This window comes from Stegostoma tigrinum, chromosome 1, assembly GCF_030684315.1.
Source record: "Stegostoma tigrinum isolate sSteTig4 chromosome 1, sSteTig4.hap1, whole genome shotgun sequence".
Taxonomy (NCBI): Eukaryota; Metazoa; Chordata; class Chondrichthyes; order Orectolobiformes; family Stegostomatidae; genus Stegostoma; species Stegostoma tigrinum.
In genome coordinates this window covers 190,395,284-190,683,641 of record NC_081354.1, presented here as the reverse complement: position 1 = coordinate 190,683,641, position 288,358 = coordinate 190,395,284, and the positions used below count along the sequence as shown (strand labels likewise).

The window sequence follows — 288,358 nt, the reverse complement described above, 5'->3', positions numbered from 1 at the left end:
TGAGCGTAGGGAGGGCATGGTCAGGACCTCACTGTCACACGAGGGTGCTGGCAGAAAGCAAGCTGGATTGAAGTATGTCTACTTTAATGCCAGGAGTATCCAGAATAAGGTAGGTGAGCTTGCAGCTTGGATAGGTACCTGGGACTTCGATGTTGTGGCCATTTCGGAGATATGGAGAGAGCAGGGTCAGGAATGGATGTTGCAGGTTCCAGGGTTTAGATCTTTCATTAAGGTCAGGGAAGGCAGTAAAAGAGGGGGAGGTGTGGCTTTGTTGGTCAAGGACAGTATAACGGTGGCTGAAAGAACCTTTGATGAGGACTTGTCTACTGAGGTGGTATAGGCTGAGGTTGCCGAGGAAGGTTTGTTGACTGAGTCAGTGTGCGTGGAAGTTAGGAACAGCAAGGGAGCAGTCACCTCACTGGGCGTTCTCTACAGACCCCCAGATAGCAGTAGGGAGATCGAAGAACTCATTGGCTGGCAGATTGTTGAAAAGTGCAAACATAGCAGGGTTGTCGTTATGGGTGACTTCAACTTTCCCAATATTGATTGGAACCTCCTTCGTGCAGATGGTTTGGATGGAGCTGTTTTTGTCAGGTGTGTTCAGGAGGGTTTCCTTACTCAGTATGTGGACAGGCCGACGAGGGGGGAGGCCATTTTGGATTTGGTGCTCGGCAATGAGCCAGGACAAGTGTCAGATCTCGTGGTGGGAGAACACTTTGGCGACTGCGACCACAACAGCCTCACATTTACCACAGCCATGGAAAGGGAAAGGAGCAGTTACCAGGGCAAGATATTTAACTGGGATAAAGGCAACTATGATGCTATCAGACAGGAGTTGGGAAGTACAGATTGGGAGCAATTGTTCCACAGAAAGGGCACAGCAGACATGTGGAGGCTGTTTAAGGAGTAGTTGTTGCGACTGATGTATAAATTTGTTCCTCTGAGACAGGTAAGCCTTGGATGACGGGTACAGAGGTGCTGCTTGTCAAAAAGAAAAAGGCAGCGTACGTAAGGTGGAGGAAGCAAGGGTATAGCACAGCTTTAGAGGATTACAGGCTTGCTCGGAAGGAGCTCAAAAGTGGACTGAGGAGGGCCAGGAGGGGACACGAAAAAGGCTTGGCAGGAAGGATTAGGGAAAACCCGAAGGCGTTTCACTCATACGTGAGGAATAAGAGAATGATCAGGGAGGGGCAGCTGGGAAGGAAAGCAGTGACCATATATAGCAGCAAGGCGGCTAAACCCGAGACTCTACAACTGTAGTGTCTCCTACCCGCCCTCCTCCTCTAACCTAGTTAATAAGGTAAGGTTCTCTATTGAACATAAGTTTGTTATTAATTTGTTATTATTACTTGAAGTAAGCTTTCTACTTTAGTACTGAGTGGGTGTTCAGATAAGTGGGGTATGGATGCTAGGGCAGTTGCTTGCTCCTCCTGCAGAATGTGGCAGTTGGGAGATGTGGCACACGTCTCCGCTGGCTACATCTGCGGGAAGTGCACCCAGCTACAGCTCCTTGAAAACCGTGTTAGGGAAATGGAGCTGGAGCTGGATGAACTACGGATCATTCGGGAGGCAGAGGGGGTAATTGAGAGGAGTTATCGGGAGTTGGTCACTCCTAAGGCTCAGGACGAGGATAGATGGGTTACAGTTAGGGGGAGGAAAGGGGACAGACAGACAGTGCAGAGATCTCCTGTGGGCATTCCCCTCAGCAATAAGTATACTGTTTTGGATACTGCTGGGGGGGATGACATACCAGAGGAAAGCCATAGTAGTCAGTTCTCTGGCACTGAGCCTGACACTGTGGCAAAGAAGGGAAGGGGGCAGAATAGAAAAGTACTCGTGGTAGGGGACTCGATAGTTAGGGGAATCGACAGGAGATTTTGTGGGCAAGATCGGGATTCCCGGAAGGTATGTTGCCTCCCTGGTGCCAGGGTCCGGGACGTCTCCGATCGGGTGTATAAAGTTCTGAAAGGGGAGGGCGAACAGCCAGAAATCGTGTTACATATTGGCACAAATGATATAGCCAGAAATAGGTTTGAGGATATAAAAAGTGATTTCAGGGAGTTAGGATGGAAGCTGCAGAGCAGGACGAACAGAGTAGTGTTCTCTGGTTTACTACCGGTGCCATGAGATAGCGAGGTGAGGAACAGGGAGCGGGCGCAGCTGAACACGTGGCTACGCAGCTGGTGTAGGAGGGAGGGCTTCAGATATGTTGATAATTGGGATGCCTTCTGGGGAAGGTGGGACCTGTACAAGAAGGACGGGTTGCATCTGAACTGGAAGGGGACCAATGTCCTGGGTGGAAGGTTTGCTCGAGTAGTTCGAGAGGGTTTAAACTAGTATGGCAGGGGGGTGGGAACCTGAGCTGTATACCAGAGGTGAGCGTTGATGCAGGTGAGGCAGTAGCAAGAGGTAGACCAGCTAGTGGGAAGGATTTTCCTGGGAAGGAACCAAGGGATCGGTTAAAGTGTGTTTGCTTTAATGCAAGGAGTATCAGGAATAAAAGTGATGAACTTAGAGCATGGATCAGTACCTGGTGCTATGATGTTGTGGCCATAACAGAGACATGGGTTTCTCATGGGCAGGAATGGTTGCTGGATCTTCCAGGGTTTAGAACATTTAAAAAGAATAGGGAGGGGGGAAAAAGAGGAGGGGGTGTAGCACTACTAATCAGAGAGGGTATCACAGCTACAGAAGCTTCCTTTGTCGAGGAAGATCTGCCTACTGAGTCAGTATGGGTGGAAATTAGGAACAGCAAGGGAGTAGTCACCTCGTTAGGGGTTTACTACAGGCCCCCCAATAGCAGCAGGGAGATTGAAGAAAGCATAGGTCGACAGATTTTGGAAAAGTGTGGACGCAGTAGGGTTGTTGTAATGGGTGACTTTAACTTTCCTAATATTGATTGGAACCTCCTTCGAGCAGAAGATTTGAATGGAGCTGTTTTTGTAAGGTGTGTTCAGGAGGGTTTCCTAACGCAGTACGTTGACAGGCCGACGAGGGGAGAGGCCATTCTAGACTTGGTGCTCGGAAACGAGCCGGGGCAGGTATCAGATCTTGTGGTGGGAGAGCATTTTGGTGATAGTGACCATAACTGCCTCACATTTTACATAGCTATAGAGAAGGAGAGGATTAGGCAGAATGGGAGGATATTTAATTGGGGAAGAGGAAACTATGATGCGATTAGACATGAGTTAGGAAGCATGGACTGGGAGCAGTTGTTCCATGGTAAGGGAACTATAGACATGTGGAGATGGTTTAAGGAACAGTTGTTGGGAGTGATGAGTAAATATGTCCCTCTGAGACAGGCAAGAAGGGCTAAGATAAAGGAACCTTGGATGACGAGAGCGGTGGAGCTTCTAGTGAAAAGGAAGAAGGTAGCTTACATAAGGTGGAGGAAGCTAGGGTCAAGTTCAGCTAGAGAGGATTACATGCAGGCAAGGAAGGAGCTCAAAAATGGTCTGAGGAGAGCCAGGAGGGGGCACAAGAAAGGCTTGGCAGAAGGAATCCGGGAAAACACAAAGGCATTTTACACTTATGTGAGGAATAAGAGAATGGTCAAAGAAAGAGTAGGGCCGATCAGGGATAGCATAGGGAACTTGTGTGTGGAGCCTGAGGAGGTAGGGGAAGCCCTAAATGAGTTTTTTGCTTCTGTCTTTACGAAAGAAACCAACTTTGTAGTGAATGAAACCTTTGAAGAGCAGGTGTGTATGCTGGAATGGATAGGGATAGACGAAGCTGATGTGCTGAAAATTTTGTCAAACATTAAGATTGACAAGTCGCCAGGCCCGGATCAGATTTGTCCTCGGCTGCTTTGGGAAGCGAGAAATGCAATTGCTTCGCCACTTGCGAAGATCTTTGCATCCTCGCTCTCCACTGGAGTCGTACCTGAGGACTGGAGAGAGGCAAATGTAATTCCTCTCTTCAAGAAAGGAAATAGGGAAATCCCCGGCAATTATAGACCAGTAAGTCTCACGTCTGTCGTCTGCAAGGTGTTAGAAAGGATTCTGAGGGATAAGATTTATGACCATTTGGAAGAGCATGGCTTGATCAAATACAGTCAACACGGCTTTGTGAGGGGTAGGTCATGCCTTACAAACCTTATCGAGTTTTTTGAGGATGTGACTAGAAAGGTTGATGAGGGTCGAGCTGTGGATGTGGTGTATATGGACTTCAGTAAGGCATTTGATAAGGTTCCCCATGGAAGGCTCATTCAGAAGGTCAGGAGGAATGGGATACAGGGGAACTTAGCTGCTTGGATACAGAATTGGCTGGCCAACAGAAGACAGCGAGTGGTAGTAGAAGGAAAATATTCTGCCTGGAAGTCAGTGGTGAGTGGGGTTCCACAGGGCTCTGTCCTTGGGCCTCTACTGTTTGTAATTTTTATTAATGACTTGGACGAGGGAATTGAAGGATGGGTCAGCAAGTTTGCAGACGACACAAAGGTCGGAGGTGTCGTTGATAGTGTAGAGGGCTGTTGTAGGCTGCAGCGGGACATTGACAGGATGCAGAGATGGGCTAAGAGGTGGCAGATGGAGTTCAACCTGGATAAATGCGAGCTGATGCATTTTGGAAGGTCGAATTTGAAAGCTGAGTACAGGATTAAGGATAGGATTCTTGGCAGCGTGGAGGAACAGAGGGATCTTGGTGTGCAGATACATAGATCCCTTAAAATGGCCACCCAAGTGGACAGGGTTGTTAAGAAAGCATATGGTGTTTTGGCTTTCATTAACAGGGGGATTGAGTTTAAGAGTCGTGAGATCTTGTTGCAGCTCTATAAAACTTTGGTTAGACCGCACTTGGAATACTGCGTCCAGTTCTGGGCGCGCTATTATAGGAAAGATGTGGATGCTTTGGAGAGGGTTCAGAGGAGGTTTACCAGGATGCTGCCTGGACTGGAGGGCTTATCTTATGAAGAGAGGTTGACTGAACTCGGTCTCTTTTCATTGGAGAAAAGGAGGAGGAGAGGGGACCTAATTGAGGTATACAAGATAATGAGAGGCATAGATAGAGTTGATAGCCAGAGACTATTTCCCAGGGCAGAAATGGCTAGCACGAGGGGTCATAGTTTTAAGCTGGTTGGTGGAAAGTATAGAGGGGATGTCAGAGGCAGGTTCTTTACGCAGAGAGTTGTGAGAGCATGGAATGCGTTGCCAGCAGCAGTTGTGGAAGCAAGGTCATTGGGGTCATTTAAGAGACTGCTGGACATGCATATGGTCACAGAAATTTGAGGGTGCATACATGAGGATCAATGGTCGGCACAACATTGTGGGCTGAAGGGCCTGTTCTGTGCTGTACTGTTCTATGTTCTATGTTCTATGTTCTAAGGTAGGGCCGATCAGGGGTAGCGTAGGGAACTTGTGCGTGGAGTCTGAGCAGATAGGGGAAGCCCTAAATGTGTTTTTTGCTGCGGTTTTCACTGAGGAAAGGAACATTGTTGTGAATGAGAACTTTGAGGAGGAGGAAAACAGGCTTGAACAGATCAAGATTAAGGAAGTTGATGTGCTGGAAATTTTGGAAAACATTAAGATTGATAAGTCCCCAGGGCCAGACCAGATTTATCCTAGGTTGCTCCGGGAAGCGGGAAAGGAGGTTGCTAAGTCACTGGCGAAGATCTTTGCTTCCTCACTCTCCACGGGAGTCGTACCGGAAGATTGGAGGGAGGCAAATGTTGTTCCTCTTTTCAAGAAAGGGAATAGGGAAATCCCTGGAAATTACAGACCAGTCATTCTTATGTCTGTGGTCAGCAAGGTTTTGGAAAGAATTCTGAGAGATAGGATTTATGACTATTTGGAAAAGCATAGCGTGATTAAAGGGAGTCAGCATGGCTTTGTGAGGGGCAGGTCATGCCTTACAAATCTTATTGAGTTCTTTGAGGAAGTCATGAGACAGGTTGATGAGGGTCGAGCAGTGGATGTGGTGTACATGGACTTCAGCAAGGCATTTGATAAGGTTCCCCATGGCAGGCTCATTCATAAAGTCAGGAAGTATGGGATACAGGGTGATTCGGCTGTCTGGATTCAGAATTGGTTGGCTGACAGGAAGCAGAGAGTGGTTGTAAATGGTAAGTATTCTGCCTGGAGGTCAGTGCTGAGTGGTGTCCCGCAGGGCTCTGTTCTTGGGCCTCTGCTCTTTGTAGTTTTTATAAATGACTTGGATGAGGAGGTTGAGGGGTGGGTTAGTATATTTGCTGATGACACAATGGTTGGAGGTGCCGTTGATAGTATTGAGGGCAATGTGCAGGCTTCAGCGAGACATTGACAGAATGCAGAGCTGGGCTGAGAAATGGCAGATGGAGTTCAACCTGGATAAATGCGAAGTGGTGCATTTTGGAAGGTCGAACTTAAATGCTGAATATAGGATTAAAGGCAGGATTCTCGGCAGTGTGGAGGAACAGCGGGATCTTGGTGTTCAAGTGCATAGCTCCCTCAAAGTTGCCACCCAGGTGGATAAGGTTGTTAAGAAAGCATCTGGTGTTTTGGCTTTCATTAACAGGGGGACTGAGTTTAACAGCCGTGAGGTTATGCTGCAGCTCTACAAAACCCTGGTGAGACAACACTTGGAACATTGTGTCCAGTTCTGGTCACCCGATAACAGGAAAGATGTGGAGGCTTTGGAGAGGGTGCAAAGGAGGTTTACCAGGATGCTGCCTGGACTGGAGGGCTTGTCTTACGAGGAGAGGTTGACTGAGCTCAGACTTTTCTCTCTGGAGAGAAGGAGGAAGAGAGGTGACCTGATCGAGGTGTACAAGGTAATGAGAGGCATGGATAGAGTCGATAGCCAGAGACTTTTCCCCAGGGCAGGATTGACTGCCACGAGGGGCCATAGTTTTAAGGTGTTAGGAGGAAGGTATAGAGGTGACGTCAGAGAGAGGTTCTTTACCCAGAGAGTTGTGAGCGCATGGAATAGTTTACCAGTGGTAGTCGTGGAAGCGGAGTCATTAGTGACATTTAAGCGACTGCTGGACATGCACATGGACAGCAGTGAATTGAGGGGAATGTAGGATACGTTATTTTATTTTTGGATTAGGATTATTCCACAGCACAACATCGTGGGCAGAAGGGCCTGTACTGTGCTGTACTTTTCTATGTTCTATGTTCTATGAAAGATTATACAAATAAGGCTTGCTGTCTCCAGAATTTAGAAGGGGTGATCTGATCAAAGTCTTCTTGATATTAACAGCAAAAGACAGAGTAGATGAACTTTTTAATTACTTGGGGATTCTAGAACTCGGCATAGTCTGAGAATTAAGACCAGACTGTTCAGGAGAAATGTTAGGAAGCGCTTTGTATGTTTAGACTTTTCTTCCATTAATGGCAGTGGATGCAGGATCAATTGTTAATCTTAAATCTGAGAGAAATAACTTTTTGCTCAGCAAAGATCTTAACAGATACCCAAAAACTGGTATCTGGGGTTTCGCCACAGTTCAGCCATGATCTCATTGAAGGCTGGAACAGGCTCCAGGGGCCAAATGGCCTACTATTGGTCTCATATTCCCAGGTGCTGTCTCACCAACGCATGTGCAATTGCAATAAGACTGCTTTGCTTTTGTACTCCATTCCTTCAGCAATAAATGCCAAATTTACATTTGCCCCACTTTATTATCTGTGATGTCTGCATTCTTAATTTTCTAAGACTCATGCACAAAGAAACACACTAAAAATGGAAATAATTTTTCTGTTTGTCCTGAACTTTGGTAGGTAATAAGTGATGTTTTGGCAGGGGAGCACAGTCCTGTGATCTGCACAGTCCGGATTGTGTGAAAAGCTTTGGACACTCCTGACCGGATGTCCACATCTGCACTAAGTACCCTTGGTTTCACCAATTTGAACACTGGGTGCTACTGCCAGGGCATGAGTTAGGGGAACTGCAGTGCATCTGTGAGGCTGAGGATTACATGGACAGCATGTTTTTAGATATGGTTACCCCACAACATGAAGCACAGTCAGCAAAGGAATGGATGGCCATAACAAGGGCAACCAACAGGTTGTCAGGAATGCCCCTGTGTGCATCTTGCTCAAGTACAGTTTCACTGTATTGGAAATGGCGAGAGTAATGCTTCCTCTCTGGGGGTGCAGCCAGAGCCCAACTAAAGAAGGTTGCAGGTGAAACAAAAGTGACTTGATAATAAGCAATGTGCCCTCTAAGCTGTTTGGCCTAAACCACTCAATCTCTCTTCATAAGTTAAACTACTGACCTCTGGTATCAATCTTATAAACCTCCTCTGAACTGCTTCAAATGCACTGCGTCATTCCTTAACTCAGGGGACCAACATTGTATGTAATATTCCAGATGCAAGTGTCACTAATGCCTTGCTTGGGTGCAGCAATGCTTGCCTACTTTTACATGCTATTCATTGAACTGCACCCTGGAGTACAGGTTCATAGTTCCATTAAAGTGGAGTCACAGGTGGATAGGGTAGTGAAGAAGTCATTTGGTATGCTTGCCTTTATTGATCAGTACTTGAATACAGGAGTTGGGAGGTCATGTTATGGTGGTTAGGCCACCTTTGGAACACTGCATTCAGTTCTGGTCTCAGTTCTGGATACAAAACTGGCTGTCCAATAGAAGACAGAGGGTGGTGGTAGATGGAAAGAATTCAGCCTGGAGCTCAGTGGCCAATGGTGTGCTGTCGGGATCTGTTCTGGGATCTTTGCTCTTTGTGATCTTTATAAATGACTTGGATGAGGAAGTGGAAGGGTTGGTTAGTAAGTTTGCCGAAGACATGCAGGTTGGTGGAATTGTGGCCAGTGTGGAGCGCTGCCATAGGTTGCAATGGGACATTGACAGGGTGCAGAGCTGGACAAAGAAGTGGCAGATGGAATTCAACCCAGAAAAGTGTGAAGTGATTCATATTGGAAGGTGGAATTTGAATACAGAATACAGGGTTAGTGGCAGGATTCTTGGCAGTGTGGAGGAACAGAGGGATCTTGGGGTCCGAGTCCATCAATCTCTCAAACTTGCAACCCAATTTGATAGGGTTGTAAAGAAGGCGTATGGTGCATTGGCTTTCATTGGCAGGGGAATTAAGTTTGAGAGCTGCGAGGTTATGCCACAGCTCTATAAAGCTCTGGTTAGACCACACTTGGAATATTGTACTCAGTTCTGGTCACCTCATAATGGAAAAGACGTGGAAACTTTAGAGAGGGTGCAAAGGAGATATACCAGGATGAGGTCTGGACTGAAGGGCAGATCTTATGATGAAAGGTTGAGGGATCTTGGGCTTTTTTCATTGGAGTGAAGAAGGACAAGAGGTAACTCAATAGAGGTGAACAAGATGATGAGAGGCATGGATACTGTGGATAGCCAGAGACTTTTCCCCAGAGCTGAAATGGCTATTACAAGGGGACACAAATTTGAGGTGGCTGGAGGAAGGTATAGGGAGATGTCAGAGATAGGTTCTTTCCACAGAGAGTGATGTGTGCATGGAATGTGCTGCCAGTGGTGGTAGTGGAGTCAGTTACTTCAGAGGCTTTTAAGTGACTCTTGGATAGGCATATGATGTTAGTAAAATGTAGGAAATACAAGGTAGATTGATCCCTCGTAGGATAATAAGATAATTGGTATATCCTGTCTGGCCCAGGGGACTTATCTATCCTCATGTTTTTCAAAAGTCTTGGAAAATAAGGCAGGGAAGCGACTTAAGTGTCAGTGGGGAAGCACTTTGGAGCCGCCAGTGGCCATAAGTCTATTAAGGACGATTAGCCATACAGCGCAGGAACAGGCCCTTCAGCCTTCCAAGCCTGCACCGACACATTTGGACCATCCATCCTTCACTTATCAGATCTGCATCCATGTATTCTGTTCCTACTCATGCAGTTGTCCAGGTGTTTCTTAAATGCTGCCATTGTGTCTGCTTCCAACACCTGCTCTGGCAATACATTCCAGGCAATCACCACCCTCTGTGTAAAAAACTTGCCACGCACATCTCTATTACGCTTCACCCCAACCCCAAACCCAACCTGTGCACATTGAACCTGTGTCCCCTGGTAGCTTACCCCTCCACCCTTGGAAAAAGCCTCACACTTTCCCCTCTGTCCATGATATCACAATTTTCTATTCTTCTATCTGGTCACCTCTCAACCTCCTATGCTCCAGTGAAAACAAATCTAGTCTTTCTTTATCGATAAAATCCGCCATACCAGGCAACATCCCAGTAAATCTTTCTGGCACCGTCTCCAAAGCATCTACATCCTTCTGGAAGAGTGGTGACCAGAACTGTATGCAATATTCCAAGTGTGACCTAGATGAAGTTCTATAAAGCTGCAGCATAATTTATCTATCCTTTTACTCAATGCTACTTCCAATGAAGACAAGCATGCGGTCCACCCTTTTTTTACCACCTTATCTAGCTGCACTGCCACCTTCAGTGATCTGTGAACCTGCACACCCAGATCCCTCTGCTTACCAATACTCCTAAGGGTTCTGCCATTCACTGTATAATTTCCACCTGTACTTGACCTTCCAAAATGCTTCACTTCACATTTGTCTGCATTAAACTCCATCTGCCATTTTTCTGCCTATTTCACTAACTGATCCAAATCCTGCTGTATCCTCTGACAATCGTCCTCATTATCTGTGACTCCACCAACCTTTGTATTGTCCGCAAAGTTACTGATTAGAGCAGCCATGTTTTCCACCAAATCATTTATGTGGACCACGAACAGGACACTGATCCCTGTGGAACACCACTAGTCACAATCCTCTATTCTGAAAAGCATCCTTCCACCGCTACTCTCTGTCTCCTGTGACTAAGCCAGTTTTGTGTCCATCTTGCCAGCTCAGCAGATACCATGTGACTTCACCTTTTGTGGCAGTCTGCCATGATTGACTTTGTCAAAGGCTTTATCGAAGTCAATGTAGACAATATCAACTGCTTTTCCCTCATCAATCACCTTCATCACCTCCTCAAAAAGCTCAAATCAAGTTAATGAGGCATGGCCTCCCCTGTGCACAACCATACAGGCCTGTAATTTCCAGGGTTATTCCTGCTACCCTTCTTAAACAATGGGACAACATTGTCTACTCTCCAATCCACCGTAAGAGCATTGTGGGTCTACTTGCAACTTATGCACTGTAATGGTTCAGAAAGGCTGCTCATCACCACCTTCTCGAGGGGCAACTAAGGCCAGGCAATAATTGCTGGTCCAGCCAGAAATGCCCACATCCTAAGAGTAAATAAACTGAAATGATGAGTTTCCCAGAAGTCGATGTGCTTAGATTGCTAGAAGACAGGGCACAGCTTTGTGTGGATCACTGGAAGGTTTCTCTGTTAGGGCATGGGGCTGTTTCATCATAAACCAGGACACTGCAGGAAATGGTGCCCAGAATGACAGGATGGTAAACTATGCCATGGATCTAATCTCAGCAGGAAGACCAACTGAAAACACCTCTTGTGTATTTGGGCAAGCTGTCCCTGAGCTTTCTTGAAAATTCTGACTGAGGGAAAAGTGACGTGCTGCTCAAGTGAGGCCAGTAAATCCATCATCTTAGTTGAGGACACAGAGGCTATACAAAGGCCTTGTGCAGTGTAAGGAATAGTTTTCCCAAAGGGAACTGCATTCTTCTCAAGGTTTTAGTGACAAAAACAGAAGTTGCTGGAGAAGCTCATCGGGTCTAGCAGCATCTGTGAAGAAAAAATCAGGGTTACCGTTTCAAGTCCAAGACCCTTCCTCAGAAACATCAGGCCTAGTGCGTAACGTCTGGATCTGTAACTATGTATCACAATTAATGTTTTGGGTCTGTTGACCTTCCTCAGAAGCAAATAGAAAGGGTCAACGGACCCAAAGCATTAACTCTGATTTTTTCTTTACAAAAACTGCCAGACCTATTGAACTCCTTTTTTGAAAACATTTTGATCCCAACAGTTTCCTGTGGCAGAGAATTGCACAGGCTCAAGCATTCTCTGGGTTCAAATATTTCTTCTCATTTGTTTCTAACTAAAGGCATCATCCATCAAAACAGTGCACTAATATCTCATAGTTTACTCACACTGTCACAGTTGTTGTGAAATTGCTCATTTGGAATGCTTAAGTGTAGCTCAGTGAACTGCATTTCCTTCCTGTCACATGTTCTCCTCTCTGATCTCAACAGAGACAAATACCCTTTGTCTCCAAATCTCAATGTCAACATTAAATAATTGGTCCTGCTGAATTCTCTCACATCAATGAATTAATTCATCGGGAAAAAACCGTAAGCTGTTCAGAAATTGCACTGTTAATGTTGTTACAAATTTTGTCTTTTGAGGCAAGATCAATAACTGCATATTTTCCAAAGTCATCTAGAAAACTAACAGCAGGACTCAGACAGGTACTGGTAGTGTTGTCAAACAGAAGGACGAAAACGTGCAGGTACACGGTTCTTTAACAGTGGCATTACAGGTAGGCAGGGTGGTTTGTTCTATGCCACTGTTAAGGAACTATGTACCTGCACATTTGGCATGCTTACTTTCATCCGTCGAGCACTGAGCACAAGAGTTGGGACAGAGATAGCAGGAACTGCCGATGCTGGTGTTTGAGATAACAAGGTGAAGACCTGGATGAACACAGCAGGCCAGGTAGTGTCAGAGAAGCAGGAAAACTGGCATTTCGGGTCTGGACCCTTCTTCAGAAATGGGGCAGGGAAAGGGGGTTCTGAAAGAAATAGAGAGGGGGAGGCGGTGATAGAAGGTGGATAGAGAAGCAGATAGGTGGAGAGAAGACGGACAGGTCAAGGAGGTGGGATGAAGCTAGTAAAGGTAAGTGTAGGTAGGGAGTTGGGATGGGGGTTGGTCAGTGAGGAGGAAGGAGCAGGTAGATAGGAGGGAAGACAGACAGTTCAAGGACTGGGGTAGGAGACGGGGTGCTAGTCTTGGGATGAGGTCAGGGGGTGGGGAGATTTTGAAGCTCATAAAGTCCACATTAACACCATTGGGTTTTAGGGTTCCAAGGCGGAATATGAGGTGATGTTCCTCCAGTTTTTGGGTGTCATCATTGTGACACTGGGGGAGGCCCAGAATGGACGTCATCCAGGGAGTGGGAGGGGGAGCTGAAGTGGTTCGTGACTGGCAGGTGTTGTCATTTGTCACGAACTGAGCATAGGTGCTGCACAAAGCGGTCTCCGAGCCTCTGCTTGGTCTGCCCGATGTAGAGGAGACCACATCGGGATCAGCAGACACAACAGGCCACATTAGTGGATGTGCAGGTGAACATCTGTTTAATGTGGAAGGCTTTAATGGGGCCTGGGATGGAGGTGAGAGGGGAGGTGTAGGGGCAGGTGTAGCACCTCCTGCATTTGCAGGGAAAGGTGCCCGGGGTGGTGGGGCTATTGGGGAGTGTAGAGCAGATGAGGGAGTCGCGGAGAGAGTGATCCCTCCGGAAGGCAGATAAAGGTGGGGCGGGAAATATATCCTTCATAGTGGGGTTAGATTGCAGGTGGCAGAAGTGGTGGAGTAATGCAAGTATATGGAAATTGGATGTCGATGGTGAAGATGAGGTGTTGCAGTCCAAGATATCTGAAGTTTTGAAGGATATGGAGGGTGTGGCTGGTGTTCTGGATGTAGGAAGTGAGTGTCTGTACTGGGGCTGGGGGAGCGAAAATGGAGTCGCAATAAGGATGTCATGTTGTGGGTGTGCAAAGCATTGGTAAGGTTGGAGTAAGATATCTACATGGGCGTTGCTGGGACTGGAAGGTTTGAGTTATCAGGAGAGGCTGGAAGATTTTTCTTCCCTGGAGTGTCAGATGCTGGGGATGTAACCTTGTCAAGGTTTATAAAATCATGGGCATGGAGAAGGTGAATAGCCAAGTTCATTTTCCAGGGGTAGGGGGACCCAAAACTAGAAGGTATAGGTTTAATTGAGAACAGATGCTGTCAGGGAAGAGCACGACAGAAATGTGGAGATTGTTTAAGGAATGCATATTGCATGTGCTCAATATGTTTGTCCCTAGCGGGCAGAAAAGATGCGGTCAAGTGAGGGAGCCATGGTTCTCAAGAGAGTTTGAACAACTGGTTAAGAGGAAGAGAGAGGCTTTTGTAAGGTTCAGAAAAAGAGGAACAGAAAAGGTTAGAGAGGAATACAAGTTAGCCAGTAAGGAGCTGAAGAAAGGGCTTAGGAGATCCATAACGGGGCATGAGAAAACCTTGGTGCACATATGTGCAGAATTAGATAATGACCAGAGAAAGGGCAGGGCTGGTCAAGGGTTGTAAAGGGAATTTGTGCACAGAGCCGAAAGAGGTAGGAGAGGTCCTTAATTAATACTTTTCTTCAGTATTCACAACTGAGAGGGGAGGGACCTAGTTGTAGAGGAGGACATTGTGAAACAGGCAGGTAGGCTAGAGGAGGTTGATGATACTAAAGAAGATGTGCTAGGAATTCTGAGAAAGTTGAAGATAGAAAAGTCCCCCAGGCCTGATGGGATTTATCCAAGGATTGTATGGAAGTGAGGCACGAGATCACAGGGCCTTTGGCGATGATCTTTTTGTCCTCACTGTCCATGGGTATAGTGCTGGATAATTGGAAAGAGGCAAACGTCATTCCCTGGTTCAAAAAAAAGGGAATAGGGATAACCCTGGAAATTACAGGCCAGTTAGTCTTACGTCAATGGTGGGCAAATTATTGGAAAGGGCTCTGACAGACAGGATTTATGATCACTTGGAAAGGCACAGTTTGATTCATGATAGTCAGCATGGATTTCTGAGGGGTAGATCATGCCTCACAAACCTTATTGAATTCTTTGAAGAGGAGACCAAACACCTGGATGAAGATAGAGCAGTGGATGTGATAAACATGGATTTAAATAACGTGTTTAATAAGGTTCCCCATGGTAGGCTCATGTAGAAGGTGAGGAGGCATGAGATAGGGGGAAATGTGGCAGATTGGATTCAGAATTGGCTGACCCTCAGAAGACAAAGGGCAGTAGTGGACGGAAAATATTCAACATGCTGCTCAGTTACGAGTGGTGTACCACAAGGATCTGTTCTGGGTCCTCTTCTATTTGTGATTTTTGTAAATGATTTGGATGAAGGAGTGGAAGGGTGGATTAGCAAGTTCGTGGACGATACAAAGGTGGGTCACGTTGTGGACAGCGCGGAGGGCCATTTGAGGTTACAACGGGACATTGATAGAATGCACAGCTGGGCTGAGAAGTGGCAGATGGAGTTTAACCCCGAAAAGTGTGAGGCGATTCATTTTGGAATGACAAACCTGAAAGCAGAATACAGGGTTAACAGAAAGATTCTTGGCATTGGGGAGGAGCAGAGGGATCTTGAGGTTCATGTTCACAGTTCCCTCAAAGCTGCCACTCAGGTGGATAGAATTGTTGAGAAGGCGTATGGTATGTTAGTTTTCATTAATAGAGGGATTGAGTTCAAGAGCCGTGAGGTTAAGCTCCAGCTGTAGAAAAGCCTGGCTCAGCCACATTTGGAGTAATGTGTCCAGTTCTGGTCACCTCATTACGTGAAAGTTGTGGAAGTGTTAGAACAGGGGCAAAGGAGATTTACAAGGATGTTGCCAGGAATGAAGGGAAGGTCTTACGAGGAAAAGTTGAGAGCGCTAGAGCTTTTCTCTTTTGAATGACGAAGGATGAGAGGTGACTTGACAGAGGTGTACAAAATGATCAGAGTTATAGATAGAGTAGTCAGCCAGAAACTTTTTCCTCGGATGCAGGTAGTTTTTACGAGGGGACATAATTTTAGAGTGAAAGGAGGTAGTTATCGGGGGACACATCAGGGGTAGGTTCTTTACTCAGAGTGGTAGGGACGTGGAATGCATTGCCGGAGAGGATAGTGGAGTTGGCCTCATTAGGGGCATTTAAGCGGCAATTAGATAGGCATATGGATGATAGTATAAGGTGGTGGTGGAGGTTAGATACACCTTAGGTTTAGAGAAAAAGTTTGGCAAAACATCATGGGTCGAAGGGCCTGTACTGTTCTATGTTCTATGTTTTAACATGAAAGGGTAAAGATTTCAAAGGACCTGAGGGAAAGGTTTAGAGGAATATGGGACGAGTTAAGTTTGGGATACCGGTTGTGGTAAATGGAAAAGCCCTGGGGAAAATTGATGCACAGAGAGATCTGGGTGTTCAGGTCCATTGTACCCGGAAGGTTGCTATGCAGGTCGACAAAATAGTTAAGAAGGCATACGGCATACTTTCATTCATCGGACGGGATACTGAGTATAAGAGTTGGCAGGTCACATTTCAGTTGTATAAGACCTTGGTTCAACCACATTTGGAATACTGTGTACAGTTCTGGTTGCCACATTACCAAAAGGATGTGGATGCTTTGGAGACGGTGCAGAGGAGGTTCACCAGGATGTTGCCTGGTATGGGGGGCGCCAGCTATGAAGAGAGACTGAGTAGATTAGGATTATTTACATTAGAAGGATGGAGGTTGAGGGGGAACCTGATTGAGGGATACAAAATCATGAGAGGTATAGACTGGTAGATAGCAAGAAGCTTTTTCCCAGAGTGAGGGATTCACTTACTAGGGGTCACAATTTCAAGGTGACAGGGGAAAAGTTTGAGGGAGATATGTGTGGCAAGTTCTTTACACAGAGGGTGGTGGGTGCCTGGAACACGTTGCCAGCGGAGGTGGTAGAGGCAGGCACAATAGCATCATTTAAGATGTTTCCAGACAGATACATGAATTGTCACGGAGTAGCAGGATACAGATCCTTGGAAAATAGGCGATAGGTTTAGATCGAGGATCTGGATCAGCGCATGGTTGGAGGGCCGAAGGGCCTGTTCTTGTGCTGTAATTTTCTTTGTTCTTTGACGTGGACAAGAGGGCTGAAGGGCCTGTTTCCATGCCACATTACTCTTAATTGCTTTCTGAAGCCACCAGATTCTTTGAGAATTTGGCAGGGTGGATACAGAGAGATTGTCTCCCTTGTGGAGAATCTTGGACCAGAGGGCGGCCAGAGGGCATCATCTCAGAATAAGAGGTTAGCCATTGGATACAGAGCTGAGAAAGCATTTCTTCAGAGTCTAGAGTGAATCTGTGGAATTCTTTATCACAGAAGGCTGTGTCATTTGTAGAGGCAGAGAGATTTTCAGTCAGGAAGGTTGTCGGGGGTGATGAGGAAAAAGCAGGAAAGAGGATTTGAGGATTATCAGATCAGCCATGATGTCACTGAATGGTGGAGCAGACTTTATGGGCTGAATGGTCTATTGCTGCCCCAATGATTTTATAGTCTTGGTGTAGAAATTATTCATTAAATCAACGAATAAGGCAGTAAAGAAAATATGGGCTGAATGGTCTATTGCTGCCCCAATGATTTTATAGTCTTGGTGTAGAAATTATTCATTAAATCAACGAATAAGGCAGTAAAGAAAATAGGTTTCGTCTGCTTCTTTGCTTTGGCCTTTTCTTTAGAATATGGAGCTGCAACTGGGAAAGGATGGGTGCTGTAAATAAGAGTAGCCTGTGGGTCTGGGATCACTTTTTACCTATAGCAGTCGTAAACAGGGTTAGTGCAATCTCCTTGACACACAATCGCGATCACACCTGTGCACAGGACCCACCGTGTGCACTTCTGCTGTCGCTGCTTTTCGTAAACGCTGAGAGGTAGATAATGAAGACTCCGCACAATCGCTGCTGTCACCAGTTGAAGCAGATCCTGGTGAGGGACAAACGGCCATTGTGTTCCCGGCCGCGTGCGAGCGCGAGCGTGAAACCGCCATCACGATCCGGCCGCGTGCGAGCGCGAGCGTGAAACCGCCATCAGCCACCAGCCCCGCGCGAGCGTGAAACCGCCATCAGCCACCAGCCCCGCGCGAGCGTGAAACCGCCATCACAATCCGGCCGCGTGCGCTGGAGCCTCTGATGAAGGGTCCAAGCCCGAAACATCAGCTTTTGTGCTCCTGAGATGCTGCTTGGCCTGCTGTGTTCATCCAGCCTCACATTTTATTATCTTGGAATCTCCAGCATCTGCAGTTCCCATTATCACTGCGCTGGAGTCTGCCGTTTGCCACAACAACTAGAAGCTGCCTGTTAACGGGTGAGCGAGCGGTGAAGCCCTTTGCTGCAGCCGATTTTAGAGGGTGAAGCAGTTTTCTTCATCGAGGACTTCAACGTGAAATCCCTCCTCACCATCCACTGATTTTTTATTCAAGACGATCCCAGTTCTGTTTTTTACAGGGCGGTTACCACGTGGAATGATTCAATGTGGCCGGCCCGTTTCAAAACAAAATCGAGAAAATCACTCTTAGTGTCGAAATATCTCTAAAATGGTTTCTGAAATGAAGCATTCATCAAAGCGCGGGAAGGAGTGAGAAGATGTGAATTTGACTCGCCCCTGTTTAATGCGGTTTGGAGCGGTGGTGGACACAAGTGGCCGATGGAGGGGCTGGATCTTGGTTCAATCCTCCACAACACTTTCAAACTGATGGGGACTGGTGGTTTCGTTTTTCTGCGGATTTAAAATAACATTGTTCTTTTGAACTAAGTAAATAATGTGATACTCGAGAGTATTGTATCCAAATTCCCTTGTTTGTGGAGTTGCAAACGTTTGGTCCAGTTTTGAGGGAGACCAATATTCATCAAAGTGGCACTGAATTTCCCCACGATTAGAACATGAAGGTTCTTCAAGTGAAATAATTCACAACCCACAACTCAACTCCTCCCCCTCTCGGGGAGGCAATGGCCTAGTCGTACTATCACTGGACTATTTTCAGAGATTACTTGGGATGTCATGGTGACACAGTGGTTAGCTCTGCTGCCTCATAGTGCCAAGGACCCCAGGTTCGCTTCAATCCTCGGGTGACTGTCTGTGTGGAGTTTGCACATTCTCCCCCTGTCTGTGTGGGTTTCCTCCGGGTGCTCCGGTTTCCTCCCACAGTCCGAAGATGTGCAGGTTTGGTGAATTGGCCATGCTAAATAGATTAGGTGGGTTATGGGGGATGGGTCTGGTTGGGTTGCTGTGAGGTTCAGTGTGGACTTGTTGGGCCGAAGCGCCTGTTTCCACACTCTAGGGATTCTGTGAGACCCAGATACCCTTCTGGGCACCCAGGTTTGAATCCCACCATGGCAGATGTTGAGATTTGAATTCAATAAATAGCTGGAATTAAGAATCTAATGATCACCATGAATCCATTATTGATTGTCAGAAAAACTCATCTAGTTCGCTAATGTCCTTTAGGAAAGGAAACTGCCATCCTCATCTGGTCTGGCCTACATGTGATTCCATGTCGCTGACTCTTAACTGCCCTTGAGCAATTAAGAATTGGCAGTAAATGCTGCCTCGGCAGTGACACCCTCGAGCTGAGAATGAAAAAGGAAAAAAACAAGCCAGCAAGCAAACCTTAACCAATTTTCTGAGAAAATCAATGTTTTCCCCTGCAGCAGCAACCTGGGCACCAGTTACATCTGTCCAATTTCTAGACTTTTATGGGGATAGAGCATGCACTGTGGTCAAGCCTTGTCCGGAAATTTTTTTCTTTGCTAAAGTCTTGTGTTTGCCCCTACGGTTCAAAACTTTCCCGATCAAGGGAGTGTTACTATCTGCAACTGATTTTAACCTCAAATCAGATTATCTCTCTGTACAGCATGGAAATAAGCCCTTCGGACCAACTAGTCCATACTGACCAGATATCCTAAATTAAACTCTGAGGAAGGTCAGTCAACTCAAAATGTTAACTCTGATTCTCTCCACAGATGCTGCCAGACCTACTGAGCTTTTGAAGCAAATTCTAATTTTGATCCTAATGAATCTAGTCCCATTTGCCAGCATTTGGCCCATATCCCTCTAAACCCTTCCAATTCATATTTAAAAGTTGCAATTATACCAGACTCTACCACTTCCTCACGCAGCTCATTTCATACACATACCTCCTTCTGCGTGAAAATGTTGCTCCTACGTACCTTTTAAGGCTTCCCCCCCCCCCCAGATTAAATCTGAACCCCCTAGTTTTGGACTCCCCAACTTAGGAAAAAGGCCTTAGTTATGCATTCTATCCATGCTCCTCATGATTTTATAAACATTTAAAAAGCCAGCCCTCATCCTCGGATAATCTGGGAAAATTGCCCCAGCCTATTCAGGCTCTTCCCTGAAGCTCAAACCCTTCAAGCCTGGCAACATGCTTGTAAATGTTTTCTGAACTCTCACATTTCACAACATCCTACAGCAGGCATACCAGAATTGAATGCAGTATTCTAACAGTGGCCGAACCCATGTCCTGTAAGTATGCAATATGACCTCCCAACTCCTATGCTCGGTGCAGTGACCAATAAAGACAAGCATACCAGTCGCCTTCTTCAGTATCCTGTCTATCTGCAACTCCACTTTCAAGGAACTATGAACCTGCACACCAAGGCCTCTTTGTTCAGCAACTCCCCCCAGGACCTCACCATTAAGTGTAGAAGTCCAGCAGTAATTTGCCTTTCCGAAATGCAGCACCTCTCAATTATCTAAATTAAACCCGAACTGCCACTCCTTGGTCCACCTGCATATCTGATCAAGGTCCATTTGTACTCTGAGGTAACCTTGGCTGTCCACAACACCACCACTTTTGGTGTCATCTGCAAACTTACTAACCACATCTCCTATGTTCTCATCCAAATTTTTACATAAATGACAAAAAACAACGGACCCGGAAACCAGGTGAGTGACAGAAATATCTAAGAGTGTTCCAGCTCTAACCAGCCTGTTATGTGTGTGTTTTCTGGAACAGTGAGGAAATTTTGCAGCACAGGGTTTACTGAAAGCTGTTATGTGAGTGTGCGGGTTCTGTGCTAATATCATCACATAGGTAACACTTGAATCAGTGCTGGGCATTGTCCGTTTGATCCAACCCTGCAAAGTGCAGCGCTGTGGAATGCAGAAGAATGCTAAACACATTGCAGAACCCAATGCTTGTTTCACCTGTTCTTTTCTAAATGGAAAACATCCTCGTGAAGTGATGTCCACAAATGAGCAGTAAGATGGCAGTTTAGCACTGCTACCACCCAGGTGGATAGAGATAAAGGGAACTGCAGATGCTGGAGAATCCAAGATAACAGAGTGTGGATGAACACAACAGGCCAAGCAGCATCTTAGGAGCACAAAAGCTGATGTTTCGGCCTAGACCCTTCATCAGAAAAGGGGGATGGGGAGAGGATTCTGAAATAAATAGCGAGAGAAGGGGGAGACAGACCGAAGATAGATAGAGGAGAAGATAGGTAGAGAGGAGAGTACGGGGGGGGGGGGAGGTAGGGAGGGGATAGGTCAGTCCGGGGAGGACGGACAGGTCTAGGGGGCGGGATGAGGTTAGTAGGTAGGAGATGGAGGTGCGGCTTGGGGTGGGAGGAAGGGATGGGCGAGAGGAAGAACAGGTTAGGGAGGCAGAGACAGGTTGGACTGGTTTTGGGATGCAGTGGGTGGAGGGGAAGAGCTGGGCTGGTTGTTCATCCAGCCTCGCATTTCGTTATCTTGGATTCTCCAGCATCTGCAGTTCCCATTATCACTGCTTCCATTGTTCCACCGTTTTTTAAAAAAACCCAAGGCCTTACAAATTGTTAACTTTCTTAGACATAGCCCTGGGCCTCTGCCTTTCAACCTCTCCAAACAAAAGGCAACATAACCTCTTAAAGTGACAGCATCGTCACAAATCACACTCCGATGCTCGCACTCATTGCACTCTCATTACACATGTAAATAGATTCAAGAATAAAAACCGAAAGAACTACAGATGTTGTTCTGAGGAAAGGTGACTGAACCCAAAACTTTAACTCTTGACTTTTTCTTCACAGATACTACCAGACCTGCTGAGCATTTCGATTCAAGAATAGTTTCATCCCCGCTGTTATCAAAATATTGAACGGACCTCTCAAATGTTACTTCTCATCTCTCTCTGCACCTTTTCTACTTCTGTACCATTGTATTCTGTACTCTGTTCTACTACCATGATGCACTTCGTATAGTGCGATCTGCTTATATAACATGCTGAAGAACACTTTTCCCGTATCTTGGTACATTTGACAACAATAAACCAAGCAATCAATCAATCACATTTTGACTCAGCCACACTCAAGACACTCAAACACACACAATCAGACACATCCACGCACCTACTTGTGCTCATATTCAGACACACACATTCGGATGCGGTCACCATTTAGGGACCCACACACACCTGGAGACCTGCACCCAGATGCATACACTTATTGTCAGACACACACTGTCAGAAACACACACTCAGAGATGCATACTGATACTCATACACAGACACACAAGCTCAGACACATTCATATTCTCTTATACCTAGTGCCTTTCAATCAATCTGGGAGTTTGTTGTAAGAACCCAGACACCGCATGCAGACCGGTGTCATATTTGTGCATCCTGCCACACAGCACAACCAGGGCTAAGATAGAATCAGAGATAATGGGAACTGCAGATGCTGGAGAATCCAAGGTAATAAAATGTGAGGCTGGATGAACATAGCAGGCCAAGCAGCATCTCAGGAGCACAAAAGCTGATGTTTCGGGCCTAGACCCTTCATCAGAGAGGGGGTTGGGGTGAGGGTTCTGGAATAAATAGGGAGAGAGGGGGAGGCGGACTGAAGATGGAGAGAAAAGAAGATAGGTGGAGAGGAGAGTATAGGTGGGGAGGTAGGGAGGGGATAGGTCAGTCCAGGGAAGACGGACAGGTCAAGGAGGTGGGATGAGGTTAGTAGGTAGATGGAGGTGCGGCTTGGCGTGAGAGGAAGGGATGAGTGAGAGGATGAACAGGTTGGGGAGGCAGAGACAGGTTGGACTGGTTTTGAGATGCAGTGGGTGGGGGGAAGAGCTGGGCTGGTTGTGTGGTGCAGTGGGGGGAGGGGACGAACTGGGCTGGTTTAGGCATGCGGTGGGGGAAGGGAAGATTTTGAAACTGGTGAAGTCCACATTGATACCATTAGGCTGCAGGGTTCCCAGGCGGAATATGAGTTGCTGTTCCTGCAACCTTCGGGTGGCATCATTGTGGCACTGCAGGAGGCCCATGATGGACATGTCATCGAAAGAATGGGAGGGGGAGTGGAAATGGTTTGCGACTGGGAGATGCAGTTGTTTGTTGCGAACTGAGCGGAGGTGTTCTGCAAAGCGGTCCCCAAGCCTCCGCTTGTTTTCCCCAATGTAGAGGAAGCCACACCGGGTACAGTGGATGCAGTTTACCACATTGGCAGATGTGCAGGTGAACCTCCGCTTAATGTGGTATGTCATCTTGGGGCCTGGGATAGGGGTGAGGGAGGAGGTGTGGGGGCAAGTGTAGCATTTCCTGCGGTTGCAGGGGAAGGTGCCGGGTGTGGTGGAGTTGGAGGGCAGTGTGGAGCGAACAAGGGAGTCACGGACAGAGTGGTCTCTCCGGAAAGCAGACAGGGGTGGGGATGGAAAAATGTCTTGGGTGGTGGGGTCGGATTGTAGATGGCGGAAATGTCGGAGGATGATGCTTTGTATCCGGAGGTTGGTGGGGTGGTGTGTGAGAACGAGGGGGATCCACTTTGGGTGGTTGTGGCGGGGGCGGGGTGTGAGGGATGTGTTGCGGGAGACGCGGTCAAAGGCGTTCTCGATCACTGTGGGGGGAAAGTTGTGGTCCTTGAAGAACTTGGACATCTGTGATGTGTGGGAGTGGAATGACTTATCGTGGGAGCAGATGCGGTGGAGGCGGAGGAATTGGGAATAGGGGATGGAATTTTTGCAGGAGGGTGGGTGGGAGGAGGTGTATTCTAGGTAGCTGTGGGAGTCGGTGGGCTTGAAATGGACATCAGTTACAAGCTGGTTGCCTGAGATGGAGACTGAGAGGTCCAGGAAGGTGATGGGATGTGCTGGAGATGGCCCAGGTGAACTGAAGGTTGGGGTGGAAGGTGTTGTTGAAGTGGATGAACTGTTTGAGCTCCTCTGGGGAGCAAGAGGCGGCGCCGATACAGTCATCAATGTACCAGAGGAAGAGGTGGGGTTTGGGGCCTGTGTAGGTGAGGAAGAGGGACTGTTCCACGTAACCTACAAAGAGGCAGTCATAGCTGGGGCCCATGCGGGTGCCCATGTCACCCCCTCAGTCTGTAGGAAGTGGGAGGAGTCAAAAGAGAAGTTGTTGAGGGTGAGAACGAGTTCAGCTAGGCGGATGAGGGTGTCGGTGGAGGGGGACTGGTTGGGCCTGCGGGACAGGAAGAAGCTGAGGGCCTTGAGGCCATCTGCATGCGGAATGCAGGTGTACAGGGACTGGACGTCCATGGTGAAGATGAGGTGTTGGGGGCCAGGGAATAGGGAGTCCTGGAGGAGGTGGAGGGCGTGGGTGGTGTCACGGACGTAGGCAGGGAGTTCCTGGACCAAAGGGGAGAAAATGGAGTCCAGATAGGTGGAGATGAGTTCGGTGGGGCAGGAGCAGGCTGAGACGATGGGTCGACCAGGGCAGGCAGGTTTGTGGATTTTGGGAAGGAGATAGAAACGGGCCGTGTGGGGTTGGGGAACAATGAGGTTGGAGGCTGTGGGTGGGAGGTCACCTGAGGTGATGAGGTCATGAATGGTGTTGGAGATGATGGTTTGGTGCTCGGGTGTGGGGTCATGATCGAGGGGGCGGTAGGAGGTGGTGTCAGAGAGTTGGCGTCTGGCCTCAGCGATGTAGAGGTCAGTGCGCCATACTACCACTGCGCCACCCTTGTTTGCGGGTTTGATGGTGAGGTTGGGGTTGGAGCGGAGGGCTGCTGTTCTGCAGGGGAGAGGTTGGAGTGGGTGAGAGGGCTGGAGAGGTTGAGGCGGTTAATGTCTCGACGGCAGTTGGAGATGAAGAGGTCGAGGGAGGGTAGGAGGCTTGGGGGTGGTGTCCAGGAGGAGGACTTGTGTTGGAAGCGGGTGAAGGGGTCAGTGGAGGGAGGGTTAGGCTCCCGGTTGAAGAAGTAAGCGTGGAGGCGAAGGCGGCGGAAAAACTGCTCTATGTCCAATCGTGACTGGTATTCGTTGATGTGTGGTTGTCGGTTGACAAAGGTGAGCCCCTTACTAAGGACTGACCGTTCGTCCTCAGTTAGTGGGAGGTCTGGGGGGATGGTGAAGATGCGGCAGGGCGCAGTGTGGCTGTCTCCTCTGTGGTTGCTGGCTGTGGAGGTTGTGGGCGGAGCGATGAGGGCGTCGGCCGTGGGTGGGGTTCCGTCGGGTTCCCAGCTCTTCCCCTCCACCCACCACATCCCAAAACCAGTCCAACCTGTCTCTGCCTCCCCAACCTGTTCTTCCTCTCATCCATCCCTTCCTCCCACCCCAAGCCGCACCCCCATCTACCTACTAACCTCATCCCACCTCCTTGACCTCTCCGTCTTCCCTGGACTGACCTATCCCTTCCCTACCTCCCCACCTATACTCTCTCCACCTATCTTCTTTTCTCCATCTTTGATCCGCCTCCCCCTCTCTCCCTATTTATTCCAGAACCCTCACCCCATCCCCCTCTCTGATGAAGGGTCTAGGCCCGAAACGTCAGCTTTTGTGCTCCTGAGATGCTGCTTGGCCTGCTGTGTTCATCCAGCCTCACATTTTATTATCAGGGCTAAGACAGAGCTTTATTACTGCCGTTTGCATCACATGGAGTTGTATAGCACGCTTCCCTTCATTGCTCAGACCTTTTGAGTGTGGGAGATGGGATGTCATAGTGAGGTAGTACAGGCATTGGTGAGGCCTCTACTGGAACACTGTGTGCTGTTCCAGTTGCCCTCTTACAGGAGGGATATTATTAAGCTGGAGAAGGTTCTGTAAAGATTTACTAGGATGTTGCTGGGAATGGAGGGTTTGGGTTATAAGGAGAGACTGGACAGGCTGGGACCTTTTTAACTGGAGCATAGGAAGCTGAGGGGTGACCTTATAGAAGTCTATAACATCTTGAGGGGCATAGAAAAGAAACCCTTAAAAATGATGTTCTACTGTGAGGAGGAGCTATCACACTGAATGCAACACCTCACGTTCTGTGGTACAGGTACAAAGCCAGTTAAGCACTTTTTGAAGTGTTGGTATTGTTACAATGTGGGAAGCATTGCAGTCAAGTTACCCTCAGCACACTCTCTCAGAACAAGTCATCAGAGTTTGTAGGAACTGGGCAAGAAGTGAAGTACAGTGCAAGCCGGAAAAGCAGCACCTCATTTTATGTTTGGAAACCCTGCAGCCTTCTGGACTTCATGTTGAAATCAACAATTTCAACATCTGAGTTCTTTAGGCTTCAACAATTTCAGGGCTTGGCGCACTTTCTCCCATTTACTTATCCCAACCCCAATTCATCAGGCCTTATCATCACATGAGCTCTTACCACACACAACCTATTATCACCTACTCTTAGTCCTGTAGCTACTAAGGAAATCAAGAAGCCATGTACAGAACCAAAAATGAAATTTGTCCCAATTTTATATGATTCATTTATTTTAATAATTTTGAAATTAAAATAGCCGTTACTACACACATTTTACTGCATTTTCATAAATAGAAATCATAAAATTCCTATAGTGGGAAAGCAAGCTATTCAACCCATCAGCTCCACACTATCCCTCCAAAAAGCATCCACCCAGAACCTATCCTGTAACTCTGCATTTTTCATGGCAGATTCACCCAGACTGCATATCTTTGGACTCTGGAAGAAATCCAGACCACTGGAAGGAAACTCATGCAGAAAATATGCAAACTCCGCACACATTGTTGCCTGAGTGTGGGATTTAGCCTGGGATCCTGCTGCTGTGAAACAGCAGTGCTAACCACTGAGCCATCCAGGTAGGCCACCCAGAAAATAAATAAATACAGTAAATAAATTACAGTTACATTTAAATAAATTACTAGCACTTCAGCAGCTGTTCATTCTACCAGGCTGAACTTTATCCATTCCTTTGTCTATCCAATTTTTTTTTTCTGTTTACGGACTCCATCTCCACCTGTTTATTTACCCTCCTTTCTTCATTTCATCTTCAACATAATGCAGAATACAGGGTTAATGGCAGGATTCTTGGCAGTGCGGTGGAACAGAGGGATTTTGGGGTCCACATCCATTGATCCCTCAAAGTTGCTACCCAAGGTGATAAGTTTGTAAAGAAGGCGTATGGTGCGTTGGCTTTCATTGACAGGGGAATTGAGCTTAAGAGCTGCGAGGTTATGCTGCAGCTCTATAAAACCCTGGTTAGGCCACACTTGGAATATTGTGTTCCTTTCTTATTGCCTCATTACAAGAAGGATGTGGAAGCTTTAGAGAGGGTGCAGAGGAAATTTACCAGGATGCTGCCTGGACTGGAGGACAGGTCTTATGAGGAAAGGTTGAGGTCACTTGGGCTTTTCTCATTGGAGTTAAGAAGGATGAGAGGTGACTTGACAGAGGTGTACAAGATGATAAGAGGCATAGAGTGAATAGTCAGAGATGTTTTCCCAGGGCGGAAATGACTATTACACAGAGGCATAATTTTAAGGTGATTGGAGAAAGTATAGGGAAGATGTCGGGGGTAGATTCTTTACACAAAGAATGGTGGGTGTGTGGAATGCGCTGCTGGCAGTGGTAGTGGATTCAGATACTTTACAGACTTTTAAGCGACTCTTGGATAGGCACATGGATGATAGTATAATGTAAGGTATGCAGGGTAGTTTAATCTTAGTAGGAAAATAGGGTGGCACAGCATCATGTTCTATGTTCTATATCTACGAACCCTTTCCTGGCTCCAAATAATTCTGAGGAAGGGTCATTGGACGTGAAACAGTCGCTCAGATTTCTCTCTTTTTGTACGCAGACACTGCCAGACCTGCTGAGTATCTGTAGCAATTTCTGTTTTTGTTTCTGATTCCCAGCACCTCCAGTTCTTCGGTTTGTTTTCACTAAAGAGCCAGGCCGATTAGGGACCAGCAGGGCAGTCTGTGTGTGAAGCCGGAGAATATTGATATGTGAAAGAGAAACAGAACTGGCTGCATAAACTCAACAGGCCTGGCAGTGTCTGCGTACAAAAAGTGACGAAAGGCAACAGGAAACAGTGGATTGGTTGATTAGCATCAGATTAAAATTTAAAACAACCTGGTCTATGAGGCGAACTCACTGGGAATCAGAGCCTTGGAGCAGAACCTATGGGGAAAGTGCTTTTACTAAGCGGTGAGTGATAAAAATCAAACAAAGTCGCTATTAAGAACAGGGAGAAACAATCAGATTGAGATCACAGGAAGGTGAGTTATCTCTGTTATCTCTGACTCCAGCACCTGCAGTTCATGCTATCTTTTAGCCAATTGTATATTGTGCTATTGTCTCTACTAATGTCCTACTATCTCTATTGCATCTGCTGCTCACAATGTGGCCCCCTGTACATCAGTGAGATCTTGTGGAGGCTCGGACAGCACCTTGTAGAGCATCTGGGCTCTATTTGTGACAAACAACGCCTTCCGATTGCAAACCATTTCAACTCCCTCTCCCACTCACTCGGTGATATATCCATCCTGGGCTTCCTCCAGTGTCACAATGATGCCACCTGGGAACTGGAGGAGCAACACCTAATATTCCGCCTTGGGAACCTAGAGCCTAATACCCTAAATGTGGATTTTACCAGTTTCAAAATCTCCCCATCCCGTCCTCATCCCATGACCTCTCATCCCCACCTCCTTGATATGACACAACCTGTCTATTTTCTCTGCCAACTATCCGCCTCTCCAACCTCACTGACCAATCCCCACCACTTTCTACCTGCACTCACCTATCACCATGCCACCTACCTTTCCCAGCCCCATCCCTCCTATCTCTGTTTATTTCTGAGCTCCCTTGCCGCTCACCATTTCTGAAGAAGGGTCCCAACCTGAAGCGTCAGCCTGCTGTGTTCCTCAAGCTCCACACAGTGTTATCTCTGAGTCCAGCACCTGCAGTTCATGCTATTTTTTAGTCAGTTGTATATTGTGCTGTCTGCAGCTGCAGCCTGCCTCCCTTGTTTATAACAGTAGCTTCGTTCAAAAACTTTAACCAAGACTTGGCCTGATTTCCCATTTTGAGTGGCCCATCCGCTACACCCAGTAATCACTTCGCTAGCTTCCCACAGGGTTCTAGGGTGCATCTGATCAGGTCCCTGAAATTTCCTGAGCTGTCTGAGGAAGAATAGGTATTGTTATACCTTCTTGACTGTTGTATCTACATGGGAAGTCCAGGTCAGGATGCCGGTTTTTGTCACTCCATGGAACTTGCTGCTGTTCACTCTCCTAACCTCAGTTCCGTTAATGTAGTTGGAATCACATTCTCCTTTCTTTCTAAAAGTTGATGCTCAGTTCTTTAGCTTTGCTGCTCCCGGTGAGTGGGAACAGCGAAGCCTCCTGCGAGGAACAGGGAATGGCAGGCCCCCAGCCTGAACCGGAGTCGGATGTTCTCGGTCTCACCCTCGCCCCAGCTACACCAGACAGGGACAGTGACCTGGAAGGCATTATGGACGACTTCCTCAGCCCGAAGATTGTCCAGCAGTTCGCCTGTGCAGCAGGGATGCAGGGACGGATGGAGGGGCTGGACCCTGGACTCGGAGAGGGTTCCGCGGTTACTGTTAACAGTGGGGGCACGAATCGTGAACGTGCGGAGCATTAAGTCTACCGCATGTTGTGTGTCTATGTTGGCCTACCTGACCAACATCAAGGCAGACCTCCTGTTTCTGCAGGAGAGCGGGATACCGCACCTCAGCAGGTATAGGAAATGGCTGGGCACCTGGACCCATGGGCCTTCAATTTTGTCGAGGGTAATGACTGTCGCTCCGCTGGCCTAGCTATTCTGCAGTGGGGACATAACTTCACCATCTTCCAAGTTCAGGAGCTGGTGGGGGCCACGCCTCCTGATGACGGATGTCACCTATAAGAACGCTCCCCGGAGGCTGATCAATGTGTACGCCCCAGCAATATGGAGTGAGCAGTTGGCCGTCCTGCAGCAGCTTCCACCCCTGCTGGTTATGTCCAGGCTGATCATCCTAGCCGGGGACTTCAACTGCATCATTGATGCAGATGGAAGATCTGGCGTGGGGACAGTGGGCAGGGGGAGTAAACTGGACATCACGTCCAGATTCCTGATGGTGAAGGATGCCAAGCTGCTCGACGTCTTCAGCACCCCTGCAGACAGAGCACAGCGGAGATACACCTGGTTGCGGCCAGATGGGTCTATCCGCTCAAGGATAGACTTCCTGTTTGTGTCCCGAGCATTCTCAGTCAGGTCCACCAGCATCGAACCGGTGTTCTTCTCTCACCACTACCTCCTGCTGGCTGACTGTCACTTACAGGATGACCAGCAGGCCGGCACAGGAATGTGGAAGCTCAACACGACTCTGTTGACCCCAAAGAACACCGAGGAGCTCAAGAGGGAGTGCTCTGGTTGGAGAACCATGAAACCCCTCTTTGAGTCTCCGGGCGACTGGTGGGAGACGGTCAAAGAGAACATCAAGGGGTTCTTCACCCTCAAGGGTGTTCAGAAGGTGAGAGAGAGGCGGGGAAAGCTGTCACAACTCCAGAAAAGGATGCAGAACCTGCTCCTTCTGCAGCTAATAGGGGTTTATGTCATGGAGGATCTCTGTGAGGTGAAGAGCCAGCAAGCCTCACTCTTCACCATGAAGGCCTCCAAGATAATCTTCTGGTCCAGGGTCCGCTCCGTGGAGCAGGATAAGGCGTGTTCACATTTCTTCCAAAAGGTGCACAGGGACAGCTCTGTGCTTAGCAGGTTGAGGGAAGTGGTATCATCTTAGATAATGAAATGTGAGGCTGGCTGAACACAGCAGGCCCAGCAGCATCTCAGGAGCACAAAAGCTGACGTTTTGGGCCTAGACCCTTCATCAGAGACCCTCTCTGATGAAGGGTCTAGGCCCGAAACGTCAGCTTTTGTGCTCCTGAGATGCTGCTGGGCCTGCTGTGTTCATCCAGCCTCACATTTCGTTATTTTGGATTCTCCAGCATCTGCAGTTCCCATTCTCACTGGTATCATCTTAGTCTGACATCCTGAGGATCAGCAAATTCTTTTATGCCAGACTGTATGATGTGAAGCCCCTGACAGCACAGCCTCCCAGTCTGTCCTCTATCATAGAACATAACATAGAACATTACAGCACTGTACAGGCCCTTTGGCCCTCGATGTTGTGCCGACCTGTCATACCGATCTCAAGCCCATCTAACCAACACTATTCCATGTACGTCCATATGCTTGTCCAATGACGACTTAAAAATACTTAAAGTTGGCGAATCTACTACCGTTGCAGGCAAAGCATTCCATTCCCTTACTACACTCTGAGGAAAAAAACTACCATGGAGGTTTCAGATGACAGCATGCAGGAGAGGCTGGACCAGCCAATATCTCTGGATGAGTTAACCAAGGCCCTTGAGTCCTTTGAGAAGAATAGAACTTCCGGGAACGATGGCCTGCCGGTCAAGTTGTATTCCACTCGGTGGAATTTGATCGACCAGGACCTGCTGGAGGTGTACCACAGTGTGTTTGAGGCAGGTACCGTGTGCGAATCCATGAGGAAGGGCATCGTTACCCTCAGCTACAAGCGGAAGGAGGAGAGGAAAGAAATCATGTATAAAGACCTTGATAAAGGGGTAAAAACGTACCAAATGCTACCTCGCCCTGATGGCTACCATTGCGTGCGGCTGCATCAAGCTGTGCATAGATCCTCAGTACACAAACGCCAAGTGCCACTACGCACTGAGGTTCTATCTGTCCCCAATATTGCAAAGAATGGGCTTGGCCTCGTTGCCACAGAACACTCCAAGCAGTTGTTCCACGTGTCCTTCGTGGAAAAATTTGAGAGGGATACACTAAAACTTGGGGCAGCTGCTGCCAAGGCATGTTGGGGAAGACCACTGTGTAAGGTCTCTCTGCCAGAACGTAACAGGGGGCCTATTCAGTAACTGGGCCCAGCTGATGCCTCCTCCAATGGTCAGGAGGTCAGTTGTGACTCTTGGGAGAGACAAAGGTAAGAATTTTATATTTGGTTTGTGCGTGTAATACCAGAGTAACCTGGAACAGCCAGCATGACTGGGTAGGTGTGTAAATGTGTTTATTTTTGTTTTGTATTTCTATGAATTAAGTATTTTTTTAAAAAAAATCAGTTATTTAGCTTTGCTGATGTTGAGAGATAGATTGTTTTCATTACATCACACCAAGCCCACTATCTCCCTTCTGTCTGCCTCTACTGCCTTTATACTCTTCAACAAATTCACTTACCTCTGCTGTCCCTGCCTGACATATGCTTCCTTCTTTTTCTTGACCAAAACCTCAATTTCACTAGTCATCCAGCATTTCCTATGCCTACCAGCCTTGCCCTTCACCATTACAGGAACATACTGTCTCTGGACTCTCGTTATTTCATTTTTGAAGACTTCTCATTTAATACTGTCAAAACGGGCCTTCTTCCTTTTCCATCACTTTTAAAATTATTAGAATTGTGGTCACTGGATCCAACATTGTCCACCACTGGCACCTCAGTCACCTGTCCTGATTTATTCCCCAACAATAGGTCAAGTTTGGCACCGTGTCTAGTACATACACCCACAGACTGAATCAGAAAATTTTCTTGTACATGTTCCTCTTCATCCAAGCCCTTAACACTATGTCAGTTCCAGTCTAAGTGTGGACCATAACAAACCTATTATTCTTAAAAATACCTGAGATCTACTTACAAATTTGTTTGAAATTCCTGCTGACTATTGGGGGATCTATATAGTACAGTCCCAATAAGGTAATCAACCCTTTCTTAGTTCTCACTTCTACCCAAATAACTTTTCTGGACATATTCCCAGGAATATACTCCCTAAGTAGGGGCTTAATGTTATCCCAAATCAAAAACACTACTCCCTTCCTCTATTGCCCTCCTTTCTATCCTTCCTGTAGCATCTATACCCTGGAACATTAAGCTGTCAGTCCTATCCATCCATGAGCCACATCTTTGTAATTACTATGATATCCCAGTCTGATGTTCCCAACCATGCAATGACTTCATCTAACCGACCTGTTAGGCCTCTTACATTGAAATAAAGAAAAGCTTGTCAGCATGGGCAGGTGGCACAGGACTCCTTGGTGGTCATTCCCTTCTCAAACAGATAACATGGGTACTATTCTGGGAATGTTGTCTGAGCAGAAAGTAGCAGCAGCCAAGTTGATGACACCAGGGTTGGCTTTGCTGTAGACCAGGACAGGAAAAACATTGGGAGAACTTTAATGATATGGACTTGATTGGAAGGGGAGCTGACAGGCAGGTCTGTGACTGCAAGCGAGTCTCTTGAATGGGACGTTACCTCCCTGTTGCCAGAGTCAAGGATGTCTTAGAGCAACTGCAGGGCATTCTGAAGAGGGAGGGGAAACCGTTAGCTATCACGGTATGTGTCAGTACTAACAATATGGGGAAGAAATGAAGTGAGGTACTGCAGCAAGAATTGAGAGAGTTAGGTTGTAAATAGGAAAGCAACTCAGGGATAATCTTCAGATTACTTGAGTGCTATGCAGTACTATATATAGGAATAGGAAGATAAGTTAGATGGAAGAATGCTAAATAAATGGTATTGGAGGGACTGAGACAACAGAGTGTGAAGCTGGATGAACACAGCAGGCCAAGCAGCATCTGAGGAGCACAAAAGCTGATGTTTCGGGCCTAGACCCTTCAAGCTGCTGGGAGCAAGTTCTAATCGGTTCCAGAAGGAATGCTAGGATAGTCCAAGAGGTGGAGAGAACAAGAGCAGAATAAAAGAGGGCATTTCTGGCACATTTGGTTGACTCCTAACTTCTACTCATTCACAGCAAAGAAGGTTACCTCAGAGTACAACGGGGCCTTGATCAGATGGGCCAATAGGCCAAGAAGTGGCAGATGGAGTTTAATCTCAAATGCTTGAGAAGTGCTAGATTTTGGTAGGGCAAATCAGGGCAGGACTTATACACTTAATGGTAAGGTCCTGGGGAGTGTTCCCAATCAAAGATACTTGGAGTGCATGTTCATTATTCCTTAAAACTGACGACGCAGTTAGACAGGGTTGTGAAGAAGGTGTTTGGAATGCTTGCTTTTATTGGTCAGTGCATTGGGCATAGGAGTTGAGAGGACATGTTGCAGGTGTACAGAACAATGGTTAGACCACTTCTAGGATTCTGTTCATAGAACTTAGAACAATACAGCACAGAACAGGCCCTTCGGCCCTCGATGTTGTGCCGACCTGTGAACTAATCTAAGCCCCTCCCCCTACACTATCCCATCATCATCCATATGCTTATACAAGGACTGTTTAAATACCCCTAATGTGGCTGAATCAACGACATTGGCAGGCAGAGCATTCCACACCCTTACCACTCTCTGAGTAAAGATCCTGCCTCTGACATCTGTCTTAAATCTATTACCCCTCAATTTGTAGCTATGGCCCCTTGTACAAGCTGACGTCATCATCCTCGGAAAAAGACTCTCACTGTCCACCCTATCTAATCCTCTAATCATCTTATATTTCTCTATTAAATCCCCTCTTAGCCTTGTTCTCTCCAATGAGAACAGACCCAAGTCCCTCAGCCTAGCTTCATAAGGCCGTCACTCCAGACCAGGCAACATCCTGGTAAATCTCCTCTGCACCTTTTCCAATGCTTCCACATCCTTCCCATAATGGGGCAACCAGAACAATATTCCAAGTGAGGCCGCACTAGCGTTTTGTACAGTTGCAGCATGACATCACAGCTCCGGAACTGAATCCCTCGACCAATAAAACCTAACACACCGTATGCCTTCTTAACAGCACTATCAACCTGAGTGGTAACTTTCAGGGATCTATGTACATGGACACCAAGATCCCCCTGCACATCCACACCACCAAGAATCTTTCCATTGACCCATATTCTGCCTTCCTATTATTCCTCCCAAAGTGAATCACCTCACATTTTTCCGTATTAAACTCCATTTGCCACCTTTCAGCCCAATTCTGCAGTTTATCCAAGTCTCCCTGCAACCTGCAACATTCTTCCACACTGTCCACCACTCCACCGACTTTAGTGTCATCGTCAAATTTACTAACCCATCCACCTATGCCTACATCCAAGTCAATGATAAAAATGACAAACAGCAGTGGTCCCAAAACAAATCCTTGAGGCACACCACTAGTAACCAGACTCCAGGCTGAATATTTTCCATCAACCACCACTTGTTGTCTTCTTACAGAAATCCCGTTTCTCATCCAAACTGCTAAATCTCCCTCAATCCTGTGCCTCTGCATTTTCTCCAATAGCCTACCATGTGGAATCTTATCAAAGGCTTTACTGATGCCCATGTACACCATGTCAACTGCCTTTCCCTCATCCACATGCTTGGTCACCTTCTCAAATTCTGGTCTTCTTGCTATAGGAAAGATCTTAAACTTGAAATATTCAGAAAAAGATTTACGAGGAGGTCAGGGTTGGAGGGTTTGAGCTATTGGGAGAGGCTGATTAGGCTGGGGGATGATGCTGAGGGGTGACATTATAGAAGTTAATAAAATTGTGAAGGGCATGGAGAGAGTGAATCATCAAGGTCTTTTGCCCAGGTTGAGGAGTCCAAAAATAGAGAACATGGGTTTAAGGTGAGAGGGAAAATATTTAGAAACGACCTAAGGGACAACGTTTTCACGCAGAGTATGGTGCATGTTTAGAATGAGCTGCTAGAGGAAGTGGTGGAGGCTAGTACAATTACAACATATAAACGGGGGAGGCACTGGCCTAGTGGTATTATTGCTGGGCTATTAATCAGTGACCCAGATAATGTTCTGGGAATATGCATTCAAATCTTGCTATGGCGGATGGTGGAATTTGAATTCAATAAATATCTGGAATTAAAAGTCCACCAAAATGAAGTAACTAATCAATTTAATAATTGAATTTAAACATTTATAAACATTTATACTAATGGACTTCAGCTAATGCCCTGTGAACCCACTAGTGATTAAGTACAGAGGAGGGCCTTGAATTCAAGGAAAGTATAGCCATACCAGGTTTGTACAATGTGTCAGCCGCTGAAAAATTACTGGGTCCATAGTTAACCTAAAACTATGTCCATAGTTCAAAATAACTTCAAAGTTGCGCCCAAAGTTCTGAGGTTAAAAGCGATATAGCTTATTAGAAAATAACAGTCAGGCAAATGATAATCAATGTGATGTGATAATGGGAACTGCAGATGCTGGAGAATCCAAGACAATAAAATGTGAGGCTGGATGAACACAGCAGGTCCAGCAGCATCTCAGGAGCACAAAAGCTGATGTTTCGGGCCTAGACCCTTCAGCAGAGAGGGGGATGGGGTGAGCGTTCTGGAATAAATAGGGAGAGAGGGGGAGGCAGACTGAAGATGGAGAGAAAGGAAGATAGGTGGAGAGGAGAGTATAGGTGGGGAGGTCTCTCTGTTGGTTCTCTGTTGGGTTGACAAATGGATTCACATGAAAGGAGTTTTTGGTCTCATTTTATGTTATTCACATAACAGAAACTGAAATGCATGTCTCAAGATGCTGTATCTTCATGAACATTCATGTTCAGGTCTAATCTACCATTCAGCTGATTTTTCTTCTGAACTCTATCTTCTGTGATGAAGATAGAGGGCTTTGGTATGCACAATACTTAAGAGTAATTCAATAGGTAAAGCAGATATGGAACAACTTCCTTATAAAGCAAAAATATAATGCAGGTTTGGAATAAAAATATGCTTCCAATCTCTATAATATTCTGACAATGGTATTGAAGCACTCCAGAGCTTGCCTGTCCTGAACCCAACTGTTCCAGTGTAGTGGAGAGATAATGGGAACTGCAGATGCTGGAGAATCCAAGATAATGAAGTGTGAATCTGGATGAACACAGCAGGCCAAGCAGCATCTTAGGAGCACAAAAGCTGACGTTTCGGGCCTAGACCCTTCATCCAGTGTAGTTCCAGATGCAGAACTGGGATATCTGCAACAACATGGACAATTTACCCAAGCAGCAGGACAAATCTGATCTGGCCAGTTCTTGCACAGTTTATTGTCAAGTGATAAAAAGTGTCTTTAAAAGTGCATACGAGTAGCACTTGCTTAGCAATAGCCTGCTCTCTCACTATTAGTTTGGGTTCTGCCTGGGCTACTCAGCTCCTGACCTCATTGCAGTCTTGGTCCAAACATAGACAAAAGAGCTGAATTCCAGAGGTTTGGTGAGACAGTTCAAGAATGACAGCCCTCGACAGTGTGTCTTTAAGGATAGCTAGCAAAAATAGAGTCAATGGGAATTGGGGGATAAACTGTCTGATGGTTGGACATTATACCTGGCACAAAGGAACGTGGTTGTGAAGGTTGGATGTCAGTCATCTCAGTTCCAGGACATCTCTGGTTTAGTTCCTTAAGGTAATTGTAGAGATTGGAACCAGGAGGACCTCATTGACTATGAGATCTTTGATTAGGCCAATCAGGAAAGCTCTGGCTGACAGATATAAGCAGGGGACTTAGAATCTACTGAGCCCTGAGGACTGACTCCAAGCTGGTGGCCACAGCCAGTGTACTGTGCACTTGCAAATAAAGGGTGACTTGGTGACAGGATACCGGCCTCTGTGCAGTTATTTCAGTCATGGACTCACATATTCCAAGACTAGACTCTTCAATGAGGGGAGACGTCTTCTCACCATTTATCCTACCAATCTCCTTAGGAATCCTAGAGCTAGATAAACACAGCAGACCAAGCAGCATCAGAGGAGCAGGAAAGCTGATGTTTCGGGTCTGGATCCTTCTTCAGAAATCCCTTAGGAATCCTGTATGTTTTAATGAGATCATTCTTCCAAATTCCAGTCAGTAACAAATATCTCTCTAAACTATGTATCCCTCTTGCAACTTTGCTTTCCACCTATCTTTTGTACTTGGAGGAGGCAGAATAATGCCAGAAGCTTGGGTTCAATTCTTGTGTCAGCTGAGATTACCATGAATGTTGCTCCTTCTCAACCTCTCTCTTTGTTTGTCGAGTGGTGACTCTCAGGCTAAACCATCACTTGTCATCCCTTTCTAATGACAGAGTAACCCTATTGTCATGGACCAGACCAGGCCATCTCAAAATATTTTAAGAAGGTAGCCTCAACCCTTATATTCTTCTTGTTTTAAAGATAGATGTGAAGTCCCATGTTCCAGATGCAATGCAATTGATCAAACTACTCAATGGTGAGCAAAACACAGTTTATTTAAACACTGTAATTAAAATACAAACAAAAGAAGGAGGAATTTAGAACAGCTTAACGACTGGAAAACTTAACCGAATAATAGATACAGTACCTGTTACTAATTACCTGCTCCAATATGGCAACATCCCATAAACATGCTCCTTGGAAAGAAGGCTAACTCATTCTCACATGTACATTTCCAATGCAGGAGATAAAAAAAAAGTCAAGAGAAGATTTAGAGAAAATAGCAGCTGGAATCATTCACTGAAGCTTTCAACTCTTTTAAGAACCCAAAGGCTTATGATTGTGGGTCACACCCATTCAGACTGTTTGAAAAAACAGGGTTTCACAAGTTGTTTACGTCATGGTTTTGGTAGACTGCTCAGCGCATCTGCCTTACAGCCTCTCTCCAAATAAAAGGACAAAATAGCCATTTAAGGAGACAGCATATCACACCTTCCCCCTTAAAAGAAATGAGCTATCAATATTCAAATGGCTTTATTTTTAAAACCTTTAGTCTTACTCTATTAGTACACTAAAATACAGATACATTACTTTGACTTTAAGCATGCAAACATTCACTACTACATTCTATTTCAGTCCATTTATTTCCGCCACTGTATGCTTCCGTCCTTTTTCGTCAAAGCCGGGACAATGCATCAGCAATTATGTTTTCTGAGGATGTTGGTTTGCTCACCATGCTGACTGGTTACCATACAGACTTTGCGTCACCACGCTAAGCAACATTATCAGTGCGGCCTCCGATGAAACGATGTTGATCGACGCCGCCTGGGATTTATATGATCCAGTCTGTTAAGTTGGGTTGTGTCCAAAGATCCCATACCCGTGACATGCAGGACCAACATAGAACATAGAAAAGTACAGCACAGTACAGGCCCTTCGGCCCACGATGTTGTGCCATGGAATAACCCGAATCCAAAAATAAAATAACCGAACCTACATTCCCCTCAATTCACTGCTGTCCATGTACGTGTCCAGCAGTCGCTTAAGTGTCACTAATGACTCCGCTTCCATGACTACCACTGGTAAACTATTCCATGCGCTCACAACTCTCTGGGTGAAGAACCTCCCTCTGACGTCTCCTCTATACCTTCCTCCTAACACCTTAAAACTATGACCCCTCGTGGCAGTCAATCCTGCCCTGGGGAAAAGTCTCTGGCTATCGAAGTTTACAAAATACCTTGCAATGACTGCAATAAACATTATGTGGCTAGACCAGAAGGAAACTACTCGTCAGGGTGTGCAAACACCACCTACCAGCAAAACAGCACAGCGAACTTTCCCACATCTCAGTGCCACTCGGACAATGAAGGCCATCAATTTAACTCAAGCAACATGACCGTCCTAGCTCAGGCCAACCACAGACACACAGGGGAATTCCTAAAGGCCTGGTTTTCAACTTGTAATGTGGAATTAGATCCCATACACAAATTCATGAAAAACAGAACCAGAAATGAAGCAAATTCGCTCTTAGCCAAATTGACCACCAAGCCTGCCTCCCAGAGCTTCTCTAACAATTACGATACATGCTGCACATCTTCCTTCCATAAGTAACTAAAATCACCAGGTCATCGATGTACACAACACAATTGGGTAATCCAGAAGTGACTTCATTAAGATGTGTGAAGCAAGTTTTTTTTCTTTATTCATTATTCATTGACCTTGAACCTGTGCCCCCTTGTAATAGAAACTTCAAAGAACAAAGAAAATGACAGCACAGGAGCAGGGCCTTCAGCCCTCCAAACCTGCGCCGATCGAGATCCTCTGTCTAAACCTGTCATCTATTTTCTAAGGGTCTGTATCCCTTTGCCCCCTGCCCATCCGTGTCCCTGTCCAGATACATCTTAAAAGACACTATCATGTCTGCGTCTAGGGATGTTATGGGACTCCACCGTATCCACAATTATGACTGCCGGGCCCAAACTAAAGTCATGGGTCTACGATACGTGGGTTCTGAACCTCCTTTTCCCCATGTGACAGGCTTCTCAGTTCACCAAATGGACTGCTCAGCATCCTTGAGCATGTCAAGGGGAAATAGGGTCTTCTTCCTAATCAACATCTCCTGGTTCTCGGATGTGGCAACCCTGTCAAGTTACTGCTCCCCAGTTCTAGAATATCTTATCATAAGGTGCCACCCCTACTACCTGCTGTGTGACTTCACCTCTGGTAACCTAACAGTGGTCCACATCCCACCCCATGCGGAAGTGAAGAGTACACTTGACGGAGTATACAACGCCACAGTCTTGAGACAGAATACGCCAAAACCTTGTTCATTGTAACCAGTGACTTCAACAAGCCAACCTGAAGAATGTGTTCCCAAAATGCCATCAACCCATCTTCTAGAGGTCTAAACAGCCTTGACTACCATTCCATTCCCTGTCTGCTTCTTTTTCAAAATCTGATCACAACACTGTATTCCTTCATCTAACTTACAAACAGAAATTGAAGCGTTGATGACCCAGTACAGAAAGTAGTGCAGTGTTGGTCTGAAGCAACGGAAGGGCTTCAACAAGACTGCTTAGAGTCAGCGGCTGACTTAGATAAGTATGCCACTTCTGTCACAATCTTCATCAGTAAGTGTGTAAAAGACTGCATGCCGAAGAAGTTAATCTTTATGTTCCACAACTGGAAACTATGGATGAGCTAGGAGATTCACTCCCTACTAAGTGCCAGTGTGAGGTATTCAAGCTGAGCAAGCCCAATCTGTACAGGAAAATAAGCATTTTTCATCAGTCTTTACTGGAGAAGGATGTGGAAGCTAGAGAACTTGGGGAAAGAAGTAGTGATATCTTGAAAAGTGTCTGAGGAGGCGCTGGACATCTTAAAATGCGTAAAGGTGGATAAATCCATGGTACCTGATCAGGTGTACCCTTGAAATTTGTGGGAAGCTCGGGAAGTGAGTGCTGGGCCACTCGCTGAGATATTTCCATCATTAATAGCCACAGGCAAAGTGCTGGAAGACTAGAGGTTGGCTAACTTGGTGGCATTATTGAAGAAAGGTGGTAAGAAAAAGCTAGGGAACTACGGATCAGTGAGCCTGACATCTTTGGTGGGCGGATTGTTTGAAGAGGATCCTAAGAGACAAGATTTACATGTATTTAGAAAGGCACAGACTGAATGGGGATAGTCAACATGGCTTTGTGCATGGGAAATTGTGTATCATTTACTTGATTGAGTTTACTGAAGAGGCGACAAAGAGAATTGAAGGCAGAGTGGTGGATGTTTTGCTATGAACTTCAGTAAGTTGCTCAACAAGGTTCCACCTCCTCCGCTGTAATAAGGACACTTTTCAAGATATCACTATTTTTATCCCCAAGTTCTCTAGCTTTCTCATCCTTGTCCATAGTAAACACTGATGAAAAATACTCATTTTCCTAATAGGCCAGGGTTTCCCAGTTTGTATGCCTTGGACTGGGACTTATAGGGAGTGGATCTCCTGGTTCATCCATGGCTTCCTTTAGATTGGTAAACAAGATTAGTTCACATGGAATATAGGAAGAACGAGACATTTGGATACAAAATTGGCTAGAAGATGGGAGGCAGAGGGTGATGGTGGAGGGTTGCTTTTCAAACTGGAGGTCTATGACCAGCGATGCGCCACAATGATCAATGCTGGATCCATTGCTTTTTGTCAGTTATATAAATCAGGGCAGGACCAATGTAATTAATGGTAAGGTCCTGGGGATTGTTGCTGAAGAAAGAGACCTTAGAATGCAGGTTCATAATTTCTTGGAAGTAGAGACGCAGGTAGACATGATAGTGAAGAATGCATTTAATACACTTGTCTTTATTGGTCAGAGCATTGAGTATAGGAGTTGGGAGACCATGTTATGGCTACAGAGGACATTGGTTAGGCCACTTTTGGAATACTGCATTTAATTCTGGTCTCCTGCCACAGGAAAAATGTTGCAAAACTTGAAAGGGTTCAGAAAAGATTTACAAAGATGTTGCCTGAGTTGGAGGGTTTGAGCTACAGGGAGAGACTGATTAAGCTGGGGTTGCTTTCCTTGGAGCATTGGAGGCTGAAGGTTGACCTTGTAGACGTTTATAAAATCATGAGGGACTAAGATCGGGTGAATAATCAAGGTCTTTTCCGTCTGGGAAGGGAGTCCAAAACCAGAGGGCATAGATTTCAGGCGAGAGGGGAAAGTTTTAAAAGAGACCAAAGGCACAACTTTTTCCTGCATGTATATAATAAGCTGCCAGAGGAAATGGTGGAGGCTGGTACAATTACAGCATTTAATAGGCATCTGCATGGGTATATGAATAGGAATGCTTCAGAGGGATACGGGCTCAATACAGGCAAATGGGGCTTGATTAATTTAGGATTTCTGGTCGGCATGGACAAATTGGACCGAAGGCTACGTTTCTGTGCTGTACATCTCTACCACTCTATGACTCTAAATCCAGGTACAACCTGTGTAAGGCCATCAGAGATGCCAAGACGCAATACCAAACTATGTTTGAGACCCAAGCAACCACACAGACACCTGTCATTTGTGACAAGGTTTATAGGCCATAATGGGCTACAAGGGCAAATCAAACAAACATCCCTGCGCAACAAGCTCAATACATTCACGCTCACTTTGAACAGAAGGTTGGCAAAACATGTCACAAATCCCAGCAGCCTGTGGTGAACCTGTACTGTCAGTCACCAAGCTGACATTCGATTGGCTTTCTTGAGAGAAAACCCATGGAAAATAACTGGCCCAGATGGAGTCCCTGACCATGCACTCACATCCTCTGTAGCCCAGCTGGTGGGACTATTCATTGACATCTCTAACCTCACTTTACTATGATCTGAAACCCCCACCTGCTTCAAAAAGATCACCATTATGCCGATGCTAAAGAAAATTCCTGCAGCGTGTCTCAATGACTACTGCCCGGTGATTCTGACCTTCATAATTTTGAAGTGATTGGAGAGGTTACTCATGGCACACATCAACTCCAACCTACCAAGCTAACTTGATCCTTTGCAATTTGCTTACATGTGCAACAGGTCTGCAGCAAACACCATCTTCCTGCCTCTACACACACCCCTGGAACATCTAGATAATAAGGATATCTACCTCAGGCTCCTACTTATTGACTACAGTTCTGCCTTCAACACACTAATTCGAAACAAACTCATCTCAAAACTCCAACACTTAGTTCTCTGCACTTCCCTCTCTATCTGGATCCTTGCCTTCCTGACCCACAGACTGCAATCAGTGACCACATCTGCAGCAAGTGTTGGTTGATCATGGAACTTTGGCTCAGAGTTGTTGAGCTGGAATTGGAGCTTCCATCATTGCAACACACCTGGGAGGGGGAGAGGTACCTCGATGTTTTGTTTCAGGAGACAATCACACCTGGTAGATTAAATAATTCAAATTTGGTCAGTGGCCAGGGACAGCAGGGTGTGACTGTAGGCGAGGCAGGTTGAGGGATCCTGCAGTCAGGAACAGAGGATCCTCAGCTCTTGATCTTGTACAATAGGTACGAGGTACTTGCTCCATGTGTGGGTACGGAAAAGGGCCACAGGGAGGATGAGCCAACTGACCACTGCACCGTCATAGGGGAGGTCATTCAAGAGGGGGGAGCAAAATGACAGGTGGTGTTGTAGGGGATTCTATAATTAGGGGGATAGATGGTATCCTTTATATGCAGCATGGACAGTCCTGCATGGTGGGTCACCTGCCCGTTGCCAGGGTAAGGGATATCTCTTTCCGGCTGGAAAGAATATTGGAACGGGAGGGAGAGGATCCAGTTGTTGTGGTCCATACCAGAACAAACAGAATAGGCAAGACAAGGAAAGAGGACCTGTTCAGACATTATAAGGAGCTGGGAGCCAATTTAAAGAACAGGTCCTCAAGGATTATAATCTCCAGATTACTGCCCAAACCACATTCTAATTGGCGTAGGGGCATGAGAATAAGGGAAATAAACACATGGCTAAAAGAATGGTGCGGGAAAGAGGGGTTCCTTTTCAAGGGGCACGGACATCAGTATTGGAACAGGAGGGATCTGTACCATTGGGATGATCTCTACCTGAATCAGATCAGTATGACAGGTCGGCACAAAATCGAGGGCCGAAGGGCCTGTACTGTGCTGTAATGTTCTATGAACCAAACTGGTACCAATGTCCCAGTGAAAAGGGTAAACAGGTTGGACAACAGGACTTTAATATAAAAAGTGGGGGGGAAGAGAATGGTGAAACTTGCCCCAGTGGGAAACAAAGCGCAGGTTAACATTTATAGTGGTGGATTCAACTAAGTGAAACAATATATAGAACATAGAACATAGAACATTACAGCACAGTACAGGCCCTTCGGCCCTCGATGTTGTGCCAACCTGTCATACCGACCTCAAGCCCATCTAACCTACACTATTCCATGTACGTCCATATGCTTGTCCAATGACGACTTAAATGTACCTAAAGTTGGTGAATCTACTACCGTTGCAGGCAAAGCGTTCCATTCTCTTACTACTCTCTGAGTAAAGAAGCTACCTCTGACATCTGTCCTATATCTTTCACCCCTCAATTTAAAGCTATGCCCCCTCGTGCTCGCCGTCACCATCCTAGGAAAAAGGTTCTCCCTATCCACCCCATCTAACCCTCTGATTATTTAATATGTTTCAATTAAGTCACCTCTCAACCTTCTCTCTAACGAAAACAGCCTCAAGTCCCTCAGATAATAAAATGTGAGGCTGGATGAACACAGCAGGCCAAGCAGCATCTCAGGAGCACAAAAGCTGACGTTTCGGGCCTAGACCCTTCATCAGAGAGGGGGATGGGGGGAGGGAACTGGAATAAATAGGGAGAGAGGGGGAGGCGGACCGAAGATGGAGAGTAAAGAAGATAGGTGGAGAGGGTGTAGGTGGGGAGGTAGGGAGGGGATAGGTCAGTCCAGGGAAGACGGACAGGTCAAGGAGGTGGGATGAGGTTAGTAGGTAGCTGGGGGTGCGGCTTGGGGTGGGAGGAAGGGATGGGTGAGAGGAAGAACCGGTTAGGGAGGCAGAGACAGGTTGGACTGGTTTTGGGATGCAGTGGGTGGGGGGGAAGAGCTGGGCTGGTTGTGTGGTGCAGTGGGGGGAGGGGATGCACTGGGCTGGTTTAGGGATGCAGTAGGGGAAGGGGAGATTTTGAAACTGGTGAAGTCCACATTGATACCATATGGCTGCAGGGTTCCCAGGCGGAATATGAGTTGCTGTTCCTGCAACCTTCGGGTGGCATCATTGTGGCAGTGCAGGAGGCCCATGATGGACATGTCATCAAGTGAATGGGAGGGGGAGTGGAAATGGTTTGCGACTGGGAGGTGCAGTTGTTTGTTGCGAACTGAGCGGAGGTGTTCTGCAAAGCGGTCCCCAAGCCTCCGCTTGGTTTCCCCAATGTAGAGGAAGCCGCACCGGGTACAGTGGATGCAGTATACCACATTGGCAGATGTGCAGGTGAACCTCTGCTTAATGTGGAATGTCATCTTGGGGCCTGGGATGGGGGTGAGGGAGGAGGTGTGGGGACAAGTGTAGCATTTCCTGCGGTTGCAGGGGAAGGTGCCGGGTATGGTGGGGTTGGAGGGCAGTGTGGAGCGAACAAGGGAGTCACGGAGAGAGTGGTCTCTCCGGAAAGCAGACAGGGGAGGGGATGGAAAAATGTCTTGGGTGGTGGGGTCGGATTGTAAATGGCGGAAGTGTCAGAGGATAATGCGTTGTATCCGGAGGTTGGTAGGGTGGTGTGTGAGAACGAGGGGGATCCTCTTGGGGCGGTTGTGGCGGGGGCGGGGTGTGAGGGATGTGTCGCGGGAAATGCGGGAGACGCGGTCAAGGGCGTTCAAGGGCGTTCAAGCCTGCTCCTGCCCCACCGAACTCATCTCCACCTATCTGGACTCCATTTTCTCCCCTTTGGTCCAGGAACTCCCCACCTATGTCCGTGACACCACCCACGCCCTCCACCTCCTCCAGGACTTCCAATTCCCTGGCCCCCAACACCTCATCTTCACCATAGACGTCCAGTCCCTATACACCTGCATTCCGCATGGAGATGGCCTCAAGGCCCTCCGCTTCTTCCTGTCCCGCAGGCCCGACCAGGCCCCCTCCACCGACACTCTCATCCGCCTAGCTGAACTCGTCCTCACACTCAACAACTTCTCTTTTGACTCCTCCCACTTCCTACAGACTAAGGGGGTGGCCATGGGCACCCGCATGGGCCCCAGCTATGACTGCCTCTTTGTAGGTTACGTGGAACAGTCCCTCTTCCGCACCTACACAGGCCCCAAACCCCACCTCTTCCTCCGGTACATTGATGACTGTATCGGCGCCGCCTCTTGCTCCCCAGAGGAGCTCGAACAGTTCATCCACTTCACCAACACCTTCCACCCCAACCTTCAGTTCACCTGGGCCATCTCCAGCACATCCCTCACCTTCCTGGACCTCTCAGTCTCCATCTCAGGCAACCAGCTTGTAACTGATGTCCATTTCAAGCCCACCGACTCCCACAGCTACCTAGAATACACCTCCTCCCACCCACCCTCCTGCAAAAATTCCATCCCCTATTCCCAATTCCTCCGCCTCCGCCGCATCTGCTCCCACGATAAGACATTCCACTCCCGCACATCCCAGATGTCCAAGTTCTTTCAGGACCGCAACTTTCCCCCCACGGTGATTGAGAACGCCCTTGACCGCGTCTCCCGCATTTCCCGCGACACATCCCTCACACCCCGCCCCCGCCACAACCGCCCCAAGAGGATCCCCCTCGTTCTCACACACCACCCTACCAACCTCCGGATACAACGCATTATCCTCTGACACTTCCGCCATTTACAATCCGACCCCACCACCCAAGACATTTTTCCACCCCCTCCCCTGTCTGCTTTCCGGAGAGACCACTCTCTCCGTGACTCCCTTGTTCGCTCCACACTGCCCTCCAACCCCGCCACACCCGGCACCTTCCCCTGCAAACGCAGGAAATGCTACACTTGTCCCCACACCTCCTCCCTCACCCCCATCCCAGGCCCCAAGATGACATTCCACATTAAGCAGAGGTTCACCTGCACATCTACCAATGTGGTATACTGCATCCACTGTACCCGGTGTGGCTTCCTCTACATTGGGGAAACCAAGCGGAGGCTTGGGGACCGCTTTGCAGAACACCTCCGCTCAGTTCGCAACAAACAACTGCACCTCCCAGTCGCAAACCATTTCCACTCCCCCTCCCATTCTCTTGATGACATGTCCATCATGGGCCTCCTGCACTGCCACAATGATGCCACCCGAAGGTTGCAGGAACAGCAACTCATATTCCGCCTGGGAACCCTGCAGCCATATGGTATCAATGTGGACTTCACCAGTTTCAAAATCTCCCCTTCCCCTACTGCATCCCTAAACCAGCCCAGTGCATCCCCTCCCCCCACTGCACCACACAACCAGCCCAGCTCTTCCCCCCCACCCACTGCATCCCAAAACCAGTCCAACCTGTCTCTGCCTCCCTAACCGGTTCTTCCTCTCACCCATCCCTTCCTCCCACCCCAAGCCGCACCCCCAGCTACCTACTAACCTCATCCCACCTCCTTGACCTGTCCGTCTTCCCTGGACTGACCTATCCCCTCCCTACCTCCCCACCTACACCCTCTCCACCTATCTTCTTTACTCTCCATCTTCGGTCCGCCTCCCCCTCTCTCCCTATTTATTCCAGTTCCCTCCCCCCATCCCCCTCTCTGATGAAGGGTCTAGGCCCGAAACGTCAGCTTTTGTGCTCCTGAGATGCTGCTTGGCCTGCTGTGTTCATCCAGCCTCACATTTTATTATCTTGGAATCTCCAGCATCTGCAGTTCCCATTATCTCAAGTCCCTCAGCCTTTCCTCATAAGACCTTCCCTCCAGACCAGGCAACATCCTAGTAAATCTTTCCAAAGCTTCCACATCCTTCTTATAATATGGTGATCAGAACTGTACACAATACTCCAAGTGTGGCTGCACCAGAGTTTTGTACAGCTTCACCATAACCTCTTAGTTCCGGAACTCGATCCCTCTATTAATAAAAGCTAAAACACTGTGTGCCTTCTTAACAGCCCTGTCAACCTGGGTGGCAACTTTCAACGATCTATGTACTTGGACACCGAGATCTCTCTGCTCATCTACACTGCTAAGAATCTTACCATTAGCCCTGTACTTTGCCTTCCGGTTACACCTACCAAAGTGCATCACCGCATGCTTGTCTGCATTAAACTCCATCTGCCACCTCTCAGCCCAGCTCTGCAGCTTATCTATGTCTCTCTGCAACCTACAGCATCCTTCATCACTATCTACAACTCCACCGACCTTAGTGTCGTCTGCAAACTTACTAACCCATCCTTCTATGCCCTCATCCAGGTCGTTTATATAAATGACAAACAGCAGTGGACCCAATACCAACCCTTGCGGTACACCACTGGTAACTGCTCTCCAGGATGAACATTTCCCATCAACTACCACCCTCTGTCTTCTTTCAGCAAGCCAATTTCCGATCCAAACGGTTATATCTCCCACAATCCCATTCCTCTGCATTTTGTACAATAATATGAAAGAGATGACAGGGAAAGAGAATTCAGGAGAGGTGATTAACATCTCCAGCACAGACCAAAAAAAAAGACAGAGTGTTTGGAAAAGGCTAGCAATCAAACACTGGAAAAATGAATGAAAATGAGAAGAGGGAGGGTTAATACAGGACTGAAGTTGTTATATCTAAATGCACGCAGTATAAGGAATAATGTAAACGAACTAGTGGCACAGACTGAAAACAGGCAGGTATGACGTGGTAGGCATCACAGAGACGTGGCTGCAAGGGGATCAGGATTGGGAGCTGAATATCCAAGGATATACATCCTATCGAAAAGATAGGCAGGTGGGCCGAGAGGGTGGGGTTGCCTTAATAGTGTGAAATGAAATTAAACCAATAGAAAGAAATGAACAAAGAACGAAGAAAATTACAGCACAGGAACAGGGCCTTCGGTACTCCAGCCTGTGCCGATCAAGATCCTCTGTCTAAACCTGTCATCTATTTTCTAAGTCGGGTCAGATGGTGCAGAATGTGTGTCAGTAGAATTGAGGAACCGCACAGGTGAAAAAACCATATTTGAGCTTGTGTACAGGCATCCAAACAGTAGTCAGGAACTGGGGCGCAAAATACTCCAGGAGATAGAAAAGATGTGTAAGAATGGCAAAGTCACAGTGATCACGGGGGATTTCAATGTGCAGATGGACTGGGAAAAGCATGAGTGGAATTGATTGCAAGAAAAGGTGTTTGTGAAATATCTACGAGATGGCTTTTTGGAGCAGCTCATGGAGGAGCCCACTTGGGAACAGGCAGTACTTGATTTAGTGTTGTGCAGACTTGATAAGACAGACTTGATACGGGATAAGGGATCTTAGGGTAAAGGAACACTTAGGAGGCTGTGATCATAAGATGCTGGAATTTACTCTGCAATTTGAGAGGGAGAAGATAGAAGCAGAGGTAACGGTATTACAGCCAAATAAACGTGATTACAGAGGTATGAGGGAGGAGCAGAATTGACTGGAAGAGGAGCCTAGCAGGAAAGACAGTGGAACGGCAGTGGCAGGAGTTTCTGGGAGTAATTCAGGAGATGCAGCAAAAAATCATCCCTGGGAAAAAGAAGCACTGGGAGGATGAGGTGACCATGGCTGACTGAGAAAGTCAGGGATTGCAGAAAAGCAAAAGGGAAAGCACATAATGTGGCGAAGGGCAATGGTAAACCAGAGGACAGGGAAGATTACAAAGACCAACAGAGGGTAACAAAAAAAGGAAGGAGAAGATTAAATATGAGCGTGAGCTAGCCAGTAATATAAATGAAGACTGTAAGATCTTCTTTAGATATATAAAAGGCAAAAGAGAAGCAAAAGTGGACATTGGACCATTGGAAAATGATGGTGGAGAGATAGTAGTGGGAACAAGGAAATAGCTGAGGAACTGAATAATTACTTCAAGTCAGTCTTCATGGTGGAAGACACAAGTAAAATCCCAAAAGTTCAACAGAGCCAGGGGCAGAGCTGAGTATGGTGGCTATCACCAAGGAAAAGGTACTAGTGAAACTAACAGGCCTGAAGGTGGATAAATTACCTGGTCCAGATGGACTACACCCCAGAGTTCTAAAGGAAATAGCTGAGGAGATCGTGGAAGCTTTAGTGATGATCTTTCAAGAATCACTAGAGTCAGGAAGGGTTTCAGAAGACTGGAAATTCGTAAATGTGATATCCCTGTTTAAGAAAGGAGTAAGGCAAAAAATGGAAAATTTCAGGCTGATCAGCCTAACCTCAGTCGTGGGTAAGATTTTGAAGTAAAGGATGAGATTTCTGAATATTTGAAAATGTATAGTAAAATAGGGCAAAGTCAATGTGGTTTCATCAAAGGGAGGTCATGCTTGACAAATCTGCTAGAATTCTTTGAGGAAGTAATGAGCAGGATAGACCAAGAAAAGCCAATAGATGTTATCTACCTGACCTTCAAGAAGGCCTTCAATAAGGTGCCACACAGGAGGCTGTTGAGGAAGATAAGGGCCCATGTTGTTAGAGGCAAGGTGCTAGCATGGATATAAGATTGCCTGTCTGGCAGAAAGCAGAGAGTGGGAATAAAGATAATGAAATGTGAGGCTGGATGAACACAGCAGGCCCAGCAGCATCTCAGGAGCACAAAAGCTGACGTTTCGGGCCTAGACCCTTCATCAGAGAGGGGGATGGGGTGACGGTTCTGGAATAAATAGGGAGAGAGGGGGAGGCGGACCGAAGATGGAGAGAAAAGAAGATAGGTGGAGAGGAGAGTATAGGTGGGGAGATAGGGAGGGGATAGGTCAGTCCAGGGAAGAAGGACAGGTCAAGGAGGTGGGATGAGGTTAGTAGGTAGGAGATGGAGGTGCTGCTTGGGGTGGGAGGAAGGGATGGGTGAGAGGAAGAACAGGTTAGGGAGGCAGAGACAGGCTGGACTGGTTTTGGGATGTGGTGGGGGAAGGGGAGACTTTGAAGCTGGTGAAGTCCACATTGATACCATTGGGCTGCAAGGTTCCCAAGCGGAATGTGAGTTGCTGTTTCTGCAACCTTCGGGTGGCATCATTGTGGCACTGCAGGAGGCCCATGATGGACATGTCATCTAAAGAATTGGAGGGGAGTGGAAATGGTTCGCGACTGAGAGGTGCAGTTGTTTATTGTGAACCGAGTGGAGGTGTTCTGCAAAGCGGTCCCCAAGCCTCCGCTTGGTTTCCCCAATGTAGAGGAAGGCACACCAGGTACAATGGATGCAGTATACCACATTGGCAGATGTGCAGGTGAACCTCTGCTTGATATGGAAAGTCCTGGGCCATCTCCAGCACATCCCTCACCTTCCTGGACCTCTCAGTCTCCATCTCAGGCAACCAGCTTGTAACTGATGTCCATTTCAAACCCACCGACTCCCACAGCTACCTAGAATACACCTCCTCCCATCCACCCTCCTGCAAAAATTCCATCCCCTATTCCCAATTCCTCCGCCTCCGCCGTATCTGCTCCCAGGATGAGGCATTCCACTCCCGCTCATCCCAGATGTCCAAGTTCTTCAAGGACCGCAACTTTCCCCCCACAGTGGTCGAGAATGCCCTTGACCGCGTCACCCGCATTTCCTGCAACACATCCCTCACAGCCCGCCCCCACCACAACCGCCCAAAGAGGAACCCCCTCGTTCTCACACACCACCCCACCAACCTCTGGATACAAAGCATCATCCTCCGACACATCCACCATCTACAATCCGACCCCACCACACAAGACATTTTTCCATCCCCACCCTTGTCTGCCTTCTGGACAGACCACTCTCTCCGTGACTCCCTTGTTCGTTCCACACTGTCCTCCAACCCCACCACACCCGGCACCTTCCCCTGCAACCACAGGAAGTGCTACACTTGCCCCCACACCTCCCCCCTCACCCCTATCCCAGAACGTTATCTGGGTCTCTGAATTAACAGTCCAGTGATAACAGCACTAGGCCATTGCCTCCCCAGACCAGATCCCTATAACCCTACATTTCCCATGGCTAATACATCTAACCTGTACATCTTTGGACTGTGGGAGGAAACTGGAGCACTGGGAACAATGTGCAAATTACACACAGACTGTCACCCAAGAGTGGAGCCAAACGTAGGTCTGTGGCATTGTGAGACAGCTATGCTAACCACTCAGCCACTATACCACCCACATCCTGAACAGCACAAACATTGCCTCCTGTCTTTGTAAAATGATCTGACTCCATTCCTTGCTCAGAGGCCTAATCAATAGATGAGTCTATTCAAATGCACTTCTGGCTGGACACCAGAATCTTCATCACCAGATGTTGCTGGAAAAGCTCAGTACGTCTGGTAGCATCTCTATTGAAAAAATCAGAGTTAACATTTCAGGACAAGTGACTCTTCCTCAGAAGTTCACCGGACCCGAAATGTTAACTCTGATTTTTTCCTTCAGAGATCCTATCAGAACTGCTGAGCTTTTCTAGCAACTTCTGTTTTTGTTCCTGATTTACATCATCTGCAGTTCTTTTGGTTTTTATTCAGAATCTTCATGTTGTTCAAATTCTGTTGTCTGTGTCCCAATTTGCACCAACTCTAGTTCACCCATCACTTTGTTCTGTTTCAGTTGTGAATTTTGAACTTCTCATCCCTGTTTCCAAGTTTCACCATGGCCTCATTCTTTCTTATCTCTGTTTTCTCCTCGAGTTCCACGCCTGTCAGAGTTCTCTCTGTTTCCCCAGCTCAGTCTCCGTAAGTATTCCCTGTTTTCAATTCACCATTGATATTCATTACCTCCATCTCTCAGGTGTTGGAGTGTCTCTAAACTTTGGCAAAATATTTGCTTACCTGCTCTGAAAAGGGTGGCACGGTGGCTCAGTGGTTAGCACTGCAGCCTCACAGCGCCAGGGACCCGGGTTTGATTCCAGCCTCAGGTAACTGTCTGTGTGGAGTTTGCACATTCTCCCTGTGTCTGCGTGGGTTTCCTCCCACAGCGCAAAGATGTGCAAGTTACGTGGATTGGCCATGCAAAATTGCCCATTGAGTCCAGGGATGTGCAAGCTATGTGAGTCAGCCATGAGAAATACAGGAATAGGGTAATGGTATGGGTTTGGGTGGGATGCTCTTTGGTGGTGCAGACTTGATGGGCCAAATGACCTGCTTCCATACCATAGGGATTCCATTAGAAAATTTTCTGTTTTCCTGGTGAAGTGCCTTGGGTTTACTACTTCAAAAGTTATACATGTTTGCTTGAAATGATAAAAACTTTGCAAGACATGTGAGTAAGCTGCGTGGAAATCCTTTCCATATGGAGCGTCAGTGTGGACGCTACAGTCTGTGCATTTCGCAAAGTGATCATTGATGAGAGGCAGTAATTAAATTGTAACTTCTGAGAACTGTGAAAGGAACATCACTGCCTCAGAACAGTGGGTCTGCTCCTGAATTTCTAACTCTCAGTTCTGAACTGGTGCTTGTGTGCTCTACCTCCTTTGTCAGAGAACAGACAAACAAAAGAACAAGGTCGAAACATGCAACATCTCTCAGGAAAATGACAAAGTGGACTTGCAGTGCTCACCAGTATAACAGTATGTTCCCCAGTGTTTCTTACAGGATTAAAGGTCAGTCAGCAACAAGTCATGGTGGAAAAGCCAAGGCAATTGAGTACATGAACATTCAGAAAAGGAGGTTCTGAGAAATGTGTTTGTATTTGGGTAAAGGAGCTGCCAGGCAGGTGTCTCAAGAAAATCTTCCAGTGGTGATGAGAGGGAGGGAGAGAACGACACAGTTAGAAACCCCTTTCCCTTCAGCAACAGATCCAGTGCTTCCTTTTCACAGACCCATAGAAATGTGCAGCATTGAAGGAGGCCATTAGCCATCATGTCTGCACCTGCTCTCTGAACAAGCTACTCCATTTGTCTCACCGCACTCCTCTTCCCCCATCTCCAGCCTTGCAAATATTTCCTTCCACTTATTTATAACATTTGCTGTCGATTCTGTTTCCATCGCACTTTACGCATGGTGTCTGAGTGTCTTCTCACTTCACCTCTTTTTTTTGTCACTTTCCTTGCAGACGGTGCTCTTGGCTGAAGTTTACAAACAGTGCCTTCATCGTGTCAGCATCCTTTCTCGAACCGAGGTTCATTGAACATGTGACCCACTGCTGCATCTTTCCTTTGTTGTCTTTGAGCTGTCCCTGTAGCCCCTTGAGGAATTCAGGCAATTCCACTGCTCTCTGCACAGCTCAATAAATCACCCTGACCCAGTGAAGCAGAGTGAGGGAGATACAGTACATGCTGCATCAGGAACGCACAGAAAGTGAGAAACCAACCTCAGTACATTCTGCACATGTCCTGTAAGAGTTTACAGTGTCCCAGCAGAATGCACAGTCCATCAGATTACTTGGTGCAGCTTCCAACTTGTTCAATCCTATCTCTTTTTCAGGGTTTCCTCTCACTCTCTGGGTAAGGCAGGGGCTGTTACAAGGTTATTTCTGACATGAATCACAGAATGACACAGAAACACGCTGAGACACAGAGATATTGAAAGTGCAAGCACAGAAAGCCTCAGAAGGGAAAGAGGATTGATGAGGAACACAGGCAGAAAACTGTGTTAACAAAGGGCTAGAACTTGGAAGTGAAGAGCAGAGAGTTGTGATCATTTGCAATGTCTGCCTGCAATGTGTGTTTGGTATTTCTGATCTGGTGTTGGGTTTTAAATCTTTCAGCAGCAGAGAGTGAAGGATCTGTGGTGGATGACGGTGATGGTGGAAATGGAACTGTGTTCACTGTCCCCAGTTACAGACCCACCAGACATTCACCAGGAGCTGGTGGGAATCTGAAGATGAAACGAGCTACTTCAAGTGGACCTAAACCTGCTTCAGGTGAGGAAGATTGCTTTGATGTTTGTTAATATGTGGGCCAGGCCAGTATGTACTGCCCATCTCTAATTTCCCTGAGAGTATTTAAGAGTGAACCACATTGCTATGGGTCTGGAGTGACAATTCAGCCAGACCAGGGAAGGATGGCTGATTCCTTCCCTAAAGGACATCAAGGAACCTGAAGCGTTTTTCCTGACAATCGACAATGGTTTCATGGTTATCATTAGAGTTGTATCTCCAGATTTTTATTGAGTTCAAATCTCAACATCTGACATAGTGGAATTCAAATCCTGGTCCCCTGATAATTACCTAGGTCCCGATCAAAATCCAGCAATAATTCCACAAGTTCAACGCCTCCAGTATTTCCCTTTGAGAAGGTGGTGTTGAGCTGCCTGCTTGAATGACTGTAGCCAATGTGCTGTAGTTAGACCCAGAAGGGCCTTAGGGAGTGAATTCCAGGACTTTGATCAAATGACAGTGATGGAATAGCAATATATTTCCAAATTTCCAAATTTGGATGTTGAGCGACTTGCAGGGGAACTTGCAGGTGGTGGTATTCTAGATGGTAGGAGTCTGCAGGAGCAGATTCAGGCCTTTCAGCCCACTGGGTGTGCCATTCAATCATGGATAATGTTCCTCAAACCCATTTTTCTGCCTTCTCCTGCTGACATTTGATCCCTTTGCTAATCGAGAACCTACCTCTGTCTTAAATACACTTGAAGACTTAGCCTCCCCGGAATTCTGTGGTAATGAATTCCACTGATCCACCACTTACTGAATCTATGCTCCCGCATCTCATTTCAAAAACATTACCCCTTAACTCTGAAACTGTGCCCTCAGGTCCTACTATCTCCTGATAGCGGAAATATCGTCTGCACAGCTACTCCATCCAGGTCCTCAGTATTTTGTAAGTTTCAGTCAGGTATACTGAGCTCTCAAATGTCCTTTCATAAAGATATTTGGCTGCCCTTATGTTGCCTGTCCTGTGTCTCACTCCAAACCCACAGCAGTCTGTTGTTGACTCCTAGCTTACCTCTGGAATGGCTCAAAAAGCAACTCAGTTCAAGGGCAATGAGTTTTGGGCAATAAATGTACGCTAAAGAACAGAAAGGTGATGCTGGAAATCTATAAAACATTGTTTAGACCACAGCCAGAGTATTGTATATGGTTCCGGAACCCACATTAAAAGCAATAGGGCTGGAGAGAATGCAGAGGAGGTGTTACCAGGATGTTGCCTGGGCTCAAGAGCTTCAGTTATGAAGAGAGTTTGGATAGACTAGGATTGTTTTTCTTAGAGCAGAGGAGATTGAGAGGGGACATAATTGAGATGTGTATAATTAAGGGGCAAATACAGGGTAGACAGAAACAAATCTTTCCTCTTGACAGAGGAATTGATGACCAGTGACTTAGATCTAAGATAAAGGGCAGGAGATTTAGAGCAGATATGAAGAAAGACTCTTTTACCCAAAGGGTAGTGGGAATCGGGAATTTGATGCTTGTGAAGGAGTCAAAGGCAGAACACTCATTGCGTGGAGGAAGTATTTTAATGTGCATTTGTGATGCCAAACTATGTACCAAATGCTGTGAAATGGGATTGAAATCATTAGGTGGTGGGGCCAAAGGGCTTTTTACTGTGCTATGCATCTTTCGGACTCTATGACTCTGTAATGCTGACGTCCCACTGAAGAAAACAGAGAAAGCCATGTAATCACAGTGAGACCATTAGCATTGGGAAGTTCAGGCTGTTAATCAGACAAAACATTGACCTAATTATTGAAATCTACAGCTGAACTCTGGTTGTATAGAAGAACGTTTTTGGGACCAATCTACAGCTTGTTATTGTGCTAATTTAAGGCATTTTGATATAGGAGGACAGGGCAATTAATATAACATATTACTGTGATACAAAATGCATTATTTTTTGTAGAACCCCTACAGTGTGGAAACAGGCCCTTCGGCCCAAAAAGTCCACTCAAACCATCAGAGTATCCCACCCAGACCCATCCTCATATAACCCACCAACCTACACACCCCTGACCACTACAGGCAATTTAGCACAGCCAATCCACCTAGCCTGCACATCTTTGGACTGTGGGAGGAAACCAGAGCACCCAGAGGAAACCCACGCAGACACAGGGGGAACGTGCAACTCCACACAGACAGTTGCCCAAGGATAGAATTGATCCTGGGTGTCTGGCACTGTGAGGCCACAGTGCTAACCACTGAGTCACCATCACATCATTTACTTTAGAGTTTAAATTTTGAACAAACAGCATTTTGGCCTTTGAGGGTTTAATGACTAGATCATTGAATTATAGACTTTTGAGCTATTGAATCTACACGACCGAAAATACACAACTACCGAAACGTCAGCTTTTGTGCTCCTAAGATGCTGCTTGGCTTGCTGTGTTCATCCAGCCCCACACTTTGTTATCTTGGATTCTTCAGCATCTGCAGTTCCCATTATCTCTGACTACCTACATTCAAAGAACAAAGAAAATTACAGCACAAGAACAGGCCCTTCGGCCCTCCAAGCCTGCGCCGATCAAGATCCTCTGTCTAACCTGTCATCTATTTTCTAACAGTTTGTGTCCATTTGCTCCCCGCCCATCCATGTACCTGTCCAAATATATCTTAAAAGACACTAACGTGTCTGCGTCTACCACCTCCACTGGCAACGCATTCCAGGCACCCACCACCCTCTGTGTAAAGAACTTCCCACGCATATCTCCCTTAAACTTTCCTCCTCTCACTTTGAACTCATGACCCCTAGTAATTGAGTCCCCCACTCTGGGAAAAAGCTTTTTGCTATCCACCCTGTCTATACCCCTCATGATTTTGTAGACCTCAATCAAGTCCCCTCTCAATCTCCATCTTTCTAATGAAAATAATCCTAATCTATTCAATGTCTCTTCATAGCTCGCACCCTCCATACCAGGCAACATCCTGGTGAACCTCCTTTGCGCCCTCTCCAAAGCATCCACATCCTTTTGGTAATGTGGCGACCAGAACTGTACACAGTACTCCAAATGTGGCTGAACCAAAGTCCTATACAACTGCAACATGACCTGCCAACTCTTGTACTCAATACCCCGCCCAATGAAGGAAAGCATGCCATATGCCTTCTTGACCACCCTATTGACTTGTGTTGTCACCTTCAGGGAACAATGGACCTGAACACCCAGATCTCTCTGTTCATCAATTTTCCCCAGAGCTTTTCCATTTACTGTATAGTTCGCCCTTGAATTTGATCTTCCAAAATACGTCACCTCACATTTGCCCGGATTGAACTTCATCTGCCATTTATCTGCCCAACTCTCCAGTCTATCTATGTCAGCTCATCCCACTTTCCTGCATTGGGCCCACAGCCTTAAAAGTTATGATTGTTCAAGTGTCCATCCAAGTATTTTTTTGAAGAATGTTAGGTTTCCTGCCTCAACTACTCTCCTAGGCAGTGAATTCCAGATCGCACTACCCTCCTGGTGAAAAAACCTCCCTCGAATCCCCTCTAAACCTCTTGCCTTTCATTTTAAAGTGATGCCCCCTCATCACAAGTTCACTCACCTTAGGAATCAGCTTCTTTCTATCCACCCTGTCATGCCCCTCATAATCTTACGCACTTCTATCAAGTCTCCTGTCAACCTTCTCTGCCCCAAAGAAAACAACCTGAGCTTATTCAGCCTCTCTGTCATCACTGTAATGCTCCATCACAGGAAACACCTGTAGTGAAGAAACTACCAGGAGACGCGGAGAATTCTTCAGGAAGTTAAACTTTTATTTGCAAACAAAAGCTGTGACAATCAGAAAATGGTTTCCCGATTGCCCCCAAATCCCGGGGTCCGTTATTCTTTATACTTTTTAGTTATCATACTTTCTTCAAAGATTATCAGCATAACCAGTTGTTATCTCTCCAAAGCTATGCACCACATCAATTATGTTAGCTCATGTTATCTCTCTAAAGCTATTCGTCTTCTGAATCACTTTCTGCTACAGCAGTTCTCTACTTTCTGCCACAGTGGTTTTCTCCTTTTTCAACTGAACCTATTCCATCCTGATTATCTTCTGCCACAATGGTCTTTTATTTTAAACTTAACCTATTACATTATGATTATTTTCTGCCACAATGGTCTTCTGCTTTGTACCTAATCTATAAGACAGTTACTAAGTCCAATGATATTAACTGGTAAACAACTTATGTCACTACACTTAGATCATTTTTTTATCTTACGACAGAGAGCCACTGCACCTGCACTTGAAGGTCAGTTAGAGAGGTTAGTAATCCTCTATCTTATCAGGTTACTGCTGTATTCTGAAAGGCGCATTGTCTACTATCTTCCTTTGCAGCAGTCTGAGGGTTAGTGATTTATGTAGCTCTCGCAGAATTAATCAAGTTCGCAGCCTAGAAGCCATTTTGTTGCTAACTTGCATCGAGAAGCCATCTTGTGCCTGTATCCAAATTTCTTATTTATTACCACATCTGCCACAATGGTCCTTCGCCTCGGGTTGTCCCCATTACATCATGCTAGACCTTACTTCTATGTTACGTGCTTTAATTAACCTAATTAGGCTGCCATTAATAGCTAACCTGGGTGTCCTACCATTGTTTTACACTCCCTTGACCTATGCTCAAGCACTTCATTCTGTTAAGGTACAGCATTCTATTGATTATTGTAACACTCCACAAATCAGTACATCATCCTGCTGATCACTGTGAGATTTAACCCTTCGTCTGCCCCTATAATTTTAATTTCTACCACACCCTACCCCCTCCTGTGCAATCACATCCTTCCTACTGTGTGGTGACAAAAACTATGCCATGACAGATTATGGCAAGCATGCCATATGCCTTCTTAACTACCATATTAACCCATCCTGTAACCAAGATACCATACATACCGACCACATAATGAATTACTCCAGCAACCACCCCAGCACTCATAAACCAAGCTGTATCAGGACATTATTCAAATGAACCACAGCAGACTGCAGCAATCTGGAATTGCGCAAAGCAGAACAGGAGCACTTATACAGAGTCTTTAAAAGGAACGGATACCCAAAAAGCACAATTGACCATTGCCTCCGCAGCACACTACAACAAGAAGACACAACACGGTCAGACACACTTGTCATCCTACCATGCATCAGAGATATATCAGAGATGACCACAAGACTACTCAGACCCCTACGTATCAGAGTAGCCCACAAACCAACAACTAGCCTGTGACAGCTACTGACAAACATAAATGATCCCATACCATTAAAACTAGCATAATATACAAAATACCATGCAAGGACTGTGAAAAACATTACATTGGTCAAACTGGAAGAAAACTGACAATAAAGATGCATGAGCACCAACTAGCCACTAAGAGACATGACCAATTCTCACTGGTACAGAACACCATGCTTCACCAGAGGTGCACTGATGATGTTACTGAGCAGGATGACAAAATGTGTGCAACTGAACACACCAGCTCAGCGAGCATGTCTACAACCCCATCCTGTCACTTTCAGGGATCTGTGGTCAATATTCCAAGATAGAGTCACATAGTACAAAAGCAGGCCCTTCAGCCCAACTTATCTATGCCGACCAGGAACTAGTCCCCTTTTTAAATTCATATATATGGGATGTGGTGTCACTGGCCAGGTCAGCTTTTATTGCCTGTCCCTAGCTTTCCTTGAGAAGGTGGTAATGAGCTGCTTCCTTGAACCACTGCAGTCCACCTTCTGCAAGTTGACCCACAATGCCATTAGGGAGGGAACTCCAGGATTGTGACCCAGTGACTTGTGAGTCAGTGGCTGCCAACAACTTGTTGAATACCTTGTAATTCTCTCTAATCTGGTTCACTCATGTTTTTCTGTGCCCCTTCTTTACTCTCCACATTGCTTTCTTGAGATCCCCCTTGCACTTCCAATAGTCTACCAGGACCTTCGTGGTTTTGCCGCCATTGCAGCTACTATACTTCTCTCTTTTCTTTTTTGTCCTTTTTCAGAACAAATATAAAACGTGTAGTGTTGTGGTCATTAACAGTAACACCCTCCCCCACTGTCAGCTTGAACACCTGTCTGACTTCTTCCACAGAATGGAGTCCAGCATTGCACTATTCCTTGTAGGGTCACCATGTGTTGACATTCTGTCTGCTCTAAACCTGTTATACTATACCATCCCAATTCATGTTGGAGCAGTTGAAATTCCTAATATAATTATCCAATTACAATTTTTAGCTTGTTGACCTTTCTGGGACTATGTCTGTTTTTAATAACAATTATAAGAAAAAGAATTCCTGGAGTGACATTTGAAATTTCTTCTCATTCAGAGATTTGTGAGTAGACAGAGGAAGCATTGAAAAGCATTAGCTTGCTTTCAATTCACCAAAATGGTGATTGTAAAACCAAAGATTGAAAAGTTTTTTATTTCAATTTGTAGAAGTCTTGGTTAAGGTTAGATTTAAGAACAGTTTAACCTGGAAGAATTAGAATCCCTACAGTGTGGAAACAGGCCCTTTGGCCCAGCAATTCCACACCAAACTGCAGTTCCATGTTCCATGTTCCAACATCCCACCCAGACCACCCCCCTATAACCCACCTAATCTATACCTGCCTGAACACTATGGGCAACTTTGCATGGCCAATCCACTGACCTGGCACATCTTTGGACTGTGGGAGGAAACCAATGCAGACGTGGGGAGAATGCACAAACTCCACACAGACAGTTGCCTGAGGCCGGAAGTGAACCTGGGTCCTTGGTGCTGTGAAGCTGCAGTGCTAACCACTGAGCCACCGTGCTGTCCCATAAGAGGGAATCAGTTCAAAACAATGAAGAGAAAGGAGAGCTTGGGAAAAGAGTTTTTGCTTTGAAATTCTATAAGAGATGTGTTAGGATAGATTTCTGACAGGATTATTTGATGACGAGAAAGTCTTGGCTCAGTTCAATAAAGATAATGTCACCATCATCTCCCCACCGCCCAACAGTGATCACACAATTCCAATAGATGCTGCAAATGTTCCTTCCAGGTGTGATTAAAAATCACCAAGGTACAAAGGCGCCACACTTTACCAACTTTATATTGGTACAGTACATTCGGTGCCATGAGAGCTGAAACTATCTTTGTTCTTTTGGTTAAAGTATCCTGAACCAGTCCAACTTCTAAATATAAGTTATTTATTCCACCTTCTCAATGCCTTCCTCCAAATGTGGAATAGGATATGAATCAGACTTTGTAACTGTATTGACTTTGCGATTTTCCACACATTATCGTTGGCACTATTACTATGGTTGAGCTCCAGTTGCTGCAACTCACTTTGATTATTTTGTTTTGGACCATGCATTTAATCCCTTTTTGAACCTGTGTCAACTTTAAACGATTATGTCTGTGATGATGTGGTAACTGGAACAGCATTTCCTATATCTACATCATGCATAATTAGACTAATACTTCCCAGCTTATTCCCACATATCACACCTTGCAATAGTAACAACTCTTTCAAGTCTTTTTGATATTCCTCTGGAAGGTAACTCAATAATTTATCCTAATTTTTGAGAACTTCTTCATCGTCCAATTGAATTTGAAAAATATTTAATTCAGAACTCTGTGAACTTAGTTTTTCACTGTGTGTTATAGCCAGTAACACATTCTCCTTTTGCTTTCCTTCCCTATCAAAGTACCTTTTGAGCATATTCACATGACACACTCTGTGAGATTTCTTTATATCTGGAGTCCTTATCAAATATTTCACTTTACTCAATCTCCTTTCGATTTGTTAAGGTCTACTAACCTTTGCTTTTAAAGGTTCATCTATCACTGGAAGTAACACTAACACTTTATCTCCACTGACAAAATTGCAAACTTTTGATTTCCTGTCTGCTTCCGGTTTCATCACATGTTGTGCTACTTTTAAATGATGTCTTGCCAACTAACCTACTCTTTTTAATCTTAACTTAAAATTTTACAAGTAGTCCAAATATGTGGCCTTTGAACTATGACTCACCGATTTCTCCTTAATTAATTTCAGTGGTCCTCTCACCTCTTACCCCAAAAACTAATTCAACTGAATTTGGTCAATTCATTTGGTGCATGCCAAAAAGTACAAGTGGAAGTCTTTTACCCCAATCCTCTGGATAGTCTCATCTATAAGCCCTCAACATGGTCTTTAAAGTTTGATGTCACCATTCTAGTGCCGCCTGTGATTCTGGAAGGTACACAGTGGATTTGAACTGTTTTATCCTAATCTATCTATAACTTCCCTGAATAATTCTGATGTAATATTTGATGCTTGCTCTGATTATATCTCTGCGGGTAGTCTGTATCAAGTGAGAAAGTTGACTAACTCTTCTACAATCCCTTTAACTGTGATTTTACATCATGGAATGGCATCTGGAAATCTAGTGGTCACATCCATTATGGCCAACAAATACTGATTCCCACTTTTTGCAGCATCTTAGGAGCACAAAAGCTGACGTTTCGGGCCTAGGCCCTTCATTAGAAAAGGGGGATGGGGAGAGGGTTCTGAAATAAATAGGGAGAGAGGGAGAGGTGGATTGAAGATGGATAGAGGAGAAGATAGGTGGAGAGGAGAGTATGGGTGGGGAGGTAGGGAGGGGATAGGTCAGTCCAGGGAGGACGGTCTGGTCAAGGGAGCAGGATGAGGTTAGTAGGTCGGAAATGGAGGTGCGACTTGAGGTGGGAGGAGGGGATAGGTGAGAGGAAGAACAGGTTAGGGAGGCGGGGACGAGCTGGGCTGGTTTTGGGATGCAGTGGGGGGAGGGGAGATTTTGAAGCTGGTGAAGTCCACATTGATACCATTGGGCTGCAGTGCACATTGACACCATTGGGCTGCAGTGCACATTGACACCATTGGGCTGCAGTGCACATTGACACCATTGGGCTGCAGTGCACATTGACACCATTGGGCTGCAGTGCACATTGACACCATTGGGCTGCAGTGCACATTGACACCATTGGGCTGCAGTCCACATTGATACCATTGGGCTGCAGTCCACATTGATACCATTGGGCTGCAGTCCACATTGATACCATTGGGCTGCAGTGCACATTGATACCATTGGGCTGCAGTGCACATTGATACCATTGGGCTGCAGTGCACATTGATACCATTGGGCTGCAGTCCACATTGATACCATATCTGTATATGATGAAGCATATACTTCCTGTTCTGCCTAAGTTGCCTGATTTTCCACTGGCTTTTCAACCACAGTAGACAGCACTCCTAGCCTGTGATTCAGCGATATCATTGTCAAAGACAAGTTGTATTCCTAGAACTGAGAGTTTCTCTAGTTCTCCGACCACCACTTCTCTGCTTTTCACTGGACAGTCCAACCTCACTTTACATAATGGATCACTTCTCGTCTCACCATGAATTCCACATATTACCATTTCTTTTGGCAACTGTCCTGCTGAGTTAATTATCACTGAGCTCATGACATCAAAGATTGACATGTTCATGTATCTCTTAAAATTGTAATTTCTTTACCTGTTGCTCCTGGAATATGTGAGTAAACTTTACCTACGCAAGTAAATTCATTAAAACTGCCTACATTGGAGTCTGAGATAACACAGTGTGGAGATGGAGTAACACAGCAAGCCGGGCAGCATCAGAGGAGCAGTAAAGCTAACATTTTGGTTCAGGAATCTTCTTCAGAAATGGGGGAGGGGAAAGGGGCTCTGAAATAAATAGAGAGGGGGGGGCGGCAGTTAGGTAGTACTGGGGATTGGCCAGTGAGGTGGGAGGAGCAGATAGGTGGGAGAGAAATTGGACAGGTTCATGAGGAGGGCATGAGGGGGGGTGCTGCTCTTGGGATAAGGTCAAGGGTAGGGAGATTTTGAGGCTAGTAAAGTCCACACTGAGACCATTAGATTGTAGGGTTCCAAGGCAGAATATAAGGTGCTATTCCTCCAGTTTCTGGGTGGCATCATTGTGACACTGGAGGAGGCCCAGGATGGACATGTCACCCAGGGAGTGGGACAGGGAGTTGAAGTGGTTCGCGACTGGGAGGTGTTGTTGTTTGTCACGAACCGAGCGGAGATGCTCTTCAAAGCGGTCTCTGAGCCTCCGCTTGGTCTCACTGATGTAGAGGAGACCACATCAGCGGATGTGCAGGTGAACATCTGTTTGATGTGGAAGCTTTTTCTGGGGTCTGGGATGGATGTGGGGGGGAGGGGTGTAGGGGCAGGGGTAGCACCTCCTGCAGTTGCAGGGAAAGGTGCCGGGGGTGATGGGGCTAGTGGGTAGCGTGGAGCAGACAAGGAAGTCGGGGAGAGAGCAAATAAGGTTGGGGAGGGAAATATATCGTTCGTAGTGGGGTCAGGTTGTGGGTGGCGGAAGTGGCGGAGAATGATGCTTTGAATCCGGAGGTTAATGGGGTGGTACATGAGGACAAGGGGAATTCAGTCTTTGTTTTTATTGCAGGGAAGCTGTGTGAGGGCTGAGGTGCGGGAAACGCAAGAGATGCATTCAAGGCCATTTTCAGCCACTGTGTGGGGGAAGTTGTAGTCCTTCAAATATGAGGATATCTAGGATGTCTGGGAGTTGAATGCCTCATCTTGGGAGCAAATGCGGCGGAGGTGGAGGAATTGGGAGTAGGGGATCACATTCTTGCAGGAAGGTGGGTGAGAGAAGGTATAGTCTAGGTAGGTGTGAGAGTTTGTGGGCTTGAAATGGATATCAGTTCCGAGGTGTTCACCAGAGATGGAGACAGAGCGATCCAGGAAGGAGAGAGAGGTATCAGAGATGGTCCAGGTGAACGTAAGGTTGGGGTGGATGGTGTTAGTAAAGTGGATGACCTGTTCGAGCTCCTCGTGGGAGCATGAGTCAGCTCCGATACAGTCAATGATGTAACAGAGGAAGATATGGGGGATAGGGGCAGTGAAGTTGCACAAGAGGGACTGTTCTACGTACCTTACAAAGAGGCAGGCATAGCTTGGGCCCATGCGGGTACCCATGGCCACCCTCTGTCTGTAGGAAGTGGGAGGAATTGAAAGAGAAGTTGTTCAGGGTGAGGACGAGTTCAGCTAGGTGGATGAGGGTGTCAGTGGAGGGGGACTACTGGTTGGACCTGCGGGTGAGGAAGAAGCAAAGGGCTTTTAGGCCGCGTGGGGAATGCAATAATACAAAGATTGGTTGTCCAGAGTGAAGATGAGGTGTTGAGGACGAAGGAATTGGAAGTATTGGAGGAGGTGGAGGGCATGGGTGGTGTCATGGATGTAGGTGGGGAGTTTCTGGACCAAGGGGGAGAAAATGGAGTCCAGATAGGTGGAGATGAGTTCGGTGGGGCAGGAGCAGGCTGAGACAATAGGTCGACCAGGGCAGGCAGGTTTGTGGATTTTGGGAAGGACATGGAAGCGGGGCGGTGCGGGATTGGGGAACAATGAGGTTGGAGACTGTGGGTGGGGGGCCACCTGAGGTAATGCAGGTGTAGATGGTCTTGGAGATGATGGTTTGGTGCTCGGGGATGGGGTCATGATCCAGGGGGCGGTAGGATGAGGTGTCAGAGAGTTGGCACCTGGTCTCAGCGATGTGAAGGTCAGTGCGCCATACCACAACTGCGCGTCCCTTGTGTGCCGGTTTGATGGTGAGTTTAAGGTGAGACCGGAGAGAGCGGAGGGCTGCATGTTCTGTGGGCGAGAAGTTGGAGTGAGTGAGAGAGGTGGAGAGGTTGAGGTGGAGTAGGAGGCATTGGGGTGATTTCCAGGAGGACGGGGTACGTTGGAGGTGGTAGAAGGGGTCTGTAGAAGGTGGGTTTGACATGTGGTTAAAGAAATAAGTGCGGAGGCAGTGTTTATCCTTAGAACATAGAACATAGAACAGTACAGCACAGAACAGGCCCTTCAGCCCACAATGTTGTGCCGACCATTGATCCTCATGGATGCACCCTCAAATTTCTGTGACCATATGCATGTCCAGCAGTCTCTTAAATGACCCCAATGACCTTGCTTCCACAACTGCTGCTGGCAACGCATTCCATGCTCTCACAACTCTCTGCGTAAAGAACCTGCCTCTGACATCCCCTCTATACTTTCCACCAACCAGCTTAAAACTATGACCCCTCGTGCTAGCCATTTCTGCCCTGGGAAATAGTCTCTGGCTATCGACTCTATCTATGCCTCTCATTATCTTGTATACCTCAATTAGGTCCCCTCTCCTCCTCCTTTTCTCCAATGAAAAGAGACCGAGCTCAGTCAACCTCTCTTCATAAGATAAGCCCTCCAGTCCAGGCAGCATCCTGGTAAACCTCCTCTGAACCCTCTCCAAAGCATCCACATCTTTCCTATAATAGGGCGCCCAGAACTGGACGCAGTATTCCAAGTGCGGTCTAACCAAAGTTTTATAGAGCTGCAACAAGATCTCACGACTCTTAAACTCAATCCCCCTGTTAATGAAAGCCAAAACACCATATGCTTTCTTAACAACCCTGTCCACTTGGGTGGCCATTTTAAGGGATCTATGTATCTGCACACCAAGATCCCTCTGTTCCTCCACGCTGCCAAGAATCCTATCCTTAATCCTGTACTCAGCTTTCAAATTCGACCTTCCAAAATGCATCACCTCGCATTTATCCAGGTTGAACTCCATCTGCCACCTCTCAGCCCATCTCTGCATCCTGTCAATGTCCCGCTGCAGCCTACAACAGCCCTCTACACTGTCAACGACACCTCCGACCTTTGTGTCGTCTGCAAACTTGCTGACCCATCCTTCAATTCCCTCGTCCAAGTCATTAATAGTCCTTTTCCAGGCCTGAGTGGTATTCATTGATGTTCGCGTGGAGGGGACTGAAGGTGAGTCTTTTCCTGAGGACTGACCGTTCATCCTTCGTGAGAGGTGGTGTCTGGGGGGATGGTGAAGAATGAAAAGCAGGAGAGGTCCTTTGCAGTTTTGGGAGAGGGGTTCTCTGAGCTGGGGTAGGCTTGATTGTAGCCCAGGAGAGTGTGTGCTTGAGGAGCCGCAGAGAAAAACATTTTTGGAGGATCTGAATGTTCTGTATGTAGCGGCTATTGCAGTCCCAAATTGGGACGGTCTGAATGTAGATTGCTGTCCATTTGGGAGAATCCGGTTCCGTAGCCAGGTGCTGAGAAAGGCAATGAGGCTGTCGTACCTGGTTAGCTTCAGTATGGGATCTGGCACTTTCTTCTCACCCAATCCCTGACCAGGTTTTACATTCTGGCGCAGCTTTTTAACTTCTATTGTGCTTTCCTCGACTACTTCAACAGAACTCATTGCCTCATCCTGTTTACTACATTCATCTTCTCAGACTTTTCCCAAATTCCAACACTGCAACTTCATTTGGCCTACTTTATTGCAGTGAAAACATTTGAACTTTTTCGCTACTCTTTCCCATTTATCGTATGGTAAGTTATTGTTATTATCTTCAATGAGATCTCCCTTTCCCTGACCACCTGAGGATTTCTCTGTTCCCCAATTTCCATCCCTCACAGATTAAAATTGATGTTAGAAGCCAAACTTCCATTAATGAACCAACTCATAATCATCGGAGATAATAAAGTGTGAAGCTGGATGAACACAGCAGGCCAAGCAGCATCTCAGGAGCACAAAAGCTGACGTTTCGGGCCTAGACCCTTCATCAGAGACGGGGATGGGGTGAGGGAACTGAAATAAATAAATAGAGAGGGGGAGGCGGACCGAAGATGGAGAGAAAAGAAGATAGGTGGAGAGGAGAGTATAGGTGGGGAGGTAGGGAGGGGACAGGTCAGTCCAGGGAAGACGGACAGGTCAAGGAGGTGGGATGAGGTTAGTAGGTAGTTGATGCAGGTGCGGCTTGGGGTGGGAGGAAGGGATGGGTGAGAGGAAGAACAGGTTAGGGAAGCAGAGACAGGTTGGACTGGTTTTGGGATGCAGTGGGTGGAGGGGATGAGCTGGGTTGGTTGTGTAATGCAGTGGGGAGAGGGGACGAACTGGGCTGGTTTTGGGATGCGGTGGGGGAAGGGGAGATTTTGAAGCTTGTGAAGTCCACATTGATACCATTGGGCTGCAGGGTTCCCAAGCAGAATATGAGTTGCTGTTCTTGCAACCTTCGGGTGGCATCATTGTGGCACTGCAGGAGGCCCATGATGGACATGTCATCTAAAGAATGGGAGGGGGAGTTGAAATGGTTTGCGACTGGGAGGTGCAGTTGTTTATTGCGAACCGAGCGGAGGTGTTCTGCAAAGCAGTCCGCAAGCCTGCGTTTGGTTTCCCCAATATAGAGGAAGCCACACCGGGTACAATGGATACAGCATACCACATTGGCAGATGTGCAGGTGAACCTCTGCTTGATATGGAAAGTCATCTTGGGCCCTGGGATGGGGGTGAGGGAGGAGGTGTGGGGGCAAGTGTAGGAAGGTGCCGGGTGTGGTGGGGTTGGAGGGGAGTGTGGAGCGAACAAGGCAGTCACGGAGAGAGTGGTCTCTCCGGAAGGCAGACAAGGGTGGGGATGGAAAAATGTCTTGGGTGGTGGGGTTGGATTGTAGATGGCGGAAGTGTTCGAGGATGATGCGTTGTATCCGGAGGTTGCAGGGCCACACCGGGTACAATGGATACCTCTACATTTCCTCTACATTGGGGAAACCAAGCGGAGGCTTGGGGACCGCTTTGCAGAACACCTCCGCTCGGTTCGCAATAAACAACTGCACCTCCCAGTCGCGAACCATTTTAACTCACCCTCCTATTCTTTCAACGACATGTTGGTGTGCAGATACATAGATCCCTTAAAATGGCCACCCAAGTGGACAGGGTTATTAAGAAAGCATATGGTGTTTTGGCTTTCATTAACAGGGGGATTGAGTTTAAGAGTCGTGAGATCTTGTTGCAGCTCTATAAAACTTTGGTTAGACCGCACTTGGAATACTGCGTCCAGTTCTGGTCGCCGTATTATAGGAAAGATGTGGATGCTTTGGAGAGGGTTCAGAGGAGGTTTACCAGGATGCTGCCTGGACTGGAGGGCTTATCTTATGAAGAGAGGTTGACTGAGCTCGGTCTCTTTTCATTGGAGAAAAGGAGGAGGAGAGGGGACCTAATTGAGGTATACAAAATAATGAGAGGCATAGATAGAGTTGATAGCCAGAGACTATTTCCCAGGGCAGAAATGGCTAACACGAGGGGTCATAGTTTTAAGCTGATTGGTGGAAAGTATAGAGGGGATGTCAGAGGCAGGTTCTTTACGCAGAGAGTTGTGAGAGCATGGAATGCATTGCCAGCAGCAGTTGTGGAAGCAAGGTCATTGGGGTCATTTAAGAGACTGCTGGACATCTATATGGTCACAGAAATTTGAGGGTGCATACATGAGGATCAATGGTCAGCACAACATTGTGGGCTGAAGGGCCTGTGCTGTGCTGTACTGTTCTATGTTCTATGTTCTATGTTCTATGTCCATCATGGGCCTCCTGCAGTGCCACAATGATGCCACCAGAAGGTTGCAGGAACAGCAACTCATATTCCGCTTGGGAACACTGCAGCCCAATGGTATCAATGTGGACTTCACCAGCTTCAAAATCTCCTGTTCCCCCACTGCATCACACAACCAGTCCAGCCTGTCTCTGCCTCCCTAAACTGTTCTTCCTCTCACCCATCCCTTCCTCCCACCTCAAACTGCACCTCCATTTTCTACCTACCAACCTCATCCCACCTCCTTGACCTGTCCATCTTCCCTGGACTGACTTATCCCCTCCCTATCTCCCCACCTATACTCTCCTCTCCACCTATCTTTTTTTCTCTCCATCTGCGGTCCGCCTCCCCCTCTCTCCCTATTTATTCCAGAACCCTCTCCCCACAGCCCTCTCTGATGAAGGGTCTAGGCCCGAAACGTCAACCTTTGTGCTCCTGAGATGCTGCTTGGCCGGCTGTGTTCATCCAGCTTCACACTTTGTTATCTTGGATTCTCCAGCATCTGCAGTTCCCATTATCTCTCATAATCATCGGACATGAGTTCTCTCTACTTCAGAAAGTAAATTATTGAAATCCTCCAAAATAATATCTCTCATAGAGCGTCAGAAGTTTGATCTATTTTCAATGCCCAAATCCACCTGTCAAAATCACTTTGTTTGATCTTTCCAAACTCAATGTATGTTTGATCTTAGGTTCCCGGAACCCTGTCTGCAGGCTTCTGGTACTAGCTGATATGCACTTGGGATGGCTTTTTTCATCACATTGCATTCCCCAGATACCTCCTCTGTAGTGAAGCAAATACCTCATTAGCTCCACCTATCAATTTTATTTTGATCAACAAAATTCACATGGCCATCAACTACTTCATTTGTTCAGTGACTTTCTCAAATGCAATGAACAATTTTTCTACATCCTTGATGTCGAACTTCGGCAATGGTCTGACATATCTAAATAGATGCCCCCCAGGGAACTCATAGAAACACATAAAATCCTGATGGAACTGGTCAGGGAATGTTCCCGACGTTGGGGAAGTCCAGAACTAGGGGCCATAGCCCAAGAAGAAGGGGTCAGGCATTTAGGACTGAGATGAGGAAGAATTTCTCCACTCGGAATTGTGAATCTGTGGAACTCTCTCCCCCAGGAAGCTGAGATAACAAGGTGTAGAGCTGGATGGACACAACATGCCAAAAACAAAAGTTGCTAGAAATGCTCAGAAGGTCTGGCAGCATCTGTGAAGAAAAATCAGAGTTAACATTTCGGGTCTGCTGACACTTCCTCAGAACAGGAAGGTTTTCCAGCAACTTCTGTTTTTGTTCGGTCTCCATAATTATGAAGTGCTTCGAAACGTTACACATGACACGGATCAATGTTAGCATACACAATTGCCTTTATCCTTTGCAGTTTGCCTACCCCCAACAGGTCCACCGTACAAGCCACTTCCCTGGCCCTACACTCATCCCTGGAACATCTGAATGACAAGGATACCTATGTCAGTCTCCTACTTAGTGACTACTGTTCCGCCTTCAACACTATAGTAGGAACTGTTGATGCTGGAGAATCTGAGATAACAAAGTATGGAGCTGGATGAAAACTGCAGGCCAAGCAGCATCAGAGGAGCAGGAACGCTAACATTTCGGGAATGGGCCCTTCTTCAGATTTTTTTGAAAAAATATGACCTGTAACAGGCTTGCCTGGCCTGCTGTGTTCATCCAGTTCTACACCTTGTTATCTGAGATACCATTTGGTGTTTTCTGCTGCATTATGATTGGCCTGCCCTGGGATTCCAATCGAGCAAGTGTTGCGTCCTCAGTCCCAGAGCTGAAAATGGACCCAGATGGATTTTGTCTTATATTCTTTTTTTAAATTTTTTTTATTGTTATTCTATTGTCGTGGAAGGACTGTTGTTCTGAACTTCGTATTTTTTTAGATTTTAATTCTTTTTTCCTCAGAAATTATACTCAAAGAGAATCTGTACCTTGGTACCTTATACCTAGATGGCGCTGTCAGTGGCGACTTGTAATTTCTTCACTGTACCCATGTGAGTACATGTGACAGTAAAGCTAATTCATCGGTGTAACTGATACCTTTGGAGAACAAAAACATCCATTGATTTTGACATCATGCACCTTTAACATTCTCTGACTGCCATTTATCACAGCAGTAGCCAAGTTAAGTCACCAAAGCTCCTTAGACAGCACCTATCAAACCCATGACCACTTCGATCAAGGAGGTCAGGGAGCAGATACATGGGAACTATACTACCTTCAAGTTCCCCGCTAAGCCATTCACCATTCTGACTGGGAAATACATCACTGTTCCTTCAATATTGCTGGTTTAAAATCCTAGAATTAAGGGCATTGTGGATCAATCCACAGCAGGTAGACTGCAGCGGTTCAAGAATGCAGGATGGGCAATTCATGCTAACCCAGTGATGCCAACTTTCTGTGAAGGAGTAAAATTGTCACCACTGTTATTTGATGTTTCACACCAAGGGCAGACTCTAAACACACAGAATCATAGAATTCCTAGAGTGTGGAAGCTGGCCCCTAATCACACCTGGGCCCCTGGCGTGTAAGGCAGCAGTGCTGTCAATAACTTGAGCCTCCTGTCTGTAAAATCATCTGAATCCATTCCTGCCTCGGTTTATCTGCTGAGGGCTAAACAATAGATGAGTCTATTCAAATACAATTCTGACTGGCCGCCAGAATCATCATGTTGTTCACACTATGCTACCTGTATCCCAAATTACACCAAGTCTACTTCACCCATCATACCATTCTCTTCTTAACTGTCAATTCTTAACTTCTCGTTGCTGTTTCCAAGTTTCTCCAATGCCTCATTCTTCCTTATCTTTGTCTTCTTGAATTCCAAAACTGTTGGAGACTTCTTTGTTTTATCTCACTTTTTTTTGTCACTTTCCTTGCAGACGGTGCTCTTGGCTGAAGTTTACAAACAGTGCCTTCATCGTGTCAGCATCCTTTCTCAAACCGAGGTTCATTGAACATGTGACCCACTGCTGCATCTTTCCTTTGTTGTCTTTGAGCTGTCCCTGTAGCCCCTTGAGGAATTCAGGCAATTCCACTGCTCTCTGCACAGCTCAATAAATCACCCTGACCCAGTGAAGCAGAGTGAGGGAGATACAGTACATGCTGCATCAGGAACGCACAGAAAGTGAGAAACCAACCTCAGTACATTCTGCACATGTCCTGGAAGAGTTTACAGTGTCCCAGCAGAATGCACAGTCCATCAGATTACTTGGTGCAGCTTCCAACTTGTTCAATCCTATCTCTCTTTCAGGGTTTCCTCTCACTCTCTGGGTAAGGCAGGGGCTGTTACAAGGTTATTTCTGGGGCAGCACAGTGGCTCAGTGGTTAGAATGCTGCCTCACAGCACCAGGGACCCAGGTTCAATCCCACCCTCAGGCTGTGCAGAGTTTGCGCATTCTCCCCGTGTCTGCGTGAGTTTCCACCAGGTGTTCTGGTTTCCTCCCACAGCCCAAATTTGTGTAGGCTAGGTGGAGTGGCCATCCTAAATTGCACATAGTGTTCAGGGATGTATAGATTAGGAGGATGGTCTGGGTGGGATGCTTTGAGTGTCGGTGTGGACTTGTTGGACTGAAGGGCCTATTTCCACACCATAGGGATTTTATGATGTATCACAGAATGACACAGAAACAAGATAAGACGTTGAGAGTACCAGCAGAGAAAAACTCAAAAAGGAAAGAGGATTAATGAGGAACACAGGCAGAAAACTGTGTTAACAAAGGGCTAGAACTTGGAAGTGAAGAGCAGAGAGTTGTGATCATTTGCAATGTCTGCCTGCAATGTGTGTTTGGTATTTCTGATCTGGTGTCGGGTTTTAAATCTTTCAGCAGCAGAGAGTGAAGGATCTGCGGTGGATGACGGTGATGGTGGAAATGGAACTGTGTTCACTGTCCCCAGTTACAGACCCACCAGACATTCACCAGGAGCTGGTGGGGATCTGAAGATGAAACAAGCTACTTCAAGTGGACCTAAACCTGCTTCAGGTGAGGAAGATTGCTTTGATGTTTGTTAATATGTGGGCCAGGCCAGTATTTACTGCCCATCTCTAATTTCCCTGAGAGTATTTAAGAGTGAACCACATTGCTATGGGTCTGGAGTGACAATTCAGCCAGACCAGGGAAGGATGGCCGATTCCTTCCCTAAAGGACATCAAGGAACCTGAAGCGTTTTTCCTGACAATCGACAATGGTTTCATGGTTATCATTAGATTGTTATTTCCAGATTTTTATTGAGTTTAGATCTCAACATCTCCACATTGTGGAATTCAAGTCCTGGTCCCCTGATCATTACCTGGGTCCTCTAATCAAAACACAGCAATAATACCACAAGTTCAACACCTCCCCTGTTGCCCTTTGGGAAGGTGATGATGAGTTGCCTTCTTGAACTCCTGCAGTCCATGTGCTGTAAGTAGACCCACAATGGCGTCAGGGAATGAATTCCAGGTTTTTATATTTCCAAATTTGGATGGTGAGTGGCTTAGAGGGGAAATTGCACGTAATGCTGCCCTTGTCTTTCTAGATGGTAGAACATAGAACATAGAACATTACAGCACAGTACAGGCCCTTCGGCCCTCAATGTTGTTCCGACCTGTCATACCGATCTGAAGCCCATCTAGCCTACACTATTCCATGTACGACCATATGCTTGTCCAATGACGACTTAAATGTACCTAAAGTTGGCGAATCTACTACCGTTGCAGGCAAAGCGTTCCATTCCCTTACTACTCTCTGAGTAAAGAAACTACCTCTGACATCTGTCCTATATCTTTCACCCCTCAATTTAAAGCTATGCCCCCTCGTGCTCGCTGTCACCATCCTCGGAAAAAGGCTCTCCCTATCCACCCTATCTAACCCTCTGATTATTTTATATGTTTCAATTAAGTCACCTCTCAACCTTCTTCTCTCTAATGAAAACAGCCTCAAGTCTCTCAGCCTTTCCTCGGAAGACCTTCTCTCCAAACCAGGCAACACCCTAGTAAATCCCCTCTGCACCCTTTCCAAAGCTTCCACATCCTTCTTATAATGCGGTGACCAGAACTGTACACAATACTCCAAGTGCGGCCGCACCAGAGTTTTGTACAGCTTCACCATAACCTCTTGGTTCCGGAACTCAATCCCTCTATTAATAAAAGCTAAAACACTGTATGCCTTCTTAACAGCCCTGTCAACCTGGGTGGCAACTTTCAAGGATCTGTGTACATGGACACCGAGATCTCTCTGCTCATCTACACTGCTAAGAATCTTACGATTAGCCCTGTACTTTGCCTTTCGGTTACTCCTACCAAAGTGCATCACCTCACACTTGTCTGCATTAAACTCCATTTGCCACCTCTCAGCCCAGCTCTACAGCTTATCTATGTCTGTCTGCAAACTACAGCATCCTTCATCACTATCCACAACTCCACCGACCTTAGTGTCGTCTGCAAATTTACTAACCCATCCTTCTACGCCCTCATCCAGGTCATTTATAAAAATGACAAACAGCAGTGGATCCAACACCGACCCTTGCGGTACACCTCTAGTAACTGGTCTCCAGGATGAACATTTCCCATCAACTACCACCCTCTGTCTTCTTTCAGCAAGCCAATTTCCGATCCAAACTGCTATATCTCCCACAATCCCATTCCTCCGCATTTTGTACAATAGCCTACTGTTGGGAACCTCATTGAACGCCTTGCTGAAATCCATATACACCACATCAACTGGTTTACTCTCATCTACCTGTTTGGTCACCTTCTCAAAGAACTCAATAAGGTTTGTGAGGCACGACCTTCCCTTCACAAAACCGTGCTGACTATCCCTAATCAATTTATTCTTTTCTAGATGATTATAAATCCTATACCTTATAACCTTTTCCAACACTTTACCAACAACTGAGGTAAGGCTCACTGATCTATAATTACCAGAGTTGACTCTACTCCCCTTCTTGAACAAGGGAACCACATTTGCTATCCTCCAGTCATCTGGCACTATTCCTGTAGACAATGACGAGTTAAAGATCAATGCCAAAGGCTCGGCAATCTCCTCCCCGGCTTCCCAGAGGATCCGAGGATAAATCCCATCCAGCCCAGGGGACTTATCGATCTTCACCTTCTGAAGGATTTCTAATACCTCTTCCTTCTGAACCTCAATCCCACCTAGTCTTGTAGCCTGTATCTCAGTATTCTCCTCGACAACATTGTCGTTTTCCAGAGTGAATACGGTTGAAAAATATTCATTCAGCTCTTCGCCTATCTCATCTGACTCCACACACAACTTACCACTACAATCCTTGATTGGGCCTAATCTTACTTTCGTCATTCTTTTATTCCTTAAATACCTATAGAAAGCCTTAGGGTTTACCCTGATCCTATCCGCCAACAACTTCTCATGTCTCCTCCTGGCTCTTCTGAGCTCTCTCTTTAGGTCTTTCCTGGCTACCTCGTAGCCCTCAAGTGCCCTAACTGAGCCTTCACATCTTATCCTAACATAAGCTGCCTTAGAACATAGAACAGTACAGCACAGAACAGGCCCTTCAGCCCACAATGTTGTGCCGACCATTGATCCTCATGGATGCACCCTCAAATTTCTGTGACCATATGCATGTCCAGCAGTCTCTTAAATGACCCCAATGACCTTGCTTCCACAACTGCTGCCGGCAACGCATTCCATGCTCTCACAACTCTCTGCGTAAAGAACCTGCCTCTGACATCCCCTCTATACTTTCCACCAACCAGCTTAAAACTATGACCCCTCGTGCTAGCCATTTCTGCCCTGGGAAATAGTCTCTGGCTATCGACTCTATCTATGCCTCTCATTATCTTGTATACCTCAATTAGGTCCCCTCTCCTCCTCCTTTTCTCCAATGAAAAGAGACCGAGCTCAGTCAACCTCTCTTCATAAGATAAGCCCTCCAGTCCAGGCAGCATCCTGGTAAACCTCCTCTGAACCCTCTCCAAAGCATCCACATCTTTCCTATAATAGGGCGCCCAGAACTGGACGCAGTATTCCAAGTGCGGTCTAACCAAAGTTTTATAGAGCTGCAACAAGATCTCACGACTCTTAAACTCAATCCCCCTGTTAATGAAAGCCAAAACACCATATGCTTTCTTAACAACCCTGTCCACTTGGGTGGCCATTTTAAGGGATCTATGTATCTGCACACCAAGATCCCTCTGTTCCTCCACGCTGCCAAGAATCCTATCCTTAATCCTGTACTCAGCTTTCAAATTCGACCTTCCAAAATGCATCACCTCGCATTTATCCAGGTTGAACTCCATCTGCCACCTCTCAGCCCATCTCTGCATCCTGTCAATGTCCCGCTGCAGCCTACAACAGCCCTCTACACTGTCAACGACACCTCCGACCTTTGTGTCGTCTGCAAACTTGCTGACCCATCCTTCAATTCCCTCGTCCAAGTCATTAATAAAAATTACAAACAGTAGAGGCCCAAGGACAGAGCCCTGTGGAACCCCACTCACCACTGACTTCCAGGCAGAATATTTTCCTTCTACTACCACTCGCTGTCTTCTGTTGGCCAGCCAATTCTGTATCCAAGCAGCTAAGTTCCCCTGTATCCCATTCCTCCTGACCTTCTGAATGAGCCTTCCATGGGGAACCTTATCAAATGCCTTACTGAAGTCCATATACACCACATCCACAGCTTGACCCTCATCAACCTTACTAGTCACATCCTCAAAAAACTCGATAAGGTTTGTAAGGCATGACCTACCCCTCACAAAGCCGTGTTGACTGTATTTGATCAAGCCATGCTCTTCCAGATGGTCATAAATCTTATCCCTCAGAATCCTTTCTAACACCTTGCAGACGACAGACGTGAGACTTACCGGTCTATAATTGCCGGGGATTTCCCTATTTCCTTTCTTGAAGAGAGGAATTACATTTGCCTCTCTCCAGTCCTCAGGTACGACTCCAGTGGAGAGCGAGGATGCAAAGATCTTCGCAAGTGGCGAAGCAATTGCATTTCTCGCTTCCCAAAGCAGCCGAGGACAAATCTGATCCGGGCCTGGCGACTTGTCAATCTTAATGTTTGACAAAATTTTCAGTACATCAGCTTCCTCTATCTCTATCCGTTCCAGCATGCACACCTGCTCTTCAAAGGTTTCATTCACTACACAGGTCGTTTCTTTCGTAAAGACAGAAGCAAAAAACTCATTTAGGGCTTCCCCTACCTCCTCAGGCTCCACACACAAGTTCCCTATGCTATCTTCCACCTTCTTCCTCTTGACCAGAGATTCCACCTCCTTTGTAAACCGCGGCTCCCGCACTCTACAGCTTCCTCCCTGCCTGACAGGCACTTATTTATTGAGGATACACAGGAGCTTTTCCTTGAATAAGCTCCACATTTCTAATGTGCCCATCCCCTGCAGTTTCCTTCCCTATTCTATGCTCCCTAAATCTTGCCTAATCTCATCGTAATTGCCTTTCCCCCAGCTATAACTCTTGTCCAGTGGTACACACCTATCCCTTTCCATCACTAAAGTAAACATAACAGAATTGTGATCGCTATCACCAAAGTGCTCACCTACTCCCAAATCTAACACCTGGCCGGGCTCATTACCCAGTATCAAATCTAATGTGGCTTCGCCCCTTGTTGGCCTATCTGCATACTGTGTCAGGAAGCCCTCCTGCACACTCTGGACAAAAACTGACCCATCTTTCGTACTCGAACTATAGTGTTCCCAGTCAATATCTGGAAAGTTGAAGTCCCCCATGACAACTACCCTGTTTCTCTCACTCCTATCGAGAATCATCTTTGCTATCCTTTCCTCTACATCTCTGGAACTATTCGGAGGCCTATAGAAAACTCCCAACAGGGTGACCTCTCCTTTCCTGTTTCTAACCTCAGCTCATACTACCTCAGTTGACGAGTCCCCAAACATCCTTTCTGCAACTGTAATACTGTCCTTGACCAACAATGCCACACCTCTGCCCCTTTTACCATCTTCTCTGTTCTTACTGAAACATCTAAATCCCGGAGCCTGCAACAACCATTCCTGTCCCTGCTCTATCTATGTCTCTGAAATGGCCACAACATCGAAGACCCATGTACTAACCCATGCTGCAAGTTCACCCACCTTATTCCGGACGCTCCTGGCATTGAAGTAGACACACTTCAAACCAACTTCTTGCTTGCCAGTGCCATCTTGCTTCCCTGAAACTTTATTTCGGACCACCCTACTCTCAACCTTTTCTATACTCGAACAACAATTTTGGTTCCCATCCCCCTGCTGAATTAGTTTAAACCCACCCGAATAGCCTTAGCAAATCTCCCCCCCAGGATATTGGTACCCCTCCGGTTCAGGTGAAGACAATCTTGCTTGTAGAGGTCCCACCTACCCCAGAAAGAGCCCCAATTATCCAAGAATCCAAAACCCTCCCTCCATCACCATCCCTGTAACCACGTGTTCAACTCCTCTCTCTCCCTATTCCTCGCCTCACTAGCACGTGGCACGGGCAACAAACCAGAGACAACAACTCTGTTCGTCCTAGCTCTCAGCTTCCATCCTAGCTCCCTGAATTTCTGCCTTAAATCTCCATCTCTCTTCCTGCCTATGTCGTTGGTGCCAATGTGGACCACGACTTGGGGCTGCTTCCCCTCCCCCTTAAGGATCCCAAAAACACGATCAGAGACATCACGCACCCTGGCACCTGGGAGGCAACACACCAGCCGTGAGTCTCTCTCGTCCCCACAGAACCTCCTATCTGTCCCCCTAACATTGCATTCGCCTAACTCACTGAGTCTGCATGCTAATCTCAAGAGAAATCCAAACTAGGACTCCCAAGGCTCTTTGTGCTTCAGATTCCTGAAGCCTTTCCTCATTTAGGAAATAGCCCATGTCTCTATTCTTCCTACCAATGTGCATAACGCCACACTTTTCCATATTTTATTCCATCTGCCTCTTCTTTGCCCACTCTCCTAGCCTGTCTAAGTTTTTCTACAGTGTCTCTGCTTCCTTACTGCTACCTGTCCACCTTCATTGTATCATTTACAAACATAGCAACAATGTCTTCAGTTTCTTCATCCAGATTGTTAACGTGTAAAGTGAATAGAATCAAAGGATTTTAAAGTACGGAAGGAGGCCATACAGCCCATCATTTCTGAAATGGTTCCTGAAAGTGATACCAGGCTGTCTTATTCTGCAGCTCTATGTCCATAGCCCTCTAAATTCATCCCTTTCAAATATATATCCAAATATCTTTTGACATGTCCTCTGGAATCTGCCTCCGCCACTCTCCCAGGCAGCACATTCCAAATCCTAACAACTCTCTGACCAAAGACATTTCTCCTCATCTCACTCCTAGCACTGTTGCTGATGATCTTAAAATTGTGACCCTGAACAATGGACATTCCAACTAGTGGAATCAGGGTATCTTTCCATACACTGTCAAAATTGTTCATCGTTTTTTAAAATCTGTTAATCTTCTTTGCTGTAAGGAGAAGAACCCCAATCTCTCTGGTCTTTCTTTGTGTTTAAAATTCTGCATAGCTGGTATCATACCAGTAAATGCCCACTCCCGTTCTCGCCACTCCAGGCTGCCCACTCCCATTTCACAGCTGTGGACTGCGTGCTCCTACTCTCACTGTCACTCAGGATGATTGCCATTGATACAGGGATCCTCTCCCATGATGTGGGCTCATCCTCCCCATACTTAGCTATTTGCTAGATATTCATTTAGTACCTCAGCCGTATCCTTTTGCTTCAGTGAGCAGCTTACCTGCTTGTTCCTTTTAGGCCCCACTCTAGCCCTCACTCATTTTTTGACTTTTATTATGTTTGAAGAATTTTTTTAAATTTGTTTTGGTGCAGCCTGCCATCCTTTCTCTTAGCCTTCCTTATTCCAGCCTTAGCCTCTCTCCTGTATTATTTGATATACTCTTTCTGATTCCTATTGTTGTTATTATTCCCACTAGATTCCCATCAGAAAAGCTTGATGAAGGGTCTGGGCCCGAAACATCAGCTTTTGTGCTCCTGAGATGCTGCTTGGCCTGCTGTGTTCATCCAGCTACACACTTTGTTATCTCGGATTCTCCAGCATCTGCAGTTCCCATTATCACTGATGCAGTTATCACTTATGTGTCTTGTTCTTATGATAACTGCTAATCTGACATGACAAGGACACAATTACTGCACATACTGGAATACTCCTGATAGTTTAAGAATTAATTTATCAGCTGAATGCAAGTTCAAGACAGATTGGAGATATTCCTAAATCATTCAAAACATGTTTATCTCATCTCAGATAATAAAATGTGAGGCTGGATGAACACAGCAGGCCAAGCAGCATCTCAGGAGCACAAAAGCTGATGTTTCGGGCCTAGACCCTTCAGTCTAGGCCCGAAACGTCAGCTTTTGTGCTCCTGAGATGCTGCTGGGCCTGCTGTGTTCATCCAGCCTCACATTTTATTATCTTGGATTCTCCAGCATCTGCAGTTCCCATTATCACTGATACATTTTTATCTCATCTCATGCTGGTATGAGCTCAAAACTCTCTGAGGTAGAAACATTAATGAATGTTGCTAATTTAGCGTGAAGACACTGCCACTCTGTGAAGCTGCTGTGAGGTTTTGAACTGTCAGGGCAAGATTCTAAAACCTCATGCTTGGTGATCCCAGTGCTGGGCTCTGCTGGTGCTCTGTGGTTATAATGCTGCAGACAAGTAATGCTGTGGTAAATCACATAAAACCGAAGCACTGAATGTTACTGAAGTGTAATTCATTCTCCCCCTGTGTTTCAAACAGGCTTTGTATTTCACCAAGAAAGGTTGCTTCAAGAACTGAAGGATTATAAGTTTGTATTCCCACAGCTGGTTTCAGGAAGAGGGAAACGGAGTGTCGCCATACTGCCTCAGGTAATGTCAGTGAGCCAGATCTCCAGGCTGAATCCTTCAAGTCACAGCTGCTGCTGTTCCTGAATCTCAGTCATTCATGACATTGTGTCAATAATTGGTCATGACCAGGAGAATAAGGAAAGAGGAGGATGAGTCAGGGAGATCAAACGTGATATCAGTATTGTTCACAAATAGGCAAGCGAGCCTCACAAAGTTGGCAGTGGGGAGAGGGGGGCTGCTGTTTCTGATCAGCTGCCCCGTGTCTTGGACTTTCTGATGTTAAACAGAGTTCCCCTTAGAAAGGGGGTGCCCCAAACAAAGGTCACTGTGATTTCCATGCCCTAGTGAATGCCTCAGTCTGGCTGTCCAGCCGCTGACTGACCCCAGCATCAGCAGCAGAAGAATTCTGTCCTTTCCTCTCCTCTGAGTGTCTCATACTGACCCCAGGGTGTGAAAGACCTATGGTAACTACTCCATGACAGTGTACCACTCTGCAGGTTATGTGACATGGTGAATGAGAGCAGCTATCAGGAAATTGTTTGATCCTTCTTCAGTTCAGGGTGAGAGAGAGAGAGAGAGAGATTGAGACGCTTTTTCGTTTTCATGCTAGATCTTCCTGTAGTTTTTCCAAGTCTGTAGTCTCCTGCACAGGGTCCAGTGCAGTCATTGTTACATTCCTGAGCTATCCTGAGCCTGAAATTGGTCCTGCCTAAAGAATCAATCCAAGGACAGTCTCATGGATATCCTGCCTGCATCAAAAACGCACATAGGCTGTGCCTGCTTGTCTCGCAGTCTCCCCTACTGCCTGAATAAGGCCACTTTATGGATACAACTCACATCTGTCCCAGAAGCACATTTTTAAAACTGCAGCATTTTTTTTTCACAGATTCAAAGATTCAAAGCAGTATCTCTTCCCATTTACCATACGCAGTCATAAAACAAATAACGCCTGCCTTGATATCATGCAGACTAATTAAGACTGGTATCTGTGATGCTGGGGACCACTGGAGGAGGCCAAGATGGATCATCTACTCCCCACATTGCGAGTTCTTCAGCCTTATCTTTTGCAATGATGTGCTGGGCTCTTCCATCTTTGGCAGTGGGGATATTTGTGGAGTGTTCTCCTCCAGCGAGTAGATTAATTGTCCACCACTATTCTCAGCACTAGGATCAGTGCTGAGTCCATTCTTTTTGTCATTTATTTAAATAATTTGGATGTGAACGTCAGAGGCATGGTGAGTAAATTTGCAGATGATACTAAAATTGGAGGTGTAGTGGTCAGCGAAGAAGGCTGCCTCAGAATGCAAGGGGATCTTAATCAGATGGGCCAGTGGGTTGAGGAGTGGCAGATGGAGTTCAATTTAGACAAACGTGAGGTGCTGCATTTTGGAAACGCAAATCAGGGCAGGACTTATATACTTAATGGTAAAGCCCTGGGGTGTGTTGCTGAACAAGGAGATCTTGGATTGCAGGTTCATGGTTCTTTGAAAGTGGAGTTGCAGTGAGATAGGATAATGAAGAAGGTGTTAGGTATGCTTGCCTTTATTGGTCAGTGCATTGAGTACAGGAGCTCGGAAGTCATGTTGCAGTTACACAGAATATTGGTTTAGCCACTTTTGGAGTATTGCATGCAATTCTGGTCTCCCTGCTACAGGAAGGAAGTTATGAAACTAGAAAAGGTTCAGAAAATATTTATGAGGATGTTGCCAGGGTTGGACAGTTTGAGGTGTAAGAAGAAGTCTCACATGCTTGTGAGGTTAAGAACAGGAGGATATGGCAGAAGAATGCTTAGCTAAATGATTGGTACAGGGGGCATGGATTCAGATTCCTGGATCATTGGGATCTTTTCTGGGGCAGAGATGAGCTGCTCAAGAGGAGAAAGACAAATATCCTGGTGCACAGATTTGCTAGTGCTACAAGGGAGGGTTTAATCTGGTTTGACAGGGAAGTGGAATCCTCAACAGCAGAAAGGCAAGTGCGAGGCTGGAAGGATTTACAGTGATCAGAAACAGCAAATTGAAGAGTTCAATAGGACAGGGAGCGAGGAATGCCTGTTGGACTACATTGCATTTATTTCAATATAAGAGGGCTGACAGGGATGGCCGATGAACTCAGAGCATAGCTAGATACGTGGCACTGGGATATTGTAGTCTTAACAGAAACGTGGCTAAGGGATGGACAGAACTTGCAGTTTAAGGTGCCAGGGAACAGATGCTTTAGGTGGGACAGAGGTGAAAGAAAGAGGGGAGGGGGAGTTGCATTTTTGATTAAGGGGAGTATTTAAGCAGTAGTCAGAGATGAAGTAACTGAGGGATAATCCAGTGAAGCTTTGTGTGTGGAGCTAAGAAATAAGAAGGGAAATGGTGACGTTATTCAGGGTGTGCTATAAGCCCCCAAATAGGTAACAGGAATTAGAAGAACAAATATGCATAGAGACTGGGGAAACTTGCAGGAGAAATAGGGTTGTCATAGAAGGGGATTTTAATTTTCCGAAGATAGACTGGGACTGCCATAGTACTGAGGGCTGAGTAGGGGTGGGATTTGTTAAATGTGTTCAGGAAAGTTTCCTAAAGCAGTATATGGAGGGTCCTACTCAGGAAGGGGCAAAACCCAACCGAATCTTGGGAAATAGGACAGACAGGTGACTGAGATAATGGGAATATGATAATGGTTTTCTGATGATGGGTCTAGGCCCGAAACGTCAGCTTTTGTGCTCCTATGATGCTGCCTGGCCTGCTGTGTTCATCCAGCTCCACATTTTGTTATCTAGAACAGGTTACTGAGATGACAGTGGGGATGCAGTTTGGGACCAGTGACCATTTTAAAATATTTATGGAAAGGGACAAAACTGGTCCACAGGTTCAAGCTCTGATTTGGTGCAAGTCAAATATTGATAAAATTAGACAGGAGTTTGCAGGGGTTGATTGGAGTAGTTTGATTGCAGGCAAAGGGACCTCTGGCAAGTGTGAGGGCTTTAAAAGTATGAGAGCTGGAGTTCAAGGTCTTCATGTGCCTGTGAGGGCGAAGGACAATGTTGTCAGGAATAGGGATCCCCGGATGACAAGAGATTTACCAGAAAAAAAGGAGGAGGCATGGCTCAGGTACAGACAGATGGGATCAAGGAAATCTCTGGAGGTATATAAGAGATACATGAGCTTACTGAAGAAGGAACTCAGGACAATGAAAAGGGGTCACGAGATACCTTTGGCTGAGAAGATTAGGGATAATCCAAAGAGATTATTTAGGTATGTTAAAGGAAAAAGAATAACTAGAGAGACAATAGGACCCCTCAAAGACTAAAGTGGACATGTATGTATGGAACTGCAAGAGATGGGCGAGGTCCTCAATGAATATTTCTCCTCTGTCTATACTGTGGAGAAAGACTTGAAGGCTGGGAAATTGGGAAAGTTAGTGGTGATACCTTAGGGACAGTCCGTATCACAGTAGAGGAGGTGTTGTACGTGTTAGAATGTATGAAGTTGGATAAATCTCCTGGCCCTGATCAGATATATCCAAGAACCCTGCAAGAGGCTAGAGAAGAAATTGTGGGTACCCTGGCTGATATTTTTGTATCATCGTTAACCATAGATAATGTCCCAAAACACTGGGGGGTAGCAAATGTTCTGCCCTTATATAAATAAGAACTACAAAGAAAAACCTGGGAATTATAGACCAGTAAGTCTAATGTCTGTGGTTGGTAACATACTTGAGAAGATTCTGAAGGATAAGATGAAGGTGCATTTGAAAAGAAAAACAGATGTTGCTGGAAAAGCTCAGCAAGTCTGGGAGCAAGTGTGAAGAAAAAAATCAGAATTAATGTTTCAGGTTCGGTGATCCTTCCTCAGAACTCTTTTTTTCACAAATGTGCATGGGCAGGGATTGGGCCAGGGAGGGAAGACTCAGTCAAGGTGGGGATAGATGAGCTCTGTGGGGCATGGGCAGGCTGAGTGAATGGGTCTACCCAGGCAGCCCTGTTTGTGGATTTTTGGAAGGAGGTAGAAGTGAGCTGTGCGGGGCTGGGGAACTGTCAGCTTGGAAGCAGTGGTGGGGGTTGGGGGGTGGCTCACCAGGTGAGATGAGATCAGCTACCAAAGCAGATAAAATTGCCTGATGCATCACGGTAGGGTCATGGTCCAGGGGAAGATAGGAGGAGGTATCTGAGAGCTGGCACTCAACGCCTGCAATTTATGGTCAGTACACCAGACTACAACAGCACCACCTCTACCAGTAGGCTTAATAACAAAGTCAGGATTAGCTTTAAGCACATGGCATGCAGTCCGTTGAGGCGAAGCTAGGTTGGATTTGGTGAGGGGGTGTGCAGAGAAATTGAGGTGATCAATATCATGTCAACAGTTCTCAATGAACAGATCAAGTGCAGGTCAAAGGCCAGAGGAAGGGGTCCAGGTGGAGGGAGAGAGTTGGAACTGGACGAAGAAGTCTGTGAGTTGGGGAGAGAACTGTTGTCTAAAGACGTGGGCACAGAGGCGAAGATGGCAGATTAAGAGTTCAACATCATGTCGTGCCCGAAATTTGTTAGGGCAGGGACACAGAGGGATAAAGCTGAGGCCTTTGCTGAGTACAGAACATTCAGCATTGGACAGCGGAAGGTTAGGAGGGATGGTGGATACCTGACAGGAGGTGGGGCTGGGAGAGGGGATGGAGTCAGAGGGAAGGGAAGGAGTGGAAGGTTCCAGAGGGCCATGGGTATCTTTAAGTTGTTGAATCTTGTGGGCCTTGATGCCTGAGAGGAAAAGAAAAAGTTTCTTATGAGCGCAAGAAATGAGCCGGAGGATGAAGTAGAACTTCAGAGTGGTGCAGCCCAGAGGCAGTGTATTGTGATGCTGTTGGAGAGAAAGGTGGACGGTGTGTCTGTGGCACCGCATGGCACTGAGTGTGGATCTTAGGATGCGGCAAGAGCAGCTGCCTATGGAACATTGAACTTCATTCAGATATCTGTGATCCTGGGATTGGAATCCATGTGGGATAAGACGGAGCCGGAAGCTGGCTGTGGAAATGAGTTTTAGCAAATACTTAGTCAAACACCAGGAGTGACAGTGAAATTAATGTAAGTGGACGAGAAGAAGGATTAAAACAGAAATCCTGTCAGAGAGAGGAGCAGAACTTCCTTAAGGTGGGCACGTCTAGAAGAAATGTGGTAGTGAGTTAAATAATAAATAAAAACTGAAAGAACTGCAGACGCTGTAAATCAGGAACAAAAACAGAAGTAGCTAGAAAAGCTCAGCAGGCCTGGCAGAATCTATGAAGGAAAGAATGGAGTTAACATTTTGGGTCTGCCGGTCCTTCCTCAGAACTTGTATTTGCATTTGGAAAGACAGGGTTTGATTAGGAATAGTCAGAATGGCTTTGAGCATGGGAAGTCAGGCCTCACAAATTTATTAGTGTCCTTTGATGAAGTGACCAGGAAGGTTGATTAGGGCAGGGCAGTGGATGTAGTCTATATGAATGTCAGTAAGGCTTTTGATAAGTTCAACATGGTAGGGTTAGATTAGATCGCATGGAATTCAGTGAGAGCCGACAAATTGGAATCATAACTGGCTTGATGGTAGGAAGCAGAGAGTAATAATGGATGGATACTTGTTGGACTGGAGGCCTGTGACCAGAGATGTGCCTCAGGGGTCAGTGCTCAGCCAGTTGCTGTTTGTTATCTATATCAATGATTCGGGTCAGAATGTACAAGACATAACTGGTGAATTTGCGGATGGCACTAAAATAGGCAGTATTGTGGACAGCGATAAGGGGTTTCAGAAATTATAGCAGCATTTTGATCAGCTGGGAAAGTGGGCTGAGAAATGGCAAATGGCGTTTAACATAGGTAAGTGTGAGGTGTTGCATTTTAAAAAGTCAAACCAAGGTAGGATTTCATGGCGAATAGTTGGGCCTTAAGGTGTGTAGTGGAACACTAGGACCTTGGAGTTCAGATGCATGATTCTCTGAAAGTGGAGTCATAGGTAAACAGGGAAGTGCAGAAGACTTTTGGCACACTGGTCTTCATCAGTCAGGGCACTTAGTACAGAAGTTGGGAAGTTATGATGCAGTTGTACAGGATATTGGTGAGGCCGCGCTTGGAGTATTGTGAGATAACAAAGTGTGGAGCTGGATGAACACAGCAGGCCAAGCAGCATCTCAGGAGCACAAAAGCTGACGTTTCGGGCCTAGATCATTCTGTTTTGGTCACCTGACTATAGGAAGGATGTTATTAAACCGGAAAAGCACAGAATAAATTTTCAAGAATGTTGCTAGGACTCATGAGACTAAGTTATAGAGAGAGTTTGGACAAACTAGGACATTTTTCTTTCGAGAGTAGGAGACAGATCTAATGGAGATAATAAGGTGTACAGCTGGATGAACACAGCAGGCCAGGCAGCACCAGAGGAGCAGGAAAGTTTACTTTTTGGGTCTGGACCCTTCTTCAGAAATAGGGGAGGGGAAGGCGACTCTGAAATAAATAGAGAGAGAGGGAGGCAATGATGAAAGGTGGATAAAGGAGCAGATAGGTGGAGAGAAGATGGACAGGTCAAGGAGGTGGGGATGGAGCCAGTAAAGGTGAGTGTAGGTAGGGAATTGGGATGGGGGTGAGTCAGTTGGGAGGGAGGGGGCAGGTGAGTGGGCGGGAAGAAGGACAGGTAAAGGAGACAGGGATGAGACTAGTTAGTAGGAAGTGGGGGTGGGGGTTGGTCAGTGAGGTAGGAGGAGCGGATAGTGGGAGAAAAGATGGACAGTGCAAGGAGGCGGGGTGGAGCTGGGCTGGTCTTGGTCTTGGGATGAGGTCGGTAGTGTGAGATTTTGAAGATTGTGAAGTCCACTTTGAGACCACTGGGCCTCAGGGTTCCCAGGCAAAATATGAGATGCTGTTCTTGTAGCCTTTGGGTGGCATCATTTGGCACTGGAGGAGGCCCAGGATGGACATGTCACCCAAGCAGTGGGAGTAGGAGGAGGAGTTGAAGTGGTTCACGACTGGGAGGTGATGTCGTTTGTCATGAACCGAGCGTAGGTGCTCCACAAAGTGTTCCCCAAGCTTCTGCTTGGTTTCCCCGATGTCGAGGAGGTCGCATCAGGACTAGCGGATACAACAGAGAAGTGAACTCCCAGTGGAAGAGTCTAATGACATTAAATATTCTATATACAGTCCCAGTTACAGCTGACTTTGAACATGGAAACGTTCAATCCTGTCAAAACTGCAACAACTGATGGCGATGCAGAAATCAAATGACTGTCACAACTAGAACTGAAACATTTTTGGGTAGAAGAGACCAGCTCATGGCAGAGGAGGGCATATTGTTAAGGGGAGCAAGAGTGATTTTCTTGAGTATAGATCACTGCCTGATAATGGCTAAACTTTACCAGGGTTACCCAAAGGTCTCCAAAATGAAGATGTTGGTGAGTAGTTATGTCGAGTGGCCAAGCCTGGATGCAAACATACAGCATTGCTGGGACAGTGCCTAGAATGCCAACAAGAGCAAATATTACCGCCAACAGCTCCTCCACATCGGTCGAAATGGCCGGGCAAACCTTGGATTCAGTTACGTGTCGACTATGCAGTTCCTTTCATGGCCCAATTTTCTTCATCATTCTAGATGCCTGCTCGAAGTAGTTGACCATGCATAGAGTTACTTCATCAAACATGGAGAAGGTAAAAGAAAACCTTTAAGCATCTTTTGCAACGCATTGACTCCCGGAGATGTTGGTCCCAGACAGGGTCTCCATTTGCCAGTAGAGAAGGCAATGGCCTCGTGGTATTATTGCTGGATATTAATCCAGAAACCCAGATAATGCCCTGGCGACCTGGGTTCAAATCCCAGCATGGCAGATGGTAGAATTTGAATTCAATAATTACCTGGAATTAAGAGTCTAATGATGGCCATGAGTCCATTATCAATTATTGTAAAAACCCATCTGGCCTACATGTGACTCCAGAAGCACAGCAATTAGAAGTGGGCAATAAATGCTGGTCTAGCCAACAATGCCCTCATCCTCTGAATGAATTCATAAAAAGTGAATATTCTCTAAAGTCGAATGTGATTTGACATAAAAGGACAGTCAATACCATCCATCGTCCAATGATCTGGCAGAAAAAGCAGTCCAAACTTTGGAGGCAGGTTTAAAGAAACAGCCTACAGCTTCACTCAATACTAAACTGTCCCACTTTCTATTTGAATGTAGGAACAGCTGTCATTCAACAACAGGTGTAGCTCCAACAGAGTTGCTAATGTGGAGAAGACTGTGCACCAGGTTAAGTCTGGTCTTCTCAGACAGGGTAGGATGGTGAAACAGCATCAGGAACACCAAGGCTGGAAACAAGACGCTGCCAAGTGAGAGAGACAGTTTGATTCAGGGACAAAGCTTAGTGTAGGAACTACTAAAATGGCTCTGCAAGTAATAGGTGTGGTTGACATGAGTCCAGTGACGTATAGATTTTGGGTAAGAGCAACAGTCCTGAACAAGCATGTGCACCATATGAAAGCTGTGAATTCGCAGACAGAGTGAGAACAGTCAATAAAGCTGCCAGAACCCATTGATTCACCCTCTCCATCAAGCGTTGGTGACCCCTGTAAATCAGAGATGAAAATGATGGATGTAGCCACCTCGGTGCCTCTGCTGTCGGAAGCAGAGAGTGAAATTCTACCGGGATGCTCCCAGGTGCAGGAGGCAGCTCCCGTGCATTACACACTGCTGTCTCGGATACCAAGTTGGAGGAACCTGACCCGATGCTAAAACATCACAGGAGGTTCTCCAAGAAAAAGGATCGTCCTTTGTCCTTGGACTCAGAAAAGGATGAATGTAGTAATTGTAATAAGTTCAACCAGGTGGACCAAACAGAATATGAATTCTCTGATTGGGGCTGCTAACCTGGTGCAATCAGGGAGCCCTGGCTAACAGATAAAACAGGATAACAAAGTGTGGAGCTGGATGAACACAGCAGACCAAGCAGCATCTCAGGAGCACAAAAGCTGACGTTTTGGGCCTAGACCCTTCATCAGAGAGGTGATGAAGGGTCTAGGCCTGAAACATCAGCTTTTGTGCTCCTGAGATGCTGCTGGGCCTGCTGTGTTCATCCAGCCTCACACTTTATTATCTTGGATTCTCCAGCATCTGCAGTTCCCATTATCACAGATAAAACAGGAGGCAGTACGAGAGTCAAGGGCTGTAAATGTGTAAACAAAGAGTGGCGTGGTGATGGGTTGCTGTCCTCTGAGAAGTTATTTTGGAAACAATGGTCAGATTCTCTGCTGTTCCTGTCTCTTAGCAACCTCTAATACCCTTCCCAGTCTGGTCATTTGTACATTTTCAAAGATGACAAACTGCTTTGCATTTCCTCTCTCACCATGTTTAACCCACCCACTGCTCTTTAGCAGGCATGTGGGAGTGTATTAGAGCCCCTCACCATCCTTCCCCCTCCACCCCCTGCCCCTGTCTCGACATGGATCTATTCCAAGTCCAGGGTGGTGAGATAGGACAAAATGAATGGCCAGCTCACCATCATACGGCCATTCCTAGCCTCTGCGTGGTAATGGGTTTTTGTTATTCAGCCAGTCTGTCTCACCTTTAATACTGAAGCTCTGACCAGGCTGATCACTGACCAGTTTAAGGCTATCATCTGCCTCCACCACAATCAGGCATGTGACTGGTGAGCTCAGATTGAAGCAGGCTGGAGAGATACATTGAATCCTCCGGGAGAAGGGTGCCAAAGGAAGGGAGAGTTACCTCAGTTGGAGGATCCAGTACCCAATGCCTAATGTACCCCAATCTGCATCCTCCATGCCCCAATAACGTGGGCATGTATACCCCACCCCACCACATTGGCTGCAGTCTTCAAACCTATCCACCCCAAAAGAAAACCGACGCTTACCTTTCAGTCCAGTACCCACGAACTTTCACTTAATCCAGCTTCAGAATTCTGCTTTAGAGTCTCTTCACTTTTCTCACTGCTAATCAAAAATGTTGGATAAAATTATCAGAAACAAGATGGAGAGGAGAATTCAGCAAGTGGGTTTTAGTTTCCTTTTCTATTTCTTTTCTTTTTTGAAACAGGTTGTGGTCTGATTTCCCCAAAAAAAATCTCCACTCGGGGAGTCCAATTTGTAAATAATGAACAATAAACTCTGTTTCGAGATAAAACAGCAGTTCAAGCGTTCGCCCAAGGGGGATAATTCACAACACATGCATGCATATAAGTATATAGGGAACAACCAAGGGGAAGGATGTGACCATTCAGAATAATATCAGAAAAAACAGTTTGTTGAAAACTTTCATCTGAAAGTCATCAGGACATTTCATTGGAATTCTCAGGGAAATGCGTGACACGTGGAGGTTGTTGAGGGAGCACTGACTACAGGTACTGGATAAGTTTGTCCTACTGAGGCAAGGAAGGGATAGTAAGGCAATAGACAATAGGTGCCGAAGTAGGCCATCCAGCCCTTCGAGCCAGCACCACCATTCATTATGACCATGGCTGATCATCCACAATCAGTATCCTGTTCCTGCCTTATCCCCATAACCCTTGATTCCACTATCTTTAAGAGCTCTATCCATCTCTTTCTTGAAAGTATCCAGAGAGTTGGCCTCCACTGCCTTCTGGGGCAGAGTATTCCATATACCCACCGCTCTCTGGGTGAAGAAGTTTTTCCTCAACTCTGTTCTAAATGGCCTACCCCTTATTTTTAAACTGTGTCCTCTGGTTCTGGACTCACCCATCAACGGAAACATGCTTCCTGCCTCCAGAGTGTCCAATCCCTTAATAATTTGATACGCCTCAATCAGATTCCCTCTCATCCTTCTAAACTCAAGTGTATACAAGCCCAGTCGCTCCAATCTTTCAACATGTGATAGTCCTGCCATTCCAGGAATTGACCTTGTGAACCTACGCTGCACTCCCTCAATAGCCAGAATGTCCTTCCTCAAATCTGGAGACCAAAACTGCACACAATACTCCAGGTGCGGTCTCACCAGGGCCCTGTACAGCTGCAGAAGCACCTCTTTGCTCCTATACTCAATTCCTCTTGTTATGAAGGCCAGCATGCCATTAGCTTTCTTCACTGCCTGCTGTACCTGCATGCTTGCTTTCATTGACTGATGTACAAGAACACCTAGATCTCGTTGTACTTCCCCTTTACCTAACTTGACTCCATTGAGATAGTGATCTGCCTTCCCGTTCTTGCCACCAAAGTGGATAACCACACATTTATCCACATTAAACTGCATCTGCCATGCATCCGTCCCCTCACCAAGCCTGTCCAAGTCACCCTGTATTCTCATAACATCCTCCTCACGTTTCACACTGCCACCCAACTTTGTGTCATCAGCAAATTTGCCAATAATACTTTTAATGCCTTCATCTGTATCATTAATATATATCATAAACAGCTGCGGTCCCAGCGCCGAACCTTGTGGTACCCCACTGGTCACTGCCTGCCATTCCGAAAGGGACCCGTTTATCACTGCTCTTTGCTTCCTGTCAGCCAGCCAATTTTCAATCCAACATAGAACATAGCACATAGAACAGTACAGCACAGAACAGGCCCTTCAGCCCACAATGTTGTGCCGACCATTGATCCTCATGTATGCACCCTCAAATTTCTGTGACCATATGCATGTCCAGCAGTCTCTTAAATGACCCCAATGACCTTGCTTCCACAACTGCTGCTGGCAACGCATTCCATGCTCTCACAACTCTCTGTGTAAAGAACCCGCCTCTGACATCCCCTCTAATCTTTCCTCCAACCAGCGTAAAACTATGACCCCTCGTGCTAGCCATTTCTGCCCTGGGAAATAGTCTCTGGCTATCAACTCTATCTATGCCTCTCATTATCTTGTATACCTCAATTAGGTCCCCTCTCCTCCTCCTTTTCTCCAATGAAAAGAGTCCGAGCTCAGTCAACCTCTCTTCATAAGATAAGCCCTCCAGTCCAGGCAGCATCCTGGTAAACCTCCTCTGAACCCTCTCCAAAGCATCCACATCTTTCCTATAATACGGCAACCAGAACTGGACGCAGTATTCCAAGTGCGGTCTAACCAAAGTTTTATAGAGCTGCAACAAGATCTCACGACTCTTAAACTCAATCCCCCTGTTCATGAAAGCCAAAACACCATATGCTTTCTTAACAACCCTGTCCACTTGGGTGGCCATTTTAAGGGATTTATGTATCTGCACACCAAGATCCCTCTGTTCCTCCACACTGCCAAGAATCCTATCCTTAATCCTGTACTCAGCTTTCAAATTCGACCTTCCAAAATGCATCAGCTCGCATTTATCCAGGTTGAACTCCATCTGCCACCTCTCAGCCCATCTCTGCATCCTGTCACTGTCCCGCTGCAGCCTACAATAGCCCTCTATACTGTCAACGACACCTCCGACCTTTGTATCGTCTGAAAACTTGCTGACCCATCCTTCAATTCCCTCGTCCAAGTCATTAATAAAAATTACAAACAGTAGAGGCCCAAGGACAGAGCCCTGTGGAACCCCACTCACCACTGACTTCCAGGCAGAATATTTTCCTTCTACTACCACTCGCTGTCTTCTGTTGGCCAGCCAATTCTGTATCCAAGCAGCTAAGTTCCCCTGTATCCCATTCCTCCTGACCTTCTGAATGAGCCTACCATGGGGAACCTTATCAAATGCCTTACTGAAGTCCATATACACCACATCCACAGCTCGACCCTCATCAACTTTTCTAGTCGCGTCCTCAAAAAACTCGATAAGGTTTGTGAGGCATGACCTGCCCCTCACAAAACCATTTTGACTGCATTTAATTAAGCCATGCTCTTCCAGATGGTCATAAATCCTATCCCTCAGAATCCTTTCTAACACCTTGCAGACGACAGACGTGAGACTTACTGGTCTGTAATTGCCGGGGATTTCCCTATTTCCTTTCTTGAAGAGAGGAATTACATTTGCCTCTCTCCAGTCCTCAAGTATGACTCCAGTGGAGAGCAAGGATGCAAAGATCTTCGCAAGTGGCGAAGCAATTGCATTTCTCGTTTCCCAAAGCAGCTGAGGACAAATTTGGTCCGGGCCTGGCAACTTGTCAATCTTAATGTTTGCAAAATTTTCAGCACATCAGCTTCCTCTATTTCTATCCATTCCAGCATGCACACCTGCTCTTCAAAGGTTCAGTAGAGGCCCAAGGACAGAGCCCTGTGGAACCCCACTCACCACTGACTCTTCAACTCAGTATTTTGCCCCCAATACCATGTGCCGTAATTTTGCTCACTAATCTCCTGTGTGGGACTTTATCAAAGGCTTTCTGAAAGTCCAGGTACACTACATCCACTGGCTCTCCCTTATCCATCTTCATAGATATCTCCTCAAAAAATTCCAGAAGATTAGTCAAGCACGATTTCCCCTTCGTAAATCCATGCTGACTCTGACCTATTCTGTTACTGCTATCCAAATGAGTCGTAATGTCATCTTTTATAATTGACTCCAGCATCTTTCCCACCACTGACATCAGACTAACAGGTCTATAATTTCCTGTTTTCTCTCTCCCTCCTTTCTTGAAAAGTGGGACAACATTAGCCACCCTCCAATCCGCAGGAACTGATCCTGAATCTATAGAACCTTGGAAAATAATTACCAATGCACCACAATTTCTCGAGCCACCTCCTTAAGTATCCTGGGATGCAGACCATCAGGTCCCGGGGACTTATCGGCCTTCAGACCTAACAGTCTATCCAACATCAATTCCTGCCTAATATAAATTCCCTTCAGTTCATCCATTACCCTCGGTTCTTCAGCTACTATTGCATCTGGGAGATTGCTTGTGTCTTCCCTAGTGAAGACAGATCCAAGGTGAAGGAACCTTAGATGACTAGACATGTGGAACATCTAGTCAAGAGGAAGAAGGAAGCTTACTTAAGGTTGAGGAAGCAAGGATCAGACTGGGCTCTCGAGGTTTACAAAGTAGCCAGGAATAAACTGAAGAATGGACTTAGGAGAGCTAGATGGGAGCATGAAAAAGCCTTGGTGGCTCGGATTAAGGAAAAACCCGAGGCATTCTATACTTATGTGAGGAAAAATGGGATGGCCAGGTTGAGGATAGGGCCAATCAGGGACAGTGGAGGGAATTTGTGCCTGGAGTCGGAGGAGATGGGGAGGTCCTTTTTTTCAGTATTCACCAGTGAGAGTGACCTTGTAGTTTGTGAGGACAGCATGAAAGAGGCTGATATGCTCAAACAGGCTGATGTTAGCAAGTAGGATGTGCTAAAAATTTGGAAAAACATGAGGATAGATAAATCCCTTGGGGCAGACAGGATATACCCAAGGATTTTACAGGAAACAAGGGAAGAGATTGCTGCCCCTTTGGCGATGATCTTTGCATCTTCACTGTCCACTAGAGTAGTACCAAATGATTCGTGGGTGGCAAATATTATTCCCACATTCAAGAAAGGGAACAGTGATAATCCTGGGAATCACAGACCAATAGTCTTGCTTCTGTGATAATGGGAACTGCAGATGCTGGAGAATTCCAAGATAATAAAATGTGAGGCTGGATGAACACAGCAGGCCAAGCAGCATCTCAGGAGCACAAAAGCTTACGTTTCGGGCCTAGACCCTTCATCAGGGGGTCTTGCTTCTGTCGTGGGCAAATTATTGGAGAGGATTCTGAGGATTGGAAAATAATTGTTTGAATACAATTAGTCAGCATGGCTTTGTGAGGAGCAGCTCAGTGTCCAGTGGTGTTCTGCAGGGATTTGCTCTGTGACCTCTGCTCTTCGTGATCTTTATAAATGACTTGGATGAGGAAGTAGAAGGGTGGGTTAGTAGGTATGCTGTTGATAGAGTTGTGGACAATGTGGAAGGCTGTTGTAGGTTGCAAAGGGACATTAACAAGATGTTTGGGTTAGACGTAGGGAAATGCAGGGGTAAAGGAATGAATCAGGGTGAGATGCTCTTTGGAGGGGCAGTGTGGACTTGTTGGGCTGAATGGCCTGTTTCCACACTGTAGGGATTCTATGAAAATAGGATAGGCATAAGGTTGAAGTCAGACAAGCAAAAAAAAGATGCAGAGCTGGACGAAGAAACGGCAGATGGAATTCAACCCAGAAAAGTGTGAAGTGATTCAGTTTGGAAGGTGGAATTTGAATACAGAATACAGGGTTAATGGCAGGATTTATGGCAGTGGAGAGGAACTGAGGGATGCTGAGGTCCACGTCCATAGATCCCTCAAAGTTGCTACCCAAGTTGATAGGATTGTAAAGAAGGCTTATGGTGTGTTGGCTTTCATTGGCAGGCGCATTGAGTTTAAGAGCCGTGAGGTTATGCTGCAGCTCTATAAAACCTGGGTGAGACCACACTTGGAGTATTGTGTTCAGTTCTGATTGCCTCATTATAGGAAGGATGTGGAAGCTTTAGAGAGGTTGCAGAGGAAATTTACCAGGATGCTGCCTGGACTGGAGGGCAAGCCTTATGAGGAAAGGTTGAGGGAGCTAGGCCTCTTTTCATTGGAGCGAAGGCGGATGAGAGGTGACTTGATAGAGGTGTACAAGATGATGAGAGGCACTGATAAAGTGGATAGCCAGAGAGATTTTCCCAGGGCAGAAATGACTATCATGAGGGGTTATCATTTTAAGGTGATTGGAGAAAGGTAAAGGGGAGATGTAAGAGTTAGGTTTTTTACACAGAGAATGATCCGTGTGTGGAATGCACAGCTAGCTGTAGTAGTGGACATTGAAGTGAGTCTTGGATAAGCACATGTACGATCGTAAAATAAAGGCAATTGCAGGTTAATTTGATATTAGAGTAAAATAATGCGTTGACACAACATTGTGGGGCAAACCTCCTGTTCTGTGCTGTACTGTTGTCTGTTGTATTTGTACTGATTGAGAGGAGAATGCTGATTGGTTAACAAGTGCAACCTGATTGGAAAATGAACCTTAAACTGTCAATCCTCAACTGTGAGTCAAAGTTCTTCAATCTGGATAAAGGTTATGAAAGGTTAGGAAGAAGGTAGCTTACATAAGGTGGAGGAAGCTAGGGTCAAGTTCAGCTAGAGAGGATTACATGCAGGCAAGGAAGGAGCTCAAAAATGGTCTGAGGAGAGCCAGGAGGGGGCACGAGAAAGGCTTGGCAGAAGGAATCCGGGAAAACACAAAGGCATTTTACACTTATGTGAGGAATAAGAGAATGGTCAAAGAAAGAGTAGGGCCGATCAGGGATAGCATAGGGAACTTGTGTGTGGAGCCTGAGGAGGTAGGGGAAGCCCTAAATGAGTTTTTTGCTTCTGTCTTTACGAAAGAAACGACCTGTGTAGTGAATGAAACCTTTGAAGAGCAGGTGTGCATGCTGGAATGGATAGAGATAGAGGAAGCTGATGTACTGAAAATTTTGTCAAACATTAAGATTGACAAGTCGCCAGGCCCGGATCAGATTTGTCCTCGGCTGCTTTGGGAAGCGAGAAATGCAATTGCTTCGCCACTTGCGAAGATCTTTGCATCCTCGCTCTCCACTGGAGTCGTACCTGAGGACTGGAGAGAGGCAAATGTAATTCCTCTCTTCAAGAAAGGAAATAGGGAAATCCCCGGCAATTATAGACCGGTAAGTCTCACGTCTGTCGTCTGCAAGGTGTTAGAAAGGATTCTGAGGGATAAGATTTATGACCATCTGGAAGAGCATGGCTTGATCAAATACAGTCAACACGGCTTTGTGAGGGGTAGGTCATGCCTTACAAACCTTATCGAGTTTTTTGAGGATGTGACTAGTAAGGTTGATGAGGGTCAAGCTGTGGATGTGGTGTATATGGACTTCAGTAAGGCATTTGATAAGGTTCCCCATGGAAGGCTCATTCAGAAGGTCAGGAGGAATGGGATACAGGGGAACTTAGCTGCTTAGATACAGAATTGGCTGGCCAACAGAAGACAGCGAGTGGTAGTAGAAGGAAAATATTCTGCCTGGAAGTCAGTGGTGAGTGGGGTTCCACAGGGCTCTGTCCTTGGGCCTCTACTGTTTGTAATTTTTATTAATGACTTGGACGAGGGAATTGAAGGATGGGTCAGCAAGTTTGCAGACGACACAAAGGTCGGAGGTGTCGTTGACAGTGTAGAGGGCTGTTGTAGGCTGCAGCGGGACATTGACAGGATGCAGAGATGGGCTGAGAGGTGGCAGATGGAGTTCAACCTGGATAAATGCGAGGTGATGCATTTTGGAAGGTCGAATTTGAAAGCTGAGTACAGGATTAAGGATAGGATTCTTGGCAGCGTGGAGGAACAGAGGGATCTTGGTGTGCGGATACATAGATCCCTTAAAATGGCCACCCAAGTGGACAGGGTTGTTAAGAAAGCATATGGTGTTTTGGCTTTCATGAACAGGGGGATTGAGTTTAAGAGTCGTGAGATCTTGTTGCAGCTCTATAAAACTTTGGTTAGACCGCACTTGGAATACTGCGTCCAGTTCTGGGCGCCCTATTATAGGAAAGATGTGGATGCTTTGGAGAGGGTTCAGAGGAGGTTTACCAGGATGCTGCCTGGACTGGAGGGCTTATCTTATGAAGAGAGGTTGACTGAGCTCGGTCTCTTTTCATTGGAGAAAAGGAGGAGGAGAGGGGACCTAATTGAGGTATACAAGATAATGAGAGGCATAGATAGAGTCGATAGCCAGAGACTATTTCCCAGGGCAGAAATGGCTAGCACGAGGGGTCATAGTTTTAAGCTGGTTGGTGGAAAGTATAGAGGGGATGTCAGAGGCAGGTTCTTTACGCAGAGAGTTGTGAGAGCATGGAATGCGTTGCCAGCAGCAGTTGTGGAAGCAAGGTCATTGGGGTCATTTAAGAGACTGCTGGACATGCATATGGTCACAGAAATTTGAGGGTGCATCCATGAGGATCAATGGTCGGCACAACATTGTGGGCTGAAGGGCCTGTTCTGTGCTGTACTGTTCTATGTTCTATGTTCTAAAACAGAAGCTAATAGTCAAACGGGTAGAATCAAATGCAGACCTAACTTTTGCTTAAGCTATGATGAAAAACTGACTGTACAGTGGGAGAATGGCAGTGCGCAGAATGCCATAATGAGGTAATAAAATGTGAGGCTGGATGAACACAGCAGGTCAAGCAGCATCTCAGGAGCACAAAAGCTGACGTTTCGGGCCGAGACCCTTCATCAGAGAGGGGGATGGGGAGAGGGTTTTGGAATAAATAGGGAGAGAGGGGGAGGCAGACCCAAGATAGAGAGAAAAGAAGATAGGTGGAGAGAGTATAGGTGGGGAGGTAGGGAGGGGATAGGTCAGTCCAGGGAAGACGGACAGGTCAAGGAGGTGGGATGAGGTTACTAGGTAGATGGGGGTGCGGCTTGAGGTGGGAGGAAGGGATGGGTGAGAGGAAGAACAGGTTAGGGAGGCAGAGACAGGTTGGACTGGTTTTGGGATGCAGTGGGTGGAGGGGAAGAGCTGGGCTGGTTGTGTGGTGCAGTGGGGGGAGGGGACGAACTGGGCTGGTTTTGGGATGCGGTGGGGGAAGGGGAGATTTTGAAGCTGGTGAAGTCCACATTGATACCATTGGGCTGCAGGGTTCCCAAGCGGAATATGAATTGCTGTTCCTGCAACCTTCGGGTGGCATCATTGTGGCACTGCAGGAGGCCCATGATGGACATGTCATCAAAAGAATGGGAGGGCGAGTGGAAATGGATTGCGACTGGGAGGTGCAGTTGTTTGTTGCGAACTGAGTGGAGGTATTCGGCAAAGCGGTCTCCAAGCCTCCGCTTGGTTTCCCCAATGTAGAGGAAGCCACACCAGGTACACTGGATGCAGTATACCACATTGGCGGATGTGCAGGTGAACCTCTGCTTAATGTGGAATGTCATCTTGGGGCCTGGGATAGGGTTGAGGGAGGAGGTGTGGGGGCAAGTGTAGCATTTCCTGCGGTTGCAGGGAAAGGTGCCGGGTGTGGTGGGGTTGGAGGGCAGTGTGGAGCGAACAAGGGAGTCACGGAGAGAGTCGTCTCTCCGGAAAGCATACAGGGGTGGGGATGGAAAAATATCTTGGGTGGTGGGGTCGGATTGTAGATGGCGGAAGTGTCGGAGGATGATGCGTTGTATCCGGAGGTTGGTGGGGTGTTGTGTGAGAACGAGGGGGATCCTCTTTGGGCGGTTGTGGCGGGGGCGGGGTGTGAGGGATGTGTTGCGGGAAATACGGGAGATGCGGTCAAGGGCGTTCTCGATCACTGTGGGGGGAAAGTTGTGGTCCTTGAAGAACTTGGACATCTGGGATGTGCGGGAGTGGAATGTCTTATCGTGGGAGCAGATGCGGTGGAGGCGGAGGAATTGGGAATAGGGGATGGAATTTTTGCAGGAGGGTGGGTGGAAGGAGGTGTATTCTAGGTAGCTGTGGGAGTCGGTGGGCTTGAAATGGACATCAGTTACAAGCTGGTTGCCTGAGATGGAGACTGAGAGGTCTAGGAAGGTGAGGGATGTGCTGGAGATGGCCCAGGTGAACTGAAGGTCGGGGTGGAAGGTGTTGGTGAAGTGGATGAACTGTTCGAGCTCCTCTGGGGAGCAAGAGGCGGTGCCGATACAGTCATCAATGTAATGGAGGAAGAGGTGGGATTTGGGGCCTGTGTAGTTGCGGAAGAGGGACTGTTCCACGTAACCTACAAAGAGGCAGGCATAGCTGGGGCCCATGCTTGTGCCCATGGCCACCCCCTTTCGTCTGTAGGAAGTGGGAGGAGTCAAAAGAGAAGTTGTTGAGGGTGAGGACGAGTTCAGCTAGGCGGATGAGGGTGTCGGTGGAGGGGGACTGGTCGGGCCTGCAGGACAGGAAGAAGCGGAGGCCCTTGAGGCCGTCTGCATGCGGAATGCAGGTGTATAGGGACTGGATGTCCATGGTGAAGATGAGGTGTTGGGGGCCAGGGAATTGGAAGTCCTGGAGGAGGTGGAGGGCGTGGGTGGTGTAACGGGCGTAGGTAGGGAGTTCCTGGACCAAAGGGGAGAAAATGGAGTCCAGTTAGGTGGAGATGACTTCCGTGGGGCAGGAGCAGGCTGAGATGATGGGTCGACCAGGGCAGGCAGGTTTGTGGATTTTGGGAAGGAGATAGAAACGGGCCGTGCGGGGTTGGGGAACAATGAGGTTGGAGACGGTGGGTGGGAGGTCCCCTGAGGTGATGAGGTCATGAATGGTGTTGGAGATGATGGTTTGGTGCTCGGGTGCGGGGTCATGATCGAGGGGGCGGTAGGAGGTGGTGTCGGAGAGTTGGCGTCTGGCCTCGGCGATGTAGAGGTCAGTGCGCCATACTACCACTGCGCCACCCTTGTCTGCGGGTTTGATGGTGAGGTTGGGGTTGGAGCGGAGGGCTGCCCGTTCTGCGGGGAGAGGTTGGAGTGGGTGAGAGGGGTGGAGAGGTTGAGGCGTTTAATGTCTCGACGGCAGTTGGAGATGAAGAGGTCGAGGGAGGGTAGGAGGCCTGGGGGTGGTGTCCAATCTATGTCCAATCGTGACTGGTATTGGTTGATGTGTGGTTGTAGGTTGACAAAGGTGAGCCCCTTACTAAGGACTGACCGTTCGTCCTCAGTCAGTGGGAGGTCTGGGGGGATGGTGAAGATGCGGCAGGGCTCAGTGTGGCTGTCTTCTCTGGGGTTGCTGGCTGTGGAGGTTGTGGGCAGAGCAATGAGGTCGTCAACCGTGGGCGGGATTCCGTCGGCGTCAGCCGTGGGCAGGGTTCATTCGGCGGTAGGAGTATCGGGGTGGGCGGCAGCAGCTGCGATGAGGGTGGTGTGTGAGGTGTTGTACCTGGAAGTGGAGGTGGTGACTGTCTTTGGATTAGTGATAATGGGAACTGCAGATGCTGGAGAATCCAAGATAATGAAATGTGAGGCTGGATGAACACAGCAGGCCCAGCAGCATCTCAGGAGCACAAAAGCTGACGTTTCGGGCCTAGACCCTTCATCAGAGAGGGGGATCGGGTGAAGGTTCTGGAATAAAAAGGGAGAGAGGGGGAGGCAGACCGAAGATGGAGAGAAAAGAAGATAGGTGGAGAGGAGAGTATAGGTGGGGAGGTAGGGAGGGGATAGGTCAGTCCAGGGAAGATGGACAGGTCAAGGAGGTGGGATGAGGTTAGTAGGTAGGAGATGGAGGTGCGGCTTTGGGTGGGAGGAAGGGATAGGTGAGAGGAAGAACAGGTTAGGGAGGCAGAGACAGGTTGGACTGGTTTTGGGATGCAGTGGGTGGAGGGGAAGAGCTGGGCTGGTTGTGTGGTGCAGTGGGGGGAGGGGACGAAGGGTCTAGGCCCGAAACGTCAGCTTTTGTGCCCCTGAGATGCTGCTTGGCCTGCTGTGTTCATCCAGCCTCACATTTCATTCTTTGGATTAGTGCCAGCTGGTGCTGAAAACATTTGGATTACTGCTGCTGCTCATGACATTGTCACCCTGCCTGGTTTGCATATGACTCACTCTGTGAATAGGACTGAATGCCCTCACAATGGCCATTCTGAGCCCATTACTGGGAGGACACTACCTTGACAGGGGGAAACTGGAATGGGAAATCAGTGCTGCTTTCAGTTGCAGCAGCCACATATGATAGAGGAAGAAAATCGATTTGCTTCCCACAGTTGCTTAATTCTCAAATGTTTTTTCAATTCCTCAACAGTCTTTGTGTAAAGAGCATTGAGGAAAGGAGGGAGAAAGGTATTCTAACAATCATTTAACATTTAAAGGAATTGCATTTCTGTAAGTAACGCATAGAACATAGAACATTGAACATTACAGCACAGTACAGGCCCTCGATGTTGTGCCGACCTGTCATACTGATCTCAAGCCCATCTAGCCTACACTATTCCATGTACGTCCATATGCTTATCCAATGACGACTTAAATGTACCTCAAGTTGGCGAATCTACTACCATTGCAGGCAAGGTGTTCCATTCCCTTACTACTCTCTGAGTAAAGAAACTACCTCTGACATCTGTCCTATATCTTCCACCCCTCAATTTAAAGCTATGCCCCCTCATGCTCGCTGTCACCATCCTAAGAAAAAGGCTCTCCCTATCCACCCTATCTAACCCTCTGATTATTTTATATGTTTCAATTAAGTCACCTCTCAACCTTCTTCTCTCTAATGAAAACAGCCTCAAGTCCCTCAGCCTTTCCTCAGAAGACCTTCCCTCCATACCAGGCAACATCCTAGTAAATCTCCTCTGCACACTTTCCAAAGCTTCCACATCCTTCTTATAATGCGGTGACCAGAACTGTACACAATACTCCAAGTGCAGCCTCACCAGAGTTTTGTACAGCTTCACCATAACCTCTTGGTTCCGGAACTCGATCCCTCTATTAATAAAAGCTAAAACACTGTATGCCTTCTGAACAGCCCTGTCAACCTGGGTGGCAACTTTCAAGGATCTGTGTATATGACACCGAGATCTCTCTGCTCATCTACACTACTAAGAATCTTACCATTAGCCTTGTACTTTGCCTTCCAGTTCCTCCTACCAAAGTGCATCACCTCACACTTGTCTGCATTAAACTCCATTTGCCACCTCTCAGCCCAGCTCTGCAGCTTATCTATGTCTCTCTGCAACCTACAGCATCCTTCATCACTATCCACAACTCCACCGACCTTAGCGTCGTCTGCAAATTTACTAACCCATCCTTCTACGCCCTCATCCAGGTCATTGATAAAAATGACAAACAGCAATGGACCCAACACCGACCCTTGCGGTACACCACTAGTAACTGGTCTCCAGGATGAACATTTCCCATCAACTACCACCCTCTGTCTTCTTTCAGCAAGCCAATTTCCGATCCAAATTGCTATATCTCCCACAATTCCATTCCTCCGCATTTTGTACAATAGCCTATTGTGGGGAACCTTATCGAACGCCTTGCTGAAATCCATATACACCACATCAACCGGTTTATTCTCATCTACCTGTTTGGTCACCTTCTCAAAGAACTCAATAAGGTTTGTGAGGCACGACCTTCCCTTCACAAAACCGTGCTGACTATCCCTAATCAATTTATTCTTTTCTGGATGATTATAAATCCTATCCCTTATAACCTTTTCCAACACTTTACCAACAACTGAGGTAAGGCTCACTGGTCTATAATTACCAGGGTTGTCTCTACTCCCCTTCTTGAACAGGGGAACCACATTTGCTATCCTCCAGTCATCTGGCACTATTCCTGTGAGCTGCAGTTTCAGTGAGTAAATCAGTTTGAATAACAATCCATTCATTGTGTCCTGTGCAGAGGAACAATTCAAATAAGCTCAGCATCTCGGTGGAGCTGGATGGAAAGACCTGCACGTTGGATCTCCATAGCAATACGTAAGTTACATCAAATACAAAGCTGCCCCACCAATCCTCTGTGTCTGTGTTCTGTTCACACAGCTTGTCATGTGTACCAAAATACAGAGAAAAGCTTTGATTACGAGCCGTACAGGCAGATGTCAGCAAGCTAAAGAATGTGTAGGTCAAAAAATCTTCAAAGCATACAGTTTACGTTGCAGGTTACATTATTTGAGGCTTGAGTCCATTCAACAGTCAGATAACGGCCAAAAGGAGCTGTTCCTGAGAGATAATGGGAACTGCAGATGCTGGAGAATCCAAGACAACAAAATGTGAGGCTGGATGAACACAGCAGGCCAAGCAGCATCTCAGGAGCACAAAAGCTGACGTTTCGGGCCTAGACCCTTCATCAGAGAGGGGGATGGGGAGAGGATTCTGAAATAAATAGGGAGACAGGGGAGGCGGACTGAAGATGGATAGAGGAGAAGATAGGTGGAGAGGAGAGTATAGATGGGGAGGTGGGGAGGGGATAGGTTAGTCCGGGGAAGGACGGACAGGTCAAGGAGGCAGGATGAGATTGGTAGGTAGGAAATGGAGGTGCGACTTGAGGTGGGAGGAGGGGATAGGTGAGAGGAAGAACAGGTTAGGGAGGCGCGGACGAGCTTGGCTGGTTTTGGGATGCAGTGTGGGGAGGGGAGATTTTGAAGCTGGTGAAATCCACATTGATACCATTGGACTGCAGGGTTCCCAAGCGGAATATGAGTTGCTGTTCCTGCAACCTTTGGGTGGCATCATTATGGCACTGCAGGAAGCCGACGATGGACATGTTCTCTGAGGAGTGTGAGGGGGAGTTAAAATGGTTCGCGACTGGGAGGTGCAGTTGTTTACTGCTAATCAAGCGGAGGTGTTCTGCAAAGTGGTCCCCACGCCTCAGCTTGGTTTCCCCAATGTAGAGGAGGCCACACCGGGTACAATGGGTGCAGTATACCACATTGGCGGATGTCCAGGTGAACATCTGCTTGACGTGGAAAATCATCTTGGGGCCTGGGATGGGGGTGAGGGAGGAGGTGTGGGGGCAAGCGTCACACTTCCTGCGGTTGCGGGGAAGGTGCCGAGTGTGGTGGGGTTGGAGGGGAGTGTGGAACGGACGAGGAAGTCACGGAGATAGTGGCCCCTCCGGAAGGCAGACAAGGGTGGGGATGGAAAAATATCTTTCGTGGTGGGGTCAGCTTGCAGACAGTGGAAGTGTTGGAGGATGATGCGTTGTATCCGGAGGTTGGTGGGGTGGTGTGTGAGGACGAGGGGGATTCTCTTAGGGTGGTTATTGCGGGGGCAGGCTGTGAGGGATGAGTTGCAGGAAATGCGGGAGACTCGGTTGAGGGTGTTCTTGACCATTGCAGGGGGGAAGTTGCAATCCTAGAAAAATGAGGACATCTGGGATGTGTGGGAGTGGAATGCCTCATCCTGGGAGCAGATGCGGCGGAGGCGAAGGAATTGGGAATAGGGGATGGAATTTTTGCAGGAATGTGGGTGGGAGGAGGTGTATTCTCGGTAGCTGTGGGAGTCGGTGAGCTTGAAATGGACATCGGTTTCGAGGTGGTTGCCTGAAATGGAGACAGAAAGGCCCAGGAAGGAGAGGGATGTATTGGAGATGGTCCAGGTGAACTTGAGGTTGGGGTGGAAGGTGTTGGTGAAGTGGATGAACTGTTTGAGCTCCTCTTGGGAGTGAGAGGCGGCGCCGGTACAGTCATCAATGTAACGGAGGAAGAGGTGGGATTTAGGGCCAGTGTCGGCGCGGAAGAGGGACTGATTGGAAGACTGGAGTTGATGTGGGCCATGACCAGCCTCTTGAAGCACTTCATAATTATTCAAGTCAGTGCTATTGGGCAGTAGTCATTAAGGCACATTGCATGTGCTTTCTTGAGTTCAGGGATGACGGTGGTCTTCTCGAAACTCGTGGGGACTTCGGTTTTCAGGAGGGTACAGTTGAAGATATCAGTGAATACTTCCGCCAGCTGATCCACATCAGATCTGAGTACTCAGCCGGGAATACCGTCCAGGCCTGTCGCTTTCCTTGGGTTGACTGCTCAGAAGATGGATCTAACTTCTGAAGCTGTGACAAAGGAACAGGTGTGGCCGGGGCTGGCAGGACAAGCGTTCCCATGCCGGTGGTATTCTGCTCAAACTGAGCATAGAAAACACTGAGCGTGTCAGGGAGGGATGTGCCATTGTCCACCAACTTACAATTTTGTATCCCGTATTGTCTTTGAGGCCTTGCTGTTGTATCTGTGTTACGCTAACACAGTTCTATTACCACCCGACTGTGTTGCATTAATACAGCTCTATCCACCAATCCACTGTGTCTGTATTACAGCGTAACAGAGCACCACTCCACTGTGTTAGTTAATAAAATGTGAGGCTGGATGAACACAGCAGGCCCAGCAGCATCTCAGGAGCACAAAAGCTGACGTTTCAGGCCTAGACCCTTCATCAGGGCTGATGAAGGGTCTAGGCCCGAAATGTCAGCTTTTGTGCTCCTGAGATGCTGCTGGGCCTGCTGTGTTCATCCAGCCTCACATTTTATCATCTTGGATTCTCCAGCATCTGCAGTTCCCATTATCACTGCGTTAGTTACCTTATTTCGATAGCTCTCACACCAATCCACTGTGTCTGTATTACAGCATAACAGAGCACCAATCCACTGTGTCTGTATTACATTATTAAAACAGCTCTGTTGTTGGGAAGAGATGTGAATGAGCATCACCGAGCTCTGTGCTCAGAAGTACAGTCGATCTTAATTTGAGCTCTTTACCACACGTGCAGAAGAAGCGAGAGACCACTCTAAATCTGGCCTGGACGTGGGGCCCAGTCTCCCTCTTAATATTCAGCTCAGATCAGAAGAGAAATCAATGATGCGCTGACTTCCCCAGTGTGATACAGCATTTTTATGTATTTCACTTTACAATAATTGCATGCAACCTTGTCATTGTTCCTTCCCACTTCACCTATCATCTGAAAGTGGAGTGACAGGTAGACAGGGCAGTGAAGAAGCCTTTTGATGCACTGGCCTTCATCAGTGAGGGCACTGAGTATGGAACTTGGGAAGTTTCGTTGCAGTTTTACACGATATTGGTGAGGCCGCATTTACAGCATTATTTCAGTTCTAGTCACCATGCTATAGGAAGGGTATTATTAAACTGGAAAGAGTGCATAAGAAATTTACAAGGATGATGCCTGGATTGAAGGGACTGAGTTATAGCGAGAATTTGAACCAGCTGGGACTTTTTTATAGAGTGCAGGAGACTGAGGGAATAAATGGGACCCTGAGGGGCAACATTTTTACACAGAGTGTGGTACGCATATGGAAACACTTGCCAGTACAAGTGGTTAAGAGGGGCACATTAACAACATTTAAAATACATTTGTACCAATATATGGATAGGAATGATTCAGAAGGGTAAGGGCCAAGTTTAGGGAAATGGGATTAACATTTTGGCCAACATGGACCAGTTTGGACTGAAGGGCCTGTCTCTGTGCTGTAAGACTCTATGATTCTGTGAAATCCAATCCTGTGAAACAGTTGTTCAATGATGGGCACCCCTATGGACAGCCCTAGTTTCCCCATGAACTCATGTTGTTTATCAGACATTGTCATCATCAAGCCTTAGGATCTTACAATGTCTTCCATTAATTCACATTCCAAAGTTAACGGTCATATTCTTTTTCAGATATTTCCCTGACTTGCTTATGACTAAGGGCTGCTCGAATTCTGTCATTCAATTTATTTATTGCTATCCCTATCAAACTTTGCTGCTCATCTTATTTTACCACTGTCCTAATCAAAGGAGATACAAAAGGAAGATAAAGTATGGAGCTGGATGAACACAGCGGGTCAAGCAGCATCTTCGTAGCACAAAAGCTGATGTTTCGGGCCTAGACCCTTTTTGTGATGAAGGGTCTAGGCCCAAAACATCAGCTCATGTGCTCCTGAGATGCTGCTTGGCCTGCTGTGTTCATCCAGCTCCACACTTTGTTATCTCAGATTCTCCAACATCTGCATTTCCATATATCTCAGATACAAAAGGAAGTTAGTTATTATATTAATTGCTGCAAAATTCATAATGTTAGTTCTATTACAGAGTTAGTTGTGTGCATCATTTTATGTTTACACCTACTGTTAACATTCTTTAGCTAACAGGTTGTGAGAGTTTCAGTTCCACCTGAGCTTGGAGGCTCAGTTGGACACTGTCCCTCCATCTTGCAGATGCATTATAACTCATTCTAGTCAAATCCTATATTCTAAGATGACTTTTACTACCTCTACTCTAATTCATTCTTCCTAATCAATCAATATCTTTCTCATTGATAAGACTGACACTCAATCACTGTTGCAGGTCAATGAATGTGTCTGATCTCCGAGATTTTTATGAGGCATAATCCCACACTTACCATAAGTGTCTGTTATTGTGAGATCCTACTTTTCGCTTTAATGCTTTCTACAAATATCAGGTTGTCTGTTCTGAGACATTTCTTATCAAAGTACATTCCTGCACTCATCTGCAGGTGTTGTTTTGACAGAACTCCCTGTATATTAATTTGCCTGATACTTTGTTCAAAATAGACACTGTTACCTGAAGTTACTGCCTCCTCAATGCTACGATTGTTCTAATTCACCACCTCACTTAAATGCTGAAGCAGAGTTAAATGTGTTACTGCAGCCACATTTAAGCCGATGGCAGGCACTACAGCGGCCATATTTATGTCACTCTGATCAGGGGCTACCTCAACATCTATCACCAATCCACTGTGTCTGTGTTACATTATCAACACAGCTCTATCACCAATCCACTGTGACTGTGTTACATTAGTAACACAGCTCTATCACCAATCCACTGTGTCTGTGTTACATTATTAACACAGCATTATCACCAATCTACTGTGTCTGTGTTACATTATTAACACAGCTCTATCACCAATTCACTGTGTCTGTGTTACATTATTAAGACAGCTCTATCACCAACCCACTAAGTCCGTGTTATATTATTAACACAGCTCTATCGCCAACCCACTGTGTCTGTGTTACATTATTAACACAGTTCTATCACAAATCCACTGTGTCTGTGTTACATTATAAACACAACGCTATCACCAACCCACTGTGTCTGTGTTACATTATCAACACAGCTCTATCGCCAATCCACTGTGTCTGTGTTACATTATTATCACAGCTCAATCACCAACCCACTGTGTCTGTGGTACATTATTAACACAGTTCTATCACAAATCCACTGTGTCTGTGTTACATTATAAACACAACGCTATCACCAACCCACTGTATGTGTGTTACATTATCAACACAGTTCTATCACAAATCCACTGTGTCTGTGTTACATTATAAACACAGCTCTATCGCCAATCCACTGCGTCTGTGTTACATTATTATCACAGCTCAATCACCAACCCACTAAGTCTGTGTTACATTATTAACACAGCTCTATCAGCAACCCACTGTGTCTGTGTTACATTATTAACACAGCTCTATCACCAACCCACTGTGTCTGTGTTACATTATTAACACAGCTCTATCACCAACCCACTGTCTCTGTGTTACATTATTAACACAGCTCTATCACCAACCCACTGTGTCTGTGTTACATTATTAACACAGCTCTATCACCAATGCACTGTGTCTGTGTTGTATTATGAACACAGCTCTATCACCAACCCACTGTGTCTGTAACATTATTAACACAGCTCTATCACCAATCCACTGTGTCAGTGTTACATTATTAACACAGCTCTATCACCAATCCACTGTGTCTGTCACATTATTAACACAGCTCTATCACCAACCCACTGTGTCTGTGTTACATTATTAACACAGCTCTATCACCAATCCGCTGTGTCTGTGTGACATTATTAAAACAGCTCTATCACCAACCCACTAAGTCTGTGTTACATTATTAACACAGCTCTATCGCCAATCCACTGTGTCTGTGTTACATTATTAACACAGCTCTTTCACCAATCCACTGTGTCTGTTTTACATTATTAACACAGCTCTATCACCAATCCACTGTGTCTGTGTTACATTATTAACACAGCTCTATCACCAACCCACTGTGTCTGTGTTACATTATTAACACAGCTCTATCACCAATCCACTGTATCTGTGTTACATTATTAACACAGCTCTATCGCCAACCCACTGTGTCTGTGTTACATTATTAACACAGCTCTATCACCAATCCACTGTGTCTGTGATACATTATTAACACAGCTCTATCACCAATCCACTATGTCTGTGTTACATCATTAACACAGCTCTATCACCAATCCATTGAGTCTGTTACATTATTAACACAGCTCTATCGCCAACCGACTGTGTCTGTGTTACATTATTAACACAGCTCTATCACCAACCCACTGTGTCTGTGTTACATTATTAACACAGCTCTATCACCAACCCACTGTGTCTGTGTTACATTATTAACACAGCTCTATCACCAATCCACTGTGTCTGTTACATTATTAACACAGCTCTATCACCAATCCACTGTGTCTGTTACATTATTAACACAGCTCTATCACCAATCCACTGTGTCTGTGTTACATTATTAACACAGCTCTATCACCAACCCACTGTGTCTGTTACATTATTAACACAGCTCTATCACCAATCCACTGTATCTGTGTCACATTATTAACACAGCTCTATCACCAATCCACTGTGTCTGTGTTACATTATTAACACAACTCTATCACCAACGCACTGTGTCTGTGTTACATTATTAACACAGCTCTATCACCAATCCACTGTATCTGTGTTACATTATTAACACAGCTCTATCACCAACCCACTGTGTCTGTGTTACATTATTAACACAGCTCTATCACCAATCCACTGTATCTGTGTTACATTATTAACACAGCTCTATCGCCAACCCACTGTGTCTGTGTTACATTATTAACACAGCTCTATCACCAATCCACTGTGTCTGTGTTCCATTATTAACACAGCTCTATCACCAACCCACTGTGTCTGTTACATTATTAACACAGCTCTATCACCAACCCACTGTGTCTGTGTTACATTATGAACACAGCTCTATCACCAACCCACTGTGTCTGTTACATTATTAACACAGCTCTATCGCCAACCCACTTTGTCTGTGTTACATTATTAACACAGCTCTATCACCAATCCACTGTGTCTGTTGCATTATTAACACAGCTCTATCGCCAACCCACTGTCTCTGTGTTACATTATTAACACAGCTCTATCACCAATCCACTGTGTCTGTGTTACATTATTAACACAGCTCTATCACCAACCCACTGTGTCTGTTACAATATTAACACAGCTCTGTCACCAATCCACTGTGTGTGTTACATTATTAACACAGCTCTATCACCAATCCACTGTATCTGTGTTACATTATTAACACAGCTCTATCACCAATCCACTGTGTCTGTGTTACATTATGAACACAGCTCTATCACCAACCCACTGTGTCTGTTACATTATTAACACAGCTCTATCGCCAACCCACTTTGTCTGTGTTACATTATTAACACAGCTCTATCACCAATCCACTGTGTCTGTTGCATTATTAACACAGCTCTATCGCCAACCCACTGTCTCTGTGTTACATTATTAACACAGCTCTATCACCAATCCACTGTGTCTGTGTTACATTATTAACACAGCTCTATCACCAACCCACCGTGTCTGTGTTACATTATTACAACAGCTCTGTCACCATTCCACTCTGTCTGTGTTACATTATTAACACAGCTCTATCACCAACCCACTGTGTCTGTGTTACATTATTAAGACAGCTCTATCACCCATCCACTGTGTCTGTGTTACATTATTAACACAGCTCTATCACCAATCCACTGTGTCTGTTACATTATTAACACAGCTCTATCACCAATCCACTGTGTCTGTGTTACATTATTAACACAGCTCTATCACCAACCCACTGTGTCTGTTACATTATTAACACAGCTCTATCACCAACCCACTGTGTCTGTGTTACATTATTAACACAGCTCTATCACCAACCCACTGTGTCTGTGTTACATTATTAACACAGCTCTATCACCAACCCACTGTGTCTGTTACATTATTAACACAGCTCTATCACCAATCCACTGTGTCTGTGTTACATTATTAACACAGCTCTATCACCAACCCACTGTGTCTGTGTTACATTATTAACACAGCTCTATCACCAACCCACTGTGTCTGTTACATTATTAACACAGTTCTATCACCAATCCACTGTGTCTGTGTTACATTATTAACATAGCTCTATCACCAACCCACTGTGTGTGTTACATTATTAACACAGCTCTATCACCAACCCACTGTGTCTGTTACATTATTAACACAGTTCTATCACCAATCCACTGTGTCTTTGTTACATTATTAACACAGCTCTATTACCAACCCACTGTCACTGAGCAGGTTATTGCTGAGCAGGTGCTGCTTGATAGCACTGTTACTGATGCCTTCCATCACTTTATTGTTGATTGCGAGCAGACTGATTGAGCGGTCATTGGCCGTGTTGTCTGTGTCCTGCTTTTACAGAACATGGTTTGGCAATTTTTCACATTGACGTGTAGTTGACAGTTTTGTAACCATACTGGAACAAGGGTGGAGAAAATTCTGTGACTCAAGTCCATCATTCAACATGATCGTGGTTGATTATCCAAGTCAGTCCCCTGTTACTACTTCCTTCACATGTCTATTGATCCCTTTCGCCCTAACCACTATATCTAACTACCACTTGAAAACAATTGTGACCTCCTCTATATCGGGGATACCAAGCCCAAGCTTGGGGACCGCTTTGTGAAACATCTAAGCTCAGTTCGCAACAAACAACTGCACCTCCCAGTTGCAAACCATTTCACCTCCCACTCCCATTCCTCAGAAGACATGGCCATCCTGGGCCTCCTGCTGTGCCACAATGATGCCACCCGACGGTTGCAGGAACAGCAACTCATATTTCACTTGTGAACCCTGCAGCCCAATGGTATCAATGTGGATTTCACCAGCTTCAAAATCTCCCCCTCGCCCACTGCATCCCAAAACCAGCCCAGCTTGTCCACGCCTCCCTAACCTGTTCTTCCTCCTACCTATCCCCTCCTCCCACCCCAAGCCGCACCCGCATTTCCTCCCCACGAGCCTCATCCCGTCCCCTTGACCTGTCCATCCTCCCTGGACTGACCTATCCCCTCCCTACCTCCCCACCTACACTCACCTTTACTGGCTCCATCCCTGTCCCTTTAACTTGACTGTCTCCTCTCCCCCTATCTTCTCCTCTATCCATCTTCGATCCGCCTCCCCCTCTCTCCCTATTTATTTCGGAACGCTCTCCCCCTCCCCCTTTTCTGATAAACGGTCTAGGCCTGAAACATCAGCCTTCTTCTCTTAAGATGCTGCTTGAGCTGTGTTCTCCCAGCTCCACACCTTGTTATCTCAGATTCTCCAGCATCTGCAGTTCCTATTCTCTCTGTTTGGCCTGAACAGTCTGTTTTCATGCTGTATGAGTCTATGACTCCATATCACCTTGGCGAGTTGCCATCTTGAAAAAGCTGCTGCTTCCTCTAATCATTGGAGGCTCTTTTCCGCTGCTGCTGTTGCCACTAACTGCAAACACAGGAGGACATCCCTCCTGCCACTGCTGCCTCCACCTCTGACTGCTGGGAGTAGCCGCCATTCTGCACTCGGCCTGCTGCAGCTGCCACGCCAATTTAAGAACAGCTTCTTCCCTATTGTTATCAGACTTATGAATGGACCTCTCGTATATTAGAGTTGATCTTTCTCTGCACCTTCTCCACAGCTATAACACCATATTCTGCATTCTGTTGTATTACCCTGATGTACTTACGTAAGGTATTATTTGCCTGGATAGCATGAAAACCAATAGTTTTCACTGTGTCATGGTACATGTGACAATAATAAATCAAATCAAATTAAAATGGCTTACCCCAAATCCTTGGAGTGTGACCTCTGGTTCTGAACTGCCCAATCTTCAGGAATAACCACCATGTGTTTACCTCGCCTAGTCCTGTCAGAATTTTATCAGTTTCTGTGAAATACGACAATAAGACCATAATTTTTTTCAGCCCCTTGAGTCTGCTCCACCATTCAATATTATTCAATGCCCCTCTATCTTGAAACTATTCCCTCTAGTCCTAGACACTACCATGAGGGGTGTATCCTGTCAGCATTTGCACTGTCATCCCCTAAGAATCTGATATGTTTCAATGACTTCTCCTCTCATTTTTCTAAACTCCAGTGAGTCGGGTCCCAACCTGTTTGGCCTTTGCTCAGAAGACAGACCTTTTATCGGGATCATCCTCGTGAACCTTCTCTGAACTGCCTCCAATGAAAGGATATCATTATTAATTAAGGAAAGGGGACCAATACTGCTCACAGTATTCCAGATGTGGTCCCACTAGCACCATGTGCATTTGCAGTAAGACTTCCCCACTCTTTTGTCTAACCCCCTTGAAGTAAGGGCCAACATTCCATTAATTCTCCTGATTCCTTGTTGCCCCGTGTCTAGCTTTCTGTGCTTCCTACACAAGGTCCCCTCTCCCAGTCCCTTTGTGTTGCAGCTTTCATCGATTAATCTCCATTTAATTAATATTCTTGTTATCTCAGATTCTCCAGCATCTGCAGTTCCTACTATCTCTTAACTAATATTCTGTTCTTTTGTTTTCTGTTCCAAAATGAACAACTTCACATTTTCCCACTCCATTCGCCAATTTATTGCCCACTTACTTAACCTATCATCCTTACAAATCTTTTGTATGCTCTTTCCAATTCAATAACTGGAAAGGCGATGGCCTAGTGGTATTATCACTGCACTGTTAATCCGGACACCCAGATAATGTTCTGGAGACCTCGTTGCGAATCCCGCTACGGCAGATGGTGGAATTTGAATTCAGTAAATATTAGGAATTAAAAATTCAGTGATGACCATGAGTCCTTGGTGATTGTCAGAATACCCCATCTGGTTCAGTAATGTCCTTTGGGGAAGGAAACTGCCATCCTTACTGGGTCTAGCCTACTAGTGACTACAGGCTCACAGCAATGTGGTTGACCTTTAACTGCCATCTGGGCAATTAGGGATGGGCAATAAATGCTGCCTAGCCTTGACAACCTCAGTCTGTGAACAAATAAAGAAAACAAAAATGTCCTACCTTTAGATGGGCAACCAGAATATTGTGCAGTATTCCAAATGTGGCCTTACCAATATCTTGTACAGGCACAACATGATGTCCCAACTGCTGTACTCAGTGCTCTGACCAATAAAGGCCACCTTGCCAAATGCCTTCTTCACCACCCTGTCTACCTGCAACTCCACTTTCAAGGAACTATGAACCTGCAATCCTGGATCTCTTTGTTTAGGAACACTGCCCTAGGCCTTAGCATTAAGTTCTGTCTTGTGTTTCCTTTCCAAAATGCAGCACCACACATTTATCTAAATTATTCTCCATCTGCCAACCCCCAACACATTGGCCCAGCTGATCATTGTCCCATTGTACTCTGACGTTACCTTCTTCACAGCGCACTACACCACCAATTTTAGTGTCACCTGTAAACTTACCAACCATACTTCCTACGTTCACATCCAAATCATTTATATAAATATCAAAAAGCAGTGGACATGGCAGCAATACCTGTGGTACATTGCTGGGCACAGGCCTGCAGTCTGAAAGGCAACCCTACACCACCACCCTCTGTCTTCTACCTTCGAGCCAGTTCTATTTCCAAATGGCAAGTTCGCCCTATATTCTGTGTGATCTCATCTTACTAATCAGTCTACCATGAAGAATTTTGTCAACCACCTTACTGTGGCCTGTATAGATCAAGTCCACTGCTCTGCCTTCATGAATCCTTTTTGTTACTTCTTCAAAAAACTTCAGTCAAGTTTTTGAGGCATGATTTCCCAAGCATAAGGCCATGTTGACTATCCGTAATCCGTTCTTGCCTTTCCAAATACGTATAAATCCTGTCCTTCTGGATTCCCTCCAACAAGTTGCCCACCACTGATGTTAGGCTCATCCGTCTATAGTTCCCTAAATTTTCCATAGCACTTCTTTAAAATAGTGGCACCACATTAGCCAACATCTACTCTTCTGGCACCTCACCTGTGGATATTAATTATACAACAATCTCAGCAAGATTTCCAGCACTCACTTCCCTAGCTCCCCAAAGAGTTCTTGTGTACACCTGATCAGGTCCCAGGGATTTATCCACCTTTTTGAATTTTAAGACGCCCAGCACCTCCTACATGATATGGACATTTTTCAAGACGTTGCTGTGTATTACCCCAAGTTCTGTAGCTTCCACATCCTTCTCTACAGTAAACACTGATGCAAGATACTCATTTAGTGTCTACCCCATCTCCACACTTCGGCAACCTTGCTGATCTTTAAGGAAATTGTTTCCTTATATGAACCTTCCCTCGCATGAAAACTGCTTTAAATGCATGTCGTCCAGTTGTGCCCCTCCCAGTCGTGAAGCATTTTAACTCCCCTTCCCATTCCTTAGACAACATGACCATCCTGGACCTCCTGAAGTACCATAATGATGCCACCCGAAGATTGCAGGAACAGCAACTCATATTCTGCTTGGGAACCCTGCAGCCCAATGGTATCAATGTGGACTTCACAAGCTTCAAAATCCCCCCCTCCCCCATTGCATCCCAACACCAGCCCAGCTCGTCCCCACTTGCCTAACCTGTTCTTCCTCTCACCTATCCCCTCCTCCCACCTCAAGCCACACCTCCATTTCCTACCCACTAACGTCATCCCACCTCCTTGACCTGTCAGTCCTCCCTGGACTGACCTATCCCCTCCCTACCTCCCCACCCATACTCTCCTCTCCACCTATCTTCTCCTCTATCCATCTTTGTTCCGCCTCCCCCTCTCTCCCTAGTTATTTCAGAATCCTCTCCCCATTCCCTTTTTCTGATGAAGGGTTGAGGCCCAAAACGTCAGCTTTTGTGCTCCTGAGATGCTGCTTGGCCTGCTGTGTTCATCCAGCTCCACACTTTGTTATCTCAGATTCTCCAGCATCTGCAGTTCCTAATATCTCTCCAGTTCTTGTTGCTTTTTCAAGCAGGAACAATTTCTCCCTCTGTCTTCTGTCCAGCCCTGCTCATGATTTTGAAAACCTCTCAGATTTCCCGCTCAGCCTTCTTCTCTCTGAGAAGAGTGGTTCCAACTTCTTCAAGCTATCCTCATCCCTGAAGCTTCTCATTCTTGGAACCATTTGTGTAAATCTCTTCTGCACTCTCTCTCCAATATGTTCTCATCTTTCTTATATGGTCGTGCCCACAACTGTACACGGTACTCCAGCTGAGGTCTAATAAGTATCTCATACAAGTTCAAAATCACCTCCCTTCCCTTGTGCTCTATGCCTCTGTTAACATGGTTAAAGACAGTGTGTGTGTTTTATTAACTACTGTCTCCACCTGTCTTGCTGCCTTCAATGATCTCTGCACAGAGACGCTCAGCTCCCTCTGCTCCTGCATCTCATTTAGAATTGTACTCACCCCCATTTTGTATTTTTTTTCTATGTTCTCCCAACTAAAGTGCTTCACCTCACAGTTTTATGCATTGAACTTCATCTGCCATTTACACCCCACTTCAACCTATTAATGTCCTTTTGGAGTATCTGACTCACAGTTTACAATTCTTCCAAGTTTAGTATCATCTGCAAGCCTGAACTTCAAGACACAGTTTATTAATATATCTCAGAAAGTGCATATTTTTCATAAACAGAGTAGTGTGCCGTTTACTTTTGTTCTGTTTTTTTCCCACAGATTCCTTTTGCCCAGAGGGTTCCAGGTGACGTACTATGATTCCAATGGGACTCTGGTGACTGAGACAGACAGTGAAATGGTGAGAATGTGTTAATTTTTAAAGGGATAACTGTCAATCTTTGTTTCTCTTTCCTACTCCTGCTATTTCTACCTCAGCTGTCCAGTGCCTAGGCTATTGGCATTACAATGTTTTGGCTTTTGTTTGGAAAGGTAGGAGCTGGGGTTTTCCTGGAGGGTTGCAGCTCAGACATAACCAGAGCTTATTGTGTATCATCATCTGGGATAAAGCAGCCTGTTTTATTGGTGCCTCATCGAGCACTTTCAACATTCCCCCTCCACCACCAACACACAGGAGCAGCAGAGGAACCATCATCATCTACTTGGATAATAATTTGGCATTGGATTGTGGGGAAATCAAATCATCCCCTCTTTCGATTCATGTCAAAAAAACTTATTCTTTCAGGACTAACATGGTTGTGTCGATAGGAGATTCGTTGAATATCAAGCATAAATGGATCATTTTTAGATTGGCCAGCCATAATGACTGGAGTGCAACAAATATTGAGGACTTTTTTTTATTTATTCAGTCACAGAATGTGAGCATCATTGGCTATGCCAGAATTTATTGTCTATCGCTAAAAGCCCTAGAAAAGGTTCCTTGGGTGTAGAGTCAACAACAAGCCATTGGGAGAGAATTCCAGGATCATGACCCAGCAACAGTGAAAGAACAGTGATATATTTCTGAGTCAGGATGATGAGTGGCTTGAAGGGGAGCTTGCAGGGGGATGGTGTTCGCATATATCTGCTGCCCTTGGTTGAAACAGAAGTGGCTGTCTAAGAATCTTTGGTGAATTTCTGCAGAGCATCTTGTAGATTGTATGCTCTGCTGCTAATGAGGGATTGAATGCTAGTGGGTGTCATGCCAATCAAGTGGCTGCTTTGTCCTGGATGGTGTTGTTGGGGCTGCACCCATCCAGGCAAGTGGGGAATATTCCATCACACTCCTGACTTGTGCCTTTTAGATGGTAGATAGTCTTTGGAGACTCAGATGAGTTGCTTGTTGCAGTGTTCCTAGTCTCTGACTTGCTCTGAGAACCATTGTGTTTATATGGCATATCTGGTTCAGTGTCTTGTCAATGGTAACTCCCAAGATGTTGAGAGTGGGGGATTCAGTGATGGATTGAATGCCAAGGGATGACGATTGAATTCTCTCTTGTTTGCAATGGCCACTACCTTGTAGTTGTGTTGCGTGAATGGTATTTGCTACTCATCATAGTGACCGGGATGGGACACTTCAGCAATGGGACAAAGATTGGAGATATTTGAATTGCTTTCCATGGGAGGAATTTTTAACATCATGGGAGGTCCAGATACAGTCCTTCTCTCTTGTGAAAGGATTAAAACCCAGAACAGAAATAATGGGAACTGCAGATGCTGGAGAATCTAAGATAACAAAGTGTGGAGCTGGATGAACACAGCAGGCCAAGTAGCATCTGATGTGCTCCTAAGATGCTGCTTGGCCTGCTGTGTTCATACAGCTCCACACTTTGTTATCTTAAAAGCCAGAACACACAATTTTGAAATGTCTTACAAAAGTAGCAACTGCACAGTGAGAGAAAAATAGTTTGAAGCAGCAAATGGTTTTGGAATTCACCATATGGAAATGTGTTGGAGGCAAGTTCAACTGAGTCATTCAAGAGAGCAGTATATTATTATCTGAACAGAAATGCAAACAATCCTTTGATTCATTGGACGAGTTGGCCTGAACGGTCTGTTTCCATGTTGTATAACTCAATGACTTTATCTCACATTTGAGGAGCATAGCTCTGGGTTGATGATGATAATTAGCAGCATCTGACAATTAGCTTTAGTGTGTTTTGTCACCCCAATTGTATCTCGCTCCCAGCTTATTCATTCAGTAACCACTGTCTCAATTCTCTGATATCGGTTCAGAGGCTTTGCAGCACCTACAAAGATGGTCCGTTTAACACAGAGCAGAATTGTGGTTAGTGTGATCTCTTGTGATACTGTCAGTGTGAGGAGAGTTTGCTTGCTGAGCTGGAAGGTTAGTTTTCAGACGTTTCGTCACCATTCTAGGTAACATCATCAGTGAGCCTCCGACGAAGCGCTGATGTTATGTCCCGCTTTCTATTTATCTGTTTAGGTTTCCTTGGGTTGGTGATGTCATTTCCTGTGTTGGTGATGTCATTTCCTGTTCTTTTTCTCAGAGGGTGGTAGATGGGCTCCAAGTCAATGTGTTTGTTGATGGAGTTCCGGTTGGAATGCCATGCTTCTAGGAATTCTCGTGCGTGTCTCTGTTTGGCTTGCCCTAGGATGGATGTGTTGTCCCAATCAAAGGGGTGTCCTTCCTTACCTGTATGTAAGGATACTAGTGATAGTGGGTCATGTCGTTTTGTGGCTAGTTGATGTTCATGTATCCTGGTGGCTAGCTTTCTGCCTGTTTGTCCAATGTAGTGTTTGTCACAGTTCTTGCAAGGTATTTTGTAGATGACGTTCGTTTTGCTTGTTGTCTGTATTGGGTCTTTTCAGTTCATTAGCTGCTGTTTCAGTGTGTTGGTGGGTTTGTGGGCTACCCTGATGCCAAGAGGTCCGAGTAGTCTGGCAGTCATTTCGGAAATGTCTTTGATGTAGTGGATAGTGGTTACGGTTTCTGAGCCCGTTTTGACTGTTTGTTTGGGTTTGTTGCTGAGAAATCGGCGGACTGTGTTCATTGGGTACCCGTTCTTTTTGAATACGCTGTATAGGTGATTTTCCTCTGCTCTGCGTAGTTCCTCTGTGCTGCAGTGTGTGGTGGCTCGTTGGAATAATGTTCTAATGCAGCTTTGTTTGTGGGTGTTGGGATGGTTGCTCCTGTAGTTCAGTATTTGGTCCGTATGTGTTGTTTTCCTGTAGACGCTGGTTTGAAGTTCCCCATTGACTGTTCGCTCTACTGTGACATCTAGGAATGGCAGTTTGCTGTTGTTTTCCTCCTCTTTTGTGAATGTTATGCCAGTAAAGGGTATTATTGATGGTCTTGAATGTTTCCTCTAATTTGTTTTGTTTAGTGATGACAAAGGTGTCATCCATGTCGCGGACCCAAAGTTTGGGTTGGATGGTTGGCAGAGCTGTTTGTTCGAGTCTCTGCATTACTGCCTCTGCTAAGAACCCTGATATCGGAGATCCCATGGGTGTACCGTTGGTTTGTCTGTAGGTTTTGTTATTTAAAGTGAAGTGGGTGGTGAGGCATAGGTCCATTAGCTTGATGATGTTGTCCACACTGATGAGGGATCTCCCATATCAGGGTCCGAGTTTCAGGGTGCCGATTTCTCAGCAACAAACCCAAACAAACAGACAAAACGGGCTCAGAAACCATAACAACTCTCCCCTACGTCAAAGACATTTCCGAAATGACTGCTAGACTACTCGCGCCACTTGGCATCAGGGTAGCTCACAAACCTGCCAACACACTAAAACAGCAGCTAATGAACTTAAAAGACCCTATACGGACAACAAATAAAACAAACGTCATCTACAAAATACCTTGCAAGAACTGTGACAAACACTACATTGGACAAACTGGCAGGAAGCTGGCCACCAGGATACATGAACATCAACTAGCCACAAAAAGACATGACCCACTATCACTCGTATCCTTACATACAGATAAGGAAGGACACCACTTTGATTGGGACAACACATCCATCCTAGGACAAGCCAAACAGAGACACGCACGAGAATTCCTAGAAGCATGGCATTCCAGCCGGAACTCCATCAACAAACACATTGACTTGGAGCCCATCTACCACCCTCTGAGAAAAAGAACAGGAAATGATATCACCAACACAGGAAATGACATCACCAACCCAAGGAAACCTAAACAGATAAATAGAAAGCGGGACATAACACCAGCACTTCGTCGGAGGCTCACTGATGATGTTACCTAGAATGGTGACGAAACGTCTGAAAACGAACCTTCTAGCTCAGCGAGCAAACTCACATCCAGAACCTCAACCTGAGCTACAAATCTTCTCAAAACTCACTAGTGTGAGGAGACTTAATACAGAGATGTGCCCATCTTTCTACAGTATCGCTGTCACTATATGGGATCTGTGAGAAGATTTCCTGGATCTCAGGTCTCTGCAAGCACCTGCTCAGGACTCAGGTAACGAAACTGACAATTCCTTCTCAGGTTTTTACACACCATAGTGAAACCCAGATTTAAATAATGTTACCTCGGCAGGAACATTCACTGTGTAAATCCACTGGATGTGATTGTTCAGCAGGGTGAGGGCTACACACAGTGTAACTGAACTGGGATATATTTATTCAGCAGGGTAACGGTACTCACTGTAACTGTACCAGGATCTGTTTATTCCACAGGGTGAGGGCTACACACAGTGTAACTGTCCTGGGATATATTTATTCAGCAGGATTCGGGTCACTCACTCTGTCACTGTCCTGGGATATATTTATTCAGCAGGGTTCGGGTCACTCACTCTGTCACTGTCCTGGGATATATTTATTCAGCAGGATTCGGGTCACTCACTGTGTAACTGTCCTGGGATATATTTATTCAGCAGGGTTCGGGTCACTCACTCTGTCACTGTCCTGGGATATATTTATTCAGCAGGGTTCGGGTCACTCACTCTGTCACTGTCCTGGGATATATTTATTCAGCAGGGTTCGGGTCACTCACTCTGTCACTGTCCTGGGATATATTTATTCAGCAGGGTTCGGGTCACTCACTCTGTCACTGTCCTGGGATATATTTATTCAGCAGGATTCGGGTCACTCACTGTGTAACTGTCCTGGGATATATTTATTCAGCAGGGTTCGGGTCACTCACTCTGTCACTGTCCTGGGATATATTTATTCAGCAGGATTCGGGTCACTCACTGTGTAACTGTCCTGGGATATATTTATTCAGCAGGGTTAGGGTCACTCACTGTGTCACTGTCCTGGGATATATTTATTCAGCAGGGTTCGGGTCACTCACTGTGTAACTGTCCTGGGATATATTTATTCAGCAGGGTTCGGGTCACTCACTGTGTCACTGTCCTGGGATATATTTATTCAGCAGGGTTCGGGTCACTCACTGTGTAACTGTCCTGGGATATATTTATTCAGCAGGGTTAGGGTCACTCACTGTGTAACTGTCCTGGGATATATTTATTCAGCAGGGTTAGGGTCACTCACTGTGTCACTGTCCTGGGATATATTTATTCAGCAGGGTTCGGGTCACTCACTGTGTCACTGTCCTGGGATATATTTATTCAGCAGGGTTCGGGTCACTCACTGTGTAACTGTCCTGGGACATATTTATTCAGCAGGGTTAGGGTCACTCACTGTGTCACTGTCCTGGGATATATTTATTCAGCAGGGTTAGGGTCACTCACTGTGTCACTGTCCTGGGATATATTTATTCAGCAGGGTTAGGGTCACTCACTGTGTCACTGTCCTGGGATATATTTATTCAGCAGGGTTCGGGTCACTCACTGTGTAACTGTCCTGGGATATATTTTTGCACTGTGTAACTGTACTGGGATGTGTATTTTCAGCAGGTGTGGGTCACTCAGTGTGTGTCTAAAATGGGACAGTAAGAACTGCTGATGCTGGAGTCAGAGATAACACACACTGTGGAGCTGGTTCTGACGTGGCCTCCTGTACAATGGTGAGCATCTGCACTCTCTTCGCAACAACTGACAAAATCTCCCAGTGGCGAACCAGTATAGCTCACCCACCCACTCCCTGGACAACATGTCAATGCTGAGCCTCCTCCCGTGTCACAATGACACCACCTGCAAACTGGAGGAACAGCACTTCATATACTGCCTCGGGAGCCTATAACTCAATATGGACTGTACCAGCTCCAAAATCTCCCTACCATTGGCCTCACTCCATGACCAACCCACCCTCTCATCTCCACCTCCTTGACCTTACACAACCTGTTCATCTTCTCTCCCACCTATCCGGTCCTCCCAGCTCACTGACCAATCCACACCACCACCTAGCCACACTCACTTATCACCATTCCACCCACCTTCCCTGGTCATACCCCTTTTCTCTCAATTTATTTCATATCTCTCTTCCCCCTCCCCCATTTCTGAAGAAGGGTCCCAACCTGAAACATCAGCCTTCCTGCTCGTCTAATGCTGCCTGGCCTGCTGTGTTTCTCCAGCTCCACACTGTGTAATATCTGTATCTAAAATGGGATGTGTTTATTTAGCTGGGTGAGGGTCATTCACTGTGTAACAGCTCTGCGATGTGCTTAATCAGCAGTGTAAGGGTCACTCACTGTTTAACTGTACTGGAATATGCTTATTCAGCAGGGTAATGGTTACCTACTGTGTAAATGTAGTGGGATTTGTTTATTCAACTGTGTAACTGTACTGACATATGTTTATTCAACAGGCTAAGGGCCACTCCCTGTGTAACTGTACTGGAACGTACAGCAATGTGGGGATCACTCACTGTGAACTGTACTGGGATGTGCTAATTCAGCAGGGTGAGGGTCCCACACTGTGTATCTATACCGACATGTTTAGTCAGCACGGTGAGGGTCATTCACTTTTTAACTGTACTAGGATGTCTTTTTTTGGCAGGGTGAGGGTCACTCACTGTATATAAAGAACAAGAACAATGAACGAAGATAGTAACAGTCCAGGAACAGGCCCTTCAGCACTCCCAGCCTGCACCAAAATGCTTCCCGTCAAAACTAAAACCCCCAACCCTAAGTGTTGATAAGTATGGGGTCATCCATTTTGGTAGGAATAACAGCAAAATGGACGATGTTTTAAAAGGTAAAAAATTGCAGCACGCTGGACTTGGGTGTCCTTGTGCATGAATCGCTGAAGGTTCGATTGCAGGTGCAACAGGTGATTAAAAAGGCAAATGGAATTGTGTCTGCCATTGCGAGAGGGATGGCGTTTAAAAACAGGGAGGCTATGCTGCAGCTGTATACAGTCCTGGTGAGGCCACACCTGGAGTACGGTGTGCCGTTTTGGTCTCCTTACTTGAGAAGAGATATACGAGCACTGGAGGGGGTGCAGAGCAGATTCACTCGGTTGATTCCAGTGTTGAGAGGGTTGGATTATGAGGAGAGACTGAGTAGCCTGGGATTATACTCATTAGAATTCAGAAGAATGAGAGGAGATTGTATAGAAACATATAAGATTATGAAGGGAATAGATAAAGTGGAAGCAGGGAGGTTGTTTCCACTGGCAGGTGAAACTAGGACTAGAGGGCATCACCTCAAAATAAAGGGAAGCAGATGTAGGACTGAGGTCAGGAGGAACTTCTTCACCCAAAGAATTGTGAATCTATGGAATTCCTTGCCCAGTGATGACTTCAGTAAACATTTTTAAAGCTAAGGTAGATTTTTTTGAACAATAAAGGAATTAAGGGATACGGTGACAGTGCGGGTAAGTGGATCTGAGTCCATGAAAAGATTAGCCATGATCTTAGTGAATGGCAGAGCAGGTTTGAAGGGCTGGATAGCCTACTCCTGCTCCTAATCCTTATGTTCCATTAAAACTTCCAAAATGTATTACCTCACATTTTTCCAGATTAAACTCCATCTGCCATCTTGCTGCCCAAGTCACCAACCGATCTGTATCCCATTGTATCCTTTGATGGTCCTCATCGCTATCTGCAATTCCACCAACTGTTGTGTCATCGGCAAACTTACTAATCAAATCACTTACATTCTCCTCCAGATCGTTCATATATATATTACAAATAGCAAAGGTCCCAACACTGATCCCTGAGGAATGCCACTAGTCACAGCCCGACATTCAAAAACACATCCTTCCACTGCTGCCCTCTGTCTTCTATAACTGAGCCACTTTTCTTATAGATCTTGCAAGTTCACCTCTGACCCCATGTGACTTTACCTTCTGTATCAGCCTGCCATGAGGGACCTTGTCAAAGGCCTTACTGAAGTCCATGTAGACAATATCCACTGCCCTGCCCCCATCTTTGTCACTTCCTCACAAAACTGAACCAAATTAGTGAGACACAAACTCCCCTTCACAAAACCATGTTGCCTCTCGCTAATATGCCCACTTATTTGCAGGTGGGAGTAAATCCTGTCTCGAAGAATCCTCTCCAATAATTTCCCTACCACTGATGTAGGGCTCACAGGCCTGTAATTAGTTGGATTATCTTTGCCACCTTTCTTAAACAAGGGAACAACATCGGCTAGTCTCCAATCCTCTGGGTCCTCTATTGCCTGTTTCAGTATTATGGGGGATATCCCATCAAGCTCTGGGGACTTGTCTGCCTTAATATTTTTCAAAAACCCCAATACCTCCTCCCTTTTGATCTTAACATGACCCAAACTATCTACACACCCTTCCCCAGACTCATCATCCACCAAGTCCTTCTCTGCGGTGAATACTGACACAAAGTACTCATTTAATACCTCACCCAATTCCACTGGCTCCACACATAAATGCCCTTCCCTGTCCTTGAGTGGGCCAACCCTCTCCCTGCTTGGCCTACTGTGTTCATCCAGCTCTACACCTTGTTATCTCAGGTTCTCCAACAGTTGCAGTTCCTACTATCTCTGAAACAATTTTAACCCCAGGATGTTATGTGGGTCTCTGGATTAACAGTCCTGAGATAATACCACCAGGTCATTGCCTCCCCTGAATGTCTTTATTTGGCAAGGTGTGGATCATTCACTGTGTAACTGTATTTGGAACATGTTCATTCAGCAGGATGAGATTTAGTCACTGTCTAACTGCGCTGGAATCTGTTCATTCATCAGGGTGAGGGCCACTTGCTGTGTAACTGTACTGGGATGTGTTTATTCGGGGCGAGGCTCATTCATTGTGTGACTGTACAGGGATGTGTTTATTCAGCAGGGTAAAGGCCATTCACTGTGTTCCTGTACTGGGATATGTTTATTCAGCAGGGTAAAGGACATTCACTGTGCATCTGTACAGGGATGTGTTTATTCAGCAGGGTAAAGGCCATTCACTGTGCATCTGTACTGGGATGTGTTTATTCAGTAGGGTAAATGTTACAAGCAATGTGCTCTGTCTCTCTGTCATTCTGTCTTTTCTGCAGTGCTGTGATTGTGTTCAGTAATCGAACTTATGTCATTGAACCTGTTGTGGGGGACGTAGTCGGTCGTCATTTGTTATACAGAGCCGAAGATCTCCTGCCAGTACCGAGTGGCTGTGGAGTCAGAGCTCCATCCCCTGAGTTAACCCTGACTGATCACCTTGAGCGCTCTCAGAGGGTGAGTAATGAGCACTATAAGTAATTGATTAACAGAAAGAAAGGGGCGCCATCGAAATTATAACATGCAGGCACAGTGTTCAGCTCAATCAGCTCATGGAAGGTTCATTTACTCAGCATGTTGCCCTTTTCCTTCCAACTCCCCATCTCCTGTCGAAAGTCGATCTTGATGGAATTTGTGTCTTAAACACTGACTTCAGAAATTTTCTGATGAAGGGTCTAGGCCCGAAACGTCAGCGTTTGTGCTCCTAAGATGCTGCTTGGCCTGCTGTGTTCATCCAGCTCCACACTTTGTTATCCAGAAATGAATCCATGGTTTCATTACTCGAAGAGAAATCAGAGTTAATGTTTTGGGTCCGGTGACCCTCCCTCAGAGCTGATGGTAGGCAGGAAAAGGTTGGTTTATATGCAGAAGATACGGTGGGAGTAGGGGATAAGGAGTAAACGATTGTTGGGGATGGAGCCGAGAGAGAGAAGAACAGTTGGACAAAGGAGTGCACAATGATCCGATGGGACAGTGATTAGCTGTTAATGGAGACTGTTGGCGGCTAACAGTAATAGCAGACTATGTGATGACAATGCCTGGTCTGTGGGGCTGTTGTCTGGGACATAGGAGATAGTCATTTTCCATAATAATACCTTTCTCTTCTGCCTTGTCTCAACTCTTACATTTACTGGATCTTCTGAAATTTGTTCCCATGCCCCACTAGTTAGTTTAAAATTTCTCTACTTCTCTAGTTCTGCAGCTCAGTAGAACACTGGCCCCAGAACAGTTCATGTGGAGAATATTCCATCAGTACAGAGCCCACTTTTCCCCGGATCCAGAACCAGAACCCATTTCTTTCACATTGAGGCACGTATTCATCTTTCTCTTCATATTTGCCTGAAGCCAGTTTGCACATGGCTCAGGTAAAACAAAATAATGCTGACATCATTACCTTTGATGCTCTGCTTCTTAATTTAGTGCCAGCTCTTCACATCATTTATACAGAGCTTCCTTCTTGTATCTGGTAGCTACATGGACCACAATGAGCAAAACCTTTCCCTCTCACTGCAAATTCTTCTTGCAGTGAGGAGACGTCCTGGACTCTGCTTTGGGTCAAAGAGCACAGTCTGTATTCAAATAAAAAACAAACTAACTGCCGATGCTGTGAATCAGAATCAAAAATAGAAGTTGCTGGAAAATCTCCGCAGGTCAAGCAGCATCTGTGAAGGGGAATCATAGTTAACATTGCCATTCTGGTGACCCTTCCTCAGAACTCATGGTAGCTGGGAAAATGTCAGTTTATGTGCAGAAGATAGAGTGGGGCAAAGGGGTAATGAGTAAATTATAGGTGGGGATAGATCCCAAAGAGTGAAGAATGGTTAGGCAAAGGAGGGATGATAATCTGGCTAGCATGTTGATTACCTGTTAATGGAGACTGTTAGGGGATAACAATAAATAGTGTGTCATGGCAGACTGTGTGATAGATAATAAGGCGTGGTATGTTGTGGTGGGGGCTGGGGCATGGGAGAGTTCCAGCCCTAAAATTGTTGAACTCGATATTGAGTCCGGAGGGCCGTGGGGTCCCCAAGTGAAAAATAAGTTGCTGTTCTTCCAGCTTATGCTGAGCATCATTGGAACACTGCAGGAAACCTGAGACAGAGATGTTGGCCAGGGAACAGTGTGATGCATTAAAGTGGCAGGCAACTGGAAGGTCAGGGTCTTTTTTGCCAGCAAAACATAGATGTGCTATGCAGAGGAGACCACATTGTGAGCAGTGAGTGCAGTAGACTAGATTGTGGGAAGTACAGGTGAAGTGTTACTTCACCTGGAAGGTATGTTTAGGCTTTTGATGACTGAAGAGGGAGGAGGTAAATGGGCAGGTGTTACACCTTTGTCGGTTACAGGGGAAGGTGCCATGGGGCTGTGGGGGTGGTGTTGGGAATGAAGAAAGAGTGGACCACGGTGTCCCAGAGGAACCAGCCCCTACAGAAAGTGGACAAAGCGGGGGTGGGGTAATATATGTCAGGTGGTGACATCTTGCTGGATGTTACTGAAACGGTGACTGATGATCTGGATGTGGATGCTAGTGGGATGGTAGGTTAGGGACTATTGTATCTGTGAGACGGAACAGAGGGCTGGAGGGCAGAAGTGCAGGAGATGGTTTGGACCCAGTTGAGGGCCCTGACGACGACAGTGCTGGAGAAATCTCAGTTGAGGAAGAAGGTGGATATTTCGGAGGCTCCCTTGTCGAAGTTGGTCTCATCGTAACACATGAGACAGAGATGGAAGAACTGAGAGAATGGGATGGAGCCTTTACAGGAAGAAAGATGTATAGTCCAGATAGCTGTGGGAGTCAGATAGTCGAATAGTGGATGTTAGTGGCCAGCCTATGCCCAGAAGTAGAAACACAGATGTTGAGGAAGGGAAGGGAGGAGTCAGCAAAAGAACAAGTGAGGACAAACTGGAAATCAGGAGAAAAATCAATGAATTGTTCCAATTTCTGATGCGAGAACGAAGCAGCAACAATGATATCATCATTATATTTGAGATCCAGTTGTGGGTGCAAACCAGAATAGGACTGGGACAAGCAATGTTTCATGTACCCCACGAAAAGGCAGGCATAACCACGTGCGTACCCACGGCCATCTCACTGACCTGAAGAAAATGAGTGGATTTAAAAGAGATAATAAAATGTGAGGCTGGATGAACACAGCAGGCCAAGCAGCATCTCAGGAGCACAAAAGCTGACGTTTCGGGCCTAGACCCTTGGCCTGCTGTGTTCATCCAGCCTCACATTTTATTATCTTGGAATTCTCCAGCATCTGCAGTTCCCATTATCTCGGATTTAAAAGAGAAGTTGTTTGGGGTGAGGATGAGCTTGGTCAAGTGGAGGAGGGTGGTGATGGTTGGGGACAGTTCAGGCTGTATTCATGCTGTACGCTTCAGGGCAAGATGTTGATGCTGTTCACTATACTTCCTTAGTTAGCACTATATTTGCTCAGCGTCGGGAGTCGGATGAGAGCGCGAGAGGATTGCTGCGAAGGTAAAATCATATATTCGGCAGTGGCTAGGATGTGGGAGGTAAGAGTCAACAGCAGTGACTCTGCTGACTTCACCTGTGGGAAGTGTACCGAGCTCTAGATCTTCAAAGACCATGCTAGGGAACTGAAGCCGGAACTGGATGAGCACAGGATCATTCAGGAGGCTGAGGTGGTGATAGAAACGAGCTACAGGGACATAGTTACCCCTGAGAATGAAGGCAGTTGGGTGACAGTAAGGAAAGGGAAGTGAAGGAATCGGTCAGTGCAGGGATCCCCTGTGGTCATTCCACTCAACAAGAAGGTGACTGTTTTGGATCCTGTTGGTGGAGGGGACCTACCAGAGGTAAGCCACAGGGACCGGGTCTCTGGTACAGGGTCTGGCCCTGTGGCTCAGAAGGGAAGCGGGGGGGGAGAATAGGAGAGCAATTGTAGTGGGGTATTTGGTAGTAAGAGGCACAGACAGGCGGTTCTGTGGACACAAACAGACAAACAGATGGCATGTTGCCTCCCAGGTGCCAGGATCTGTGGTATCTTGGATCGTGTCTTCAAGATCCTTAAGGGGGAGGGTGAGCACCCAGCAGTCATGGTACACATCGGTACCAATGACATGGGTAGAGAAAGGACAGAGAATGTGAAAAACGAGAACAGGGAGTTAGGTTGGAAGCTGAAGTTCGGGACAAACAGGGTAGTTATCTCTGGATTACTACCACTGCCATGTGATCGTGAGGTAAGAAATAGGGAGACAGTGCAGCTAAACACGCGGTACAGGGCTGGTGTAGGAGGGAGGGCTTCCATTAGGTGGATAATTGGAGCACATCCAGAGGAAGGTGGAACCTGTACAGTAAGGATGGGTCACACCCGAACCTGACGGGCCCAAATATATTTAGGGGCAGCACGGTGGTTCAGTGGTGAATACTGCAGCCTCACAGCGCCAGGGGCCCAGGTTTGATTCCAGCCTCGGGTGACTGTCCGTGTGGAGTTTGCACATTCTCCCTGTGTCTTCGTGGGTTTCCTCCGGGTGCTCCGGATTCCTCCAGTCCAAAGATGTGCAGGCTAGGTGGATTGGCCATGCTAAATTGCCCATAATGTTCATGGGTGTGTGGGCTATAGAGGGGTGGATCTGGGTGGGTTTGAAAAGGGAATCTGTGCAGGGAGCCTAAAGAGATAGGAGAGGCCCTTAATGAATACTTTTCTTCAGTATTCACAACTGTGCGGGACCTAGTTGTAGGGGAGGACAGTGTGAAACAGGCTGGTGGATGTAAGTAAAGATGTGCTAGGAATTTTGAGGAACTTGCAGATAGATAAATCCCCTGGGCCTGATGGGATTTATCCAAGGATTCTCTGGGAAAATTGATGTACAGAAAGAGCTGGGTGTTCAGGTCCATTGTTCCCTGAAGGTGGCAACGCAGGTCAATAGGGTGGTCAAGAAGGCATATGGCATGCTTTCCTTCATTGGGCGGGGTATTGAGTACAAGAGTTGGCAGGTCATGTTACAGTTGTATAGGACTTTGGTTCGGCCACATTTGGAGTACTGTGTACAATTCTGGTCGCCACATTACCAAAAGGATGTGGATGCTTTGGAAAGGGTGCAGAGGAGGTTCACCAGGATGTTGCCTGGTATGGAGGGTGCTAGCTATGAAGAAAGGTTGGATAGATTAGGATTATTTTCATTAGAAAGACGGAGATTGAGGTCTACAAAATCATGAGGGGTATGGACAGGGTGGATAGCAAGAACCTTTTTCCCAGAGTGAGGGACTCAATTATTAGGGGTCATGAGTTCTAAGTGACAGGAGGAAAGTTTAAGGGAGATATGCGTGGAAAGTTCTTTACACAGAGGGTGGTGGGTGCCTGGAACGCGTTGCCAGCGGAGGTGGTAGATGCAGACACGTCAGCGTCATTTAAGATGTATCTGGACAGGGACATGGATGGGCAGGGAGCAAAGGGATATAGACCGTTAGAAAATAGATGATAGGCTTAGACAGAGGATCTCGATCGGGGCAGACTTGGAGGGCTGAAGGGCCTGTCCCTGTGCTGTAATTTTCTTTGTTCTTTGTTCTTTCTTTGAAATGAGGGAAGAGATCACAGGGCCTTTGGCGATGATCTTTTTGTCCTCATTGTCCACGGGTGCAGTGTCGGACGTTTGGAGAGAGGCAAACATCATTCCCTTGTTCAAAAAAGGGAATAGGGATAACCCTGGAAATTACAGGCCAGTTAGTCTTATGCCAGTGGTGGGCAAATTATTGGAAAGGGCACTAAGAGACAGGATTTATGATCACTTGGAAAGGCACAGTTTGATTCGTGATAGTCAGCATGGATTTGTGAGGCGTAGATCATGCCTCACAAACCTTATTGAATTCTTTGAAAAGGTGACCAAATATGTGGATGAAGGTGGAGGATGTGGTACACATGGATTTAAGTAAGGCATTTGATAAGGTTCCCCATGGTAGGCTCATGCAGAAGGTAAGGAGGCATGAGATCGGGGGAAATGTGGCAGATTGGATTCAGAATTGGCTGATCCTTAGAAGACAAAGGGCAGTCGTGGATGGAAAATATTCAACATGATGCTCAGTTACGGGTGGTGTATCACAAGGATGTGTTCTGGGTCCTCTTTTGTTTGTGATTTTTGTAAATGATTTGGATGAAAGAGTGGAAGGGTGGATTAGCAAGTTCGTGGACAATACGGAGGTTGGTCGAGTTCTGGAAAGTGCAGAGGGCTGTTCTAGGTTACAAAGGGACATTGATAGGATGCAGACCTGGGCTGGGAAGTGGCAGGTGGAGTTTAAACCTGAAAAGTGTGAGATGATTCATTTTGAATGGACAAAATTTGAAAGCAGAATACATGGTTAATAGAAAGATTCTTGGCAGTGTGGAGGAGCAGACGCATCTTAGGGTTTATGTCCACGGGACAAGAGGGCATCGCCTCAAGTTTAGAGGGAGCAAATTTAGGACTGAATTGAGAAGGAACTTCTTTGCCCAGAGGATTGTTAATCTATGGAATTACTTGCCCAGTGAAGTAGTCGACACTACTTGCGTAAACATTTTTGAAGCTCAGGTCGATTTTTTTTAAACAGTAAAGGAATTAAGGGATACGGTGAAACTGCGGGTAAGTGGATTTGAGTCCACAAAATGATCTGCCATGATCTTATTGAATGGTGGAGCAGGCTTGAAGTGCTGAACTGCCTACTCTTGCTCCTAGTTCTTATGTTCTTATGTTCCTATGTTATTACGTTCCCTGAAAGCTGCCACCCAGGTGGATAGAATTGTTCAGAAGGCGCATTAATAGAGAAATTGAGTTCAAGTGCTGTGATGTTATGCTCCAGGTATACAAAAGCCAGGTTTGGCACATCTGGAATATTGTGTCCAGTTCTTGTCGCCTCATTAAAGGAAAGATGTGGAAGCGTTGGAAAAGATGCAGAGGAGATTTACCAGGATGTTGCCTGGAATGGAGGGAAGGTCTGACAAGGAAAGGTTGAGAGAGCGAGGACTTTTCTCTTTAGAATGACGAAGGATGAGGGGTGACTTGATAGAGATGTACAAAAAGATCAGAGGTAGAGATAGAGCGGACAGCCAGAGACTTTTTCCTAGGGTGGAGGTCACTATTATGAGGGGGCATAGTTTTAACGTGAGTGGGGGTAGATATAGGGGAGACCTCAGAGGTAGGCTCTTTACTTCGAGAGTGGTCGGGATGTGGGATGCATTGCCAGTGAGGGTAATGGAGTCGGCCTCATTCGGGGTATTTAAGAAGCTGTTAGATAGACATGTTGATAATAGTATAGGGTAGGGGTGGAGGTTAGATAGACATTAGGTTTAAGGTAAAAGATCAGTGCGACATCATGAGCCGAAGGACCTGTACTGTTCTGTGTTCTGTATTATTTTATACCCTCTCTATTTAGACGGCTTCCTGTGCCATCAGGCCATGGCCAGTTCGCTCACTCACCCTGCAGCCCTCACTCTCATCCAGTTGAGCTGATGGTGGATCAACAATAGCATCACTGGAATAGGAATCCAGATACTCCGGATTTTAATGTCCTGGAGCCAGAGGTTCAAATCCCACCATTCAGATGGTGAAATTAGAGTTCTGTAAATGTAAAATTTGGAATATAAAAAAAAGTTGGCCTAGTTGTAACCAAGCAATCATTGTTATAAAAGTACATACTGTTCATTAATGTCATTAAGATAAGAAACAAAGCCATCCTTAATCGGTTTTAGATAACAAAGTGTGAAGCTGGATGAACACAGCAGGCCAAGCAGCATCTTAGGAGCACAACAGCTGACATTTCGGGCCAAAGGTCGAGGTCTGAAACGTTGGGTTTTGTGCTCCTGAGATGCTGCTTGGCCTTCTGTGTTCATCCAGCTTCACACTTTGTTATCTTGGATTCTCCAGTATCTGCAGTTCCCATTGTCTCTTTAATCAGTTTTGCCTGGATGAGTCCGGATCCACACCCAATGTGACTGACTGCCCTCTGAATTTACAAAAACAGGCCAGTGAATACTGTTCATGTCAGTCACACCCATGTCACATGAACAATCAAAGACAGGAAGTCAGTCCTGCTGGACATCTGCAAAGGACAAGGGTGCAGTTTGCATTACGCCCGGGTCCCATCACCTTCCTCACTGCCTTGTCCCTGACCACTGATCCAATCCGAAGGTGCTCATCATCAGCTCTCTCGAGTTTTCTCCCCTTCCCTTACCCAGCATGCCTCAGTAATGACTAAACCCACATGTTATCCCTCAAGTCTGATTCCTACCCCACTTTACCATGTGCCATTCCTTGATCAACCCAGCATTCAGCAGGTATCCTAGAATCCACTGGCATCTCTTGCACCCACAGCATCCTTAAAATCCTGTTTTGCACCTAGACTAGTGCAGTCGGTCTGGAGGTACCCTGCATGGTTCCTGACATGTTTGCTCCACACTTGGCAGGACTTCCTCTTACCACAGGACTAGCAGTAGAGACTCTAACGCTAGACTGTGTCTCTTCACCCCTGGACCTGTGCAGTCTCAGTATGTGGGGAAATACCCAGCTCTGCAGGAAGAAGGTCAGTGCACTCCTCCGATCTGCCAAGGTGATTGCCGCATCCCCTCTCTGATGCCTCATTCTCACACTCTCATTTTTTCTCCACTGCTGGACGATTTCCCATGGTGGCTTATGATCTGCCCAACCTCTGACACCACTCATCCTGCATGCCCTCTGCGCTGCCTACCAACTCAGCCGAGCACTTCCCCACCTGCACTAACAGTAAATCATGTGCTACCTTCTTTGTCTTCAATAATACCTACCTCTCTCTCAATCTACAAGGAAAACAATACACAATAAAATAGAAAATGGGAGGTGATGGCTTTGTGATATTGTCTTTGGACTGTCAATCCAGAGACCCAGATAATATTCTGGGAACCTGAGTTCGAATCCCACCATGGCAGATGGTGGAATTTGAATTCTATGAATATCAGGAATTTAGAGTCTAATGACGACCATGAATCCATTGTCAATTGTCAGAAAAAACTCATCTGGTTCACTAATGTCCTTTAGGGATGGAAACTGCCATCCTTCCCTGGTCTGGCCTACATGTGACTCCAGACCCACAGCAAGGTGGTTGACTTTGAAATGCCCTCTGGGCAATTAAGGATGGGCAATAAGTGTTGCCTGGTCAATGATGCCCTCACTCCATGAATGAACAAAGGGAACAAAAAAGAAAAAGTCAAGACAGTGGTGCACTGCCCGACATTCAGCTCCTCATTCCTTGTCAACTCCTTATAAGGTCCTGATTCTGGCTGCTGCCAATTGTAATAGACACTACTGTTAACTCACTAACACAGAGTGAAACTATCGCCCCCTTGATTTACTTGCTGATAATTATGACATCTTTCATGGCTTTGTGCTCAATAGTTCAACAATACAAGTGTAATATGAGCTGGTATCTCTGGCTGAGGGGCAATGTTCAGAAAGAGAGGGCAAGTCAAGGCAGGGATGCTGTGAGTGTCCAAGTAGGTTCAGAGTGAATGAGGGCCTTGACAGGAAGTGAGGAGCCTGGAACTGCAGGTTGATCTGGGCAATGTGCTGGGCGCATGTACCCGAACACAGTGTCCTTACTGCGTTATTACAGTGTATTAATTACAGGGCAGAAGTTTGCCAAGGCTCCTTAAACAGCACCTTTCGGGCCTTCCAAACCTATGACCACTTCCACCGAGAAGGACTAAGGCTATAGACATGTGAGAACATCACCACCTTCAAATTCCCCTGCAAGCCACTTATCATCCTAAATTGGTAATATATCACCATTCATTCAGTATCTCAGTGTCAAAATCCTGGATTCCCTCCCGGAGAGCAATGTGGGTCAACCTACAGCAGATCAACGGCAACAGTTTCTTACCCAAAAAAGTTCTTCAAACTTTTGCTCAGAGATTCTTCCCTTGTGTGACAGACAATAGACTGGAAGTTGACACAGATGCGACTTAAACAATCGTTTCTTTATTTTAACGCTTTTTGCATCAACACTCAACATAAAACATAGTTTGCCTTCCTGGACCTCTCTGTCTCCATTTCAGGCAACCACATACAAACCGATGTCCATTTCAAGCCCACCGACTCCCACAGCTACCTGGAACACACCTCCTCCCACCCACCTTCCTGCAAAAATTCCATCCCCTATTCCCAATTCCTTCGCCTCCACCGCATCTGCTCCAAGGATGAGGCATTCCACTCCCGTGCATCCCAGATGTCCTCGTTCTTCAAGGACCGCAACTTCCCCCCCGCAGTGGTTGAGAACACACTCAACCGCTTATCCTGCATTTCCTGCAACTCATCCCTCACACCCCGTCCCCGCAATAACTGGCAAAAGAGAATCCCCCATAGTCCTCACATACCACCCCACCAACCTTTGGATAGCATCATCGTCCGACACTTCCACCATCTATAATCCGACCCCACCACTCAAGACATTTTCCATCCCCACCCCTGTCTGCTTTCTGGACTCTCTCTGTGACTCCCTTGTCCGGTCCACACTCCCCTCCAACCCCACCACACCCAGCACCTTCCCCTGCAACCGCAGGAAGTGCTACACCTGCCCCCATACCTCCTCCCTCACCTCCATCCCAGGCCCCAAGATGACTTTCCATATCAAGGAGATGTTCACCTGCACATCTGCCAATGTGGTATACTGTATCGACTGTACCCGGTGTGGCTTCCTCTACATTGGGGAAACCAAGCGGAGGCTTGCGGACCACTTTGCAGAACACCTCCGCTCAGTTCGCAACAAACAACTGCACCTCCCAGTCGCGAACCATTTTAACTCCCCCTCCCATTCCTTAGATGACGTGTCCATCATGGGCCTCCTGCAGTGCCATAATGATGCCACCTGAAGGTTGCAGGAACAGCAACTCATATTCCGCTTGGGAACCCTGCAGCCCAATGGTATCAATGTGGACTTCACCAGCTTCAAAATCTCCCCTCCACCCACTGCATCCCAAAACCAGCCCAGCTCGTCCCCACCTCCCTAACCTGTTCTTCCTCTCACCAACCCCCTCCTCCCACCTCAAGCCGCACCTCCATTTCCTACCTACTAACCTCATCCTGCCCACTTGACATGTCCGTCCTCTCCGGACTGACCTATCCACTCCCTACCTCCCCACCCATACTCTCCTCCCCACCTATCTTCTCCTCTATCCATCTTCAGACTGCCTCCCCCCTCATTTATTTCAGTTCCCTCTCCCCATGCCCCTTTTCTGATGAAGGATCTTGGCCCGAAACGTCAGCTTTTGTGCTCCTCAGATGCTGCTTGGCCTGCTGTGTTCATCCAGCTCCACACTTTGTTATCTTCGTTAGAACATTTACTTCTTTCTACATCTAACTTAGCTTCAGCTTTAACTCATTTCATTTAACTTCACTTTACCATACTTTAATTTAACCCATATTTAACCCAAACTCCAACCTTAACTCTACAAGTTTGGCTTGAAACAATTAAGACGCCAATTTGAGTGAAATGGCCAACTTTGCTCTTGGTATAGATCTTGCTGGTGGTTCTTTGTTTTCTTTGAAGATAACTTCAGGGTACATGCTTCTCAACTGTTGGCCTTGAATGTTCACTCCTGCAAATGCTTTGTTCTGCTAACTTCTACCACAAATGTGTTCATCCTTTATGAAACTTCACTGGCACTCAGTCACTGAATTGACAATTCCTGATTCATACTCTTCGATGTCAGCCAATGGAGTTTAGATTAGATTAGATTCCCTACAGTGTGGGAACAGGCCCTTCGGTCCAACAAGTTCACACCGCCCCTTGGAGCATCCCACACAGACCCATCCCCCTATAACTCACACATCCCTGAACACTACGGGCAATTTAGCATGGCCAATCCACCTAGCCTGCACATCTTTGGACTGTGGGAGGAAACTGGAGCACCCGGAGGAAACCCACGCAGACATGGGGAGAATGTGCAAACTCCGCGCAGACAGTCGCCTGAGGCTGGAATCGAACCTGGGTCCCTGGCGCTGTGAAGATGCAGTAACAACTCCGTAATGTTTATACAATATCGTAAACAGTCACATTCCATACTCCAGTTAAGGTAATATGGTGCCAGTATGTCTAGCAAGACACCATGACACCTCGCTTACCTGGTCAACATAGGTAACTGGAGGTTACAGCTTATAGGACAGGTCACAACATGTCAAAGTTTTAACCGAGGTCAGAGTTTAGACTAACTTGACATAGCCTCCCAGCATGCTTGCTTGTAGCTTGATTGGAGACCATGTTATAGTTGTAGAGGGTGTTGGTTAGGCTACATTTGGAACACTATATGCAATTCTGACCTCCCTGCTATTTGATGGATGTTGCAAAACTTTTAAGGGTTTGGGAAAAGATTTAAAAGGATTTTTCCAAGGCTGGAGGGTTTGAGCTATATGGAGAATCTGAATTGGCAGGGTTATTTTCCCAGGAGCAGCTGAGTGGTTTCCCGAGAGATGTTTACAAAATCAAAAGGGGCATAGGTAAGGTCTTTTTCCCTGGAATGGGGCAGTTAATATCTAGAGGGCATAGTCACACGACACCAGGTTACAGTTCAACAGGTTTAGAATAAAGAACAAAGAAAATTACAGCACAGGAACAGGCCCTTCAGCCCTCTAAGCCTGCACCAATTGAGATCCTCTGTCTAACCTGTCATCTATTTTCTAAGGGTCTGTATCCCTTTACTCCCCGCCCATCCATGTACCTGTCCAGAAACATCTTAATATACACTAACGTGTCTGCGTCTACCACCTCCGCTGGCAACGTGTTCCAGGCACCCACGACCCTCTGTGTAAAGAACTTTCCACGCATATCTCCCTTAAACATTCCTCCTCTCACTTTGAACTCATGACCCCTAGTAATTGAGTCCCCCTTTATTTGAAGCCACAAGCTTTCAGAGTCTCACTCCTTCTTCAGGTATCAGTGAGAGAGGAAGCATTAGACACAGAATTCATAAGATAAAGATCAAAGGGTCATAGAATTGATGCAGTGTTGAACAAAAGTAAGATGGCTGTTAATCGTTAATCAGTTAGAAAGGCTTAATATGCAAATTCATGAATTTCTTTCAAGCCACTGCCCCGAGATAACTAAAGGTTTTATCAATTCCCTCAGTATACCAGAGATATACCTCAGTATACCAGAGAGTAAACCGGTTGATGTGGTGTATATGGATTTCAGCAAGGCGTTCGATAAGGTTCCCCACAGTAGGCTATTGTACAAAATGCAGAGGAATGGAATTGTGGGAGATATAGCAGTTTGGGTCGGAAATTGGCTTGCTGAAAGAAGACAGAGGGTGGTAGTTGATGGGAAATGTTCATCCTGGAGACCAGTTACTAGTGGTGTACCGCAAGGGTCGGTGTTGGGTCCACTGCTGTTTGTCATTTTTATAAATGACCTGGATGAGGGCGGAGAAGGATGGGTTAGTAAATTTGCAGACGACACTCAGGTCGGTGGAGTTGTGGATAGTGATGATGGATGCTGTAGGTTGCAGAGAGACATAGATAAGCTGCAGAGCTGGGCTGAGAGGTGGCAAATGGAGTTTAATGCAGACAAGTGTGAGGTGATGCACTTTGGTAGGAGTAACCAGAAGGCAAAGTACAGGGCTAATGATAAGATTCTTAGTAGTGTAGATGAGCAGAGAGATCTCGGTGTCCTTGTACACAGATCCTTGAAAGTTGCCACCCAGGTTGACAGGGCTGTTAAGAAGGCATACAGCGTTTTAACTTTTAATAACAGAGGGATCGAGTTCTGGAACCAAGAGATTATGGTGAAGCTGTACAAAACTCTGGTGTGGCCGCACTTGGAGTATTGTGTACAGTTCTGGTCACTGCATTGTAAGAAGGATGTGGAAGCTTTGGAAAGGGTGCAGAGGAGATTTACTAGGATGTTGCCTGGTATGGAGGGAAGGTTTACAAGGAAAGGCTGAGGGACTTGAGGCTGTTTTCATTTGAGAGAAGAAGGTTGAGAGGTGACTTAATTGAAACATCTAAAATAATCAGAGGGTTAGATAGGGTGGATAGGGAGAGGCTTTTTCCTAGGGTGGTGACGGCGAGCATGAGGGGGCATAGCTTTAAATTGAGGGGTGAAAGATATAGGACAGATGTCAGAGGTAGTTTCTTTACTCAGAGAGTAGTAAGGGAATGGAATGCTTTGCCTGCAACGGTAGTAGATTCGCCAACTTTAGGTGCATTTAAGTCGTCATTGGATAAGCATATGGACGTACATGGAATAGTGTAGGTTAGATGGGCTTGAGATCGGTATGACAGGTCGGCACATCGAGGGCCAAAGGGCCTGTACTGTGCTGTAATGTTCTATGTTCTATGATATCTAGTTAGGCAATGCATTTTAAGTTTGAGTCACAGTTTAGAATCTGGCTGTGTATCAACTTGGAGTCAGAGTGGTTTTATGTTCACATTGACTATCTACAAATTATGTGCCTTTTGAACAAGTTAGAATGTATCTGCAATTACAAATCTGCAAAATGTATGTGTGTGTGTGTTTGTTGCTGGTGTGTGTGTGTGAGAGAGAGAATGTGTGTGCGCGTGTGTGCGTGTGCGCGCATGTGCGTGTGTGTGCGTATGTGTGTGTGTGTGTGTGTGTGTGTGCGTGTTGTGTGTGTGTGTGTGCGTGTGTGTGTTGTGTGTTTGTTGCTGGTGTGTGTGAGAGAGAATGTGTGCATGTGTGTGTGAGGGGGGGAGATAGAGAGAGAGAGTGTGTGTGTGTGTGTGTGTGTGTGTGTGTGTGTGTGTGTGTGTGTGTGTGTGTGTGTGAGTGAGAGACAGGGAGGGAGAGAGAGAGAGAGATTGTGTGTGTGCCAATGGGGGAACATTTAAGCAATAAATAACGTTCAGCCTCGATTTTCAAGGCAGACTTTGGGATGCACAACCTCGCAGAGTCACCGAGCAGAGACTAATAGCCAAGTTCAGCACCTGTGAGGACAGCCTCAACCATGATCTTGGGTTGATGTCGCACAACAGGTGACCCCACTACACCGTACACTCTCACACACGCACACATACACACATACTCCCTGACACAAACACACACACACGCATACTTACTCACTCAGACACTCTCACATACACACGGCCTCTCATACGCACGCACACACACACACTCACTCAATTACACACACACATCCTCTCTCCCACTCTCTCTCACACACACACGCACACACGCACATGCACACTCACTCACTCACACTCTCCCCTCCCCCAACCCCATCACACACACACAAGCAAATCTATGGGGTGAATTTGCATTTGTATTTGCAGATATATTCTATTTTCTTCAAAAGGCACACAATTCGGAGACAGTCAACGTGGCATTTCATATATTCCTGCTCTGGAAATAAAACCAGTCTGACTCCAAGTTGATACTTAGCCCGGTTCTCAACAATACCTCACACTTAAAATGCATTGTCTAACAGAGGATGCCACCTCTGGTAAACTGAGGGAATTGACTAAGGGGGTGGCCATGGGCACCCGCATGGGCCCCAGCTATGCCTGCCTCTTTGTAGGTTACGTGCAACAGTCCCTCTTCCGCACCTACACAGGCCCCAAACCCCACCTCTTCCTCCGGTACATTGATGACTGTATCGGCGCCGCCTCTTGCTCCCCAGAGGAGCTCGAACAGTTCATCCACTTCACCAACACCTTCCACCCCAACCTTCAGTTCACCTGGGCCATCTCCAGCACATCCCTCACCTTCCTGGACCTCTCAGTCTCCATCTCAGGCAACCAGCTTGCAACTGATGTCCATTTCAAGCCCACCGACTCCCACAGCTACCCAGAATACACCTCCTCCCACCCACCCTCCTGCAAAAATTCCATCCCCTATTCCCAATTCCTCCGCCTCCACCGCATCTGCTCCCACGATAAGACATTCCACTCCCGCACATCCCAGATGTCCAAGTTCTTCAAGAACCGCAACTTTCCCCCCACAGTGAGCAAGAACGCCCTTGACCGCGTCTCCCGTATTTCCCGCAACTCATCCCTCACACCCCGCCCCCGCCACAACCGCCCTAAGAGGATCCCCCTCGTTCTCACACACCACCCTACCAACCTCCGGATACAACGCATCATCCTCCGACACTTTCACCATTTACAATCCGACCCCACCACCCAAGACATTTTTCCATCCCCTCCCCTGTCTGCTTTCCGGAGAGACGACTCTCTCCGTGACTCCCTTGTTCGCTCCACACTGCCCTCCAACCCCACCACACCCGGCACCTTCCCCTGCAACCGCAGGAAATGCTACACTTGCCCCCACACCTCCTCCCTCACCCCTATCCCAGGCCCCAAGATGACATTCCACATCAAGCAGAGGTTCACCTGCACATCTGCCAATGTGGTATACTGCATCCACTGTACCCGGTGTGGCTTCCTCTACATTGGGGAAACCAAGCGGAGGCTTGGAGACCGCTTTGCAGAACACCTCCGCTCAGCTCGCAACAAACAACTGCACCTCCCAGTCGCAAACCATTTCCACTCCCCCTCCCATTCTCGAGATGACATGTCCATCATGGGCCTCCTGCAGTGCCACAATGATGCCACCCGAAGGTTGCAGGAACAGCAACTCATATTCCGCCTGGGAATCCTGCAGCCTAATGGTATCAATGTGGACTTCACCAGTTTCAAAATCTCCCCTTCCCCCTCCGCATCCCAAAACCAGCCCAGTTCATCCCCTCCCCCCACTGCACCACACAACCAGCCCAGCTCTTCCCCTCCACCCACTGCATCCCAAAACCAGTCCAACCTGTCTCTGCCTCCCTAACCGGTTCTTCCTCTCACCCATCCCTTCCTCCCACCCCAAGCCGCACCCCCATCTACCTACTAACCTCATCCCACCTCCTTGACCTGTCCGTCTTCCCTGGACTGACCTATCCCCTCCCTACCTCCCCACCTATACTCTCTCCACCTATCTTCTTTACTCTCCATCTTCGGTCCGCCTCCCCCTCTCTCCCTATTTATTCCAGTTCCCTCTCCCCATCCCCCTCTCTGATGAAGGGTCTAGGGCCTTGGCCTGCTGTGTTCATCCAGTTCCACACTTTATTATCTTGGATTCTCCAGCATCTGCAGTTCCCATTATCCCAGCTCATCCCCGCCTCCCTAACCTGTTCTTCCTCTCACCTATCCCCTCCACCCACCTCAAAACCCAACCCCATTTCCTACCTACTAAACTCATCCCGCCCCCTTGACCTGTCCGTCCTCCCTAGACTGACCTCCCCGCCTACACTCACCTTCACTGGCTCCATCCCCACCTCTTTAACCTGTCTGTTTCCTCTCCACCTATCTTCTCCTTTATCCATCTTTGATCCACCTCCCCCTCTCTCCCTATTTATTCCAGAACCCTCTCCCCATCCCCCTCTCTGATGAAGGGTCTAGGCCCGAAACGTCAGCTTTTGTGCTCCTGAGATGCTGCTTCGCCTGCTGTGTTCATCCAGCTCCACACTTTGTTCTCTGAGACTCTGAAAGCTCATGTTTTCAAATGCACCTGTTGGACTATAACCTGGTTTGGTGCAATTTTTGATTTTGTCCACCCCAGTCTAACACTGGTACTTCCACAACATAGAGGCCATAAGGATAAGGGGAGAGGAAAGGATTTAAAAGGGACCTAAGGAGCAACTTTTTCACGCAGAGGTTGGTGTGGACGTGGAATGAGCTGCTGGCGGAAGTACTGGAGGCTGGTACAATCACAACAATTAGAGGAATCTGGATGGGTATACGAGTAGGGAAGGTTTTGAGTGATATGGGCCAAATGCTGCCAAATGGGACTGGATTAATTTAGGACATCTGGTTGGCATAAATGAGTTGGACCGAAGGGTCTGTTTCCAAGCTGTACATCCCTGTGACTTGACTGATTGACTATGACTCACCATTGATGTACAGAAGAATATTGGGTTCAAGTCCATAGCTCCCTCAAAGTGACCACACAAGTAGATAGGGTGGTAAAGCAGGCATATGACATGCTTGCCTTCTGGTGGTCGGGGAATTGAGTACAAGAGTCAGGATGGCATATTGCAGCTTTATAATACTTTGATCAGGCCACACTTAGAGCATTGCATTCAATTCAGGTCGCCACATTACAGAAGGATGTGGAGGCTTTGGAGTGGGTGGAGAATAGGTTTACCAGGATGTTGCCTGGATTAAGAGGGTATGAGCTGTCAGGAGAGGCTAGAAAAAAACCCGGGTAGTTTTCTCCCTTGAGTAGCAGAGACTGAGGGGAGACTTGTGCGAAGTTTATCAAATGGGAATTGATGGTCAGAATCCTTTTCCCAGAGTTGAAATGTCTAATACAAGGGGAATGCATTTAAGATGAGAAGGGTAAAGTTGAAAGGAGATGTGATCAGAGATAATGGGAACTGCAGATGCTGGAGAATCCGAGATAACAAAGTGTGGGGCTGGATGAACACAGCAGGCCCAGCAGCATCTTAGGAGCACAAAAGCTGACGTTTCAGGTCTAGACCCTTCATCAGAGAGGGGGATGGGCAGAAGGAACTGGGATAAATAGGGAGAGAGGGGGAGGCAGATAGAAGATGTATAGAGGAGAAGATAGGTGGAGAGGAGAGTATGGGTGGGGAGGTAGGGAGGGGATAGGTCAGTCCAGCGAGGACGGTCAGGTCAAGGGGGCGGGATGAAGTTAGTAAGTAGGAAATGGAGGTGTGGCTTGAGGTGGGAAGAGGGGATAGGTGAGAGGAAGAACAGGTTAGGGAGGTGAGGATGAGCTGGGCTGGTTTTGTGATGCAGTGGGGGGAGGGGAGATTTTGAAGCTTGTGAAATCCACATTGCACGGTTGGGGCCAAATTGGGAAGGCTTGAATGTAGACTGTAGTTCATTGGGGATGATCTGGTTCTGCAGGCTGGTGCTGAGGAAGGTGATGTGGCTCTGGTACCTGGTTTGCTTCAGGATATGGTCGAGCAGTTTCAAGGCCGAAGAGATTACCGGAGAGTTGCAGTGGGAGAGAGATCCCCTGAGATTGGTCCGGAGGGAGGAGGGTAACTTCATCAGGTTCGGCATCCACACTTTGTTATCTCGGATTCTCCGGCATCTGCAGTTCCCAATATCACTGATACAATTTTAACATCACTGCGAAGCCTCTTCCAGGATGCCTAACCTGAAGAAGTTACCCTCCTCCCTCCAAGCCTGGAGTCTGGAATGCACTGCTGGGGTGGTGGTGGAGGCAGATACGATTAGGGTGTTTTGAGGGACTTATAGACAAGCACATGAATATGCAAGCTTAGAGGAATATGGACCAAGGGCACGCAGAAAGGAATAGTTTCTTTTGGTGTCATGTTCGGCACAACATTGTGGGCTTTACGGCCTGTACCTGGGCTGTACTATTGTATGTTCTACGACGCAATGCATCTGTGACTCTTAACCAGTCTCATGGCCATTTCTGCTGATAGATGTCTGACCACAGGTTCATGAAGGCAGCTCATCACAACTCTCTCAAAGCAACTTGGAATGGGCAGTAATTGCTGGCCAGCCGGTTGCACCGTGTCCAATGAGAGAATAAAACAAGCACCATTAACAAGTAGTAATGATTGTCAAATAGCCTTTTGCTGCTGCCTAGTGAGAATCTTGCTGTGCCACTTATGAAAAGCATCAGAGATGGAACAAATTGTTCCTGATGTTGAGATGGGCCACACTTCACTGGTCACCCATTTCTGCCATTCATCGCAAGGGTCCACCCCTTGTCTCGGCCTTAAATGCATGATCTCTAGTTCTCAAAGCATTTCCTACCCATTGATGTGTACAGATCGGGGTCACACTTACCAGATGATCCGTGTTCTATGTTCTTTGACCTGCAGGTTGTGTCATTATCTCGTGTTTTCTGGCTGGAGCAAACTGTTACTGAAAGAGAAAAGAAGGGAGGGTCAGGAAAACGAGAATGTGAAAGAAGCAGGAAATAACAAATCCATTAAGAGACCTCTCTTAATTTCAAACTGAGGATCTTCCTGAGGAATTAGATATAGTGGACAGGACAAAATGTTTCTGTGTAAGAGGAAAGGGAGGAGTCATGTGAATTGGACTTTAACTGGTACCTTCCCAATCAGGGGTCACTGTATCATTTCGTCTCAAATTGACAAAGATTTCCTCTTTCTCCAGATGGAAAGGGATCAGCTGGCTGAGACGAAATATATCGAACTGGTGCTAGTGGCAGATCGGAATCTGGTAGGTGAATTCTCCTTCAGCAGGAATTGGATGTGGTTCGAATCTCTGCGCTTCCTGATGCACATAGAACGTAGAACATTACAGCACAGTACAGGCCCTTCGGCCCTCGATGTTGTGCCGACCTGTCATACCGATCTGAAGCCCATCTAACCTACACTATTCCATGTACATCCATATGCTTGTCCAATGACGACTTAAATGTACCTAAAGTTGGCGAATCTACTGCCGTTGCAGGCAAAGCGTTCCATTCCCTTACTACTCTCTGAGTAAAGAAACTACCTCCGACATCTGTCCTATATCTTTCACCCCTCAATTTAAAGCTATGCCCCCTCGTGCTTGCCGTCACGACCCTAGGAAAACATCTCTCCCTATCTACCCGATCTAACCCGTGAATAACCTGGGGACCTTGATAACAAAGTGTGGAGCTGGATGAATGCAGCAGGCCAAGCAGCATCTCAGGAGCACAAAAGCTGACGTTTCGGGCCCAGACCCTTCATCAGAGAGGGGGATGGGGAGAGGGAACTGGAATAAATAGGGAGAGAGGGGGAGGCGGACCGAAGATGGAGAGAAAAGAAGATAGGTGGAGAGGAGAGTATAGGTGAAGAGGTAGGGAGGGGCTAGGTCAGTCCAGGGAAGATGGACACGTCAAGGAGGTGGGATGAGGTGGTAGGTAGGAAATGGAGGTGTGGCTTGGGGTGGGAGGAAGGGATGGGTGAGAGGAAGAACAGGTTAGGGAAGCGGAGACAGGCTGGGCTGGTTTTGGGATGCATTGCGGGGAGGGGAAGAACTGGGCTGGTTTTGGGATGCAGTGGGGGGAGGGGAAGAACTGGGCTGGTTTTCGGATGCAGTGGGGGAGGGGAGATTTTGAAGCTTGTGACGTCCACATTGATATCATTGGACTGCAGGGTTCCCAAGCGGAATATGAGTTGCTGTTCCTGCAACCTTCGGGTGGCATCATTGTGGCACTGCAGGAGGCCCATGATGGACATGTCATCTAAAGAATGGGAGGGGGAGTGGAAATGGTTCGGGACTGGGAGGTGCAGTTGTTTGTTGAGAACTGAGCAGAGGTGTTCTGCAAAGCGATCCCCAAGCCTCCGCTTGGTTCCCCAATGTAGAGGAAGCCACACCGGGTGCAATGGATACAATATACCACATTGGCAGATGTGCAGGTGAACATCTGCTTGATATGGAAGGTCATCTTGGGGCCTGGGATGGGGTGAGGGAGGAGGTGTGGGGTCAAGTGTAGCACTTCCTGCGGTTGCGGGGGAAAGTGCCGGGCGTGGTGGGGTTGGAGGGCAGTGTGGAGCGGACAAGGAAGTCGCGGAGAGAGTGGTCTCTCTGGAAGGCAGACAGGGGTGGGGATGGAAAAATGTCTTGGGTGGTGGGGTCAGATTGTAGATGGCAGAAGTGTCGGAGGATGATGCGTTGTATCTGGAGGTTGGTGAGGTGGTATGTGAGAACTAGGGGGATCCTCTTGGGCAGTTATGGCGGGGGAAGAGTGTGAGGGATGTGTTGCGGGAAATGCGGGAGACGCGGTCAAGGGCGTTCTTGACCACAGCGGGGGGAAAGTTATGGTCCTTGAAGAACGTGGACATCTGGGATGTGCGGGAGTGGAATGCCTCATCCTGGGAGCAGATGCGGCGGAGGTGGAGGAATTGGGAATAGGGAATGGAATTTTTGCAGGAGGGTGGGTGGGAGGAGGTGTATTGTAGGTAACTGTGGGAGTCGGTGGGCTTGAAATGGACGTCAGTTTCTAGCTGGTTACCTGAGATGAGGACTGAGAGGTCCAGGAAGGTGAGAGGTGTGTTGGAGATGGCATCTTTCAATGGCTCAATTCTACCTTCACGCAACTGTATGTGCGGAGTTTGCACCTTCTCCCTCTGTCTTTGTGGCTTTCCTCTGGGTGCTCTGGTTTCCTCCCACAGTGCAAAGACGTGCAGGCTAGGTGGACTTCTCACAAGGAATCAAGGGCTACGGGGAGAGTGCAGGGAAGTGGAGTTGAAATGCCCATCAGCTATGATTTAAATGCCGGAGTGGACTTGATGGGCCGAATGGCCTTACTTCCACTCCTATGTCTTATGGTCTTATTGCCCATAGTGTTCAGTGATGTGTTAATTAGTGAGCTATGGGGGATGGGATGCTCTGAGAAGCAGTGTGAAATTGTTGGGCCGAAGCCTGTTTCCACACTGTTGGGATTCCATGTTCTAAGTCTAACCATCGCACGGAAGAAGGCGAGCAGGATGATGAGAAGTTCAAAAGATTTCAGGGAGCATTGGGAAACTGTGTGTGATCATGGAGAGTCTGAGTTGACATGTTCAATTCCCTGAATCAACACCAACCATTCTGTTTCCTTCCAGTATCAGAATATGAACAGTAATAGAGGAGCTGTGGTGCGAAGAATGCTTGACATTGCCAATACAGTTGACCTGGTGAGTACAGAGACTGTCTTCACAGCAATGACAGGTTCGCCTTTCTCTGTTTAAGCCTCTCCATGCTCCCAGGCAGGTCAGAATGACAATGGTATGACATACAACATTCTGGTAACTCACAATACTTGAAATTTCTGGCACCGATTTTCTCACACCCTGCTTTCAGCTCTTTAAAAAATCACTGTGACCCTTCAAGCAATCATATAGTCAGGCTATTTCACCTGGTCTGCATGGATTACAAAAAGATATTGGAGCCAATGATGGTTAACCAGGAAAGTTAAGGATAGCTTTGCATTGAAATGAAAAGCACACAACGTGTCAAAAACTAATGGTAAGCAAGAGGATTCGGAAAGCTTTACAAACTAACAAGAGTCAAACATAAAAATTAGAAAAAGGGAGAAAGTAAACTTTGATGGAAAAAGGAAAAAATTGAGTTAACATTTCGTTACCGTTCCCTCTGGGGCACCATGGTCCATGCTTCCTTCACCCTCAACACTTCCTCACAGCCCTACGGTACCTTCCCCTGTAGCCTGTGAAGGTGCAACACCTGCACATTTACCTCCTCACTTCCCAGTATCCCAGGGCCCAAACATACCTTCCAGGTGAAGCAACACTTCACTTGCACTTCCCACAATCTTGTCTACTGCATTCACTGCTCACAATGTAGTCTCCTTTACATTGGGGAAACAAAGCATAGATTTGGCATCCACTTTGCAGAACATCTACGTTCTGCTCGCAAAACAAGGTCTGAACTACCTGTTGCCTGCCACTTCAATGCACCACCTTGCTCCCTGGCCAACATCTCTGTCTCTGAGATAATGGGAACTGCAGATGCTGGAGATTCCAAGATAATAAAATGTGAGGCTGGATGAACACAGCAGGCCAAGCAGCATCTCAGGAGCACAAAAGCTGACGTTTCGGGAAGGGTCTAGGCCCGAAACGTCAGCTTTTGTGCTCCTGAGATGCTGCTTGGCCATCTCTGTCTCTGGTTTGCCACAGTATTCCAGTGAAGCCTAGTGCAAGCTGGAGGAACAACGCCCCATTTTCTGCTTGGGGACCTTACGGCCTTCCGGACTCAATATTGAGTTCAATATTTTCAGGCCTAAAATCCCCCATGTCTCAGCCCCCTACCCCACACACTAGGCCTTGTTACCACATAGCCTGCCACTCCACACCCAACATTGTAATCACTAACAGTCCCCATTAACAGCTATTCACCCTCCCAGCCTGATCGTCAGCAACTCCTTTGTCTGTCCAACTGACTTTCTCTCTCTTTGGGCCCTATCCCATTGTTTACTCCCTACCACACCCACTTCCCTATTTTCTGCATATAGACTGACATTTTCCCAGCCACCATCAGTTCTGAGGGAGCTCCGGTTCCCACCCCCTGCCAAACCAGTTTAAACTCCCCCGAAGAGCTCTAGCAAACCACCCGCCCAGGATATTGGTGTCCCTCCAATTCAGGTGCAAGCCATCCTTCCTGTAGAGGTCCCACCTTCCCCAGAAGGTATCACAATGAACCACAAACGTGAAGCCCCCACTCCTACACCAGCTCTGTAGCTATGTGTTCAGCTGTGCATTCTCTCTGTTTCTCACCTCACTAGCCCATGGCACTGATAATAATCCTGAGATTACTACTCTACTTGTCCTGGCTTTCAGCTTCCATCATAACGTCCTATAGCTAATTTCAGGTCCTCATTCCATTTCCTAGTGATGTCTTTGGTACTGATGTGTATCAGAAATAAGGTGGATGAACTTCGAGTTGCGACCCAGGTGGATAGAGTTGTTAAGAAGGCATATGGTGTATTAGCTTTCATTAATAGAGGGATTGAGTTCAAGAGCAGTGAAGTTATGATGAGAAATAGCCAGCTTGGTTTATAAGGGGCAGATCATGCCTCACAAGCTGTATTGAAATCTTTGAGGATGCAACAAAACACATTGATGAAGGTATCAGAGATAATGGGAACTACAGATGCTGGAGATTCCAAGATAATAAAATGTGAGGCTGGATGAACACAGCAGGCCAAGCAGCATCTCAGGAGCACAAAAGCTGACGTTTCGGGCCTAGACCCTTCATCTGATGAAGGGTCTAGGCCCGAAACATCAGCTTTTGTGCTCCTGAGATGCTGCTTGGCCTGCTGTGTTCATCCAGCCTCACATTTTATTACATTGATGAAGGTAGACCAGTGGATGTGGTATGTATGGATTTTAGCAAGGCATTTGATAAGGTTTCCCATGGTAGGCGCATTCAGAAAGTAAGGAGGCATGGGATTCAGGGAAATTTGGCTGTCTGGACACAGACTTAACTGTCAAACTGAAATATTCAGCCTGGAGCTCAGTGGCCAGTGGTGTGCTGTCGGGATCTGTTCTGGGATCTTTGCTCTTTGTGATCTTTGTAAATGACTTGGATGAGGAAGTGGAAGGGTTGGTTAGTAAGTTTGCCGAAGACATGCAGGTTGGTGGAATTGTGGCCAGTGTGGAGCGCTGCCATAGGTTGCAATGGGACATTGACAGGGTGCAGAGCTGGACAAAGAAGTGGCAGATGGAATTCAACCCAGAAAAGTGTGAAGTGATTCATCTTGGAAGGTGGAATTTGAATACAGAATACAGGGTTAATGGCAGGATTCTTGGCAGTGTGGACGAACAGAGGGATCTTGGGGTCCGAGTCCATTGACCCCTCAAAGTTACGATCCAAGCTGATAGGATTGTAAAAAAAGTGTATGGTGTGTTGGCTTCCATTGGCAGGGGAATTGAATTTTAGTGCTATGAGGTTACGCTACAGCTCTAACAAACTCTGGTGAGAGCACAGTTGGAATATTGTGCTCGGTTCTGGTCACCTCATCGCTGGAAAGATGTGGAAGCTTCAGAGAGGGTGCAGAGGAGATTTACCAGGACGCTGCCTTGACTGGAGGACAGGTCTTATGAGGAAAGTTTGAGGAAGTGAGGGTTTCTTTCATTGGAGTGAAGAAGCATGACAGGTGATTTGATCGAGGCATACAAGATGATGAGAGGCATAGAGAGAGTGGATAGGCAGAGACATTCTCCCAGGGCAGAAATAACGATTACAAACAGGCGTAATTTTAAGGTAATTGGAGGAAAGTATAGGGGAGATGTCAGAGGTAGATGCTTCACACATAGAGTGGGTACGTGAATGCGCTGCTGGCAGTCGTAATGAAGTCAGATACTTTAGAACACAAAACATAGACCAGTACAGCACAGTACAGGCCCTTCAGCCCATGATGTTGTGCCGAACTTTTACCCTAAACCTAGAGTCTATTTAAATTCCACCGTTACCTTATACTATCATCCATATGCCTATCTAATAGCCACTTAATGCCCCTAATTAGTCCGACTGCACTACCCTCTCTGGCAATGTATTCCAAAGAACCTATCTCTGACGTCTCCTCTATATCTACATCCACTCACTTTAAAACTATGCCTCTCCTAACAGCTACGTCCACTCTAGGAAAAAGTCTCTGGCTGTCCACTTCTCAGATGCTGCTTGACCTGCTGTATTTATCCAGCTCCACACTTTACTCTCTATACCTCTGATCATTTTGTACACCTCTGTCAAGACGTGGCCGAACCAGGCTTTTGTACAGCAGGAGCACAACTTCACAGCTCTTGAACTCAATCCCTCTATTAACGAAAGCTAACACACCATACGCCACACAACTCTATCCACCTGGGTGGCAGCTTTCAGGGAACTGTGGACATGAACCCCAAGATGCCTCTGCTCCTCCACATTGCCAAGAATCCCTGTATTCTGCTTTCAAGTTTGTCCTTCCAAAATGAATCACCTCACACTTTTCAGGGTTAAACTCCATCTGCCACTTCTCAGCCAGCCCTGCATCCTATCAATGTCCCGTTGTCACCTAGAACAGCCCTCCGCACCGTCCATAACTCGACCCACCTTTGTATCGTCATTTTAGAGACCTTTAAGTGACTCTTGGATAAGCGCTTGGTGGATAATAAAAGGTATGCAAGGTAGATTCATCTTCGTAGGATAATAGGTCAGCTCAATATTATAGGCTGAAGGGCTTGTACTGTGCTGCACTGTTCTATGTTCTACGTTGTATGTTCTAGTTCGAAGGGATTTCTTTCATTTGTTAATAATTTTGTTAATTCATTCACCGTTAGAGTTAGATAAATAAATTGCTAGTTGATTGTAAAAGTGGGTGTCAGGGGTTTATTTTATTTAACCACTAGAAGATGCTGAAAGACAGGTCACACCACTTTTCACATTTCTTTTGAACAAATTATAGGGCGAGGCAATCTCTGCAAGTGTTTCAGTTTTAGTTTTCAGAGGGGAGTCAACCTCACTTTGTTACAGTATGTTCATCACAAGCTTACATTTGTAATTTGTTTTCTCTCTCTGAGTCAATCCTTCTGCCCTTAATAAACCGCTCCCAATCCTAAGGCCAGCTTTCTTTGTTCTGGCCAATTTGTTTGCCCTGTCTTTGGATCTAATACATAGAACATAGAACGTAGAACATTACAGCACAGTACAGGCCCTTCGGCCCTCGATGTTGTGCCGACCTGTCATACCGATCTGAAGCCCATCTAACCTACACTATTCCATGTACGTCCATATGCTTATCCAATGACGCCTTAAATGTACCTAAAGTTGGTGAATCTTCTACCGTTGCAGGCAAAGCGTTCCATTCCCTTACTACTCTCTGAGTAAAGAAACTACCTCTGACATCTGTCCTATACCTTTCACCCCTCAATTTAAAACTATGCCCCCTCATGCTCGTCGTCACCATCCAAGGAAAAAGGCTCTTCCTATCCACCCTATCTAACCCTCTGATTATATAGTCCCTAATTTCCCTTGTTAACCATGGTCAGGCTACCTTTCATATTTGATTCTTGTTCCAGATGGCAATGAACCTTTGTTATAGCTCCCTGTGCACTTTTTAATGGATTGCCATCCCTTGAAGTAATGTTCCCCAATTTACCTCAGCAGGTCGAAAACAGTTTGCCTTATTTAGATTCAGGATCCTTGTCACAGAATCAACATAGCCACTCTCCATTGTAATGAAGAATTCGTCTGTTCTTCGAGTGCAATTCCAGGCAGAATCAAATGCGGCTTTCAATGTGCAATGGGATCGTTATGTAACGAGGAAGGATTTGCAGAGCGACAGACAATCAGCAGAGCAATGAGAGTAACTGCATTGCTAAAGCAAACAGTATTAGTGTGTGATAATAAAATGTGAGGCTGGATGAACACAGCAGGCCAAGCAGCATCTCAGGAGCACAAAAGCTGACGTTTCGGGCCTAGACCCTTCATCAGAGAGGGGGATGGGGGGAGGGAACTGGAATAAATAGGGAGAGAGGGGGAGGTGGACCGAAGATGGAGAGAAAAGAAGATAGGTGGAGAGAGTGTAGGTGGGCAGGTAGGGAGGGGATAGGTCAGTCCAGGGAAGAGGGACAGGTCAAGGAGGTGGGATGGGGTTAATAGGTAGCTGGGGGTGCGGCTTGGGGTGGGAGGAAGGGATGGGTGAGAGGAAGAACCGGTTAGGGAGGCAGAGACAGGTTGGACTGGTTTTGGGATGCAGTGGGTGGGGGGGAAGAGCTGGGCTGGTTGTGTGGTGCAGTGGGGGGAGGGGACGAACTGGGCTGGTTTAGGGATGCAGTAGGGGAAGGGGAGATTTTGAAACTGGTGAAGTCCACATTGATACCATATGGCTGCAGGGTTCCCAGGCGGAATATGAGTTGCTGTTCCTGCAACCTTCGGGTGGCATCATTGTGGCAGTGCAGGAGGCCCATGATGGACATGTCATCTAGAGAATGGGAAGGGGAGTGGAAATGGTTTGCGACTGGGAGGTGCAGTTGTCTGCTTGGCCTGCTGTGTTCATCCAGCCTCACATTGTATTATTTTGAAATGTTGATATTGGCAGTGCTGGTTAGGTATGATTCATTTCTTAAGCTTACTGTACTGCATAATTGTTCTGAAATTGTCTGAAAACTGTTCCTTACAAGTTTCCTTCCTGAAACCATTGTGATTTGGCATGACCGCTTTGCAGAACACCTCCGCTCACTTCGCAACAAACTACTGCACCTCCCAGTCGCAAACCATTTCCACTCCCCCTCCCATTCTCTTGATGACATATCCATCATGGGCCTCCTGCACTGCCACAATGATGCCACCCGAAGGTTGCAGGAACAGCAACTCATATTCCGCCTGGGAACCCTGCAGCCATATGGTATCAATGTGGACTTCACCAGTTTCAAAATCTCCCCTTCCCCCACTGCATCCCTAAACCAGCCCAGTTCATCCCCTCCCCCCACTGCACCACACAACCAGCCCAGCTCTTCCCCCCCACCCACTGCATCCCAAAACCAGTCCAACCTGTCTCTGCCTCCCTAACCGGTTCTTCCTCTCACCCATCCCTTCCTCCCACCCCAAGCCGCACCCCCATCTACCTACTAACCTCATCCCACCTCCTTGACCTGTCCGTCTTCCCTGGACTGACCTATCCCCTCCCTACCTCCCCACCTACACCCTCTCCACCTATCTTCTTTACTCTCCATCTTCGGTCCGCCTCCCCCTCTCTCCCTATTTATTCCAGTTCCCTCCCCCCATCCCCCTCTCTGATGAAGGGTCTAGGCCCGAAACGTCAGCTTTTGTGCTCCTGAGATGCTGCTTGGCCTGCTGTGTTCATCCAGCCTCACATTTTATTATCTTGGAATCTCCAGCATCTGCAGTTCCCATTATCTCTGATAGTATTAGTCTGTGGGCTGAATGGCCTCTTCGGTATTGCGACCATTCTTTCACACTGTAGTTTGGCTTACGCACATAGTTCAAGGGACTAAATTGATACTTTCATCCTAAGCCATCAGTTTGAGGACAATTCAATCTTTTGAGTGAATAATATTTCTCCCTTTTCCAGTATTACAGACCATTCAACATTCGCATTGCTCTGATTGGAGTGGAGATGTGGACCACAAATCAAATTCCCGTTCACAAGCAAGCTCCATTAACTATGGTGCAGTTCCTGAAATGGAGAGAGAATACACTTCTCCCACGACTGCAGAATGACAACGCCCATCTCCTCATGTAAGTACCTCACTCCCATTTCCCCATGTGAGTACAAAGAACAAACAAAGTACAGGGAAAATTATAGCACAGGAACAGTCCCTTCGGCCCTCCAAGCCTGCATTGATCCAGATCCTCTACCTCAACCAGCAGCCTATTTTCCAAAGATCTGTATCCCTCTGCTCCCTGCCCATTCATGTATCTCTCTAAATATGACTTAAATGACGCTATCATGCCCACCTCTACCACCTCCGCTGTAACACGTTCCAGACACCCACTACCCTCAGCGTAAAGAACTTTCCAAGCATATCTCCCATAAACGTGTCTCCTCTCACCTTGAACTCATTACCTCTAGTAATTGAGTCCCCCACTCTGGGAAAATGCTTCTTGCTATCCACCCTGTCTACACCCCTCATGATTTTGTAGACCTCAAACAGGTCCCCCCTCAACCTCCATCTTTCTAATGTAAATAATCCTAATCTACTCAACCTCTCTTCATAGCCAGTGCCCTCCATACCAGGCAACATCCTGGTGAACCTCCTCTGCACCCTCTCCAAAGCATCCACATCCTTTTCTTAATGTACCTCACACACATCTCCCCATGTGAGTACCTCATTCCCAACAGCTGGAATTTTTCCAGTTTGCTAAGGTTTCAAGCAATGTTTGGGACAGAAATCTTCAAGTTGTGGGAGCTGAAAAGTAAGTTATCAGAATTGTGAAAGGTTCAAACCGCCATACTGAAAGAGCAATTGTAAAATCACCGTTACAGTGCAAGCGAATGAAACTGAATTGAGCCAGTTCATAAAAAGTTAAAACTAATATAGGACAATAAATTTTCTAGGCTTGAGTTTCTAATATTTGGTGTTAGGCAAAGAGTGAAATCTTGTCTTAATGTGCTTTGAGATCCTTCCAAATGTAATATTTGAATACTCACCAGTGGAAATCAAAAAAACTCGGTCTTCAAAGACAGAACAAAGTCAGACAACATGCCTCAGAAAGAGAAAAGTTTGGAATCAAGAAAGATGGAAGAGGCAGAAGCTCAGAGGATGATGCTGATTCCCCCAAGAGGTTTCATTAGAACATAGAACAGTACAATGTTGTGCCGAAATTTTACCCTAAGTCTAAGGTATATCTAACCTCCACCCCATCTTTTCCTACCATCCATATGCCTATCTAATTGCCTCTTAAATGCCCCTAATGAGGCCGACTCCACTACCCTCTCCGGCAATGCACTCTACACCCCTATCACTCTCTGAGTAAAGAACCTACCTCTGAAGTCTCCCCTATATCTACCTCCACTCACTTTAAAACTATGTCCCCTTGTAATAGCTACCTCCACCCTGGGAAAAAGTCTCTGGCTGTCCACTCTATCTATACCTCTGATCATTTTGTACGCTTCTATCAAGTCACCTCTCATCCTTTGTTGTTCAATAGAGAAAAGCCCGAGCTCTCTCAACCTTTCTCGTAAGACCTTTCCTCCATTCCAGGCAACATCCTAGTCAATCTGCTCTGCACTTTTTCCAACGCTTCCACATCTTTTCTGTAATGAGGCAACCAGACTGGACACAATACTCCAGATGTGGCTGAACCAGGCTTTTGTACAGCTGGAGCATAACATCACAGCTCTTGAACTCAATCTGTCTATTAATGAAAGCTAACATACCATACGCCTTCAGAACAACTCTATCCACCTGGGTGGCAGCTTTCAGGGAACTGTGAACATGAACCCCAAGATCCCTCTGCTCCTCTACATTGCCAAGAATCTTTCCATTAACCCTGTATTCTGCTTTAAAGTTTGTCTTTCCAAAATGAATCATCTCACACTTTTCAGGGTTAAACTCCATCTGCCACTTCTCAGCTCAGGTCTGCATCCTGTCAGTGTCCCTTTGTAACCTCGAACAGCCCTCCGCACTATCCACAACTCAACCCACCATCATATCACCCACAAACTTACTAATCCACCTTTCCACTACTTCAACCAAATCATTACAAAAATCACAAATAGACGAGGACCCAGAACAGATCCTTGTGATACACCACTCGTAACTGAGCACCATGTTGAATATTTTCCATTCACTACCACCCTTTGTCTTCTAAGGATCAGCCAATTCTGAATCCAATCTGCCACATTTCCCCCTATCCCATGCCTCCTTACCTTCTGCATGAGCCTGCCATGGGGAACCTTATCAAATGTCTTACTTAAGTCCATGTATACTACATCCACTGCTCCACCTTCATCCAAGTATTTGGTCACCTCTTCAAAGAATTCAATAAGGTTCTCATTGAATGAGAAATGTATACTTTGTGTATAAATTTACAGATATTGGAAGATCCTGCACACCACCTGAAAATGTAATAAGGGCAGATGAAGAGGCTAAAGCTTAATCTTAGTGCTTTTTCATGTGTAACTGTGTGTACAGGTTTGTCAAAAATAAATCTGCATATGGTGAAACTGTTGAAGAAAACAATATTCAAAATGTAAATATTCAAGGAGGCAATGGTCTAGTGGTGTAATTGCTGGACTGTTCATCCAGATACCCAGGGGACCTGGGTTCAAATCCCACCATGGTAGATGGCAGAGATAATGGGAACTGCAGATGCTGGAGAATCCGAGATAACAAAATGTGAGGCTGGATGAACACAGCAGGCCAAGCAGCATCTCAGGAGCACAAAAGCTGATGTTTCGGGCCTAGACCCTTCATCAGAGAGGGGGATGGGGAGAGGGAACTGGAATAAATAGGGAGAGAGGGGGAGGTGGATAGAAGATGGATAGAGGAAACAAGAGAGGTAGAGAAGAGAGTATAGGTGGGGAGGTAGGGAGGGGATAGGTCAGTCCAGGGAAGACGGACAGGTCAAGGAGGCAGGATGAGGTGGTAGGTAGGAAATGGAGGTGCGCTTGAGGTGGGAGGATGGAATGGGTGAGAAGAAGAACAGGTTAGGGAAGCGGAGACAGGCTGGGCTGGTTTTTGCAGTGGGGAGAGGGGTCGAGCTGGGCTGGTTTTGTGATGCAGTGGGGGGAGGGGAAGAACTGGGCTGGTTTTGGGATGCAAAGGGAGAAGCTGAGATTTTGAAGCTTGTGAAGTCCACATTGATACCATTGGGCTGCAGGGTTCCCAAGCGGAATATGAGTTGCTGTTCTTGCAACCTTTGGGTGGCTCCATTGTGGCACTGCAGGAGGCCCATGATGGACATGTCTGAGGAATGGGAGGGGGTTCCTAACCCTAATCCAGCCCTCTTCCAGGGATGCCTAACCTGAAGAAGTTACCCTCCTCCCTCCGGACCAACCTCAGGGAATCTCTCTCCGACTGCAACCTATATTCTTTTCTCTCCATCTTCGGTCCGCCTCCCCCTCTCTCCCTATTTATTCCAGTTCCCTCTCCCCATCCCCCTCTCTGATGAAGGGTCTAGGCCCGAAACGTCAGCTTTTGTGCTCCTGAGATGCTGCTTGGCCTGCTGTGTTCATCCAGCTCCACACTTTGTTATCTTGGATTCTCCAGCATCTGCAGTTCCCACTATCACCAATAATTGTGTGTGGATCTTCTACAAGTCATCATAAAATGTATACAAAGCCAATAAGGCCACAAAAATGACCAACCTGCCCGCCTCTCAGGGCAAAAATTATTTTCACCAGGGTATATCAGTGGCAGCACAATACATCCAAATGTTGGAATGTACATAACTTTACCAAGAGTCGAGAAAATGAAAGATTTCTAATGTGCAACTGTACAATTTAAACAAACTCCCTTCAAATACCTCAAACACACATCAGCACAACCACAGTTCAAATGGTCAAAAATAAACAGTTTAACACAGACACTCTGGGTTAAATCACACAGAACACTGGACAGCACAGGACAGGAACAGGCCATTTGGCCCAACATATCTGTGCTGATCTTGATGACATTCTAAACTAATCCTGTCTGTCTGCTCATGCTATCCTTCTATTCCCTGCCTGTTTGTCTGTCTAAGTGCCTCTTAAACATTGCTGTCATATCTACTTCTACCACCTCCCCAGGCAACTAACACTTTCTTTGTAAACATTTTCCTTATTTTTTCTTTAAACTTTTCCCCTCTCACCTTAAGCCTCTGCCCCATGAGTATTTGGCATCTCCATCCAGAGAATCCAGAGAATTAACTGTATACATTTTATGATAGCTTGGGGCAAAGACTGTGAATATCCACACTATGCATGCCTATCATATTTCTATCAAGCCAGCCCTTGGCCTCCAGTGCTCTCAGAAAACAATCTAAGTTTGTGCAGGCTCAGATCGAGTGCATCGAGTTTTTTGGAGGGTTTTTTGCATGAGACCAAATGAAATTTCTTACCCAATCTTACCAAATTTGCCTCAGTACTTACTGATGGCAGCCCGATTATGTCTTTCATATCTGATTTCCATCTCTTAACACTCTCCCATCCAAAATCAGTTGATATCTGCCAGAACACTGGCACCTCTTGTGTTGGTGCCACCTCCACAAGGTCGCTATGTACCCACACATGCCCCGGTAATCTGAAACTGCTCTGTTCATTGAAGGACAGCATCACAGCCTCTGGGCAAAGGGGAATAAGACACTGTGATTTTTCCCACTGGGACTGAGAGTTCTTGCTGAATAGACTGGTGCAAAGGAGAGGGATTAGCAGCCATGAGATCCTGCCAGTCTGCTCAGAGTTCTCCACCCGGGTCATTGCCAGCTTCAGACTGTGGAGGATCAGCCGGTTGTGCCACAGAAAGATCAATAGAATCATGGCTGATGCAATATAACCCTCGATTCCTTATTGATCAAGATCTATCTTTCTCAGCTTTAAATAAATGCAACAACTCTGCCCCCACAGCTCTGTGTAGCAAGGAGTTCCAAAGACTCGCTAACCTCTGAGATAAAAAAATCCTCCTCATCAAAGGAGATTTCCTAGAATGACTCCAGGAATAAGGGAAATTAGATCCAAGAAAAGATTCGATACATTGGGCTTATTGTCCTTGCAAAAGAAAAGATTAAGCTTGTTGAGGTGTTCAAAATTATGAACAAATTTGACAAGGTGAAGAAGGGTATTTTGTTTCCGCTAGTCAGTATATCTTTAGCTAGAGGTCACAATTTCAAGATTGTCAGTAAGAGAGCAAGGGGTGAGATTAGGAGAAAAGTCTTCACTCAGAGAATTATTACAATTTGGAATCTGCTGCCAAGGAGACTAATGGAGACAGATTTCAGAGGAGGTTTTAAAAGAGAGCTGGATATGTATTTGAAGGGGATGTCCTTAGAGAGCTACAGAGATAGGGCTGGAAAGTGGGTCTGGCTAGGTCGCTCTTTTGAGAGCTGGTGCAGACACAATGGCTTCTGAACAGTGAGGTCAATGATTCTAATTCATTCTTGTAAGCTTTCCTGGCTTTTCTGCCTCTTCCCCACATGAAACAGGATTCCTTTTGTCAAAAAGATATGTTGATTAGAGTAGCCAAAAAAGGTCATCTGTGGATCGAGCAGACGACTGCAGTGAGACCATCGGCAGTGTGACATCACAAAACTTTGTAAAATGTATCAGGACAGTGAAGGGTAAAGGGCAGGGGATCCTGAATAATTAATCTATAAGTTAAATCAAATACAACAATGATGACAGGGTGGGTGATGTGTTGCTACTACAGCATGTGGGATCTGCTGGACACCAGTGTGGTCCAGAGTAAACACTCTGTAATAAGTGTTTGCAGCTTTAGGAATTTCAGGTCTGACGTGAGGAGCTGGAGTCTGAGCTTGCAGATATTACATCCCATTAGGGAACAGGAATGTTACCTGGGCAGTTTACTTCAGAGGGTGTCACACCCGTCAGACCATGTCATTCATTGGTCTGTGATCAGGACAGGGCGGTGTTATTGCAGGCATGGCAGGGCACCCAGGAGGCTCACATAAAGGAACCGTGTCCTTTGCAACTGTCCAACAGTTGCCACCTTCCTGCAAGCTGTGTGGACCAGAGTGGGGAATGCAGGGACGATGAACAAATTGACCACAGCACCTTGGGACAGGGAGACAGTTAAGTGGGGGGAGAAGAGAGCAATGAGGTTGCAGGAAGGGACAATATCATTAGAGGATGGATAGACTGTTCTCTGCAGCCAGGAGCAGGAGTCCTGCAGGCTGGTGTTCTGCCCGGTGCCAAGGTTAATGTCATCTCCTCAGGACTGAAGGAGAAATTGGAGACAGAGGGGACAGGTCCAGTCACCATCGTCCACACTATCCATTGACATTAAGAGAACAAGAAAGAAGATTCTACTGAAGGATGTTGAATGGTTAGGAGCTGTATTAAAAACAACCTCTGAATTAATCTTGAGCAATGGACAAACCAGAACAGGGTTAAGGAGTGAAATATGTGTCTCAAATGTTGGTGTGAGTGTTGATGAGCTGGATTCTGACCTTTGGACATTGCAACACATCAGGGACAGGGTAGAGTTACCTGGATGCTGTGTTTCAGGGGCAATCACATCAATCACACATGGATTAACTACCTCAAATTTAGTGGCCAGGGACTGGGGGGTATGACTATGAACGAGGCCTGGAGATGGATCCAGGAGGTAGAGCTGAAAAATCCTCAGCCCTGGAGCTTCCCTAATACGTTTAAGATTCTTGTTCCCCGTGTGGATAAGGGTGGGGGGCTATCGGGAGGATGAGGAAACTGGCCAAAGCACTGTGGTCATTCAAGAGGGGGAGGAAAAAGAAATGTAATTTTCACCAGTGGTTGTACAGTAAGGGGGTCTGAGTCTATAGTTGTTGGACTGTAAAAGGATTAGGAGGGAACTGACCAAAACATACAAGAAGTTTAGAGGTCTGGATAGAGTGAAGAAGATATTTCCACTGGTAGGAGAGATCAGGACCCAAGGCCACAGCCTCAGAGTGAATGGACAACCCTTTAGAACTGAGATGAGGAATAATTTCTTCAGCCTGAGGTTGACGACTCTATTCGATTCATTGCCACAGAGGGCTGTGGAGGACAAGTCATTGAGTGTATTTTAGACAGACATTGATCCATTCTTGAACAGTAACAGGATCAAGGATTACAAGGAGAAGATAGGAGAAAGTGATTGACAAACATATCAGCCATGATCAAAAGGTGGAGCAGATTTGATGGGTTGAATGGCCTCATTCTTCTCCAGCATCATATGGTCTTGTGGTAATGGGCTTCACTTGAACTGAGCTGGGACCAGTGTCCTGGCAGATTTCTGTCCCAGTTCTGTCTTCATTTCTTAAGAACGGTCACTGGACCTGAAATGTTAACTCTGCTTTCTCTCCACAGTTGTTGCCAGACCCGCTGAGCTTGTTTATGTTTCTGATTTCCAGCATCTGTAGTTCTGTGTGTTTTATTTAACTTATGCCCATGGGTCTGAGACATGTCTGCAATGGGGAAAAGAGTCTCATGATCTACTCTCTAAGCCTCTAAGACATCCCTGACTCTGGCAACAGGAAGGTAACATCCCATTCAAGAGTCTCGCTTGCAGTCACAGACCTGCCTGGTGGCTCCCCTTCCAATCAAGTGTCCTATCGCTAAAGTTCTCCCAATCTGTTTCCTGGTCTACAGAAAAGCCAGCTTGGCTGCTGCCGCTTTCCATTAACAGGCAATCTCCATAACGGCATTCAACAGTCACCAAACCCGAATCATTAACTTTGTTTTTTCCTTCACACATGTTGCCAGGCCTGCTGAGCTTTTCCAGCAACTTTGTTTTCTTTCTTCATTTACACCATCTGCAGTTCTTTTGGTTTTTATTCAACATGGTTTATCTGTTTGAGAGGGTAATAGCCACAGGGGACTCCTGCACTGCCTGCCCATGCCGACTAGCTTCCCTGGTGGCCACCCAGCTCTTTTCTGTCTGTGTAAACCTAACTGGTGGCATGCGCAGCTTGTGAAACATGCTATCCATGATATTCTCAGCCTCAGTGTATAGTGAGTCCATCCACAGCTCCAGGTACTCCATGCAGCAAATCAGGAGCTGCAGGTGAATACACTTCCTGGATTCGCACGCACCATAGAGACTGGAAGTGTCCCTGAATTCCCAAATGTTGCAGGAGGAGCATTCTACAGGGATAGGTTCTCCAGTCATTATGACCCTTACCAACTACAAGCAATATGTTGTGGATCGAATCAGGGATCAGGCTATTTTGGATCTGGTGTTCTGTAATAAGGCATTATGCCGATTTGAAAGGAAGGGCCATGGGTCATAAACAACTGTGCTAAGCTTAGAGATAGTAAGAACTGTCGATGCTGGAATCAGAGATAACACAGTGTGGAGCTGGGGGAACACAGCAGGTCAGCCATCAGATGAGCAGGAAAGTGGAGAGAGGAGGGATGGGGATGATAATAAGTGAGTGCAGGCTGGATTGGTCAGTGAGCTGGGAGAAACAGATAGGTGGGAGAGAAGAAGGACAGATTGTGTCAGGTCAAGGAGACAGGGATGAGAGGTAGGGTTGGACATGGGATAAGGCCGGAGATGGGGATATTTTGAAACTGGTAACATCTGCGTTTAGACCATTGGGCTGTCAGCTTCTGAAGCAGAATACGAGATGCTGCTCCACCAGTTTCCAGGTGGCATCATTGCAACACTGGAGGAAGCCAAGGATGGACATGTCATCAAGGAAGTGGGAGGGGGAGTTGAAATGGTTTGCAACTGGAAGATGTTGTTGTTTATCACCACAGAGCACAGATGCTCTACAAAATGGGCTCCGAACCTCCGCTTGGTGTCACCAATGTAGAGGAGGCCATATCAGGAACAGCAGAGAAATAGACCATGTTGATGGATGTGCAGCTGAACCCATGTGTAATGTGGAAGGCCTGTTTTGTGCCTTGAATGGAGGTGAGAGGGGAGGTGTATGGGCAGGCGCAGCACTTACTACGGTTGCAGACATAGGAGCCAGGGGTGGTGGGGTTTGCTGGGAGTGTGGAGCGGATGAGGGATTCGCACAGAGAGTAATCCCTATGGAAGGCAGATAGGGGTGGGGAGGGAAATGTATATTTGGTTGTGGGGTTGGTTTGTGGGAGGCAGAAGTGACGGGGAATGATATGATGGATACAGAGGTTGGTGGAGTGATATGTGAGGACAAGGGGGATTCTGTCTTTATTTTTGTTGGTGGGACGTGATGTGAAGGAAGAAGTGTGGGGAATGCAAGCGATATGGTTGAGATCATTTTTGATCACTGACGGGGGAAGTTATGGTCCTTGAAATAGGAGGACTTCTTGGATGTGTGGGAGTGGAATGCCCCATTTTAGGAGTAGACATGGTGGAGGCAGAGGAATTCAGAGTAGGGGATTGCATTTTTGCAGGAAGGTGTCTGAGAGGTGTATTGTAGGTAGCTGTGGAAGTCGGTGGGCTTGAAATGGATATCAGTTTCAAGGCGGTTACCAGAGATGGAGACAGAGAGGTCCAGGAAGGGGATCAGAGATGGTCCAGGTGAATTTGAGGTTGAGATGAAAGGCATGAAAGGTATTCATAAAGTTGGTGAACTGTTCAAGCTCCTCGTGAGAGCATATGGCAGTGCAATACATTAATCGATGTAGTGGAAGAAGAGGTGGGAGATAGTGCCAGTGTAGCCACAGAAGAGAGGCTATTCCACAGATCCCACAAAGAGGCAAACATAGCTCGGGCCCATGCGGGTTCCCATAGCCACCCCCTTAGTCTGTAGGAAGTGGGGGGAATTAAAAGAGAAGTTGTTCAGGGTGAGGATGAGCTCGGTCAAGCAGACGAGGGTGCCGGTGGAGGTCGACCGGTTGATCCTGTGGGAGAGGAAGAAGCGGAGGACTTTTAGGCCATCCGTGTGAGTGATACAAGTGTACAGGAATTGGATGTCCATAGTGAAGGGCCAAGGAATTGGAAGTCTTGGAGAAGGTGGGGGGCATGAGTTGTGTCCTGGACTAGGGGGGAGAAAACAGAATCAAGGTAAGTGGAGGTAAGTTCAATAGGGCAGGAGCAGACGGAGTTAATGGGTCAGCCGGCACAGTCAGGTTTGTGGATTTTGGAAGGACATAGAAATGGGCGGTGCGGGGCTGGGGAACGATGGAGTTGGAGGCTGTGGGTAGGAGGTCCCCTGAGGTGATAAGGTTGTGAATGGTTTGAGAGGTGATGTTTTGGTGGTCAGGGGTGGGGTCATGATCGAGGGGGCAGTAGGAGAGGGTGGGTTTTTATTCATTTGTGGGATGTGGGCATCTCTGACATGCAAGCATTTATTGCCTGTCCCTAGTCGCCCTTGAGAAGGTGGTGGTGAGCTGCCTTCTTGAATTGCTGCAGTGCACCTGATGTGGGTTGACCCACAATGCCATTAGGGAGATAATCCAGGATTTTGACCCAGTGAGAGTGAAAGAACGGCAATATATTTCAAAGTCGGGATGATGAGTGGCTTGCAGGGGAACCTGAAGGTGCTGGTGTTCCCATATGTCTGTTGCCCTTGTCCTTCTAGATGGAAGTAGTCATGGGATTGGAAGGTGCTGCCTGAGGATCTTTGGTGAATTTCTGCAGTGCATCTTGTAGATAGTACACACTGCTGCTACTGAGTGTCGGTGGTGGAGGGAGTGCATGCTTGTGGATGGAGTACCAATCAAGTGAGCTATTTTCTCTTGTATGGTATCAAGCTTCTTGAGTGTTGTTGGGGCTGCCCCCATCCAGGCAAGTGGGGAGTATCCCCTCACACTCCTGACTTGTGCCTTGTAGATGGTGGACAGGCTTTGAGGAGTCAGGAGAGGAGTTACTGGCTGCAGTGTTCCTAGCTACTGGCTTGCTCTTGTAGCCATTCTCTCAATCTGGTGAGCCCAGTTGAGTTTCTGATCAATGGTAACCCCCGGGATGTTGATTGTGAGGGATTCAGAGATAGTAACACCATAGAATGCAAAGGGGTGGTGGTTAGATTGTCTCTTTTTTGTGATGGTCATTGCGTGGATATTGTCCAGATCTTGTTGCATTTGAACATGGACTGTTTCAGTATCTGAGGAGTTGTGAATGGTGCTGGACATTGTGCAAGCATCAACGAACACCTTCCGTCACTTTACTGATGATCGAGAGGAGACTGATGGGTGGTAATTGGCTGGGTTGGATTTGACCTGCTTTTTGTGTGCAGGACATACCTGGGCAATTTTCCACATTGTCGGGTAGATGCCAGTCTTGTAACAGTACTGGAACTGCTTGGCGAGGGGAGCGGCAGGTTCTGGGTCACAAGTCTTCAGTGCTATTGCCAGAATGTTGTCCGGGCCCATAGTCTTTGCAGTATCCAGTGTCTCCAACTGTTTCTTGATATCACGAGGAATGAATCAAATTTGCTGAAGACTGGTATCTGTAGCTGGGGACCACTGGAGTGGTTCCAAGATGGATCATCCACGTCTGGCTGAAGATTGCTGTGAAAGCTTCAGGCTCATCTTTTGCACTGATGAGCTGGGTTCTTCCATCATTGAGGATGGGGATATTTGTGGAGTCTTCTCCTCCAGTGAATTGTTTAATTGTCCAACACCATTCATGACTGGATGTGGCAGGACTGCAGAGCTTGGATCTGATCTGTCGGGTGTGGGATCACTGAGCTCTGTCTATCGCTTGCATAGCAAGCCATTCAGTTGTACCAATCATGACAAAGTCTCAAAGAAATGAAATGACAGATCACCAGGCATTGACCGAGACACCAGAAAAGACAACAGCTGAAACAGCCCTGTCAACCCTGCAAAATCGTCCTCACTAATGGTGTGTCAGCTTTCATTAGCAGGGGAATTGAGTTTAAGAGCCATGAGGTTATGCTTCAGATCTATAAAACTCTGGTTAGACCGCACTTGGAATATTGTATCAGAGATAATGGGAACTGCAGATGATGGAGAATCCAAGATAATGAAGTGTGAAGCTCGATGAACACAGCAGGCCAAGCAGCATCTCAGGAGCACAAAAGCTGACGTTTCGGGCCTAGACCCTAGAGGACTCAGAGGGTCTAGGCCCGAAACGTCAGCTTTTGTGCTCCTGAGATGCTGCTTGGCCTGCTGTGTCCATCCAGCTTCACACTTTATTAACTTGGAATATTGTGTTCACTTCTGGTCACTTCATTACAGGAAAGCTGTGGAAGTTTTAGAGAGGGTGCAGAGGAGATCAACCAGGATGCTGCCTGGACTGGAGGGCTTGTCTTATGAGGAAAGGTTGAGGGACCTAGGGCATTTTTCATTGGAGCGAAGAAGGATGAGAGGCGACTTGATAGAGGTGTACAAGATGGTGAGAGGCATAGATAGAGTGGATAGTCTTTTTCCTCGGACAGAAATGTCTGTTTGGGAGGGCATAATTTTAAGGTGATTGGAGGAAAGTATACGGGAGATGTCAGAGGTAGGTTCTTCACACTGAGAGTGGTGGGCGTTTGGAATGCACTGTAGGCAGTGGTAGTGGAGTCAGATACATTGGGGAATTTTAAGTGACTCCTGGAAAGGCACATGGAAGATAGTAAAATGTTGGGTATACCGGGTAGATTGATCTTAGTAGGATAATAGGTTGGCATAACATCGTGGGCCAAAAGGCCTGTACTGTGCTGTACTGTTCTATGTTCTATGTTCACCTGACAAAGCTGCAGTGTTCCAAAATCATGTGATTTCAAAAAAAAATTTGTGTCGTGTGATTTCTGACCTTATTGTAGCTAGAGTTTAATTCCTCGAAATAACTTGTGAATCATGTTATGTATTGAAAAAAGTAAAGACCATGCTTTCTGTTCACCTGGTGTCTAAAAGACAGTTAAACTGTGGAACAATATAATTCAGGTAGAGTCCGTGATTAAGACAGCGAATGTAATGTTGTTGTTTATCTCAAGAGGGTTGGAATATAAAAGCAGCGATGTGCTTCTGAGGCTTTATAAGGCTCTAGTTAGGCCCCATTTAGAATACTGTGTCCAATTCTGGGCCCCACACCTCAGGAAGGACATACTAGCCCTGGAGTGTGCCCAGCGGAGATTCACACGGATGATCCCTGGAATGGTAGGTTTAATGTATGATGAACGGCTAAGAATCCTGGGATTGTACTCATTAGAGTTTAGAAGGTGGAGGGGAGATCTTATAGAAACTTACAAGATAATGTATGGCTTAGAAAGGGTGGACGCTGGGAAGTTGTTTCCGTTAGGCGGGGAGACTAGGACCCGAGGACACAGCCTTAAAATTAGAGGGGGTAAATTTAAAACTGAAATGAGACAACATTTCTTCAACCAGAGAGTGGTGGGCTTGTGGAATTCATTGCCACAGAGTGCAGTGGAGGCCAGGACGTTGGATGCCTTCAAGACAGAGATTGACAAATTCTCGATCTCACAAGGAATCAAGGGCTACGGGGAGAGTGCAGGGAAGTGGAGTTGAAATGCCCATCAGCCATGATTTAAATGCCGGAGTGGACTTGATGGGCTGAATGGCCTTACTTCCACTCCTATGTCTTATGGTCTTATGGTCTTATATTGTCTTTAACTTTTGTGGTGACTTTGGGTAAAGCAGGGCTCAGTCTCCAGCATGTTACTTCAAAGAGTGTAACACTACCGAGAGCACACGGACAGCAATGGTTCAAGAAGGCAGCTCATCTCCACCTTTCTAAGGGCACCTCAGGATGGTAATAAATGCTGGCCAGCCAGCTACACCTACATCCCACGAGCCAATAAGCACGATTACATCCTTTCTTGACATTTAGCTTTGCAATTTGCAAAACTTCTGTGTTTAGTGCTATCTTCAAACTTTGCAAATGTTGTCCGTACCCCAATGACAAGGCCATTTGTGTCCGTCAGGAAGCCCTAAGACCACCCACTACCTGCAGGAGGAGACTTCACCAAATTCATTGTAGCTGTTCAAGTAGACAGCTCATCACCTCCTTCAGAAAGGCAGCTAGGGATGGGCGATAAATGTTGGAGCAGCCAGAGACACCATGTTCCATGCAAGAATTTAAAAACAGTAAGTTAACATAAGACTGATTCTAATATGATAAGGCAGGTCTGGCCAAAGTGGACTGAAAGCAGCTCCAGGTAGAAATGTCTCCATCAGAGCAGGGTCCGTGGTGTCTCTGATCATGCCTTCAAGATCTTTAAGGGGGAGGGAGAGCAACCAGCAGTCATGGTACACATCGGTACTAATGATATAGGGAGAAATCGGGGCGGCACGGTGACTCAGTGGTTAGCACTGCAGCCTCACAGTGCCAGGGACCTGGGTTCGATTCCAGCCTCGGGCGACTGTCTGTGCGGAGTTTGCACATTCTCCCTGTGTCTGCTTGGGTTTCCTCCGGGGGCTCCGGTTTCCTCCCACAGTCCAAAGATGTGCAGGTTAGGTGGATTGGCCATGCTAAATTGCCCGTAGTGTTCAGGGGTGTGTGGGCTATAGGGGAAGGGTCTGGGTGGGATGCTTCAAGGGGCGGTGTGGACTTGTTGGGCCAAAGGGCCTGTTTCCACACTGTCTAATCTAATCTAAATACGGGAAGAGAATGTGAGAAATGAGTACAGGGAGTTAGGTTGGAAGCTGAAGTCCGGGATAAACAGGGTAGTTATCTCTGGATTACTACCACTGCCATGTGATAACGAGGTAAGAAATAGAGAGAGAGTGCAGCTAAACACATGGTACAGGGCTGGTGTAGGAGGGAGGGCTTCCATTAGGTGGATATTTGGAGCACATTCTGGGGAAGGTGGGATCTGTACAGTAAGGACGGGTTGCTCCTGAACTGGCACAAATATCCTGGGAGGGAGGTTTGCTCGAGCTGTACGGGATGGTTTAAACTGGATTGGCAGTGGGTGGGGAACTGGATTTATAATTCATAGAACATAGAACATAGAACAGTACAGCACAGAACAGGCCCTTCAGCCCACAATGTTGTGCCGACCATTGATCCTCATGTATGCACCCTCAAATTTCTGTGACCATATACATGTCCAGCAGTCTCTTAAATGACCCCAATGACCTTGCTTCCACAACTGCTGCTGGCAACGCATTCCATGCTCTCACAACTCTCTGCGTAAAGAACCTGCCTCTGACATCCCCTCTATACTTTCCACCAACCAGCTTGAAACTATGACCCCTCGTGCTAGCCATTTCTGCCCTGGGAAATAGTCTCTGGCTATCAACTCTATCTATGCCTCTCATTATCTTGTATACCTCAATTAGGTCCCCTCTCCTCCTCCTTTTCTCCAATGAAAAGAGACCGAGCTCAGTCAAGAGATAATGGGAACTGCAGATGCTGGAGATTCCAAGATAATAAAATGTGAGGCTGGATGAACACAGCAGGCCAAGCAGCATCTCAGGAGCACAAAAGCTGACGTTTCGGGCCTAGACCCTTCATCAGAGAGGGGGATGGGGGGAGGGAACTGGAATAAATAGGGAGAGAGGGGGAGGCGGACCGAAGATGGAGAGTAAAGAAGATAGGTGGAGAAGGTGTGGGTGGGGAGGTAGGGAGGGGATAGGTCAGTCCAGGGAAGACGGACAGGTCAAGGAGGTGGGATGAGGTTAGTAGGTAGCTGGGGGTGCGGCTTGGGGTGGGAGGAAGGGATGGGTGAGAGGAAGAACCGGTTAGGGAGGCAGAAACCAAGCGGAGGCTTGGGGACCGCTTTGCAGAACACCTCCGCTCAGTTCGCAACAAACAACTGCACCTCCCAGTCGCAAACCATTTCCACTCCCCCTCCCATTCTCTTGATGACATGTCCATCATGGGCCTCCTGCACTGCCACAATGATGCCACCCGAAGGTTGCAGGAACAGCAACTCATATTCCGCCTGGGAACCCTGCAGCCATATGGTATCAATGTGGACTTCACCAGTTTCAAAATCTCCCCTTCCCCCACTGCATCCCTAAACCAGCCCAGTTCATCCCCTCCCCCCACTGCACCACACAACCAGCCCAGCTCTTCCCCCCCACCCACTGCATCCCAAAACCAGTCCAACCTGTCTCTGCCTCCCTAACCGGTTCTTCCTCTCACCCATCCCTTCCTCCCACCCCAAGCCGCACCCCCAGCTACCTACTAACCTCATCCCACCTCCTTGACCTGTCCGTCTTCCCTGGACTGACCTATCCCCTCCCTACCTCCCCACCCACACCTTCTCCACCTATCTTCTTTACTCTCCATCTTCGGTCCGCCTCCCCCTCTCTCCCTATTTATTCCAGTTCCCTCCCCCCATCTCCCTCTCTGATGAAGGGTCTAGGCCCGAAACGTCAGCTTTTGTGCTCCTGAGATGCTGCTTGGCCTGCTGTGTTCATCCAGCCTCACATTTTATTACCGAGCTCAGTCAACCTCTCTTCATAAGATAAGCCCTCCAGTCCAGGCAGCATCCTGGTAAACCTCCTCTGAACCCTCTCCAAAGCATCCACATCTTTCCTATAATTGGGCGCCCAGAACTGGACGCAGTATTCCAAGTGCGGTCTAACCAAAGTTTTATAGAGCTGCAACAAGATCTCACGACTCTTAAACTCAATCCCCCTGTTATTGAAAGCCAAAACACCATATGCTTTCTTAACAACCCTGTCCACTTGGGTGGCCATTTTAAGGGATCTATGTATCTGCACACCAAGATCCCTCTGTTCCTCCACGCTGCCAAGAATCCTATCCTTAATCCTGTACTCAGCTTTCAAATTCGACCTTCCAAAATGCATCACCTCGCATTTATCCAGGTTGAACTCCATCTGCCACCTCTCAGCCCATCTCTGCATCCTGTCAATGTCCCGCTGCAGCCTACAACAGCCCTCTACACTGTCAATGACACCTCCGACCTTTGTGTCGTCTGCAAACTTGCTGACCCATCCTTCAATTCCCTCATTCCAAGTCATTAATAAAAATTACAAACAGTAGAGGCCCAAGGACAGAGCCCTGTGGAACTCCACTCACCACTGACTTCCAGGCAGAATATTTTCCTTCTACTACCACTCGCTGTCTTCTGTTGGCCAGCCAATTCTGTATCCAAGCAGCTAAGTTCCCCTGTATCCCATTCCTTCTGACCTTCTGAATGAGCCTACCATGGGGAACCTTATCAAATGCCTTACTGAAGTCCATATACACCACATCCACAGCTCGACCCTCATCAACTTTTCTCGTCACATCCTCAAAAAACTCGATAAGCTTTGTAAGGCATGACCTACCCCTCACAAAGCCGTGTTGACTGTATTTGATCAAGCCATGCTCTTCCAGATGGTCATAAATCTTATCCCTCAGAATCCTTTCTAACACCTTGCAGACAACAGACGTGAGACTTACCGGTCTATAATTGCCGGGGGTTTCCCTATTTCCTTTCTTGAAGAGAGGAATTACATTTGCCTCTCTCCAGTCCTCAGGTACGACTCCAGTGGAGAGCGAGGATGCAAAGATCTTCGCAAGTGGCGAAGCAATTGCATTTCTCGCTTCCCAAAGCAGCCGAGGACAAATCTGATCCGGGCCTGGCGACTTGTCAATCTTAATGTTTGACAAAATTTTCAGTACATCAGCTTCCTCTATCTCTATCCATTCCAGCATGCACACCTGCTCTTCAAAGGTTTCATTCACTACAAAGTTGGTTTCTTTCGTAAAGACAGAAGCAAAAAACTCATTTAGGGCTTCCCCTACCTCCTCAGGCTCCACACACAAGTTCCCTATGCTATCCCTGATCGGCCCTACTCTTTCTTTGATCATTCTCTTATTCCTCACGTAAGTGTAAAATGCCTTTGTGTTTTCCTGGATTCCTTCTGCCAAGCCTTTCTCGTACCCCCTCCTGGCTCTCCTCAGACCATTTTTGAGCTCCTTCCTTGCCTGCATGTAATCCTCTCTAGCTGAACTTGACCCTAGCTTCCTCCACCTTATGTAAGCTACCTTCTTCCTTTTCACTAGAAGCTCCACCGCTCTCGTCATCCAAGGTTCCTTAATCTTACCCCTTCTTGCCTGTCTCAGAGGGACATATTTACTCATCACTCCCAACAACTGTTCCTTAAACCGTCTCCACATGTCTATAGTTCCCTTACCATGGAACAACTGCTCCCAGTCCATGCTTCCTAACTCATGTCTAATCGCATCATAGTTTCCTCTTGCCCAATTAAATATCCTTCCATTTTGCCTAATCCTCTCCTTCTCCATAGCTATGTAGAATGTGAGGCAGTTATGGTCACTATCACCAAAATGCTCTCCCACCACAAGATCTGATACCTGCCCCGGCTCGTTTCCGAGCACCAAGTCTAGAATGGCCTCTCCCCTCGTCGGCCTGTCAACGTACTGCGTTAGGAAACCCTCCTGAACACACCTTACAAAAACAGCTCCATTCAAATCTTCTGCTCGAAGGAGGTTCCAATCAATATTAGGAAAGTTAAAGTCACCCATTACAACAACCCTACTGCGTGCACACTTTTCCAAAATCTGTCGACCTATGCTTTCTTCAATCTCCCTGCTGCTATTGGGGGGCCTGTAGTAAACCCCTAACGAGGTGACTACTCCCTTGCTGTTCCTAATTTCCACCCATACTGACTCAGTAGGCAGATCTTCCTCGACAAAGGAAGCTTCTGTAGCTGTGATACCCTCTCTGATTAGTTCAGAGGATGAGATATTCGGCCTTCTAATGGAACAACAGGGAGTGAGGTTGTTCATAAAGAAATGCGGTCGATGGAGCGTAATTGCAGACACAGAGGTGGTTTGAGGTGTGTATACTTCAATGCGAGAAGTATCAGAAATAAGGCGGATGAACTTAGAGCATGGGCCTGTACTTGGAACTACGATTTTGTGGCCATTACAGAAACTTGGGTAACTCGGGGAGAGGAATGGTTGTTGGAAGTTCCGGGATTTAGGTGCTTTAAAAGAAATAGGGAGGGTGGAAAAAGAGGTGGGAGAGTGGCATTGTTAGTCAGGGCAAATATAGCAGTTACTGAAAGGCAGTTCCAGATTGATATGTCTACAGAATCAGTTTGGGTCGAGGTCCAGAACAAGAAAGGAGCAGTCACTTTGTTGGGGTTTTTTACAGACCCCCAGTAATTACAGAGAAGTAGAGGAGCGGATTGGGAGGCAGATAGTGGAAAGGTGCAGAAGTCACAGGGTTGTAGTCACGGGGGACTTCAATTTTCCAAATATTGATTGGAAACTCTCTAGTTGTAATAGTTTAAATGGCGGGTTTTGTCCAGTGTGTTCAGGAAGGATTCCTGACACAGTGTGTAGATAGACCAACACGAGGAGAGGCCACTTTGGATTTGGTGTTTGGCAATGAACCAGGCCAAGTGTTAGACCTGTTGGTAGGAGGGCATTTTGGCAGTAGCAATCGTAACTCTGTTCATTTTACAATAGTCATGGAACAGGACAGGTACATACAGCAGGGTAAGGTTTATAATTGGGGGAAGGGTAATTACAATTCTGTTAGGCAAGAACTGGGTAGCATCAAATGGGAACAGATGCTGTCAGGGAAGACCACGAGAGAAATGTGGAGATTGTTTCAGGAATGCGTACTGCGTGTGCTCAATACGTTTGTCCCTGGCAGGCAGGGTAGATGTGGTCAAGTGAGGGACCCATGTTTCTCAAGAGAGGTCGAACGACTGGTTAAGAGGAAGAAGGAGGCTTATGTGACATTTAGGAAACAAGAAGCGGAACATACGAACATAAGAACTAGGAGCAGGAGTAGGCCATTTTACCCCTCGAGCCGGCCCCGCCATTTGATAAGATCATAGCTGATCTTTTTGAGACTCAGCTCCACTTACCAGCCCACTCACCATAACCCTTAAATCCTTTACTGTTCAAAAATTTATCTAGCCGTGCCTTAAAAGCATTCAGCGAGGAAGCTTCAACCGCTTTACTGGGCAGGGACTTCCACAGATTCACAGCCCTTTGGGTGAAGAAGTTCCTCCTGACCTCAGTCCTACATCTGCTTCCCTTTATTTTGAGGTGATGCCCTCTGGTCCTCGTTTCACCTGCTAGCAGAAACAACCTCCCTCCCTTGGCCTTTTCTATTCCCTTCATAATCTCATATGTTTCTATAAGATCTCCCCTCATTCTTCAGAATTCCAATGAGTATAATCCCAGTCTACTCAGTCTCTCCTCATAATCCAACTGTCTCAACTCTGGAATCAGCCGAGTGAATCTCCTCTGCACCCCCTCCAGTGCTAGTATGTCTCTTCTCAAATAAGGAGACCAAAACTGTGCACAGTGCTCCAGGTGTGGTCTCGCTAGGACTCTTGAAAAGGTTTTAGAGGGATACAAGTTATCCCGGAAGGAGCTGAAGAAAGGGCTTCGGGGATCTATAAGGGGGCATGAGAAAACCTTGGTGGATAGGATCAAGGAAAACTCCAAGTCTTTTTACATGTATGTGAGGAATAAGAGAATGACCAGAGAAAGGGTAGGGCCGATCAAGGATTGAAAAGGAAATCTGTGCAGGGAGCCTCAGGAGATAGGAGAGGTCCTTAATGAATATTTTTCTTTGGTATTCACAACTGAGAGGAGGACAGCGTGAAACAGGCTGGTAGGCTAGAGGAGGCCGATGTTAGTAAGGAAGATGTGCTAGGAATTTTGAGGAAGTTGAAGATCGATAAGTTCCCGAGAAGGACTGGGGGCATGAAGAGGACATGAGAAATGTTGGGTCAACCATGATCCTATTAAGTGGTGGAGCATTCCTGAGGGGCAAAATGCCCTCCTCTTGTTCCTATTTCTTATGGACTTTATGAAGCTCAGGCATTTGGGAACAGTAACAAGTCAAGGATGAGCATGATGAATGGTGGGATCCTCATGAATACAAAGGATAAGAGGGACCTTAGCGTGCATGTCCACAGGTCCTCGAAGGCAACTTGACTGGTGTTTAAGCTGGTTAAGAAGGTCTGTGGTATATCTGCTTTTCATAACTGAGACACTGAACACAAGAACAGGGAGATTACAATTCTGCTGTTGTAATATTAGTTATCCCACAAATAGAGTACTGTGTGCAGTTCTGGTCGTCACATTATACAAAGGATGTGATTACACTGGAGCAGGAGCAGAGGAGATGCACCAGAATGTTGTCTTTGATGGTGCATTTCAATGATGAAGACTGGCTGGATAGGCCTGGATTGTTTTCTTTGGAAATCTGATCAATATGTGCAAAGTGATGAGGGTATCTGGAAAGAAACGCTTCCCTTTAGTAGACAGGTCAATAACAAATGGACAGTGACTCAAGGTAAGGGGCAGACGATTTCCAGAGTTTTTTGTTTACTCAGTGGGTGGTGGGCATCTGGAGCTCACCGCCTGTAAGGGTGGCGGATGGACGAACTATTCGAACATATAAGAAGTATTCGGATCTGTACTTGGAATGCCATAGCACACAGCACCACAGGGCAGGCCAGGTACTAGAAAATGGAACAAGCGGAGATAAATGTTTGACAACTGGCACAGACAATGAGGGCGAAAGATCCTCTTTTCGTGCTAGAAAGCTTTATGATTCTATGAGTCTCACTAACTGATGGGGCAGTAATTGGCCAGGTTGGGTTTGGCCTACTTTTTATGTACAGGATATACCTAGGAAACTTTCGACAGTTAGTGTTAGGGGTCAAGATGGAGCAGAATTCGTAAGGAGCATCCAGGAGGGTTTTCTAGAGCAGTATGTGTTTCATCCAACTGGGGAAGGGGCCATATTGGACCTGGTGTTGGGGAATGAACCCGGCCAGGTGGTTGATATTACAGTAGGGGACTACTTTAGAAATAGCGACCATAATTCTGTAAGTTTTACAATACTCATGGATAAGGATGGGAGTGGTCCTAAAGGAAGAGTTCTAAACTGGGGGACGGCCAACTATACCAAGATTCGGCAGGATCTGGGGAATGCAGATTGGGAGAAACTGTTTGAAGGTAAATCCACATTTGATATGTGGGAGGCTTTTAAAGAGAGGTTGATTAGCACGCAGGAGAGACATGTTCCTGTGAAAATGAGGGATAGAAATGCCAAGATTAGGGAACCATGGATGACAGGTGAAATTGTGAGACTAGCCAAGAGGAAAAAGGAAGCATACTTAAGGTTTAGTTGACTGAAGACAGATGAAGCTTTGGAAGAATATGGGGAATGTAGAGTGAATCTGAAACGAGGGATTAAGAGGGCTAAGAGAGGACATGAGATATTGCTGGCAAACATGGTTAAGGAAAATCCCAAAGCCTTTTATTCATATATAAAGAGCAAGAGGGTAACTAGAGAAAGGATTGGCCAACTTAAGGACAAAGAAGGAAAGTTATGCGCTGAGTCAGAGAAAACGGGTGACATTCTTAATGAGTACTTTGCATCGGTATTCACCAAGGAGAGGGACATGACGGATGTTGAGGTTAGGGATAGATGTTTGCTTACTCTAGGTCAAGTCAGCATAAGGAAGGAGGAAGTATTGGATGTTCTAAAAGACATTAAGGTGCACAAGTCCCCAGGTCCGAATGGGATCTATCCCAGGGTACTGAGGGAAGCAAGAGAGGAAATAGCGAGGGCCTTAACAGATATCATGGCAGCATCCTTAGACACGGGTGAGGTCCCGGAGGACTGGAGACTTGCTAGTGTTGTCCCCTTGTTTAAGAAGGGTAGCAAGGATAATCCAGGTAATTATTGACCAGTGAGTAGGGAAGCTGCTGGAGAAGATACTGAGGGATAGGATCTATTCCCATTTGGAAGGAAACGGGCTTATCAGTGATAGGCAACATGGTTTTGTGCAGGGAAGGTCATGTTTTACGAACTTAATAGAATTCTTTGAGGACGTGACAAAGTTGATAGATGAGGGAAAGGCTGTAGATGTCATCTACGTGGACTTCAGTAAGGCGTTTGATAAGGTTCCCCATGGCAGGCTGATGGAGAAAGTGAAGTCACATGGGGTCCAGGGTGTGCTAGCTAGATGGATAAAAATACGGGCTTGGCAACAGGTGACAGAGAGTAGTAATGGAAGGGGGTTTGTCAAATTGGAGACCTGTGACTAGTGGTGTTCCGCAGGGATCTGTGCTGGGACCACTGTTGTTTGTGATATATGTAACTGATCTGGAGGAAGGTATAGATGGTCTGATCAGCAAGTTTGCTGATGACACTAAGATTGGTGGAGTAGCAGATAGTGAAGGGGACTGTCAGAAATTACGGCAGAATATAGATAGACTGGAGAGTTGGGCAGATAAATGGCAGATGGAGTTCAATCCAGGCAAATGCAAGGTGATGCATTTTGGAAGATCCAATTCAAGAATGAACTATACAGTAAATGGAAAAGTCCCAGCGAAAATTGATGAACAGAGAGATCTGGGTGTTCAGGTCCATTGTTCCCTGAAGGTGACAACGCAGGTCAATCGGGTGGTCAAGAAGGCATATGGCATGCTTTCCTTCATAGGACGGGGTATTGAGTACAAGAGCTGGCAGGTCATGTTACAGTTGTATAGGACTTTGGTTTGGCCACATTTGGAATACTGTGTACAGTTCTGGTCGCCACATTACCAAAAGGATGTGGATGCTTTAGAGAGGGTGCAGAGGAGGTTCACCAGGATGTTGCCTGGTATGGAGGGTGCTCGCTATGAAGAGAGGTTGAGTAGGTTAGGATTATTTTCATTCGAAAGACAGAGATTGACGGGGGACCTGATTGAGGTCTACAAAATCATGAGGGGTATAGACAGGGTGGATAGCAAGAAGCTTTTTCCCAGAGTGGGGGACTCAATTACTGGGGGTCATGAGTTCAAAGTGAGAGGAGGAAAGTTTGAGGGAGATATGCGTGGGAAGTTCTTTACACAGAGGGTGGTGGGTGCCTGGAACACGTTGCCAGCAGAGGTGGTAGACGCAGACACATTAGTGTCTTTTAAGATATATTTGGACAGGTACATGGATGGGCGGGGAGCAAATGGACACAGACCCTTAGAAAATAGATGACAGGTTAGACAGAGGATCTCGATCGACGCAGGCTTGGAGGGCCGAAGGGCCTGTTGCTGTGCTGTAATTTTCTTTGTTCTCTGTTCTGTTATCAGGTAGATGCCAGTGTTGTAACTGTACTGGAACAGCTTGGCTCAGGGAGCAATAACTTCTGGAGCACAGTTCATGACTGACACACAGAAAGTGCAGTAGGCCCGTGTCCTTTATGAAAGATGAAGCTCTGTCGGTCATTTTTAATTTTAGAATGTTGTTAATAGTGATTTCTCTTTTACAGAGGTGGCTATTTTGAGTATGGTGTCACAGGTTTGGCACCGTTAAGCACGATGTGTTCATCAGGTTATTCGGGAGGAGTAAATGTCGTGAGTACACATTCTCCCTTCTGTTCACCCACTCGCTGTGACTGTAACACACTACCCTGTCTAAAATTGATCAGAACCTCTAACTCACAATGACTTTCCTGTTTATACTGATAAGTCAGCTTGATATTTGAACATAGAACATTACAGCACAGTACAGGCCCTTCGGTACATGATGTTGTGACAGACTTTTATCCTAAATCTAAGATCTGTCTAACATAGAACATAGAACATAGAACAATACAGCGCAGAACAGGCAAAATCCATATGCTTATCCAACCTCTACCCCTACCTTATACTGTCATCCATATGCCTATCTAATAGCCGCTAAAATGCCCCTAATGAGGCCAACTCCACTATCCTCTCCGGCAATGCATTCCACGTCCCTACCACTCTGAGTAAAGAACCTACCCCTGATGTGTCCCCCGATAACTACCTCCTTTCACTCTAAAATTATGTCCCCTTATAAAAACTACCTCTACCCTAGGAAAACGTTTCTGGCTGTTTACTCTTCCTATAACTCTGATCATTTTGTACACCTCTATCAAGTCACCTCTCACCCTTTGTCATTCAAAAGAAAAAAGCCCTAGCGCTCTCAACCTTTCCTCGTCAGACCTTCCCTTCATTCCTGGCAACATCCTAGTAAATCCCCTTTGCCCCTTTTCCAAAGCTTCCACATCTTTCCTGTAATCAGGCGACCAGAACTGGACACAAAACTCCAGATGTAGCCACTCCAGGCTTCTGTGCAGCTGGAGCACAGAACTTCCTCAGCGTGGGTTTCCTCCCGGTTCTCCGGTTTCCTCCCACAGTCCAAAGATGTGCAAGCTAGGTGGATTGGCCATGCTAAATTGCCCATAGTGTTCAGGGGCAAGTGGATCTAGGTGGGTTGCTCCAAGGGGCGGTGTGGACTTTTTGGGCCAAAGGGCCTGTTTCCACACTGTGGGGAATCTAATCTAATCTAATCTAATCTAATTGATGGTAGCTGGGAAAATTTCAGTTTATATATATAAAATCCTCTGCAATAATTTGCTTTTGCTGCCTTTGGTAAACAATAGAACAATATTAGCCACTGTCCAGTCTTCCAGAACTTCACCAGTAAAGAAAGATGAAGCAAAAATCTCTGCAAAGGCCTCTGTAATATCCTCCCGAGCCTCCCACAATGTCTGAGGATGGACTTGATCAGGCCCAGGGGATTTATCCACCTTAATGAGCTCTAAGGCTGCAAACACCTCCTCTCTGGTAATATGTATGCGGTCCAAAACATGGGAGAGTTCAGGCCCTAAAATTATTGAACTTGATATTGAGTCCAGATGGCTGCAAGGTCCTCAAGAGGAAAATGTGGTGTGGTTCTTTTAGCTTGAGCTGAGCTTCACTGGAATGTTGCAAGCCAGAGACAGAGATGTTGTTCAGGGAACAGGGTGATGTGTTAAAGCAGCAGGCAACTGGAAGCTCAGGGTCTGTTTTGCGAGTAGAATATGGATGGCCTGCGAATCAGTTATCCAGTTTACGCTTCGTTTCCCCAATGTAGAAGAGACCACATTGTGAGCAGCGAATGCAGTAGGCTAGATTCTGTGGACTACAGGTAAAGTTTTGCTTCACCTGGAAGGTATGTTTGCGCTGTTGAATACTGGGAAGGGAGGAGGTAAATAAGCAGGTGTTACACCTTCGCTGGTTACAGTGGGAGATGCGTGGTAACAAAGTGTGGAGCTGGATGAACACAGCAGGCCAAGCATCAGCTTTCCTGCTCCTAAGATGCTGCTTGCCCTGCTGTGTTCATCCAGCTCTACACCTTGTTATCTCAATTTCTAGCATCTGCAGTTCCCATTATCTCTGATACAGTGGAAGATGCTGTATATATGTGGAGGAGTGTTGGGAGTTAAGGAAGAGTGGACCAGGTTGTCCCAGAGGGAACTGTCCCTGTGGAATGCGGACAAGGGACGGGAGGGAAGTACATGTCTGGTGGTGGCACCTTGCTGGAAGTAATGGAAATGGTGGCTGATGATCTTCAGGATATAGATCTTAGTGGGATGAAAGATAAGGAGAAGGGGAATCCTATCACTGTTGTGGGAATGAAGAGAGGGGTTGAGGGCAAAGGTACAGGAGATGGATTGGACCTGGTTGAGGACCCTGTCGACAATGGTGTTGGGGAATTCCCAGTTGAGAAAGAAGGTGGACATTTCAGAGGCTGCCTTGTCGAAATTGGCCTCATCAGAACTCTTGCAATAGAGATGGAGAAATTGAGAGAATGGAATGGCATCTTCAGAGGAAGCAGGGTGCAATGATTTATAGTCCAAGTAGCTGTAGGAGTCCATGCATTTATTGTGTGTATTAGTGGCCAGCCTATGCCCAGAAGTGGAAGCAGATGTTGAGGAAGGGAAGGGAGGAGTCAGCGATAGACCAAGTGAACATGAGGACAGGGTTGAAATTGGAAGCAAGATTGATGAATTTTTCCAATTCCAGATGAAGTGGGGATGCAACAACAATGAGATCATCAATATATCAAAGAAAGAGCTGAGGGTGGGAGCCGGAATAAGACTGGAACACAAAATGTTCCATGTACACCATGAAGAGATAAGCATAACTAGGGCCCATGCAGTACGCACAGCCACCCTTCTGACCTGAAGAAAATATGATGAGTTAAAAGAGAAGTTGTTGAAGGTGAAGACGAGCTCAGCGAAGTGGAGGAGAGTTATGGTGGGTAAGGGGGTTCATGTCTTTGCTACAAGAAGAAGCAGACAGCCCTGAGACCATCCTCATGGAGGATGGACATGTAAAGGGATTGCATGTCCATGGTGAAGAGCAAGCAGCTGCAGCCTGCAAACTGGAAATTCTGAAACTGGCACAGAGCGTCAGAGGTATTCCCGTTGTGCATGGGTAGGGATTCGGCTTGAGGAGAAAAGACTGAGTCCAGGTAGGAGGAGCTGAGTTCCGTGGGGCAGCAGCAGGCTGAAACAATGAGTCTGCCCAGGCAGTTTTGTTTGTGGATCTTTGGAAGGAGATAGAAGCAAGCTGTGTAGGGCTGGGGGTCTTTCAGCTTACAGGCAGTCGGGAGAGATCGCCAGATGAAATGAGGTCAGTTTCCATAGTCGATACAATGTCCTGATGCGCCATAGTGTGGCCATGGTCCAGGGGAGGATAGGAGGAGGTATCTGAAACAGCGTGCTCAGCCTCTGCAACTAGAGGTCAGTATGCCAGACTACTACAACAGCACCACCCTTTATGGCAGGCTTCATTACAAAGTCAGGGTTGGGTCTGAGAGCACGGAGTGCAGTCAGTTGAAACAGAGCTAAGTTGGATTAGGTTAAGGTGGGGTGCAGAGAAATTGAGGTGACCAATGTCATGTTGCCAGTCTTAATGAACAATTGAGTGCAGGTAAAAGGTCCAGGGAGGGGTCCAGGCAGAGAGAGAGAGTGTTGGGACTGGGTGAAACTGTCAAGGACAGGTGAATCTGCATCTAGCAGATTTATAAGGATGAGGTCAAATAAGTTTTTCCCACTTGTTGCTTCCCTCACCAATTACTGTATGTTCTGGGAGTAGCAGGGTTTGATTTCCAACATGCTACCTTGGCGCAGTATGACTTTTTTTTTGTCTGATGGGAAGAAAACCCTGTCTCTTCAAATTAAGAATTCAAGCCCATAAGTGTTCTAAGGCATACAGGGTCTGTTCAAACTGTCCTGATGAAGAAGGATCTAGTTCCCTCCTGGGTGTTCAGTGAAAGCCAAAATGTTGTTAAAGGTGTTGGTGGAGAGGATATCCCAATTCTCGCCTATAAGCTTCTTCTGGAGTGTGATAACGTCTGGTAGTCAAGGTTGTTCAGAAATTACCTGTGGATGGAATTGGTTTGCTTGTGGGGAATGATTTTGCTGGAGAAAGTCATACTTCATTAATAATCACGGAAAGTCTTGATGTGGAGCTGCCAGTGTTGGACTCGGTTGGACAAGGTCAGAAGTCACAAGACACTGGATCGTATTCCAACAGATTTGTTTGAAATCACACTGAGAAAGCAAGAACTGGATATGAAGGGTATGGGCTGAAACGTTGATCCCCCCCCCCCCCCCCCCCCCCGCTCCTCTGATGCTGCCTGACCTGCTGTGTTCGTCCAGCTTCACACTGTATTGTTTGAAATCACAAGCTTTCAGATCTTCACCTGATGAAGCAGCAATGCTCCGAAGGTTTGAGATTTTAAATAAACCTATTGGACTATAACATGGTGCCATCTGATTTCTGACATAGTTAAGTCTGGTTGAGGCGAAAGAGATGGAGCAGTTGTAGGAACAGGTTCCAGGTTCCAGGTATTATTCCATTGAGTGTGGTCACCACAGCAATGACGAAAGAAAATCCAACACGAGAGCACAGCAATGCCACAGCAGATGTTGGAGTCACTGAAGCTCAATTTTAAAACAAAGATCATTGAAACGGGGCGTCTTTGTTAATTGATACAGAGATAGTAGGAACTGCTGATGTTGGAGAATCTGCGATAACACGGTGTGAGACAGGATGAACACAGCAGGCCAAGCAGCGTCAGAGGAGCAGGAAAGCTGACATTTCAGGTTGAGACCCTTCTTCAGAAAATTTCTGAAGAAGGGGTCCTGACTTGAAACATCAGCTTCCCTGCTCCTCTGACGCTGCTTGGCCTGCTGTGTTTGCCCAGCTCTACACCTTGTTATCTTTGTTAATTGAGGCTGTGGTAGTTGATCCAGGCTGAAGTAAGTTAACACAGGCAGCTCGCACTGAAGCTGAGGTTGAAGGACTTGCAGAGGGTTACTATATTAAAAACACAGTTCTGATGAGAAAGTGGAGACATTCTGACCTATCTGTGGAAGAAGAATGGGCAGTTCTTTAACAAGTAGAGAGACCGCCCGGATATCAGTAGGGGATGTAACAAGTAGCAGATGAGGATTCCCATGGCAGGCATTCAGAATATGGAAAATGCAAGCACCATTAAACAGGTATTCGATATGGCCAGGGCTTCATAATGATGTCATACAGTCTTATAAAACATATCGCATACATCAGACAGTAAGAGAACCTTAACACAGAATGGGATAGATTCTTTACACGGAGCAAGGTGCATAGTCAAGGTAACTGTGGGAGTCAGTGGGTTTCTAGTGGATATTGGCTGGGTGTATGCCTACACCCAGCAATGGAAATAGTAGTGTGTAGGAAGGGAAGGGAGGAGTTAGATGTGGACCAGGTGAAGGTGAGAGCGAGGTATAGGTTGGAAACGAAATCAATAATCTTTTCTAATTCTGGATGAGAGTGTGGAGCAGCACCAATGATATCATCGATATATCGCAGAAAGAGTTGTGGGTGGGGGCCAGAATAGGCCTGGAACAAGGAATGTTCCCCACAAGGTCAGAGGACACATGGCAACCACTTGGACCTGAAGAAAATGAGAGGAGTTAAAGCAGACATTGTTCAGAGCGATGACAGACTCAGCAAGGCAGAGGAGAGCGGTGGTTCAGATATTTTTTCCAGGAAGAAACAAAGAACCCAAGATGTGTGAAGGGATTGCATGTCAGTGGTAAAGAGGAGGTAGCTGGTGCCTGTAAGTGGGAAGGGACTGGACAAGGGAAGAAAACATCAAATTGGGGTAGGAAGAGATGAGTTCTGCAGAGCAAGAGTTAACAGACACAATGTTTGTGCATGGGCAGTCCTGTTTGTGGATTGTGCAAAGGCGATGGAAGTGAGCAATATCCACAACAAATACACTGACACCCACAGTTAACTTGACGATCCATCAAAGCACCCTGCTTCGTGTAATGACTCGTGTCTCCCAGTGCTTCCAACTCCACGGTATCTATTCTAACGATGCCAACTTCAACAAGACCTCCAAAATGTCCACCTTCATTCTCAACATACATAGTAGTGGTGGAGGGAGGGAAAAATGTGGCAATTGAGGGTGGAGACATGGCGGTGATGAAAAGTGGAGAGATGGCGCTGATGGAGAGAGAAGAGATAGTAGTGATGCTGGAAGGTAAGAATATGGTGATGGAGATTGGAGAGATGGCGCTGATGGAGAGAAGAGATGGTAGTGATGCTGGAAGGTAAGAATATGGTGATGGAGATTGGAGAGATGGCGCTGATGGAGAGAGAAGAGATAGTAGTGATGCAGAGAGAAATGAATGCAGTGTTGGAGGGTGGAGAAATGGTGGTGATAGAACACAGAACAGTGCAGCACAGTACAGGCCCTTTGACCAATGATGTTGTGCCAACCTATTTTACTATTCTAAGATCAAACTATCCTGCATACATTACATTTTACTGTCCTCCATGTGCCTATCCAGGAGGGAGGAGAGATGTCGACGATGCAGGGAGAAGAAAAGGCGGTGATGGAGTTGAGAGATGCTGGTGCCAGAGGAAGGGGAGAACATGGTGATGCAATGGGAGAGATTTCAGTGATGGAGAGAGCAGACTTAGTGGTGATGGAGTGGGGAGAATTTGTAGTGATGGGGTGTGGACAAATGGTGGTGATGGAGGGCAAAGAGATCATGATGATGGACAAAGGAGAGATGATGGTCATGGCAGAGGAGACAGAGTGGCGATGAAAGGTGGAGAGAGAGTTGTGATGGAGAGAGCAGAGATAACAATAATGGAGGGAGGAAAGAATGTGGTATTGGAGGGTGGAGAGATGGCAGTGATGGAGTGTGAAGAGATGATGCTAATGGTGTGTGGAGATTTGAGGTATGGTGTTCATGGAGAGTGGAGAAATGTGCTGAGGCAGTGAAGAAAGAATGTGCTGATGGAGATTGGACAGATGATAGTGATGGAGAGGTGAGAAATGGAGGGTGGAGAGAATGTGATGATGGAGTGTTGACAGATTGTGGCGATGGAGAGAAGTAAGATGGCAGTGATGGACGGAGGAGAGAACATAGTGATGGAGTGTGGAGAGATATTGGTTATAGAGGTTGGAGAGTGGAGAGACGGTGAAGGGTGGAGAAATAGTGTTGATGGAGGGAGGATTTGATGGTAAGGATGGAGGGTTGCAAAATCGTGGCTATGGGGGATGAAGAGATTCTGGTGCTGGGGGAAGGAGAGAATGTGGTGATAGAAGATGGAGAGATGGCAGTGATAGTGGGTGGAGAACTGGTGGTGATGGAGGGAGGAGAGATGGGAGTGATGGAAGGTACAGAAATGGTGTTTATGGAGGTTAAAGAGCTTCTGGGAAGAGCTAGGGAAGAATAGAATGTAGTGATAGAGGATGGACAGATGTCAGCCATGCATGGAATAGAGAACATGGTGACAGAGGATGGAGAGATGGTGATGCTGGAGGCTGCACAGAACATGGTGATGGAGAGAGCAGAGATGGTGGCGATGGAATGTGGAGAAATTGTAGTGACGGTGTGTGGACAAATGGTGCTGATGGAGGGTGGAGAGATGATGATGATGAAGAGAAGAGAGAGTGATGATAAAGGGAGGAGAGATGATAATGAAAGAAGGAGCAAAGAATGTGGTTGCAATGGAGATTGGAAAGATGGTGCTGTGTAGTGGTGATGGAGACAGGAGAGATGGCAGTGTTAGAGGGTGGAGAGATGGCAGGGATGGAGGGTGGCGAGAGGGCAGTGATGGAGAATGTAGACGTAGTGCTAACGGAGAGTGGGGAGATGATAGTGTGGGAGAGAAGAGAGGTGTTAGTGTATGAGGGTGGAGAAATGGTGGTGATGGAGAGAGGAGAGATGGTAGGGATAAATGTTTGGGAAATGATGGTTATGGATGATGAAGAGATTTTGGTGCTTGTGGAAAGAGACAATGTGGCGATGGAAGGAGGAGAGATGGTGTTCCTAGATGGAGGAGACATTGTGATAATGGAAGATGGAGAGGCAGATTTGATGAAGGGAGGTGAGATGGCGGTGATGGAGGGAGGAGAGATGTCGGTGATGCAGGGAATAGAGAATATCGTGATGGAGGGTGGAGAGATAGTGGTGCTGGAAGGTGAAGAGAACATGGTGATGGAGGGTGGAGAATAACAGTGATGGAAAGACCAGAGATGGTGGGATTGGAGAGTTGACAGATGTCAGTGATGGAGGGTGGACAGATGGCGGTTATGGTGAGAGGAGAGAGGGTGGCGATGGAATATGGAGAAATGGTAGTGATGGAGTCTGGAGAAACAGTGGTGATAGATGGTGGATAAATGGCAGTAATGGAGACAGGGGAGATAGTGATGATGGAGAGAGGAGAGATGGCAGTGTTGGAGTTTGGAGAAATGGCTGGTGATGAAAAGTTCTGAGATGTTGCTGATCGAGAGAGTAGAGATAATGATGGTGGGCGATGGAGAGAGGAGAGATGGTGGTGAGATGGTGGTGATGGAAGATGGAGAGATGATGGTTAATGAGGATAGAGGGATGGTAGTTATGGAGGGTGACAGGATAGTAGTAATAGAGGGTGGAAATATGTGGTGATGCAGAGAGGAGATGATGGTCAGAGATAGAGGAGAGAATGTGGTAATGGAGAGTGGAGAGGCTGACTTGATGAAGTGGAGAGGGACGACAGTTATGGAGGGAGGAGAGAGGTGGCGCTACAGGGAAGTGAGACCGTGGTGAAGGAAGATGTAGAGATGCTGGTGCTGGAGGGTGGAGAGATGGCAGTGATGAAGAGAGCAGAGATGGTGGTGATGGAGCGGGGAGAAATTGTAGTGATGGTATGTGGACAAATGGTGGCGATGGAGGGAGGAAATAACATGGTCTTTGAGGGTGGAAACACAGTTGGGATGGAGATTGGAGAAATGCTTGATGATGCTTTGATGCTTATGTAAGGTTTAGGAAACAAGGAACGGGAAAGGCCCAAGAGGGATACAAGTTATCCAGGAAGGAGCTGAAGCAAGAGCTTAGAAGAGCTATGAGGGGGCATGAGAAAACCTTGGCAGATAGAATCAAGGAAAACCCCAAGGCTTTTTATACATACATGAGAAATAAGAGAATGACCAGAGAAAATGTAGGGCAGATCAAGGATTGTAAAGGTAATTTATGCACGGAGCCTAAAGAGGTAGGAGAGGTCCTTAATGAATGCATTTCTATGGTATTCATAACTGAGAGGGACCTAGTTGTAGAGGAGGACAGTGTGAAACAGGCTAGTAGGCTAGAAAAGATGGATGTTAGTAACGAAAATGTGCTAGAAAATTTGAGGAAATTGAACATAAAGAAGTGCCCTGGGCCTGATGGGATTTATCCATGGATTCTGTGGGAAGCAAGGGAAGAGATCTCAGGGCTTTCGGCAATGACTTTTTTGTCCTCATTGTCCACGGGTGCAGTGTTGGAAGTTTGGAGAGAGGCAAACATCATTCCCTTGTACAAAAAAGGGAACAGGGATAACCCTGGAAATTACAGGCCAGTTAGTCTTATGTCAGTGGTGGGCAAATTATTGGAAAAGGCACTGACAGACAGGATTTATGATCACTTGGAAAGGCACAGTTTGATTCGTGATAGTCAGCATGGATTTGTAAGGTTAGATCATGCCTCATAAACCTTATTGAATTCTTTGAAGAGGAGACCAAATACGTGGATGAAGATAGTGCAGTGGATGTGGTATACATGGATTTAAGTAAGGTGTTTGATAAGGTTCCCCACAGTAGGCTCATGCAGAAGGTGAGGAGGCATGGGATAGGGGGAAATGTGGCAGATTGGATTCAGAATTGGCTGACCCTTAGAAGACAAAGGGCAGTAGTGGACGGAAAATATTCAACATGATGCTCAGTTACGAGTGGTGTATCACAAGGATGTGTTCTGGATCCGCTTCTATTTGTGATTTTTGTAAATGATTTGGATGAAGGAGTGGAAGGGTGGATTAGCAAGTTCGTGGACGATACGAAGGTGGGTCACGTTGTAGACAGCGTGGAGGGCCATTTGAGGTTACAACGGGACATTGATAGGATACAGAGATGGGCTGAGAAGTAGCAGATGGAGTTTAACCCTGAAAAGTGTGAGGCAATTCATTTTGGAATGACAAACTTGAAAGCAGAATACAGGGTTAATGGAAAGATTCTTGGCAGTGTGGAGGAGCAGAGGGATCTTGGGGTTTATGTTCACAGTTCCCTGAAAGCTGCCACCCAGGTGGATAGAGTTGTTAAGAAAGCGTATGGTATGTTAGCTTTCATTAATAGACAGATTGAGTTCAAGAGCTGTGAAGTTACGCTCCAGCTGTACAAAAGCCTCGTTCGGCTGCATGTGGAGAATGGTGTCCAGTTCTGGTCACCCCATTACAGGGAAGATGAGGAGGCGTTGGAAAAGGTGCAGAGGAGATTCACCAGAATGTTGCCTGAAATGGAGGGAAGGTCGAATGAGGGAAGGTTGAGAGAGTTAGGGCTTTTCTCTTGAGAACGACAAAGGATCAGAAATGATTTAATGGACGTATACAACATGATCAGAGATATAGATAGAGTGGACAGCCAGAGTCTTTTTCCCAGGGTGGCGGTAGCTATTACGAGGGGGCATAGTTTTAAAGTGAGCGGAGGTAGATATAGGGAAGACTTCAGAGGTAGGTTCTTGTCTCACAGAGTGGTAGGGGCATGGAATGCATTGCCAGAGATCTACCTAGATCTCGTTGTACTTCCCATTTACCTAACTTGACTCCATTTAGATAGTAATCTGCCTTCCTGTTCTTGCCAAAGTGTATCACCACACATTTATCCACATTAAACTGCATCTGCCATGCATCCGTCCACTCACCTAGCCTGTCCAAGTCACCCAGTATTCTCATAACATCCTCTCCTCACGTTTCACACTGCCACCCAACTTTGTGTCATCAGCAAATTTGCTAATGTTATGTTGAATGCCTTTGTCTATATCATTAATATATATCGTAAACAGCTGCGGTCCCAGCATCGAACCTTGTGGTACCCCACAGGTCACTGCCTGCCATACCAAATGGGACCCGTTTATCACTACACTTTGCTTCCTGTCAGCTGGCCAGTTTTCAATCCAACTCAGTATTTTGCCCTCAATACCATCTGCCCTAATTTTGCTCACTAATCTCCTATGCGGAACTTTATCAAAGGCTTTCTGAAAGTCCAGGTACACTACATCCACTGGTTCTCCCTTGTCCATCTTCATAGATACATCCTCAAAAAATTCCAAAAGATTAATCAAGCACGACTTCCCCTTCGAAAATCCGTGCTGACTCTGACCTGCCTTGTTACTGCCATCCAAATGAGTCGTAATTTCATCTTTTATAATTGACTCCAGCATCTTTCCCATCACTGACGTCAGGGTAACTGGTCTATAATTCCCTGTTTTCTCTCTCCCTCCTTTCTTGAAAAGTAGGACAACATTAGCCACCCTCCAATCCGCAGGAACTGATCCTGAATCTATAGAACCTTGGAAAATAATTACCAATGCGTCCACGATTTCTAGAGCCACCTCCCTAAGTACCCTAGGATGCAGACCATCAGGTCCCGGGGATTTATCGGCCTTCAGACCTAACAGTCTATCCAACACCATTTCCTGCCTAATATAAATTCCCTTCAGTGCGTCCATTACCCTCAGTTCTTCAGTCACTATTGCACCTGGGAGATTGCTTGTGTCTCCCCAAGTGAAGACAGATCCAAAGTGCCTATTCAACTCTTCTGCCATTTCCTTGTTCCCCATAATAAATTCACCTGTTTCTGTCTTCAAGGGCCCAATTTTTGTCTTAACCACTTTTTTTCTTATCACACACCTAAAAAAGCTTTTACTATCCTCCTTTATATTTTTGGTCAGTTTTCCTTCATACCTCATTTTTCCTCTGTGTATTGCCTTTTTAGTTATCCGCTGCTGCTCTTTAAAAGCTTCCCAGTCCTCCGGCTTCCTGCTCATCTTTGCTCTGTTATTCTGCTTTTTTATCTTTATACCTTAACTTCCCTCGTCAGCCACGGCCGCCCCTGCCTCCCCTTAGGATCTTTCCTCCTCTTTGGAATGAACTGATCCTGCACCTTCTGCATTATATCCAGAAATACCTGCCATTGTTGTTCCGCTGCCATCCCCGTGAGGGTATTGTGCCATTGAACTTTGGCCAGCTCTTCCCTCAAAGCTCCATAGTTCCCTTTATTTAACTGCAACACTCACACTTCCGATTGTCCCTTCTCCCTCTCAAAGTGCAGATTAAAACTTATCATATTATGGTCACTACCTCCTCATGGCTCCTTTGAGGTCCCTGATCAAATCCGGTTCATTGCACAACACCAGATCCAGAATTGCGTCCTCCCTGCTAGGCTCCAGTACAAGCTGTTCTAAGAATCCATCTCGGAGGCACTCCACAAACTCCCTTTCTTGGGGTCCAGTACTATCCTGATTCTCCCAGCCTACCCGCATGTTGAAATCTCCCATTACAACTGTAGCGATACCTTTGCAACAGGCCAATTTCAACTCTTGATTCAACTTGCACCCTACATCCTGACTACTGTTTGGGGGCCTGTAGATAATTCCCATTAGGGTCTTTCTACCCTTAGAATTCCTCAGCTCTATCCATACTGACTCTACATCTCCTGATTCTATGTCCCCCCTTGCAAGGGACCGAATATCCTTCCTCATCAACAGGGCCACCCCACCCCCTCTGCCCACCAGTCTGTCCTTTCGATAGCACGTATAGCCTTGAATATTCATTTCCCAGGCCCCCTGTCCACTTGAAGCCACGTCTCAGTTATCCCCACAACATCGTACTTGCCAAATTCCAACTGAGCCTCAAGCTCATCCACCTTATTTCTTATGCTTCGTGCAGTCATATATAATATTTTTAATTTGTTTCTCCCCTCACCCTTCCTATCAATCCCTATTTCACTTGGCCATACTGTACGATCCCTTTTTGAGTTTTCTGCTTCTGTTGATTCTGTTGTCTTTCTTAACTTCTCTTATTCTCACTTTCCCTTTAACTTGATTCTTAAATTTCCAGTTTGGCCCCTCCCCCCATCACTGAGTTTAAACACACCTGTGTTGCAGTGGCAAACCTGCCTGCCAGAATACTGGTCCCCCATCTATTAAGATGCAAACCGTCCCTCTGGTACAATTTATTCTTACCCCAAAACATACCCCAGTGATCCAAGAATTTAAATCCTTGCTTCTGGCACCAGTCTCTCAGCCACACCTTCAAGTCCATTATCTCCCTGTTCCTGCCCTCTCCAGCCTGAGGAACTGGAAGCAAGCTAGAGATAACCACCGTGGAAGTTGTGCTTTTCAGCCGTCTTCCAAGTTCTCTGAAGTCCCGCTGTAGAATGCCCCTCCTTTTCTTCCCGACTTCATTAGTGCCGACATACACCACCACCTCTGGCTCTTCATCTTCGTCCTTGAGTATTCCCTGTACTCTGTCAGTGACTTCCTGGATCCTGGCACCAGGAAGGCAACACACCATCCTCAAATCTCGCCTGTTGCCGCAGAAACCCCTGTCAGTCCCTCTCACTATGGAGTCCCCTATTACCACAGCTCTCCGTGATGTCTGACTCCTCGGCTCTGCCTCTACACCAATTTCTGACTCGCAGAACTGTCTGCCTCTCGGACTGGCAGTGTTGTCTGCCTCGAAAGTTTCCAAGAGAGTCAACCTGTTTACAATCGGTGCTTCCCCTGGGGTCTCTAGTATTTCATTTGTGTCTTCCTTCCTCATCGACATTCCCCTTCTCTCTTCAGGTATCCTCGGTGTAATAACCTCGCTGAAGGTCCTATCCAGAAAATTTTCGTTCTCTCAGATGAGCCTGAGGTCATCTAGTTCTTTCTTCAGTGCTGCAACAACCTCCTTCAGAAGCTGAATGTGTACACACTTTCCACAGCTATCGGAGCCAGAAACATCATCAGTTTCCCTGACCTCCCACATCATGCACGCAGCACACTGAATCCGCTTGGCAGTCATGTCTTCACCCTCTTCAACAGTGGCGTAATCTCCCCACTGAGCCTCTTCGCCGAAAACTCCTGAGCCAAAGACTCGCACTTTACTCACCAGGCACTTCCCTCAACCCTTGTTTTTTGCTGTGAGTCTGTGGACTCTTAATTAGGTTAGAGGAGGAGGGTGGGAGGGAGTCCCTACCGTGTAGGACCGGGGGCCGAGAACACACCCACTTCAATAGGACTCACTTACCTTCCCGACTGCCTCTCTGCTCTGACCTCACATCCACCCGGCTCGCGCCGCTCTCCGCTGCAAAAAGGACCGCTGGCTTCGAGGTAAGGATACAAGGAAAGATTAGAGAGGTTGGAGCAGAGAAGATTAGGAGATGACCTTACTGCAGTGCTCAAAATGAGGAGCAATTTTGACACTTTGAGGAAGGAAATTCTGTTTCCAATGGTTGGTATGTCAGGAATTAAGCATCACAATTTCAATATTGCCAGCAAGAGAGCGAAGAGTGAGATGAGAAGAAACTTCTTAACTCAGAGAGTTGTTAGGTTTTGAAATGCACTGCCTGGGAGAGTGGTGGAGGTGGATTTCATAGCAAGTTTAAAAAGAGAGCTGGATATATATTCGAGAGTGATAAGTTCAAAAATTATGGAGACAGGGCTGGAGAGGGCTCCAGCTGGGAATCTCTTTTGAGAGCCAGTACAGATGTGATGGATCAAATGGCCTCCTTCTGTACAGTAATATTTTATGATTCTACGGTTCTCTGACGCTGTCAAGTCTTTTAAAAATCTTGTTTCTTTTAATAAGGTTGATTGCATCCTTCTATATTGCAAATAGTACGTGCTCAATCTAGGCAACCTATTAGATTAGGTTCCCTACAGTGTGGAAACAGGCCCTTCAGCCCAACAAGTCCACACTGCCCCTTGAAGCATCCCACCCAGACCCATCCCCCCTATAATCCACACGCCCGTGAACACTATGGGCAATTTAGCATGGACAATCCACCTAGCCTGCACATCTTTGGACTGTGGGAGGAAACCGGAGCACCTGGAGGAAACCCACACATACACGGGGAGAATGTGCAAACTCCACACAGACAGTCGCCTGAGCCTGGAATTAAACCTGGATCCCTGGCACTGTGAGGCTGGACTGCTAACCACTGAGCCACCGTGCCGCCCTATTCTCATAAGGCAGTCACAAGGGAAGGCCAAATCGGTTTATTTGACTATATTACAGTCATAACTAGCTTTCTACAATGGTCAACTTAATATTTATTCTACACACACTATCCTGTTCTGAATGCAGTCTTTTGGAAAATAAGGTTTTATTCTTAAAGGGAATTAAAGCTAATTTTCAAATGCAGACAAGAGGACAATGGTTAGCCAGTATCATGAGCAGCTGTCCATTGGTTATTGGTCAAAAGGATTCAGACAATAGACTGACTCAGAGTAGGATCCCAGGCTCCAGAATTAGTCAACAGCAACAACCGCTAAGGGCAGGGAATTGTCTCTTTTCTCTTGGCCTTCATTTGCAGGGTTCTAAATACTTCCCAATTAGACTTAGCATCTTGGAAAAGTTTACAGGCCTATTTCTTTACTTAAATACTGTTTTCACTGTATATTTTTCCTGTTCTCTTTCAGGACAACCGACCCAGCCATTTGCCTGTTTCTTCTACTCTTGCACATGAGATGGGACACAATCTGGGAATGACACATGACACTCCAGAACGGAAATGTACCTGTCAAGGCAAGATCATGGGTGGCTGCATCATGGATGAATCACTTGGGTGAGCGACAGTTTTTAACCATGTGACTCATAAGAGAGGGTCTTATTACTGTGCAACACTTTACACCAAGAATTAACATGATGAGTACAGCACAGTACAGGCCCTTTGGCCCAAAGTGTTGCACCGACTTATTATCTTACTGCTAAGAGCAAACTACCCTGCATACCCTACATTTTATTATCCTCCATGTGCCTATCCAAGAGTTGTTTAAAAGTCTCTAAAGTATCTGGCTCCACTACAACTGCCGGCAGCGCATTCCACATGCCCACCACTCTCTGTGTGAAGAACCTACCTCTGACATCTCCCCTATACCTTCCTCCAATTGCCTTAAAATTATGCCCCCTCTTAATAGTCATTTCTGCCCTGGGAAAAAGCCTCTGACTATCTACTCTATCTATGACTGTCACCATCTTGTACACCTCTATCAAGCCACCGTTCATCCTTCTTCGGTCCAATGATAAAAGCCCAAGCTCCCTCAACCTTTCCTCATAAGACCTGCCCTCCAGTCCAGTCCTGGTAAAACTCGTCTGCACCTTCTCTAAACCTTCCGCATCCTTCCTATAATATCCCATTGCAACCTATGGCAGCGCTCCACACTGGCCACAATTCCACCAACCTGCATGTCTTCGGCAAACTTACTAACCAACCCTTCCACTTCCTCATCCAAGTCATTTATAAAGATCACAAAGGTTCCAGAACAGATCCCTGCGGAATACCACAGGTCACTGAGCTCCAGGCCAAATACTTTCCATCTACTACCACCCTCTGTCTTCTATTGGGCAGCCAGTTTTGTATCCAGGCAGCCAAATTTCCCGTGAATCCCATGCCTCCTTACTTTCTGAATGAGACTACCTTGTGGGACCTTATCAAATGCCTATCAAACACCACATCTACTGCTCTACCTTCATCAATTTGTTTTGTCACATCCTTAAAGAATTCAGAGGCTTGTGAGGTATGACCTGCCCCTGACAAAGCTATACTGACTATTTCTAATCAAACTGCACTTTTCCAAATTATCATAAACACTGTCCCTCAGAATCTTCTCCAATAATATGCCCACCACAGAAGTAAGACTGTCCTGTCTGTAATTTCCAGGATTATCCCTGTCCCCTTTCTTGAACAAGGGAATGACATTTGCCACCCTCCAATCTTCTGGTACTACTCCAGTAGACAGTGATACGGCCGTGCATGGCAGATTGACACTAGACTAAAACTGAAATCACATGGGATTTCAGGTCTGTTGAGTAAATGGATACAAAACTGGCTGGACCCTGATGGAGGGTAGAAAGGGTGCTTTTCAGAATGGAGACTGGTAACTCATGGTGTTCCATAGGGATCAGTCTTGGGTCTTCTTGTTTGTGGTATGTATAAATGATCTGGAGGAAAATGTGGATGATCTGATTAGTAAGTTTGCAGATGACATGAAGATTGGTGGAGTTGCTGATAGTGCCACTGATTGTGAAAGGATACAACAGGACATGGATAAATTGGTGACTGGGCACAGAAATGGTAGATGGAGTTGAATTCCGACAAACATGAGTTGATGCATTTTGAAGGATCAAACGTTGGTGTGAATTACACTGGAAATGGCAGAAGTCTGAGGAACATTAAAATACAGACAGATCTGGGTGTGCAGGTGCACAGTTCCCTTAAAAGTGGCAACACAGGTGGCCAAAGTGATTGAGAAGGTATATGACATGCTTGCCTTCATTGGCCAGGGCATGGAGTACAAGAGTTGACAAACCATGTTGCAGCTATAATAAAACCCTTGTCAGGCTGCATGTGGACTATTGTGTGCAGTTTTGGTCGCCACAGAAGGATGTGGAAGCTTTGGAGAGAGTGCAGAGAAGGTTCACCAGGATGTTACTGGGTTTCAAGGGCATTGGATATGAGGAAAGGGTGAAAAGGCGAGGATTGTTTTCACAGGAAAGTTGGCAGCTGAGAGGAAACTTTAGAGAGGTCTGCAAAATTATGCTGGGTATAAATAGAAAGGATAGTCAGAGGCTTTTTCCCAGGGTTGAAGTTTCAATTACAAGGTGGCACAGGCTCAAGGTGAGAGGGCAAAAGTTTAAGGGAGATGTGCAAGGGACATTTTTCATGCAGATCGTGATCAGAGTCTGGAACACACAGCCAGAGGAGGTGATGGAAGCAGGCTCATTGGCAACATTTAAGAGGCATCTGGATGGTTACATGAAATGGGAGGTCATAGACTGATATGGACTGAATAAGGGCGGAAGATTTGTTTTTTAGTTTAGTTAGGGCATGATGATTGGCACAAGCTTGGAGGGCCAAAAGGCTTGTTCCTGTGCTGCACTTTTCTTTTATTCTTCTTGATTTTTTAGAACATAGAACATAGAACATTACTGCGCAGTACAGGCCCTTCAGCCCTTGATGTTGTGCCGACCTGTCATACCGATCTCAAGCCCATTTAAGCTACACTATTCCATGTACGTCCATATGCTTGTCCAATGACGACTTAAATATACCTAAAGTTGGCGAGTCTACTACTGTACTACTTCACACTTTATTATCTCGGATTCTCCAGCATCTGCAGTTCCCATTATCTCTGATACAGTTTTAACCTCATTGCGAAGCCTCTTTCAGGGATGCCTAACCTGAAGAAGTTACCCTCCTCCCTCCGGACCAACCTCAGGGAATCTCTCTCCCACTTCAACTCTCTTGTAATCTCTTCAGCCTTGAAACTGCTCGACCATGTCGTGAAGCAAACCAGGTACCACAGCCACATCACATTCCTCAGCACCTGCCTACAGAACCAGATCATCCCCAATGGACTACAGTCTACATTCAAGCCTTCCCAATTTGGCTCCAACCGTGACCACCTCTACATCCAGAACATTGAGACCCTTCAGAAATGTTTCTCCCTGCGAGTCCTGAAACAGACACTCGCCGCCATGCGCTGGCATCTCCAGGCACTGCAATCCAGCCTGCCTCAGCTCAGAGCCTCCCTCTCCCAGACCTGCAAAGGACCTCTCCTGTTTTTTATCCTCCGCAGGATTCACAACCTGAACGCCCAGTTCTACTCAGCTTTACTGGACACCAAAAATCGTAAGTACAACCAACTCACTGGCCCCTGCCACCCACCAGAGGATTCCTGCACCTCCCCAAACCCCAGCCTGTCCCTGCCCCTCCCTCATCACGCACCCACCGCTATTGACCATGAGGACACAGCCGGAGACCCACCGATGACGTCACATCCGCCACCACCGGGCACACCACTTCTGGGACCGCTGCTGCAGTCACTGCCTCCACTTCCAGTTACAACACCTCACACACCACCCTCCCCGCAGCTGCTGCCGCCCACCCCGCTCTGCCCACCGCCGACGGAACCCCACCCATGGCTGACGCCGACGCAACCCCACCCACAGCCGACGCCGACGCAACCCCACCCACAGCCGACGCCGACGGAACCCCGCCCACGGCCGACGCCAACAAAACCCCGCCCATGGCTGACGGAACCCCGCCCACGGCTGACGCCGACGGAACCCCGCCCACGGCCGACGGAACCCCGCCCACGGCCGACGACATCATCGCTCCGCCCACTACCTCCACAGCCAGCAACCCCAGAAAAGACAGCCACACTGAGCCCTGCCGCATCTTCACCATCCCCCCAGACCTCCCACTGACTGAGGACGAACGGTCAGTCCTGAGCAAGGGGCTCACCTTTGTCCCCCTACAACCACACATCAACGAATACCAGTCACATTTGGACATTGAGCAGCTTTTCCGCCGCCTTCGCCTCCATGCCGACTTCTTCAACCGGGAACCTACCCCTCCCTCCACTGACCCCTTCACCCGCTTCCAACACAAGTCCTCCTCCTGGACACCACCCCCAGGCCTCCTACCCTCCCTCGACCTCTTCATCCAACTGCCGTCGAGACATTAACCGCCTCAACCTCTCCACCCCTCTCACCCACTCCAACCTCTCCCCTGCAGAACGGGCAGCCCTCCCCTCCCTCCGCTCCAACCCCAAGCTCACCATCAAACCCGCAGACAAGGGTGGTGCAGTGGTAGTATGGCGCACTGACCTCTACATCGCCGAGGCCAGACGCCAACTCTCTGACACCACCTCCTACCGCCCCCTCGATCATGACCCCACCCCCGAGCACCAAACCATCATCTCCAACACCATTCATGACCTCATCACCTCAGGTGACCTCCCACCCACAGCCTCCAACCTCATTGTTCCCCAACCCCGCACGGCCCGTTTCTATCTCCTTCCCAAAATCCACAAACCTGCCTGCCCCGGTCGACCCATTGTCTCAGCCTGTTCCTGCCCCACCGAACTCACCTCCACCTATCTGGACTCCATTTTCTCCCCTTTGGTCCAGGAACTCCCTACCTACGTCCGTGACACCACCCACGCCCTCCACCTCCTCCAGAACTTCCATTTCCCTGGCCTCCAACACCTCATTTTCACCATGGACGTCCAGTCCCTATACACCTGTATTCCGCATGCAGATGGCCTCAAGGCCCTCCACTTCTTCCTGTCCCGCAGGCCCAACCAGTCCCCCTCCACCGACACCCTCATTCGCCTAGCCGAACTCGTGCTCACCCTCAACAACTTCTCTTTCGATTCCTCCCACTTCCTACAGACAAAGGGGGTGGCCATGGACACCCGCATGGGCCCCAGCTATGCCTGCCTCTTTGTAGGTTACGTGGAACAGTCCCTCTTCCGCACCTACATAGGCCCCAAACCCCACCTCTTCCTCCGTTACATTGATGACTGTAGCGGCGCCGTCTCTTGCTCCCCAGAAGACCTCGAACAGTTCATCCACTTCACCAATACCTTCCACCCCAACCTCAAGTTCACCTGGGCCATCTCCAGCACATCCCTCACCTTCCTGGACCTCTCAATCTCCATCTCAGGCAACCAGCTTGTAACTGATGTCCATTTCAAGCCCACCGACTCCCACAGCTACCTAGAATACACCTCCTCCCACCCACCCTCCTGCAAAAATTCCATCTCCTATTCCCAATTCCTCCGCCTCCGCCGCATCTGCTCCCACGATGAGGCATTCCACTCCTGCACATCCCAGATGTCCAAATTCTTCAAGGACCGCAACTGTCCCCCCACAGTGGTCGATAATGCCCTTGACCGCGTCTCCCGCATTTCCCGCAACACATCCCTCACATCCCACCCCCGCCACAACCGCCCAAAGAGGATCCCCCTCGTTCTCACACACCACCCCACCAACCTCCATTAAATCACCTCTTAACCTTCTTCTCTCAAACAAAAACAGCCTCATGTCCCTCAGTCTTTCCTCATAAGACCTTCCCTCCATACCAGGCAATATCCTGGTAAATCTCCTCTGCACCCTTTCCAATGCTTCCACATCCTTCCTATAATGCAGCGACCAGAACTGTGCGCAATACTCCAAGTGCGGCCGCACCAGCATTTTGTACAGCTGCAACATGACCTCATGGCTCCAAAACTTAATCCCTCTACCAATTAAACCTAAAATTAGCGTACGTCTTCTTAACAACCCTATCAACCTGGGTGGCAACTTTCAGGGATCTATGCACATGGACACCGAGATCTCTCTGCTCATCCACACTACCAAGAATCTTACCATTGACCCAGCACTCTGTATTTTTGTTACTCCCTCCAAAGTGAATCACTTCACACTTTTCCGCATTAAACTCCATTTGCCATCTCTCAGTCCATCTCTGCAGATTATCTATGTCCCTCTGTAGCATGCAACATCCTTCCGCACTATCCACAACTTCGCCGACTTTAGTGTCATCCGCAAATTTACTAACCCATCCTTCTACGCCCTCATCCAGGTCATTTATAAAAATGACAAACTTCGGGCTGCACCCACTCCTCCTTTGGGATCCCGAAAAAACAATCCAAAACATCACGGACCCTGGCACCTGAGAGGCAACATGCCAACCGTGAGTCTCTCTTAGTCCCACAGAATCTCCTATCTGTCCCCCTAACTGTGGAGTCCCTAGTGACTAATGCTCCTCTCCCCTCCCCGCTTCCCTTCTGAACAACAGGGACAGACTCAGTGCTAGAGACCTGTACCCCATAGCTTACCCCTGCTAAGTCATCCCCCCAACAGTATCCAAAACGGTATACTTGTTATTGAGGGGAATGGCCACAGGGGATCCCAGCTTTGTCTTAGTTGGCTGAAAGCTGTCATTGCTGATGCTGGGGATTTCTGGAAGAGGCTGAGATGGATCAGTAAGTTGGAATTCTAACAGTACACGAGTAATGCGGTTTCCTCGCTTCACCAGGTTGACACCTCATTTTTGGTATGCCCAGGGCTGCTCCTGGCATTCCGTCCTGAAAGCTCACAGAGACAGGGTTGAGTCGGGGATGTGCCAAGCCATGAGGAATCAGATATGGCTGAAGCCTGCTGCTGCTGCTTACGGCCCATAGCATCTCAAGAATGCTCAGTTTCAAGTGACTCCATCTGTTTGAAGTCTATCCCTGTTTTGACAGTGATAGTGCCACACAACACAATGGAAGGTATCTTCAATGGGAAGACAAGATTCTATCTCCATGAGGACTGTGTGTGGTTCCTCCATGTGTTGTTCAAAATGGACAATTATTGATTCATCAGCCAATGGAGGAAGCTACGTCATAATCAGCAAGAGGTTGATATTTCACTTGCTGCCATGAGATCTACAATCAATTTTCCATGTTCTAATGTTGAGGGCTAATAAGGCATTTGCCTCCTGACTGTATGCCAGTGTGTTGCCACCTCTGATGGGTTTGTCCTTCCTTTGGAAGGGGCATACCCAGGGATAGTGAATGTATTACGAGCCAGTAAGGATAACTGTCAGGCTGTTGTTTCACTCATCTGTGAGTCATCTCTTCATATTTTAGCACAAGCCCCCAATGTTTAGAGAGTCAACAAAGTTGAGTTTGTCATTGTAACTTCCAATGTCTAGATTGACGTTGGGTGGTCCATCCAGTTTGATTCCTGTTCTTATATTTCATAGCTGTTTGATATGCAGAATGACTTGCTAGACGATTTCAGAAGTCAGCTCAAAGTCAATCATATTTCTGTGGGTTTGGAGTCACATGTAGGCCAGACCAGGTCAGCGCTGGTGAAGGATGTCAAAGAGCAGTCCCAGATTCTGTGTTCAGCATTACCTTTGATCTTTATTTAAACTCTTTACCACACATGCAGGGCAGACCAGAGGCTGCTCCAAATCTGACTTTCACATGGGGCACAGCAGCCTCTTAAATGCAGCTCAAATCTGAAGAGAGGATAATGACACTTTGATTTATCTCATGGGATATAGCGCTTTTATACATTTCATGTTAGAATAATTACATGGTAGATCTCCCCCCTATCTAGACAGCCATTCCTATAAACACACAATCAATGAAGGACGCCCTTACAGACATCCCTTGGTTCCCGATATCAGGATGTTTACCAGACATGTTTATCATCAGGCCTTGGGATCTTACCAGGTATTCCATTAATTCACATTCCAAAGTTAACGGTTATACTCTTTCTCAGACATTATTTGTCTCTAAGGGCTGCCCGAATTCTGTTGTTCATTATATTCATTGCTGCCCTTCTGTTTTTCATTTCATATTTCCCACTGGCCTAATCACAGGAGATATAAAAAAATGTTAATTTCTACTAATTGCTATAAGATTTATAATTTTTGTTCAAATATAAAGTTTTAGGGTTATATTGACCTTGGAGAGTTCAGTGAACACAGACCCTCGATCTTGCAGCTGCATTATATCTCATTCTCGTCACATGCTGTCTTTTATGATGATATTTACTGACTCTGAATATTCAACACTAATTCTTCTACCTAATAAGACAACAACTGTTTCATTAATGAGATTAAAACCGAATCACTTTCCCAGCTCAATGAGCTCAACGGATATCCTAGGGTTTTTACAAGGCACAGTCTCATCCTTACCATTTTTCTGTGTTATTGCGGGATCATACTTTTGTTTCTAATGCTTGCTACAAACTTCAGGCTGTCTGTTCCAGACATCTCTTATCAGACTGTCCTTTACAGACATCCATAGTTGTTATTTTTACAGAACACCTTGTATATTAATTTGTAATTTTTTTTCTTCTTAGTCAACCCTATTACCTTGAGATAACTCCTCCTAAAAGCTATCATTGTGCTAACTTAAGGCCTCCCTGTAATGCTGGTTGGCAAGCTAATTCTGTAATTGGGCTGCCCCAGCAGTCACGATGGCAAATTTCCTTCCTTAAATTAAACCCAGTGAACCACACAGGTTTTTATGGCAATTGATATTGATTATATAGTTGCTATTGATCAAGTTTTTAATTCCAGAATGTACTGAATTCAAATTCTTCCATATTTCATGGTGGTTTTGAGTTTGTTTCCCCAGAACGTTAACCTGGGTCTCTAGATTACCCACAGTCAAGAAGTTTGATAGAATTAGGGTTAGGACAGAGCAGTCCATTTGATTGGCACCACCAACATCCACTCGCTCCATCACTGACAGTCAGTCGCAGCAGTGTGTACTAACTACAAGATGCACTGTAGGAATTCACCAAAGATCCTCAGACAGCAACTTCCACACCCAGACCACCTCCATCTAGAAGGACATGGGCAGCAGATACAATGGAACACCACCCCCGGCAAGTTCCCATCCAAGCGATTCACCTTCCTGACTTGGAAATATATTGCAATTCTGTCACTGTTGCAGGGTCAATATCCTGGAATTCCCTCCCTAAAGGCAATGTGGGTCAACCTACGGCACATGCCTGCAGCAGTTTTAATAAGACAGCTCAACACCACCTTTTCAAAGACAACTAGGGAAGGGACATAAAGACTGCAAACATTATCAATGACTCATTATACCCCACTAATGCTTTCCTAAAACCTCTTTGGCAGGCAGAAGATACAGAAACTTGAACAGAAGCACCAGCAGGTTCAAGAACAGCTTCTTTCCTGTCATTATTAAACTGATAAATGCACTAACTGACTTCAAATAATGCTGATCCCGTACATGTTGATCTTGTCTAGCACTTGTCCTGTGCAGTGTAATCTGTATACCCTACTCTGTCCAAGTTATTTTTTCACCTTGTGATCTGTATGACCTTGCTTACAATGAAATGCCAGTGTAAACAATGCTTTCTACTGTACGTAGGTACATTTCACTCAGTTAATTCATACGTTGGCCCAGCCAGCCACATCCACATCCATTGAGTGTAATTTTTTAATTCAAAACCTTTTATAGCAGGTGCATCTGGAGTTTGACTAATGTCTGAACGGGAAATGTAGGGGTTGTTGTCCAGAGCTCAAATAGAGATAAGGTTAATGGACTTTTGTGGAGTGATTTTCCCAGAATGAAAGTAGTAGCTTTTTTGCTCATCATGAAAGGTCAATTGAGGGCATGGAAACAGTAAGGATTACAGCAAATTATTCCAGGAGATTTTCTTCCACCTGTATGCAGCAGTGGGAGCGGTGAGAGCGAGGACCAGGGCTTGCCAAAAAGGTAAGTTTTTCATTTCGATAGCGGAGCTGAGTGAGAGCGGTTGAATTGTGCTCTGGGAAGGTGAGTGAGCTGATATATTTGTCCACATGGACAAAGAGAATGACCATTTCAACTGGGACAACACCAAAATCCTGGGACAGGCTAGGCAGAGACAGGCATGAGAATTCCTAGAGGCCTGGCACTCCGTGAAGCAGGCTATTAATAAACACATTGAACTCGACCCCATATACATTCCACGAGGAAGGAAAACCGGAAGTGAGGCAATCCATCTCAGCGGACTCCGGAGTTTAAAAACCAGGTGGGAAAACACATCGGAGGCTGCACTGAGGATATTACCCAGCACGGTAACGAAATGTCTGCGGAACAAGAAACCAGCTCAGCAAGCCAACCAACCTCAATGCCCGCAATCCAACCTACAAATCTACTCCAAAGCCTTTAAGTCAACACAGTCCTTCACTCAATTTGGATTACACATGGAGATCCAGTCAGATCAATTTTTTTCATGTCCAAAAGTATTAAGGAAATTATGATAGCAAGGGAATGCACAGTTCAAATCTTCAGTATGCTCCCTGTAGACACAGGGAGCTTTAGAAAGGCACTATTAACAACTTACTTAGGGAGGCATTTCCATAAATACCCCTTTCGTCAAATTTGGAAAATCCCACCACATTAGTGAAAAGAAAAGCTGAAGTAACCACCTTCAGGCAAAAGTGTTCACAGAATGAGCGATCTTGGCACCTTCTAGATATTGCCAACTTCACAGATACCAGTATTCAGTGAATTCAGTTCACTCCTAGTGATACCAAGCAATAGCTGGAAGCACTTGATAATGCAAAGGGTACTGGCCCTGACAATGTTCAGTCAATAGTATTGTGCTCCAAGAGCCAAGCTGTTCCAGTACAGTGACAACACTGGCATCTACCCAACAATGTGGAAAATTGCCCAGGTATGTCATGTACACAAAAAGCTGGACAGATTTAACCCCGCCAATTTCCATTCTATGAGTCTGCTCTCGATCAGCAGTAAAACAATGGTATTGAGCAACACTGGCTCAGCATTAACGCTCACACAGGCTCTCAGTTTTCAATCTGTAAAACCAGAAGACAATAAGGTGTAGGAGCAGAAGCAGGCTATTCAACTGTATCATGGGTGATCAATCATCCTCAATTCACCTTCTGTATTTCCTCATAACCCCCAATTAATTTACTGATTGAAAACCTGTCTCTTTCAATCTTGGATGTACTTCATGACACAACCTCAACAGCCCTCTGTGGTAAGGAATTCCACAGATTCACTACCTTCTGAGAGCAGAAATTCCTCCACATTTCTGTCTTCAATGGGCGACCCTTTATTATGACATGATTCTTATGTATCTTGTATATTTCAGTAAAGTTACCTCTCATTCCTCTATATTCCAATGATTACATGCTCAATCTACTTAAAACTTCCTGATAAGACAGTCCATCCATATCTTGGATCAGGCTAGTGAACCTTCTCTGGATTGTCTCCAATGCCATTATATCTTTACTTTGTTAAGGAACCCAAAACTATTCACAGCATTCCAGCTATGGGCTGACTAGTCCCTTGTACTCCCCAGATCAATTCCTGGGATGGCAGAACAGATAAGAGAGACTGGATAGGTTACAAATGTATTCTATGGAGTTTAGAAGGAAAAGGAGGGATCTTATAGCACCCTATCAAATTCTAACACGTATAAACAGGGTAAGTATGTTCTCATTGATCGAAGAGTCCAGTATCAAGGGCTACAGTCTAACGATAGAGGGTCAACCATTTAGGATGGAATAAGGAAAAAATTTGTTCACCCAGATAGTGGTGAGCATGTGGAATTCACTACCATAGAGACAGGCTGAGGCCAAAATATTGATTTTTTTTAAAGTTAGATGTGTTTTTTCAGGCTAAGGGATCAAAGGGTCTAAGTAGAAAGGATGAACAGGTTACTGAGTTGGATATTAAACAAGAGGTCACCAGACCCAGAACATTAACTCTGGTTTCTCTCCACAGACCTGCTGAGTTTTTCCAGGAATTTCTGTTTTTGCTACTGAGTTGGATAATCAGCAATGGTCATATTGAACAATGGAGCAGGCTCGATGGCAGCTAATTGGCCTCCTCCTGCTCGTATTCCAATGTTAGCAGAAGTCCTGCCTGTGCAGGAGCTCTAGGTCCCAGCCCACACGGCAGGCACTGATTTCCCTCTGTCTGCAACAACTGGGGCCTATGTCAGGAACGTGCAAGGCAGCTCCAGATTGACTGGGCTTGTCCGGGTACATGTTGACGTTTTAAGTATGGCACTATCACCAAGGATATTTGTTCATTCTGGGATCTCTTGTGAGTTCTGATCTTTTATAACTGAAGTATTCAATTCCTGGGACCATTTTGTAATCTATTCTATACTCTCCAATGTGTTCACATGAACTAGACTGTATTAGATCCTGAGATGGGGTGGGGTAGGTGCACAGAGCAGTGAGTACTAAAACTTTACAGCCGTGGATTTGGGCTCATTTACCTGGGAGACACCTCACCAGTGAAGCAAAGTGTAACATCTTTGACAAGACCATCACTTTTTTTTGCTATTTTTCTCGTTTTTGGTTAGGAACTATGAGCTGAAGCTGAAACTTTGAACTTTGATCATCAGTTTGATTTTTTTTTTTGAAAAAAGGAATGGAGAAACAAACTGTTGTCCATTTTGATGATAGGAGCTCCCTGGAAAGATAATTGAAGGTTAGTTATTGTTCTAAGAACACTGGCACCAGGCTGTTGTTATGCTCAAGGAGTGGCAACTGGTTGGATATTGCTTTGGCCAATCAGGAGGAGACTGATGCTGACCAGCCAACCACAGGGAATGTAGACAAAGAGTGAGAAACCATAGATTGAATTGGTTTTGACTGGGTTATACTGTGGGCCAGATAGAACTAATACAGACCCTTCAGCTCTCCAAACATGCACCAACATGCTGCCCGTCACATCTAAAACCCCCTACCCTTCTGTGAACTGTGTTCCCATCCTATTCATGTATTTGTCAAGATGCCATTTAAAAGTCACAGAGATAATGGGAACTGCAGATGCTGGAGAATCCAAGATAATAAAATGTGAGGCTGGATGAACGCAGCAGGCCAAGCAGCATCTCACGAGCACAAAAGCTGACGTTTCGGGCCTAGACCCTTAAAAGTCACTGCAGTTTCTGCTTCCACTACCTTCCCCAGCAGCGAGTTGAAGGCACTCAGCACCCTCTGTGTAAAAGATTTGCCTCATACATCACCTTTAAACCATGCCTCTCACACCTTAAACCCACGGTTCCTAGTAACTGACTCTTCCACCTTCAAAAAATGCTTCTGAGTATCCACTCTGTCCATGGGGAGGGGGGGAGGGGATAAGTCAGTATGGGGAGGACAGACAGGTCAAGGGGGCGGGATGAGGTCAGTAGGTAGGAAATGGAGGTGCAGCTTGAGGTGGGAGGAAGGGATGGGTGAGAGGAAGAACAGGTTAGGGAGGCGGGGATGTGCTGGGCTGGTTTTGGGATGCAGTGGGGGGAGGGGAGATTTTGAAGCTGGTGAAGTCCACATTGATGCCATTGAGCTGCAGGGTTCCCAAGCGGAATATGAGTTGCTGTTCCTGCAACCTTCAGGTGGCATCATTGTGGCACTGCAGGAGGCCCAGGATGGACATGCCATCTAAGGAATGGGAGGGGGAGTTGCAATGGTTCGCGACTGGGAGGTGCAGTTGTTTATTGCGAACCGAGCGGAGGTGTTCTGCAAAGCGGTCCTCAAGCCTCCACTTGGTTTCCCTGATGTAGAGGGAGCCACACCGGGTACACTGGATACAGTATACCACATTGGCAGATGTGCAGGTGAACATCTGCTTGATGTGGAAAGTCATCTTGGGACCTGGGGTGGAGGTGAGGGAGGAAGCGTGGGGGCAGGTGTAGCACTTCCTGCGGTTGCAGGGGAAGTTGCCGGATGTGGTGGGGTTGGAGGGTAGTGTGGAGCGGACAAGGAAGTCGCGGAGAGAGTGGTCTCTCCGGAAAGCAGACAAGGGTGGGGATGGAAAAATGTCTTGGGTGGTGGTGTCGGATTGTAGATGGCGGAAGTGTCGAAGGATGATGAGTTGTATCCGGAGGTTGGTAGGGTGGTATGTGAGGATGAGGGGGATTCTCTTTGAGCAGTTATTGCAGGGGCGGGGCGTGAGGGATAAGGTACGGTAAATGCGGGAGACAACTAGACCTCTATCAGGTCACCCTTCAACTTCTGTCATTCTAGTGAGAACAACCCAAATTTCTCCAACCTCTCCTCATAGCTAATGCCCTCCATACTAGGCAACATCCTGGTAAGTCTTTTCTGTGCCCGCTCCAAAGCCACCACATCCTTCTGGTAATGTGGCGACTGGAATTGAACGCAATATTCCAAATGCAGCCTAACTAATGCTCTATAAAGCTGTAACATTGCCTGCCAATTTTTAAACTCAATACCCTGGCCGATGAAGGCAGGCATGCCTTATGCCTTGTTGACTACCTTCTCCAGCTGTGTTGCCACGTTCAGTGACCTGTGTACCTGTACACCCAGATCCCTCTGCCTATCAGTCCTCTTAAGGGTGCTACCATTTACTGTATATTTTTCATCTGAATTAGATCTTCCAAAGTGCATTACCTCACATTTTTCTGGATTAAACTTCATCTGCCATCTCTCTACCCAAGTCACCAACCGATCTATATCCAGCTGTATCCTCTGACAGTCCTCATTGCTATCCGCAATTCCACCAACTTTTGTGCCATCGACAAACTTACTAATCAAACCAATTACATTCTCCTCTAAATCATTAATGTACATTACAAGTAGCAAAGGTCCCAACACTGATCCCTGAGGAACGCCACCAGTCACAGCCCTCCAAGCATAAACGCTACCTTCCACTGCTGCCCTCTGTTTTCTATGACTGAGCCAGTTTTTTTATCCTTCTTGCAAGCTCACCTCTGACCCTTACCTTCTGTATGAGCCTGCCATGAGGGACCGTGTCAAAGGCCTTACTGAAGTCCATGTGTGCAGAAGCTGCTAATCTGGGAAACCTCGCCCCCTCCCCCATTTCTGATGAAGGGTCCAGGCCCGAAACATCGGCCTTCCTGCTCCTATGATGCTGCTTGGCCTGCTGGGTTCATCCAGTTCTACATCTTGTTACCTCGGATTCTCCAGCATCTGCAGTTCCTATTATCTCTGATACAATTTTAACCTCACTGCGAAGACTCTTCTAAGGATGCCTACCCTGAAGAAGTTGCCGTCCTCCCTCCGGACATACCTCAGGGGATTTCTCTCCCACTGCAACTCTCTCGTACTTGTCTGTCTCCTCTCCCCCTATCTTCTCCTCTATCCATCTTCTATCCGCCTCCCCCTCTCTCCCTATTTATTTCAGAACTCCCTTCCCCTCCCCCATTTCTGATGAAGGGTCCAGGCCCAAAACGTCAGCCTTCCTGCTCCTATGATGCTGATTGGCCTGTTGTGTTCATCCAGCTCGACACCTCGTTATCTGCTGGTCTGGGAAGTTGTGTATGAGTTTACTCTCATTTGTTTTCCATTCAGTTAAAGAATTGTTGAATGGTCTGAGAAAAAATGTGAATATTCCATGGAGTCTGCTGGAAGTATGTTTGCATTGACTGGTGACTTTGGAATCCAAGCAAGATACAATCTGAAGTGCCTGTAATACAATGCATCATTTAAAAAGTTTCATTAAAGTGTGGCACTTTTCATTCAAATAGTTATTGAGCTGGCCAGTTACAACTCATTTTCTTTTTCAATTTATTCGTTAATTGTCCTTGCCTGTCTGTCAGTTATGTGTGACAAGGGGCTCTTTGATCAAAGAAGATTGGGCTTAACTCATAGACATTAACTAGATCAAATCAGAAACGTTTGGGATTGATGGGTCCTTGGCAGCATGGATTCAAAGTTGGCGAAAAGACAGGAAATAAAGTCTTGGTATGGATATGCATTTCTCAGATTGGAGAAGAGTTGAAAGTAGCGTCACCGAAAGATCAGTGTTGGAACCCTTGCTTTTTTGGATTTATATAAATGATTTAGAGATGGATGTTGGTGGCAAAATCTCTAAATATTCAGATGGTACCAAGCTAGGGAGTATAGTGAATTGTGAGGATGATGCTGAGTGACTTCAGAAGGATATTGACAAGTTGGCCAAATAGGCAGACATTTGTCAGATGAATTTCAATACAGAGAAATGTGAGGTAATGAATTTTGGTAGAAGAAACACAGAGACAATACAGATTCAGTGGCGTAACTTTGAGGGGAGTACAGGAGCAGAGGGTCCTCAAGGATCACATGCATGATTCTCTGAAGGTGGCCAGGCAAGTTGTTGCGAAGGCTTATAAGATCCTCGGGTTTATAAATGGAGGCATAGAACATAAAAACAAGGAACTGATGCTATACCTCTACCAAACATCGGTGAGATCACATTTGGAGTTCTGTGCTCATTTCTGGACATCTTATTTAAGGAAGGATGTTCAAGCCCTGGAGAGAGTTCAAAGGATAATTAATAGAATGAAGGCTTTTAGATGCTCGGCAAAATGAGAGAAATTGGCTTATTCTCCTTGAAGCAGAGAATATTAAAAAGTGGCTTTATTAATGTGCTCAAAAGTACAAACAATTTTGACAGGACAAGGAAGGAAGACCTCATCCCCTGAATGAATAAAGAAAAAAAATTCTGTTTCTCCTAGCTATTATGTCAGTAACCAGGTGGTCTCAATTTCAAGACCGTCACTAAGACAGCTAGGAGTGAGATGAGGAGGCACTTCTTTACTCAGCAGAGTTGTTCGGATTTGGAATGCACTGCCTGGCTGAGTAGTGGAGGTGAATTCCATGGGAGGCTTCAAAAGAGAGCTGGATACAAATTCAGAAGTGATGAAGCTGGAAGGCTACCGCGATAGGGCTGTAGTGTGGGACTAGCTCTGTAGCTCTTTCAGGTGCCAGTACAGCCACAGTGAGTTGAATGGCCTCCTTTTGTACTTAAAGTTCTATGATTCTAATTTTAGATTAAAATCCCCACATTGTTATCTCCATACCATTCAAACAATCTCTGCATTTAGAATCCTTCATCCCATGTGCTTTTATTAGGGCATTTGTACATTTGAATGTTTTCTGATGCATATCTGTTTTTGGTTTCCAACACATTGTTGTTGCTTCATTCTTTCCCCTTTGTTAGACTCTATCTAGATTGTACCAGAATTGTTCCCCCTGCAAGAGACACCTTTCATTGTTTGTGCACTATTTTGTTTATCTATTTCCTCAGTGTTTCATCAAATTTTTAAAAGCCTAATGCATGGAATGGTGCCATTCAGGCTGTCTGCAGTGACCACTCTGGCTCTCGGCAAGATAAGCTAAACTGGTGCTATTTCCCCACCTGATTCCTTGGATCCCCACATTGTTGTTTTCTCAGTGTTCTCTGCACTTCCATTTTCTTTTGACTGTCTTTGATACTTTTGTGCATTTTTATCTTCAGTTCAGTTTTGCCAACAACCTTCAGCAATTGCAGCCAACAGGACTTGGTCGACAGCATCAGCCAAGGTGTTGGGATCTGTTTGGACAATGTGCCGAGTCTCAGCCAACTGGTTACTGCCTACGAATGTGGCAACTCACTCTTAGAGAAAGGCGAGGACTGTGACTGCGGCAAACCTGAGGTAAGGAGAAGGCAGAACAGAGTGGTGGCCAGGCTTCATAGCCTGGTTTACAAAACAACATTTATCCTGTGGTTTAGAGGCTTTGTGTAAATGTAGAATTGGTTCCAAATTGTGACAAGAACCCATTGACTTACTTCTGACCAGAGATTGCTCTGAAGAGCAACCCACCTAGACACATACCCCCACTTTATCCCTATAACTTTGTATTTCTCACTGTTAATCCACTTAATTTAGTCTTCGGACTATGGGAGGAAACAGAGCGCCTGAAGGAAACTCATGCAGATATTGGGAGAATGTGCAGACTCCACGCAGACAGTCACCTGTGGGTGGAATCAAACCTGGATCCCTGGAGCTATGAGGCGGTAATACTAGCAATACTGCCTCTGAGCTACCATGTCACTGTAATCTGAGATTCACAGAATACTGAGAGGCCTGGATAGGGTGGACATGGAGAAGTTATTTCCACTAGTAGGAGAGACTAGGACTCGAGGACACAGCCTCTGAGGGAAGAGATGATTCTTTGGAACTGAGATAAGAAGATATTTCTTCAGCCAGAGGGTGGTGACTCTATGGAAGTCATTGCTGCAGAGGGCTTTGGAGGGCAAGTTGTTGAATGTAGAGATAGAGATGTATAGGTTCTTAATTGGTAAGGGGATCAATGGCTATGGGAGCAGGCAGGAGAGTGGGTTTGAGCAGCCATGATTGAATGACAGGGCAGACTCAATGAGCCAAATGGCTTCATTCTGCTCCTATAACTTATGTTGGTATGGTGACGTCAGCACTGGTATTATTCTAGCATGCCATGGATCAGATTTCAAGTGGATTGGAAGGAGTGTCATGTTACCCCATTGATATTATAGTCACTGGAAGAAACAAAAAATCTGCTCAACAGGGTATGTCAATTCTGGCCTGGAATGAGAAAAGACAAAAGTAAATATTTTATGAACAAAAATAGATTTCCTGGAAAAGCTCAGCAGGTTTGCAGCATCTGTGAAGGAAAAAAAAACAAAGTAAACGTTTCGGGTCTGGTGACCCTTCCTTAGAACAGGAGGAAAGTTCTGAGGAAGGGTCATCAGACCCAAAACTCTGTTTTTTCCTTCACAGATGCTGCCGGACCTGCTGAGCTTTTCCACCAGCTTTGCTTTTGTTCCTCATTTACAGTATTCGCAGAGTGCTTTCAGTTTTCATCAGTAAATATGTTATGTCAAATATACAGGTCATGCCATAATGTTCAAGAACTACAAATGTCCTCTTCAAATATAAAAACTGTAACTGAGGGATCAGTGCCCAAAAATGTCAAGCAACATCCACCATTTGTGGAGATAGCATCAACTGCTGATGCTGGAGTCAGAGATAACAGTGTGGAGCTGGAGGAACACAGCAGGCCAGGCAGCATCAGTGGGAGACCATTTTGTCCAGCATCTGTGCTCTGTACACAACAAAAAACAACACCTTCCAGTCGCCAGCCATTTTAACTCCCCCTCCCTCTCCCTGGGTGACATGTCCATCCTGGGCCTCCTCCGGTGTCAACATGACGCTACCTGCAAACGGAAGGAGCAATACCACATGTTCCACATTAGGACCCTACAGCCTGGTGACCTAAACATAGAATTCGCCAGTTACAAAATCTCCCCACCCGCAGGCTCATCCCATGCCCAAGCCACCCTCTCATTCCCGCCTGCTTGACATGACACAACATGTCCCTCTTCTCTCCCACCTATCCACCCTACCTATCTCACTGACCAATCCCCACCACTCCCTACCTGCACTAACCTATCAACAGCCCACTTACCCATCCAGATGCCTTTTAAATGTTGTAATGGTACCAGACTCCACCAATTCCTCTGGCACCTCATTCCATATATGAACCACTCTCTGTGTGAAAAAGTTGCCTTTTGGGTCCCTTTTAAATCTTTCCCCTCTCACCTTCAGCCTACACCCTCGAGTTTTGGACTTTGCTAACTTGGGGAAAAGACCTTGGATATTCACTCTATCCATGCCTCTCATGATTTTATAAACTTATATTATCTGCTGACTGTCGTATACATGATTGTAAATATTGTGAATATTTTCATTGCAGGAACCTTTTGGTGTATTTATGTAAGAACAGTGGATTGTCACCTTAAGAGACTGATCATGTGGTAGTTTGATGATATGATTGGCTGTCTCGGGCAGAATACAGCTTAGACTAACCTTGTTTCAGAAAGAGGAGGTACTTCAGATGCTGGAGAATCTCAGGTAACAAGGTGTAGAGCTGGCTGAACTCAGCAGACCAAGCAGCATCAGAGGAGCAGGAAGGCATTCCACTCCCGTACATCTCAGATGTCCTTGTATTTCAAGGACCACAACTTCCCAGCCGCAGTGGTTGAGAACGCCCTTGACCATGTCTCCTGCATTTCCCGCAACTCAGCCCTCACACACCCTCCCCGCAATAACAACCAAAAGAGAATCCCCCTCATCCGCACAAACCACCCCACCAACCTCCAGGACCAACGCATCATCCTCCGACACTTCTGCCATCTGCAAATCTGACCCCAACACCCAAGACATTTTTCCCTCCCCACCCTTATCGACTTTCTGGAGGGACTACTCTCTCTGCGACTCCCTTGTCCGCTCCACACTCCCCTCCAACCCCACCACACCCGGCACCTTCCCCTGCAACCGCAGGAAGTGCTACACCTGCCCCTGTACCACACCCCACTTCACTCCCATCCCAGGCCCTAAGAAGACTTTCCACATCAAGCAGATGTTCACGTGCACATCTGCTAATGTGGGATACTGTATCCAGTGTTCCTGTTGTGGCCTCCTCTACAACAGGGAAACCAAGTGGAGGCTTGGGGATCGCTTTGCAGAGCACCTACGCTTGGTTCGCACTAAACAACTGCACCTCCCAGTCACAAACCATTTCAACTCCTCCTCGCATTCCTCAGATGACATGTTCATCCTGGGCCTCCTGCAGTGCCACCCGAAGGTTGCAGAACAGCAACTCGTATTCCGCTTGGGATCCCTGCAGCCCAATGGTCTGAATATGGATTTCACATGCTTCAAAATCCCCCCTCCCACTACCACATCCCAAAACCAGTCCAGCTAGTCCCCATCACCCTAGCCTGTCCTTCCTCCCACCTATCCCCTCCACCCACCTCAAGCCCCACTCCCGTCTCCTACCTACTAACCTCATCCCGCCCCCTTGACCTGTTGTCCTCCCTGGACTGACTTATCTTTCCCTAACTCTCCACCTACACTGACCTTTACTGGCTCCATCCCCACATCTTTGACCTGTCTGTCTCCTCTCCACCTATCTTCTCCTCTGTCCATCTTTTGTCCGCCTCCCCCTCTCTCCCTATTTATTTCAGAACCCCGTTCTCCTCCCCCATTTCTGAAGAAGGGTCTAGGCCTGAAATGTCAGCCTTCCTGCTCTTCTAATGCTGCTTGGCCTGCTGTGTTCATCCAGCTCTACAACTTGTTATTTTAGACTATCCTTGCTTGCTCTAGAGTAAACATCTCCTTAATAAAGGAGCCCAGGCAGCATCAGAGGAGCAGGAAAGCATTCGGAAATTTCACCTTTCCTGCTCCTCTGATGCTGCCTGGCCTGCTGTGTTCCTCCCACGGACCCTGGGTCATCTCTGACTCCAGCATCAGCTTTAAAAAGCTCCTGATACCTCAGTATTTAAGCTTTATGGTCCTTTTTGAAATTTAAAGATGGGATTTCTTGATTTGATGAGCAATTTTGAGTGTGTTACATTAACACTGACAGCTAATCTCAGATAATTGGTTGAGTTTATAATGAGGCTTATTTACACTGGCTGAGAATAACAGATATCCATATGGAGGTTCCCATTCTCTGTAAATGAAAGGGCGCTTTATTTTAATTACCTAGAAGTCTGGACAGACAATGTTCCTGATTACTATCTCCATCACTTCCACTAATCAGAGTTGACTTGTCAATGAATCAGAGTTCTTTTGTCCTGTAAAATGAATTGTTTCAATGGGTCAGAATTTGTTGTTCCATGTTTATCTATGCAATACTGGAAACAATCCCCTAATTTATCTCTGAGTAATCTTTATGACCTTGTTTATGATAGTTTGGTAATCACCGGCTGGACCAATACTTACTTCCATTACAATTTACCCTTGAGAAGCAGGAGATGAGCTTCCTTCTTGTGATGTAGTTGTCTCCATTGTCCTGTAATGAAAGGATTTCCAGTGTTAACCCAGTGACACTGGGAAAACCTTGTTCAGAACTTAATGCGAGATCGGACATTGTAAAATGCACTCCCTCCCCGACTCTCAGGAATTGACTGCAGCACGTCTTGTGCTTAAACCCAGCAACAGAATGTTGAATTCATGATAACAAAGTGTGAAGCTGGATGAACACAGCAGGCCAAGCAGCATCTCAGGAGCACAAAAGCTGATGTTTCGGGCCTGGACCCTTCATCAGAGGGGGGATGGGGTGAGTGTTCTGGAATAAATAGGGAGAGAGGGAGAGGCGGACCGAAGATGGAGAAAAGAAGATAGGTGGAGAGGAGAGTACAGGTGGGGAGGTAGGGAGGGGGATAGGTCAGTCCAGGGAAGACGGACAGGTCAAGGAGGTGGGATGAGGTTAGTAGGTAGGAAATGGAGGTGTGGCTTGGGGTGGGAGGAAGGGATGGCTGAGAGGAAGAACAGGTTAGGGAGGCAGAGACAGGTTGGACTGGGTTTGGGATGCAGTGGGGGGAGGGGATGACCTGGGCTGGTTGTGTGATGTGGAGGGAGAAGGGGAGATTTTGAAGCTTGTGAAGTCCACATTGATACCATTGGGCTGCAGGGTTCCCAAGCAGAATATGAGTTGCTGTTCCTGCAACCTTCGGGTGGCATCATTGTGGCACTGCAGGAGGCCCATGATGGACATGTCATCTAAAGAATGGGAGGGGGAGTTAAAATGGTTCGCGACTGGGAGGTGCAGTTGTTTGTTGCGAACTGAGCGGAGGTGTTCTGCAAAGCGGTCCCCAAGTCTCCGCTTGGTTTCCCCAGTGTAGAGGCAGCCACACCGGGTGCAATGGATACAATATACCACATTGGCAGATGTGCAGGTGAACCTCTGCTTGATGTGGAATGTCATCTTGGGGCCTGGGATAGGGGTGAGGGAGGAGGTGTGGGGGCAAGTGTAGCATTTCCTGCGGTTGCAGGGGAAGGTGCCGGGTGTGGTGGGGTTGGAGAGCAGTGTGGAGCAAACAAGGGAATCACGGAGAGAGTGGTCTCTCCGGAAAGCAGACAGGGGTGGGGATGGAAAAATGTCTTGGGTGGTGGGGTCGGATTGTAGATGGCGGAAGTGTCGGAGGATGATGCGTTGTATCCGGAGGTTGGTAGGGTGGTGTGTGAGAACGAGGGGGATCCTCTTTGGGCAGTTGTGGCGGGGGTGGGGTGTGAGGGATGTGTTGCGGGAAATACGGGAGACGCGGTCAAGGGCGTTCTCGATCACTGTGGGGGGAAAGTTGTGGTCCTTAAAGAACTTGGACATCTGGGATGTGCGGGAGTGGAATGCCTCATCGTGGGAGCAGATGCGGCGGAGGCGGAGGAATTGGGAATAGGGGATGGAATTTTTGCAGGAGGGTGGGTGGGAGGAGGTGTATGAATTTTTTGTCTCTCTGGCATATTGTCAGTACTCTGATTTTGCAACTTTGTGGTCGAGTCATTGAAAAGTTGAGATATCGCCTCACTAATTGTTAATTTTTGTATTTGTTTTGCACGCAGGAATGTGAAAACCCCTGCTGTGAGCCCTTGACATGTCAATTCAAACCTGGTGCACAATGCTCTTTGGATTCTGGCCTCTGCTGTAAGAACTGCAAAGTAAGGGCTTATTGGATCATTCTGTATCATATTGGAAACTATAACGCTGCAGGTAATAACACAGTCAGCATTCTAGGCTGTCTTCACAGGCACAGGGAGCAAGACTATAAGCTGGATGAGCAAAAATAGTCCATTCAATCTATCAAGTCTGGTTCACCATTCAACATGTTCATGACTGATCTGATAACCCTCAATCCCACTTTCCTGATTTCTCTTAAGTCCCTCAGTAACCTGCGATAGACCTCATCCAGACTTGGGCACTTATCCACCCTAATGCATTTTACAATACCCAACACTTCCTCCCTCCTTGTGCTGATTTGACATGAGGTAATCAAACATCTATCCCTAACCTCAACATCTGTCATGTCTCTCTCCTTGGTGAATACCGATGCAAAATACGCATTAAAAATGTCACCCATTTTCTCTGACTCCTCACATAACTTCACTCCTTTGTCCTTGAGTGGGCCAATCCTTTCTCTAGTCACCCTCTTGCTCTTTATATATGAATAAAAGGCTTTGGGATTTTCCTCAACCATGTTTGCTAAAGATATTTCATGACCCCTTTTAGCCCTCTTAATTCCTCATTTCAGATTGGTCCTACTTTCCTGATACTCTTCCAAAGCTTTGTCTGTTGTCAATCACGTAGATCTTATGTATGCTTCCTTTTTCCTCTTTGCCAGTGTCACAATTTCACCTGTTATCTATGATTCCCTAATCTTTCCATTTCTATCCCTCATTTTCACAGGGACATGTCTGTCCTGCACTCTAATCAACCTCTCTTTAAAAGCCTCCCACATATCAAATGTGGGTTTACCCTCAAAACAGTCGTTCCCAATCTACATTCCCCAGCTCCTGCCGAATTTTGCTATAGTTGACCTTCCCCCAATTTAGCACTCTTCCTTTAGGACCACTCTCATCTTTGGAGGTAATAGGACTCAAAAAGAAGGTGCAAAAACTGGCATAAGGGCACTTTATCTGAGTGCTTGGAGCATTCGAAACGAGGTGGGCGAGTTGACGGTACAAATCATGGCAGATGGGTATGACTTAGTGGCCATTACAGGGATATGGTTACAGGATGGTAATAACTGGGAATTAAATATCCAGGGGTATCAAACTGTTGGGAAGGACACGGGAAGGTAAGGGAGGTGGTGTCGCTCTGATTTTTAAGGATGATATCAGGGCAGTAGTGAGAGATGATACAGGTTCTAGTGAACAAAGCATTGAATCCATTTGAGTGGAAATCGGAATAGCAGGGAGAAGTCACTGATAGGTGTGGTCTCTCGGCCACCAAATAATGACATTGTGGTGGGGTGGGCAATAAACATAGAAATAGCTAATGCATGTAAAAATGGTGCAGCAATTATCATGGGGGATTTTAATCCACATATTGACTGGGCAATCCAGGTCAGTCATGGCAGCCTTGAGGAGGGGTTCATAGAATACATCTGCGATAATTTCCTTGAACAATATGTTATGGAACCTACAAGGGAGCAAGCGATCCTAGATCTAGTCCTGTGTAATGAGACAGGAATAATTAATGGTCTCACAGTTAGGGATCCTCTCGGAAGGAGCGATCACAGTATGGTCAAATTTAAAATATAGATGGAGCGTGAGAAGGTTAAATCCAGGACCTACGCCCTGTGCTCAAACAAAGGAGACTATGAGGGAATGAGGGAGGAGTTAGCTAAGGTAGAATGGGAGCATAAACTTTATGGTGGGTCAGTTGAGGAACACTGGAGGACTTTCAAAACAATTTTTCACAGTGCTCAGCAGAAGCATATTCCAATGATAAGGAAGAACTATAGGAAAAGAGAGATCCAGCCATGGAGGTCGAAGGAAATAAAGGAAACTATCAGATTGAAAAAAAAACATACAAAAAAGCAAAGAGTAGTGGGAAACCAGTAGACTCAGAAAGGCCAACAGAAAACCACAGGGAAACTTATAAAGAAAAACAAGATGGATTATGAGAGTAAACTAGCTCAGAATATAAAAACAGGCAGCAAAAGTTTCTAAAAATATGTGAATTGTAAAAGATTGGCAAAGGTAAACATTGGTCCTTTAGAGGATGAGAAGGCCAATTTCGTAACTGGAAATGCGAAATAGCCGAGACATTAAACAGTTATTTTGTGTTGATCTTCATAGTGGAAGACACAAATAACCTGCCGAAAACTAATGGTAAGAAGATTATAGCAGGTGAGGACCTAGAAACTATCATTATCACTGAGGAGGCAGTGCTGGGCAAGCTAATGGGGCGAAAGATAGACATGTCTCCTGGCCCTGATGAAATGCATCCCAGGGTACTAAAAGAGGTGATGGGAGAAATAGCAAATGCACTAGTAATTATTTACCAAAATTCACTGTGCTCTGGGGTGGTTCCCGCAGATTGGAAAATATGTGATGCCCCCGTTTAAAAAAGGAAATAGACAAAAAGCAGGTAACTCTCGGCCAGTCAGCTTAACCTCAGTAGTGGGGAAATGATTGAATCTATCATTAAGGAAGAAATAGCAAGACATCTGGATATAAATTGTCCCAATGGGAACACCCAGCATGGGTTCATGAAGGGTAGGTCATGTTTAACTAATTTGGTGGAATTCTTTGAGGACATTACTTGCATGGTGGACAATGGGGAACCCGTGGATGTGATGTATCTGTGATAATGGGAACTGCAGATGCTGTAGAATCCAAGATAACAAAGTGTGGAGCTGGATGAACACAGCAGGCCAAGCAGCATCTCAGGAGCACAAAAGCTGACGTTTCGGGCCGAGACCCTTCATCAGAGAGGGGGATGGGGAGAGGGAACTGGAATAAATAGGGAGAGAGGGGGAGGTGGACCGAAGATGGATAGAAAAGAAGATAGGTAGAGAGGAGAGTTGCAGTGGGAGAGAGATTCCCTGAGGTTGGTCCGGAGGGAGGAGGGTAACTTCTTCAGGTTAGGCATCCCTGGAAGAGGCTTCGCAGTGAGTTTAAGAGATGCTGCTTGGCCTGCTGTGTTCACCCAGCTGCACACTTTGTTATCTTGGATTCTCCAGCATCTGCAGTTCCTATTATCACAGAATCTTAACAACAAGGTAGAAAGATGGAACAAAGTTAAAGGTTGAACACTGCGGTAATTATTGGCAGAGCATAAAACATATTCAAAGCGAGCTTTTTGTGATTCATGGATGAGGACTTCCAAATCCCTCTGTTATGTTACCTTCCGCAGTCTCCCTTCATTTAAATTTTCTCTCTCTGCTGAAAAAAATTGCTCAGTTAAAAGAATAATGCCTTTCATTGCTGCCTGCGTTCTACAGTTTCTGCCAGAGGGAACTCTTTGTCGGCCGATGAAGGGAGAATGTGATTTGCCGGAGTTTTGCACAGGTGCCTCCTCAAATTGTCCTGATAATGTGTACCTGAAAGATGGCCACAAATGCAGCAAAGGAGATTTATTCTGCTACAAGGGTGTCTGTCAGTCTGCAGATAAACAGTGCCAGGAGATCTGGGGACCTGGTGAGTATAGTTGACCAGTATATTCCATACTGTTTCAGTGCAAATACTTGCTGTGATAAGCTTTGCCAAGTACTGGATAGAAGTCTGAGCCTTAAAGCACAGCCTCTTCCTAAATCCTTGCTCTTGACTTTATGGCAGAGTTTAGTGCACGGAGACTTAGTGCATGGTACTCCCGACATCAGAAGTCAGGCCCTCATCTGAGCCTCACTCTCCGGATTGTCATTGGGTAAAGACCGGCACCTGCCAGCTCAGTAATGAGCAGTTGAAGAGTATTCAAAACGCCAAAGAACTGGCACTAGCTCAGAAGAGGAATGAAAGACAAGACAGTAAGAGCCTGGATTGGGACCAGAGATCTCCCCATCATCTCTCTCTACTTCACATTCCCTTATTATCCTACTCATCCTTGATCCCTAATATGTAAAAAATATTTTGATATCTGTGTCAAAGACTGAACTCCACAGTGAATAATGTAGTATATTTGGATTTTCAGGAGGCTTTTCATAAAGGCTCCAACAGGGGAACGGTTGGAAAAATGAGAGAGAGAAAATGGGTAGCTACAAACCTGGTAGCCTTGCATCAGAAGATATCTTAATTTTACCGTTTCATGAGAAAGGAGTGCCACTGGCTAAGTAAGCATTTGGTGACTGCCGGGGAGATATCTCTCAAAGAGGAGTCTCAGGCTCAGTGTTTGACAGCACAGTTGAACATTATTGAAGATTCTTGTTACCATGCAGTATGGGAGAGATTCCTGGACCATTGTCAACCAAATACTTTGACACCACCAGCCATACACTGTATTTTTTAATATATTTTGCATGACAATAATGACGTGGAATATCGATGTCATTGTTAGCCATGCCGCACCACACCCCCCCCCAACCCAGCCCCCCAGTTTATGCATTCAACCCTGTAACCATATAATCAATGATGGACATCTCTATGGATAGCCCTAGGTTCCCCATGATCTATTGACATTTAGACATCAATATTGTCAGGCTGTGGGATCTGATAACATAGCTCATTAATTTAAATTGCAATGTTAACAGTTATACGCTCAGACATTTGTCAGACTTGCTTCTCTCTTAGGACTGTTCGAATTCTATTATTCATTGACCTGATCAAATTGTGTAACTCACTTGATATTTCTAACCGTCCTATTCATAGGAGATACAAAAAGATTTTAATTCCTACCAATTGCCATAAAATTCATATTATTGGTCCGAATAGGTTATATTTAAAGCTATATGGTTACACCTAGTGTTAGAATTCTTAAGCCAAGTTGTGAGCAGCTCCTATTCCACCTGTCCTTACAAGGTTAGGTAAACACAGTTGGAGCTAGAGGAATACAGCAGGTTAGGCAACATCAGAGGAGCAAGAAAGTTGACGTTTTGGGTTTATCCCCTTCATCAGGACTGGGCTGAAACATTGAAATTCCTGCTCCTCTGATCCTGCCTGGCCTGTTGTGTTCCTCCACTTCCACGCTGCATTAACTCTGACTCCAGCATCTGCAGTTCTTGCCAGCTCAAGATTAGGTAAACTCTGCCCCTCTATCTTGTAGCGACAACTATAACTCCTCCTGTTCACTTGCTGTCCGTAAGGGTTTTCAAAGGAGGAGATTGCTTCTAAGATGAAAGTTACTGTCCCTACTCTAAATATTTTACATGACTTCTTTTACTTAAGACAACATGTAATCAAATTCCATTAGTAAGACTTTACCAGTTCAATAAGCTTGTCTGAACTCCTAAGGTTTTACAAAATATATTTTCATTCCCCTTTTACGTCATGAGTTGTCTCTGTCCTTCCTCCCTTGATCCTTGGATGTATGATTTCATTTCAGCTGCCTCCATCATTATTATTTCAGCTCACTTATTTAGGTTGTGAAGCCACCACTGTTTATTTTCTCGAAATCAAGCTGGTGCCCTTTAGAGATTATCTATCTTCCCCATTTGTCATTCAGCTCCCCCCTTGCTGATGGGATGGGGACTCCTCTCCACTATCCAGGTGAGGCAATGACCTAGTGGTATTATCACTGGATTATTAATCCAGAAACCCCAGATAATGTTCTGGGGACCTGGTTTCAAATCCCACTATGGCAGATGGTGGAATTTGAATTTAATAAATATCTGGAATTAAGAATCTAATGATCACTGTGAATCCGTCACTGACTGATGGAAAAATACATTTGGCTCACTAATGCCCTTAAGGGAAGGAAACTGCCATCCTCACCTGGTCTGGCCTATACATGTGATTACAGATCCACAGCAATGTGTTTGACTCTGAACTGCCCTCTGAGCAAATTAGGGATGGGCAATAAATGCTGCTTGATCAGCAATGCTCTCACTCCATGAATGAATAAACAATCCAGCCAAATTCCTTAACATTAAATGTAGATTGCATTTCTTAATTTCTCAGTACTTAATTCCTAAAGATCATGCTTTATGTTTAATTCTTGCAAATCTCTCTGTTCCCAGACATCTTCTTGTCATATTGTCCCTTAAGAAAATCTGCAGCTGTGTACAAAACGTAATGTGTTTTAATTTAGAAGATTCATTGTTTTTTAGAGACCTTATTACCTTGGATTTATCTTATTCTCAAGGCTACCATTGCTCTAACTTATGATCCCACCCTAATGCTGAACGAAAGTTATTTTCGTCACTACTGCCAAAAAAATCTTCTCCTCTATGTCTATGTCAACTGAAAATCCACAGTCAGCCATCCAGTGCCACCTCCTGCCATTGTCTGCCCCAACACTGGCCATCCCCAATAGCCCTTGAACTTGAACATGCATGATTTTCTGAAGGTAGCCAGGTAAGTTGAAACAGTTGTTAAGAAGGATTATAGGAATCTTGGGTTTATAAATAGTGGTATAGAGCATAAATGCAAGTCACGCGGCACCTCTACGAATCATCAGTCAGACCACATTTAGAGTTCTGTGCTCAGTTCTAGGCATTTTATTTAAGGAAGAATGTTAATCCCTGGAGGGAGTTCAAAGGTGGTTTACTAGAATTTTACTTGGAATGATGGATTGTAGATACAAGGAAAGATTAGAGTGATGAGATACAAAAATAGAAGTTGCTGCAAAAGCTCAGCAGGTCTGACAGTATCTGTGGGGAGAAATCAGAGTTAATGTTTCAGGTCGAGTGGCCCCTACTCAGAACTGACAGTAGCAAAGAAAATGGTGGTAGAGAATGATCAGGCTTATTCCCTTTGGAGCAGAAAGAATTAAGTGTTTAAAATTATGAACAACTTTGAGAGAGTAATGAAGGATATTTTGTTTCCACTAGTTGGAATCGGCCAGAGACATTGTGAGTTTCTAAACTGTGTCTGGGATCATTTCCTTACCTCCTCAGATTTCCGTGGCTGTTTCTGTTTTTGTAAAATGGAGCTTTTCCTTTTCATGGGTACAAACTGTTTCTGAATGGTATTAAATGTTTCAAACGTAGAAACATAGAAGATAGGAGCAGGAGAAGGCCATCTGATCCTTCAAACCTGCTCTGCTACCTTCACAATCATGGCTGGTGGTCCAACTCAACAGCCTAACGCTGCTTTCTTCCCGTAATCTTTGATCACATTCGTCCCAGGTGCTGCGTCTAGTTGTTTCTTGAATACATGCAATGTTTTGGTATCACCTACTTCCCGTGATAATGAATTCCACAGGCTCACCACTGTTTGCTGAAGAAATGTCTTGTCATCTCCGTCCTGAATCATCTACCCCAAATTCTCGCACAGTCACCCCTGGTTCTGGATACATCCACGATCAGGAACATCCTCCCTGCATCTACTCGGTCCAGTCCTATTAGAATCTGTCGGAATTCCAGCAAAGCCAATCCCAAATTAGTCAACCTCTCCTCATACATCAGACCCACCATCCCTGGAATCAGCCTGGTAAACCTTCGCTGCACTCCCTCGAGAGCAAGAGCATCCTTCCTCCGAAAGAGAGACCAAAGCTGCGCACAATATTCCAGGTGTGGTCTCACCAAGGCCCTGTATAACTGCAACAACACATCCCTGCTCCTGTACTCGGAACCTCTCACAATGAAGGCCAACATACCATTTGCCTTCTTTACCACCTGCTGCACCTGACTGCTTACCTTCAGCAACTGGTGCACAAGGACACCCAGGTCCCACTGCACACTCCCCTCTCCCAATGTACAGCCTTTCAGGTAGTAACCTGCCTTCTTGCTTTTGCTTCCAAAGTGAGTAACCTCACATTTATCCAAATTAACTTGTATCTGCCATTGATTTGCCCACTGACCCAATCTGTCCAAATCATGCTGACGGATCTCTGCATTTTAACATTCTTCACTGTTCCTTAATGAAAACGGAAAGAGCTATGGATGTTGTAAATCAGAATCAGAAACAGAAATTGCTGAAAAAGAGCTGAAACAAAACTGAGGAAGGGTCCAGATGCAAAACATTATCTGTGATTTCTTTTCACTGATGCTGCTGATCTGCTGAGCTTTACCAGCAATTTCTATTTTTGCTCCACTGTTCTTTGGTTGTTTTAACAATTAGCAGAGTTTCCCAGTTTACTGTGGGCAGTCTCTGGCTCATCCCTTTAAAGTTTGCCTTTGATGAGAATCAATCATGCTATAATCAGTATTTGACAAATGCTCACAAACAACTGGGTCACTCATTAAATCAGGTTCATTTCTCACGATAAGATCCAATATTGCTTGTTCTCTTGTCACATTTGATAGAACAGAATCCAGACCGTGTGAAAACGAGCCATTTGGTACAAAAAGTCCACACTTACCCTCCAAAGACCATCGCACCCAGACTGTCCCACCACCTTATCCCTGTAATCCAGCATTTCCTATAGCTAATCCAGTTAACCTATATGTTTCTGAACAGTACGGGCAATTTAGGATGGCTAATCCACCTAACCTGCACATCTTTGGACTGTGGGAGGAAACCAGAGCACCCAGAGGAAACTGCAAACACGGGGAGAATGTGCAAACTCCACACGGACAGTTACCCCAGACTGGAATCAAACCCAGGTTCCTGGTGCTGTGAGATTGCAGTGCTAACCACAGTGTCACCCCAGGGCTGCAGGGTTTACAAATGAGGTGCTGTTCTTCAAGCTTATGCTGAGCTTTGCTGGAGCACAACAGCAAGCCTGAGACAGAAATCAGTATTTGGGCTGCAGTCGTTCACAATTTATCTTGGTGATTTTGAGGTGGGGGACCAAATGTATTTCCAAAATTGCAGATAATATAAATACAAAGTAACTTTGAGAAGATTTAGTGAGTGGGCAAGAATATCACAGCTTTAATAGAGTGAAATATTTGAGGTTATCCCCTTGAATCAGAGGTGCAGATATACAGGAGTCTGTCTTAAAAGGTAAGAGGTCAGAAAATGTAAATACAAAAAAAATGTGGGTCACATCAGCAATAATTCACCAAATATTAACATGCAGGTGTAGCAAAAAGCTTAGAAAGCCAGTCGTATGTCACAGAACACGTGAATAAGGGGAAAGGCATTCTGGGCTAAGATGAGGAGAATTTCTTTTACATAAGGCTTGTGAATCTTCGGAATTCTCTATGTAGAGGACTGTGGAACCTCAACTCTTAATTATGTTTCAAGATAGTGACCTACTGATTTCTAAATACTAACCAAGTAAAGGGAAGAGGTATTGAAGTGGCTGATCAGCCAGATGTGTATTGGAAGGCAGAGCAGGCCCAATGGGCTGAATGGCCTACTCCTGCTCCTCTGTTTGGGATGGTGTGATGATGTTAGCATGACCTCGTGCCATCTACTATTCCTGTGAAATAGTAGCAGCTCTACCTTGAATAGTTGTTATGACTGCACTTTGTAATCCACAATTGACTTGATCGAAGATGGCAGCAGAGTAGGGCTCCTGAGCCAGAGCTCATCCTTCCCATCTGTTTCTTTCCATGACTTCTTTTGCTTCTTTCTTCTTGCTGCCTCTTCTCAGGCAGCATTGGCGATGTCCAAGGTGAAGGCAGCACGGTTCCTGCCTCAAGAGCCTTGCGTGAAGCTAATGCAGACTCTCAGCCTCAGCACAGACTCTCAGCCTCAGCGCAGACTCTCAGCCTCAGCGCAGACTCTCGGCCTCGAGACCCTCAAGGTGAAGCCCTGTGTGGACTGGAGGCAAAGTCCTGGCACGGTCTGGAGGGAAGGTCCTGGAGCAGCCTGGAGGGAAGGTCCTGGAGCGGCTTGGAGGGAAGGTCCTGGAGCAGCCTGGAGGGAAGGTCCCAGAGCAGCTGGAGGGAAGGTCCCGGAGCAGCCTGGAGGGAAGGTGCCAGAGCGGCCTGGAGGGAAGGTCCTGGAGCGGCCTGGAGGGAAGGTCCCGGAGCGGCCTGGGGGGAAGGTCCTGGAGCAGCCTGGAGGCGAAGTCCTGGAGCGGCCTAAAAGTAAGGTTCCAGAGACGCCTGGAGGGAAGGTCCTGGCGTGTACTGGAGGCAAAGTCCCAGACAGGTTGGAGTCAAGGTCCTAGATCAGACTGGAGGTGAGGTCCTGGAGTGGTCTGGAGCTGAGGTCCTAAAGCAGACTGGAGACAAGGTCTCAGTGAGGACTGGAGGTGAGGCCCAACATGGTCTTGAGGACAGCAAAGGCTTGTCTGCTCTGTCTTCTCACCTTAAAAGACTATAATTCTTTGGTTTCTAAACTTCTTCCTCAGGTTCTGCACCTTGGTACCATTGTACCCAGGATGGCACCTTAAGTGGCGACTTTGAAAATTTTTCACTGCACTAGTGAGCAGATGACAGTCAACCGAATTCAGAAAAGTCAGTTGTTCGACCAGCTTCGGCCGGTTGCAAAATGCATCAAATATCATCCTCCTTTATAAATACAAACCATGTTATAACCAATGGAGGAGTTTGGCAAGGAAAGGGATTATTTAACCCCTCCTGATTTGGTTGTGACAATAGTGATTTTATTTTTGAGACATTTATCTCTGTCCATCATGAGTGCTTCACTTTCTGTACCTTCCTGAACCACTCTGCCAGTTTTTAGGCTAACTTAGTGCAGTAGGTGGAATGGTGTTGACAAGGTCAAGTGGTCACGTATCCATACTATCATTAAATATGTATTTCCATCTTGTTAACATTACCTATCCCCTCACTTCCCTTATCTCCCCTGCCATTGTTACTCAAGTAAAGACGACTGTAACACAATCCAAGCTGGTCTCTCACATTCTATTCTGTTAACTTGAGTCATGCAAAATTCTGCTACTTGTGTCCTAATTCTCATCAAATGTTGACCGCCCACTGCTCATGCCCCTGACTGGGTAAACTACATTTCAATCATAAAATGCTGCTCATTGTTTTCAAGCATCTCACTATTTTTGTAATCTCCTCCATGGCTACAATCCTCCAAGGCTTCTGTACTCTTTGAATTTCCACTTCTTGAACATCAACTTTCAATTGCTTTACGATTACCAGCCATGGTTTCAGTTGCTTCGACCTGAAACTTTCATGCCTCCCCTCCATCTCGCCATCTCTTGTTCTCTCACTGTTCAACCCCTGCCTTGAAGTCACGCTCTCGATCTTTACCTAAACAACTCCCTATGTGACGCAGTGTCATATCTTGCAGTGTTTTATATTGCACATGTGAAGCAACTTGGTATCGGTGGTAGCTGTCAATATTATGTTCTTTCAATTTCAGAGTCTGTTTCTCTGAGACATGCATTCTCCCTTACTCTGTTTCCTTGTCACCGGGGCTAGGCTGGCAAGGAGTGATACAGACCAATTCTGGAAAATATTTTTAATACTCCTATTTTCTCTCTGATAGGAGCAAGATCTGCTGAAGACGCTTGTTATGAAATTACAAATAGAGGAGGAAATGAGAATGGAAACTGTGGCAAGGATGACCACAATAACTTCATAAAATGTCTCCCTCAGTAAGTTTCACTGAAAACCAAGCCTGTTTCGAATTGCCAGCGAAGCCAGAAGTTTAGAACAAGTGGAATTAAAAATTATGCTTTTCCATTTAATTATGTTTTATACAAACAAATGATAGATATTTGGCCACAACGTTAAAAAAAATCTTTAAAAATTGATGTTTTCGGATATTTTATATCAGCCAATTCAGAGATGCTATGACACAGTTCTGAAGCAAATGGGACTTGAGCCCAGACCTTTGGATCCAGAGATTCACTGGAGTTTAGAAGGATGAGAGGGGATCTCATAGAAACCTATGAAGTTTTTTTATATAGAATGCCTAGTGTGGAAACAGGTCATTCAGCCCAATGGGTCCATGCCAAACCTCGGAAGAGCATCCCACTCAGACCCATCCCCCTACACTGCATTTTCCCATGGGTATGAAATAATCAGAGGGTTACATAGGGTGGATAGGGAGAGCCTTTTTCCTAGGATGGTGACAGCGAGCACGAGGGGGCATAGCTTTAAATTGAGGGGTGAAAGATATAGGACAGATGTCAGAGGTAGTTTCTTTACTCAGAGAGTAGTAAGGGAATGGAACGCTTTGCCAGCAACAGTAGTAGATTCGGCAACTTTAAGTATATTTAATTCGTCATTGGATAAGCATATGGACGTACATGGAATAGTATAGGTTAGATGGGCTTGAGATCGGTATGACGGGTCGGCACAACATCGAGGGCCGAAGGGCCTGTACTGTGCTGTAATGCACAGGCTAGAAAAGCAGCTCTAGCAGAATTTACAGTCCCCAGGCTAGAAGAGGAGCTCCAGTAGAATTTACAGTCCCCAGGCTAGAAGAGCAGCTCCAGTAGAATTTACAGTCCCCAGGCTAGAAGAGCAGCTCTAGCAGAATTTACAGTCCCCAGGCTAGAAGAGCAGCTCCAGTAGAATTTACAGTCCCCAGGCTAGAAGAGCAGCTCCAGTAGAATTTACAGTCCCCAGGCTAGAAGAGCAGCTCTAGTAGAATTTACAGTCCCCAGGCTAGAAGAGCAGCTCCAGTAGAATTTACAGTCCCCAGGCTAGAAGAGCAGCTCTAGGAGAATTTACAGTCCCCAGGCTAGAAGAGCAGCTCCAGTAGAATTTACAGTCCCCAGGCTACAAGAGCAGCTCCAGCAGAATTTACAGTCCCCAGGCTAGAAGAGCAGCTCCAGTAGAATTTACAGTCCCCAGGCTAGAAGAGCAGCTCCAGCATAATTTACAGTCCCCAGGCTAGAAGAGCAGCTCTAGTAGAATTTACAGTCCCCAGGCTAGAAGAGCAGCTCTAGTAGAATTTACAGTCCCCAGGCGAGAAGAGCAGCTCCAGCAGAATTTACAGTCCCCAGGCTAGAAAAGCAGCTCTAGCAGAATTTACAGTCCCCAGGCTAGAAGAGCAGCTCCAGTAGAATTTACAGTCCCCAGGCTAGAAGAGCAGCTCCAGTAGAATTTACAGTCCCCAGGCTAGAAGAGCAGCTCTAGCAGAATTTACAGTCCCCAGGCTAGAAGACCAGCTCCAGTAGAATTTACAGTCCCCAGGCGAGAAGAGCAGCTCCAGTAGAATTTACAGTCCCCAGGCTAGAAGAGCAGCTCTAGTAGAATTTACAGTCCCCAGGCTAGAAGAGCAGCTCCAGTAGAATTTACAGTCCCCAGGCTAGAAGAGCAGCTCTAGGAGAATTTACAGTCCCCAGGCTAGAAGAGCAGCTCCAGTAGAATTTACAGTCCCCAGGCTAGAAGAGCAGCTCTAGCAGAATTTACAGTCCCCAGGCTAGAAGACCAGCTCCAGTAGAATTTACAGTCCCCAGGCGAGAAGAGCAGCTCCAGTAGAATTTACAGTCCCCAGGCTAGAAGAGCAGCTCCAGTAGAATTTACAGTCCCCAGGCTAGAAGAGCAGCTCCAGTAGAATTTACAGTCCCCAGGCTAGAAGAGCAGCTCTAGGAGAATTTACAGTCCCCAGGCTAGAAGAGCAGCTCCAGTAGAATTTACAGTTCCCAGGCTACAAGAGCAGCTCCAGCAGAATTTACAGTCCCCAGGCTAGAAGAGCAGCTCCAGTAGAATTTACAGTCCCCAGGCTAGAAGAGCAGCTCCAGCAGAATTTACAGTCCCCAGGCTTGAAGAGCAGCTCCAGCAGAATTTACAGTCCCCAGGCTAGAAAAGCAGCTCCAGCAGAATTTACAGTCCCCAGGCTAGAAGAGCAGCTCCAGTAGAATTTACAGTCCCCAGGCTAGAAGAGCAGCTCCAGCAGAATTTACAGTCCCCAGGCTAGAAGAGCAGCTCCAGCAGAATTTACAGTCCCCAGGCTAGAAGAGCAGCTCCAGTAGAATTTACAGACCCCAGGTTAGAAGAGCAGCTCCAGTAGAATTTATAGTCCCCAGGCTAGAAGAGCAGCTCTAGTAGAATTTACAGTCCCCAGGCTAGAAGAGCAGCTCTAGCAGAATTTACAGTCCCCAGGCTAGAAGAGCAGCTCCAGTAGAATTTACAGTCCCCAGGCTAGAAGAGCAGCTCCAGTAGAATTTACAGTCCCCAGGCTAGAAGAGCAGCTCCAGTAGAATTTACAGTCCCCAGGCTAGAAGAGCAGCTCCAGTAGAATTTACAGTCCCCAGGCCAGAAGAGCAGCTCTCGTAGAATTTGCAGTCCCCAGGCTAGAAGAGCAGCTCTAGTAGAATTTACAGTCCCCAGGCTAGAAGAGCAGCTCCAGCAGAATTTACAGTCCCCAGGCTAGAAAAGCAGCTCTAGCAGAATTTACAGTCCCCAGGCTAGAAGAGCAGCTCCAGTAGAATTTACAGTCCCCAGGCTAGAAGAGCAGCTCCAGTAGAATTTACAGTCCCCAGGCTGGAAGAGCAGCTCCAGCAGAATTTACAGTCCCCAGGCTAGAAGACCAGCTCCAGTAGAATTTACAGTCCCCAGGCTAGAAGAGCAGCTCCAGTAGAATTTACAGTCCCCAGGCTAGAAGAGCAGCTCTAGTAGAATTTACAGTCCCCAGGCTAGAAGAGCAGCTCCAGTAGAATTTACAGTCCCCAGGCTACAAGAGCAGCTCCAGCAGAATTTACAGTCCCCAGGCTAGAAGAGCAGCTCCAGTAGAATTTACAGTCCCCAGGCTAGAAGAGCAGCTCCAGCAGAATTTACAGTCCCCAGGCTAGAAGAGCAGCTCCAGTAGAATTTACAGTCCCCAGGCTACAAGAGCAGCTCCAGCAGAATTTACAGTCCCCAGGCTTGAAGAGCAGCTCCAGCAGAATTTACAGTCCCCAGGCTAGAAAAGCAGCTCTAGCAGAATTTACAGTCCCCAGGCTAGAAGAGCAGCTCCAGTAGAATTTACAGTCCCCAGGCTAGAAGAGCAGCTCCAGCAGAATTTACAGTCCCCAGGCTAGAAGAGCAGCTCCAGCAGAATTTACAGTCCCCAGGCTAGAAGAGCAGCTCCAGTAGAATTTACAGACCCCAGGTTAGAAGAGCAGCTCCAGTAGAATTTATAGTACCCAGGCTAGAAGAGCAGCTCTAGTAGAATTTACAGTCCCCAGGCTAGAAGAGCAGCTCTAGCAGAATTTACAGTCCCCAGGCTAGAAGAGCAGCTCCAGTAGAATTTACAGTCCCCAGGCTAGAAGAGCAGCTCCAGTAGAATTTACAGTCCCCAGGCTAGAAGAGCAGCTCCAGTAGAATTTACAGTCCCCAGGCTAGAAGAGCAGCTCCAGTAGAATTTACAGTCCCCAGGCCAGAAGAGCAGCTCTCGTAGAATTTGCAGTCCCCAGGCTAGAAGAGCAGCTCTAGTAGAATTTACAGTCCCCAGGCTAGAAGAGCAGCTCCAGCAGAATTTACGGTCACCAGGCTAGAAGAGCAGCTCCAGTAGAATTTACAGTCCCCAGGCTAGAAGAGCAGCTCTAGTAGAATTTACAGTCCCCAGGCTAGAAGAGCAGCTCCAGAAGAATTTACAGTCCCCAGGCTATAAGAGCAGCTCCAGTAGAATTTACAGTCCCCAGGCTAGAAGAGCAGCTCCAGCAGAATTTACAGTCCCCAGGCTAGAAGAGCAGCTCCAAAGAATTTACAGTCCCCAGGCTAGAAGAGCAGCTCCAGCAGAATTTACAGTCCCCAGGCTAGAAGAGCAGCTCCAGCAGAATTTACAGTCCCCAGGCTAGAAGAGCAGCTCCAGCAGAATTTACAGTCCCCAGGCTAGAAGAGCAGCTCCAGTAGAATTTACAGACCCCAGGTTAGAAGAGCAGCTCCAGTAGAATTTATAGTCCCCAGGCTAGAAGAGCAGCTCTAGTAGAATTTACAGTCCCCAGGCTAGAAGAGCAGCTCTAGCAGAATTTACAGTCCCCAGGCTAGAAGAGCAGCTCCAGTAGAATTTACAGTCCCCAGGCTAGAAGAGCAGCTCCAGTAGAATTTACAGTCCCCAGGCTAGAAGAGCAGCTCCAGTAGAATTTACAGTCCCCAGGCTAGAAGAGCAGCTCCAGTAGAATTTACAGTCCCCAGGCCAGAAGAGCAGCTCTCGTAGAATTTGCAGTCCCCAGGCTAGAAGAGCAGCTCTAGTAGAATTTACAGTCCCCAGGCTAGAAGAGCAGCTCCAGCAGAATTTACAGTCCCCAGGCTAGAAAAGCAGCTCTAGCAGAATTTACAGTCCCCAGGCTAGAAGAGCAGCTCCAGTAGAATTTACAGTCCCCAGGCTAGAAGAGCAGCTCCAGTAGAATTTACAGTCCCCAGGCTGGAAGAGCAGCTCCAGCAGAATTTACAGTCCCCAGGCTAGAAGACCAGCTCCAGTAGAATTTACAGTCCCCAGGCTGGAAGAGCAGCTCCAGCAGAATTTACAGTCCCCAGGCTAGAAGACCAGCTCCAGTAGAATTTACAGTCCCCAGGCTAGAAGAGCAGCTCCAGTAGAATTTACAGTCCCCAGGCTAGAAGAGCAGCTCTAGTAGAATTTACAGTCCCCAGGCTAGAAGAGCAGCTCCAGTAGAATTTACAGTCCCCAGGCTACAAGAGCAGCTCCAGCAGAATTTACAGTCCCCAGGCTAGAAGAGCAGCTCCAGTAGAATTTACAGTCCCCAGGCTAGAAGAGCAGCTCCAGCAGAATTTACAGTCCCCAGGCTAGAAGAGCAGCTCCAGTAGAATTTACAGTCCCCAGGCTACAAGAGCAGCTCCAGCAGAATTTACAGTCCCCAGGCTTGAAGAGCAGCTCCAGCAGAATTTACAGTCCCCAGGCTAGAAAAGCAGCTCTAGCAGAATTTACAGTCCCCAGGCTAGAAGAGCAGCTCCAGTAGAATTTACAGTCCCCAGGCTAGAAGAGCAGCTCCAGCAGAATTTACAGTCCCCAGGCTAGAAGAGCAGCTCCAGCAGAATTTACAGTCCCCAGGCTAGAAGAGCAGCTCCAGTAGAATTTACAGACCCCAGGTTAGAAGAGCAGCTCCAGTAGAATTTATAGTACCCAGGCTAGAAGAGCAGCTCTAGTAGAATTTACAGTCCCCAGGCTAGAAGAGCAGCTCTAGCAGAATTTACAGTCCCCAGGCTAGAAGAGCAGCTCCAGTAGAATTTACAGTCCCCAGGCTAGAAGAGCAGCTCCAGTAGAATTTACAGTCCCCAGGCTAGAAGAGCAGCTCCAGTAGAATTTACAGTCCCCAGGCTAGAAGAGCAGCTCCAGTAGAATTTACAGTCCCCAGGCCAGAAGAGCAGCTCTCGTAGAATTTGCAGTCCCCAGGCTAGAAGAGCAGCTCTAGTAGAATTTACAGTCCCCAGGCTAGAAGAGCAGCTCCAGCAGAATTTACGGTCACCAGGCTAGAAGAGCAGCTCCAGTAGAATTTACAGTCCCCAGGCTAGAAGAGCAGCTCTAGTAGAATTTACAGTCCCCAGGCTAGAAGAGCAGCTCCAGAAGAATTTACAGTCCCCAGGCTATAAGAGCAGCTCCAGTAGAATTTACAGTCCCCAGGCTAGAAGAGCAGCTCCAGCAGAATTTACAGTCCCCAGGCTAGAAGAGCAGCTCCAAAGAATTTACAGTCCCCAGGCTAGAAGAGCAGCTCCAGCAGAATTTACAGTCCCCAGGCTAGAAGAGCAGCTCCAGCAGAATTTACAGTCCCCAGGCTAGAAGAGCAGCTCCAGCAGAATTTACAGTCCCCAGGCTAGAAGAGCAGCTCCAGTAGAATTTACAGACCCCAGGTTAGAAGAGCAGCTCCAGTAGAATTTATAGTCCCCAGGCTAGAAGAGCAGCTCTAGTAGAATTTACAGTCCCCAGGCTAGAAGAGCAGCTCTAGCAGAATTTACAGTCCCCAGGCTAGAAGAGCAGCTCCAGTAGAATTTACAGTCCCCAGGCTAGAAGAGCAGCTCCAGTAGAATTTACAGTCCCCAGGCTAGAAGAGCAGCTCCAGTAGAATTTACAGTCCCCAGGCTAGAAGAGCAGCTCCAGTAGAATTTACAGTCCCCAGGCCAGAAGAGCAGCTCTCGTAGAATTTGCAGTCCCCAGGCTAGAAGAGCAGCTCTAGTAGAATTTACAGTCCCCAGGCTAGAAGAGCAGCTCCAGCAGAATTTACAGTCCCCAGGCTAGAAAAGCAGCTCTAGCAGAATTTACAGTCCCCAGGCTAGAAGAGCAGCTCCAGTAGAATTTACAGTCCCCAGGCTAGAAGAGCAGCTCCAGTAGAATTTACAGTCCCCAGGCTGGAAGAGCAGCTCCAGCAGAATTTACAGTCCCCAGGCTAGAAGACCAGCTCCAGTAGAATTTACAGTCCCCAGGCTAGAAGAGCAGCTCCAGTAGAATTTACAGTCCCCAGGCTAGAAGAGCAGCTCTAGTAGAATTTACAGTCCCCAGGCTAGAAGAGCAGCTCCAGTAGAATTTACAGTCCCCAGGCTACAAGAGCAGCTCCAGCAGAATTTACAGTCCCCAGGCTAGAAGAGCAGCTCCAGTAGAATTTACAGTCCCCAGGCTAGAAGAGCAGCTCCAGCAGAATTTACAGTCCCCAGGCTAGAAGAGCAGCTCCAGTAGAATTTACAGTCCCCAGGCTAGAACAGCAGCTCCAGCAGAATTTACAGTCCCCAGGCTTGAAGAGCAGCTCCAGCAGAATTTACAGTCCCCAGGCTAGAAAAGCAGCTCTAGCAGAATTTACAGTCCCCAGGCTGGAAGAGCAGCTCCAGTAGAATTTACAGTCCCCAGGCTAGAAGAGCAGCTCCAGCAGAATTTACAGTCCCCAGGCTAGAAGAGCAGCTCCAGCAGAATTTACAGTCCCCAGGCTAGAAGAGCAGCTCCAGTAGAATTTACAGACCCCAGGTTAGAAGAGCAGCTCCAGTAGAATTTATAGTACCCAGGCTAGAAGAGCAGCTCTAGTAGAATTTACAGTCCCCAGGCTAGAAGAGCAGCTCTAGCAGAATTTACAGTCCCCAGGCTAGAAGAGCAGCTCCAGTAGAATTTACAGTCCCCAGGCTAGAAGAGCAGCTCCAGTAGAATTTACAGTCCCCAGGCTAGAAGAGCAGCTCCAGTAGAATTTACAGTCCCCAGGCTAGAAGAGCAGCTCCAGTAGAATTTACAGTCCCCAGGCCAGAAGAGCAGCTCTCGTAGAATTTGCAGTCCCCAGGCTAGAAGAGCAGCTCTAGTAGAATTTACAGTCCCCAGGCTAGAAGAGCAGCTCCAGCAGAATTTACGGTCACCAGGCTAGAAGAGCAGCTCCAGTAGAATTTACAGTCCCCAGGCTAGAAGAGCAGCTCTAGTAGAATTTACAGTCCCCAGGCTAGAAGAGCAGCTCCAGAAGAATTTACAGTCCCCAGGCTATAAGAGCAGCTCCAGTAGAATTTACAGTCCCCAGGCTAGAAGAGCAGCTCCAGCAGAATTTACAGTCCCCAGGCTAGAAGAGCAGCTCCAAAGAATTTACAGTCCCCAGGCTAGAAGAGCAGCTCCAGCAGAATTTACAGTCCCCAGGCTGGAAGAGCAGCTCCAGAAGAATTTATAGTCCCCAGGCTAGAAGAGCAGCTCCAGTAGAATTTACAGTCCCCAGGCGAAAAGAGCAGCTCTAGTAGAATTTACAGTCCCCAGGCTAGAAGAGCAGCTCCAGCAGAATTTACAGTCCCCAGGCTAGAAGAGCAGCTCCAGTAGAATTTACAGTCCCCAGGCTAGAAGAGCAGCTCCAGTAGAATTTACAGTCCCCAGGCTAGAAGAGCAGCTCTAGCAGAATTCACAGTCCCCAGGCTAGAAGACCAGCTCCAGTAGAATTTACAGTCCCCAGGCTAGAAGAGCAGCTCCAGTAGAATTTACAGTCCCCAGGCTAGAAGAGCAGCTCTAGTAGAATTTACAGTCCCCAGGCTAGAAGAGCAGCTCCAGTAGAATTTACAGTCCCCAGGCTAGAAGAGCAGCTCTAGGAGAATTTACAGTCCCCAGGCTAGAAGAGCAGCTCCAGTAGAATTTACAGTCCCCAGGCTACAAGAGCAGCTCCAGCAGAATTTACAGTCCCCAGGCTAGAAGAGCAGCTCCAGTAGAATTTACAGTCCCCAGGCTAGAAGAGCAGCTCCAGCAGAATTTACAGTCCTCAGGCTTGAAGAGCAGCTCCATCAGAATTTACAGTCCCCAGGCTAGAAAAGCAGCTCTAGCAGAATTTACAGTCCCCAGGCTAGAAGAGCAGCTCCAGTAGAATTTACAGTCCCCAGGCTAGAAGAGCAGCTCCAGCAGAATTTACAGTCCCCAGGCTAGAAGAGCAGCTCCAGCAGAATTTACAGTCCCCAGGCTAGAAGAGCAGCTCCAGTAGAATTTACAGACCCCAGGCTAGAACAGCAGCTCTAGTAGAATTTACAGTCCCCAGGCTAGAAGAGCAGCTCTAGCAGAATTTACATTCCCTAGGCTAGAAGAGCAGCTCCAGCAGAATTTACAGTCCCCAGGCTAGAAGAGCAGCTCCAGTAGAATTTACAGTCCCCAGGCTAGAAGAGCAGCTCCAGCAGAATTTACAGTCCCCAGGCCAGAAGAGCAGCTCCAGCAGAATTTACAGTCCCCAGGCTAGAAGAGCAGCTCCAGTAGAATTTACAGTCCCCAGGCCAGAAGAGCAGCTCTCGTAGAATTTGCAGTCCCCAGGCTAGAAGAGCAGGTCTAGTAGAATTTACAGTCCCCAGGCTAGAAGAGCAGCTCCAGTAGAATTTACAGTCCCCAGGCTAGAAGAGCAGCTCCAGTAGAATTTACAGTCCCCAGGCTAGAAGAGCAGCTCCAGTAGAATTTACAGTCCCCAGGCTAGAAGAGCAGCTCCAGTAGAATTTACAGTCCCCAGGCTATAAGAGCAGCTCCAGTAGAATTTACAGTCCCCAGGCTAGAAGAGCAGCTCCAGCAGAATTTACAGTCCCCAGGCTAGAAGAGCAGCTCCAAAGAATTTACAGTCCCCAGGCTAGAAGAGCAGCTCTAGTAGAATTTACAGTCCCCAGGCTAGAAGAGCAGCTCCAGCAGAATTTACAGTCCCCAGGCTAGAAGAGCAGCTCCAGTAGAATTTACAGTCCCCAGGCGAAAAGAGCAGCTCCAGTAGAATTTACAGTCCCCAGGCTAGAAGAGCAGCTCCAGCAGAATTTACAGTCCCCAGGCTAGAAGAGCAGCTCCAGCAGAATTTACAGTCCCCAGGCTAGAAGAGCAGCTCTCGTAGAATTTACAGTCACCAGGCGAAAAGAGCAGCTCCAGTAGAATTTACAGTCCCCAGGCTAGAAGAGCAGCTCCAGGAGAATTTACAGTCCCCAGGCTAGAAGAGCAGCTCCAGTAGAATTTGCAGTCCCCAGGCTAGAAGAGCAGCTCCAGCAGAATTTACAGTCCCCAGGCTAGAAGAGCAGCTCTAGTAGAATTTACAGTCCCCAGGCTAGAAGAGCAGCTCCAGCAGAATTTACAGTCCCCAGGCTAGAAGACAGCTCCAGTAGAATTTACAGTCCCCAGGCTAGAAGAGCAGCTCCAGTAGAATTTACAGTCCCCAGGCTAGAAGAGCAGCTCCAGCAGAATTTACAGTCCCCAGGCTAGAAGAGCAGCTCCAGCAGAATTTACAGTCCCCAGGCTAGAAGAGCAGCTCTAGTAGAATTTACAGTCCCCAGGCTAGAAGAGCAGCTCCAGCAGAATTTACAGTCCCCAGGCTTGAAGAGCAGCTCCAGCAGAATTTACAGTCCCCAGGCTAGAAGAGCAGCTCTAGCAGAATTTACAGTCCCCAGGCTAGAAGAGCAGCTCCAGTAGAATTTACAGTCCCCAGGCTAGAAGAGCAGCTCCAGCAGAATTTACAGTCCCCAGGCTAGAAGAGCAGCTCCAGCAGAATTTACAGTCCCCAGGCTAGAAGAGCAGCTCCAGTAGAATTTACAGACCCCAGGTTAGAAGAGCAGCTCCAGTAGAATTTACAGTCCCCAGGCTGGAAGAGCAGCTCTAGTAGAATTTACAGTCCCCAGGCTAGAAGAGCAGCTCTAGCAGAATTTACAGCCCCCAGGCTTGAAGAGCAGCTCCAGCAGAATTTACAGTCCCCAGGCTAGAAGAGCAGCTCTAGTAGAATTTACAGTCCCCAGGCTAGAAGAGCAGCTCCAGTAGAATTTACAGTCCCCAGGCTAGAAGAGCAGCTCCAGTAGAATTTACAGTCCCCAGGCTAGAAGAGCAGCTCCAGCAGAATTTACAGTCCCCAGGCTAGAAGACAGCTCTAGTAGAATTTACAGTCCCCAGGCTAGAAGAGCAGCTCCAGCAGAATTTACAGTCCCCAGGCTAGAAGAGCAGCTCTAGCAGAATTTACAGTCCCCAGGCTAGAAGAGCAGCTCCAGTAGAATTTACAGTCCCCAGGCGAGAAGAGTAGCTCCAGTAGAATTTACAGTCCCCAGGCTAGAAGAGCAGCTCCAGTAGAATTTTCAGTCAACAGGCTAGAAGAGCAGCTCTAGTAGAATTTACAGTCCCCAGGCTAGAAGAGCAGCTCAAGCAGAATTTACAGTCCCCAGGCTAGAAGAGCAGCTCTAGTAGAATTTACAGTCCCCAGGCTAGAAGAGCAGCTCCAGCAGAATTTACAGTCCCCAGGCTAGAAGAGCAGCTCTAGTAGAATTTACAGTACCCAGGCTAGAAGAGCAGCTCCAGCAGAATTTACAGTCCCGAGGCTAGAAGAGCAGCTCCATTAGAATTTACAGTCCCCAGGCTAGAAGAGCAGCTCCAGCAGAATTTACAGTCCCCAGGCTAGAAGAGCAGCTCCAGTAGAATTTACAGTCCCCAGGCTAGAAGAGCAGCTCCAGCAGAATTTACAGTCCCCAGACTAGAAGATCAGCTCCAGCAGAATTTACAGTCCCCAGGCTAGAAGAGCAGCTCCCGTAGAATTTACAGTCCAAAGGCTATAAGAGCAGCTCCAGCAGAATTTACAGTCCCCAGGCTAGAACAGCAGCTCTAGCAGAATTTACAGTCCCCAGGCTAGAAGAGCAGCTCTCGTAGAATTTACAGTCCCCAGGCTAGAAGAGCAGCTCCAGCAGAATTTACAGTCCCCAAGCTAGAAGAGCAGCTCTAGCAGAATTTACAGTCCCCATGCTGGAAGAGCAGCTCCAGTAGAATTTACAGTCCCCAGGCTAGAAGAGCAGCTCTAGTAGAATTTACAGTCCCCAGGCTAGAAGAGCAGCTCTAGCAGAATTTACAGTCCAAAGGCTAGAAGAGCAGCTCCAGCAGAATTTACAGTCCCCAGGCTAGAACAGCAGCTCCAGCAGAATTTACAGTCCCCAGGCTAGAAGAGCAGCTCAAGTAGAATTTACAATCCCCAGGCTAGAAGAACAGCTCCAGTAGAATTTACAGTCCCCAGGCTAGAAGAGCAGCTCCAGTAAAATTTACAGTCCCCAGGCTAGAAGAGCAGCTCCAGTAGAATTTACAGACCCCAGGTTAGACGAGCAGCTCCAGTAGAAATTACAGTCCCCAGGCTAGAAGAGCAGCTCTAGTAGAATTTACAGTCCCCAGGCTAGAAGAGCAGCTCTAGCAGAATTTACAGTCCCCAGGCTAGAAGAGCTGCTCTAGCAGAATGTACAGTCCCCAGGCTAGAAGAGCAGCTCCAGTAGAATTTACAGTCCCCAGGCTAGAAGAGCAGCTCTAGTAGAATTTACAGTCCCCAGGCTAGAAGAGCAGCTCCAGCAGAATTTACAGTCCCCAGGCTAGAAGAGCAGCTCTAGTAGAATTTACAGTCCCCAGGCTAGAAGACCAGCTCTAGCAGGATTTACAGTCCCCAGGCTAGAAGAGCAGCTCTCGCACAATTTACAGTCCCCAGGCTAGAAGAGCAGCTCCAGCAGAATTTACAGTCCCCAGGCTAGAAGAGCAGCTCTAGTAGAATTTACAGTCCCCAGGCTAGAAGACCAGCTCTAGCAGGATTTACAGTCCCCAGGCTAGAAGAGCAGCTCTCGCACAATTTACAGTCCCCAGGCTAGAAGAGCAGCTCCAGCAGAATTTACAGTCCCCAGGCTAGAAGAGCAACTCTAGCAGAATTTACAGTCCCCAGGCGAGAAGAGCAGCTCCAGTAGAATTTACAGACCCCAGGCTAGAAGAGCAGCTCCAGCAGAATTTACAGTCCAAAGGCGAGAAGAGCAGCTCCAGTAGAATTTACAGTCCCCAGGCTAGAAGAGCAGCTGCAGCAGAATTTACAGTCCCCAGGCTAGAAGAGCAGTTCCAGCAGAATTTACAGTCCCCAGGCTAGAAGAGCAGCTCCAGTAGAATTTTCAATCCCCAGGCTAGAAGAGCAGCTCTAGCAGAATTTACAGTCCCCAGGCTAGAAGAGCAGCTCCAGCAGAATTTGCAGTCGCCAGGCTAGAAGAGCAGCTCTAGCAGAATTTACAGTCCCCAGGCTAGAAGAGCAGCTCTCGTAGAATTTACAGTCCCCAGGCTAGAAGAGCAGCTCCAGCAGAATTTACAGTCCCCAGGCTAGAAGAGCAGCTCTAGCAGAATTTACAGTCCCCATGCTGGAAGAGCAGCTCCAGTAGAATTTACAGTCCCCAGGCTAGAAGAGCAGCTCTAGCAGAATTTACAGTCCAAAGGCTAGAAGAGCAGCTCCAGCAGAATTTACAGTCCCCAAGCTAGAAGAGTAGCTCGAGCAGAATTTACAGTCCCCAGGCTAGAAGAGCAGCTCTAGCAGAATTTACAGTCCCGAGGCTAGAAGAGCAGCTCTCGCACAATTTACAGTCCCCAGGCTAGAAGAGCAGCTCCAGTAGAATTTACAGTCCCCTGGCTAGAACAGCAGCTCCAGTAGAATTTACAGTCCCCAGGCTGGAAGAGCAGCTCCAGCAGAATTTACAGTCCCCAGGCTAGAAGAGCAGCTCCAGCACAGTTTTCAGTCCCCAGTCTAGAAGAGCAGCTCCAGCAGAATTTACAGTCCCCAGGCTAGAAGAGCAGCTCAAGTAGAATTTACAGTCCCCAGGCTAGAAGAGCAGCTCTAGGAGAATTTACAGTCCCCAGGCTAGAAGAGCAGCTCCAGTAGAATTTACAGTCCCCAGGCTAGAAGAGCAGCTCCAGTAGAATTTACAGTCCCCAGGCTAGAAGAGCAGCTCCAGTAGAATTTACAGTCCCCAGGCTAGAAGAGCAGCTCTAGTAGAATTTACAGTCCCCAGGCTAGAAGAGGAGTTCCAGTAGAATTTACAGTCCCCAGGCTAGAAGAGCAGCTCCAGCAGTATTTACAGTCCCCAGGCTAGAAGAGCAGCTCCAGTAGAATTTACAGTCCCCAGGCTAGAAGAGCAGCTCCAGTAGAATTTACAGTCCCCAGGCTAGAAGAGCAGCTCCAGTAGAATTTACAGTCCCCAGGCTAGAAGAGCAGCGCCAGCAGAATTTACGGTCACCAGGCTAGAAGAGCAGCTCCAGTAGAATTTACAGTCCCCAGGCTAGAAGAGCAGCTCCAGCAGAATTTACAGTCCCCAGGCTAGAAGAGCAGCTCTAGTAGAATTTACAGTCCCCAGGCTATAAGAGCAGCTCCAGTAGAATTTACAGTCCCCAGGCTAGAAGAGCAGCTCCAGCAGAATTGACAGTCCCCAGGCTAGAAGAGCAGCTCCAGTAGAATTTACAGTCCCCAGGCTAGAAGAGCAGCTCCAGCAGAATTTACAGTCCCCACGCTAGAAGAGCAGCTCCAGTAGAATTTACAGTCCCCAGGCTAGAACAGCAGCTCCAGTAGAATTTACAGTCCCCAGGCTAGAAGAGCAGCTCCAGCAGAATTTACAGTCCCCAGGCTAGAAGAGCAGCTCCAGTAGAATTTACAGTCCCCAGGCTGGAAGAGCAGCTCCAGCAGAATTTACAGTTCCCAGGCTAGAAGACCAGCTCCAGCAGAATTTACAGTCCCCAAGCTAGAAGAGCAGCTCGAGCAGAATTTACAGTCCCCAGGCTAGAAGAGCAGCTCTCGCAGAATTTACAGTCCCCAGGCTAGAAGAGCAGCTCCAGTAGAATTTACAGTCCCCAGGCTAGAAGAGCAGCTCCAGTAGAATTTACAGTCCCCAGGCTAGAACAGCAGCTCCAGTAGAATTTACAGTCCCCAGGCTAGAACAGCAGCTCCAGCAGAATTTACAGTCCCCAGGCTAGAAGAGCAGCTCCAGTAGAATTTACAGTCCCCAGGCTGGAAGAGCAGCTCCAGCAGAATTTACAGTCCCCAGGCTAGAAGAGCAGCTCCAGCAGAATTGACAGTCCCCAGGCTAGAACAGCAGCTCCAGCAGAATTTACAGTCCCCAGGCTAGAAGAGCAGCTCTAGCAGAATTTACAGTCCCCAGGCTAGAAGAGCAGCTCCAGTAGAATTTACAGTCCCCAGGCTAGAAGAGCAGCTCCAGTAGAATTTACAGTACCCAGGCTAGAAGAGCAGCTCCAGTAGAATTGACAGTCCCCAGGCTAGAAGAGCAGCTCTAGTAGAATTTACAGTCCCCAGGCTAGACGAGCAGTTCCAGTAGAATTTACAGTCCCCAGGCTAGAAGAGCAGCTCCAGCAGTATTTACAGTCCCCAGGCTAGAAGAGCAGCTCTAGTAGAATTTACAGTCCCCAGGCTAGAAGAGCAGCTCCAGCAGAATTTACAGTCCCCAGGCGAGAAGAGCAGCTCCAGCAGAATTTACAGTTCCCAGGCTAGAAGAGCAGCTCCAGCAGAATTTACAGTCCCCAAGCTAGAAGAGCAGCTCGAGCAGAATTTACAGTCCCCAGGCTAGAAGAGCAGCTCTAGCAGAATTTACAGTCCCCAGGCTAGAAGAGCAGCTCAAGTAGAATTTACAGTCCCCAGGCTAGAAGAGCAGCTCCAGTAGAATTTACAGTCCCCAGGCTAGAACAGCAGCTCCAGCAGAATTTACAGTCCCCAGGCTAGAAGAGCAGCTCCAGTAGAATTTACAGTCCCCAGGCTGGAAGAGCAGCTCCAGCAGAATTTACAGTCCCCAGGCTAGAAGAGCAGCTCCAGCAGAATTTACAGTCCCCAGGCTAGAACAGCAGCTCCAGCAGAATTTACAGTCCCCAGGCTAGAAGAGCAGCTCTAGCAGAATTTACAGTCCCCAGGCTAGAAGAGCAGCTCCAGTAGAATTTACAGTCCCCAGGCTAGAAGAGCAGCTCCAGTAGAATTTACAGTCCCCAGGCTAGAAGAGCAGCTCCAGTAGAATTTACAGTCCCCAGGCTAGAAGAGCAGCTCTAGTAGAATTTACAGTCCCCAGGCTAGACGAGCAGCTCCAGCAGAATTTACAGTCCAAAGGCGAGAAGAGCAGCTCCAGTAGAATTTACAGTCCCCAGGCTAGAAGAGCAGCTGCAGCAGAATTTACAGTCCCCAGGCTAGAAGAGCAGTTCCAGCAGAATTTACAGTCCCCAGGCTAGAAGAGCAGCTCCAGTAGAATTTTCAATCCCCAGGCTAGAAGAGCAGCTCTAGCAGAATTTACAGTCCCCAGGCTAGAAGAGCAGCTCCAGCAGAATTTGCAGTCGCCAGGCTAGAAGAGCAGCTCTAGCAGAATTTACAGTCCCCAGGCTAGAAGAGCAGCTCTCGTAGAATTTACAGTCCCCAGGCTAGAAGAGCAGCTCCAGCAGAATTTACAGTCCCCAGGCTAGAAGAGCAGCTCTAGCAGAATTTACAGTCCCCATGCTGGAAGAGCAGCTCCAGTAGAATTTACAGTCCCCAGGCTAGAAGAGCAGCTCTAGCAGAATTTACAGTCCAAAGGCTAGAAGAGCAGCTCCAGCAGAATTTACAGTCCCCAAGCTAGAAGAGTAGCTCGAGCAGAATTTACAGTCCCCAGGCTAGAAGAGCAGCTCTAGCAGAATTTACAGTCCCGAGGCTAGAAGAGCAGCTCTCGCACAATTTACAGTCCCCAGGCTAGAAGAGCAGCTCCAGTAGAATTTACAGTCCCCTGGCTAGAACAGCAGCTCCAGTAGAATTTACAGTCCCCAGGCTGGAAGAGCAGCTCCAGCAGAATTTACAGTCCCCAGGCTAGAAGAGCAGCTCCAGCACAGTTTTCAGTCCCCAGTCTAGAAGAGCAGCTCCAGCAGAATTTACAGTCCCCAGGCTAGAAGAGCAGCTCAAGTAGAATTTACAGTCCCCAGGCTAGAAGAGCAGCTCTAGGAGAATTTACAGTCCCCAGGCTAGAAGAGCAGCTCCAGTAGAATTTACAGTCCCCAGGCTAGAAGAGCAGCTCCAGTAGAATTTACAGTCCCCAGGCTAGAAGAGCAGCTCCAGTGGAATTTACAGTCCCCAGGCTAGAAGAGCAGCTCTAGTAGAATTTACAGTCCCCAGGCTAGAAGAGGAGTTCCAGTAGAATTTACAGTCCCCAGGCTAGAAGAGCAGCTCCAGCAGTATTTACAGTCCCCAGGCTAGAAGAGCAGCTCCAGTAGAATTTACAGTCCCCAGGCTAGAAGAGCAGCTCCAGTAGAATTTACAGTCCCCAGGCTAGAAGAGCAGCTCCAGTAGAATTTACAGTCCCCAGGCTAGAAGAGCAGCGCCAGCAGAATTTACGGTCACCAGGCTAGAAGAGCAGCTCCAGTAGAATTTACAGTCCCCAGGCTAGAAGAGCAGCTCCAGCAGAATTTACAGTCCCCAGGCTAGAAGAGCAGCTCTAGTAGAATTTACAGTCCCCAGGCTATAAGAGCAGCTCCAGTAGAATTTACAGTCCCCAGGCTAGAAGAGCAGCTCCAGCAGAATTGACAGTCCCCAGGCTAGAAGAGCAGCTCCAGTAGAATTTACAGTCCCCAGGCTAGAAGAGCAGCTCCAGCAGAATTTACAGTCCCCACGCTAGAAGAGCAGCTCCAGTAGAATTTACAGTCCCCAGGCTAGAACAGCAGCTCCAGTAGAATTTACAGTCCCCAGGCTAGAAGAGCAGCTCCAGCAGAATTTACAGTCCCCAGGCTAGAAGAGCAGCTCCAGTAGAATTTACAGTCCCCAGGCTGGAAGAGCAGCTCCAGCAGAATTTACAGTTCCCAGGCTAGAAGACCAGCTCCAGCAGAATTTACAGTCCCCAAGCTAGAAGAGCAGCTCGAGCAGAATTTACAGTCCCCAGGCTAGAAGAGCAGCTCTCGCAGAATTTACAGTCCCCAGGCTAGAAGAGCAGCTCCAGTAGAATTTACAGTCCCCAGGCTAGAAGAGCAGCTCCAGTAGAATTTACAGTCCCCAGGCTAGAACAGCAGCTCCAGTAGAATTTACAGTCCCCAGGCTAGAACAGCAGCTCCAGCAGAATTTACAGTCCCCAGGCTAGAAGAGCAGCTCCAGTAGAATTTACAGTCCCCAGGCTGGAAGAGCAGCTCCAGCAGAATTTACAGTCCCCAGGCTAGAAGAGCAGCTCCAGCAGAATTGACAGTCCCCAGGCTAGAACAGCAGCTCCAGCAGAATTTACAGTCCCCAGGCTAGAAGAGCAGCTCTAGCAGAATTTACAGTCCCCAGGCTAGAAGAGCAGCTCCAGTAGAATTTACAGTCCCCAGGCTAGAAGAGCAGCTCCAGTAGAATTTACAGTACCCAGGCTAGAAGAGCAGCTCCAGTAGAATTGACAGTCCCCAGGCTAGAAGAGCAGCTCTAGTAGAATTTACAGTCCCCAGGCTAGACGAGCAGTTCCAGTAGAATTTACAGTCCCCAGGCTAGAAGAGCAGCTCCAGCAGTATTTACAGTCCCCAGGCTAGAAGAGCAGCTCTAGTAGAATTTACAGTCCCCAGGCTAGAAGAGCAGCTCCAGCAGAATTTACAGTCCCCAGGCGAGAAGAGCAGCTCCAGCAGAATTTACAGTTCCCAGGCTAGAAGAGCAGCTCCAGCAGAATTTACAGTCCCCAAGCTAGAAGAGCAGCTCGAGCAGAATTTACAGTCCCCAGGCTAGAAGAGCAGCTCTAGCAGAATTTACAGTCCCCAGGCTAGAAGAGCAGCTCCAGTAGAATTTACAGTCCCCAGGCTAGAAGAGCAGCTCCAGTAGAATTTACAGTCCCCAGGCTAGAACAGCAGCTCCAGCAGAATTTACAGTCCCCAGGCTAGAAGAGCAGCTCCAGTAGAATTTACAGTCCCCAGGCTGGAAGAGCAGCTCCAGCAGAATTTACAGTCCCCAGGCTAGAAGAGCAGCTCCAGCAGAATTTACAGTCCCCAGGCTAGAACAGCAGCTCCAGCAGAATTTACAGTCCCCAGGCTAGAAGAGCAGCTCTAGCAGAATTTACAGTCCCCAGGCTAGAAGAGCAGCTCCAGTAGAATTTACAGTCCCCAGGCTAGAAGAGCAGCTCCAGTAGAATTTACAGTCCCCAGGCTAGAATAGCAGCTCCAGTAGAATTTACAGTCCCCAGGCTAGAAGAGCAGCTCTAGTAGAATTTACAGTCCCCAGGCTAGACGAGCAGTTCCAGTAGAATTTACAGTCCCCAGGCTAGAAGAGCAGCTCCAGCAGTATTTACAGTCCCCAGGCTAGAAGAGCAGCTCTAGTAGAATTTACAGTCCCCAGGCTAGAAGAGCAGCTCCAGCAGAATTTACAGTCCCCAGGCGAGAAGAGCAGCTCCAGTAGAATTTACAGTCCCCAGGCTAGAAGAGCAGCTCCAGCAGAATTTACAGTCCAAAGGCGAGAAGAGCAGCTCCAGTAGAATTTACAGTCCCCAGGCGAGAAGAGCAGCTGCAGCAGAATTTACAGTCCCCAGGCTAGAAGAGCAGCTCCAGCAGAATTTACAGTCCCCAGGCGACAAGAGCAGCTCCAGTAGAATTTACAGTCACCAGGCTAGAAGAGCAGCTCTAGCAGAAATTACAGTCCCCAGGCTAGAAGAGCAGCTCCAGCAGAATTTAAAGTCCCCAGGCTAGAAGAGCAGCTCCAGCAGAATTTACAGTCCCCAGGCTAGAAGAGCAGCTCTAGCAGAATTTACAGTCAACAGGCTAGAAGAGCAGCTCCAGCAGAATTTACAGTCCCCAGGCTAGAAGAGCAGCTCTAGCAGAATTTACAGTCCCCATGCTGGAAGAGCAGCTCCAGTAGAATTTAGAGTCCCCAGGCTAGAAGAGCAGCTCAAGTAGAATTTACAGTCCCCAGGCTAGAAGAGCAGCTCGAGCAGAATTTACAGTCCAAAGGCTAGAAGAGCAGCTCCAGCAGAATTTACAGTCCCCAGGCTAGAAGAGCAGCTCGAGCAGAATTTACAGTCCCCAGGCTAGAAGAGCAGCTCTAGCAGAATTTACAGTCCCCAGGCTAGAAGAGCAGCTCCAGTAGAATTTACAGTCCCCAGGCTAGAACAGCAGCTCCAGTAGAATTTACAGTCCCCAGGCTAGAAGAGCAGCGCCAGCAGAATTTACAGTCCCCAGGCTAGAAGAGCAGCTCCAGTAGAATTTACAGTCCCCAGGCTGGAAGAGCAGCTCTAGGAGAATTTACAGTCCCCAGGCTAGAAGAGCAGCTCCAGCAGAATTTACAGTCCCCAGGCTAGAACAGCAGCTCCAGCAGAATTTACAGTCCCCAGGCTAGAGGAGCAGCTCAAGTAGAATTTACAATCCCCAGGATAGAAGAACAGCTCCAGTAGAATTTACAGTCCCCAGGCTAGAAGAGCAGCTCTAGCAGAATTGACAGTCCCCATGCTGGAAGAGCAGCTCCAGTAGAATTTACAGTCCCCAGGCTAGAAGAGGAGTTCCAGTAGAATTTACAGTCCCCAGGCTAGAAGAGCAGCTCCAGCAGTATTTACAGTCCCCAGGCTAGAAGAGCAGCTCCAGTAGAATTTACAGTCCCCAGGCTAGAAGAGCAGCTCCAGTAGAATTTACAGTCCCCAGGCTAGAAGAGCAGCTCCAGTAGAATTTACAGTCCCCAGGCTAGAAGAGCAGCGCCAGCAGAATTTACGGTCACCAGGCTAGAAGAGCAGCTCCAGCAGAATTTACAGTCCCCAGGCTAGAAGAGCAGCTCTAGTAGAATTTACAGTCCCCAGGCTAGAAGAGCAGCTCCAGCAGAATTTACAGTCCCGAGGCTAGAAGAGCAGCTCCATTAGAATTTACAGTCCCCAGGCTAGAAGAGCAGCTCCAGCAGAATTTACAGTCCCCAGGCTAGAAGAGCAGCTCCAGTAGAATTTACAGTCCCCAGGCTAGAAGAGCAGCTCCAGCAGAATTTACAGTCCCCAGACTAGAAGATCAGCTCCAGCAGAATTTACAGTCCCCAGGCTAGAAGAGCAGCTCCCGTAGAATTTACAGTCCAAAGGCTATAAGAGCAGCTCCAGCAGAATTTACAGTCCCCAGGCTAGAACAGCAGCTCTAGCAGAATTTACAGTCCCCAGGCTAGAAGAGCAGCTCTCGTAGAATTTACAGTCCCCAGGCTAGAAGAGCAGCTCCAGCAGAATTTACAGTCCCCAAGCTAGAAGAGCAGCTCTAGCAGAATTTACAGTCCCCATGCTGGAAGAGCAGCTCCAGTAGAATTTACAGTCCCCAGGCTAGAAGAGCAGCTCTAGTAGAATTTACAGTCCCCAGGCTAGAAGAGCAGCTCTAGCAGAATTTACAGTCCAAAGGCTAGAAGAGCAGCTCCAGCAGAATTGACAGTCCCCAGGCTAGAAGAGCAGCTCCAGTAGAATTTACAGTCCCCAGGCTAGAAGAGCAGCTCCAGCAGAATTTACAGTCCCCACGCTAGAAGAGCAGCTCCAGTAGAATTTACAGTCCCCAGGCTAGAACAGCAGCTCCAGTAGAATTTACAGTCCCCAGGCTAGAAGAGCAGCTCCAGCAGAATTTACAGTCCCCAGGCTGGAAGAGCAGCTCCAGTAGAATTTACAGTCCCCAGGCTGGAAGAGCAGCTCCAGCAGAATTTACAGTTCCCAGGCTAGAAGACCAGCTCCAGCAGAATTTACAGTCCCCAAGCTAGAAGAGCAGCTCGAGCAGAATTTACAGTCCCCAGGCTAGAAGAGCAGCTCTCGCAGAATTTACAGTCCCCAGGCTAGAAGAGCAGCTCCAGTAGAATTTACAGTCCCCAGGCTAGAAGAGCAGCTCCAGTAGAATTTACAGTCCCCAGGCTAGAACAGCAGCTCCAGTAGAATTTACAGTCCCCAGGCTAGAACAGCAGCTCCAGCAGAATTTACAGTCCCCAGGCTAGAAGAGCAGCTCCAGTAGAATTTACAGTCCCCAGGCTGGAAGAGCAGCTCCAGCAGAATTTACAGTCCCCAGGCTAGAAGAGCAGCTCCAGCAGAATTGACAGTCCCCAGGCTAGAACAGCAGCTCCAGCAGAATTTACAGTCCCCAGGCTAGAAGAGCAGCTCTAGCAGAATTTACAGTCCCCAGGCTAGAAGAGCAGCTCCAGTAGAATTTACAGTCCCCAGGCTAGAAGAGCAGCTCCAGTAGAATTTACAGTACCCAGGCTAGAAGAGCAGCTCCAGTAGAATTGACAGTCCCCAGGCTAGAAGAGCAGCTCTAGTAGAATTTACAGTCCCCAGGCTAGACGAGCAGTTCCAGTAGAATTTACAGTCCCCAGGCTAGAAGAGCAGCTCCAGCAGTATTTACAGTCCCCAGGCTAGAAGAGCAGCTCTAGTAGAATTTACAGTCCCCAGGCTAGAAGAGCAGCTCCAGCAGAATTTACAGTCCCCAGGCGAGAAGAGCAGCTCCAGCAGAATTTACAGTTCCCAGGCTAGAAGAGCAGCTCCAGCAGAATTTACAGTCCCCAAGCTAGAAGAGCAGCTCGAGCAGAATTTACAGTCCCCAGGCTAGAAGAGCAGCTCTAGCAGAATTTACAGTCCCCAGGCTAGAAGAGCAGCTCCAGTAGAATTTACAGTCCCCAGGCTAGAAGAGCAGCTCCAGTAGAATTTACAGTCCCCAGGCTAGAACAGCAGCTCCAGCAGAATTTACAGTCCCCAGGCTAGAAGAGCAGCTCCAGTAGAATTTACAGTCCCCAGGCTGGAAGAGCAGCTCCAGCAGAATTTACAGTCCCCAGGCTAGAAGAGCAGCTCCAGCAGAATTTACAGTCCCCAGGCTAGAACAGCAGCTCCAGCAGAATTTACAGTCCCCAGGCTAGAAGAGCAGCTCTAGCAGAATTTACAGTCCCCAGGCTAGAAGAGCAGCTCCAGTAGAATTTACAGTCCCCAGGCTAGAAGAGCAGCTCCAGTAGAATTTACAGTCCCCAGGCTAGAATAGCAGCTCCAGTAGAATTTACAGTCCCCAGGCTAGAAGAGCAGCTCTAGTAGAATTTACAGTCCCCAGGCTAGACGAGCAGTTCCAGTAGAATTTACAGTCCCCAGGCTAGAAGAGCAGCTCCAGCAGTATTTACAGTCCCCAGGCTAGAAGAGCAGCTCTAGTAGAATTTACAGTCCCCAGGCTAGAAGAGCAGCTCCAGCAGAATTTACAGTCCCCAGGCGAGAAGAGCAGCTCCAGTAGAATTTACAGTCCCCAGGCTAGAAGAGCAGCTCCAGCAGAATTTACAGTCCAAAGGCGAGAAGAGCAGCTCCAGTAGAATTTACAGTCCCCAGGCGAGAAGAGCAGCTGCAGCAGAATTTACAGTCCCCAGGCTAGAAGAGCAGCTCCAGCAGAATTTACAGTCCCCAGGCGACAAGAGCAGCTCCAGTAGAATTTACAGTCACCAGGCTAGAAGAGCAGCTCTAGCAGAAATTACAGTCCCCAGGCTAGAAGAGCAGCTCCAGCAGAATTTAAAGTCCCCAGGCTAGAAGAGCAGCTCCAGCAGAATTTACAGTCCCCAGGCTAGAAGAGCAGCTCTAGCAGAATTTACAGTCAACAGGCTAGAAGAGCAGCTCTAGCAGAATTTACAGTCCCCAGGCTAGAAGAGCAGCTCTAGCAGAAATTACAGTCCCCATGCTGGAAGAGCAGCTCCAGTAGAATTTAGAGTCCCCAGGCTAGAAGAGCAGCTCAAGTAGAATTTACAGTCCCCAGGCTAGAAGAGCAGCTCGAGCAGAATTTACAGTCCAAAGGCTAGAAGAGCAGCTCCAGCAGAATTTACAGTCCCCAGGCTAGAAGAGCAGCTCGAGCAGAATTTACAGTCCCCAGGCTAGAAGAGCAGCTCTAGCAGAATTTACAGTCCCCAGGCTAGAAGAGCAGCTCCAGTAGAATTTACAGTCCCCAGGCTAGAACAGCAGCTCCAGTAGAATTTACAGTCCCCAGGCTAGAAGAGCAGCGCCAGCAGAATTTACAGTCCCCAGGCTAGAAGAGCAGCTCCAGTAGAATTTACAGTCCCCAGGCTGGAAGAGCAGCTCTAGGAGAATTTACAGTCCCCAGGCTAGAAGAGCAGCTCCAGCAGAATTTACAGTCCCCAGGCTAGAACAGCAGCTCCAGCAGAATTTACAGTCCCCAGGCTAGAGGAGCAGCTCAAGTAGAATTTACAATCCCCAGGATAGAAGAACAGCTCCAGTAGAATTTACAGTCCCCAGGCTAGAAGAGCAGCTCTAGCAGAATTGACAGTCCCCATGCTGGAAGAGCAGCTCCAGTAGAATTTACAGTCCCCAGGCTAGAAGAGGAGTTCCAGTAGAATTTACAGTCCCCAGGCTAGAAGAGCAGCTCCAGCAGTATTTACAGTCCCCAGGCTAGAAGAGCAGCTCCAGTAGAATTTACAGTCCCCAGGCTAGAAGAGCAGCTCCAGTAGAATTTACAGTCCCCAGGCTAGAAGAGCAGCTCCAGTAGAATTTACAGTCCCCAGGCTAGAAGAGCAGCGCCAGCAGAATTTACGGTCACCAGGCTAGAAGAGCAGCTCCAGCAGAATTTACAGTCCCCAGGCTAGAAGAGCAGCTCTAGTAGAATTTACAGTCCCCAGGCTAGAAGAGCAGCTCCAGCAGAATTTACAGTCCCGAGGCTAGAAGAGCAGCTCCATTAGAATTTACAGTCCCCAGGCTAGAAGAGCAGCTCCAGCAGAATTTACAGTCCCCAGGCTAGAAGAGCAGCTCCAGTAGAATTTACAGTCCCCAGGCTAGAAGAGCAGCTCCAGCAGAATTTACAGTCCCCAGACTAGAAGATCAGCTCCAGCAGAATTTACAGTCCCCAGGCTAGAAGAGCAGCTCCCGTAGAATTTACAGTCCAAAGGCTATAAGAGCAGCTCCAGCAGAATTTACAGTCCCCAGGCTAGAACAGCAGCTCTAGCAGAATTTACAGTCCCCAGGCTAGAAGAGCAGCTCTCGTAGAATTTACAGTCCCCAGGCTAGAAGAGCAGCTCCAGCAGAATTTACAGTCCCCAAGCTAGAAGAGCAGCTCTAGCAGAATTTACAGTCCCCATGCTGGAAGAGCAGCTCCAGTAGAATTTACAGTCCCCAGGCTAGAAGAGCAGCTCTAGTAGAATTTACAGTCCCCAGGCTAGAAGAGCAGCTCTAGCAGAATTTACAGTCCAAAGGCTAGAAGAGCAGCTCCAGCAGAATTTACAGTCCCCAGGCTAGAACAGCAGCTCGAGCAGAATTTACAGTCCCCAGGCTAGAAGAGCAGCTCAAGTAGAATTTACAATCCCCAGGCTAGAAGAACAGCTCCAGTAGAATTTACAGTCCCCAGGCTAGAAGAGCAGCTCCAGTAGAATTTACAGTCCCCAGGCTAGAAGAGCAGCTCCAGTAGAATTTACAGACCCCAGGTTAGACGAGCAGCTCCAGTAGAAATTACAGTCCCCAGGCTAGAAGAGCAGCTCTAGTAGAATTTACAGTCCCCAGGCTAGAAGAGCAGCTCTAGCAGAATTTACAGTCCCCAGGCTAGAAGAGCTGCTCTAGCAGAATGTACACTCCCCAGGCTAGAAGAGCAGCTCCAGTAGAATTTACAGTCCCCAGGCTAGAAGAGCAGCTCTAGTAGAATTTACAGTCCCCAGGCTAGAAGAGCAGCTCCAGCAGAATTTACAGTCCCCAGGCTAGAAGAGCAGCTCTAGTAGAATTTACAGTCCCCAGGCTAGAAGACCAGCTCTAGCAGGATTTACAGTCCCCAGGCTAGAAGAGCAGCTCTCGCACAATTTACAGTCCCCAGGCTAGAAGAGCAGCTCCAGCAGAATTTACAGTCCCCAGGCTAGAAGAGCAGCTCTAGTAGAATTTACAGTCCCCAGGCTAGAAGACCAGCTCTAGCAGGATTTACAGTCCCCAGGCTAGAAGAGCAGCTCTCGCACAATTTACAGTCCCCAGGCTAGAAGAGCAGCTCCAGCAGAATTTACAGTCCCCAGGCTAGAAGAGCAACTCTAGCAGAATTTACAGTCCCCAGGCGAGAAGAGCAGCTCCAGTAGAATTTACAGACCCCAGGCTAGACGAGCAGCTCCAGCAGAATTTACAGTCCAAAGGCGAGAAGAGCAGCTCCAGTAGAATTTACAGTCCCCAGGCTAGAAGAGCAGCTGCAGCAGAATTTACAGTCCCCAGGCTAGAAGAGCAGTTCCAGCAGAATTTACAGTCCCCAGGCTAGAAGAGCAGCTCCAGTAGAATTTTCAATCCCCAGGCTAGAAGAGCAGCTCTAGCAGAATTTACAGTCCCCAGGCTAGAAGAGCAGCTCCAGCAGAATTTGCAGTCGCCAGGCTAGAAGAGCAGCTCTAGCTGAATTTACAGTCCCCAGGCTAGAAGAGCAGCTCTCGTAGAATTTACAGTCCCCAGGCTAGAAGAGCAGCTCCAGCAGAATTTACAGTCCCCAGGCTAGAAGAGCAGCTCTAGCAGAATTTACAGTCCCCATGCTGGAAGAGCAGCTCCAGTAGAATTTACAGTCCCCAGGCTAGAAGAGCAGCTCTAGCAGAATTTACAGTCCAAAGGCTATAAGAGCAGCTCCAGCAGAATTTACAGTCCCCAAGCTAGAAGAGTAGCTCGAGCAGAATTTACAGTCCCCAGGCTAGAAGAGCAGCTCTAGCAGAATTTACAGTCCCGAGGCTAGAAGAGCAGCTCTCGCACAATTTACAGTCCCCAGGCTAGAAGAGCAGCTCCAGTAGAATTTACAGTCCCCTGGCTAGAACAGCAGCTCCAGTAGAATTTACAGTCCCCAGGCTGGAAGAGCAGCTCCAGCAGAATTTACAGTCCCCAGGCTAGAAGAGCAGCTCCAGCACAGTTTTCAGTCCCCAGTCTAGAAGAGCAGCTCCAGCAGAATTTACAGTCCCCAGGCTAGAAGAGCAGCTCAAGTAGAATTTACAGTCCCCAGGCTAGAAGAGCAGCTCTAGGAGAATTTACAGTCCCCAGGCTAGAAGAGCAGCTCCAGTAGAATTTACAGTCCCCAGGCTAGAAGAGCAGCTCCAGTAGAATTTACAGTCCCCAGGCTAGAAGAGCAGCTCCAGTGGAATTTACAGTCCCCAGGCTAGAAGAGCAGCTCTAGTAGAATTTACAGTCCCCAGGCTAGAAGAGGAGTTCCAGTAGAATTTACAGTCCCCAGGCTAGAAGAGCAGCTCCAGCAGTATTTACAGTCCCCAGGCTAGAAGAGCAGCTCCAGTAGAATTTACAGTCCCCAGGCTAGAAGAGCAGCTCCAGTAGAATTTACAGTCCCCAGGCTAGAAGAGCAGCTCCAGTAGAATTTACAGTCCCCAGGCTAGAAGAGCAGCGCCAGCAGAATTTACGGTCACCAGGCTAGAAGAGCAGCTCCAGTAGAATTTACAGTCCCCAGGCTAGAAGAGCAGCTCCAGCAGAATTTACAGTCCCCAGGCTAGAAGAGCAGCTCTAGTAGAATTTACAGTCCCCAGGCTATAAGAGCAGCTCCAGTAGAATTTACAGTCCCCAGGCTAGAAGAGCAGCTCCAGCAGAATTGACAGTCCCCAGGCTAGAAGAGCAGCTCCAGTAGAATTTACAGTCCCCAGGCTAGAAGAGCAGCTCCAGCAGAATTTACAGTCCCCACGCTAGAAGAGCAGCTCCAGTAGAATTTACAGTCCCCAGGCTAGAACAGCAGCTCCAGTAGAATTTACAGTCCCCAGGCTAGAAGAGCAGCTCCAGCAGAATTTACAGTCCCCAGGCTAGAAGAGCAGCTCCAGTAGAATTTACAGTCCCCAGGCTGGAAGAGCAGCTCCAGCAGAATTTACAGTTCCCAGGCTAGAAGACCAGCTCCAGCAGAATTTACAGTCCCCAAGCTAGAAGAGCAGCTCGAGCAGAATTTACAGTCCCCAGGCTAGAAGAGCAGCTCTCGCAGAATTTACAGTCCCCAGGCTAGAAGAGCAGCTCCAGTAGAATTTACAGTCCCCAGGCTAGAAGAGCAGCTCCAGTAGAATTTACAGTCCCCAGGCTAGAACAGCAGCTCCAGTAGAATTTACAGTCCCCAGGCTAGAACAGCAGCTCCAGCAGAATTTACAGTCCCCAGGCTAGAAGAGCAGCTCCAGTAGAATTTACAGTCCCCAGGCTGGAAGAGCAGCTCCAGCAGAATTTACAGTCCCCAGGCTAGAAGAGCAGCTCCAGCAGAATTGACAGTCCCCAGGCTAGAACAGCAGCTCCAGCAGAATTTACAGTCCCCAGGCTAGAAGAGCAGCTCTAGCAGAATTTACAGTCCCCAGGCTAGAAGAGCAGCTCCAGTAGAATTTACAGTCCCCAGGCTAGAAGAGCAGCTCCAGTAGAATTTACAGTACCCAGGCTAGAAGAGCAGCTCCAGTAGAATTGACAGTCCCCAGGCTAGAAGAGCAGCTCTAGTAGAATTTACAGTCCCCAGGCTAGACGAGCAGTTCCAGTAGAATTTACAGTCCCCAGGCTAGAAGAGCAGCTCCAGCAGTATTTACAGTCCCCAGGCTAGAAGAGCAGCTCTAGTAGAATTTACAGTCCCCAGGCTGGAAGAGCAGCTCCAGCAGAATTTACAGTCCCCAGGCGAGAAGAGCAGCTCCAGCAGAATTTACAGTTCCCAGGCTAGAAGAGCAGCTCCAGCAGAATTTACAGTCCCCAAGCTAGAAGAGCAGCTCGAGCAGAATTTACAGTCCCCAGGCTAGAAGAGCAGCTCTAGCAGAATTTACAGTCCCCAGGCTAGAAGAGCAGCTCCAGTAGAATTTACAGTCCCCAGGCTAGAAGAGCAGCTCCAGTAGAATTTACAGTCCCCAGGCTAGAACAGCAGCTCCAGCAGAATTTACAGTCCCCAGGCTAGAAGAGCAGCTCCAGTAGAATTTACAGTCCCCAGGCTGGAAGAGCAGCTCCAGCAGAATTTACAGTCCCCAGGCTAGAAGAGCAGCTCCAGCAGAATTTACAGTCCCCAGGCTAGAAGAGCAGCTCCAGTAGAATTTACAGTCCCCAGGCTAGAAGAGCAGCTCCAGCAGAATTTACAGTCCCCAGACTAGAAGATCAGCTCCAGCAGAATTTACAGTCCCCAGGCTAGAAGAGCAGCTCCCGTAGAATTTACAGTCCAAAGGCTATAAGAGCAGCTCCAGCAGAATTTACAGTCCCCAGGCTAGAACAGCAGCTCTAGCAGAATTTACAGTCCCCAGGCTAGAAGAGCAGCTCTCGTAGAATTTACAGTCCCCAGGCTAGAAGAGCAGCTCCAGCAGAATTTACAGTCCCCAAGCTAGAAGAGCAGCTCTGGCAGAATTTACAGTCCCCATGCTGGAAGAGCAGCTCCAGTAGAATTTACAGTCCCCAGGCTAGAAGAGCAGCTCTAGTAGAATTTACAGTCCCCAGGCTAGAAGAGCAGCTCTAGCAGAATTTACAGTCCAAAGGCTAGAAGAGCAGCTCCAGCAGAATTTACAGTCCCCAGGCTAGAACAGCAGCTCGAGCAGAATTTACAGTCCCCAGGCTAGAAGAGCAGCTCAAGTAGAATTTACAATCCCCAGGCTAGAAGAACAGCTCCAGTAGAATTTACAGTCCCCAGGCTAGAAGAGCAGCTCCAGTAGAATTTACAGTCCCCAGGCTAGAAGAGCAGCTCCAGTAGAATTTACAGACCCCAGGTTAGACGAGCAGCTCCAGTAGAAATTACAGTCCCCAGGCTAGAAGAGCAGCTCTAGTAGAATTTACAGTCCCCAGGCTAGAAGAGCAGCTCTAGCAGAATTTACAGTCCCCAGGCTAGAAGAGCTGCTCTAGCAGAATGTACACTCCCCAGGCTAGAAGAGCAGCTCCAGTAGAATTTACAGTCCCCAGGCTAGAAGAGCAGCTCTAGTAGAATTTACAGTCCCCAGGCTAGAAGAGCAGCTCCAGCAGAATTTACAGTCCCCAGGCTAGAAGAGCAGCTCTAGTAGAATTTACAGTCCCCAGGCTAGAAGACCAGCTCTAGCAGGATTTACAGTCCCCAGGCTAGAAGAGCAGCTCTCGCACAATTTACAGTCCCCAGGCTAGAAGAGCAGCTCCAGCAGAATTTACAGTCCCCAGGCTAGAAGAGCAGCTCTAGTAGAATTTACAGTCCCCAGGCTAGAAGACCAGCTCTAGCAGGATTTACAGTCCCCAGGCTAGAAGAGCAGCTCTCGCACAATTTACAGTCCCCAGGCTAGAAGAGCAGCTCCAGCAGAATTTACAGTCCCCAGGCTAGAAGAGCAACTCTAGCAGAATTTACAGTCCCCAGGCGAGAAGAGCAGCTCCAGTAGAATTTACAGACCCCAGGCTAGACGAGCAGCTCCAGCAGAATTTACAGTCCAAAGGCGAGAAGAGCAGCTCCAGTAGAATTTACAGTCCCCAGGCTAGAAGAGCAGCTGCAGCAGAATTTACAGTCCCCAGGCTAGAAGAGCAGTTCCAGCAGAATTTACAGTCCCCAGGCTAGAAGAGCAGCTCCAGTAGAATTTTCAATCCCCAGGCTAGAAGAGCAGCTCTAGCAGAATTTACAGTCCCCAGGCTAGAAGAGCAGCTCCAGCAGAATTTGCAGTCGCCAGGCTAGAAGAGCAGCTCTAGCTGAATTTACAGTCCCCAGGCTAGAAGAGCAGCTCTCGTAGAATTTACAGTCCCCAGGCTAGAAGAGCAGCTCCAGCAGAATTTACAGTCCCCAGGCTAGAAGAGCAGCTCTAGCAGAATTTACAGTCCCCATGCTGGAAGAGCAGCTCCAGTAGAATTTACAGTCCCCAGGCTAGAAGAGCAGCTCTAGCAGAATTTACAGTCCAAAGGCTATAAGAGCAGCTCCAGCAGAATTTACAGTCCCCAAGCTAGAAGAGTAGCTCGAGCAGAATTTACAGTCCCCAGGCTAGAAGAGCAGCTCTAGCAGAATTTACAGTCCCGAGGCTAGAAGAGCAGCTCTCGCACAATTTACAGTCCCCAGGCTAGAAGAGCAGCTCCAGTAGAATTTACAGTCCCCTGGCTAGAACAGCAGCTCCAGTAGAATTTACAGTCCCCAGGCTGGAAGAGCAGCTCCAGCAGAATTTACAGTCCCCAGGCTAGAAGAGCAGCTCCAGCACAGTTTTCAGTCCCCAGTCTAGAAGAGCAGCTCCAGCAGAATTTACAGTCCCCAGGCTAGAAGAGCAGCTCAAGTAGAATTTACAGTCCCCAGGCTAGAAGAGCAGCTCTAGGAGAATTTACAGTCCCCAGGCTAGAAGAGCAGCTCCAGTAGAATTTACAGTCCCCAGGCTAGAAGAGCAGCTCCAGTAGAATTTACAGTCCCCAGGCTAGAAGAGCAGCTCCAGTGGAATTTACAGTCCCCAGGCTAGAAGAGCAGCTCTAGTAGAATTTACAGTCCCCAGGCTAGAAGAGGAGTTCCAGTAGAATTTACAGTCCCCAGGCTAGAAGAGCAGCTCCAGCAGTATTTACAGTCCCCAGGCTAGAAGAGCAGCTCCAGTAGAATTTACAGTCCCCAGGCTAGAAGAGCAGCTCCAGTAGAATTTACAGTCCCCAGGCTAGAAGAGCAGCTCCAGTAGAATTTACAGTCCCCAGGCTAGAAGAGCAGCGCCAGCAGAATTTACGGTCACCAGGCTAGAAGAGCAGCTCCAGTAGAATTTACAGTCCCCAGGCTAGAAGAGCAGCTCCAGCAGAATTTACAGTCCCCAGGCTAGAAGAGCAGCTCTAGTAGAATTTACAGTCCCCAGGCTATAAGAGCAGCTCCAGTAGAATTTACAGTCCCCAGGCTAGAAGAGCAGCTCCAGCAGAATTGACAGTCCCCAGGCTAGAAGAGCAGCTCCAGTAGAATTTACAGTCCCCAGGCTAGAAGAGCAGCTCCAGCAGAATTTACAGTCCCCACGCTAGAAGAGCAGCTCCAGTAGAATTTACAGTCCCCAGGCTAGAACAGCAGCTCCAGTAGAATTTACAGTCCCCAGGCTAGAAGAGCAGCTCCAGCAGAATTTACAGTCCCCAGGCTAGAAGAGCAGCTCCAGTAGAATTTACAGTCCCCAGGCTGGAAGAGCAGCTCCAGCAGAATTTACAGTTCCCAGGCTAGAAGACCAGCTCCAGCAGAATTTACAGTCCCCAAGCTAGAAGAGCAGCTCGAGCAGAATTTACAGTCCCCAGGCTAGAAGAGCAGCTCTCGCAGAATTTACAGTCCCCAGGCTAGAAGAGCAGCTCCAGTAGAATTTACAGTCCCCAGGCTAGAAGAGCAGCTCCAGTAGAATTTACAGTCCCCAGGCTAGAACAGCAGCTCCAGTAGAATTTACAGTCCCCAGGCTAGAACAGCAGCTCCAGCAGAATTTACAGTCCCCAGGCTAGAAGAGCAGCTCCAGTAGAATTTACAGTCCCCAGGCTGGAAGAGCAGCTCCAGCAGAATTTACAGTCCCCAGGCTAGAAGAGCAGCTCCAGCAGAATTGACAGTCCCCAGGCTAGAACAGCAGCTCCAGCAGAATTTACAGTCCCCAGGCTAGAAGAGCAGCTCTAGCAGAATTTACAGTCCCCAGGCTAGAAGAGCAGCTCCAGTAGAATTTACAGTCCCCAGGCTAGAAGAGCAGCTCCAGTAGAATTTACAGTACCCAGGCTAGAAGAGCAGCTCCAGTAGAATTGACAGTCCCCAGGCTAGAAGAGCAGCTCTAGTAGAATTTACAGTCCCCAGGCTAGACGAGCAGTTCCAGTAGAATTTACAGTCCCCAGGCTAGAAGAGCAGCTCCAGCAGTATTTACAGTCCCCAGGCTAGAAGAGCAGCTCTAGTAGAATTTACAGTCCCCAGGCTGGAAGAGCAGCTCCAGCAGAATTTACAGTCCCCAGGCGAGAAGAGCAGCTCCAGCAGAATTTACAGTTCCCAGGCTAGAAGAGCAGCTCCAGCAGAATTTACAGTCCCCAAGCTAGAAGAGCAGCTCGAGCAGAATTTACAGTCCCCAGGCTAGAAGAGCAGCTCTAGCAGAATTTACAGTCCCCAGGCTAGAAGAGCAGCTCCAGTAGAATTTACAGTCCCCAGGCTAGAAGAGCAGCTCCAGTAGAATTTACAGTCCCCAGGCTAGAACAGCAGCTCCAGCAGAATTTACAGTCCCCAGGCTAGAAGAGCAGCTCCAGTAGAATTTACAGTCCCCAGGCTGGAAGAGCAGCTCCAGCAGAATTTACAGTCCCCAGGCTAGAAGAGCAGCTCCAGCAGAATTTACAGTCCCCAGGCTAGAACAGCAGCTCCAGCAGAATTTACAGTCCCCAGGCTAGAAGAGCAGCTCTAGCAGAATTTACAGTCCCCAGGCTAGAAGAGCAGCTCCAGTAGAATTTACAGTCCCCAGGCTAGAAGAGCAGCTCCAGTAGAATTTACAGTCCCCAGGCTAGAAGAGCAGCTCCAGTAGAATTTACAGTCCCCAGGCTAGAAGAGCAGCTCTAGTAGAATTTACAGTCCCCAGGCTAGACGAGCAGTTCCAGTAGAATTTACAGTCCCCAGGCTAGAAGAGCAGCTCCAGCAGTATTTACAGTCCCCAGGCTAGAAGAGCAGCTCTAGTAGAATTTACAGTCCCCAGGCTAGAAGAGCAGCTCCAGCAGAATTTACAGTCCCCAGGCGAGAAGAGCAGCTCCAGTAGAATTTACAGTCCCCAGGCTAGAAGAGCAGCTCCAGCAGAATTTACAGTCCAAAGGCGAGAAGAGCAGCTCCAGTAGAATTTACAGTCCCCAGGCGAGAAGAGCAGCTGCAGCAGAATTTACAGTCCCCAGGCTAGAAGAGCAGCTCCAGCAGAATTTACAGTCCCCAGGCGACAAGAGCAGCTCCAGTAGAATTTACAGTCACCAGGCTAGAAGAGCAGCTCTAGCAGAAATTACAGTCCCCAGGCTAGAAGAGCAGCTCCAGCAGAATTTAAAGTCCCCAGGCTAGAAGAGCAGCTCCAGCAGATTTTACAGTCCCCAGGCTAGAAGAGCAGCTCTAGCAGAATTTACAGTCAACAGGCTAGAAGAGCAGCTCCAGCAGAATTTACAGTCCCCAGGCTAGAAGAGCAGCTCTAGCAGAATTTACAGTCCCCATGCTGGAAGAGCAGCTCCAGTAGAATTTAGAGTCCCCAGGCTAGAAGAGCAGCTCAAGTAGAATTTACAGTCCCCAGGCTAGAAGAGCAGCTCGAGCAGAATTTACAGTCCAAAGGCTAGAAGAGCAGCTCCAGCAGAATTTACAGTCCCCAGGCTAGAAGAGCAGCTCGAGCAGAATTTACAGTCCCCAGGCTAGAAGAGCAGCTCTAGCAGAATTTACAGTCCCCAGGCTAGAAGAGCAGCTCCAGTAGAATTTACAGTCCCCAGGCTAGAACAGCAGCTCCAGTAGAATTTACAGTCCCCAGGCTAGAAGAGCAGCGCCAGCAGAATTTACAGTCCCCAGGCTAGAAGAGCAGCTCCAGTAGAATTTACAGTCCCCAGGCTGGAAGAGCAGCTCTAGGAGAATTTACAGTCCCCAGGCTAGAAGAGCAGCTCCAGCAGAATTTACAGTCCCCAGGCTAGAACAGCAGCTCCAGCAGAATTTACAGTCCCCAGGCTAGAGGAGCAGCTCAAGTAGAATTTACAATCCCCAGGATAGAAGAACAGCTCCAGTAGAATTTACAGTCCCCAGGCTAGAAGAGCAGCTCTAGCAGAATTGACAGTCCCCAGGCTAGAAGAGCAGCTCCAGCAGAATTTACAGTCCCCAGGCTAGAAGAGCAGCTGCAGCAGAATTTACAGTCCCCAGGCTTGAAGAGCAGCTCCAGTAGAATTTACAGACCCCAGGTTAGACGAGCAGCTCCAGTAGAATTTACAGTCCCCAGGCTAGAAGAGCAGCTCTAGCAGAATTTACAGTCCCCAGGCTAGAAGAGCAGCTCCAGTAGAATTTACAGTCCCCAGGCTAGAAGAGCAGCTCTAGCAGAATTTACAGTCCCCAGGCTAGAAGAGCAGCTCCAGCAGAATTTACAGTCCCCAGGCTAGAAGAGCAGCTCTAGCAGAATTTACAGTCCCCAGGCTAGAAGAGCAACTCTAGCAGAATTTACAGTCCCCAGGCTAGAAGAGCAGCTATAGCAGAATTTACAGTCCCCAGGCTAGAAGAGCAGCTCTAGCAGAATTTACAGTCCCCAGGCTAGAAGAGCAGCTCTAGCAGAATTTACAGTCCCCAGGCTAGAAGAGCAGCTCGAGCAGAATTTACAGTCCCCAGGCTAGAAGAGCAGCTCTAGCAGAATTTACAGTCCCCAGGCTAGAAGAGCAGCTCTAGCAGAATTTACAGTCCCCAGGCTAGAAGAGCAGCTCTAGCAGAATTTACAGTCCCCAGGCTAGAAGAGCAACTCTAGCAGAATTTACAGTCCCCAGGCTAGAAGAGCAGCTATAGCAGAATTTACAGTCCCCAGGCTAGAAGAGCAGCTCTAGCAGAATTTACAGTCCCCAGGCTAGAAGAGCAGCTCCAGCAGAATTTACAGTCCCCAGGCTAGAAGAGCAGCTCCAGGAGAATTTACAGTCCCCAGGCTAGAAGAGCAGCTCCAGTAGAATTTACAGTCCCCAGGCTAGAAGAGCAGCTCCAGCAGAATTTACAGTCCCCAGGCTAGAAGAGCAGCTCCAGCAGAATTTACAGTCCCCAGGCTAGAAGAGCAGCTCTAGCAGAATTTACAGTCCCCAGGCTAGAAGAGCAGCTCCAGCAGAATTTACAGTCCCCAGGCTAGAAGAGCAGCTCCAGTAGAATTTACAGTCCCCAGGCTAGAAGCCATTTTGTTGCTAACTTGCACCAGCAGCCATCTTGTGCCTGGAACCAAATCTCAGATTCTCATCTCCCCGCTTTGGTCCTTGCATGACCACACCATAGGGTGGGAGAGCAAAGATTAGGTCAGTCCAAGCAGATGGACGCCAGAGCCTGCCAATACTGCTCCACCTGCAAGGAGGAGGATGGTTAATCCACAAATGAGGCAGTTTCTATTTCTGACACTAATGACTCCCGGTGATCCCCCTCGAGACGGGGACCCGAGGAACCTGTAGCCAAGCAAGGACCCCAGTGTGACTGGGGTCCTCCCAGTCTGCACAAAATTGTGTGGTAATGGTTCGGGCCGATATCTTTCTACGGGTATGTCCTCACTGGGGGCATGGGACAGTACATGGTCTGATAGTACCATCTGCAAAGAGGACTGGAAGGGTCGGGGTGGCCGTCGTGTATACCCCATTAAGGAGGAACACAAAGCCTTTCTTAGCTCGATAGCATTTGACCTCCTGTTTATTTTACTGCATGAATTGTTTGTACCACCAGTTTTCCGGCTGGCTGGAGTCTCCGCCTGATCCCACCAGCTGGTAGGCATCAAATGGATACATCCAGGGGGCTGAACTGACATGTGTCCCATTACATTGGCCACAAATAAACTGTCTACCGGCATAACAAAGTGTGGAGCTGGATGAACACAGCAGGCCTAGCAGCATCTGAGGAGCACAAAAGCTGACGTTTCAAGCCCAGACCCTTCATCAGAGGATCTAGGCCCGAAACGTCAGCTTTTGTGCTCCTGAGATGCTGCTGGGCCTGCTGTGTTCATCCAGCTCCACACTTTGTTATCTCGGATTCTCCAGCATCTGCAGTTCCCACTATCACTGATCACAACTTCTACCGGCAGTTACGTTAGGACATCTTTGTTCATCACAAGTGCAGGTAAACAGGCCGTTGTTCACTTGGCAATGTTGGCGGGAGCACTGTATCTACACACAGGAGGTGTCACTGGGGACTAGAGCGTATGCGCACCCCCATCCCTGTTCTGAAAAGCAAAGCAGGTGACTTAGTGGGTTCAAACATGTTGTGTCATTCTTCCCCCAAGTTCCTATACAATTTGGGGACTGTGTCCTGTTTAAGTTTATCAGCTGTACACATCGCCCGTGAATACTTCATCGGTATGTACCAGTCTGGCCTACGCATGAGGCGTTAGTCGTGTCAGTCATGTATAAGTCAAAGGGGGTCCACCCAGGGGTGGCTACAAATAACGCCTCTACTGATAGGGCAAGTGGGTAACACACGGTGCGGTTTCCATATAAAAGGATAGGAGCCTTAAAAAACAAATTGTCCTTTAGGCTTAATGCCATAAAGGCGGCCATGACAATGGAAAGCCCAAGAGCAGCCTTTAGCCCTTTTGCGGGGGCCCATCGTTTACAATCACTCAGGTGATTCCAGCGGCTCTGTCCTCTGGCCATTGGCTGCTGTTGGTGTTTGCAGGTGTACCTAGAATGGCCGGGAGATTCCTTCTGGTCGTCCTAGAGCAAGGATTAGGATATCTAAAACAAAAGAAGAGCTACTATTCGAAACATGCAGTTTTGCTTGTATCTTAGGAGTCTGGTTTGTTACCAACCGATTCCGGTTCCTTCCCCCATTCCTCTTCGTCTCCATCTCCTTCATCTCCCACTTCGGAAGGGGCTTGACCTTGCAATGATGGAGGTGAACCCAGGCGGAGCGCCTGGCGACCTTAGCAGCAGTAGGGGTGGTGAGGAGAACCTGGAAGGGCCCTTCCCATCGAGGTTGGAGGCCACGGCGCATCCAATTCTTGATGAGAACGAAGGAGCTGGGTTCAACAGTCAGAACAGTGTCAAGGGAGGGGAGCTTCTCATAAGCAGCACGGACCTGGGGGTGAAGACCTTGTAAAATTTTAATCGAAGTAAGAATATAGGAGGACATGTCTTCAGTCATGTGGTGGAAATGAACAGGGGAAGGGGCATCATTCCCAGAAAGCTTGACTGTAAATGATTTCAGCTGGGGACAAGCGTGTTTTGCCCATGAGAGTGCAACACAGGTGGAATAAGACCAGAGGCAACAACTGAACCCAGGAGAGACCAGTCACAGAAGTCAATTTGGCAAGTTTAGTTTTCAAAGTCTGGGTATAATGTTCTACAAGCCCCACAGCCTGAGGGCAATAGGAACAATGAGGTTGGCGGGGAATCCCAAAATTAGCGCATATTTCATATTAATATCCCGAAAGTGGGGGCCATTGTCTGAACTAACCTTTCGAGGTACTCCGAACCTTGGTACAATTTATGTCAGTAGTAATTTTATCACTGTTGAGGCTTTGTTATTAGTGGTTGGAAAGGCCTCACTCCATCTACTAAATGCGTCAACAGTAACAAGACAATACCTATAGCAGTGTACACATGACAATGCAATAAAATCATGCTGAATGCACTCACATAGACCACCTGGCGAGAGTGTTTTCCTGTTACGCAGAGCACTCCTTGAGCAGTCAATAAGCATTGGTAACAAAGCAGCAGGTGTACACACTTGGCCAACTGGAGTGACTCAGTGGCCTGAGGACGCAGAGCGCGAACACCCATGCGTCTTCCATAATCGTGTTTCAGAGCCAGGGACGTTCCCCCTGGAAACGCTGAACAGTGACAATATCTGGCACGCCCGTCGTGTTCGAAGGAGACAAGCAATTTATTGCTTGCTTGCTCATAAAGGGCACAAGAAAAGTTTGATCTGCGGCAGCCTGATCAGCTGGAGCGTTACCCTAAGTAACTACAGAATCATCGGAGACATGGTGCAGCGTATTTGGTAATAGCCAATTGTTTCGGGAGGAGGATTGCCTGGAGAAGGGTTTTAACATACAGCGAATTCTGGGTGGGTGTAGCTGAGGAGGTTTTTTAAGGCCTCCCCTGTGAGTTTTAAAGAAATCCTGCACTCCCTCCTTTTGTCCACTCGCAGTCTGTTCCGTATCCTGTTTCCTGTTTCTCTGTTTAGTTTTAGACCTCGTACAACAGGAGGTAGGGTCTGTACAAGCCGTGGGTTTGTATGCTTTATCTTGTGGCTTGTACCTAAAACGTGGTGTGCCAGGCAACAGCACAAATGCATTACTGATGTTCAATCCAAAAATGACCACATGAAGGAACGGTATTCCTCCAGTATCCCAGCATGGGCAACCAAAGGCAGGTTACTGTATTCTTTTCAAATACCTTCTGCTAGGAAATAACCCTGTGATGCTGTATTATAAGGTGCTTCTAACCCAGCTAAATCTCTGCATTGTTAACAGGGAGTTCAAACCAATTCATCAGATCTGCAACTCAGTTTTTTTTAGAACATAGAACATTACAGCACAGTACAGACCCTTCGGCCCTCTATGTTGTGCTGACCTGTCATACCGATCTGAAGCCCATCTAACCTACACTATTCCATGTACCTCCATATGCTTATCCAATGTATCACATAATCTGCATTGCATGTAACACTTTATTGTATGTTTGAGTGAGTGATAATGGGAACTGCAGATGCTAGAGAATCCAAGATAATAAAATGTGAGGCTGGATGAACACAGCAGGCCCAGCTTTTCCTGCCACCGGGGGACTCAAACCTCCTGGTCTTTTAAACGCAACTTCTTGTTTAGGGGTGCGAAGCGCAGATAGGAACACCAATCATCCAAATCCAAATTTTCATTGTCTCCCGCACCCAAACCAAAGCCAATCATTGAATTACACAACTCCTTTTGTTTGTCAGTCACTCCAGGTCTCCCATCAGCCAACAGGTGATGGGGGAACAGATATGTGGACAAATTATGAAAAATGCAGGGTTGTTGTGGTGGGTGATTTTAACTTCCCCTGCATTGATTGGGGCTTGTTTAGTGGCAGGCACTTAAATATGGGGGAACCTCTTAGGTATGTCCAGGATGGTGTTATGAAACAATATGTAATAGTATAACTAGGAAACAGCCCATACCAGATGTGGAATTGGGCATTGAGCCTGGCTAGGTGATCAAAGTTTCATTAGGGGACCATTTCAGAAGCAGTGACCAGGATGTTGCCTGGTATGGAGGGAAGGTCTTATGAGGAAAGGCTGAGGGACTTGAGGCTGTTTTTGCTAGAGAAAAGGATGTTAAGATGTGACTTAATAGAGACATACAAGATGATCAGAGGATTAGATAGGATGGACAGTGAAAGCCTTTTTCCTCAGATGGTGATGGTTAGCACGAGGGGACATAGCTTTAAATTGAGGGGCGATAGATATAGGACAGATGTCAGAGGTAGGTTTTTCACTCAGAGAGGACTAAAGGTGTGGAATGCCCTGCCTGCAACAGTAGTAGACTCGACAACTTTAAGGGTATTTAAATGGTAGTTGGATAAACAATTGGATGATAATGGAATAGTGCAGGTTAGATGGGCTTCAGATTGGTTTCACAGTTGGCGCAACATCGAGGGCCGAAGGGCCTGTACTGCGCTGTAATGTTCTATGTTCTATTTTCTATAATTCTCTAAGATTTAAGTCACTTATGGATACAGCAGGAGTAGTCCTCGGGTGAAATTACTCAATGGGGGGAAGGCTAACTGCAACAATATTATGTAGGAATTGGGGAATGTGGTCTGCGGGTGATTGTTCGAGGATAAATCCACAGCGATCATGTGGAAATCTTTTAAAGGCCAGTTGGGTAGTGTTCTGGACCAGCAAGTTTCTGTGAATGGCAAGATTCAAGAATCTTGGATGACAAGAAAAATTAGATCTTAGTCAAAAAGGTAAAGGAAACTGAAGTCAGACAGCCCGTAAAGAACACAAAAAAAACATTTTTAGAACAGTGTGTACCACTCTGGTCTCCCTTCTGCAGAAAAAGATTTTGTTAAATTTGACTGGGTGCAGAAATGATTTACAAGGATGTTGCCAGGGCTGGAGGGTTTCAGATATTATGAGAGACTGAATAGGTTGGGGCTTTCATTCCCAGGAGTGTTGGAGGCTGAGGGGTGACCTTTAAAGAGGTTTTTAAAATCATGATTGGCATGAATAGCCAAGGTCTTTTTCCCAGGGTAAGGGAGCCCAAAATTAGAGGGCATGGGTTAAAGGCAAAAGGATAAAGATTTAAAAGGGACCTGAAGAGTAATTGTTTTACACAGAGGGTGGTTTGTGAAATGGAATGAGCTGCCAGAGGAAATGGTAGAGCTGGGTACACTTACAGCATTTAAGAGGCTTTTGGATGGGTATATAAGTAGGATTAGTTGAGTGGGATATGGCCGAGGTCACTTTGGAATGTTTGGTTAGCATGGACCAAAGGGTCTGTTTCCATGCTGTATGACTCTATGACTAAAATAGTGAAGAACTCAGACAAGAAAAAAACACAATGGCACCGGTTTGAGGATGTAAAAGATCTAAATTATTTGCATCTGCCCTACAGGAATGTACTTTGTGGAAAAATCCAGTGTACAGATGGAAATAAACAGCCAATCCAAAGTGGACAGATTGCAGTCTTTTCCTCTTCTGTGGTTATCAAGGGTGTAACATATAACTGCAGAGGGATAATTTCGGACCGAGGTAACACCAGCACTCCAGACCTAATTCAGCATGGAACCAAGTGTGGCAATAACAAGGTGAGACATTCACTGTTAACTCTTCAAGAATTGGCAGACTGCCTCTCTCCCCTCTCATGGAATGCTTTCTTCCACAGTGTTGAGTCTGTGCTAGTCTCCCTTCACATCTCCATCTTCACAGTATATTTTGTGCCCCTGCCATCCTCAGTGCTTCCTCCAGTGTTATTCAACATGGAGGAATACTGATTCATCAACTGAGGGAGGGGGTACGTGATAAACAACAGGAGCTTTCCTTGCCCATGTTTAACCTGGAGCCATGAGGCATTGATTTGATTTAATCCAGTGTATTGTTGTCATGTGTACCCAAGTAGAGTGAAAAGCTTTTGTTTGTGAACAGTTCAAGCAGATCCTAGGAAGCAAGGACATACATGACATTGTGTGCTAACATAGAGTGAGGCAGACTCTTATTCAAGAAGGGCTGTAAAGAAAAACCTGGGAATTACAGAGCAGTGAGCACATCTGTGGTAGATAAGTTACTTGAGGAGGTTGTGAGGGATAAGATACACATTCATTTACAAAGACAAGCTTTGACTAGGAGTACTCAGCATGGCCTTGTACATGGGAGATCATGCCTCACAGAGGTTTTGGGGTTCTTTGATCAAGTAACTAGGAAGGTTGATGAGGATGGGTTAGTAGATATAGTCGATATAGATTTCAGTAAGGCCTTTGATGAGGTTCCACATGGTCGGCTGCTCTGGAAGCTTAGATCACATACAATCCAGGGAGAGCTGGCAAACTGGAATCACAATTGGCTTAAAGGTAGGAAGCAGAGGGTAATACGTGGAAGGATGCTGGCTGGACTGAAAGCTTGTGACTAATTGTGTGCCTCAGGGGTCGGAGCTGGGCCCGTTGCTGTTTGTTATCAATATTAATAATCTGGATGAGAATGCACAAGGCATGATTAGTAAGTTTGACACTAAAATTGGCGGTATTGTGGACTGTAATGAAGGTTATCAAAAATTTCAGCAGCATTTTGATCAGCTGAGGAAATAGCAAATGGAGTTTAATATAGATAAGTTTGAGGTATTGCATTTTGGTAAGTCAAATCAAGGTGGGATTTTCATGGTGAATGGAAGTGCTTTAAGTAGTGGAGTTGAAGAGAGGAACCTTGCAGTTCAGGTTCATGGTTCTCTGAAAGTGGATATATAGGTAGACAGGGATAATGGGAACTGCAGATGCTGGAGAATCCTAGATAACAAAGTGTGAAGCTGGATGAACACAGCAGGCCAAGCAGTATCTCAGGAGCACAAAAGCTAACGTTTCGGGCCTAGACCCTTCATCAGAGAGGGGGATGGGGTGAGGGTCCTGGAATAAATAGTGAGAGAGGGGGAGGCGGACCGAAGATGGAGAGAAAAGAAGATAGGTGGAGAGGACAGTCCGGGTGGGAAGGTAAGGAGGGGATAGGTCAGCCCAGGGAAGACGGACAGGTCAGGGAGGTGGGATGGGGTGAGGAGGTAGGAAATGGATGTGCGGTTTGGGGTGGGAGGAAGGAATGGGTGAGAGGAAGAACAGGTTAGGGAGGCAGAGACAGGCTGGGCTGGTTTTGGGATGCAGTGGGGGGAGGGGAAGAGCTGGGCTGGTTGTGTGATGCAGTGGGGGGGAGGGGACGAACTGGGATAGTTTTGGGATGCAGTGGGGGAAGGGGAGATTTTGAAGCTGGTGAAGTCCACATTGATACCATTGGGCTGCAGGGTTCCCAAGCGGAATATGAGTTGCTGTTCCTGCAACCTTTGGGTGGCATCATTGTGGCACTGTAGGAGGCCCATGATGGACATGTCATCGAAAGAATGGGAGGGGGAGTTGAAATGGTTTGCAACTGGGAGGTGCAGTTGTTTATTGCGAACCGAGCGGAGGTGTTCTGCAAAGCGGTCTCCAAGCCTCCGCTTGGTTTCCCCAATGTAGAGGGAGCCACACCGGATACAATGGATCCAGTATACCACATTGGCAGATGTGCAGGTGAACCTCTGCTTAATATGGAAAGTCATCTTGGGGCCTGGGATGGGGGTACGGGAGGAGGTGGGGGCAAGTGTAGCACTTCCTGCAGTTGCAGGGGAAGGTGCTGGGTGTGGTGGGGTTGGAGGGCAGTGTGGAGCGAACAAGGGAGTCACGGAGAGAGTGGTCTCTCCGGAAGGCAGACAGGGGTTGGATGGAAAAATGTCTTGGGTGGTGGGGTCGGATTGTAGATGGCGGAAGTGTCGGAGGATGATGCATTGTATCTGGAGGTTGGTGGGGTGGTGTGTGAGAACGAGCGGGATCCTCTTTGGGCGGTTGTGGCGGGGGCGGGGTGTGAGGGATGTGTTGCGGGAAATGCGAGAGACGCGGTCAAGGGCGTTCTCGATCACTGTGGGGGGAAAGTTGCGGTTCTTGAAGAACTTGGACATCTGGGATGTGCGGGAGTGGAATGCCTCATCCTGGGAGCAGATGCAGCGGAGGCGGAGGAATTGGGAATAGGGGATGGAATTTTTGCAGGAGGGTGGGTGGGAGGAGGTGTATTCTAGGTAGCTGTGGGAGTCGGTGGGCTTGAAATGGACATCAGTTACAAGCTGGTTGCCTGAGATGGAGACTGAGAGGTCAAGGAAGGTGAGGGATGTGTTGGAGATGGCCCAGGTGAACTTGTGGTTGGGGTGGAAGGTGTTGGTGAAATGGATGAACTGTTCGAGCTCCTCTGGGGAGCAAGAGACGGCGCCGATACAGTCATCAATGTAACAATGTCAGCGAACTGGAGCTGGAGCTGGATGAACTTCGGATCATTCGGGAAGCAGAGGGGGTTATTGAGAGGAGTTACAGGGAGGTAGTCTCTCCTCAAGTACAGGAAAAAGGCAGATGGGTTACGGTCAGGGGACGGAAAGGGAACCGGCAGGCAGTGCACGGATCCCCTGTGGCCATTTCCTTCAACAATGAGTATACCATTTTAGATACTGTTGGGGGGGGGCACTTACCAGGGGAAAGCAGTGTGGCACAGCTCTCTGGCACAGAGTCTGTCCCTGCTGCTCAGAAGGGAAGGGGGAAGAGGAGCAGAGCATTAGTCATTGGGAACTCCATAGTTAGGGGGACAGATAGGAGGTTCTGTGGGGACGAGAGAGACTCACGGTTGGTGCGTTGCCTCCCAGGTGCCAGGGTGCGTGATGTCTCTGATCGTGTTTTTGGGATCCTTAAGGGAGAGGGGGAGCAGCCCCAAGTCGTGGTCCACATTGGCACCAACGACATAGGTAGGAAGAGAGATGGGGATTTAAGGCAGAAATTCAGGGAGCTAGGATGGAAGCTGAGAGCTAGGACGAACAGAGTTGTTGTCTCTGGCTTGGTGCCCGTGCCACGTGCTAGTGAGGCAAGGAATAGGGAGAGAGATGAGTTGAACACGTGGCTACAGGGATGGTGCTGGAGGGAGAGTTTTGGATTCTTGGATAATTGGGGCTCTTGCTGGGGTAGGTGGGACCTCTACAAGCAAGATGGTCTTCACCTGAACCAGAGGGGTACCGATATCCTGGGGGGGGAAATTTGCGAAGGCTGTTCGGGTGGGTTTAAACTGATTCATCGGGGGATGGGCACCAAAATTGTAGTTTGAGTATAGAAAAGGTTGAGAGTAGGGTGGTCCGAAATAAAGTTTCAGGGAAGCAAGATGGCACCGGCAAGCAAGAAGTTGGTTTGAAGTGTGTCTACTTCAATGCCAGGAGGGTCCGGAATAAGGTGGGTGAACTTGCAGCATGGGTTAGTACCTGGGACTTCGATGTTGTGGGCATTTCGGAGACATGGATAGAGCAGGGACAGGAATGGCTGTTGCAGGTTCTGGGATTTAGATGTTTCAGTAAGAACAGAGAAGATGGTAAAAGGGGCGGAGGTGTGGCATTGTTGGTCAAGGACAGTATGACAGTTGCAGAAAGGATGTTTGGGGACTCGTCAACTGAGGTAGTATGGGCTGAGGGAAGTAACAGGAAAGGAGAGGTCAACCTGTTGGGAGTTTTCTACAGGCCTCCGAATAGTTCCAGAGATGTAGAGGAAAGGATAGCAAAGATGATTCTCGATAGGAGTGGGAGAGACAGGGGAGTTGTCATGGAGGACTTCAACTTTCCAAATATTGACTGGGAACACTACAGTTTGAGTACTATAGATGGGTCAGTTTTTGTCCCGTGTGTGCAGGAGGGCTTCCTGACACAGTATGTAGACAGGCCAACAAGGAGCGAAGCCACATTAGATTTGGTACTCGGTAATGAGCCTGGCCAGGTGTTAGATTTGGAAGTAGGTGAGCACTTTGGTGATCGTGATCACAATTCTGTTATGTTTACTTTAGTGATGGAAAGGGATAGGTGTATACCACTGGGCAAGAGTTATAGCTGGGGGAAAGGCAATTACGATGAGATTAGGCAAGATTTAGGGAGCATAGGATGGGGAAGGAAACTGCAGGGGATGGGCACATTAGAAATGGGGAGCTTATTCAAGGAAAAGCTCCTGTGTGTCCTAGATAAGTATGTACCTGTCAGGCAGGGAGGAAGCTGTAGAGTATTGGAGCCGTGGTTTACGAAGGAGGTGGAATCTCTGGTCAAGAGGAAGAAGAAGGCTTATGTTAGGATGAGGTGTGAAGGCTCAGTTAGGGCACTTGAGGGCGACAAGGTAGCCAGGAAAGACCGAAAGAGAGAGCTCAGAAGAGCCAGGAGGAGACATGAGAAGTTGTTGGCGGATAGGATCAGGGTAAACCCCAAGGCTTTCTACAGGTATTTAAGGAATAAAAGAATGACGAAAGTAAGATTAGGCCCAATCAAGGATAGTAGTGATAAGTTGTGTGTGGAGTCAGAGGAGATAGGAGAGCTCTAAATGAATATTTTTCAACAGTATTCACTCCAGAAAATGACATTTGTACAAAATTCGGAGGAATGGAATTTTGTACAAAATGCGGAAGAATGGAATCTTGTACAAAATGCGGAGGAATGGAATTGTGGGAGATATAGCAGTTTGGATCGGAAATTGGCTTGCTGAAAGAAGACAGAGGGTGCTAGTTGATGGGAAATGTTCATCCTGGAGACCAGTTACTCGGGGTGTACTGGAAGGGTCGGTGTTGGGTCCACTGTTGTTTGTCATTTTTATAAATGACCTGGATGAGGGTCCAGAAGGATGGGTTAGTAAATCTGCACACGACACTAAGGTCGGTGGAGTTGTGGATAGTGACGAAGGATGCTCGAGGTTGCAGAGAGACATAGATAAACTGCAGAGCTGGGCTGAGAGGTGGCAAATGGAGTTTAATGCAGACAAGTGTGAGGTGATGCACTTTGGTAGGAGTAACCGGAAGGCAAAGTACAGGGCTAATGGTAAGATTCTTGGTAGTGTAGATGAGCAGAGAGAGCTCGGTGTCCATGTGCACAGATCCTTGAAAGTTGCCACCCAGGTTGACAGGGCTGTTGAGAAGGCATACAGTGTTTTAGCTTTTATTAATAGAGGGATTGAGTTCCGGAACCAAGAGGTTATGGTGAAGCTGTACAAAACTCTGGTGTGGCCGCACTTGGAGTATTGTGTACAGTTCTGGTCACCGCATTATAAGAAGGATGTGGAAGCTTTGGAAAGGGAGCAGAGGGGATTTACTAGGATGTTGCCTGGTATGGAGGGAAGGTCTTACGAGGAAAGGCTGAGGGACTTGAGGCTGTTTTCGTTAGAGAGAAGAAGGTTGAGAGGTGACTTAATCGAAACACATAAAATAATCAGAGGGTTAGATAGGGTGGATAGGGAGAGCCTTTTTCCTAGGATGGTGACGGTGAGCACAAGGGGGCATAGCTTTAAATTGAGGGGTGAAAGATATAGGCCAGATGTCAGAGGTAATTTCTTTACTCAGAGAGTAGTAAGGGAATGGAATGCTTTGCCTGGAACGGTAGTAGATTCGCCAACTTTAGGTACATTTAAGTCGTCATTGGACAAGCATATGGACGTACATGGAATAGTGTAGGTTAGATGGGCTTGAGATCGGTATGACAGGTCGGTACCACATCGAGGGCCGAAGGGCCTGTACTGTGCTATAATGTTCTATGTTCTATGTTGTCAAGGAGAATACTGAGACACAGGCTACTAGACTAGGTGGGATTAAGGTTCACAAAGAAGACGTATTCGAAATCATTCAGAGGGTGACGATAGATAAGACCCCTGGGCCGGATGGGGTTTATCCTTGGATCCTCTGGTAAGCCAGGGAGGAGATTGCCGAAACTTTGGCATTGATCTTTAACTCGTCATTGTCTACAGGGATAGTGCCAGATGACTGGAGGACAGCAAATGTAGTTCCTCTGTTCAAGAAGGGGAGTAGAGACAACCCCTGGTAATTATAGACCAGCGAGCCTTACCTCAGTAGTTGGTAAAGTGTTGGAAAAGGTTATAAGGGATAGGATTTATAATCATCTAGAAAAGAATAAATTGATTAGGGAGAGTCAGCACAGTTTTGTGGAGGGAAGGTCGTGCCTCACAAACCTTATTGAGTTCTTTGAGAAGGTGACCAAACAGGTACATGAGAGTAAACCGGTTGATGTGGTGTATATGGATTTCAGCAAGGCGTTCGATAAGGTTCCCCACAGTAGGCTATTGTACAAAATGCGGAGGAATGGAATTGTGGGAGATATAGCAGTTTGGATCAGAAATTGGCTTGCTGAAAGAAGACAGAGGGTGGCAGTTGATAGGAAATAGAACATAGAACATAGAACATAGAACAGTACAGCACAGAACAGGCCCTTCAGCCCACAATGTTGTGCCGACCATTGATCCTCATGGATGCACCCTCAAATTTCTGTGACCATATGCATGTCCAGCAGTCTCTTAAATGACCCCAATGACCTTGCTTCCACAACTGCTGCTGGCAACACATTCCATGCTCTCACAACTCTCTGCGTAAAGAACCTGCCTCTGACATCCCCTCTATACTTTCCACCAACCAGCTTAAAACTATGACCCCTCGTGCTAGCCATTTCTGCCCTGGGAAATAGTCTCTGGCTATCGACTCTATCTATGCCTCTCATTATCTTGTATACCTCAATTAGGTCCCCTCTCCTCCTCCTTTTCTCCAATGAAAAGAGACCGAGCTCAGTCAACCTCTCTTCATAAGATAAGCCCTCCAGTCCAGGCAGCATCCTGGTAAACCTCCTCTGAACCCTCTCCAAAGCATCCACATCTTTCCTATAATAGGGCGCCCAGAACTGGACGCAGTATTCCAAGTGCGGTCTAACCAAAGTTTTATAGAGCTGCAACAAGATCTCACGACTCTTAAACTCAATCCCCCTGTTAATGAAAGCCAAAACACCATATGCTTTCTTAACAACCCTGTCCACTTGGGTGGCCATTTTAAGGGATCTATGTATCTGCACACCAAGATCCCTCTGTTCCTCCACGCTGCCAAGAATCCTATCCTGGAAATGTTCATCCTGGAGACCAGTTACCAGTGGTGTACTGCACGGGTCGGTGTTGGGTCTACTGCTGTTTGTCATTTTTATAAATGACCTGGATGAGGGCGTAGAAGAGATAATGGGAACTGCAGATGCTGGAGATTCCAAGATAATAAAATGTGAGGCTGGATGAACACAGCAGGCCAAGCAGCATCTCAGGAGCACAAAAGCTTTTTGTGCTCCTGAGATGCTGCTTGGCCTGCTGTGTTCATCCAGCCTCACATTTTATTAACTGAGGGCGTAGAAGGATGGGTTAGTAAATTTGCAGACGACACTAAGGTCGGTGGAGTTGTGGATAGTGCCGAAGGATGCTGTAGGTTGCAGAGAGACATAGATAAGCTGCAGAGCTGGGCTGAGAGGTGGCAAATGGAGTTTAATGCAGACAAGTGTGAGGTGATGCACTTTGGTAGGAGTAACCGGAAGGCAAAGTACAGGGCTAATGGTAAGATTCTTGGTAGTGTAGATGAGCAGAGAGAGCTCGGTGTCCATGTGCACAGATCCTTGAAAGTTGCCACCCAGGTTGACAGGGCTGTTGAGAAGGCAGACAGTGTTTTAGCTTTTATTAATAGAGGGATTGAGTTCCGGAACCAAGAGGTTATGGTGAAGCTGTACAAAACTCTGGTGTGGCCGCACTTGGAGTATTGTGTACAGTTCTGGTCACCGCATTATAAGAAGGATGTGGAAGCTTTGGAAAGGGAGCAGAGGGGATTTACTAGGATGTTGCCTGGTATGGAGGGAAGGTCTTACGAGGAAAGGCTGAGGGACTTGAGGCTGTTTTCGTTAGAGAGAAGGTTGAGAGGTGACTTAATTGAAACATATAAAATAATCAGAGGGTTAGACAGGGTGGATAGGGAGAGCCTTTTTCCTAGGATGGTGACAGCGAGCACGAGGGGGCATAGCTTTAAATTGAGGGGTGAAAGATATAGTACAGATGTCAGAGGTAGTTTCTTTACTCAGAGAGTAGTTAGGGAATGGAACGCTTTGCCTGGAACGGTAGTAGATTCGCCAACTTTAGGTCCATTTAAGTCGTCATTGGATAAGCATATGGACGTACATGGAATAGTGTAGGTTAGATGTGTTTGAGATCGGTGTGACAGGTCGGCACAACATCGAGGGCCGAAGGGCCTGCACTGTGCTATAATGTTCTATGTTCTATCTGCTCCCACGATGAGGCATTCCACTCCCGCACATCCCAGATGTCCAAGTTCTTCAAGAACCGCAACTTTCCCCCCACAGTGGTTGAGAACGCTCTTGACCGCGTCTCCCGCATTTCCCGCAATACATCCCTCACACCCCGCCCCCACCACAACCGCCCACAGAGGACCCCCCTCGTTCTCACACACCACCCCACCAACCTCCAGATACAATGCATCATCCTCTGACACTTCCACCATCTACAATCCGACCCCACCACCCAAGACATTTTTCCATCCCCACCCTTGTCTGCTTTCCGGAGAGACCACTCTCTCCGTGACTCCCTTGTTCGCTCCACACTGCCCTCCAACCCCACCACATCTGGCACTGCCGGAAGTGCTACACTTGCCCCCACACCTCCTCTCTCACCCCTATCCCAAGTGCCAAGATGACTTTCCATATTAAGCAGAGGTTCATCTGCACATCTGCCAATGTGGTATACGGTATCCATTGTACCCGGTGTGGCTTCCTCTACATTGGGGAAACCAAGCAGAAGCTTGGGGACCGCTTCGCAGAACACCTCCACTCGGTTCGCAATAAACAACTGCACCTCCCAGTCGTGAGCCATTTCCACTCCTCCTCCCATTCTTTAGATGACATGTCCATCATGGGCCTCCTGCAGTGCCATAATGATGCCACCCGAAGGTTGCAGGAACAGCAACTCATATTCCGCTTGGGAACCCTGCAGCCCAATGGTATCAATGTGGACTTCACCAGCTTCAAAATCTCCCCTTCCCCCACTGCATCCCAAAACCAGCCCAGTTCATCCCCTCCCCCCACTGCATCACACAACCAGCCCAGCTCATCCCCTCCCCCCACTGCATCCCAAAACCAGCCCAGCCTGTCTCTGCCTCCGTAACCTGTTCTTCCTCTCACCCATCCCTTCCTCCCACTCCAAGCCGCACCTCCATTTCCTCCCTACTAACCCCATCCCACCTCCTTGACCTGTCTTTCTTCCCTGTACTGACCTATCCCCTCCCTACCTCCCCACCTATACACTCTCCACCTATCTTCTTTTCTCTCCATCTTCGGACAGCCTCCCCCTCTCTCCCTATTTCTTCCAGAACCCTCACCCCATCCCCCTCTCTGATGAAGGGTCTGGGCCCAAAACGTCAGCTTTTGTGCTCCTGAGATGCTGCTTGGCTGCGGTGTTCATCCAGCTTCACACTTTATTACGAAGGTAGACAGGGCAGTGAAGAAGGCTTCTTTATCTTTATTTGTTAAAGGAATGAGGACATTGCTAGCTTTGAGCATTTGTTGTCCATACCTAATTGCCCAGTGGGCTGTTTAAGAATCAACCACATTGCTGTGGATCTGGAGTCACATGTGGACCAGACCAGGTAAGGATGGCAGTTTCCTTCCCTAAAGGTCATTAGTGAACCAGATGTGTTTTTTGCTGACAATCATCGATGGATTCATGGTCATCATTAAATTCTTAATGCCAGGTATTTTAATTGAATTCAAATTCCACCATCTTCCATGGCAGGATTCGAACCCCGATCCCCTGAATGTAATCTAGGTCTCTGGATTAACAGTCCAGCGATAATACCACTAGGCCATTGCCTCCCCTTTTGGCACACTGGCCTTCATCAGTCAGAGTACAGAAGTTGGGAAGGTATGTTGCAGTTGTACAGGATTTTGGTGAGGCTGTAGATGGGAGTATTTTGTTCAGTTTTGGTCACCTTGCTATTGGAAGAATACTATTAAACTAGAAATAGCGCAGAAGAAATTTACAAGGATGTTGCCAGGACTCAAGGGACTGAGTTATAGGCAGAGGTTGGACAAGCTGGGACTGTTTTCTTTAGAGCATCGGAGACTGAGGGGGTTCTTATAGAAGTGTATACAACCACGAGAAGCGTGGGTACGGTGAACACACTCAGCCTTTTTCCCAGGGTTTGGGAATCAAGGACAAACAGGCAACAGTTTAAGGTAAGAGTGGGAAGAATACATGGGAACCTGAAGGATAACTTTTTTTTACTGAGGTTGGTACGCATATGGAATGAGCTGCCAGTGGATGTGCTTGAGGTGGGTACATTAAAAACATTTAAGAGCAATTTGGATGAATGCATGGATAGGAAAGGGTTAGAAGGATATAGGTCTAAGTGCAGGGAATTGGGATTAGCGTGGCTGGACATTTTGGTCAGTATGGACCAGTTTGGGCTGAAGAGTCTGTCTCTATTCTGTAGGGCTCTATGGCTCTATACAACTGCCGGTGCACAGGAGGTGTGCAAAGCTAGGAAAACATTAACAAGATCAACATTATTTGAAGTTAGAGATTCCATTTAGCAGTCTAACAATGGCAGGGAAGAAACTATTCTTGAGCCTGTGTCAGAGATAATGGGAACTGCAGATGCTGGAGAATCCGAGATAACAAAGTGTCTAGAGGGAGGAGGGTAACTTCTAGGGTCTAGGCCCAAAACGTCAGCTTTTGTGCTCCTAAGGTGCTGCTTGGCCTGCTGTGTTCATCCAGCTTCACACTGTTATTCTTGAGCCTACTGGTGCATGGGTTCAAGCTTCTATATCTTCTGCCTGACAAAGAGCTTGTAGCATTACTGGGTTGAGGGGCATCTTTGATAATTTTGGCACCCTTTCCTTGGCAATGAAAGGTGTAAATGCATGGGAGGTTAGCTTTCGTGTTAGTATGGTCTGTGTACACAATGTTCTATAGCTTCTTACATTACTAGGCAGAGCAGTCACCATACTAGGCCATTTATACACCCAGATAGTATGCTTTTTATGGTGCATCTGTAAAACCGGTGTGGCTGCCTGTGGACATGCCGAATTTCCGAAACCGCCTGAGGAAGAAGGGGCACTGTTGTGCCTTCTTGGCTGTTGCACCTACATGAGAATTCCAGGACAAGTGGTCGCTTATTATTACTCCTGCCTCTCCTCTGTTGATGTAGTTCGGGGCGTGCTGTCTTCCTTCCTTCCTGAAGTCAATGATCAGTTCTTTTATTTTGCCATCATAGAATCATAGAATCCCTACAGTGTGGAAACATGTCATTCGGCCCATCAAGTCCATAACGCCCCTCCAAAGAGCATCTCACCCAGACCCATCCTCCTACCCCTAATTTTCCCTTGTCTAGCCCACCTAATGTAAGCATCCCCATGGCACTACTGGCAGTTTAATAAGGCCAATCCACCCAACCTGCACATCTTTGGACTGTTGAGTCAATGTTCACGGCTCCTAGGGCAATTCCCCCCTGACTGTATACCACTGTATCATCCCCTCTGCTGGGTCAGTGGGACAGTATATATTCAGGGATGGTGATGGTGGTATCTGGGATGTTGTCTTGAAGGTGTGATTCCATGTGTATCTCTGTGCCAGGCTGTTGCTTGACAAGCCAATGAGACATCTCTCCTAATTTGGGCACTAACTCCAAGATGTTAGTGAGGCGGACTTTGCTGGGTTGACAGGGCTATTCCTGCTGTTGTCTTTTCTAGTTCCTAGTTCAATGCCAGGTGACACATCCAGTTCCATTTCTTCGCGACTTTGCCACAAATGGTTCAACTGAACGGCTTGCTGGGCCTTTTCATAGGATATCTGAGAGTTAACTGCCCTCGACCACATCTCCCACATTTCCCACAACTCATCCCTCACACCCTCTCCCCACAATAACAACAAAAAACAGAACTCCCTCATCCTCACGTACCGCCCTTCCAACCTCCAGATCCAGTGCATCATCCTCCACCACCTGCAATCTGATCCCACCACCAAGGACATTTCCCCCTCCCCACCCTTATCTGCCTTCCGAGGAACCACTCTGTCCGTGACTCCCTTGTCCACTCTACACTCCCCATCAGACCCACCACACCCGACACTTTTTTCTGCAGCTGCAGAAAGTGAACTGCTTTAGTCCCATTCTCAAGCCACTTCAACTCCCCCTCCCACTCTTTGGACAACATGTCCGTCCTGGGCCTCCTGCAGTGCCACAATGATGCCACCCGAAGGTTGCAGGAACAGCAACTCATATTCCGCTTGGGAACCCTGCAGCCCAATGGTATCAATGTGGACTTCACCAGCTTCAAAATCTCCCCTTCCCCCACCGCATCCCAAAACCAGCCCAGCCTGTCCCCACCTCCCTAAGCTATCTGTCCTTTCTCCTACCTATCCAATCCCGCCACCTCAACCCCCGCTCCCACCTCCCAGCTACCAGCCTCATCCCGGCCTCCTTGACCTGTCCGTCGTCCCTTGACTGACCAACCCCCACCCTTACTCCCCACCTACGCTAACCTTTAATGGCTCCATCCCTGCCTCCTTGACCTGTCTGTCTCCTCTCCACCTATCTGCTCCTTTATCCATCTTTCATCGGCCTCCCCTCTCTCCCTATTTATTTCAGAATCCCCTTCCCCTCCCCCATTTTTGAAGAAGGGTCCAGACCCAAAAGGTCAGCTTTCCTGCTCCTCTGATGTTGCCTGGCCTGCTGTGTTCATCCAGCTCTACACCTTGTTATCTCAGATTCGCCAGCATTGGCAGTTCCTACTATCTCTGAGAGTTAACCACATTGCTGTGGGTCTGGAATCACAGTTTTGGGGAGGCAATGACCTAGTGGTATTATCGCTGGACTGTTAATCCAGAGGCCCAGATACCCTTCTGGGGATCCAGGTACAAAACCCGCTATGGCAGATGGTGGAATTTGAATTCAAAAATAAATATCGGAATTAAGCATCTAATGATGACCGTGAATCCATTACTGAGTGTCAGAAAAATCCATCTGGCTCACTAATGTCCTTTAGGGAAGGAAACAGCCATCCTTACCTGGTCTGGCCTACATGTGACTCCAGACCCACAGCAATATGGTTGAGTCTGAACTGCCCTCTGGGCAATTAGGGATGGGCAATGATTACTGCCGATTCAGTGACACCCTCATCGAATAAATGAATAAAGAAAAAAATTTTGAAGGTGAGGTGGCAGATATCCTTCCATGAAGGATATTAGTGAACCAGATGGGCTTTTCTGTAATTAATAATGATTTTGTGGTCATCAAGAGGTTCTCAACTGAACTCAAATTCCACCATCTGCTGTGGCAAAATTCGAATCCAGATCCCCAGAAGATTAGCTGAGTTTTTGGTTTAATCATCTAGCAATAATATCATTAGGCCATCACCTTCCATCAATATTCAAGATGAGCTCAGTAGATTAAATCCTAAAGGAACAGGCAATATGAAGCGGGTTGGTGCAGGAAAGTGGAGTTGAGCTGGATGCAGAGCTCTGATATTTTGGAACATGTAACAGCCCAGAAGAACCCTTTGACCTATTCATGCTTCTATTTCTCACAGTTATGAGCCTGTCTGGGTTTTGGTGTTGGACCATTCAGATGGCTCATTTTTGGAACTTTGTGACATTGACACTATGTTGACAATTATTGTTCATTTTCTATTCAACAGCTCTGTCATAATGCACAATGTCAGGATGTCACTGTACTCAAGGTAAAGGAATGTGACGACACCTGCAATAAAAAAGGGGTACGCAATTAGTTTCTGTTATTTCTTGTAAGACTGATGAATGTTTTGGGGATGGATTGGGATAACGGTATCAATTGTTATATTGATGTAATTTGTTTAATGGAAGAAACGTCCCAAGGCACTTCACAGAGGAGTCACAATTTAGGCCACAGTGCCAGAAAGGAAAAAGAGGAAGTACGGTTGAGTGGTGGGGATTCCAGAGCTCAAGGCCTAGGAAAACTGCAACACTATACAGCCCAAACTCTGAGTCTGCTATGTAGATGACACGTTTGTGATGATCATATTCACAAGATTAGAAGAAACCAACTGACACATAAACAACATCCTCACTGGAATAAAATTCACAAAAGAAGAAGGGAACTATAACCAACTGCCCTTCATAGACATATGGTAGAACGTAAGAACAATGGGGAACTCAAGACAAGAAGCACCACACACATGGACCATGTACTTAATTACTCCAGCAACCACTCCAACATTCCATCAACAAACACATCAAACTGGACCCGATATACAAACTACTGAAAAACTGAACCAAAGCAACCACCCAGCAAACTGAGGCATATAAATAACAAGGAGGACAGAACACCAGCGCTTCACCAGAGGCACACTGACGATGTTACCTAGCATTGGCTTGCTGAAAGAAGACAGAGGGTGGTAGTTGATAGGAAATGTTCATCCTGGAGACCAGTTACTAGTGGTGTACCGCAAGGGTCGGTGTTGGGTCCACTGCTGTTTGTCATTTTTATAAATGACCTGGATGAGGGCGTAGAAGGATGGGTTAGTAAATTTGCAGACGACACTAAGGTCGGTGGAGTTGTGGATATTGCAGAAGGATGCTGTAGGTTGCAGAGAGACATAGATAAGCTGCAGAGCTGGGCTGAGAGGTGGCAAATGGAGTTTAATGCAGACAAGTGTGAGGTGATGCACTTTGGTAGGAGTAACCAGAAGGCAAAGTACTGGGCTAATGGTCAGATTCTTAGTAGTGTAGATGAGCAGAGAGATCTCGGTGTCCATGTACACAGATCCTTGAAAGTTGCCACCCAGGTTGACAGGGCTGTTAGGAAGGCATACAGTGTTTTAGGTTTTATTAATAGAGGGATTGAGTTCTGGAACCAAGAGGTTATGCTGCAGCTGTACAAAACTCTGGTGCAGCCGCACTTGGAGTATTGTGTACAGTTCTGGTCACCGCATTATAAGAAGGATGTGGAAGCTTTGGAAAGGGTGCAGAGGAGATTTACTAGGATGTTGCCTGGAATGGAGGGAAGGTCTTCCGAGCAAAGGCTGAGGGACTTGAGGCTGTTTTCATTTGAGAGAAGAAGGTTGAGAGGTGACTTAATTGAAACATATAAAATAATCAGAGGGTTAGATAGGGTGGATAGGGAGAGCCTTTTTCCTGGGATGGTGACGGCGAGCACGAGGGGGCATAGCTTTAAATTGAGGGGTGAAAGATATAGGACAGATGTCGGAGGTAGTTTCTTTACTCAGAGAGTAGTCAGGGAATGGAACGCTTTGCCTGGAACGGTAGTAGATTTGCCAACTTTAGGTCCATTTAAGTCGTCATTGGATAAGCATATGGACGTACATGGAATAGTGTAGGTTAGATGGGCTTGAGATCGGTATGACAGGTCAGCACAACATCGAGGGCCGAAGGGCCTGTACTGTGCTGTAATGTTCTATGTTCTATGTCTGCAACCAAACACACCGGCTTGGCAAGCAAGTGCAGAATCTCAAACTACAACAGCACCACCACTGGTGAAGCTGTTAAAATTAGGGATAATGTAAGACCGTAATTAGCGTATCACCGATGTTTCAGAGGATTTGAGCTGGAAAAGAACATAATGGTAAGTGAGAGGTGAGACCAAGGATAGATATGAAGACTAAGATCAGAATTTAATATCAACATTCC

The 288,358-nt window shown here is 46.9% G+C and overlaps 1 protein-coding gene across 1 annotated transcript; it reads left to right on the top strand.

Annotated features, from left to right (window-relative positions):
- The first annotated feature begins 74,118 nt into the window (after window positions 1-74,118).
- LOC132209511 (disintegrin and metalloproteinase domain-containing protein 12-like) lies at window positions 74,119-267,120 on the top strand. Its single transcript, XM_059645051.1, has 16 exons — window positions 74,119-74,335; window positions 82,095-82,204; window positions 105,371-105,447; window positions 119,262-119,340; window positions 123,347-123,423; window positions 128,334-128,508; window positions 148,144-148,209; window positions 150,567-150,638; window positions 157,532-157,698; window positions 181,697-181,781; window positions 197,204-197,349; window positions 214,334-214,511; window positions 220,242-220,337; window positions 223,628-223,823; window positions 231,579-231,687; window positions 267,039-267,120. Exons 1-16 carry the CDS (start codon window positions 74,119-74,121, stop codon window positions 267,118-267,120), a joined length of 1,932 nt encoding a protein of 643 aa, XP_059501034.1.
- The last annotated feature ends 21,238 nt before the right edge of the window (window positions 267,121-288,358 follow it).

What these genes read in the sequence shown, in the direction of transcription:
- LOC132209511 (XM_059645051.1), top strand. Translation starts at nt 74,119, where the DNA reads ATGTCTGCCTGCAATGTGTGTTTGGTATTTCTGATCTGGTGTCGGGTT. An exon ending in TGGACCTAAACCTGCTTCAG is followed by an intron (nt 74,336 to 82,094) that starts GTGAGGAAGATT and finishes TGTTTCAAACAG; the next exon opens with GCTTTGTATTTCACCAAGAA. An exon ending in TTCATAAAATGTCTCCCTCA is followed by an intron (nt 231,688 to 267,038) that starts GTAAGTTTCACT and finishes ATCCCCCTCGAG; the next exon opens with ACGGGGACCCGAGGAACCTG.